Here is a 288,358-nt window from a genome sequence, read left to right on the forward strand (position 1 = left end):
AGATACACATATATTGAGGGGTAGAAGGAGAAATCAACATTTTATTCAGTAGAAAATCAAAGCTTAGTGTGCTTAATATGTCAAATTCAGGTGATAATATACTTTCACCCCTAGTCAGTCTTGAACTAAATAATAAGTGCTTGTTCTTACACCATCAGTACTCAGCTAACACAATACATTGGGCTCCAGAAAGGTTATTGGAATAACTTTTTGCTGTTTTCCATTTCTGTCTCCCTACAATAAATGTGTTATTTCTTACTAGAAGAGGAAAATTAAAATGAAGCAATGAAAGAAGCAATGAAAGAAGGGAGAAGCTACCTGACAGTCGCATGCACTATCGCTGGGAAGTTAAAGAGGGAAAAAAAGTGATGTTTGAAAGGTAAAAGGGGAAAGATCTGACAAGGAGGAGGAAAACTACAGGAAACTCCTTGAGAGTTCAGTTCCCACTTGTCTGAGTGCTCCCGGAGAAGAAAAACAGGACTGCCTGCATGTGCATAGTTCACATGGATAGCTCCATGAGAAAGAGTTTCCTTCTTTGGTATTTTTCTATTGTTATCAAAAAGAACAACCTGAAAAAAGACTGAATTATGATTTTTTTCTCCATATGAATTTTGAGTTATCTAGCCATGATTTCTCTGACTAGATGTATTCAGGTTAATGAGGTCACTGTAGCTCTGTATTTATTTGCATTTACGAAAATTAAACAACACTGTTTAATGGGGCGGTGGGGAAGGGGGGGGAATGGGGGGGGGAGTGTTATAGACTTTTACTGATGAATTAGAAAGCCAAGACAAATCAGTTCTTTGCAGTATGATGAGCCTGTTCAAACATTTCCAGCATTCACGAACAACCGCTGAGAGCTAGATTCTGTTGATGATAATACCTTTGCTCTGTACGTAGCCCATTCATTTTAACTCCATGTGAACCAAGCTAAGAGTGTTCAGACTGAAATGATAAGGGAATCCAGGAAGAAACACTGAGAACAAGAAGCCCTAGCTTGTTTACAGTACAGTCAGTAGCAGTTTTGCCATGGTAGGTAATTAGAATAACAGAAAACTTTACCTATACGAACCAGTGTTTGCAAAACTGAGATCAACCTAATTTTATTTGCAAACAATGCTCTTGCTTTCTCAGTGAAGACGATTCAATCCCGTGCTCCGTTTTCTTTTGACACAAAAGAAATTATGGAATAAAGTCCATCTAACTATTCATGATATTTTCCCACAAAATCAAGAGTAGATCCAGGTATTTGCAAAACAGTATCCAGAAGAGAAGCTTCATAACTTCACTCAAGAATGTTTTAATGAGTGATTACACCTATTGAAAACTGAGATATTATGTATATAGGAAGTTGGATCTTTGCATATATTCATACTCTCATAGCATCCAAACACGCAAAGAACGACTGGAACCCATTGTACTTGACACAATGCAAACAGACTCTCCTTCACAAAGAGTGAATGAGTAATTTTTATAATGATGCAATTATGCAACTTTATCTAATTTAGAAGATCAGAGATTGAAATATTGAATAAGAACTACTGTTCTGCACAAGAATAATATCTGACCTTATTTTCAATAATGCTAGGACAGCAGATAAACTGAGCACCTCAGATGTGATTGCCAACTTGCACACAGATTTTTATTATTACCTCATTTTAACCACTGAATTAAGCCGATATTCAGAGACGGTGGAGAAAGGGTGGCATTACGGCAGTGGAGTACATGACATAAACAAAGCTTTTCTCAAAACTGAGCAGCTTAGAAAGAAATATTGATTATACATAATAGCTGACTGACTTACAAGATCAGTGAAAGGCTCTTAAGTAGCAAGGAAATCAGTTTGGAATGGCTGCATTGTGTCAGCACAAGTTTTCTACCACCGTCTAATATAGTTGTGTCTTTCCCACCTGTAAGAAACACATTGAATAGATGAATAATTGAATTTTTATATATTGAGAAATAACAAAACTTTTGCTAGACTTGAATTCCTGTACCTACAGGAATCAATTGACTAATCTGAAGATAAAACATGAAAAAGGCTAAAACTCATTGCAGCATAAATGCACTTTATGGTATTTGTTCCCTGCAGCCCTATTTCCCCGAGCTCTGAGCTCCCTTTGGAAGCACTCTGCCGCTGCTTTCCTGCAGCCTGTTGCCTGCCCAGGCTTCCTTTGAATGGAAATCAAGGCACAATGGGAAAGAATGCATTTGCAGAACTCATCCAAGACAAAGTCAGGGTGTCATTGGGGCACGCACCTGGAGCAGGGAGCTGAAAAATTATTCCGGATTAAACAGCATAGGCATAGCTAATGTTTAGTAGAACGCATGACAAAGATTTCATAACAACTCGCTCAGGACAGGAAGGATGCCATAACAATTTAAATTAGAGGAGGATGCAAAGAGTATGCAATTAGCTGAGCTGGAACTTGTATATAAAATTGAGAGCTTCCTAAATGTGTCTTCAGAAATGAAATAAATTTGTCCCCTGGCCAAGTATAACTGCTTCCTTGTCTAAAACGAGGTATTACACTTGATCAGTACAAAGAAGCATTAGACCCACCTTCCAACTGAAAATAAGAACGTTGGGCAAGAAAGCAAATCCAGCTGGAAGGAAGATCTTTCCACAGGAAGCCTGACTACCTGTAATTTCCAGTGAAGAAGAAGGCTGAGAGAATCCTGTTTATCTGTCGCTGCTGTTAGAACCATCATAATAGTTCTGTGAGTCTCCATGTTAAATCACCATAGGAAATTCACAAAATTGTCTTTCTATACAAGATACAGACACATTGTCAGAAGACACACAGTAAATCTAGCCTGCCCATCAGGAAACAGCAATTTACCAAGAAAACTTCCAATAGCAACAAAAATCTTTTTGATCCTCAAAAATCTCGTGTTCAGGACAGCTTGCTTGCACATGTACGAAGTCTGTGAAAGAATGGGGAAACTGTGCTTTTATTCCTCCCTTGAAACAAAACCCTTCTTCAACCCTTCAGGTTGAAACTCTGCGCAAAACTTTCTTTGGTAAAATGTAGACATTACTCCTGAAACATACTCCGATCTGACCGACTATAGCTGAGTAACAGTGAGAATACAACGCGCACTATTTGAAAAGGAGTCTTTCCGTGGAAAGGGGCAAAGGAAAAACATTTCCAAACAGCAAGGCACACATTTCTGAGGAAGGTACTTATGAGCCTTAAGCATAAGTAGTTCCTAACTGAGATGATTTAACTTCCTCCAGAGAGGGACAAATTGAGCTATATGTGGACAAATCACTGAAGCCTCCTCTGAATTTGATATAATTTTAATAAGAAGTCCAGTAGACACCTTCAGGCACACCAGCGGTTGTATGTTTTCCACAGTGTTTTCAACTCCCTATAGCAAGAACAAGTGAAGCAACAGAAGAATACTAACCAGGTGGCAGCAGTATCCAAAACCCACAGTTAATCTCAGTTCAGATGTATTTAGATAGTGCAAAATTAAATTAAGTCTTCAGTTTGCAGCACACCTTCTGGCATTTAGATTGATCTTAGAAGGCTCTTAAAAAGATACAGTCTATGATGCAATTTGTTTTAGATTTGCATATTCTCATCCACCTTCAGGAATAATTGTCATTTCTTGCTCTGTAAAACCTAATTTGATTGCTCGTGCCATGTATCAGGTGGTTGTCACCTTTCTGTGTCATGTGCATCTCCTCTGCACTGGAATGAAAATCTAATGTGCTCCTCACATGAGTCTCCAACAGATGTCATTGAATGACAATAATAAAACTATGTCGTTAAGGAGTGGAGTAGAAATTACAATTACGAACAAGAAACATGATGCAAAAAAAAGAGAAAAAATAATCAAAGCTACAAAGTCAAGCATTGCAGTTAAGGCAAGAATTAAGTTTGCCCATGCCTTGAAAAAATATGCACAGCATACCAACATCACTCCTGGGTTCAATAATCCACAAAGCAGAGGTGAACTGAGCCAGGGAGCCCATAAGGACTCTGGCTGACCAGATTGGATTCAAAAGCTGAAGACCTAAATGAGCATAGTACTACAGCCAGGTGGCCGGCCAGCTGAAGTGGAGCACTGCACAGCTGCAACAATGCTACTTCTAGCATCAGTGATAAATGCAGATAGTGTCATCTGGGCTGCAACAAATGTTATACGGCCAGCAGTGGGAAGAGCACAGCCAGCAGACGGAGAGAGTTAACGCTTCCCTTCTACTCAGCACTGGTGAAACCCATTTGGAGTGCGGGGTCTAGATCTGGGCTCCCAGTACAAGAAAGACACGGACTTCCTGCAGCAAGTCCAGCAAAGGGCTGCCAAGAACATCACAGGACAGCAGCACCTGACGTATGAGGAGAGGGTGAGACAGCTGTGACCATCCAGCCTAGAGAAGAGGAGGCTTAAGGAGATCTTATCCCCATGTGTAAATACCTGATGGGAGAGAAAAGAATAGGGAGCCGATCTCTTCTCAGTGACATCCTGTGAAAAGACAGGAGGCTGTGGGCACAAAGTGAAATACAGGAAATTCCATTTAAACACACAGAAAACTTCTTTGCTGTGAGTGTTGTCAGCCAGTGCAATGTGTTCCCTACAGAGGTTGTGGAGTCCTCATCTGTGGAGACAGTAGAAACCTGAGTGGACACTGCCCTGAACAACATGCTCTAGCTGACCCTGCTGTGAGCAGCTGGGTTGGACTAACTGAAGTCCTGAGGTGCCTTCCACCCTTGAGCTTTCTGCAGATCTGTGATCTGCCAGCATCTCCAGTCCCACGGTGCTGGTGCCTGAAACCATTGAGGCTGAGCCATCAGTTGCTCAGCACCACAGCTCTGGGCTGCAGCTTTCTGTATTTTGGAATTTTCAGTTGCCACGGGGGAGATGATAAATTTGAGAGGTGCTTCTTTGAAGACATCTGATTTTGAGAACTTGATTTAAACACAGCAGATGCCAGTAAACGGCAGTTTAGAAGTGCCAATTATGCTCTGAATTATGATGCCCTTATATTTGATTATACATACATCTTAGCATCATTATATAGAATATGATCTTTGTATTTTGTTGGTCAAAAATAGTATTTTAATTTAAAGAAGAAACTGCAGAAAATGTAGCCATTTTTAAGTGTGACGCATTTCTTTATGGAAACATGGTATCTTTGTGGTATTTGTAGGACCTTATGAAAGAAATTTATCCAATTGTGTTTAGAGAACTAACTTTTCAATGGCTACAACAAAATGAATACTGCCTTATATGAATATTCCAGTTAATGTAATTTGAAATATTATTTTCTTCTTCAAAACACTCACTGCAAGGACTTACTCATAAATATTTCCTTTGTTTTTTATTTGGAGCAAGTTTGCAAGTCATTACTAGTACGCACATAGCAGTTGGTGTGATAGGGACAAACGGGCTTTTCAAGAACGCTGGGAGGCCTTTGGGTGCTGGCGATCCACGTACTCACCAAATCTCCAAATTCACCTTTCTTGCCTAGCGATAATTGGTCAGACTGGGCACAACAGGCTTACCCTGCAGTGACCATCGTGTCTAAATTTGTACAGTGTGTCCCGGAATAGGTGTTCTCTGTGCAACAGAAGCTCTTACTCCTTTTCGGTGCAGAAAATTGAGAACGGCATTCGTTTATGTCAGCTGCTCAGAAGCTGGTTCTACTTTTTTTAACAGAAAAAAGCTGGTTTCCTGAGGCAAGAAAAGTGAGACTGAACAGCGGGGTTAGGGTAGCCAGCAGGTGAGGGCAAACATTAGCAAGGCCGCGCCTTGCCTTGAGGCTAATCTTTGTTTCTGGAGGCAAGAGACTACATCAATACATGTGCTGTTGATACGGTAATTTTATGAGGCACACAATGTCCTAGACTATTTAGCACTCAATTAAGCTTCACGTTGCTTGTCAATAACTTCTGAAATGGCAACAAAATGGGCTTTGGCAGATTATTTTCAGCTGACTAGCCGGTGGTTGAAGGAATTCATCAGTTCTTTAGCTGACAGGTTTCTCGTCTTTTAACTCTGCAGGGAAGGAAGCATGGTGTGAAGCAGATATATTCATTAAACCATTTTTCAGTTCTGACAGTCAAGAAGGCAACAAAACGTTCACGCCTTGAGCTTTGATACCCTCTCTTGTGTAAAGCTGGTCTGTTCTAAACCAGCTGGAGATGCGCTGCTTTTGTGCTGGTTGATTTCAACTCTCCCTTCCGCACGAGCTTGTTAAGATACGGCAGGGAGCTAAAAGAAACGACAGCCTGTCTTCTCTTGCCGTGTAGGAACGGTGTCCGGGCTTCCAAAGCCCATCCAACGTTTTCACAGCGAAAATACTATGAATATGCTACAGCATTTGTGAAGATTTAAAAACCGTGGTGTTACCGTTCTGCTTCGATGGTGGCATGCAGGAATCAAGAGGACGATTTCAGACCTGGGCAAATCTATAAAGTGTTTTAAGAATTTGTGCTCTAAGCTGAACTTGGCTCCCTGGCATCCCGAAGTTGTCTGTGCGGTTCTTGTTTCCGTGCCTGTCTGGGAAGGTATTGTTTCCCTTCCGTCACGGCTTAGCTGGCAGTCACGACAGCGGCACCCCAAAGCTGCAGTCACACCGCTTCTGTCGCGGATCGCGCCGACCACCGCCGGCACCGAGCGAAGCCAAGCCGCGGCAGACAAAGGGCGAGCGACGCAGAGCCGGCAGCGCATGGCGTTCAAACGGCGGAGCGTTCGGCCGGGCGCTCGGGCGGAGGGGCCGCCCCGCCCCGCCCCGCCCCGCCCCATCCCGGCTCCCGCTGCGGTGGGACCCGCCAGCGCGGCTCCTGGCTCTGCGCACACCGACACCGCCCGCAACCCGAGGCCGCCCGCCGCAGCCCCTCCCACGGCCCCGCTTCGCCCGCCAGACCCGCGCAAGGGGCGGCGGGGAGCAGCGCGCCTCTCCGCCCCGCCGCCGCCGCCGCCGCGTCCCGGGGCCGCCCGCCCCGTCCCTGATTGGGCCCGCGGGGAGGCCCCTCCCGCCGGGCGGCCCCGCCGCCGCGCCGCGCCCGCTCCCCAAATACACCTTGGCGGCGGCGGGGAGCGGCAGCGGCGCCCTGCCTGGAGCCCCTCGGCGGGGTGCGCGGCCGCGGGCACCCCCCGCGCCGTGGTGAGTGAGCGGCGCGGCGCGGCGCGGAGCGGGGACCCTGGACAGCGCTGGGACGGGGCGCCCGGCCGTGCCCGCGGCCCCGCTGTCTCCCGGCCGGCCGTGCGGTGTGGGGCTGCGCCCCGGGGAGCCCCCTCCCCTCGGCACCCCGAGCCCCGCGTGTGGCGCGCCCCGAGCCAAATATGGTGCTGAGCGACGTCGGTGGCGCTTCGGGGCGGGAGGCGACGCGGGAGCGGGCGGGGGTCGGCAGCCGCGGGGCTCTGTGCAGCGTCGGGCTGACGAGGGGTGCGGTAGTGGCGGGTGCCGGTGCGGCTGCTGGGAGCCCTGCGGGCTGGCTGCGCCGCGCTGCGGGCGGGGGAGCTTTGGGGTCGGGTTTTCCGAGCAGTATCACCGCGCTTCGTGAATTAGGCACAACGCTGGTGCTTAACCACAGACGTGATGCTCCAGCAGTAACTTCAGTTTTGCATTTGTTACTCCAATTCCTTTTTTTTTTTTCCTTTTTCAAGGGAGAACAAATGGAACCCCAAACTGTGTTGAGTTCATTAGCATTGGCAGTTTACTTTTTCAGTCGATTTTCTTAGCCCCACTACTCTCTCTTTTTTTCCAAACCTTTAGGGTTGTAGTTCCTTTTCTGAGTGGACGGAGTTGTTTCTGTGGCTGAAGTTCAGGGACCGTTACTAGCCTAGGCCTAGTAATCCCTGTGTAACATCATCTCTCTGTATAAACATGAAACACTGGAAAAGTTTTTCTCTCGGGTCTAAAGGAGCATTTTTAGACATCTTCGATACTCTCTCAAGCTTGTTGTAATGCTGCTCCTAAAATGGCTCTGTTTTCAGAGCTGGTCACTTACTCTGTGTGTGGAGTGAGCGTTCTGGATTGGAAGGATGAATTAACAGGAAAAAGGTGCTAAGCAGGAACAAAGTGTTACTAAAAATGAGCATTACGGCGAAGTGAGCTGTTTGCAATGCTGTATTTGGGCTCTGCACTTTCACTGGAGCGCAGGTTACCCTGTGCTGCATACGGGTTGGACTAAAGAGAAGTGGTAAGGTTCTTGATGGCTGAAATACTAGTAGGAAAAAAAAAACTTTATTTACTCAGATTTTCCATTGTGAAGTCTCAGAGTACAGAGTTACAGCAAAATGTTAACAGAGCCATTTTCTGTAGCAAGTGTAAGAGTTGAATGATCTTTCTATGAATAGAACAAAGTGTTTTACTTATTTGGAAGTGGACTAATCTTATAGTTTTTCCTAAGACAAAACTCCCAATGGAGCCGCTCCCTTTTCTTGTGGTTATGATGAAGATAATTTGTTTCCAAACTACAGAAAGTAGGCGCGAGGAAGCATGCACTTCAGATCACACAAATGGGTTTACTGCTTTTCCAGGGTTAGGAACAAAAGGTGGTGACAGCCCATGCTGGAAAGAGATTCCAGTAACAGACTATTTTACGTAATTAATCAGAGAATTTAGGCAACCAGAGAATGCATGCAAATATGTTACAAATGCAAGCTGGGGAAGTTTTTCTTGTTGTAGAGAAGTCTCTTGCTTGGGTTGTTCTGCTGTGGGGCACTGCATATGGCCATACATTCTGCAGCTCTGATGACCATTCTCTTTGCTTTGCCAACAGCAAGAACCTTAAATGAACTAGATGCTCGTAAGGCAGCAGGAGGAATAGCGTAACGGTGATATAAAAGACTATGCTCCACATTCTCAGAAAAGAAAAGCAATTGCTGAAATCACGCTGACCCAAAACAGGCAGGACACGTAGGGAAGGAGAAAGAAGGAAATAACATCCTGACATCTCTTGGTTGTATTTTCTTTTGTGGAATTATGTAGCTTGCAGCTATTATGAGTCATGACAGGGCAAGATCATGAGGCAAACGTTGGAGGAGAAAGTAAGGAATTTAGTTCTATAGTGGGTTTTTTTACCCTTTTTTGACATTGTCAATAAAATGGCTCACCATTCCCTCTCCCACTTGTTCACTTGTTGAGTACTCACTTAAATTATTCAATCAAGTTTTCGATGAACCCTTAAAAAACGAGAAGTCAAGGTTAGTATTTAATGTCGTGTCCATAATAGTAAGTACTGAAGTCTTGTATATTTGTCTTATCCTGATTAATGCTTTCTTTAAAAAATCTGTCTTTAACCATTCTATGACAGTCTGTTTCAAAACAAATCCCATAGTGAAATCAAAACAGAAGTAAAGGTTTATAATAAAATATAATACTCAAAACATCAGTAGCAGTCAAAGCCTGGTTATGTCATGCAATAAGAGGTAAAATATCACAGACATTATGAAGATAAATGCCATCTGTTTGAAATTCTAAAAAAATACTGAGACTCAAAATAAGCAATCCAAGAAGTCAAGGTAGAGTTTGTAGCAAATACAGCTATTTTCCTTTTAATTGAAATGAGTTGCTAAACCAAAAGATGTTGTAAATTGTATCTTAGTTTAAAAAAAACCAAAAAACAAGCACCTCAGTAATCTAATGAAACAGACACAACATTCTAAACTATCAACTAGGAAATATGTTTTATAAGGTACTGGCTTTATTTTGTATCTACTCTGTAGACAAGCAGCAAGTTTCCTATTTTACAGAAAAGTTCAGTATAGGTAAAAAGAAGTGTTTTAAAATAGTTATGGGAAACTACAGGACATATTTTAAGGAATTTTGTTGTAATGATATTTAGAAATCATGACGTTTCAGCTTGCACATTTTATTAGCAAATGAAAATTCAGCCGTGGAGAGCTGCCAGTGGAGTTTCTTTGCTGGAATTCCTTACACATTTTGTACTATTTCCTTTTTAAAGATCTGTATTGTCTATGTGTTTATTAAAATTTGGTGCATTTATTTAGATGCTTAGCATTGCAATTAATATTTTTATCACTTGAAATTTAAATTAAGACAAATCTCACATTTGACATTACTTTGAATAGTCTTTACAGTATGTTTTGAGCATCTGAGATACAGATCTAATATAGATGATATATATTGAGCAAGTCTTGCATGACTAGTTGTACCAGGAGCAGCGATTCAAGTTTATCATTGCACAAATGTTAATATTTTTAAGCCAGTGATCAGGGCGTAAGTCTTTGTTCAAGAAAGCAACACTGTTCAGGACAGAATATTAGTGTCTAGTTAATTTTAAAATTCCAATAGCATTTAAGCATGTGCATAAATGGGCTAGGGCTTCTAGCTAGGGTGTAAAGGACAAATTTTTTTTGTAATAAAGGCAGCAAAATTTGCTAGAGACAGCAGGTTTTTTAATAAGGTTTTTGCTTATAGATCCACCTGCTATGAAACAATTGAAAAGACCATGTTAGTATCTCTGATGAAGCCTTTTACTTGTAACACAGGTGTTGATTGCTACTCATTTGGTAACATGCTGTTCTTCCAGTTTTTTGGTTGTCCTACTCAGGTGATGGCACTCTTAGGTCAGTGCTAGTGTTTGCTTGTCCTCTTGGCTCCACATTTATGGCCTGTAGCTTGTACAGGATGCTGATTTATTTTTGTAGATGCAGAGTCTGGAGCAAGCTGACATCTAGTCCCTTGTCGTAGGAGTGCAGGTTTCACTGCTGTCAGTTGTTCTGCTGCTTCATGACCTAAGTCAGAGCAAATATGTTCTCTAGGGATTAATTTTGCTTCACCAAGTCCTGTTTGTTGCTTCAGACCCCAAGTAAATTTGAGCTTTAGGGCTTCCATAGGCTTTCAGCCTTTGGGAGAATTTCACCCTATTGGAGCACAGTCTTTTGTGATATTCACTTCCACTTATTCTTCATTCGTATTTCCTATTATATGATAGTTTTGTTAAGTGGAATCAATGCCCTTGCTAAGAATATTACTGCTTTCACATTTAACTGCGGAGTATTTGAATTAACATTCTTACTTGCTTGAAATGCCCCCTTCCGTAGTTCAGACCCTTCCTGCTGCTTTTAGGCACCTTCCCTGCTCGTTGAACTCGGCAGTACTGTGGTAGCCATTATTCTTGTTTTTACTGCCCCAAGTCCTTAAATTAGATCCCTTGTGTTACTTAAAGCCAACCTGTGAATTGATTTTCTTCTTGCATATTCATACTACAAGTAGCTGTTCCAAGAGAATGGTGCCCTGCTAGTAGAGGTACTCAGACAAGCCCCCTCCTCATGCAAGTCAGCACCAGTAGGCTGATTTCTTCCAGGCCGCACACTAACCCTAGATGATAACCCAGTTGTTATCTTATGTATTATTTCTGAGAGGGTACTTCTTTCACGAGACCCCCTGTCTGTACCCCTATGCATATGTAACTGCCTGAATGTGAACGGAACGCTGTGCTGTCCCTGCTTGAGTGCCCAGGTTTCTCTGCCCTAGGGCAAGGAGAAAAATGCCTGAAGTCTTGCATCCCGGCGTGAGGCTATGGGGCACAGAGCTGCCTGGAACCCTCTCTCGGGACTGGCTGGCAGTGCCTCACACTTTACGCATGGCTATGCCCAGTGATTCAGCTGAGTCCATATAGAAAATAGGTCAGCCATGCAGTGGCTCAGGAAAAGAGCTTTAATTGTGTGGGTTGTAATCTAGAAAGGAGGGTGTGTGCATCATCATGGAGGAGGCTGGAACCAGTTCCCAAGATTTTATCGGGCCTTGTGGAATCTAGTCCTTAGACAGCTATTTGTGTCAGAGAGTTGCAGGGAATATCCCATGTAAGTCATCCAATGATTTCAGCACGAGTAAAAATTTGTTACTATAAGGCAATGGGCTAAAATCCTTTGATCATTTTCTTCTCCACAAGAAAGAAACTTACATTTATGAAGTGAATCTCTTCCTATTCTAAAGTATTCCAAACAAAAATATATCACTCTCTTGGGGAAAATATATTTTGTGAGAATCCTCCTGGTGTAATTCTAGAATGTCATCCATTCCAGAGGGTGCGGTAAAACTTACCACATACAATAGCTGCTGCTTAACTCTCCACTTCTAATGAATAATAGCACAGTTATTTTCGAGATCCCCAAAACACGTTTCTCTGTGGTATCTTAGACAGGAGTGTGATGACTGCCTTTCTAATGCAGACCAAGGTAAATGTGTGTTTAATTTCATCTTAACCTTGCATTTCACTTGGCACTTGATACAGAGGGAGACTGACAAAAGTTATTCAGGGAAAGCTGATTTCCCTCCTCGGCAAATACAGAAACTCTTCACACACAAAAGAGCATCAGTAAAAGGCTGACTACAACGGAGGAACACCTCAGCGAGATTTCCAGTTTGTTGATTGGAAAAAATTGGGATTTTGCATTTGCTCATAGTTATTCCTATTATTTGAAAATGCAAGATAATATACCCAGTTGCTGTCCTCTGGTTCATAGGGAGGGGTGTCTGCTTATATTAATAGCTGTGTGGCTCCCTAGTCCTGACTGCAGGCACCCTGGAGCCTAAAATACTCATTGCAGTTCCTGCTTTAAATAGCACTGCTAAAAATGGCAAAATTTCCATGTCTTTGGACAAAGCATGCATCAATCTAACTTTAAATTTCTTTTTTTTTTTTTTCTTTTTGCCAAAATTGTCTTTGTAACTGTCTGTTTGCACTGGCAAGCTGAGCATGAAAAACCACTTGCCTCATATTGAGCAAAATATTTGATGGATTGGTAAAGTGTTCAAAATTTGGTGAAAATACATTCATTAGCCCATAGAACTCACAAAGCAAGAGGTAGGATTTTAGAATTTCTACATGGGAAGAATGGTATGAAGGGAAGGACAGTCTTGTGGCTGAAGAAACTTAGCAAGTCTTTTGGTCAATGTGGAACTGATTTTTTTTTTCTCTCAAAAACATCAGGAAATCATGACAGAAATAATTACAATTAATTTTGGATTGAATTAAATGCATCTTTTTGATGCAGTTAAAGTTTCCCAAACAGGTTGCATGACATTAATAAAACCAGCCAAGAGGAAATGCCTTTCCTATAAGCAATTACAGAGCCTTCAGAAATGAGAGAATGAAGTTAAACCTGGTGTATGTTAGGCATGAAGCTATAAGGTGAGAACACCTTCCTTGTTCTGCTTTTATATATTACACCTACGCCCTACGTTCTACCTGCAAAATCTGTTTGAATTTCACTTGTAGAAATGTGCAAGTGTTTCGATCCCATTTTTATTTTTAAAATCTGGCAGCAAATTTTTGTAAGGTTTGACCTGATTTTTGTAAATCACTCCAATCTGCTAAGCTCCTGGCCAAAAACCTTGTGCAGCTCTGTTCAAGAGATCTGGATTCACCTCTTAGCTCAGCTGCAGTCTTTCTTTTGCGATCTCCAGCATGCCTTATTTCCCCACTTCTGAAAGAGGCATCATAGTACTTCCTTTCATATCCCATTTTTCTGTCTTAGTTATTCAGAGGGCAAACCCTTCAGGTCAAACATCATCTTTTGCTATATATTTGTGTATGGCCCTGATCTTAATTTGGGCCTTCTGGGAGGTTAAAGTACACAAATAATACGCCTAGCAACAGCAGCAGAGAAAAAGCAGAATGCAAGATAACAGTGGCGCAGTTGCTCTGCTGGGCAACCTGCCCAAGGATGAGCCCACCAGACAGAAGGTTAAATACCAGTATTTGAGTTTAAGCAAAGGCTCCATAGGAATTTTCACATGTTGAGCAAGTATCAGTCTCACTGACTGAATGGTGGCCTACATGAATGCTAAAAGTTAATGAAATAGTTCCCTTCCGAGCCAAAAACATTTGGTTGGTTGGTGGCAATGAAATGGCATAGAGGAGACCAGTCTCAGTCACGAGTTAGGCATGGCTTGCAAAATACTTTGACAGGATCATGAGGCAGAGACTACATTTGTAGTATGACACTGAAAATCTACAGCTGATCTGAAAATTAGTATCAACTTAGATCAGCTCTACACTTACTTTGCATGTCACGTACTCCACATCTGTGGGAGATGCAGCATCATAGTCAATGATATGTGGAAAAAGTCATTGACCATAACAATGGTAAATTTTAGAACCAAGAGTCATGGCTTAGTCCAAGTTAGAAGTGTGCAACTATACTATGCATGAGATGGCAGTGGTGGGTATCATGACAGAATAATTATTCTCTTAGAAGATTAGCAAATACTGGTAAAAATGTTTTTAACTGTTGATTAATAGAATGTATGAAATGTAGTTTCACGTTATCTCCCAGTTTCTCTTTGAAAATAATTTGCAGGTCTAAGCAATACTAAGTTCTAAGCAAAAAGAGGTTTAAACAATAGATAGAGGGGAATTAAAAGGTAAAAGTATCTTTTCAAATAGGCTTTGAAGTGGTGAAAAGCAAGGACTGGAATACAGGATTATGACTTACATGTAGCAAAAGCCAAAAAAGAACATCTTCCCTGCCTATGTTGTGGGCAGATTTTTGCTAGCAATAAATTGGAGTTGGAAAAAGTAAGATAAGAAACTGGAATGAGAGTAGTAGTGGCAGAAAAGCATCTAATGGGCTTGATCTATTTAAAAAAAATACAGTTAGATTTTATTGCAGTTGCTGTAACATACAGTATTGTAAATGGCTGATCTATCTAATGCTGGAATAAATATGCAAAAAGGCGGTTTATGCAACTATTTATATAACACATCCTCACTGTTTTCTTTCCCAACTGTTACTCTACAGCTGTAGAAAATACTCATACTCTTTAGTAAAATATTGATAAATTAATTCCTATCTTTAATGCTGAATCTAGGTTTGGTTTTCCAGAAAAGAAGCTGCATTACTTAAGCTGACAACAGGATTGCGTTCCTAATATATTATGGGCAGTGCGGGATTTAGATGCTTGTCATAAACAGAGTTGAAAACCCAGAACAACAGTTTACAGCATGAATATTCTGTAAAGATACTTGTGATACTGTGAGTGCTTCATTTCTCCATTGTCACAGGATACTTGTAAAGATAACACTTTTTGCATTGTTGGAACTTTCCAGGTACAAATACTTAAAACAAATGTTTTAACCTAAACTGTAAGCAGAAATGTCAAAGCTTTGTGGTGCCATGTAAAGGAAGGCTGTACACAGTGCAGCAAACTTTCTTTCCTCCTTTTTTTTTTTTTTTTTTACCTGCTGAGAGTGCATACTCCACAAGATTGATGGTGCTTCAGATGCTCCAGAATACCAAAAGGCTTAAAAGAATATTGTTTTCATCTTGGCAGGAAATTCTTCATGAAAGAGATACTACCTTTCTGTATCCTTAAACTTTGCTGTCTGGTTATCTCCTTTAGGAACTCATGCCTCTCATTCCCCCCTCTGCCCCAACTATATACATGGTCTCTCAGTGTTTTCATCGCGTAATTTCATACATAGAAGAAGGGATAACTTCCTATGTAGCATCATCTTTCTGAGAACATATGCAAACACGGAGGTGGAACCTATTATTTGTTATAGGATTTCTTTTATGAAGATCACAGTTAACAATAAATTTAACTTTCCAGTCAGAGGAGCATTTCTTCTCAGGATAATATTCAAATGGCATTCAAAACCTATTTGAAGTACTCCTCCAAGTACATAGGGACTTGCTAGGGCCAGAATTTGATTTTGGTTCTATTTTTAGGTTTTCTCCCACAGTTCACTGTCCAGTCTCTCTGCCCTTTCACCTCTGAAGCAGCAAAACTGTTTTCTGTGTGAGCTTGGAGCTACTATTCATAGCACCAGTACGCAACACAGCAAGTTGGAGATATCCTATTATCTGGCCCCATTTTTGAAATGAAAGCGGTTTCTTAATATAATGAAAAAAAAACGGGTGTTTAGTGGTGGATGCCCATTTTACAGATTTAGAAAACAGCACATAAAGAGTAGTTATTCAACATTTTGGTGGGAAATAGTACTTGAAGAGCCTTTGGTGTGGGACAGCTCCTACACCAAAAGTGAGCGTTACGATATCTGGGTAGTTTATCATTGCACAAGCTGAAGTGTTGAGACAAAGGTGTTTATCAATTACATTTACTATTAGTTTTGGTTCTGGACGAAGTAAATCTGAGATGACCCCATCACCTCAGTAAAGGCAATGCAGCCGAGATCCTGTGCAGCCATCCCCTGCCCCTTCGGGGTTCGTATGTCAGCCCTCAAGGGTGGCTGGCACCTAATGTCCTTTGCTCAGCTGTCATTTCCACAGGCCTCTCTGCTGTGGCTTCTCCATAGCTGGAGCTCTCGTTCAGAGCCCCAGCCTCTAGAGCAAGGCTCTCGAGCTGCGTTCCTTGCGCGTTTTGCCTGAGGACTGAAACCCAAAGACTCCCAGCACTGAAGCATAAGTTGCCACACACTGAACTAAGAACTGGGTGCCCTTACAGTTCCTCACCTTCCATCCTGGGATCTCACTGGAGCGCAGGTTGGGGCCTTCATGGCAGCCGGATCCCAGGATCTCAGATGCGTGTGCAGCACTAAATGGTGTTTCAGAAGGCCTGATGGAGAGAGGAAAGAGGTTCCTTGTAGACATGTTATAAAAGAGAAGTGAAACATCTTTAAAACATAAAATGTAAAACTATGAAATCTTAAATCGGTAACAACATGTTTCTGGCCTATAACTTACACATCAATGCCGTTTAAAACAAAGTACTAGAAAATAACATATGAAATGTCCAAATCTGGGAAGTTTTTACTTCTTTATGAACACAAGGTAACCTCATTACACAGTGCAGCAAAACCAGGTATGTCACTCCCTGCCTCCCATTAGAGACTATTGAGGCACAACACTGAAACTAGAAGCTGGATCTTTGCAGCCAAATCAGGATGATAAACACATATACTTCCTTAACTCTGCAACAGAGAGTAACATATAACCAACAGAGTTGGCTGAAACACAAGCTGTAACTACCGCAAAAAAATTTCCCTTAAAATCTAAAATATTGCTGATAAGCTCCTTGAAATTATCATTTCAACATTTTCTGTAGGCTATACTGATAGATTACAGGAAAGTTGTTTTTATGAGTACCCACCATACTTCAGTGGATTTGTAGCAGGGAAAAAGCAATATATCAATAAGAGAACTGTCTGTGCCTTTGCAGATTGTTTTGTTCTATTGCCCATGTTTTCCTTCTTATGGATTTTTTTAATCCTCACATCCATCTATAGGCTTCCTTCTCTACTTTCTTCTGTTTTTCCTCCTTGCTCCTTTATTCGGTCTGTATTTCCCTTCTCTCGTTTTAGTCTCTCACATGATAAACAACAGCAAATATTGCAAAATAATGCTATGATAAGTGAGAAAAACTATGCTATCTGAGAAATGGAGCAAAGCTTTGATCTTTCAGACCTTGGTAAGAATGCTATGATGCTAATATTGTTGCAGTTGCACAGGCTGGGAGATGAAGAACTGTGGACAGTTCCAGGTACTCTGCCTACAATAACTCCAGGAAGATTACTCCGTGGTTCATACAATGCACAAAGTTCAGGTTCTGTATCATAGAAACATGTTAGTTTGGATAACAACATATTATTTGGTAACAATTTTTCATATGATTCTAGTCTTTTGGAAAATTCAAGTCTTCTGGTGAAACTATCTCCCTTGTTTTATGGAAAAATTATCTGTGTTTTCCTGATGAGAGAAAGACCTGAGGGCCTTGCCCAGAAAGTCACAGAAGTATATGGGAAAAGTAGCAGGAGAATCCTTACGGTTAAAATACATTTAATTTACCTCCATATTTAAACCCTGAATTTGTACCTCAATTTAGAGGCCGTTGATTGGTACAACCGACCAGAGATTCTGCACTGTGTTCTTTGTTAACTGTTTCTTGGGCTTCCATTCCTCCAAATCACTTCATCTGCTTAATCTGAAAAGTCTGCCACAGAAATCGGTGAATTCGATGGAATTTACAAACATTTTGAGCCAAGCATGTGTTTTTGTGCCAGTCTGTACCTGGCACTCTGGCACTAAAATATCCAGAACCGAAGCAGACACTAGAGTTTCAAAGAAGCTGGATAACATTATTTTTATTTTTGTGAGATTCAGTATTCAAGTTTGATACTGCTACAAGAAGCTGCAATTGAACAGCTAGTGCACTTAAATCGGTATAATGCATGGTTTGGAACATGCTAAATCTTTGGAAATGCACCTGTTATAACTGGAGGAGCAGCACTGACCGAAGCTTCTACTATTTGATAATATTTTTTAGCTATAAGGATGGATCTTTTCTCTGTTGTTAAGCACTACTGAAAGTCTGGAAGAGTAGCATATATGTCACATATTTTCCTCTGCCTCATGATTAATGCCTCAATGATACTCTGATTTTCACTGAAAATATTATTAAAACAAGAAGCTACATTTTAATATTGACTTGAGAAATTTCTTTGTAAAGGTTCTCAAATTTCTAGATCTGAATATCTTAGATTTCTGCGATAGTCTGTCACACACATTCCTTTCATTTTTACATAGAAGTGTCAAAGCTGAATAACCACCTATAAATATTTTCAGCTTATTCTTCCACGGGGCCGCATTTTCACCTCAGTCTTTACATCAAACTGCCACCAAGGCCAAGGGGAATTTCCACATACAGAATATGTAGTGAATATGGCAGTTATCTCTGAGTTAGTTTGCATGCCCTCTTCTCCCTGCTGCTGTCATTTGCATGTGCTGACTTTTCCTGTGCAAAAGTCACCTGAGAGAGACTCCGTGCAATTTGATTTTTTTCACGTGCTTAAAAGAAGAGTAGACTAAATGGAACGGAAGCATTTAAAAGATTAGTAGCTGTGATAACTCCAGCAATTACACTTGAGACAATAACAAGCATCACGGATGGAACATTCTACAGGAAGCCAAAATCTGCCTCTTGATTTATTTAATTTTTAATTTTTGTTACAGAGGTGGTATACACTAACAGCAGGCTAGTATTAGTCATTAAGTGCATATTTACTGTGATTAATTACAACATTTATTTCTCTTAACCCACATGTGCAAGCTCAGTATTTCACAAAACTTACCTTTACTATTCTTCATCATTTTAGTGAAAAAAAGAAGACTGTGTTCCTAAAGGCAATATAAATTCAAATATTTACCACATTTACCTAGCTTTCTCTGCTTAAAATGCTCATCTGCTGTATTTTCCAGGAGAGTATTAGAAAGCAACAAAGTGATATACTGAACAGGGCAATTGGTATTGTAATGTATTCCTAGAGCATTCAGTCTTACAAGATGTGCTGATACCCTTTAGAATTGTGCTTTGCAAAGCAAGAGCCACTGCCTTTGTGTACTCAAATCTTTTTTCAAATAGCAGATTTTGAAAGGGATGGGCTGTGAATAGGTCAATCAGCAAAATAAAAAATGAAGGTACTAATTTACAGTGCACACGGCCAAAGCAGCAATTTAATTTATTTTAAACATGTTTTGTAGCACAAACCATCTGCAAACATTTAATAAAAAGGGAGGTGCCTGCTGGTTGTACCCTGCAGATACCATGGAAGAGAACAATTGGGAAAGTAGCTGATTTCTCCTCTTCAGAGCTGCTTTCTTTGCCATGGGCTCCAGGTAAAGCAGAATCAGTAGCTGCATGATGGCTGTGAAAACACCTCTTAAACCATCTATTCTGGTGGGATACACCTATTCAATCAATATATTTTTTCCCTATCAGAAAAATGACAAGGACATGACCTCACTGCTGCAGGATAAATCATTTTCACTAAATGAATGTTCCTCTTATTAACTTCCCATACATAGTATTTAACTTTTCCAGAATCTCACATGACCTCAGTTCTGTGTTTGCCATCAGATCTGCACACCTACCTGCAGAAACCCAAAATTAAAAAAGCCAAGGTCATATTTTACTTCAAAAATAAGAAAACATGCAAATCAGTATTTCTGTGACAGCAGTCATGGAACTGTTACATTTAATCCTATTCCTGGTATCTCCAGAAACCTGCTATTGGCTTCAATGGGAGTTGGCATCAGTGCTTAACTATGAATAAATATGAAAGGTAGTTGTCAGTGATTTTCAGTGTGAAAATGATTTTGTAGACATTGTAAACAGAAGTGGCAGCTGGCAAATATTCTGTCAGAAAACTCTGCAACTGAAATCTGCTAATGAAACACTTTGCTTTCTACAGACCTAGTTTTCAAACAGTTCTTTAAGATATATAGAGTTCAGGGAAACTTTTAATACTCCATTATTTATAAAACTTGCTGTTCATTATAATTTAAAGCTGTGAACACAAAGGGAATATTTAACCATATGCACTGTCATAAGACACTACAATCAGTGTTTTATGTTGCTCTACAATGCTCCAGTATGTTTGGGAAAACAATAACAGTAATGGTATTTATGCAAACCTGTGTGTCAGTTCTGTAAACAGTTGCCCACATGCAACTTCAGTTAGATGAGTACATGCGTGTACAAGTCTCAGCAAGATACGCGTCTTTGAAGAAGTAGGTGAATGATTTTATCACCTCTGAAGATGCTTCACAGTTAATCCAGACCATGGTTCTCAAATGAGAAGTTACTTCATGCATTAGAAATTTGAAATTTTTAGATAGTTTGTTTCATTTATAATAGAAGACACAGCAATCCTGGCTAAGTCATGAATAGTAGCTAAAGATTTCAGTGAAAAATACTATGAGACAAAAAGTTACTAGATTTCACTTTTATTACAGAACAAATACAATAATTTTTTTACTTTCTTTGCTCCAAAAAAAGTTTTTGATCCATGAGCTAAATAAAAGTTGGATTTTGCAGACATTCAAAGTTAGAGGTCTGCTTAGCAATGTTACATGCATTGGTAAGTTTGAGATTCAACTGTAACTAGGAGCTTGGAAAGAATCAGAAGGGATAACAATTGACAATTACTTCATATTCTAGAACCACAGCAATTCTTTTCTTGTGGATTCTAATTTACATTCCATTGGCTTCTAGCAAGACTTTGATCTTTACATTTAACTCCTGCTAACTGTCATGAACACCACATGTCCTCAGGACAAGTTTTAATTCATGAAAAGACAGAAACATTTCTGAAGACAGATTTATTTCTTAGCTTTCCTCTTACGATTTTTGAGAAGATATTGTACTTTCATGGATTGCAAATGCACATTAAATGCTATATTTAAATTATATTCCTTTAAAGTGTGAGAACAGTTTCCAGACACTTTGGATTGGTTTTGGTTTTGCTTGTCCTCACTGCAGCACCTCCTCTGTTTTGATTGCTTCCTCGTCTGGGTACCCGGTTCGCTTGAGATATCATCAGTTCTGTCAGTGCAATATCAGGATTTCTCAAAAAAAAAGATCGACTTAAATAATGTGTTGTGGTTACATACAGCAGGTTGTTTCTAGTGTTTGAGAGGTATCTTCAGCTGTGCCTCAGGAAGAATGCCCACGAGCGGCCAAGCTCCAGAGTTCCCGTGGGTTTGTCAGGGGTGGTATCTCCACCGTAGGTTGCTCGGCTGGTGGTACCAGCCATGCTTCGGGCCGGGCTGAGGGTGCGCAGGTGTCCCCCAGCCAAGAGCTGCTGCTCGGGGAGCCAGGTGCTGTGAGGCTGCCCGCTGTGCTTGCTGTGGAGGCTTTTCACAGACAGGCTTTTGCTCGCAGGAAGGGAGTGTTTTTCCCACGCTATCTTCTCAGTGTGCCTCCCTGCTATTTGGTCCTAGCACAGGGAAAATATTTACCCTATGAAAGTACATGCGATACTTAAAATGACAAATATCTATTTTATAAGCAGCATTTGGGAATCAGTCCTTCCTTTAGCTACGTGCCAAAACATGGCTGCAGTAATTCGGGTTCCCCCTGTGCCTTTAATTGAAACCAGAGATGTGGCTGCAATACAGCTTTCACATCTGGAGTCTCGGCTTCTCCCAGGGCTATATTTGGATCCAGGGATTTACTTCAGACCATTAGAGGGAAATGAGTCAGTCACAAAATCAGTATCATAAATTCAGTGATACTAGGGTTTTTCCCTGTCTTCAAGAACACTGCTTTCTATATCAAGGTATAGAGCTTGGTGTTATTAAATGCTAATATTTTAAAGCAGCAGAAATGTCTGTCTCATGACGACCTTAAAATGAGACATATTAGCAGTTTGAAGTCTACTTATGTATTCAGTGAAACTTATTTTCTGCTGATTACAATAGGGACAAGATGGAAAAGGAGATAACTTATTTTCTCGGAAAACAAAGGTAGTTATTTTCTTCGTCTCCTGGCTTGGTAGCTGTCTAATGTTGCAGCAACACAGATCACAATCCATTTGACTTGGAACACAGTGGAGACACTTCATTGTGTTTCTCTGTTTCTTCAAACGCTTCATAATGAAAAAAAGGTGGAAAGGTGAGGAAATTCCACATTACGTGGGAAGAAAGTCTTTCTTGGAAGCAACAGCTAGATTTTTAGCTTGCCCTAAGCAGTCATAAGGGACAGTCACTGGGATGAGTTACAACTGAATTTGGATTGACTAAAATGTTTGGACTGTTAAAATAATAATTGATTGCTATGACTTGTATTATTTTATCATAGCTGCTTTACAACCTTGTACTTAGCTTGGTAATCACTGCAATTCCACCTGATGGTTCAGTAAGTCCTGTGGTGTGCTGTGGTATTTCCTTACTATCAAAAGTATGCTGTGACTTACAGAAAAGTTTTGAGTACACTTCTTTGACAAATAGCCCCAAACAAAGCTCTGTCTGGCAGAGAAAACACTGGAACTGAGCTTGCACAGCACACAATTGCAATTAATGCTTTGGAAAAAAATGGTCAGACTACTCTGAAGGGCTCTGGAGTGCAGACAGATCAGAAGTAGCGATGACTTGTCAGAAAGAAGGGCAAAAGTTTGGGGGAATAAGAAGAAAAGTAAATGTCTGACAAAGCATGTTCCTTTTGAGAGATAGAGTGGAATCTGAGATTGCTGAATCTAGTAATTTCTTGGGTATTAGTAAATTATTGTGAAGTCTACTGTCCAATATCACATCTCATCCTGATCTACAGAGAAGACATCAGCCTTTTCATCAGTTACTGCCTTTGGTCAAGTAGAAAAAATCTGTACCGTGAAAGAGTCTAGAATCTTGCTGGGAAAAAAAAAAGGTGCTACTCTGTAGTGTAAGTAAAGCCCGTATCTACACAAGGGTGGTACTGATTTAGGACTGAATGGTCACCTATATTTGGGATTTCCTAGAGCTCAACTCCTTGGCTTTGCAGTTTTCTTTTTATAGAGTTATATTGTCTATGAAATTTGGTCTGATTAATATTTTAATTATGTTTGTGTTGCTGCTGCAGATTTAGACTGTGCACTTTACCTAATATGCAAGTTACACATGATACAGTTTTTAAATTATTCTTGTGTAATGACACAGTTATCCCCAGGTAGGTTAGCAAATGTATTTACTATGTTAATGACAGGACCAAATTACTGCAAAGGGGTAAATGAGGCATCCTCAAATTTCACTTGATGAGTTAGTCTCTGAGTGGGGAGATGCAGGAAAACATCTCACTCCTCTTCACAAGGGTGCATCTTCTCCAAGATGTCCTCTAGCTCTGTCAACAATTGCCAGTTTTCTATTAGGTATAACTCACTACCACTTAGAAATTAGTGAACAGATTTGCCTGTCTCCTCTGGTTACTTACATTTTGTGCTCTCCAAAGCAGCAATACCCAAACAAATTAATGCTTTGAAGGTGTGTGCGTTCTGAATGTGTGTAAGTTAGCAGTGAAGCAGCCAAGGAAAGCTTACTTATTTCTACAGGATTTAATAAAACTAATAAATGCTTAGTTTGACTTCTTAAAATATTAGCTTATACATTGATGCAAACTTGAGCAATTTTCTCTGAGTATTTCAGAAGCCTCCTCAAAATCCTTGGAAACAGACACATCACCAGGGCTTTGATTCTGTTGCTACACACAGCACTTGAAGTGGAAAAAATAAATTGTGGATATTGCACTTCAGATTAGTAAGACAAAATGATAAGATTTCATTATTCTCCGTGTTTTTGTCTGCTGATGGGCACAACAGCTGAATCCGCAATGAGCTGCTGCTGCTAGGGTGATGGGCATTAACCTGTCTCGCTGGGAGCTGATTCTGTTTTGCCTGCACGTAGAAGTATCAGTTCTTGCCTTGTGCTGTGCAGAGGCCTCCTGACTGGCAAGGGGCAAAAGGCAGTGATTTCTGAATCCCACAGAGATTAGAGCTGAGTGGGAACTTCAGGCCTCTGTCTTACATGAAGGCAAGACAGCAGTTAAAAGCTGTTTCTGTCGAGGCAATGGCTCCCAGACCACGCTGAGCTCCTGCAAGGGCTGCCGTCACTCTCGTGCTGGAGGCAGTTAGATCCAGTCAATGCTATCTTCTGAATGCTGCAAAACAAACTATTTTTTTTTTAAATTCTTCCTCAACATGCAGCAGTTCACCTGACAAAGTGATATGTATGATTAAAAATAAAAAAGTGACACTATAGGTAATACCATATTCTGTCCTACTCTGAGCAAAGAACTCTGCATGTAATAAGAAAAAAGTATTTAATGTTGCTTCTAATTTTTGTGCCATGTCCATAAGCTAAGATTATAAATCACCTTTAGCTACTGTTAATAAGTGGTATTGCTTAACTCTTATAAATGGCTGTGTTAATATTAGGGGCTTTTACTGTACGATTGATTCATTGCACTGTATTTCATGGCACTGTCAAGGAAATTTTTAGCAGAGGAAAATGTTCAGAAGCAACTAGTACAAATAAGCATACAGGAAGACATTTTGGCTGTAAGACAAGTATAGATGTAAATATACAATGAAATGTTTGCACAAGGCATTTTCAGCACTGTTAAGTTACTCTTCTGCTATGACTATACTATGTAAAGTCATCTTCATTTTTCTGAGTGGCATAGTGCCATGTTGCATTCAGCCAGACACTGAATAAATTGGTTGCTTGTAGTTTGATCTCACAGCAGATTATTTAATTTTAATTTTCAATTTGCTTCCTAAGGTAAATATGACAGCAATTAATAAGGCAGAGATGGAGAATTCACATTAAACACTGCTGTTCCCCTGGGATGAGCTCTCTGAAAGTGTGTTTGCAGAGGAATTAAAACCAGAAACTTTTCCCATGTTTCCTCGTGTTTCTTTTTGTTATGGTCAGAAAATGTTTTTAAACATTGTGAACAACAGGAGGGCTGGTGTTCCTCATTCTTGTATCTGCAAATGTTTGACTTAACCTGTGATGTGTGTCGTCATCTTTCTCGTACCTTTTCAAGGTCCGTTGTACTGTTGAAATTCCTTCTGTAAACTCTACACTGGCGATTCATTATCTTTCTCCTGTCAGACCTTTAAATCAGTGTCGAATTACTGTTTGACTGAGACAGTTCTCCCTATAACACAATAGACTTTTGTTCTGAATTTTAGTCATGTTAAGTGCAAGATGCACTTAGGATACCAGATGCAAACTTCATGTTTTAATAAAGGAAGACCTAGTATATGCATGGGTTTTTTCAGTATTCGAATCCTCTGAAGCATCATGGAATGAGGTTTTCCACTTTGTTTCTTTAAACATGTGATTTAGAGAGTCTTGTCATTGCAGCGGTCAGGAAGAGTCTTGAATTGGTCACTGCTTGAAAATTGTTATGCCTATTAAGTTGATACTAGTTTTGAACTGGGGTATATGTTATCAAAGGACCATCCCATTTGTTTCTGAGAAAACAAGAACTTCAGGATACTTAGAAAACAGTTCTGAAGGAAGCTTTCTTGAGGAACCGTGTCATCATTATTTGGAATTTAAAGATCTGTACATTAATGATATTATATTATCACTAGAAACATCATGGATCTCCACCTTCTTGCAGATCAGTGATGAGTTTCTCATAAATAGCAATTGGGAGGAGCCCAAGATCATGTTCAGAGCAAGGGCAGTGATTCCAGTCCCCTCCAGGGCAGGACGAGGCTGAACGTGGGTGTCCTGCAGCACAGAGGATGGCAGGCTGCGTCGCAAAATGAAGCTGCAGCCGCAGTAGCTGCATATCCAGCAGCTTTGTTGACTCAGGGGCCTTCACATCAGTGCCCATTTTGCCCCTGAGTAAGTCCTGGCCCATGACCATCTTCTGGGACCTCTCTTTGCCACTTGGCAGCTCCTGGAGACTTCAGGTTTTCCAGGTGTAAAATAATGTCATCACTTCCTTCACAGAGCTGAGTCTGCCTGCCTGGATATTTCTCCTACCACATCAAATGTAATTTAATTAAAATACAATATAGTAGCATGGAAGTGAACTCCCAAATAATTCCAGATCATTTTCTTCTAGAAACAGAGAAATAGTTTCAACAGCAGGAGGAGAAAAACCCATTAAAACTACTGGTAATTGCTGAAGGTTCGTTTGTTCTTAGTTTAGTGCAAATGCAGTAAATATTAGTTGGTATCTATTTTAACTATTAATTCGACCTTACATTGTTCACAGAGAGAGAAACTTTTTTTTTTCCCAAATAGCAGCACATATAAATGCAGTATTACACTCACTGGGAGATGTTTTAAATGTTTTATCATATATTTTTTTAAAAAAATATATTTCAGAATTTTCTTTCTTCCCAAATGCTGATATACTTGATTTAAAAAGGTTTGGTAGTGTCATTTTATAAATTCAAGACTTTTCTTGAAATTTGAGGCCCAAATTCAGCAAAGCACATGAGTATATATGTAAAAGCCATCAAAGCCACAGATTTTTTAATCCTTTGACAGTGGTGCATGTATATATTTATGGTACTATTTTTCTTAACAGTTTATTTCAGTACACAGATCAGTCTAACTACAGAAAAGGTGGTTCTTTTCTGCTTTTCTTTTTTGGTAAAGTCATACAAGGTTATATAATAGCTCCTGAATAAAAGTACTTTTACATATATGTAACAATGCTTACATAATGAAGAAGAGTTTTATGTATATTTATGTATTGAGAGTGTGGTTCCTGCTTGAAATTTTTCACTGCCTCATTTGCTACACAACAACATTCAGCAACAAAAAATAAAGCATTACTGATATCTATGCAGTAGAAACAAATGAGTTTCTGTGTAAAAACTGAAATCAGAATGTTACGTAAACATGCTTCAGCCTCTTGTTCTTAGCGTTGTGTTTATTGATTCTTAAAATAATGCTTTAATAATGTTGATAGATGTCCCCTAGAAGCTGGCCTGACACCATCAGTATTACAGCATACTTTAAAAGAGCCTTTTCTGCCAAATAGTTTTTTTCAGCAGCAGGTCCAGCCAAAGTAGCTTCTGCCTGTTTCTGCTCTTGTCCCTGCCCCTTGTGCTGGGTCTGCAGCACTGCTCTGCTATGCCATTCATTCCAGCTGTTTCAAAAGTATCACGCAATAACCTGTATCAGGGAATTAGCTATTTGTAACCCTGGTATAGTTTTTGTGTGACCCTGAAAGCCCTTTGGGTGTCTCAGGGGCAGAAATAAGCAGTGTGGTGCATAGGCTGGTTAAAGCCATAGTGTCTCTGAAAGACATAGTTATTGTGGTCTGTCTCCAGAGAGACAAACGTAATACTTCAGCTGCTTCCAGAGTCACTAAAGGCTCTCAAGGATTACCTTGTTAGAGTATTCTATGAGGATGAGAGGATCCGATTCCATGAGGTACAGTCAATAGAAAATGAAGCCCTTAAGGGAAGACCCTTTATCAGATTAAGTCTTACTGAAATAAATGTAAGAAACAGGGAACAACTATTAAAATGAAAATTTCTACCCTTTTTTTAAATTTTTTATTTGAAATATATCACTTTCAAAAGCATAAAAATCCCTTGGTGTTTCCAAGCACCTACATCAGTTATGTGCTCAAATTCCCATGATGTTAGTTGTCACCAGTCAGTGGCTTTTACACGAGGCGTGAACCTTTGGTCTTGGACGATTTGCTGTTCCAGAAGTGCAAGTACTAACTTTAGTCACACATTTCTCTATTACAGAAAGGATATCTTGGGCATCAAGTAAACTGAGATTTAAGTATCCATAACATATGTTTCATTGTGCCATATCAGGTGGTCTTTAATAGCTGCTTATGAAGAATTAAAAAGGTTTTCTCATTAGAATTCTGCTCTCTGCTCTTTCAGAAACCTCATCTATCAGTGTGACCAAAGACATATCAGATAAAACAACTCCTCTGCCTTAATCACTAGAGCCCCAATTAAACCAAGAACTTAACCATGGAGGCAACTTTAATTACCTGAAGCACTGAAGTCAGTAGGGATTACATGCTTAAAATGGCATGTGAGCTTAATTGCTTTCCTGAGCAAGGTCCTAGAAAAGCCATTATTTTAACGCACGTATGATAAAACTGTCATGTCACAATGTTTTTATTTTTTTTTTCTTTCTTCTTGTTTTGTAGGGGCATGCATTTGTTCCTGTGGTGATATATAGCTACCAATAATCTTCCACAGTGGTTGCCTCATCTACTGTTCTGGCATCTTCTGCTCTTGTTAGTAAACAGAAGAGAACTAATAAACACAAAGCCAAGTACTCTTAATCTCAAGAAAGGGTCTTCGTACAGTATGTTCTGTACAAAACTGAAAGACTTGAAGATCACAGGGGAATGTCCTTTCTCCTTACTGACTCACAGTCACATTACTGAGGAACAAGACAAAGATTGCACAGAAAACAGCTCTAGAGCAGCTTTGCCCATCTGCAAAGAAGTCCATGAAAAAGATGCTCAGGGAAACCTTCCGCAAAGGAAAACGAGCAGAAGCAGAGTGTACCTGCACACATTAACTGAAAGCATCTGCAAACTAATCTTTCCTGAGGTAAATAGATACTGCATAATAATAACAACAATTTAATAGAATTTAATTATAAATATTTTAAAAACATTTTATGCAAGCCTTTTGTTGTAAGCCTTTAGAAAGTTGTTTTGACTTCAGTTTGTGTTCTTATGTAGTTCTGCATAGTTTAAATCCTCATTTCATTCTCTTCAGTTCCTTCTGGATACAATTTTGCCACAATCAGTTTTGTACACTTTGACACCATCCCTTGCAATGTATTTTCCGATATTTTTGCCTTGTATTTGCAATCTTCCACTGATAATTTTAATTGTTCCTTTTAAATCCATGTCTTTCTGTAGCAGTTTTTTTATATAGAAATACAGTTAGAGAAACTCTGCCCTGTTACCTAATTATGTAAATGATGTGGTCACCTCATCAATTCACCTAACTGAATCTATACTGCTATGTACCTTAGACATTATCACAAAAAAAAAAGCCAAAAAACTGTTTTCACCTGTTACGATGCTAACTTCCTGCCATACTGTTTTTAAAAACGTTACTGTGTTTACCACAAAGGTATTCTTATGTCTCTGCTCAACTCAACTGAAAACAAGTACAGTGCATGCACAGTGGTTTGCTTGAGTGGAGATGAATACTGTGGTTTGTCTCCGTAAAAAGAGAACAAAAAATGCAGCTCCACAACATTCAACACTTGGGCTTGCCTCAAATTCTGTGGAGAGTGTGGAGGAACTGACTGATATATGTTGGGACAACAAATGGCAAATGGCCAGCTCTGTCTACTTAACTGATTACACTGCTGTTACTTGACGTTCTGTGTACTTTACTAAGTGTGCTGGAGTTTTGTTAAATCTATTTGCAGATCTGTTTCGCAACTCTTCATCTGTTACCCTTTCGTTAAAACTCTACATTATCATTACTACATTACTCTACATTACTTCTGCTGCACTTACACAGAAGAAATTCATCCCTTTACACTGATCTTTAAACGTATAAAGAAAAGAATTTTTACCTCAAGAATGAACTGGCAAAGCAGCTATGGTGTCATGATTGCTGTGTTGCTTTTCTAGTATATAGTTGTTGGTGGGATTTTTAATGAAATAATTGGTATTTTTTTGGCTTCAAAGAGTGATGTAAATGTATGCAGCTGCCTGTTACATAAACCCAATAGGCTAGTTCATCAGCTGGGGCAAAAGCTTGGTAGAGTCAAGGATGTTATGACCATGTACCCCAGAAGCTACTGAAGTTCAAGGCTGTTGTCACTGCTATTTACAGTTATTCATGTCATATTCCTTGGAACTTTGTCCAAGTATGGTAGTCTGTTCTCATGCTAATTTAGGATCAAGACCTAAGCATCTTCCCAATCCTCGTTCTCCATAGAAGGGTTTTGCTTGTTTAAAAACATATTTTTCATCGCTTAGATACTTTATAGTGCCTTACTTAAGCATCGGTGACTAACATCATCTTCTTTCCAATTGGAAACCCCAGAACAGGGGGCCGCATCGTGACCCCAACTGATTCATGAACTCCTCATGAAAACAGTGAGTTGTGCATGGAAATTCAGGACACAGTGAACCCAGAATAAGTGTTGATTAAATTTGAGATTTAATGTAGTGCGTGTGACTGTTTTATTTGCTTCTTTGGGTGTTTCCAGAAATCTAGAGAACATTGCTCGGAGATAAGTAATGAACTGGATGGCGTTCCACTTACTGTACCAGTTTATACACAGGTGTAATTTACCTTGTGTTCATATACATGGTAGAGCGTCTGTTCAATTTAGAATTTTGCTTGGAAAAAGTCTCCAGAATATATTGCCTTTCTTTCACATGACATTTTCTTCACTTGTGCAAACTTTCCTTTTGAAAACAAAAAAAGTAAAAGATGCAGTAGAAAACACTAATTTCTTGAGGGAATGAGAACCAAAGAAAAGCCGGACCACAGCAAGTCTCGCAGCCAAAATCTATCATGGCAACATAGTACTGTTCTATGACCCTGTCTTTGTGGGAAGTTTGCATTTTGAATGATCAGAGGCTACGTACATAGAACAGCTTTACTGGCCCCAACAATCTGAAATATGCATGTTTAGAAAGTGTATCTGTTCCAGTTCGGAACTACAGAAAGGATATGGAACCATGGGATCAAGGTAAATTAAGGTAAATCTTCATGATACTCTAAAGGGTCTTTTATTATGGAATGCTTTTACAAAGGTTATTTACAGTGACTAGATTTTCATCTGGAGGATATTTGGGTTTGCAGCATATATAGCCAAAATTCTTCTTTTTCTACAAATGTAAAATAAATGGTTCTAACATTGTTTTGAAATGCTACACTCTTGAAAACAGAAATGGAGGTAATCTGAAGTACAGAATGCTATCTTGATCTTTTATAGATGCTTTTGAAACTCTGTTACCTTTTGCAATTTCAATCTTGACACTTCTGAAAATTGCCCTGAAAAAAAATGTAACTCTTAATATTCTAAGAAAAGCTACTAGTTAGAAGAGCCACTTTTTAAGGTTTTGCTGTGTGCATAATGCAGAATGTAAGTGCCTTTTTCTGTTAGGAGAACATATTTTAAACTGAAAAGATTTCTTTCTACATTTTGCATCCATGGCAGGGTGGTTTGGGAGAGGGATGTGCAATATTTTCTTAGCAGCACTGTCTCTATTGCCATCTGACAATTTGGAGGTAAAGTACATCACTATATTTAAAATCCACAGCCACTGGTGCACATCAGCTAAGGGGCTTAATTATAGTGTTACTGGAGCTGACAACATCAACATAAACTAAACCCTGAACACAGAAGTGAGATGCTGTTTCTAACAACTATACCATCTCAAAAAAAGATGTTAGTCCTGAGGACAGCGAAGTCTTCTCTGTGTAAAAATGTTACGATTAAATTTTCAGCAATGACATTTTAATCAACATACCTTTTTTTCTTCCTCAGTTTGAAAGGCTAAATCTTGCACTTCAGAGAACTCTTGCAAAACACAGGATAAAAGAAACTAGGTATGTATGTGTGATGGTTTTGCGGACAGTTCATAAGGACTGAGGTGGTGACTGGGAATCAGGACTTCTGCAGTCTGTTTTCAATGATCTGATTAAATTGGTGTGCAACATTTATTATGTTACATTACATTATGTTATGTAAGTTAATAAAGATTTAGTTTATTTTAAAATATTAAAAAATACTGAAATCACTCACAAAATTGACTTAATGGGTAAATTTAGCCATTTGTGCAGGGAAAGAGGCAAGGACTTTGTTTCAAATGAGCAAGTGTTTTGGAGGAACTAGGAGACTACTCAGGCATAGATGAAAAGGTCAATATGGGTCTAGCCCAGTGTTTCTAAGATCCCAGGAAAATAATTTTAAATGCAAACAGTTAGTATTGCACAAAAAAATTTGGCTTCTGATACAGTGAACAATCATACACTTCAGATGCTGACATACATGTTTTCACTGGGCTCACTTGTCTTCTGGTTTCTGTTTCTGAGCACCTCAGCTTGATTTTCAGCACTCCTTAGTACTAACCCAGTATTAGTCATTTGAGCCTTGTAGGGAGTGAGAATTTCTTAGCATCTTATTGTACATGGAGGATTCAATTTATTGAATGCATCTGAAAAAATAAACTCCTCAGTTTAAATCTCTTCAAAAATGGCAAAAAATAATGAAGTTGGGAAACTACACTGTTTCGCTCATCTTGGTAAGAATAGTTAATTGCCATGTGTCTTTTAAATTACAGTTGGTATTTTCAAAGCACTTTACATACATTGACTGAACCAAAGATAGCTGGTCAGATGTGCATTGCAATTGCTGACTGGCTTATTGATATGAATATTTTCCCTATCTTTAATTATGTGTTGCTTCCTGGGGTATTAGTTTGAAAGAAAAAATTATTATGCTATTCTGAATAGTGTAATAATGCAAATGTAAAACAGATCTAAATGTCTGTATTGCTTTTGCTTATATCTAAGATATTTCAGGTGCAGAAATTCAGAAAGCATGTATCAAAAGCTTGTTGCTTATACGGAGATTGATCTAAGCTATATGTCCTTCTCATCATTTTGGGTCTGACATTCAGGCTGACTTTTATTGACCACAAATAACTCAGAGGGCTGCAGTTTCACGTCACACAATCTGAATTACTCCCCATGAACAAATAATTTTGAAGTTAATAGGTGTAACTGGTATTTCCTCTCAAAACAGAAATACCTTCTCACCTCATTTGAATTCAATGCAATGTAATTCCAGTAAAGGCTTGAATGTAAATTCCAATATATTTTACAATACGTTATGAAATATAGTTACGGCTTCAAGCAAAAAACCCGAACCCAGGACTGTTGCAACTGAAGGGGTTTTAATTAATGACAGCATTTGGCCTCAATCCATAATCTGAGCTCAGACCACTAAAACTTTAATTTATTACAAATGCACAGGATTTGTGCTACTACCAAGACTCTATTTTGAATAAATGAAAAACTGCCTATTTGATCAGCAAAATTTGGTCTGTACACATTAAAGACAGGGTAGGTAACTTCTGTTACTTGCTATTTTTACCATGTTTATCTTGATTTTTCAGGGGTTTTATTTATAATTTTATGATCTTTACAGAAAAACTGGGGATAGAGAAGATTTTGAAAAAATAATCAGTGATCATGCTAATGCAGCAGGTAATGTAAGCTCATTTAATAGAATATATATAAAAATATATGTATTATATATAAGGTGTATATATATAAAATAATGTATGTATATATAAATCAATCTTGTTACTAAGAAATAATTACCTCCATGTAAGGGCTGCAGTGATGCTGACAACACAAACTATGATCTCTGCAGCTAACACTTCAGAGTGTCAAAATTTGAGCTAAAGAGACAAGTTTCTCAAGTCTGACCAGTCATAGAATCATCCACCCCTAAGATCCAACATCTAGAGGGAGTTGTAACATACATTCAGTGAAATGTTATGGTTTTATACTCAGGAAAAACTGTTTGATACATTTTATCTTCTGAAGGACTGAAGTCTGTTGTAAGAGAACTGCTGTAATTTGAAATACAGAACTCTCTGGCTACATCTGTAGAAGTAAATTAGCACTTCCCAGAAACTGAAAAGTGATATTCTGTACACTTAAATTGTTAAGATGGTCCTGGCACACAGCTGGCCTGCGACAGATAACGCTTTTCCAAATGATTCCCAGTAACAGTTGGAGAGTTGGAACATTCCCAACAGTCAGTCTGCATGCAGCTATCCTGTTAAAACAAATTTCCTAGCAAAGATGTGAGCTGTTCTGTGCCAATTGGCCTGGAATATTTCTAGGGTCATTTAGTTTATTGGATCAGGCATAGTACTTATATCTGCATGTGTGCACAGATCCTATTTTATTCTTTTTATTCTTATTTTAAGTTTTTGAAATCTTATTTCTTCATATCAAGCTAAGGGAATTCATTTAAATCCTGTGCCAAAATGTGCATTCATTCTGTCTACATCTCTACAAAGAACACTGAGTCTTGGATCTTTCCAAACTACACCCATTGTCTCCCTGTTTTCCAGGCACCATGATTATGTCTCTGGTTACAGCAGGACTCCTGAACAAGAGAGCCCTCAGGTGTCAGTGCTGGATCAGGGAAGGATATTGCTAATTGGATTTGGTCTAGGGTGGAAAAAAGTGGAGGTTAGCCTGAGATTCAGCATGATGAGTGCAGTTCTGACTTAAATGTGGTTCCATACAGGTGTTCCCGTGGACTCTCTACGGGAATCTCTTGGTGAAGAGCTATTCAAAATATGCTATGAAGAGGATGAACACATATTAGGGGTTATTGGAGGAACCCTTAAAGACTTCTTGAACAGTTTCACTACTCTGCTGAAGCAGAGTGGCCACAGCCAAGAAGCAGGAAAAAAAGACAGACTTGAAGATGCCTCCATATTATGCCTGGAGAAAGATCAGGACTTCTTAAATGTGTATTATTTCTTTCCTAAGAAAATCACAAGTCTTATTCTATCTGGTATTATTAAAGCAGCAGCTCATATTTTGTATGAAAGTGAAGTGGAAGTGATGCTCATGCCTCCTTGTTTCCATAATGACTGCACTGAGTTTGCTAATCAGCCTTATTTGCTGTACTCTATACAAGTCAAAAGTGCAAAACCCTCCTTATCTCCATGTAAACCACAGTCTTCACTTGTGATTCCTGCCTCTGTCTTCTGTAAGACTTTCCCATTTCATTTTATGTTTGACAAGGATATGTCAGTTCTTCAAATTGGAAATGGTATAAGAAGACTTTTGACCAGGAGAGAATTTCAAGCTAAGCCCAATTTTGAAGAGTACTTTGAAATTCTTACCCCCAAAGTAAGCTGCACTTTTAGTGGAATAATGACAATGCTAAATATGCAGTTTACTGTACGAGTCAGAAGATGGGATAATACTGATATGAAATCATCCATGGTAAGAGACTTTTTATAACCATTACTTCTGTGAAGAATTTATTTTCTTGAGGTAGAGTTAAAATAGCCACAAAACCCAATATTCAGTCAAAACTCTGCTTTAGGACTTTTACACAAGTAAAATCTGACTGCTAACTTGATTTGATTAAAAAAACCCAATTTGAAATAAGAAATATTGATATAAACTCACTAAATTGAGACAAAGCCAATGACATGTCATGCTGCTGAGAATAAGGGCATCTCTAACACAAAGACAGTGGCAGGGAAAGCTTTACCAAAGTGCGCCTCAATCATCTGGAAACAGCTCTAGGAGTGGGGAAAGAGTTAGACATTTCCCATGCTCATTCAGCCTTTGGTGTCGTTGGTATTTTGGTGTCTTTGATATTCTGATGTTTTCATCAGATGCAATCGCCAGAAGTCCCAGTTAGTTTCAGCTGATGGGATTACTTACTAGCTTTGCTGAAGCTGGGTCTGTGGCAAATTACCTGGGACAGTAAAAAGCATTGAATATTCTAATTTTCTGTAACAAAATATATTCATATTGAATATGACTGCTTTTATTCACCACGGGCCCCAGCTGAATTCCAGTTTATATACATACACCTGAGACACTCCATGATGAATTACCAGTTCAGACTCCAAGAACTTAAGTGAAGAATAGTAATAAAGGTTTCACCCAGTTCCCACCCAGTGGGAAAAAATGTAGCACTGATTAGCTACTTCATCTCAGATCCATTTCTGCACTAGGCAACAGTTTAATGATTACAAGGGGTAGCAGACTCTGCTTTGCTTTTGCATGTAATTCAACATACAAATGTCTATTAGCAATTAACAGATTTTCTTCAGAAAATGGTCTTTCAAAGCAATTTTAAGCAGAGCTCTGCAGCACCTTGCACATTACACAGTTGAATACAGAAGAGACATAAAAAAAATTCACACAAAATATTTCGGGCTTTTAGATCACTAAAATGGGATATTTCTGCCACTTATGCCTTTAATTTTAAATTGCAATGAGTACTGAACATCCTGTGATAAAATTGAAGCAGATTTTCTCACTTTATCTTACAAAGAAAGTGGTGTATGAACTAAACACTAGAGTTACTAGCAGAAATTCTATACTATAGTCAGTAACATTTTATCAATAGGTGAAAATGCACAAAATTCTTCTTTTTGTTTTTCTTTTCTTCCTAAGCTAAAACTGATACTGATACTCAAACATAATTAGATGTTAATTAATCCTTAAGTTGTGGTCTAACTTTTGTACCACAAGTCTTAAGCAAAATGAACTTATTTGATGGCTCTGTGATTTAGCACCCTATGTTTTCTCTTAAGCAACTAAATGAAAATGTAAGGACTATGGACCAGTCTGATTTTCCTATGTTTCAGCAAAATGTATTTCCTCTAAAACCTCTTGCTTCTAAACCATTGGCATGCATGTTTTGCATAAATTCTTGTTTCTTTAACTGTTTCAGGTAATGGATCTTAAAGGACAAATGATCTATATTTTTGAATCCAGTGCCATCCTATTCTTGGGATCTCCTTGTGTGGATAGACTAGAAGATTTTACAGGACGTGGACTGTACCTCTCAGATATTCCCATTCACAATGCATTGAGAGATGTTGTTCTGATCGGAGAGCAGGCCAGAGCTCAGGATGGACTGAAGAAGAGGTTAGGAAAGCTAAAAGCAACCCTTGAGCAGGCCCATCAAGCACTTGAAGAAGAAAAGAAGAAGACCGTAGATCTTCTGTTTTCAATTTTTCCTGGAGAGGTTGCTCAGCAGCTGTGGCAGGGTCAAGCTGTGCAAGCCAAAAAATTTAGTAACGTCACAATGCTTTTCTCTGACATTGTTGGATTCACTGCCATCTGTTCCCAATGCTCACCTATGCAGGTTATCACCATGCTTAATGAGCTTTATACTCGCTTTGATTACCAGTGTGGAGAGCTAGATGTCTACAAGGTACACAGTTTGTTGCATTTGTGTGGGGTTCTGGGGCAGGAAGGGAAATGAAGGCTAAATGGGACAGAGGATAATAGAAGTCCAGAAATTATTTTGCCCTAAACCTTCATTGTAAGAAAGTTACATTAAGAGAAATCACAAAACAAACAAACAAACTCAACAGTATCAGCCGTTCATGCAGCCAACACAGGAACCCATCAAACTTAAGAGATAATTTTAAATTTTAATGTCAATGACAGTGCTGTGAATCTGGAGTAAACAGGTGTCTAATGTAGCTATAGGTGCCTACCAGCATGTGAGCAAGGAAAAGTATTTTAGCATCAAGCCCAGCAATAAATACAAGTTCTGCAAGTTTTCCTTTTGAATGATACTGCATGATTTGCCCAGGACTTAAATAATTTAGCAGAACAAATAAGACTCAGTCAATATGTAGGTACAATTCTTACTGAAGCCACAGGCTATTCTTTTGTATGTCAAACAGTCTAACAGTAAGGAACAAATATACCTGTTTTAGGTTGAGACTATTGGAGATGCCTACTGTGTCGCTGGAGGTTTACACAAAGAAAGTGAAACACATGCTGTCCAAATAGCATTGATGGCCCTGAAGATGATGGAGCTGTCAGATGAGGTGGTGTCTCCCCATGGAGAGCCTATCAAGGTCATATATTTTATTGTATTTTATATGGTTAAAGTGGCCATTTTTGTTTGTTTAGTTGCTTTTGGGGTTTTTGTCTCAAGGAAATTTCACATCATTGCATTAACACAGACAAGTTGGGGAAGCAAGTATGTATGGCTGGAGAAGCTGACCTTTTGAGTTCTGTGAATGAGAATTTTGTGGAGAGGTAAAGATGAAACATCTGAAAATCAACTCAAAAGCCTTAAATGCAATGAAATCAATAGGTGCACACTGACAGGCTGCAGTTTTTGTCTCAGTAGCAATAAATTTGTCAGTGGCATGGAATATTCTGTTATTGTTTTCTAATGAAGAGACCAATCCTCTCTCAATGAGAACATATAAGTCTTCTGAGGTAACATGTATAAATATGAATCATCAAAGACATATTCTGATTGCAGTAATCCACACATCTTTAAAGGGTTCTGTTGCTGTTCTTGTTTTACAGTCAGATACTGAACAACTACCACAAGATAATGGTGTTAATGCTGTCAAAGCAACTGTTAGTTTCAGTGGTAGTTATGTTTATGGCTTCCTTTCAATGAGGACTTGTACTGAATTTTTCATGTAGGTTTACCTCTCACTGAGAAAAAAGAGAAAGGCCTGAGCGCATGACAAATGATGTGGACCTTCTGCTAAGTTCAAATGTCCTTGAATGTGGTCCTATTATTTTTAATACAGGTGTCTTCATTCATTATGTCTTTCATTTGCTCATTTTTAACATTCATCTGTTCATTTGTTCCCTTAGAAAACTTCAGGCTTCTTTGATTTTAGATTAATGAATATTTTTATTCCAAGATAAAGAAAATGGTTATTAAGAGGATTACATACACCACATTTATCCCAGAGAACAGCAGTATTATATTATAAATAAATGTCTTTCTTTGTGTATTTCACAATATCAAATTAAATTACACTTAAAAAATCTGGAAACATCTTGACAATAGTATAGCATGTTTATAATTTCCATGCAAATGCTACCTTTATGATTTTGAATGAGGAACACTATGACATTTTAAAAAGTAATTTTAAAATAGGGAGAAAAAATTTGTATTGTGTAAGCACCTACTAGAAGCTTCTTAGACGAAAAATGATTCTTTTCATTTTTAATGAAAGCATGCATCTATTTTAATGAAATGCTTCATTGGCTGTTTTGCAAAGCAACAAATATGTCACACAGTTTACTGTCATTTTATATATGAATTGTCAAAGAAAAAGGCATGACTGCAAACTGCTTACTCAGACTTCTATACCTATGTACATCTCAGCCATCTTTGCTGTGTGGGTGGATTTTGCTTTTGTTGCAGGCTTTTCTGCTTTTCCACTCAAAATTAGAAATTGTGACTTCTTCATAATGATATGATATCCTCTAGATATGTAAAGAGTAGCACACACAGTAGACATTCAAGCTTCCCGACATCATGCCATTATTGTGCCAGAGTGCTACTCGGAAGAAAACGTGCCTACATGTGTAATGCACATAAGAGAAAGAACGTATCTCAAAAAAAAGGAACATAGAAAGCAGCACCAGCTAAGCAAAACTCAAAACTCTTGAGTTACAAAGAAGAGGTAGCAAAATGTGTCAGCTGCTCTGTAATTTGATTAATTGTCAAAGTTCAGTACTCTTGGATTGGGATTTACTCTATGTGCACCTTGTCAACAGAGTTCAGTGGAACTAGAGCATATACATATTGTCTTTGCTATTCCCTGAGACTTGTCTTCTGACCTTAACAACAAAGCAAGTCCTTTTCACTAACTGTCATCAGTCCAACAACATTGTGTCACGTAATTCCTCCCAGGAAAGTATCCAAATGTCATAGTAACTTCTGCTGATGTTTCTAGATCAATTTACTGCTAGAGATCAGTGTTTAATTACAGTCATATCAGATGAAGGGTTACTTACTATAAATGCAAGACAAGGTAAACTTCAGCTAGTTTCCTCTCCGCAAGCAGTGATGAACAGAATAAAGACATTTTAAGGAGACTGTACTAACTCAATTTATATTAGTAGCTCATTATTTCTTTTTTTTTTTAATAGAGGAAGAATTTATAAAACTGACTCTAACCATTTTATTTTACCTAATATTGCTATTTTCTGTCTTTTATTTAAAGATGCGTATTGGCCTTCATTCTGGATCTGTCTTTGCTGGAGTTGTTGGGGTTAAAATGCCTCGTTATTGCCTTTTTGGAAATAATGTAACCCTTGCCAATAAGTTTGAATCTTGCAGTATACCTAGAAAAATAAATGTCAGCCCAACAACTTACAGGTACAGTGCTTCATGTCTGTAAAATGTCCACCTGAAGTAGTTACCATAATAGTTCATTATCTTCCTGTTCTTTTTTTTCCCTCTGAAGTACTGCTGTTTATTCTCCTTTTTTTCTTTTTAGCTGACTCCTGACGAATGCACCATGGTTATTTTTAGTCAGAATGCAACCAGCACCCTCAAGAAAAAGGGTGAAACAGAACAGCTGATAATTATTTTATCAGATGTTACATTTAAAATAAATGGACTGTCTGGGCCAACTTTGCTTCTTACCCTGCAGCTGTATATCTCTTGCCTTTTTCTTTTTCCCTTCTTTCAGGTAGTTGGCTCCTCTTTGAGCTAGGTGGCTATCAGTGTGAACTGGATGCTAAACTGGCTGCAGGTGCCCTTGATAATAACCTAACTGACGAATTGTTAAACATCACCCTACACATCTTCACTCTCTTTTGGTTAGGGAAGATGAATGAATAGATTGCAAGGAATCAACCACAGCAGTGTTTAGTTTCTACAGGTCTTGATCCCAACTCAGTTTAAACCTTTTAGTGCGGAACTTAGGCTGTACTATTTATCCACTCAGATCAGACATTTTCAGTAATGTGTGATTATGCAGACAACAAGCAGGCTCTCCTGTGGGATAGGCAGCAGCTTTCCTTTGTCCTTCCAACCTAATACTCTCTTCAAATTATCTGTTTAATTGTACTTAAAAGTCACCTTGCAATATGTTCATGGCCAAGTAATAGTGTCGTATAGGTGCCAGGCAAAATAATAGGAAACTGTTTTGAATTTGATGATAACAACAGTCTACATCTGAACGCCAGGTCCAGGTCTGGATTCTATCCCACTGAGCTGATAGAGATGATTGTTTCTTCCAGACAAAATTTTATAAGAATGAACTGTAGAGAGTGAATCTACTAGTAGAAAGTGATTTGCCTGGCTGGGTAAAATAACCAGAAATATGGATATAAACTATTTTTTCCTTTTAAGGAAGCTCTGCTGCCCTCACTGTAGCCTGGACAGTCAGTTGTTCCTACCCAGCTTGTACCCACTGCCATGTAGCTGATAATGCCTTGTGGCAAGGTTCTGTGGCCAATGTCAGACAGAGAATTTGGCACAGGATCCTGACATCCCCTGCAGCATGTGCTATGTGACTTACAGCGTGCCAAGCTTTAGAATATCTTGTACAGGTGGTTTAAATAAAAGTAGCAGAGGTATTAGGGCACAGAACAAGTAACCTTTTTGATCACTCAGTCTAAACAAATACAGAGATAGCATTAGCATCACCAGTGCTTATGTATGTCAGAACAGTGCTGGCCAACAGTGATTTTTGTTCAGTATCCGTATGGAAAATAATTTTGAATGGAACCGGCTACAGTCTTTTCTTAAAACCATTAGACACTTCATCCACCTGAGACTTGCCTATAACTTGTGGCATAAGGAGGTTTCTGCATGGCCATGTATTCATCTCAAGAGACTATTTGAAATGAGTATACTGTTGGGAAAAAAAAGATAATTAGCTGAGTGCCTAGGAAATAGGCAATTTGGTTAAAGGGTAAACTATTGTTATTATTGTTGTGGTATGTTTGTGTCCCCCCCCCCCAAGTGAATGATGTGTTAACCTCCATTTTTTTTTTTTTTTTTTCTTTTTGATTCGTACACCAATTCTAAACACACATTGATAACGTTATGGCACCTTGCACAACTCCTGTATATTGCAATAATTGTTTGGAAGCTTAGATACCAGTCATCAGCATTTATCACTACCGATTGGCAATCTATGTTTCAGATATAGAAGACCACTGGGCTTCCTGTGAAAAAAAAAATATTAGAATTAGGAAGAGGATCTGAATAGTTTAGTTAATAAGCTTTTCAGTATTTCCTTTGTTGAAACATTAATTATGGTGCCAGTTTCATGTGCAAATCTAGGCTAGCTTTCAGAACTGAATCATGTTTTAAAATATTACAATAAACATAGCACCTACATACAAACCATTGACAAGACAAAATAAGAAAGGCAATAATCCTGTTTGTACTGGTGCACAAGTTAAGAGGTTATCAAGGTTACCAAATAAACAGTATTTTTTTTATATCTTCAGTAACTAACATATAAATATTAAATTAGATTCTGCCCTGCTACATTCTGTCCTGCCATACATGAAGAATTATTGAATGTATGCACTTGTAGTAACAATTAATGACTGATTAATTTTTAATCAAGATGATTCATTTTTGTTCTAGGTTGTTAAAGGAATACCCAGGTTTTGTGTTCACACCTCGCTCAAGAGAAGAACTTCCACCAAATTTTCCCAGTGATATCCCTGGAATTTGCTATTTTCTGGATGCTTATATTCAAGGAACAAACTCACAGACTTGGTTTCAAAAGAGAGATTTGGGAGATGGTAATGCCAATTTTTTGGGTGAGGAAACAGGAATAGACTAAAATGTACATTCACAAGTGTACAGAATAAATTTATAAATATTTTGAATTTTTTTGTATAAATTGAAAATTTTTAAAAATTTATGAAACATGAAAGCACTTTAGATTGTTAACACCTGAAAGCCAGTATTAAAATTTCAGGAAGTATGTCACTGACTACTTTTTATTTTTCCTTTGCATAAGAAACATAGTCACTAAAATAATATTGCAACTTCATTGTTGAAAATGCTACTAAAAACTACATTTTCCCTGTGGCAATTTGTAAGTGCTATGTAACAACTCTCAGTTCGCTCTGTGCTGAGAATTCTAGATGTATTGTACATGCAGTCTGTCAAGAAATGTAATGTGCAAGTGATGCAGCCACATGCAGTGTTGTGAGCTGGTGCTTACCAATGACTATTAAAAATATATTTTCTTAGTGATTCCGTAAGAAAATATGTATTAAAATATTGTCATTGTTTTTAACATACTCCTTCCAATGCATCATCGGGGCCCCATCCTAGAAGCTGCTAACCATCTTCTAATACTGACTGGAGTCAGTGTGTTGAGGGTGCTCATCATCTTCTGGATCAGCCTGCTAATTGTAGTACACATATACATAGCAGAGTTTGCTACTTACTGTTTCATGAACTTTATTTTGTGTGTAAAATGAATATAGATTAAAACACTGTATAATCACATACTAAAGTCTCTGTAATCATCAAACAATATTTTAGTTCTGGGGGTTTTAAAATACTTAAAATAAATAATAATATCCACTTGCTATTATGTATTAAAGCAATAAATGTTTTCTTTTTGTTGTCATTTAAATTTGAAATGTTTTAGAGGAAGTGTAATAAAACATGCTTTAGAGTATTTGCTTAGAAAGGAAATTCCAGTCAGACTGTATAAAATGGAACAGAAGCACCAGTTTAAAGCTATGATCCTTATTCAAGGACAGCAATGTGGGTATGACAGGTTATGGAAATGTCTATGGTATACTCTCTTTAAAGCTGCCAGGAAAACCTACAGGTCAACAGAAATTCTTTAAAACAGATGAACACATATATGAAATATTAATATTAGTACAGTACAAGATTTTCTGTTGTGGATGGTGGAACATGAGTGGAGAACTCTCACGGGTCTGCCTCTAGAACCAGCAGAGTTTAGGATTCTGTCTCTAACTAGCAGATCCACCTGCACAGAAATTTCTCTGTGCCACACAGTTTGATCCCAGCTGCAGAAATGCAGAAATGGAGAAATGCACTGCTTACACACATACAAATACTTCCAGTAGCATCAAATATTATTAGTTATTATCCTAACCTCTTAAACTCTTGGGTTTATCAAGCCATAAAAGTCTTTTTTCAAGCTACTTGCCACTGAATCACGTTTTGTTCTCTGAATATTTACAGGGAGCAATTACATTAGACTAAGGTGCCATTCTGTTCATTTCTGAACTTGACTGGTTCATTCTGAAGATCGATAGACTGTTTTATCCTACTATTTTGCAGTAGAAACTCATATAGAACATGTACCATCAGAGCCTTGAGAAAAATCCCTATAAGGGACTAGCATGAAGAACATTTTAAAAGCATATTTTAATTCAGATTTGCTGTAAGCGCCGTTTGAATGAAACTTGAAACATTGAATCCTGGTCTCGTATGTCCATCCAAGATGCTGAGAAGTAATTCTGTGACACAAAAATGGAACCTGAGAGTCTCTCTATATTATACGTACACATCTCTCTCTTGCACATACCATGTATACACACACATATAGAAGCATATGTATTTGTAACATTTTTAACAGCAGTGTTTCCAGGAAACAAGAACTGTGCAAATCTTGGTGACTGATCTTTGCAATTTGTTTTGGTTGGAAAATTCTGTTCTATTGACATAAATATCCAGAGGCCAGTACCAGTCCCATGTGGATGCTCCTGGATTTAAAAATGTGGGAGTATTCAACTACTGACTCTTCAGTAGGCTCATGATACTGAGCCAGTAATGACTGAAGTCACTAGGAATCTGTCCATCCCTGTCATCTGTTGAGTGTTAAAAAGCAAATAGGCTTTTAAATAAAAAGGATTTATTTCTCCATATCTACCGAATGGGACAGACTCTCATGAGTGAATTTCCTTTTGTCCCTAGAAAGAACAGTTGCTGGACTGGATGATGGCCATTCTCAAAGCCAGATTTCATATAAATCTGTCATTTGGTAGGATGTTCATCATGGCAGTTCCTGACACCTTCCTAAGTGTATCTCTGTAAAATAAAATGTGTCCTGGCCAAAATTCTTATTACAGATCAAATTCATCTTCCAACATTACTTTTTATAACTCTCTTTTTAGCCTAGACCCTAGGCTACACTACTAGCGAGGATAGAATTGCTGTAGAATTCCTTTTTATTTCACTAACTTTTTTCTGAAAAGTTCAAAACATTTTCTCATGTCTACTACAGCCTTAGTTCAGAGAAGAATCCTGATAAGGTTGTTAAGTGTACACATAAAGCAATATGCTTGTTGTCTCAGTGAAGAAAATAGGATTAAGACAATGATTCAAGAAAGTGCTTTAAAATGTATTTGTGTTCAGACCTGTTCTGCAAAAAAACCCACAAGTCAATGTTTAGCTTTCAGCATAACTTAAGAATTTACGTCTCACTGAAGCTGTCCTCTGTTTTAAGTTTTTTGCTGAATGAATATATATTTAATAAGGGACAATTATTTTTAACTAATCTTTTCACTTAAAGCAAATAGAAAAAAGGAATCAGAAAGCCAATAAGCAAACTGTTGAGATAAATGAAGGCAATTTAACTGATAAAATACCGGGAGATTTTGCAAGGAAATAAAACAGTTGTTTTTAAGTTGATGCCTTGTATAGTATTGTGTTGTATGATATTGTGAAAGTCTTCAGAGACTATGCAATGCTATTTGTATAAATATACAAATATCATCATGTTATGTCCAGAAATACTTTTGTTATTGTGTGAATTTTTATTTTATTAGTTCATGAATATTCTGTGGGGCTGATTCTTGTTCACATTTACACTATGTGATGGAAGATACATTTTTATCACACTGCAGTTTCTTTGCTAAAGAAATGTAAATGGCCCTGGAAATAAATAAAGTGGGTCCTTTTGAATCTTAACAGTGATATAGCTAAAGCAAAAGGTATAGCAAAAGAATTAAACTAATTTTATTTCACTGAGGCAAGACCTGATAAGATGTCAGGGAGATGCTGGAAAAAAATTCTCGTTGCTGGTGTCAGAGGAAGTGCAATTAGTGTGGAGATGATGTTTTCTTTCTTTCTGAACTACTGTGCAAAACCAAAGCAAACGAACTCACAGAAACTAACGGAACAGTGAAATGCACAGCCCCAGGACAGATCTACTTTTTCCTGTGAAATCTTACAAAGCAAGAATTCAGACCTCCCCCAAACCTAGTTTATTTCTTCCGTCATTTTCTTTTGCATTCTCTGCAGGAACACCTGCAACGGATAGTACAGGAGGCAAAACCAGTATTTCCAGCTGGAAGCCATCAGAATTAAGGGGAATTTCTCTTGAATCTTGGCAAGGGGATGCTTTTTCAAACCCCACCCATCCTATAACCTAGCAGGCCACTCTAGCTACTACCATGTTTTATGCCTGTGCATTGTTCTGTAAAAGCAGTGGAAGGGGAGGTTTTGTTTCCTGCAACAGCAATAATTTTTGTGGCTATTTGCCATATAGCATACAAGGGACTGTGTTGCTTTCAAAGCCCTGCTCCAGTTTGTCAGACGTCAGCTTGGCAGGAACCAAATTTAACTTTGAGGCTGTTTCTGAAATTAAAGCTAAGACTTTCTTTTCTACCTCTGAAGTCTGCAAGATGTGTGCCACAACAGTCTTTAGAGACCTCTAAAACCGTCTCTGATGGTATGGCTGCTCACAACTGTATAGGAAGGAAATAAGCAGATAGAAGCAGATAGAAGTTTTCTTTTTTTTTTTAATTTCCCAATCCAACTTGCATGAGTTTACTGGCAGTCCTTTTCTGCAGAGCAAAGGGAGAGAGTAAAACTCACTGTCTTATGTTATTCAGCATTGCTTTGATACTAAAGCACAAATAAAAGACAAAAGATAACCAATGGTTCTGGAACCTCTGCTACATCCAGATGCAACAGTACTCTCCTGAGCACAAACAGTAGGATCTGAATGTTAAATATGCAGTTAGGCTGGAACATGAAGCTGGAGACCCAACCAAAGAAATAATAAACTGTGAAAAAAATTTAAAGCAAAGTAAACAACCTTACAAAGTTGTGTGTCTCATCTGCTTCAGCAGATTTTTAATGCTGACAGTAGGTCAAGTTGAACCAGTGGTTTCCTAATATAAATGGAAATAAGCACATTGCTTTGCAGCCCGTTATAAAGCCTCCTGTAACGATCTGTGCTGAAATTCTTTCCCATCTTCTGAGCAGTACAAAGTTACAAATTCTTGTGCCACTACACCAACAAATTTCATGTTTATGTGAGTATTCTGCACACACAGCATGTAATGGGGAATAACCTAGAGGATACATGCAGTAACATCCCAAGGATGCGAAAAGGTTCAGATTAAGTCATAGATACACTTGCACTCTTCTCATTTTTTCAGCCCAAACGAAACATCAAGGACAACAGCATTCCCAGGAGTTTTGGATTACGAGCCTATGAAATCAACAGGAGTCTTTCCACTGATGGCATAGGGATGATTAGAACATATGCTTAGTTTGCTCTGCATGGCTAAGATTACATTCCTTTTACAGGAGGATGCAACAGAGCTCACAGAGCTTCTCTAATCTACACAGGTTATTGCATTACCGAACAGCATTGACATATTGAGGGCTGTTTCAGTCATAGCTTGTCAATACCAATACTGGAAAATGAATGTAATGGTATAGCGAAAGAGTGTATAGTGGTCCAGTAGAAATAATGAATCTTGCTGAAGTGATTTTAAGAGCACATTTCTGCACCTGAGAAGTAGTATTATAACAATCCCAAATGTCAAATCTCAAACCATTATGATTTGAAACAGATAACTAGAAAATACCCATAATTCAGTGTGATGTCAGTAAAGTAACTCCATCTTCAGTAAGTGAAATCCAGCAATACCATATAAGGCAGCATTTTTATTCAGGATTACAGTAACAATATAAACCGTAAGAGCAAAGTCCAAAGTAAAAAATGCAATTTAGTAAGATATTTTCTTTGTTTTATAGTGCTTGTGTATTAACACAAACCATATTGAACTGAATGTAGATGTTGGCCAGCTAGCGGTTTTCCCAAAGTTATTGTCTCGGCAGCTGCCCTTTCATACAGCATAAACGGATCCTGTGTTACTTTTTGCTTTCACGGATCTCAACAAGAATGTCCAGATGAAGTTAGCCGCTCAAATCAGGAAAACACATGTACACCACCACTTAAAAAGTACAGCAGTTGTTTTTCTCCTGTAATCACTGACTGCAACTCTTTTGGCTTTCTGAAGGCCAGCACAGGAAACTCCTCCTGAGAAACATGTTCAGGGGGACACAAAGTGGAGAAGGAAATCCTTGTAGGATTTCAGCTGCAGAAAACACTTTCTAAAAGGCTCCTTTCACGCCAGCATTCCATCCCATGCACGTCCCAGTTGTGACTAGTGCCTCAGCTACTCTCCCACTCCTGAAGACCAAAAAGCAGCTGGGCAGCAGGTCATGAGCTGTACCTAGTGCATGAGTGTCCGCAGCTGGGAATGAGATTGCATACTATAGTGAATAAGCTGCAAGCTTTATGGAATTGCATCAGATACAGTCCAAACGCTTGCATGATGTGCATAATGGATGTGACCTAACAGTCCTGATACTGATAGGGTTGGTCCTTGAAAACACAGCCCAGTATTAACAGATTAGTCTGACATGTACTTTGTCTTGGTCACATAGCACCTTTCCTTCAGCTGAAACCAGATCTTGCCTAAGACCTACCAGATTGTCTTGATTCGGCAGGCATCTGGAATGGAGGCTGGTCCCTCTGAGCAAATTGCTTTGTTGAATTCTTTAACTCAGCATCTTCCAAACTTTTAAAAGGGGATCCCTGTTTTAGAAAATTAAATCAATCATTGTCTGCTTTAATTCTGCCCATGCTGTTTTCAGTTCACATTTTACAAATTTCACCTCGGATGCTAGAACTTCCACTTATATTATAATGGTTTAATCGCAAGAACAGCCTGCAAATGCAACTTGCCAAGCCTGAACCAAATCAGAAGAAAAAAGGCAATTTCACAATTGTCTAAAGAAAGTTTGACCTTGCACATATCAGCACTTTTGAAAAAGTGTCACTCCTGTACACAAAATTGCCAGAATAAACTACTTTCTGAAAACCACATCCAAAAATAATTGTATGTAAACTCTCTAGTATCATGTTATGAGCATGAGGGTTTACCCCATATACAGACCAAGGAAGAATGGGGAACTTGTCAACACTGATTCTCAATCTAGCCTTGTCGTTCGTTTCCTGTCCCTGTGCCAGCACACCCTGCCTGGGATGGGCTGTCAGGACTTCCTTAACATTTTGTATTCTCAAAACTATTTTATAGGTGTGTGAAGAGGAAGACTACACAACATCAGAGGGCAAAAGTCCCAGGTGTTGTCTTAGGTCTTCCAGTAGTGTAGATTCACTACCACCAGTAGGCACACAGAGATTACCAAGGGCATGTAGCTACAACGTTTGTATTGCAGGACATGTTTTCCCATTTTCCAAAAACCTCCTTTCTACCAAATCGGAAAAGTAGATGGTGACCCGATGTACTCAAATCCTAGTTGACTAGTCACAAGTTAACTCAGCTGTAGAGAAACAGCCTTTTGTCTGGTAACAACAGCATGATTTATTACTTCAGCTCTGTTGCCAGTTTCCTGGAGATTGAAGATTCCTAGACACTTGCATCTCTTCTGTTTTTGTTTGGTTTTCTATACAAGTATCTTCAACCAATAGTTTGGTTATTTTTTTCTAAAAATTTTCTTCCCTTTCTTCAAAATTAGCATATTATTTGTATGGTTTTAACTGGTTATATTGAAACTTTTCTTCTTAGTCATCCTTTAGAAAACTGAGAATTGGTTTTCCCAGTAGATTTGGAATGTGTTACACTAAGTAGAATTTATTATTATGCCTACGTGACCTAAAAGCAGGGTTTCCCTCTACTGTTCTTGGAATGCCTATTGAGATGAGGTTTGCCAAATTTCTTATGACTATCTACCCGTAATTTGTCTCCTCACTTTCTAGCAATTTTAACGGATCTTAACACAGATTGAAAAGTTCACCAGGTGATAGATTTCAAAAGATTTTAAATGTTGTCAGTTTTTAACTTACAGAGAAGTTCCAAAACACATTTTCCATCTTTGTTTTCTTTTTTTTTCCCCATAAAGTATGTGAACAGTTCAAATTTTAAACTTATTTTGCCTTATTTCAGACCTTAGTAAGGTCTGAACTTTTACAATTTTACTTATATCTAGAACCCTTCTGGACTGATTGGCATCTATGGCTCTAGTAACTACATGTAGCAAGGTCTCTGCCCAAGAGCTACGACAGTAGTAGACCATCAAGTATTTGTCCTATAATTCTCATCATCATCTCTTGAATGTATTTTAATTCTTTTTAAACAAGCAAAATAAATCAGTAATCTCCTCAGGATTTTTCTTTCATACAGTGAGGCCAGGATTTTAGATGGCACAAAAGGCTTTACATTAAACGGGTTTTTCAAGTGCTGCACTATCATTCTGTTCCACGTACATAACATGATGCCAGCATGTTATTCCTGAACTGTCCTTGGCACGTTGTCAGCAATTCTCTGCTCAAAAAATCCTGTTGTAAGGGTCCCACCTCACTTGGAGAACCCTTTGAGAATCTTTTCAGGGGGCTCTTCACTTTTTAGGGGGCCTTAATCTTCCTAAAAGCTAAGTGCTTGCCCTGGGATACGGAACACCTGAGGAAGCACCTCTGCTCCCGCGGAGGGAAAGGGCACCGACAGCCGAGCGCCCACTGCCCTGCGGGCACCGACCTGACCCTAGGGCCCTGCCAGGCACCTCGATCCGTCTTCCGGCTCAGCGTCAGGCGGCTCCCAGCCACTCCAGCTGGAGAGAAGCATCTGGAAAATCATTTTCGACGCGTAGGAAACTGTAAGACAGAGGCTCCAAGGGTTCCCCGCTGAGGCGAGAGTCGGGGGAAAGGAGCTCAAGAGAGACGCAGGCATCTCCTAGGCCCGTCCCTCCTTCCCTCTCCCAAGCGCGCCGGCCTGAGGCGATGCTGTCCCGCCGACCGCCGCCGCCTCAGCACCTGAGGCGAGCGGGGCGAGCCGCAGCACCCCGGCAGTGCGCGTAGAGAACCGGCCAGGGGGGTGTCCCTACCTGGGCAGCCGGCCCACCCCGCGCCCTCCAGCTCCCCGCCGGGTGAAGGCAGCGGCACCCCGGGCCGCGCTCAACCCCCACATGCCCAACCCCCGCCGCGCCACCGCATCCCTCAGCCACCCGCGGTCCCGCCTCCGCCTTTGATTGCAGGAGAGCACGGCGGCCGCGCCCGCCATTGGATACCACAGCAGCGGCCGCGCTCGCCATTGGCTGTCGGTGGATGCCACTCGCGGCTGTGGCGGCCGGGGGAGGTGGTAAGGCGTTCGGGACCGATCTTCTCAGCGGTGGCGGCGGCGCGATGGTGAGCTCCGCTGGGCCGCCGTCCCTGCCCGAGAGACCGGGGCTGGTGGAGGACTTCTGGTCCGGTCCGGTCCGGTCCGGTCCGGCCGGGCCCATGGTGGGAGGGAAGAGGCTGAATACGCTTGGGAAGCGGGAACCGGGAGGAGAGCCGGGCCCCAGTCCTTTGTTTCGGGGGGGTACTGGGGGTGGGGTGTGTTTTGGGGGGGCAGCGTCCAGCCGGGGTGGCCGGCACCGGGGTGGCCGGCACCGGGGTGGCCGGCACCGGCTGAGCTGGGCTGGGGTGGGATGGGATTCTGCGGGGTGGTGGAAGGGGCTCCCCCGCCCGGTGCCTGACCGCGCCGCCGCCTCGCCCTGTCTCGCAGTACGGCTTCGTCAATCACGCCCTGGAGCTGCTCGTCATCCGCAACTACGGCCCGGCCGTCTGGGAGGACATCAAGTAAGTGCGCGGGGCCGTTCGTGTCCCTCCGCCCCATGGGACCGGTCAGGGCGGGCGCGGCTTCCCGGTGCCGGCGGGGCTGTGTCGGCGTCTGTTGCCGGGAGGCGGCTTTCGGCCGTGACGAGACCCGCGCTGTCCTTGCCGGGTTTTGGTCCGCTCGGGGCCTCTCTTAACGCCGCGGAGACCCGCCGTATTCCAGCTTCCCCAGTCTCCAGGGGCCGAGGCGGAGGGGGCACCGCTCCCTGCGGGTCTGTCGGTTGCAGAGAGTCTGTGGCAGGAGGAACGGGCAGGCAGAACGTCCCGGAAGCCACAGAAGCGCTTCCTTGAGGCAGACCACCGGGTGAACCACGCAACGGTTACATCGCTTCGCATTCCCGAAGCAGCTGGAATACCGCTTTTAGCTAGAGTAAACCCTGTCTAAAACCAGTGTGAGATTTTGGTAATGTGCTCAGCTTGAAACTTAAAAGCCCCTGCTGTAGAGAAGTGTAGCTTCGTGTACGTGTAAGAATGACTTTTTGCTTTCTTCGCTTGAACCCGATTTCTTGTGTCCAACCCTGGCTTGTCTGGCAGTATAGCATTTTTCCAAGGAGTTGCTGTCTTCACTTTAAACTTTTGGTGAGCTGTGGGATTGCACAAAATGTTTGAAATGGGTAGTGCAAACAAAATTCTCTTTACCATAAATATGGTAGTATTGGTACTTGGGCAAAACCGCCTAATTTTTAAAAAGACGTGAATGCTTACATAGTTGTAAGCTTACTTTGTAAGGCTTCAGGCAACTATGTAGTTACAAGAAAGGGTTTAATATGATCTCTTGATATCATATGTTTTAAGGGAGAAGTAGATTACCCAGCCTGGTGGAAGTGGTATTCTTTCAGCTGGACACCTTCTGCTATACTCTCCCACTTATTTTGGGCCAATTTTAATGCATCAGTGTATCTGTCTTGCGGTTGTCCTAATACAAATTTTGGCGTTAAAGGACTGCTGTTGACTGAAATTTTTGTGACCATGACACTGTTTTCATTAATCCATTCATTAGGAATGTGGTAGTCTTTGAAATCAGAGAATCATGGGAATGTTGGTTGGAAGGGACCCTCCGGAGGTCAGCTAGTCCAGCCTCGGTTCCAGCCAGGACTGTTAGCAGCACTAGATGAGGGCTCAGCTATGGCTTTTGTCTAGTTGAGTTGTTAAAATCACTAAAGTTGAAGAGTCCACAGTTCTGGTTCAGCAGACATTCACTGTTCCAGTGATCCCTGACAGTCTGTAAATTACTCTTTGCAAATGCACTTCTGTGGATTGTGTAGATGAAGACTCAGTGAATGCCACACAGTTTTGTTTTGTAAGTTAAGTGAGCTATGTAAGTTTATTTTTCTTGCATACCTTATCTAAACACACTGATCTGTTTTGAATTCTTATGGTTTGATACTGGTTTTGTATGACACATGTATGTTAAGGGACTTAATTAAGAAATAATAATACACACATAATTTTCCATGAAAATAATAATAAGATATGTGTAAAATATAATAAAGAATGTTCACTCTTTCCTGACATGCCATCCCTTACAAAGATGCCTTTGAGTAGTATGGCCTGCATTTGTCCAGATTACCCACTGAACAGAATTTGTATGTAAGATTAATCCATTTGAGCAGACACAAAGTTTTGTCTTCTAGTACAAGATCATGCTGCAGACTGTCAGAACCCCATCATAATTCCTGATGCATCCTATCTCTAAGATTTTACACACATCTAATAGAATACTGAATATAACCAAAGCCTATGAGGAGTATTACTCATTTAACTTTTTGGTGATACTTAATAGAAAGATACGAAATACTTCGCTAAGGTCAGCTGTGAAAATTCAGGGAGCTGCTACATGATGTTTCTGTGTCTCAGCTGAGAAACATCTCTGTCTTGTAGCAGCCCAACAGCTAGCCTCTGCTACTGATTCATAGAGAAGATGGCTTTGTGGAAGGAAACTGTACCACACCACCACCCAAACAGAAGAATGGAACATGATCTGCAAGAACAAGCCAACGTATATGGAACAGCTGCCATAGCTCCTTATGCAAAAGGCGTTTGCAACAGGGTATTTATTCAGCAGGGTTGATCTTGAGAAGTAGTGTACCCTAGAGTTTAGAAACAAACCCCCTATATATCTCACTGGAACAATTTATAGTGGTGCTGGTTTAGGGGATGGTACAGGGCCAACTGATAGATAGAGATGTTGTGGAAGAGATTAGATGTTTTACCGTATGTAAGCACATACAGACTTCTTGCAAAGGTGTTGTTAGAACTGTTAATCATTTAGGAAGCAATGGAAAGATACAGACCAGTGCTGTGGCATGCTGGGTTGAATCAGTTGAATTACTGATGATTGAATTGGAGGAGTGATTGTTGAAATCAACAGTCTTTGTTTAAAAAACATGAGAGGAACTTTGCACTGTTCATGTGGTTGAATTTGTAACAACTTAAGCATTTCTATGAGGGTGGCGAGACACGAACAGGTTGCCCAGAGATACTGTGGATGCCCCCTCCCTGGAAGTGTCCAAGGCCAGGTTGGACCCGGCTTTGAGCAACCTGGTCTGGTGGAAGGTGTCCCTGCCCATGGCAGGGGGCTTGGAACTAGGTGATACGTAAGATCCCTTCCAACACAAACCATTCTATGGTTCTATGATTTCTGTGAAGCAGAAAGGCCTCTGGGTAGTTCAGTAAAAAATTTGGTATCTAAGCTTTTTTTTTTTTATGTTGAGCTGATCACATGTTGCTATTTTGTTCTCCCTAAAGTCACTACAGAAGCTGTGAATCAGCGTTGCAGAGTGGTGGGTTGTGATTGCTGAGTGATTCTCAAATGCCTGTGGGTGAATTTGTACTTAATATTGATAGAAGTGAAAAGAAAACACAAAACTGAATAAACTGAAGTAATGAAAACAGGTCATTCTTTAAAAAAGTAGATTCAGAAAAGTTCAATACTAAACTGAAAGGGTATGCTCTATCTGAAGCATGAAAACTGTTGTCTTCTGTAGCTTCTTCAGTCAAAAGTGACATTGAAGTTCTTAAACATAGAATCTGGGAGACCGAGTAGTAGAATCTGTTGTTCTTATGAGAGTGGTGTTTTTGTTGCCATCACTTGTTGTTAACCAAGTCAGAATGATGATTTCAACTCTCCTTTTCTGCTGTTTCATTGATTTTTCAACATTCTTGTGAAACCACCATCTATCTGAAAAAGATCCATACTGATTTTGTTTTTCAAATGTCCCAGAGTGAATTTCTTAGGAAAGTTAGACTCCATGTTTTTTTCACTTTTCAAACAGAGCATAACTAAACAACAGAATTATTTTTACACATCAGGCAACCTTTACAATGAGGCACTAAGCTTATGGAAAAATTGCAGTATATAGTCTGAAATTTTACTGAATATCAATTTTGTCACCTCAATGGAAATATACTGTGGTTTTGCTAAAGCACTAGAATTAAAATGCTTAAAACCCAAAACAATTCAAAGCCATGTGTTTCTGAACCAACACTGTTGATCCCAAATAGGCTGAATTCAAAATGAGATGAAGAAAGCTGGCATAGGAGCAGTGAAAGGTAATACTGATTTATGGAGCCTTTATTCATTTTCTCAACCACGAAGACTCAAAAACTTGTTTCTCCTTTGTTTTTCTCTGGCTACCACTCGTAGAATTGAGAATTTGGGCTTGTGGACAGTTTTTTCATGATGAAGGCTGAGCAGCATTAAAGGGATTTAGTGAAGCTGGGTGAGAGGAGGAGTGAGAGCCACTTGGGAGAGTCCTTCTGCAGCTGCTGAATTCTGCAGTAGCAGATTTTTCTTAATGGAAAGTGAAGATGATTCAGCATAATAATTTATTTTGTTTACTGGCAGTTGTAAGTTGCTTATACACTTTTCATTGTAGTTCACTCCTTCAGTCATCAGAAGGGGAGGCTTAGGACCTGGAATACATGGAGATACGCTTCTCTGATCGGCACTCCACTAGCTCTGCAAGAAGTTATTAGGAAATAAACTACTACTTAGAGCTGTTAACCACATTTTTGCTGAGAAGGCTCTTAATTTCACCCTTCTCTGCGTAAGAGAAAACCTCTCTCAAATCCCGTATTTTGTTGTTACATCCGGAGGGTTATTTCAGATTGTGTGGCCACAATTGCAATGGCTTGAAAAGATGGTTATCAAGATTCTTTTGGCATGAGATATCTTCAATTCCTTTGCAGCCAACATAAATGCTGGTTAACGTAAACTAAAAATTGTCAGGCCTGACTGTTCTCACATACATGTAATTGTGTGCTCGTGTCTGATCAAGGCCAGATTTATACTGCTGGGTGATAGTAAGTAGTGTGTGTGGAATTACCGTCTAATGTACCTGTCCTAAACAGAACAGAGAGATTGCTCACATTAAAAAAAAAAAAAAGTTCTGTCTTCCCTGGTATGTTTTTGTGGTGGACATATTTAAATAGGTGTGTGCTTAGATATACTTGAAAGGGACTTCTATCATGATGAAATTTGCACTCTTCTGCAACAGGTGTCATGTCTTGCTGAGCTGAACAGCCAATATATTGGAAATTCTGAGCACTCCATTCGACAGCTCTAAAGGTTTAATTGTGTAACAGGGATGTCTTCTTGAAACAGCTCCAAGACAGTATGTGGGAAGTTAGAGCAATGTTGTCAGCAGGGAATATGTACATAGTCATTTATCCTGTGTTTCCCAACAGTATCCCTCTGTGTTTTATTAAATGAATACAGGGTTTTCCCACGGGCTCCTAAATCTGAATTTAGGCCAGGTTAGATGCTCAGGCTGTGACACTTTGAAATATATTGCCAAGAAAAGGAAGGAGAACTCAAATATCTTTTTAAGGAATGCATTAAAATTGGTATTTTTCCCACAGGGGTACATGAAAGATCTGGTTTTGGGAAATGAAATGGGACAATCAGTCAGCTGTAGTCTTCATATTCCTTCTGTTTCTGTGGTAGAAGTCACAGAATCACAGAATGGTAGGGGTTGTAAGGGACCTCTGGGAATCATCTAATCCAGCCCCCCTGCCACTCCCCACAAAAACCTGTAGCCCGATGATGGAAAAACTAGAACAGAAGTTGTAAACTCGTATTTGCAAAAAGCAACTACCTAGAGGTGAAACCACTTTTTAATTGCTTCTGAAAAATAGTATCTATGTCGAAACTTTCACAGTAGCAAACCAAGCATTTTGTGCCCCAAGAGTCGTGTATTGTTTGCTGGCTGTACCTTAGCGTGGGATGCAGAAAGCAAGTAAGAGTCTTATTTTCCTGGTGCTCAGTGCTTAATGTAGAATTAAGGCATCATCCTGCCTTTGCCCTTTTCTGTCCTCCGTTTGTGGGTTAGGCTGGCATGTGCTGTCCACACATGCTCTTAAAAGCGAAGATGCCAGATTCCGGGAGCCTGCTGGGTAGCACAAATTTTACATGGATCAAATGGTCTGGAAGTGCACACGAAGGAAGCAAAAGTCAATCGATTGTCCTATGAGGAAGGAAATTTTTGTTGTTTTCCCCTAGACTTCACACATTGTCACCTACCAAGGCTCCAGGCTAGTTGACTCTTCAGAATTTGTGTTCTGTAACTGTCCTGTTATGGTTAAAATGGTGATACACCGAGGGCTGAGAAATTGTCCTGGTGCAATGTAAGTGGAAAGCTTCTCTCCTCAGTTTCAAATCAGGTTCAAGTGGTAGAAAGCGCTGTAGAAATTGGGGGAGTGAAATAAACTGCAAGGCTTTTACATCTAAGTGTAGGTTTCGATGTGCCTAGGACTTAAATTTTTTTATCCTCTTAATGCCTTTGGGATTTCTCCCATCAAATTGCTACCTTTCCTATTCTTTTCTTATGTACTTCTCTTCCCAGGAACTGTAGAAAAAATCCAGGTGGCTATCAAGTGGGTTACAGATTTTACCCTGTAGACACATATAGCTGTGTATTGCAGTGGTGGTAATCAGTCTCATGTGAATCATCTCTCCTGCTTTGTTGAACTGGTGTGAACTTGCTTGATATTTCTCTTTCCCAACCCACAACTGATTTATTACAAAGAATGCTTGCTTTACAGTTTACCTAAAGTTACTGATTTGTTGCAGACATACAGAGTTAATTATCTTAATTGTCTTCTCACCATGAACACTGGTGAAAAATAGACTGCTCACTACAGTTTTAGATTGGAAGTCCGTACTTATGTTGGGTCATGTAGGACTCAGTTATAATTGATTGCAGTGGTCTGTGAAAAAACATGAAAATTGATTTTTCACTGCCACCTTAGTGCCATGTGGGTTTACCCAGTGCTGAAGACAGAGTGTTCTGTTCAGTAAATCTTATAACAATTTTGAAAAAAATACAGATTACTTATAGGTGTCAGAAAGAGACTTTGGAAAGCCATTACTGGTGAAAGGACAATAGATTAATATTTTTAATCCACACACTGTGTAATATTTATGAATAATTATCCAGAAAGTAGCCTTAAGTAAGACCATTTATTGTATTACAAAGTTCCAAGCAGTATTTTTTAAGTTTTCTTAAAACTGGTGCGGACTAGATGTTTCTTGATGGGTCCAAAGTTTAATATTCACAAGATTTATAGGGTCAGGACACTACACTTCCTGCCCCTTTAGTTCCTCACAGCAGAAGGACCTGCTTGGAGGTCAGGAATTTAAACTATGTGGATGCCAAATTCTTTAATACATCTGGGAAAGACTTTGCCAAAAGGAAATAGTGGCATGTTGTGAAACATGATGTGAATGTTCTTGCAGTTCTCTCTCAGGTACTTTGTAGTTTTCCCAGAACCGGGAAGTGCTTTTAGACCTGTTGGGATACCAGGTGTTGTATCACTCACTCTTATAAATGAAATGCTTAAAAGAAGTATTTTGTAAGTACCATTCCTTTTAGTCCACTTATGTAAAAGGAAGCAAAATAATGCTAGCTTCATATTTTTAATAATATTTTTAGTATTTGGAGTAGTAGTGGAGAACTTGCACATTTGTTAACTATATCTTCTAGGATTATCTTTTTTTTAAAACCTACATTAAACATTCTCATATTCAGCCTGTGAAACTGGGAAATAGCTCAGAACTCTGAAGTCTATAAATACACCTATTTACTTTACCCAGAACGTCATTTTCCTGGACACATTCCCATTTTTGTTTAATCTTGTAACTTAATATAATTTGTGTTTTTCCCAGCTGGGTGTTTTAAAATAACTCTGGACCATCCACAGCACGTACAAGTCTATTTTATTTTTTTCTTTTTGGTAGGAGTGAGAAAAGTGGTTAAATATTTTTAATAATTTTTAGCAAAGCATCTTTGTGAAATAAATACATGAAAGATGAGAAGCATTTTGAAAACACAAACCATCTGTGAAGTAATATAATGAGCAGTGAGTTAGCCATTTTAATGTAAAAGAGATGCAAAGATGATTCTGGATTCACTGATACCATCTTTAGTTCTGACACATGTAATTCTGTTTAATAGTGTTACTCTTGGAACAGAATTAGACTTGATGTGCTCCTATCAGTGAGATCAGAACCGTGCTGGGTTTCTAAGTGCAGTAGTGTTATTTTGTCATTAAGATTGTTTTGACTGGTCTCTTCAATTTAACAAGTCCTTTTTCCACAATGGTGGCAAAAGTCCCAACAGAAACAATACCTATCATGGAAGAAGTCCTAGAGGTGGTCTTGGAACTAGCTGTTGTTGTGGTGTGTTCAAGGTGACACACCCAGGGCATGCACTTTGGACTGGAGTTTTGATAGGAAGAGATCCAGTTGTGCTTTTGGGACACCAGATGATCTGTTAAAGTGGCACGAACAACTGTTAAATAGTAATGATGTTGTATCACAGAGAAGCCTGTGCATCTTCAGGATTCAAAGTAATTGTTCCATGCAGTCTTGTACCATCTTTTTTTCCTGTGTGTATCCATTGTCTTTTCTCAGTATTTACTGCATGCAAAGTTCTGTAACGGGAAGGATGCTTTTTCTGTAAGATTGCTTTTTTTTTTCAATTCCAGCTTCATGACTGACTACAGAGACAGGATAGCAAGTGCTACTTCACAGGAATAAAAAAGTTCTGACAGCAGCAACCTTCTTCTTGATTCTGATTTATTCAAATTTCCTTTAAATGATACCATTTGACTGCAGAACTACTTTACAATCGACTTTGTGCAGAATGGGCTATATAAATACGACCTACCTGACATGGCATCTTGTCCAACCATGTTTTCTGTAGAGTCTCTAAAGATGGCAAAAGAAATCCTTACTACATCAAGATAGAGAAAATATTTCCTGTATGTGAAATAAAAATGTGTGCAATCTGTGGTATAAAGATCTGCAGTGCAAGATCTGTTCTGATTTTAAGAATGGCTTTTGTGTGAACGTTTATCCACACTTAATATTTCATCCATCTCTGTGAATCATTAACATTACCTGTGAACATTAGTAGTGTGTTTTCAAATACTAAACTAGGTTCACAATGGGAAAGATTTTCAAAGGGCGCATTGTACACATGTGGTACCACCTGTAACGCTGTTCTGTGCTGCTAGACCAACAGCAGTTTGGGGGCTGTTAGCATGACTGATGGAGGGAAGGCTGCTTTAAGACTTGATCTTGCTTTGATCTGCTCAATAGGATTTTTTCCATTGATTGCAAGGTCAAACCTGTATGTAAAAAAAATGGCCTCCATATAGCTGTGTTATTTTCCATGGTGCAGTGGTTAAGGTTCTTTTTTCCCAAGTAAACTTCCTCACATTAACCTGGGTAATATAAACATTCTGGAGGAAAACAAAGGCATTTTAGAAAAGCCTGGGCTGGAATCTTTGTTTCCCGCAATTCGAGTAGCTCTGTGTAATCATTCAGAATTAGTCTAGAGTAAATAAAAAGGGCCACCAGACCGTAGCAGTTAGGACAGGCATAACATAGGATGTAGGTTTTGAACCATGAAATACCACAACCCGTGTGCGGATGAGTCAGTTTGGGCAAGAGCATTAAGATCCTGGATTTTTTCAAAGTTTTGAACATAAACTTACAGGGGAGCAAAGCGCACCCTTATTTTGCCTCTAGAAATGTAGATGAGACATTAATTGTAAATTCTGTTCTATTTGACTTAGAATTTATTTTGAAAGAAAGGCCATATAAAAGTTAAGTTTGCTACTGTAGTGCTGCTGCTTCACTAAGGAATTAACCAGGGCTTGGGAATTTGCCAGAGCTTGTTGCTTTTGGCTCATTTCCAGTCAAGTCTTTAAGAAAGCCACCAACATGTTATTGCTGTTAATGCCTTTGTGATCAAACACCATGGTCTGCAGAAAACATTAGAGCTGTGCTAATTTACTCCCATAATTTTATCTGGTCAAAAGCTGGGAATAAAGATTGCAGCAAAACATTTCAAGGGAAGTGCCACAGTTTTTCGTAAAGCTGTGGATTATGAAGTTTTCTATGAAATAAGGTCAGCCAAATGTAAATTCTTTGCATCTAATGATGCCATGTTACATTGCAGTTCTAGTCCCAGCTCATGAACCATCTGTCAGCCAGGAGAGGGAGGTTGTGCAGATGAAAACAGTTGCAGCCTTCTGGTCTTTTAAAGTTCACATACTCGTGTTTGTAGCCGTACCTTGTTCCACACAGGCAGGTTCGTTTTCATACGTGTTACTCGAAGATTATGGAGTTAAAAACAGCTGTGTCACCGTGGAGGAATTACAGTTGATGGGCAGCCAACCACAGCAGCTCTGCAAAGCTGACAAAGCAGCCTCACTTTTAGTATTAGTTATAACAGTTTTCATAACACTATCATATATTTCTTCCTGTCACCCTTGTAGTGGAACCAGTTCCTTAGTGCAAATGCAGGCGGGTTTCATCGATCAGGTAGGGGTCAGGTAATTAGGTGAGAAAACTGCAGCCATGAGGAAACAATTTAGGGATTGCCTGTTCACCGGATTGAATATTTCAATGACTTTGTCCTGTTTCCAGAATGCTGGTGGTCACATCATGGTGAGCCTCTGGTGCTGACAGCTGTGATGCTGTGCTCTCTGAAACAAGTTGATAGAGGACCTACAAGCGCCTCTGTAAAAATAGGAGTGTTTTCATGTTGCATTGACCATTTTGGATAAGCTTACAGCAGCATTTCCCCATCACATGTAGTCTTAAGGCTAATCAAACATTTCAGAGAGAAAGACTTTGGAAGTTGTCACTGCTGTCGGATTACTTGAGGAAGGTAGAAGGGCTTCAGAAGCTGCAGACCCAGCTCACTGGAGACAGGGAAACGGCTTCAGCTGACTGCACTGAACCTCCGATCTTGTCCTCAGCCACTCACTCTGGCTACACATTGTTCTGTGTGCACAGCAACTTCTGTGACCAAGTGGTGAAGCAGACAAGGGAATACATGCAGCAGAAAAATAACCCAGAAATCAAATGTCTAACTGAATTATATTTCAGCTCAGCAACATAAGACATTTTTTACAATGCGGGTGGTGAAACCCTGGAACAGGTTTCCCAGAGAGGTGGTAGATGCCCCGTCCCTGGAAACATTCACGATCAGGTTGGATGGGGCTACGAGCAACCTGATGTAGTGACAGATGTCCCTGCTCACTGCAGGGGGGTGGTACTAGACGACTTTTAAAGGTCCCTTCCAACACAAACTGTGCTGTGATTCTATGATGAATGATTGGGATGTTCTGGCACAACAGGGCATAGAGATACGGAGAAGGAATTGTCCTGTAAAGGAAAAAAAAAAAGTCCTGGAATTTAGTAATTTTCAAGCACAGGCTTTAAAAAGGCAGTTTATCTTTTGACAGGGGTTTAGATCAGACGTTGTCATGGGATTTACCATTTTTGTAGGACAAGCAAAGAGATTTTTGCCCACATGGTTTTGAATGAGGCATGTAATCCCATGCAGGAGTAAATACTTAATTTGACAAATTTTCTAGATAAAAAATCCCCAAATTTGTTTTAAGTGTATTTTTCTATGTCTTTTTAAAATAAAAATGACTAAAAGGCAGGACTTTTTTTGTTTTGTTTTGGAATATTAGCTTGCAGTACAAGCACTGGGTCCTTTTCCTGTACTGCTGGAACGCCCAGCAAAACTGCTAATGCTGAGGGAGGGTGAAGCCTTAGAGCAGTGAGTTTCACCTCAGAAAACTATATCCAAGGAATGCAGACGTGATTGCTCATTGAACTATTTTTTGTTTGACTTCATCAGTAAAGTTATTTTAATGGGAAATACATTATTAAGGCTGCAGAGAAGATGGCTGCTGAGTGATCCAAAGCATCTAGAGGAAACTGGAGAAAAACAAAATAGCTAAAATAATCTAAATGGAATAGGCATTGAAATAACCAGTGGTGATTTTTAAAAGTAGTGGTTCAGAGAAACTGCAGGCATTGAAGAAAAACTTTGGCAAGGTAATTTGAAGACAATTAAAATAAGAAAAAAGAAATCATGAGTTGGCGCAGAGAAGGAAACAGGAAAAGTTCCAGTTGATGTAATGGTAAAGACATGTAAGAAGTTTTGAAATAGATAGCAGCAGGATCAAACTGGGTCAGTTTTTAACAGAGAAAATTCTCAAGCACAAAACCTCTGTCTACTGGATTGTGCAAGTATGCAGTATTTTTGAGGATGTTCATTGCTTTTCCAGATGTGTGTGTTATCCTCTGTGGTTTAGCTGAGATCAGAGAGACTAAAAGGAAGCATAGTGTGTACCAGAGATGTGGGAAAGTTTGTTCACCCTGTGCAAACTTCCCTCCAAACTGTCTGACTTCCAGTTCCATATAATGTTATGAGAATCAAAGAAGATCAAATCAAAAAAGTAGACACATTTTTGAGATACAGGAACAGTGTGGTATAATTTTTGGTCAGGAGTAAGAATGTGATGAGCGAGATTAAAGGAAGATGAAGAGGAAAAAGAAAATAATGGGTTCCAGACTTCCATTGATAAGTGAACAGATATCAAAGACTGATGATATCAATAGCAGGGTTAAATGACAAGGAATTTCGTTGAAGTCAATACAGTACTATTATAGGAGATTGGAATCAGACCGTGTCAGCAGTCCCATTGGCCATCTAGCAGTTTTAAGATGAACAAGAGTACTTAATTCTCAGACCTTTCTCGCATTTGAATAACACAGAAAATGTTTTGGTTTGTGTGGCTGAATAATTCCATTACAACTGTAAATATTTGAATGGTTATGCAGGCATTACTATTTTCTGTTATGTCATTTTTAAAATAAATTATGCCAGCTCTAGAAAATGAGAATCTAAGTTTCAGTCAAAGACTTGTGTTTTGATTGATGGTTGATCCTGTTGTAAGGATGGAGGCAACGATTTTGATGTGAAAAGGGATGTAGGATTTCACATAGTAGATTTAGAATCTACTTTTTATGTGTTTATAATTCCTCTGATGACCATTAGAAATTTAGAGCAGTTAGAAATATTTACTCTTAAACCGTATGTTTCAGCCTTATCTCAAGGAGAATTTTGTCCTACTTTGGTAAAAATCCTTCACTACCATGGTGCTAGTAAATAGTTTTTAACTGAGTTCTTCATTTGTGCTTTAGAAAAATAATTATTGCAGTCCTAGGTTGATGAATGTCTTGATTTGTGTGACATATGCTTAGTTTTTTATAAAAAAACTACCTCATCAGCTACCTTTTTGGTATTTTTTGTAGTTGTAAGGCTTTTTCTAAAGAACAACTGCCTGTACTAATTTGGGTTTTGGTGTAACTTAAGAAGATGTGATTCAGTCATTCTCTTCTAGGCTTTCCTGCCTCTTTGCCTTTCTTTTGTCTGCGGTGTAGAGCTGTGTTTAGATGAAAGGCTATCTTTTTTTTTCGTGAGGTAGCTGTGACCCTCCACTTGCAAAGATGCTGTCAGTGCCATGATCACATTAGTTTTGCTGAGCTGAAATCCATTCTAAGCTCCTAAATTAGAGCATGAGTACCTACAAATGTCTCCTCTTTTGTCACTATTTTTGCAAGAGATCACAGAAGGTGAACAGCTGTCATAGAAAATATACTGAGAAAGGAGGCTGTGCTCCTTTGGCGGATGGGGACTTCAACAAACAGAGCATGGCTTCATCAGAGACCGTGGTGTGCTCCCTGCACATCCGCCTCTCTCTGCTGAAGGAGAACGTGCCTGGGGATGAGGAGCAAACACAGAACGTGACTTGCCCTCGCAACAGGGCAGGGTCATGGCCGCATCCCCTGGCCTGCTCTGTGCGTGGCCCTTCAGGCCCGGGGGTCTGCCTGCCCATCAGGTAGCTCCGTGGCCTCCTCCGGGAGCTGGGGCTCAGCCACCGGTGCATCTCCAGGGCCTGGCTCCTGTGGCAAGCACATGCGGTCAAACAGGGAGGAAGGCGCTTGTGGGCCCTCCTCAGTAAATAACCCACTTGTGTCAAGCGCAAGGCTTGGGAGGCACAACAGTTCATTGCCTAGGGATATCAGCTTGTTTTCCTCAGGAAAAAAAATAGCCTACAGAGTTGTGCCGCCCTTTGGACAAGCTACTGACTCAGTGTTCAAACTGAAGAGAATAATAAATGAACCTGAGAAACAAAGGAGTCGTCGTGTTTTGTTTTTTTGCTTAGCAGCAGTAGTAAGTATGCATGTGACACATGTATGAGTGTTGTCTTAAACCTGAGGTTGAGAATTTTTTCCTTTAGTGAAGAAATGTATATTTTTATCATGCTTTAGCAAAGTAGTGACACTTTACTCATGAAAAACTGACATGCAGTGTGAGAACAAGGGCTTATAAAATCCTAGCATCCTTTTTTTTTTTCCTATCTACTAGGCATGTGGAGAATTCTGAAAAAAGGTATTAGGTACTTACATCTGGATCTTAGATTCATCTTTGAAGATAGGTGCAAATGGTTGTTCTAAACATCCCATGCCTTTTGTAAATAAAGTGTAATCAAAATTGGAAGGAGTGAAAACACTTGCGGAGAAAGTCTTTAAAGAGCCCATTATTGGATATTCCCCTATTTTAAAATGCAAATTCGGTCTTTACTAGTTCAGCAGCTTTTTTGTGAGGCTCTGTACTGAAAAATCATGTTTATTTTCTCACAGCTGATTGTTATTTTCAGAACACATGTGGTCTGAAATACTTGTACTGTACCTTATTTAAAAGCTTTGATACCATACCATACACAATTGATTTATCGATATGATGCTTCTCCCTCAACCAAAAAGATTTTATTCTTTTTGCTTTCTAGGAAGGAGGCACAGCTAGATGAAGAAGGACAGTTTCTTGTCAGGATAATTTACGATGATTCCAAAACCTATGATCTGGTTGCAGCTGCAAGCAAGGTCCTTAGTAAGTAATATGGCTATCTTCTTTGCCCGTTCCTCACATAAAAGATGACACCACCGTCCCCCACCCCATGTAGCAGAAAGAAACAGGATTTAGCACAGAGGAAGTGAAAACAGAGTATTGGTCAAAGAGACCATTTAAACAAAAATTTCAGAAGAAAGTATTTTTATTTATTTATTTAAGATACTTTTGTTACTTTTATTCCTTTAAATGATTTTTGTTACTTCCAGAGTATTCAGTCACAGGTACACCTTAAACTGCAGTAATATACCTCATCCACAGAGCATGGTCAGTGTTACAAGCAGTCATGAAATAGCAATATACCACTGTATAGCAGTATACTACCTTGCCAGTAGACCCAGTTTTTAACTGCTGCTGCAAGAGCAGGCCATGACTGAATCCTTGATCTCTCTGCTGAACAAGCTTGTTGAATTACAATGTTTGTGGCATGGGCACATCTCATTTCATATCTGCCGTTGATTTGGGTCACATTGATTTCCAATCATTGCAGCGCTGGTCTGGAATTTAAAAGGTAGAATTATGCCTATCAATCAGCATTATTTCATCTGCAGACCCACGTGCGGTATGAATTTGTTCTGAATCAGTAATCAGCCAAGAACCCATAAAGCTACGATTACTGTAGTAGTTATGCTGAACTGGAGCAGCTGATGTGGTTTCATGCTATTGTAAACCACAAGTAACTCCCCTGAGGCAAGTGCTACTAACACCTAAGTTCCTTTCCTTTCAAGTAGTGATTTCTTGTCTGTATCAAAATCTAAAATGCTATGCATGTGTGAAATGCACAGTGCAGCAAAGTCATAATGGTAACTGGTAAATCCTAATGAGATTCCTGTATTGAATACTCGTTATTTGCCATGTGGACCCTGAATCTTGTTTTTCTCATATTCTTCACACTGGATCTGGGTAGAGTTTAGGTACTGTCTGTCTATTTTATGAATACGAGGCTAAAGTAGGAAGCAAAGTACATGAAATACAGCGTTTGGACTGACTCATATTTTCCTGTTTTATCTAGATCTGAATGCCGGGGAAATTCTTCAAATGTTTGGGAAGATGTTTTTTGTGTTTTGTCAAGAATCTGGTTATGATACAATTTTGCGTGTCTTGGGCTCAAATGTCAGAGAGTTTTTGCAGGTAAGAATTTTATGCCAAATTGTATCAGGCACCAGACAGAACTATGGTCTAGTCAACAGGTTAGATTGAGATCTGGAGATATAGGTTGTACTGTGTAATCTCCCAGTTATTTGTGGAGAAGTGTCTGAAAACTTTCTTCCTTGTTATTTGTATTCTATAGAGCTTTCCACTGCTCAGCAGTTTTGGCATTGTTGTTCTTGTTCTCTCTCAGTTAATGTATTATTCAGTTACCTGATAGAGCAATAATTTTCACATAGCATCTTTGACTGTTCAATTTCATAAAAAAGGAGTGAGAAGGCAGGTAAGCTGGGATTGCAGAGGCATTCATAAATCTGAAATTTCATTTGAAATTCGAAGAGAAGTTTTGAACAGAGGTTTTCATATGTAACGTAAGTATGGAGTACAAGAGACATGACAGACCCCACCAATTCAAACTGTGTGTGTTAAGTAAAAAGACTTACCTTATTTGTACCAACAGAAAGTGTGGTCTTCAGATTTGCAGGATATTTGTTCTCTGAAGTTCTCTGATGGATGGTAGATACTGATTATTGCTAATTGTACATTATGTACAGAGCTAGGGCTCATACACAGCTTATCTCTAAGACATTATCCTTCGTCAACTGAGAGTGGGATAGAGCAGCAGTGTTTAAGTCAATTTTTGTGCTTTCCTAACTGCAGAACAGCATGATGCTGTACTGTAAAACCAAACAAAATGAAAACAATTTTTCAGTAGCATGCAAGAAATGTTGTAACTTCGCTGAAGTGTGATTTCGAAGTGTAGAAAAAATGGGCTTTCCTTTCTTGTCACCTGAAAATTGTTCACTTCAAAAAAACACTTTGGATTTAAGATTTGTGACATATGAGAGAAACGCGTGCTATAATGAGCTTAAAAACACTGAACTGATAAAGATTTCACAGAAGATTGCCCAAAAGCCAAGTGTCAAATCTCTGTTGATCTCCTCTGGAGATGTAGCAGCCTCATATCTTCTGTTCCCTTAAAATCTCTCCAGCAATAATGTGAAAAAAGCAGAGTGCATGGTTTACTTGATTACTAGAATGTTTACTTTTGTGTCTCTCTACTTGCCTCAAAACCTGGATTATTCCACGGCATCCTAGATGTAGTCAGCTCAGACTTCCTGTACAAATCCCATCGACTGTAATTGCTGGACAGACAGACAGGGTGTGTGTATGCTCCAACATATGCATACCATGCGTCATCTGTGTACCGTTGTTTGTCTGTGGGATGTGACATCCTTTATACTTCATAGCTTCATTCACAGGCTGCCATCAAAGAAAGCCTTCAGATAAGTGTAGTTTTTAAAGATGACTCATGTAGTGAAGTTGTGGTTAAGGTAGAGCAAGAATAGGGGAGGAGGGAAAAAAAGACATAGCTGGCCCATTGCTCTGTCACTTTGGGTACACATAGATGGGCCAGCCCTTCCCTATTGCTTTCCTTCGTCCCCTTTGCCATATAGTGTACTTCTCTTTCCATTCCTTACCATGTGTGATGATGAAAAGACTGAACACGTTTGTAGTGCATACCAAAGCTCTACAAAAGCATGAGCAGCTTACATTTATATTCTTGTAATGACAGTATTTTAAGCTGCTTTGTTTGCATTTCAGTGTTAACAGATGACATTGGCTATTATATACTTCTTTAAATTTTAACAGGATTAATGTATTAATAGCTGTGCCAGAAGTGTACTTTTTAGGTTTTTATTATAATGGAAAATCAATGGTATCCATGATTTATTATTTTTGCATCTTCCAGCAGTCAGGTTAAATCAGAAAACTATTTGAAATACCTGTTACAAAAATAGGAGCAGAATGGGTTTAATGTGTTGAACTTTTGTCAGGTTCTTAAAATACATGATAGAGTTCCAAAACGTGCTTCTTGAAATCTGTACTAAGTCCAGGATGTACAAAATAATTGAGGGCTGCAGCTTTCTAAAGCATGTGAAAGTAAATCTTGTATTTTATGTTCTGTTTCCCTTGACGTCTCAGAGAAAATTTTGTTTATTCGCAGATGAAACACAGGTACTTCAAGCTTCATGAAAGAAAAAAAAGATAGCACAGCTAAATCTAATATTTATACTTTCCCTGAAAAACACAGGCCTGGAAAAATTGCAAATCGTATTGAAAGACACTGTGCCAAAGAGAAGTAGTGTGAAAAAAGGTACTTCCTAAGAACCCCAACCTGAGCTTTTATGTTATCTTCAGTAGCTTTCTACTGAATGAAAATCTAACACTGGAGTAGTGGTTAGTACTCTCATTTAGGGGATCATTTATGTGGCTATTTAGTTGTTCATAATTGCAGCTCAGTAAATTTCAGGAGTCTTAATTCCTCTTTTAGAAAAGTTTCCAGATGCTCTGTACCACACAGAGCTGAACAGCATATCTTTGTATTTCAGGTGCCAATCACAACTCTTTTGCTTTTAGACTAGCCAGGACCTGCGTGATTTAGTATCACTGCTTGCTCTTGCTTGGAGATCCCTTTCTGTTTCACCATGGAGCTGGTCACTGCTCTGCAATTAGTGTCTCTGCTCCCAGCACATGCTGTGGCATACTTCTGGGCAGTCTAGGAGCCAACAACTCAGGGAGAGAGCTTAACCTGTTATTATCTGTACCTGACTGCACCTCTGGTCCACAGCAAGTGAGCAACCTAGAAAAAAAGACACATTTGTTCTTCCAGAAGCTGTAATATCAATTTGGAATGGATCAAACACAAAAAAAAATAGGAGTGGGAGTGACAATGACAGTGTCAAAATGACAGGATCTGAGAGTGATTTCAGCTCTTTGGACTGGAAGCATGTCTCTACTGCTTCTTGACTATGTGTTGTAGCAAGGTTCTGAATACAAGAAGCTCTTTGCTCACCCCATAATCTGTATGCATAGGGAGGAAAGACAGAATCGCAGAATCACAGAATGGTAGGGGTTGGAAAGGGACCTCTGTGGGTCATCTAGTCCAACCCTCCTGCCGAAGCAGGGTCACCTACAGCAGGCTGCAGAGGACCACATCCTGGCGGGTCTTGAATATCTCCAGAGAAGGAGACTCCACAATCTCCCTGGGCAGCCTGTTCCAGTGCTCCGTCACCCTCAGAGGGAAGAAGTTCTTCCTCATGTTCAGACGGAACTTCCTCTGCTTCAGTTTGTGCCCATTGCCCCTTGTCCTGTCACTGGGCACCACTGAAAAGAGCTTGGCCCCATCCTCCTGACACCCACCCTTCAGATATTTATAAGCATTTATTAGGTCACCTCTCAGCCTTCTCTTCTTCAGGCTGAACAAGCCCAGCTCCCTCAGCCTCTCCTTGTAGGAGAGATGCTCCAGTCCCCTCACCATCCTTGTAGCCCTCGGCTGGACTGTCTCCAGTAGCTCCTCATCTTTCTTGAAGTGGGGAGCCCAGAACTGGACACAGTACTCCAGATGAGGCCTCACTAGGGCAGTGTAGAGGGGATGGAGAACCTCCCTCGACCTGCTGGCCACACTCCTCCTAATGCACCCCAGAATGCCATTGGCCTTCTTGGCAGCCAGGGCACACTGCTGGCTCATGGTCAACCTGTCGTCCACCAGGACACCCAGGTCCCTCTCCACAGAGCGGCTCTCCAGCAGGTCCGCCCCAAGCCTATACTGGTGTGTGGGGTTGTTCCTCCCCAGATGCAGGACCCTGCATTTGCCCTTGTTGAACCTCATCAGGTTCCTCTCTGCCCAACTTTCCAGCCTGTCCAGGTCACGCTGAATGGTAGCACAGCCTTCTGGTGTATCTACCACACCTTCCAGTTTGGTGTCATCAGCAAACTTGCTGAAGGTACATTCTAGCTCTTCATCCAGGTCGTTGATGAAGAAGTTGAACAAGACTGGGCCCAGTACTGACCCCTGGGCAACACCACTAGTTACCGGCCTCCAACTAGACTCAGCGCCACTGATGACAACCCTCTGAGTTCTGCCATTCAGCTAGTTCTTAATCCACCTCACCAACCACTCATCCAGCCCACACTTCCTGAGCTTCCCTAGGAGGATATCATGGGAGACTGTGTCGGAAGTCTTGCTTAAGTCTAGGTAGACAACATCCACTGCTCTCCCCTCATCTGCCCAGCCAGTCATGTCATCATAGAAAGCTATCGGATTGGTCAGGCATGATTTCCCCTTGGTGAATCCATGCTGATTACTCCTGATAACTTTCTTTTCCTCAGCTTGCTTGATGATGGCCTCCAGGATAAGCTGCTCCATCACCTTTCCCGGGATGGAGGTGAGGCTGACCGGCCTGTAGTTCCCTGGGTCCTCCTTCTTGCCCTTTTTGAAGACTGGCGTGACATTGGCCTTTCTCCAGTCCTCAGGCACCTCTCCTGTCCTGCAGGACCTCTCAAAGGTGATGGAGAGTGGCTCAGCAATGACATCCGCCAGCTCCCTCAGCACTCGTGGGTGCATTCCATCGGGGCCCATGGATTTGTGGACGTCCAGATCGCTTAAGCGATCCCTCACACAGTCCTCCTCAACCAAGGGAAAGTCATCCTCGCTGTGGGCTTCTTCTCTTACCTCCGGCGCCTGGGATTTCTGAGGGCCTGCCTTTGCCCTGAAGACTGAAGCAAAGAAGGCATTCAGTAGCTCTCCCTTCTCTGCATCCTCCGTCACCAGGACACCCGCCTCATTCAGCAGCGGCCCCACATTGTCCCTAGCCTTCCTTTTGCTGCTGGTGTAGTTGAAGAAGCCCTTCTTGTTGTTTTTGACACCCTTGCCAGCTTCAATTCCAGGTGGGCCTTGGCCTTCCTCGTCACATCCCTGCATGCTCTGACCACATTCCTGTACTCTTCCCAAGTAGCCTGCCCCTCTTTGCACATTCCATGGACCTTTCTCTTCCACCTGATCTCCACTAGAAGCTCCTTGTTTAACCATGCAGGTCTCCTGCCTCCTTTGCTCCATTTCTTTCTCAGGGGGATGCACCGCTCCCGAGCGTGGAGGAAGTGATGTTTAAAGAGTGACCAGCACTCTTGGACCCCCCTGCCTTCGAGAGCCCTGGCCCACGGGATTCCTCCCAGTAGCTCCTTGAAGAGGCCAAAGTCAGCCCTCCTGAGGTCCAAGGTTTTGATCCTGCTTATCGCCCTGCTTCCTCCACGCAGGATCCTGAACTCGACCATTTCATGGTCACTGCAGCCGAGTCTACCTCCAGCCTTCACATCCTCCGCCAGTCCCTCCTTGTTTGTTAATACACGGTCCAGCAGAGCGCCTTTCCTTGTTGGTTCCTCCACCACTTGCATCAGAAAGTTATCATCGATGCTCTGTAGGAACCTCCTGGATTGCACCTACCTAGCTGTATGGTCTTCCCAGCTGATGTCAGGGTGGTTGAAGTCCCCCATGAGAACCAGGGCCTGTGACTGTGAACACTGGGGACTGGAAAGCAGCTGCTACACATCTTGGGCAAGTACCCCACTCTGGGTGATTAGAGTCAAGACTGAAGGACATATCGCGTGGGCTTGCCAGTGACACTGCTTGGCCAAAGTCAGTAATGGGGTAGTAGAGTGGCAAAGTGGTCTTGTAGAATGCGACTACTGCCATTTGTTAGCAACACTTGTTCTGGACTTAAATGTTAGTAATTAGACAACCATCTTATAAAAATTCTGTCCTTGACATTGGCCACTTCCCATAACAAATGCCTTTTTCAATTCTTCAGGTGTTGATGACTGTGTAACTGGAAGATTATTGTGTTTTCCCATGTATCTGCTTAAGAGTCTTTTTCCAAAAGGTCAATGTGTCCCAGCTGTTTCTGAGGCATGTGTACTGAAAGAGCAGCTCTGCACCCAGTTAAGGAGATTGTGGGGCACTCCCTCTGAGCCAGTCAGCTCTCTTGCTCTTTTCTCATCCACGCTCTTCAAAGCAGTCTCTTCCAATTTCATTGTCTTGAACCCTGCAAAGTTCTTACAGAATTTGCCTTCAAGCATTATAATGTTTGCAATTGAATGCCCGCTAACAGCTGCAATGAATTGACGACTCCCAGATTGTTGCCTCTGCAAGTTTTAATTTGGAGGTGTTGATACAGCAACAAAAGCATGAATTTGAAACAAACTAAAAAACTGAAGGAGGAAGTTCCAGGCTGAGTGCATCCTACAGAATTCATTTCTAAGAGGCTCATTTCCTCTGGAGGCTTCCCAGGAGAAGAGGCAGCTGTTCCAGCACTTCACAGCTCACATGAAATCAAGTTCAGTATGCTTCCACAAATATGACGATCGACAGATGCTCATGAAAGGTGAAGAATGGCCCAGACAGCACATTGAAAATATTTTCGCTTCACTTCTCCTTGTACTGGCAGGAAACAATATGTAAAGCTTGGTGTTAGCAGTTACCTGGGCGAGTGGGAGAACAACATTTAAAATATGCAGTAATGTTCTGGACTTAGGATGTAAAGGAATTGTATGAATTTTACAATATAGGTAAATAATTAAGTGGGTTGCAACACTATCCAGCAAGGCTGCTCTAGGTTTCTCTCTTTCTGTGAAGTATCCAGTAAAGAGCAAACCAGAGCCTTGATAATTGCTTCATAATAAAAGTTGGAGCTAGCGTTGCCTTCGAAGTGTGATTTTGATCTCATTGTTCTCTTTAATGTCATTAGATATGTGTATGAATTTATCATTTAGCTTTCCTCTCAAGATAGCAATTTGTCTGGTCAAAATTTAAAGTTAAATACATAAGATGTCCAGGACATCAGCTGGAAAAATAGGCAACCTCTTCCCTTTCTTGAATAACCTGTTCTGAAACATTATTACAGCAGCTGTGATATGTTCTGTGTATTCTGTGGATTTTTTTCAATTATTCTCAAAGACAGTATGTATTTGAGGCTGGTCTTTTAATCACTTAAGTCTTTACTTTAAAATTTGAGACTTTGTCAGGCCCTGTAAACTCGCATTGACTGTTGTATTAGAACTAGGCTGTTTCAGTGAGAATAAGGAAAAAGATTGGTGTTTATTCAGACATGCTGGTTTGTATCTGACACCTAAATTCACATCTGAAGAGGAGATTATAGGGACTAGTATTTGGAAGGGATGAAAATGAATGAGGTACAGGACTGAGAAACACACACAAGGTCTTTAACCATTGGAGTGTTTCGAAGTACAGGATAGTCAAGCATGAATTGTTACTACCTGGAGTAATTTTTAATCGTGCTAATTTTGATGCCATTCATTGTCCAAATCTTGCCACAGCAGATGGAAAGAACATCGCAAGCTACCTGAAAAGCCTGCTGTGGTGACAGTTCTCCAAATAATAAGTCAAATGCACAGGGAGTGTGAGCAGTAGGAGAAAGGAGATGTTCATATTAGGCAGAATAAGTTCTTACTTTCTTCAGAACTAAGAAGTGAATGCCTTATAATAATGTTTTTAATTTCTTCCAGAACCTGGATGCTTTGCATGACCACCTTGCTACTATTTACCCGGGTATGCGAGCCCCTTCCTTTAGATGCACTGATGCAGAGAAGGGGAAGGGACTCATTCTGCATTACTATTCAGAAAGAGAAGGTCTCCAGGACATTGTCATTGGAATCATCAAAACAGTAGCTCAGCAGATCCACGGTACAGAAATAGACATGAAGGTAATGTCTGAAGGGATGTACACATTGGAAGTTTATGGCATTAGGACAAAATCAAGAAAATCAAAAGTGAAGTGATGTCAAACAATCATTTTCATTGTTGCTGTCCTCTGTGAAGCAGTGGCATCAGTACTGACTCAGGAAGAGCCATCAGCATCTGTGTTACTTTAACAACAGGTCAGCCATGTGCTGAGAAGCCCAGCGCTAATTTGCAAACAGATCCAATCAGGGAACAGTTCAGAACAATATCCCCTTACTCAAAGAAGGAGATGATGTACAGAAATTAGGTACTGGGTTATTTGGGGTGTTATTTTTCACTTTATTTTATATTTGGCGTATGTTTCTTACTGTCTACTGTATTCTGTGAGAACACGGACATTATGTCTCTGTGTCCTAGATTCTTCATCTATGTGCAAACTGTGAGGCTGATGTGCATTGAAGAGGCCTGGCTGGCGAGCAGAGTGTTTTCTTCCTTCCCAGAATCAAGATGTGTTTGTAGATCTCATACTGCCATTGTGTGGGAGCGTGGCTGGATAGACACCTGCAGCCCTAGAAGTGGAAAAATGTTCCCCAGTCACAGAATTTACATAATGTCATGTGTGCGAAGTTGCTTGTGGAAAGACGCTTCTGCTTTGTGTCCATACAGAGCAACAGAAAGATTTAACTGATTTGGCCCTGCATGTGTAATCGTGTAAAATCAGAGCTTGATCCAAGGTGCAGATATGTCTGGGGAAAAACAGCAAATAAAGCTTTTTGGTGTTATAAATATTGCAACTGATATAAAATATTTTTTATCAAGTACAAGAGAATCTAAGAGCATACAACAAGCATTTTTTTTTTAACCATTACCTAGTCGTATTACATTTCTAGCACAGTTTCATTGTATACTTGCTCAGAAAATCAGTTCCAGTTTCATGAGTGTACCACAAAAATGTGATCTTGCTCAGATAAGAGATTTACAAGGAACCCGGTGACAAAGGTATTTGTACTGCTGTGTCGGAGTATTTGCCTTTTAGGTTTCTTGTTATAAACTAGCTCAGGTTTATACAGAATGGCTGGTTCTGTATAGTGATGGTGGTCTACTTGATGTCCTTGTTTAGATTCTGCTTTGTAGAAATCCATGTTTCAAACTTTTGCAGCAGGTGTTAGTAGTCAGATACAGAAGGATGCAACAGAATCAAAACAATCCTCTTCTTAGGTCCCTGTTTATTCAAAGTGTTGAGAAAGACAAGGAGGACCATGTTGGAAAGTTGGCTGCAAGAATGCCGAAGCTGTTGCTTAACAAACATTTCTTTTGGTAGCACAGGCAGCTTACGCAGTTCCCCTTCGCCTACTGCCTGAGCTTGTCCTATGACAGCTTCTTCATCTGTTTCTCTCCAGCTGTTTTGGAGCTATAAAATAAACTAGACTGAGGAAATGAACTAGGTTCAAAATAACAGGGTTTTTCTCTTGGTTATTTTTACCCACATCTGTTGCTTTATGTGATTTGGTGTTCTGTCTGTCAAAGGGAGTTCTGCCAACATAGTTGAGGGGTCACGCAGAGAGAAAAATGATCAGTGGGGCAGAGGAGAAATCTGGGATGTGCAGAGCAGCTACGAGAACAAGCTTTTCTCAAACTGTGTCCTCAGTCTGAATGTTACTTTGTTGAGAAGATTGTGTTGGACAGTTCTGATATCCATCTAGGACTTCTCGCAAATAATATATGTTCCAAAGAGGTTTAAATATTGATTCTAAATTTACTTCTCATTTTCATTTGACTTTTTTAGGCTTTTCTGGAAATTTTATTCTTGTACTGTAATCGAATACAAATTTAACAGTATTGGTCAAACCTATTGTAAGTGAGCACAAAGTTTAATTTAAATCCACACTATTCTTCCAGACCGTCTGAGCCAAAAGCACATAGGTGCTTAAAAATGTTACCTCTAAACTGAAGAAAGTGCATATTGTTTGTATTTTAATTTGTCTGTTACCCTATTTTTTCCCTTGTCTGTATTAGAAAGTCATGTGCCCTCAACCCTGAACTTTTTCTTGACTCTCTTTGTTAATAAACCTAGCTTTTGACACCTTTAATGACATTAAATAGTACTTTACTCCACAGGTACTCACAGACATCAGTGGTAGATAAGCAGAGAATAATCAGCTACTTGTTTCTGTAGAGTGAGAGTGCCAAAATTTGCAGCTTATCCACACAGGCAATGAAAGTCTCCCTCCACTACTCCACAGGTCAACTATTAATCATTAATAGTACAGAGTGAGGGTTTTAAAGCAGAGTAAGTCTGCCGTTGTGGTACCTGGCTAGTTTTACACTGTTCAAAAAAATGAACAGGAGAAAAAAATTGACCGACTTCTTTCGTCTCGATCTCTTGCCTCCTAAGTTAGTAAATTAATGCTTTTGTATTTCAGACTGTTAGTAATGCATTGTTTGAAATAGCACAGCACAGGAAAACAGTGGAGTTGCTTTTCATCCCCTCAGTTTTTGTGGACCGATCAGTGCCTCTTCTGTAGAATTTTTGGTTTGGACTTTAGTTAGAATTTTGCTTAAAGATTGGAACTGATAAGAGCCTCAGTGTCTAGCCCTAAGTTACTGATGTTGCCTTCTGACTTGCAAGAACAGAGCTGAGATTCTGAAGCTGTCTTTCCAAATCTCTTTATCCAAAGCGTTTACCTAACAGTCCAACACAGGACTGGTTTAGGAAGTTCTGCATAGTTCTCTTTATATTAGTGTAAAGTTGATATCTGCAATTTGATGTTTAGTACTTTAGTATCCACTTTTCTTCTCTGGCTGTTTACAGCAAATGCTTACATAAATCTGCTTGAGAGAATGCATGCTTCTGAGTCTGTATTTTCATGGATTTTTGCTTGGATTTGTCTTACATATTACCAGTTTCTGTGAAGGTGGTAGCAGATCATAATTGTTTGTGACAATACTGTTTTTATTTCGTTAAGTGGTTAGATTTTGTTTCATGGGTTACATAGAATTGCAGAATGGCAGAGGTTGGAAGGATCCTCTGGAGGGCATTTTGTCCAACCTCACCTGCTTAAGCAGGGCCACCTAGAACCAGTTGCTCTGGGCCATGCTCAGACAGTTCTCAGCTGCCTCCAGGGATGGAGACTTGACAAACTCTTTGGACAACTGGTGCCAGCACTCAGTCCCCCTCACATTAGAAAGTGTTGCCTGATCTTCAGACAGAACCTCTTGTGTTTCAGTTTGTGCCCATTGCCTCTTGTCCTGGCACCAGGCACCACTGAAAAGAGCCTGGCTCCATCCTCTGCACCTTCCCTGCAGGTATTTGTACACATGGATAAGATCCTCTTGAGCCGTCTTTTCTCCAGGCTGAACAATGCCAGCTATCTCAGCCTTTCCTCTGATGAGAGACACTCCAGTGCCTTAATCATCTTAGTGGCCCTTGACTGCACTCTCTCCAGTGTGTCCATGTCTCACTGGTACCAAGGAGCCCAGAACTGGACACAGCGCTCCGGGTGTGGCCTCACCAGTGCTGAGTAGAGGGGAAGGATCACCTCCCTCAACCTGCAGAGAAAAACGAAGGAATCTTGTGATGAAAAGAGGCAAAATACATATTGAGAAAACCACATTGTTCTTGTTTTGTCCCAAAATTGTTTTTTTGAGTGGAGATATAGCCAAATAGAAAAAAAATGTTTACTTTTATCACATTTCTGCTGTTTCACACAGAACTTTTTTATACATACATACACACAGACACACACAGACACAGACACACAGACACAGACACACACAGACACACACAGACAGACACAGACACACAGATACACAGACACACGCACAGACACAGACACACGCACACACACGCACACACACGCGCGCGCACACACACACGTTCTCGTGTCCTTCAGGAAAGGTGTCTTTTAACACCTAGGGTATGTGTGCGCTGAGGGCAAGAAAAAAGAAAATGTCTCAGTTTGTCGCTGTTAAACTCTGTTAGCACTGAAAGGAAGGCAATTTGTTTTGAACTTTGATTTCGCAGTTGCAGTTGAATAGTTCAGGAAGGCCTAGGTTGACATTAATTGATTAGTTCAAATGCAATTTGCCTTATCTTCCCTGATATGGTCATCCATTTTTAGCTGAATAGAGCGAAGACTATATAATTTTTGCAGCAGGTATTGTCCCAAGAGTTCTTGCTGACTTGGAGAAGACAGCAAGAATATTTAAGTTCTGCCAGTCTCAGTATGAGAACTAAAAATCTTCATGGTGCTGATGACCAGCTTTGGCATGAGATCTCTGTTAGCAGCCTTCTGGCTCTGCCTTGTCTTGCTTCACTTGTCAAAGGTTGTTTGTCTGTAAGTGAGAGTGACCTGTGAAGGTAAAGTCAGGACAGTTAGTCCCTCAAGGGTACAAATGGTATGAGTCAACGAAGAATGCTGTACAATCCTACACAGCCCAGAAATCCATTGGGAAAACAGACTTCTGCAGTTCTGTTATTATCTGAGAGCAGACTGTCAAAATCTTTCTTTTAGACAGGGAAGATGGTTTACAATATCAAGTGAGAAAAGGCAGGGGGAAATCCTTGACAAGATGGTAATTTCTGTCTGTCTCATTACTAATGGCAGTATAAAAAAAAAACAAAGCCAGGAAGTGACCAGCTGAAGAGCTGGCTTAAAAACTACTGAAGTACTTGTGCAGCACAAGTGGTACTGATCCATACTTTAAAATGCTGTCTGTGTATGCAGAGGAGTCAATCGTGGAGCATAATCAGCCGCTAATTCTGACACAAGGGCACCCCGAAACTTCACTAGGTCTGGGCTCAGAGGTTTGATGCAGTGAGAGTCTCTGCCTTGAAGCCAGCTGCCAGCTGGAGACATCCTGGTGGTTTTAACTTTGGGTGTGGAAAGCTAAGAGTGGTACCATTTCCACAGTGAACTGCTTTGCCTCAGGATCACCCTGAAACAGCTGCAGTCAGATTTGTCAGGTAGCATTGCACAGTTGGTTTTGGTCAGAAGAGATCAAGCATTTCATCCTGTATTGCCCTTTTAATGGCAAAAACCTGACTTCGTATTAATCTTCACAATCCAATGGAAAAAGATTCCTGTCCAAGGACGTTCTGTCCCTCCCCCATGCTGAGGTAAAAGTGTATCCTGGGGACATGCACGTATCTATCAGATCGAGTTTTGTTTTGTAGATACATGAGTGAAAGTTTAACAAATCGCATGTGTTTTGTTATACATGCTGTATCGCAGTGATGCTGCTTGATTTAATATCTTGTGTGAAGCACACCAAATACATTAAACCACAAAGTCATTTAAAGATAACTGTCTGCCCTGAAATATTGGTGTGATTTTTCACTTGGCTAAGCAAGGACAAATTATGAAGATACGTCTTCTGGAAAGCACAGTCAGGTTAGCAGGCAGATGTTATGTATTCTCTTTGAAACCAGGAGAGTGATTTTTCCCTTCAGTTTTTAACTACGGTTACTATGGTGACTGAGATCTTAGACGTGGTGAACTGATGTCACTTCACCAGCTAAGACCGCAGGGGGAGGAAGAATTAGATGATTCCTGGCTTTGTTGCTTCTGTCACTCAATTTTCATTTGTCAAGCATTTAACAGAGGCTTCTTCAACAGAATCACAGAATCACAGAATCACAGAATAGTAGGGGTTGGAAGGGACCTCTGTGGGTCATCTAGTCCAACCCCCCCGCCGAAGCAGGGTCACCTACAGCAGGCTGCACAGGACCTTGTCCAGGCGGGTCTTGAATATCTCCAGAGAAGGAGACTCCACAACCTCCCTGGGCAGCCTGTTAAAAAATGTTAAAACAACATTTAAATGATACTGAAATTCTGTGGCTTGCAAACTTTGCTTGCAGAATGAAACAATAGAGAAGTTCTATTCTAGTTAAGCTTACTGCAGAGTATCTAGGGCAGGTCTTTATGCCAGATGAGTGTCTGGCCAATTAGGTTGGATCTGTAGGTACAAGGGTGAAGGGACAGAATTTAACATACTATGTTAATGGCCAGAAATACTTATTTTAAATTTGCTGACAAGGTGGATGAGATAGATAGGAAGATTAGATAGTGCATAAATGATGTGAGCAGAAAAGACATCATGAAATTGCATATCCAATGTGAAGTTATTTCTTAGCCTGGAGAGGGGTATGATTGTAGCTTCTGTTAATAAGGGTCTGTACATGGATGACTGGAATCCAGTTCAGTAAACCAGCGATGTCCACAGCGTATTGGGTTTACCAGGAGTGTGTGGCTGGCGCTGTGGCTGTCTTGTAGATCTGACACATTTCCATGTGTTTGGCCTGTTGTTCATGGCTGCACTAATGTGATGCACTAGTACAGCAAGCATTTCTAGATGCCGTGGAGTTTGGTCAAAAATGGTGTTGTAAATGAACTTGAAGATGTCTGGGAAACTTGCATTTTTGCACTGTTACTGACACAGTTCTAATGCATAAAGTTTAAGAAAATAGCATGTTGTGTGTGATGACTGACTTCGTGACTGTGTAAGCTTGTAGGATCTGTGGAGGATCATGTCTCAAATCTAGCTAGATGTCTTGAAGCATATAGCAGTTCTATTTTTATAGGGTTTTTTTATAACCAACACTTGAGTTTTGTTTATGGATGCATAATTCATTTGTAGTAAATGGAAAAAAAATGGGAAGTTATGAAAAATCCGTTAGATGCTGCATGGTAGCAGGAAAAAATGTGTAAGTACAGGTGCAGATTGGTAACAGAGTCTTAGTATGCAGTGACTAAGAAGGTCGCTAGGTGATAATATTAATATCTCTGGAAGGTGGTGTGCTGTTAATATGACCATTTCCTTAAAAATTACTAGACTTTTAAAAATGAATTTTGGGAGTGCTTTGCTGAATAAAGAAGCTTTTCATCCAAGTATGGATTTTTTTTCCAATGTGGCAAGAGTAACTCTTTGAAGTAAGATCAAAGACTGGAAATGATCTGGACGCATAGATCAATTCTGGTGATAAGTCTACACAATTTGAAAAAGATTACTGCATATAATGTCAGCTATCCCTAGACATAATAATAGTAAAAATAAAATAAAACCAATGGGAGTGTGTATGAGTGATAGAAAGTAAGAACTAAGACTGTAACTGTGTTCTCTCAGTCCTCAGTATGGCCACAATTTCAGAGATAATGATTTAAGGAAGAGGAAGACAAAAGAGAGCGTTTAACCCTGAATTCAGAGGAAAACTAGGTCATATCAACATTAACGTTGAACGCATTCATACATCCAGCTTTAGGTACCTATATGAACCAGTAAATTTAGTAGGCTGATCTTTCTCAAAGTTACTTAATGTATGTAATACAAAGAGAAGACTAATGCAGCACATGGTATAGAGCACCTAAATCAGGCTCCTGATCTGAAATGTCCTCCAGAGAAGCCTCTCTTTCCTTTCAATGCATAGTCAAATAGGAGATCAAGGAACACTACCTTCTTAAATTAAGCATCATTTAGCAATAAAATCTTGTTTTGTTGTTTTACACTCCTCCATTTGTATAGGAACAAATACAGGAATCAGCACTCCCTGACCGATCAGCTAGCATGGCTGACAGCTGTGGACGAGAAATATTTAATAAACTAAATATCTTAGGGATCAAGTGCAGTGTTTGTGCACATCTGTTCTATTTTCATATTGTAACTGTTCATCTCTGTGATCAGACTATGTGTCTAAGGGCAGACTCAGGATGCCTTAGAGATTTTAAGAAGTCTTTTTTTGCTTCAGTGGCTTTGGGATCAGACGCTACATGAAGGTAGAATAGGGTGCAGCATGTTCCAGAAAGTTGCCGCTGAACAATACTATGTAAATAGGATTGTTCTGTTCCAGTCATTAAGTCTAATTAGGTCTGAGAAGAGGTGAATTTGGCCTCTCAAGGTAAATTATGTTATTCTATTAGTTATTAGCTTTAATTATACTGCAATACATGACTCTCACTGCAAACAAAATAATGCATATTAATTTCACATTTTTTATTAACTTTGAGTAAAATTACTGAAGTTTGGAATGCTATATTCAAGACACCTATGTGAGGTTCGACTGAGGTAGATGACTGGTTTTGCTGTGATTACATTTAATATGGAATGCAGCTTGGAGAAGATTGTCATTGCTTTTAGTTTTATCTGTGGTTGCTGATTTTGCAGTCGTCACTGCTTGAATGCGTAATGACTGTGTATTCAAACATCTGCTCCATCCAGCTTTCTTCTGGCTGACTGTGACATGCCCATCCTCTGGTCAGCTCTGTTGCTGTTGTGTTATAGACCTTGCTAACAGCTTTCATCAGAATAAGAATTCAAGTGGTCTGTGTAATTCAAGACTTGCTACATGTTCATTTGAGGGGAGAGAAGAGTCCTGTCTTCTGGCATGTACTGGTAAAAGCAAGCATAACCTGAGCCTTGACTGCTGATTTCAGGATGTGCATTTCACTCAGGCTTTATAAATTGTATTTGAGTGATCTTCAGTATGTTGTTCATGCAAAGAGCAACTGTGGCTAAGCAAAAGGCGTAACTGTTCATCTGGAATTATAAAGACTCTAAAATCAGAAATATTTATTATAATATAGTATTTTTCAAGATGCAGATATCATGCTTGAATTCATCTTTCTGCACTGAATGTATTCCTGTCTTCATAGTAGCATGCCAGTTATTAATGAGTAGCAAAGTTTTCAGTTTTTCATTTTTTCCTTCATTTTTCTAGGTTATTCAACAGAGAAATGAGGAATGTGACCACATTCAGTTTTTAATTGAAGAGAAAGAGTCTAAAGAAGAGGACTACTATGAAGACCTTGACAGATTTGAAGAAAATGGTACCCAAGAGTCTCGCATCAGTCCCTATACTTTCTGCAAGGCCTTTCCTTTCCACATAATATTTGACAGAGATCTGGTGGTTACGCAGTGTGGCAATGCTATATACAGAGTCCTTCCACAGGTTAGGTGATTCTCATGCATGAATAATCATAGAGATTCCTAATGCTAGATACTTCACAAGTTTATTTTAAACATGAATGAAATAGATTTAGGATTTTCTGTCTAAATAGCATTCCTGTGTAACTGTATAATACTTACAACATTGTGCTCCTCTTGTTTGAAAAAAGACTCTGAAAATAGCCCTAATTCTACAACAGCTCTGTTCCTTATGATCATGTCTATGTTCAGTAAGAGAATAAGCTTGAGCAGAGAAAACCTGATCGCCCCCACAGTTCAGGTGTTAGATTGATACCCAGTTCTTTCTTGTAGCTCACTCCAAGATACATTTGCTATGAAAGTGGCAGATAAAATTTTAAAGTGGGTGTGAGGGTCAGTGCAATTTGGCCTGGAGTTCAGGAAATGGTCTTGTCCTTACTACTGTATAGTGTGGCAGCAAGTACATAGTCTATATGTATTACTTGATAGTAATATCTTCAAATACTTAAGCTGTCAGATGCACACTAACTGAAGAGCAGAATAACGGAAGTTGTGGTATGCTTTCTTGGCTTGTGCATCAAAAGCATCAGTGTTAACTAAGATGAGCCAAACTGTTGGTGATTTGTATATATGTGTTCTGAACTGAATGCAGCTGCTGCAATTTCCTCTGGTTATTTACAGTGAAAGAGTACTCAGAGGTCCATTTAATGTTATGTGTTCTGTATATGAATAGGATACCTCAGTTCTTGCCTGAAAGAGCTGACAGTGTTTCTACAAATAAGCAACAGGTTAAAGCAGTAATATGAGAAAAGCAAAGGTAAGATGATATAAAGATCAAATGATCTTTACAGTTATATAGGCTAATGTTGCACACACCATGTTGTTTCTGAATCATTGACATACTTTTAAAATGCAATGCTATGTTACTTGCTTTTTCCTGCAATTTGTTTTTGGTGATTGCTCTCTGAATTTTGCAGAAAGTTTTGAAAGAAGAGCTTTATAAGTAGATGTACCAGATTTTTCCCAAGGGCATTCACTGAACAGCTATAACTAATTATTCAGCCTACTGAGGATGGCTATCAGAATCCTTTTTATCAGAGTTGATGCTTTATAGAACATAGCTTATTGAAAATAGAGTTTGAAGGAGGTCACTTAGGAGAGAAACACTGCAAAGCGTTTTTTACTGTAGAGTGGGAACAGTTTGATAGATAACGAATGTGATAGTCTAACACAATTTTACAAAGTCATTTTGCAGACTAGAATTGCACTTTGAAGTCAGTATACTTCATATGTAAAATCCTTAAAAACCTTGTGTTTTAATGGAGAAATGCACAAAGTATATATTATTTTCCATTCAGTATTGTCATCTAAGAAAATTGAATATAATTACTCCATGTGTACATAAATTTTTTTTTTTTTTTTCATTCTAGCTGCAGCCAGGAAATTGCAGCCTGTTGTCAGTTTTCTCCTTGGTCCGGCCTCATATTGATATTAGTTTCCATGGGATCCTCTCACATATCAATACAGTCTTTGTACTGAGGACCAAGGTAACTAGAGAATACTCATCTGGCTTTTCTTTAAGTAAGTATGCTTTGGAGAGACAAGAAGTGCTGACAGCTCAGAAGCCTTCAGAGAAAATTCTTTGCACAGTAGTACACTCAATCCCTTTTGTATCTTGAGCCAAGAAAAAAATCACAGGAGTGAATTCATGTGTAGCTGTTAAGTAGAATGCTTTATAGGAATGGTGAAGTACATATATTTCATGTCTGATGCTTTCTTTGAAAGGGGCCAACCCATTATGTGGCATTGTACCAAAGTAAATATGGAAGGGCAATTACATTTACTTCATAACATTCGGGGAGACAAATATGAAATGTCTTCTTTGTTGGCCCCATATGTTCATACACAGTTCCGTGTCCTCTTCTGTAGAGAGGGCAGGAGAGGAGTTGGGTGATATGAACCAATACAACATGTAGAGTAGCACCTATTGTGTCAAGGAGCCTTTTTATTTATAGAAAACTAGCTGAGAGAAACCAACAAGATTTCTCAGAGATGCTCCCAGGCACAGGCAGAACTTCATAGAATAGGCAATACTTTTGTCAAACTGTTGTTAAAAAATAACGCAGAACAAAGCGAGAAGTTATGAACAGTAACGTAAAGAAAGATACCATGCTTTATATCTCTTAGGAAGCAAATCACAATATTAAAAATGGGTAATGTGTGGTGTTCAAATGAGAAATTAATTGGGTTTTAATGTAGGCCATAACTCTATTCCAAATATTCTGACTGCCTTCACAGAGAAGGCACTTATGTACATGGCCTGTGTGTAACACACGTACCATTGCGCTTATATAATTGTGACTTTTCATCACCAGGAGGGACTGTTGGATGTGGAAAAGCTAGAATGTGAAGATGAACTGACTGGCACAGAAATCAGCTGCTTACGCCTGAAAGGACAAATGATCTACTTGCCTGAAGCAGACAGCATTCTCTTTCTTTGTTCGCCAAGGTATGTTAAACCTTAAGGGTTCTGTAATGTTGCTTTTCATTTTACAATTACTAATTTTAAGAACACTTATGAGAATAGTACTACAGAGATTAATTGGTTCAGTTATTGATTTCATTGATTTTATGTGTTCATACTAAAAGAGCGACGAGCATTTAAGCATCAGAACTTGGCTGACATTAAATAATTCAATATAAACATTGGGATGCTCTGGCCCAGTCTGTACAAATGGGAATTCCTCATGATTCCATGATTTATGGCAAGCTTTGTCCTTTGTTTCTTACTCTCAGAGTGCTAAGAAATGTCACAATGATTTGGTTTCCTGTGTGGATTCATATATTTTTGCAGTAGTTTTAATGTAATGGAGCAGTGATGATTGTAAAGAAGTGGTTGGAATGGGGGATTGAATGGAGGGCTGCTTTAGCTAAGTTGAGCTAACACATCAGAGGACATTGTTACGATACGTTAACCTCCTGTGTAAAAGGGAGGGGGTGGATGAAGACACAAAGGGAAGAGGCTACCTTAACGTAAACTCACTTTTATTTATGTACTGAAGTATAGACATTTGATATGGTCATGGAACTCATCAGTGAGAATTCTTTGTTTAAATGCAAAAGTCAAGAGCCATGTGTTAACATGAATGAACGCAAATAAGGAATTTTGCAGAAGGGACAGCTCATCAGAAATTCAGAAGCATAATCTTTCTTCTGTTATTTAGCAGCCACTGCTGTTTGTTTGAGTTCTAAATGCTCCTTTGGTAAGTTTAATTGTAACCATATGATTATATATTTCTCCACATTGCAGTGTGATGAACTTGGATGATTTAACCAGAAGAGGTTTATATCTGAGTGATATTCCGTTACATGATGCGACCCGTGATCTGGTTCTTTTGGGAGAGCAGTTCAGAGAGGAATATAAACTGACTCAAGAGCTTGAGATCCTCACTGACAGACTGCAGCACACACTGCGTGCACTGGAAGATGAAAAGAAAAAGACAGACACGTAAGAACCAAATCCTGATTTTGAGCTGAAACAGTCACAGCAATATAGTATTTATAGCTACCTTCTACAAAAAAGTAACAGAATCTTGGAAGGAATATAAGAGATGTTCGAGGCCCATAATTTTGGAGTCAAGAAAGAACATTTTACTTTAACACCTCATAGAGTATTTCTTTATTTAGATTGTCAAATGTCATCTTCAGTCTAGGCTGTTACATGCACAGGTGTTTTGATGGCTCCTTCCCTGTTAAGGAAAGTTACGAGAAGTGAACTGACAATCCTTTTTGGTTTGTGAATTACCTAAAACAGTAGTTTTGCAAACTTTCTTACATGCAGTCCCTGTAGCCAAGATGAATTTGATGAATGCTCAGATGCTACTATTTGACAGAGTTCTGTAACCCAGCTGTAGACCACTTTGTCTTTCTGGACTGCCATGCTTACAGGTTAATAGAACAGAAAAACGTAGCTTATAAGCCTCAGAAATAGTTGCTGTAAAGGTGGAGTTTTGCAATAGGCTAATGCTATGAATTTGATTTTACAGTTACCTGTAGAAATCAATTTGGGACCCAATGCATATCCTTTATTATTGTTATGTATTTATATTTAGATAGTAGTCTTATCTAGATAGCCTCAAATCCATTTCTACAGATAACTGTAAAATCAAATTCATAGCATGAGTCTGTAGCAGCTCAGCTCAAGCACTGCTGGCAGGTAAATTAAAGGTTTGTGTGACAACCACTGTAGGGTTGATGGTTGACTTTCATTTATAAAACATAGTTCCCATCTCTGTAATAGAAGAACTTCTTGTGAATTGTACTTGTTTAGTAGTAGAATTAACATTTGTGGTGCGATGAATTCTATTGACAGATGTTTTTTTTCTGTGGTAGAGTAATGCAAATGATTGTAAAAAGTCTTCAAAGGCATGGATGGAAGAGTCAGAGAGAAAAGTAGCCTAAAAAATATTTTTTCTATTCATTCCTGTTGACTTGCTCTATAAAGTCATTTTGTCTTCAGGAATTCTAGCCTTCTTGGCAGCCACTGGAACAGACAGTATTGATTACCATATCATGTGCCAAAAGCGTTCACTAATTATAACTCATGCAGTAGTGAACTTGCCAAAAATACAACTAAAGAGGGCTTGTGCAGGAGGCTGTGTTCAAAATGATGCTCAAGATACGTGAAACAATCGGCGATCTTCAGCTTGCCCGCTTAGCTGTATAAGGAGGGAAATACACCTTAAGGTGGCAGTTAGAAAGTTAAAGGAATACATGTGAGAGTAAGGTGAAGCTCTGTGTGTGTAATTTGGATTTTATTTGCATAATTCGTAATGTGAACAAGTGTTAGTATTTCATATAGACAATTAAAAAGCATTTAAGAAATGCTAAAAGCAGCATTCTCAACAGAAGAGGAAGTGTTTAGCAATGCATGAATTGATCAAAGGTGGAAAGCTGTTTGAGCTTTTCATGGCTTTTTTTACAGTTTTTATGGTTCTGTGAGCAAAATCAGATTATATGAGCTGAGGATGTGGCAGAAATGTTTAAGCAATAAGCAAAAATGATCCAAGAGACTATTCACAGATCATATCAGAAAATTTAGTAATATACGCCTCATTTTGTTGGTAACTTAAATGTATTAATGTATGTTTGAAATATGGATTTAGTTATGCTGATGTACATCAGTTCCTGTTTCCCAAATAACATATTTTTCAGTAGACAGCTTTTATACTGCTCTTTGATGATGTGAGTATGTTATAAACCCTAGGGAAGGTACGAAGTTAATGACTGAAGAGTGCTGATGTAAAGACCTTTCTCCACATTCTTTTTGTTTTGCTTGTGCCTTTCTTTTCTTTCACATTTAGATTACTGTACTCTGTTCTACCACCATCAGTGGCAAATGAGCTGAGACACAAGCGTCCTGTTCCAGCTAAGCGGTATGACAATGTGACCATTCTTTTCAGTGGCATTGTTGGATTCAATGCCTTCTGCAGTAAACATGCCTCTGGAGAGGGAGCCATGAAAATTGTTAATCTTTTAAATGATCTTTACACGAGATTTGATATTCTGACTGATTCACGAAGGAATCCATTTGTTTATAAGGTAAGCAGAAGATTTTCAAAGTATTTACTCTGTGAATTTCAGTAACTTACTATCATGTCACTCTTTTCCATTCTTTGGACTTTAGGCTTTTTTGAAAAAAAGAAGTTCTGTTCTCAGTCGTTGAACTGTGGTACCTAATATTACATAGCTAAAGAAGAGTATGTTATTTATCTCTAAATGTGTGAAGGAACATACAGGGCTTAGGTCTCAGAAGCACTTCTGCACAGTCACCCATTAAGTGAATACATAAATGTACTTCCACGTTTAGCAGATGTGAACACTAATACAAGCAGTTTGTAGTTCTGCTGACACTGTGCTTTACATTTTTCAGTCATATACCTGGGTCTCCTGGTTGTAACTTATAACTTATTATTCAGTTATTTAATGTGAATTTCATTCCTTCATTAGGAATGAGGTGTAGTTGCAGATACAGCTGGTAGCAGGTAGATAGGTAGAAATAAAGATCCAGTAGATATGTACATGTGTATGCTTGTGTGTTTATAAGATTCATTCCTAGCTTTTACTAGAAATCAATTTTATGTCCTGTACCAAGTGAATCAAGAGTGTGAGTCAAAACAAACACAGTGCTCTGTTCCTGCAGAAATTCAGAATACCCCAGAAGAGATGCTCAAGTTCACACAACCACAGTGTCATTTTAATTTGCTGCATTGTGGGCGTACAATAAATTCTCTTCAGTAAGAGGCAGAGATGATGGGAATTAGGGTGATTTGGATAAAGTGAAGGGAAATTGTTTGAAAGGACAAGCGGTCTTGAAGGAAGCACTACGTTCATTCTAGTAAAGCCCACAATAATAAAGTAATTGAAAAATATGTATTTTGATAGGTGGAAACGGTTGGGGACAAGTATATGACAGTGAGTGGTCTACCAGAGCCTTGCATTCATCATGCACGATCTATCTGCCACCTGGCATTGGATATGATGGAAATAGCAGGCCAAGTTCAAGTAGATGGTGAGCCTGTACAGGTTAGTAAATGTGTGGGCTTGGATGAAGAACCCGTTCTTCGTTATGATGATAATGCTTTGAAATATGATAATGCACAAGTCCCAGTCCCTGCAAGCTTTGTTATTGTTAGATTTTGAGACTGATATCTGGCATAATATGAAGAGTCACATGGAGATGTGACATGTGCAGTTCCCAGACCTTAAAATCTAATTCTTGTGCTTAACCTTTTAAATTGGGTCCGCATCATTTATGTTTGTCTTCCAGTCATTTCAATTTAATCAACAAATTCCCATTACACATCAAGTACAATTCACTGAGTCTACTTCGTCTCAGTGAACAGAACAATAATATTTCCTTGCTGATATTTTTGATCACGCTTCAGATCCTCATGTCAGCATGAGAAAATACTGCATTAAAAAGAAAAGTTCAGTTCCATAGGCAGTTATGGCAGTGATTACTGGCAACAGTGTGTATTAGTGGAAGTTCACTCTTTGTGGGATTTTATGAAGATGTTGTGGCATTAATACAGAACTGGAGAGGCTGCATTGACCTGCGCTCATCAGAAGGCTGTGAGAGCTAAATAAGTAATGAGTGTGATGCCTGTTTCTATTTACAGGAATATTACTGGTCTAACACCTAGCTTAGATCTGTGTGCTTCACTTTGTCACTGGGCGAAAAAGTGAGAAGGTTTGATTTGGGGCTTTACAATAACTGTAATGTGCTATAAGAATGAGCTTCTCCAAACTCCTGTCCTATCTCTTGAGCTTTTAAATGCAAAACACCATGATGTTTCCTCTGAGAAACATCTTTGTTTCTTGACCTACACCATCCATTTCTGCATCTTCTGAGCTCTCATTAAACACAGACCTGCAGAGTATGCCTCTCTTTCCATTTTTTTTTTTAATTTCACAGTACATAACGGCAGCATGGCATAGTGCATGCTGGAAAAATACAGAGTTTGTTCTTTCATGTGAGAGGCAGAGCCATGACACTGCACTACTATAAAAAAAAAGTGACACAAAACACAACATGCAAGGCTTTAAAGAAGCAGGAGTGGCACACTGGAAAAATAAACTGTAGTAGATACTAATGGCATAATACCTGTCTTTAGTCAGAAGAATCAGATTAGTTATGTTGATTTTGAATATTCAAACTTTATTTTTTGTCTCTAAAGATAACAATAGGAATCCATACTGGTGAGGTAGTCACAGGTGTCATAGGCCAAAGGATGCCACGTTACTGTCTCTTTGGAAATACTGTCAACCTAACAAGCAGAACAGAAACTACTGGAGAAAAGGGAAAGATCAATGTCTCTGAATATACTTACAGGTGAGTGATGCAGTATTTTTATTGCTGTTCACATCTTAAAATAAATCACTTTGTTAGCATAACATCAAAGTGTCTTTGGAGATGAAAGTGACAGGACTCCTCCAACACATTGTTTAAGTACGTCAGTTCTCATGAAACTGTATAGCAAACTGCATTGTGATATACCATTATTGATATGCAGATATAATAATGATCTGGAGATAGATTTGAGTCTTTTGTTAATTTGCTCATGTATCTGTAACATGTTTAATATTTTACATAGTGCGTGACGTGCATGCATAGTACATACATTGACATGTTTTCTTTTTCAATTTCAGGTGTCTTATGACACCAGAAAATTCAGATCCTCAGTTCCACCTGGAGTACAGGGGTCCAGTTTCCATGAAGGGTAAAAAAGAACCAATGCAGGTTTGGTTTTTGTCCAGAAAGAGTACAGAGACAGAGGTATGACTAACCAGAGTGTAATTTTTTTTTTTAAACAAGGCATAAACATGACAAATTTAATCTAAACCACTGGGAGTCATTTGCATTTGCAAAACCAAATGTTCCCTAGGAGAAATGAAGAGTTTTGTACAACACTATTTCATTAACGCGTTTACTTTCTTGACAGCACATTAAAGTCCTTGATTATTTGTCATTGCAGTTTGTGCAGTCCCTGAAAGAATACTTTTGTATCTTAAAAAATCCTTGAGGGAATGCCCAGTGTTCAAATATTTATATCTCCCTCTTCTTATGAATTTCTCCACTGTACTAGATTTTGCAATATAATGTCTGTTTCTGTTTAGCTGACATGTCTGGTTATCAGCACTTCAAAATTCACCATTTGCTTTCTTACAGTGAGTGAATAAATGTGCCTTCAAATATTTAGGCAACAGTCCAGCAACTACTTGCAGGCAGGTTCACACCTGATGTGTATGGTGGTCTGTTAACCCCAGATGGATCTGCTTGTTCAGAGGCTGTTGCATGATAGAAGTCTTGCTTTAGAAATAGACAGGGTGAAGACTTTCTTCTAAATGACATATGAGCCTAAATTGTCTTTTGAAAATGATGCAGGGTAAAGCTTTTCAAGCACTGAGTGATCTTGAAGTTTATGCCTCAGTTTCAAAAGTCTGGGCATGGATTAACCAAAATCTCATTAAAAGCCAATGAGATCTAGACTCACAGGTGTGCTACAAACTTAGACACTTAGGTTACAGTATGCCAGCTGATTTGCCATAGCTGAGCAGGTGCATACATTCCACCCATTGCCAACAGGGAGAAAAACAGGGTAAAAGTAATTTACATAGCTTGAATTTTCTCCTGAACTAATACAAAAAGAAAGAGTTTTAAACTCATGTATTTAATCTTAAAGTGCGCTTGACTAAAATGATTAAAGTCATCAGTTACCTTGGCTGAAATAGATCTTGTAACTCACAGGAAATTAATTATGCGTCTGAATACTCATGTGCTTCTGAAAATGAAATCTAGGCTGTTAAACTGTTTGGGCTCTTTAGGAAATCTAATCCAGATTTATTACAACTGGTACCCAAGTATATGAATACTGACGTTTTAATGGTAACTGCCAGTATTAACCCCCAGTATTAAACTTCAGGGGAGAGCCTGTACGTCAACTCTGCTGAAGTCTTTATCTTAGTGTATATTACTTACAGTAATATTCTGGGTGCCACTTTTGGTAATACTTTTCTATTTTTAGTATATATCAAGATTAACTATAATTTCACCATGCTTTCAAATCTATAGTTGTATTTAAAATATGTATTAAATAAACATCTTTCACTTTTTTCTGCGTTATAAATTATGTCCTGTTATTTGTAGCAGGGCACATTGTATTTTTAAATGTAAAATTTCAGAGGGGTACTGATTCAGGTGGATATTTTCCTTGTTTCAGCCTCACATGTGCTTAATATGAATATAGGGTTTCGATAGTTTAGAATTTTAAATATTGCAATTTCCTTTTAGAGATCTGGTACAACAGTTGGTTTTGTTAATCCTCACAGTCCTGAGACTGTGTTGGCAGTCCTGAGAAGTACTTGCCGACATTTGGGCAGGAATAAACCTGACAGAAAACTACTGTCAGCCTGGTTTTCAGGAGCTCTTAAGACTCACAGTTTAAGCACACTCAAAAAGTCTCTCTAATTTTTGTTAGTTTTTGTTAATTCTGAAATTCACATATACGTGTAATTCTTACAGATAGAAGGACGTCTCGCATCACAAGTATCTCCTCTAAACTGTAGTAAATTTGGGAGAACAGGAGACTAGAAAGATGCATTCATGTGGTGATTGGAACTGATAATCATTTTGTCAGAGGTGATTTTGAAAAGTGAAAGAATATAATCCTCTAATCTTTTAATTCTTTTTCACTCCCTGCATAATATCATCTGTCTATACATGAAAAGATGCACTGAGTTTTACTCGTTTAAGATTTTCTGAACTGATTGCAGTTTTTCTTTGTCTTGTGAAGGTACTCTTCATGTTATTTCTGGCACTTTATAGGCTGTACATAATAGTTGCAATCCAAAAGCAGAAATCAGTAACCAACTTGTGTTTGTTTACCTCAGAGTAATTGCGTTGCTTTGGACAAGGGTGTAGTCTTGGTTTCCTTTTCAGAATCTCATTCTCTCTGACCTTCAAACACATAGACATGCTAATGTATTATCATGTGCAGTGCCATTAATTTCAGGGGGACCATTCATAACAATACATATGGCATGTTAACATATGTTCAGAAACTATATAGTAAATTTCCTGAAAGGTCATTCCAGAATATTGCAAGAAGTGGCTTATAGCAGTAAACATGAAAATGTTTCTTAAATCATCCTGAAGATATTTCTGCTGATTATTCTTTTACTGTGACGTTTTCTACCTCCAATATATTTAAATCTAGGATAGATTCACATTAGTGCTATATTCTCCTTTTCTTTATATCCCGTAGAGAGTGATTAGCTCAGCATTTGCAAATCTATCAGCATAATATTTTACCCTGAAGCCCAGTAATTAATATATGGTGAGGAAAGAGGACAAAATACTTACAGCTGGCATGGAGATGTGAAACTAAGGCTTAAAATATGCTGTCTCTCTGCTAGACCTGTAGAAAATGATGGGGTTGGAGCAGCTCAGCATACCTCAAACTTGGTTCCTAGGTTGGCATCTCTAATATCAGTCACCGTGAGCAGTAGTCACCTCTGAGTAAGACCTGATTTACAAGAATCAGTGTTGATTTGGCGTGCTGCTCCTTTGCTTTTTTCCCACTTAAGATACCTATTCCATGATACCATACCATTACAGCAAAAAATTAGAATTGCATCAGAAATATACATAGAACAAAAGCAACTGTGACCAATTACTGACTTTGCATCCGCTTGTTTGCATGTTATGAGATTATTACTTTCATTATTATTTTAACAGAGGTTCAACTGCAGCTTCTCTCGAGAAACAAATTTGTTGTAAAAAGAAAAGCTTGCAGAGAGCCTCAGATGTCTGACTGCAATTTCCATCATTCCCCACTTCCAAATATCTTTCTCTTCTGCCTTGTCCCTGCATTACTGATGGGAACAAGTTAAAGTATCTCAGTCAGAGCTGATAGTTCATCAGGGAATGTAGGAATTGCTACATTCCTACATACAACACATAAGAAAGAAATACGTGCGTTACTTATGCTGTGTTTTATTATTTTTATTGTTTACTGATGTTGGTTGCAAGTTGTAAAAGGTATTTTGTTACTGCATTGACCCACCATGTTGTTGCTTCAAAGATAATCCCTTACTTCTCAAATTCTACTTGCATGCACTCAAGGAAACAAAGCAAGATGCTGTCTGAGCTGAGGGAGGAGGAAGAGGACGCTGGGTAGGGTGCAATACTGTCTCCAGGTAGAGTGCCAGGCAGTAAAGTTGGGTTATGGATGTTATTTCACATCACATCTCCCATTGCCATTGTCTTGACGTACTCCTGAAATCATACTCGCCATTTTTCTCCAGGCTGGCTTGCTATTTTTTTTCGGTAATGTTTGGTATTGTTATATCTGCTATGAGCACGTATTTCAAGCTTTCCATTTTTTTGATACGCATTTTTGCACGTCAGTCATATGGCCCTTCCTACCACCAGGTAACACTGAATAATATTTTGTAGTGTGCACGCTACAACTAACCAGTCCAATCTGATGCTTCATATCTTCATCTTCATCTCTGAAGTACAGTGGTTATGTGAATCAGTGACATTTCTGGAAAGATAGGTAGTTCAGTTGTTGGGCAGAACAATAAACCAAAAGAACTGTTTTTAAAAATAATGCCTAAAGCAGCATTATGAAAATTATTGTATCAGTGTTGTTTATCAGAATTAGTTCTGCTATTACCATGCTTCCCATTCATTTTCTGGATAACACTTGATGCACTGTAAATTCCTGGTTAGACAAAGGTTCCTCCTTTGATATCATCCTGCATTTTCCCTTTGTAGACACTATGTAAACATCTTCTATTTTGAAAGGGTTTGTTTGTCTGATGCTGTGATTTGAAGCATGTGCCAAGGTACTTCTACTTAAATGCTGTTCACTTGCAATGTATTTCTCATTGATTTGTATTCACTAAGTTAAGTTGTCATGTTAATAATAGATTGCTAGTCAGTTTTAGACCACCTGTAGTGCTTTGATTCTTTTCTGATGGAGCCCCTAGAACTGAAAGGCATGCTGCTGGGACATGGTTGCCATGGTTGCCTTTTGGTTTGGTCTCTCTAATTTTCGGAAATGATCCTGTTTTATTCCTTGGGAGGACCTGCCATCGTGGCATAATTATGGGATGTAAAGCTTGTAAGGGGACCTGGTGTTTTTATCAGCTAATACAGTTAGGAAAAGTGGACTAGGTTTCAGATGTGTAGACCCTCCCTAACTTCAACATACAGTGCATTTTTATGTGAATAATATCCATTCTTATCTGACTGATAATTTCTGAATATTTGCCTTATATAATAGGATAGTGCAATTACTTTGTGTGTAAAAATTGTCTGTATCTAGTATACCTTATCAGCACAGAATATATATGTATAAATGTTTCATGTTAGTGTGCAAAAGAAACTGCAATAAATTATTTTTGCCACTGACTTACAGAAATTTTGTGATTTTCTTTTCGGTGAAAGCTGTATTTCATTGTTTGGTACAAAACAAGTATGTTCTCCATTCCATAATTTGAAGTCCAAGTTTAAATAATTTATTGAGTCATTGTTCCAATATTTGCAAGTGTCCAAGAGTCTCCCTCATTGAGGTTAATGGATCACATTGTCAGATGAAAATAGTGTTCAAAATCTGTAGATTAATGCTCCAAAAATAGTAGACAAGGTCACAAAAATGCATTCATTCCTTTGAAACACTTGGACAATATTTAACAATCAGAAATTGTTAGTCATCCACTTTGAGCAGGATGTACATTACCAACCAAAGCTTTTGGAATGGGAAGTGAAGGGAGGAGGCCACATTCATTCCTTTCCGTCTTCTCACTGTCGGACAGCAACGCATCCCAGCGCTCCGTGAGATTGCTCTTGCTCGAGTAGATACACAACAGCAATTTGCACTTGGAGTTGATCAAACTTGCCAGAACTTTAATGGTGACTCCTAAAGACATGGCATTTGTGACAGCTGTGGTTGTGCATTGACGTGATTCATGCAAAAGGATGTGAAGTAACTGAAGTTCCTGTATTACGCCTCAAGCTGATGGAAGATGGCATGCCAGAAAACTCAAATGATGCTCGGAGTTTATTTTTTACCTACTTAATCATTGCAGAGTATTGAAGCTCCTGTGAAGCTGCTCTGTGACATAACCAGTTTCTTAAAGCACTAGAATAATAGCTCATCTATTGTCTTCATATAAGAGCTTTTTATCTCAAGGAAACCAGTACAATTTAGGCACTTCACTTTTTAATTGCTAAAACTGGTCCTCACTTAAATGCTTCATTCAGCTATTAAAATTATACTTTGCATAAATATTACTCTCAGATAACAGTTAAAAACTTCTGCAGGTATTTAGTTCTTTTATTTGTGCTCTTTTGCCTCTTTTATTTAACTATAGCGATTTACTTCTTCAACAGAAACTCTCTAGCTGAAACATGAGGCAGAGTAATTGCCAAAGTGTGCTTCAAAGGTGTTTACAAATGCAGTTTTTATTTTAGCATTTTTTGCAAAAAAGTTGAAACGAGAGGAAGAAAGGGGAAAACAGCAATGAAATGCAAATTATGGAACACTTAGCTGTGTGTAATCTTCTGGATCATACGCTTTCCTTTGAATTCAGATATGCAAAAGAATTTGGGTTTCTGTGGTATTATTACCCAAGGCTGTGGCTGCGCAGGGGACTCTGCTTCTCTGCTGCTGTCTTGAAGTTGGCACTGCGGTTGGCTTCCATAATGCAAGGCTCAGTAGACTGATTGTCGGTAGTGTTTCTGAGATAATAGACTCCCTTTTTTTCCTAATACAGGGCTTGAAAAACAGCAGAAGGACTCACACTGCCTTCGGTAAATTTTGAAGCAAGCTTATTAAGCACATACTGTCAATCTTCAGAAGTTACATTCTAAAGACTTCCACAACCAGTGAGGCCATTTGATAATATGGCCCATATGTTCAGATGCTGATCTTTTAACTGATGTTCCCCATGTGGAATTCTAGCAAAACTTGATTTTTTTAAGTTTATATGGGTGGGAAAATATGTGTGTTTACTTTTTTAGCAAAAACATTGTCAATCCTAGTGTAGTAAGAGGCATATATTATTACTATATTTACTTTTTAATCACTGTTACACTTCTTTCAGGCTCTCTTGGGATGTTAAAAGTCAGAGCCTTATGCAGTCAATTTTTATTAATGTTTATATGCCATAAGGTAAAACTGCAAATCCAGTCCTCAGTGGGAGAAAACTCTGGGACCATAATTTCATATTTGATAATTTTTTGGGGAAAAACCACAATGATAAACAATGAATGCAACATTCATTTGGATATCTATTTACAGTATTATCACAACAGTTATTCTTGTGGTTTTTACGTACTAAAATCAATTAAAATGTTGCACTACTGTGGTTAGGGAACTAGAAGGGGTTTATAAATAAGAATAGATTGAAAACTATCTTGAAACATCAATAAATGGGAAGGGCACGGGTGGAATACTGCTATTTTTAACTCCATATATGTTTCTGAAAAGCTACACACGGGGACAGACCAAACAGCAAGCTACACAAGCGGAACTCCATTTTCTTTTAGGAGAATGTGAGCTTGTGAACTTTGCCATTCTGGCAAACACAGCTGCAGATGCCTTAATTGGGATGTAGCGGGAAGGTGCAAACAAGTCAGCAGCTAGAGCAGAAGCCTGAATGTCAGGACTCCAGCTGTGATCTCTCCGATTGACATCACAAGCCATTGCACAGCTCATAGTTCAGTTCTTTTCCCTCCTGTATGCAGCAGCAGCTTAGCTGTAATGATCTTAGGTGTATAGCGTCTCTCCCTTGCCCCCAGATTTGATGATGTACAAGAGGGATGCATTATTCGTGAAAGCCTTATTGCTGTGATTTCTGTTGGGACTATCCACTAAGTCCAGCTGAACACACACTTAAATTTTGCAGGATCTGGCGACTCTTTGGTCACCTACACTATGGGTTTGTAGGAGCAGGAGACAGCAGTATGTGTCTTAGACCTGGGTACAGTAATCAAAACAATTGCCCAGAAGACTGTTAATTCACCCTGCTGCTGTTGGGCTATGTTTTGTTTGTTTGTTTGTTTTTAGAGGAACTGCATGTTTTTATTCTTACCTCACAAAGGTATTATTGGCAGCAGTGGTTTCTTAGCACCCAGAAAAGTCAGTTTAGCTCTTATATACATATATAAAATAAATATATTATATAAAGATATACACACATATAAGAAGAACGTCCTCCAGGAAGGAGTCACGAAGACAAGAGTGCAAAAACCAATTGGGTTATGTGAGATTTTTTTCATTACCAGGTTACAGTTTTAGGTGGTAGTACGAAACATACCCGATTAGTTACAAGCTTACATTTGAAAAACAATTACATGCACGTGAAGGAAATAGGAAGGGATATATTAGCATCTGATACGAATAAGAGCTGTGTGGAGTTTGAGGTCCCAAAACCTTTTCTTTGGACAAAACTAGTAAAATCTAAATCTAATAAACTTTTGAGTGTGCTGCAGCCAAGCTGTGTGCTCCAATATACTCTCTGATACTCTGAAACTTTGATAGCCTTGTCAATGACACCTGTCTCCATGGAGCTGGAGCAAGGCCTGAGGCATCTGTTTCCTCACGTGATTTTCGTTCACCATGTAAACAGGTCAACACTATACCTATGTTGTCACAAACTGTAAAATGGTTATTAAATGCATTTCCAGAGCCATTGCATATGGAAGGAAAAAAAAAAAAAGTTGGGTCATCACTTTCTAGCAGTATGAGAATGAGAACTTGAAGAGAATTTGGTACTCATGTTCTCCAGACAGTCATCAGGCAGTCAGCATAGTGGAACAAATGGGAGTTAATGGGCTGTTGTAAATGAATTCTGTCTGTCACTGTGTTGGCTTAGCATCTCCAAGTAAAGGGACGTTACTGGACTTTCAGTCTTTTTTTTTAGTGCCAGAGACACACAGAAGGTCCATGTTATTATTTTCCAATTACAAAATGCTTTGTTTCCTGGGGGAGAGTCTGAAACTGTTGTCATTTCATGCACCTGCCTGACAACGAGAGGGAGCAGGTAATGAGCCAGTGAACAGAGCCATGCTAATCTAAAGAAAAAAAAAAGTGGTTCCATTCCCCAATCTATAGCTGCAGATACAAGGCACAATTTTTTTTCTCTGTTGTTCTTCAGACCTCTGGCTGGCTTTGGGTGACAGTTGTGGAAAAACTGCAACAATACGTGCTGTCTCCACCAATTCATTCTTTGTTTGTTATTAGCAGGAAAAGGCTAATGTTCATTTTCATCATAATGGTCGATGGGTCTTTCTGCCAATGTGACCGTTTTGGAGATAACGACAACCAGGGAATGTAAGAAACATTTTGTGATTATTATTCTGGGATGAAGCTGTGTGTTCTCTGTTATAAGGGTTTTGTTCCAGACTATTCCACATATCCAGCAGTCAGTTTGACATTGCTTTTGTTATTTTTCTTTTTGCAGAGGTGATTATGGGGATTTCAATATATTTAATGCACCTCGTACAAATTTTATGCTACAGTACATTGTACTTTCAAGGGAAGCGATTTTGTGTAATGAGGGTCTATGAACTCGCAGCCATCAGCCAATGCTAGCACACATTTGTTTTTATCTGTTCAAATGCTGGACACCTCTGGCATGAAGCCTGTGTGGTTTTTCATATTGCAGGTTCTCAGGGTCATTCTAGCCTTCCAGAATTGATTTTACACTTTGATAAGCGTGGTCTCCTGTCTGATGCTCAAGCAACTGACTTGTGATTAAAATGACAGAACTTAGCTGAGTGCAGACAAAAGACTGAAAGTGTTCATAGTTCCTAGCTGGTGTTAATCATAATACTGAACTGGAGACCAATTAAGTTAATAATCCTTGAGCCTTTGTTTAAAAATAAAAAACAAAAACAAAAAAATCCACACAAAAGCTACATGGCCATAGTTTTCAGATGAGAAATAAAACTCTGAGTTCAGTACTGCAGGCTTCAGCCCTTGCGTCAATAAGAGCATAGTGTAGTAATGAACCGCGTGAAAAATCAAAGCACCTTCATAAATCTCACTGAAATATGCAATATACAAAGTGTGAAGAAGCGCACATCTGTTTTTCACAAGTCCTAAACGCTGTGTGTAAGGTTCCTAGAAAGGAAAGAAAGCAGGTTGTGCCCTGTTATTTTCAGATATTTTGGGCAAGTCAACTTAATAAATGGCAATTTTCATATGGAAAGTGTCCAGAGGCAATCTGGTTTCCAAAAAACCTGTATGAGGAGGTTGAAGAGTAAGTATGCTTTTTCCACAGAGGCCATAGTGAGTCATTCAGAGATTTAACAGCCTGTCCAAGAAACCAAAGCCTTGCCTTCTGTCACGTTATAGGTGTGTCTCTGGGTGACTGTGTAATGGTCTAGAGGGTAAGAAACTTGCCCACAAAGTGAGGACATGTGCCTTTTCACAAATTCTTCCTTTCCCACATCATCCAGCCCCTCAGGCTTCATAAACAACTCTCTCTCTCTATATATATATACATATATGGGGCACATTTCAACTTCTGCGTAGGCCACCTTTCTTCTTTCCTTGCTGCTTGAGCCTGTGGTCAGGGAAAAAGGACATATCATGAGGCCTAGAAAACCAAGTACAGCAATACTGCAGTAACCCTGATGAAGAGACACTGCGGGGTCTGGGTAATTACTTTCTAGTTCCTGTCCCTGCAGCCCTTCTTTTCTCTTTAACATAAAATGCGTGAACAGTCTTAGGAGCACAATTATTGTCAGGGAAGGCTACCGCTGTGGACAGGAGGGGAACACCTGAGCTCCAACTAGAATGATCAAAAACTGTCTCAGATTGCAAACACACAATATTTTCTCATCTGTGGCTCATACTGTGTAAATGTAAGGTTTGATGTACGTACATTGTCAAACTGGAGATGTTAGTATTTTCTTAAGCTATAATTAATTGTTGTTCTGTCATGGAGATGCCAAGAAAAAGTCAACATATATTTATTAAATACTTGTTCTAGGACAGGTTTTTTGCTTGCTTTCATTACTGGGCATGATTAATTTTCCCACTGTGGTATCGGGGGGTAAAGGTTGACTTGTATTTTCAGTTGGAATACAGAGCACTCCAGCTGGAGGCAATCTCCATTGTCTCTTGCCTTCCCAGGTATGTCGCATTTTAACTGTGATACTTCTTTATCTTTGGCACCATGGCACTGCATGGAAACATGACATACTAACTCTTTTCAGTGGTGCCCAGTGACAGGACAAGGGGCAATGGGCACAAACTGAAGCAGAGGAAGTTCCGTCTGAACATGAGGAAGAACTTCTTCCCTCTGAGGGTGACAGAGCACTGGAACAGGCTGCCCAGGGAGGTTGTGGAGTCTCCTTCTCTGGAGATGTTCAAGACCCGCCTGGACAAGGTCCCGTGCAGCCTGCTGTAGGTGACCCTGCTTCGACAGGGAGGTTGGATGAGATGAGCCACAGAGGTCCCTTCCAACCCCGAACATTCTGTGACTGAGTACCATAGCCTGTGAAAAAGAGCCAAAGGGAACCCAACACTTTAAAAAGCCACTGATTCCTTTTCTCATTACGCTTTCTTTATTTCTGGCCTCAACAGGCTAAAAACTCTCCAATAAATTGTTCAGAAAGAACCTGCAAAATTAAGAGTGGCTGCAGCACGGCAGATCACGCAGTAGCCAACCAACAAATCTGACTGGGTAGCTCTTCACTGGCACAGCTGCTAGTCCCGTCTTTGTGTTCCTTCTTGCCTAATGGAAGAGCCTGCGCTGTGTCAGATGATGTCATGTTTTCTAATTGAATGCTGCAGGGTGCTCATATTTTCTCCCCTTGTTGCTACAATAATATCAGGGAATCTATGTAGAATGTTACAACAGCCTTGAAGAAAACAAAAAGGATATCACATTGGACTGTTGCGTCAGGTTTTGAAAGCTCTGCAAGGCTGACGGCATAAAGCTGTAGGGGTTGCTTTGCGTGTGATCCTGCCTGAGAGGTGTCTGCATGTCCCACCATGATACCACCGGGGTAAAATTCCGAAAAACAGTGTCAATTCGCTTTGTAAAGTCATCACAAAACAGATGGAAGAACACACTTTAGAAAAGGAAATCCTACCCTTTCTCAGCTGAAACTTGCAGGGAGGCAGTCAGGTTGGATGCTGAGCCTGTGTTTGTCTTGCAGAAGGTGCGAGGCTTGGGTTCCCAAATACAGTCCTGCAGCCCTGCGCTGGCTCTGGTGGCCCCGCGCTCAGCCTGGCAGTCCACGCCATCTGCTGAAGCACCACAGCATTGGCAGGAGTGTTTTGAGAAGACATTTGCTCACCTAGTCCGGGCTGTTAATTAATTTTTAGCAGGAAGAGTTATTTTTCTTGGGCAGCAACTCGAAAGTGGTTAAGGGGAAAGTATCACATAAAACATTGAGAAAGAGTGACAGTAGGGCCTTGCTTTGCCCTGACCCCAGCAGAAAAGACATCAACACTCTCCAACAGGTCGTCCGAGGGCGGAGCAGGAGCTGCCTGAAGAAATAATGTGTCTGTTTTCTTTGGGTTTTTTTTTTTAATTGAAGTCTATAGAAGAAGGTACTGTGAACTGTACAGTTTTACCCTATGGTGTTTTAATTTTTGTTATGTATTTATACACGATTAGAAGACAAAGCTTTCCCTGGAAAAGGGGAGCTAACTGACTACGCTGGTGTGTTTGGTGCCGAGTTACTCCATGTTTGTTAGGCTGTGACGTGAACACATACTGCACAGAGTTCCTGTCGGGCGGAGGTTGTCTCTGCGTCCTGCTGGCTGATTGCCGGTGTCGTGGGCCGTCGCCTCTACCGACAGCAGGCACTGCAGTCCCCTTAGCTGTCTCACGTAAGACTTCGCAACTAATGCCCAGGCGAAACTCTCGTTGAAGGCAGCCGGTAAATTCACAGAACATAGGGATACTTCACTTCCACGGATGGATCATGGCTGGAGATCATTCGTAGGACTGCAGATGTTTCTCTTAGGCACCCAGAAGTCTGATCTGCAATCACAGGGCAGAGACTCTGCTGCCAGACAGGGAAGGGGCAAAGAGCTCACTGTGGGTGCAGGGCTGTGCCCCTCCGGGGTCTCACCAACCTCCCCGGCTGCTGCCATCCGAGCGAAGGGGTACAGAGAAGCAGCTGGCCATCAGCCTGGAGACCAGGGACTTACCGTGGGTGCTGGAGGCTTGCTTTTGGTTGGAGGCAGCAGGACCTTGCTGATGTTTGTTAGGGAAGAAGCACAGGGTCATCTGGCTAGTTGTTGTTGACTTTCTCCTGACTAGCAGGCAGTTAGCTCTCTGCTGTGCCTCCAGTACTCCTGCTTAGAAGATAAGGAATTAATCACTGGCCAGACAGACGCCCTTGACTCTGCACCCATTTGTGTACTGTACACTCTTACGTAGAGTAGCAAGGGTGGCATACAGACTGCAAAATCTAAAGTCAGCAGCCGTTGGAAGAACTTGCTTTCCTGATATACTCAATTCTCCTCCTAAGGAAGACTGTGGAAGTAGCTGCTGCTTTGCTTTGGCTGCTGGAAGAAAACAAAGGTCAATTTTGTTACACAGGAAATTAATTTTGAAAGCAATTGCGTGTTTTGACACATAATGATGTGTCAAAGTACAGAGTTAGAGATATTAATTTCCATTGCTCATTTTGTAAGGCTGAAAAGAGGCTGGCTGGACAAAAGTGCTGGTTTAGCAATCAGACCTTTACCTTTGTCAGAGGCTCGACCTCAATTTTTACTTGAAACATATTTTCAGGGGGAACGGTCCCCAAACCATGCTGCATAGCCATCGAGGGACGTTGTCCATCATTTTGATTCATTGGCTTTGTTTCTACTAAGTGCTGAATTCTTACTTTACCCCTGCCTGCTCCCACTGCCCCCAAGAAAATGACAAGCCTTTCCCTTCTTGACTTCTTCTAACCCTGCTTTGGACCTCAGACGTCAGTTTAATGTTTGTGGTCGGTTCTTCTAGTACTGGCAGTATTAATGTTATTTAAAAAACATACATCATGTGGTTCATTACATTTTACTTCAGGGAGACACAAACCAGACGTTTTGCCTCTGGTGAACACATCAATGCTTTGCATTGTAACAGCTGCCGTGTGTAAAAGAATGTGACATAACCTAGTGTTTTAGATGAACATAAACTATTCCATTCTATCTATCTATTATTCTATCTATCTATGCATAAGAAATATTTAAAATGCCATTGATCTTTGGAGACTCTTTTGGTGAGGATTATGTAACAACACTGTTGCGGAACAACCCCAATCCAAAAGAAGTGAGTTAAACTTCCCAGGCAGCACACAGTATTCCCATGACTACCTATGCAGGAAGCTCTTAGACAAAGAGTACCCCAGAAGTAACTAAAACTTGTTACAAAGCAGATCCTAGTTTAAGAGATAATTGTTTGTTTGAATTGTTAAAGACGCCACATCCTTCTAAGCATTTCATTTCATTTCATACTTCATGGCTAGTTTCTCACAGAAGAACGTTTGTGTCATTTCCACTTGCGTAGCGGCCTATTGTATTGCCCTCATGAACCTGGAGACTTGTGGCAACTGCAGCATTGCTGCAAGACAAAGTTATGTTAGGGCATTACCGTGGTGCATTTATCTGGTCCGTTATTGGAATTAGTTGTCTGAAAGAGCTTGTCAGCACTTCAGGAGTGGCTTCTGCTGCGGAGTGGTCACTTCTCTGCTACGTTCTACTGACCAACAGTACTATTCCCAATGCAGAGTAGTCCATTTTATACATCTGTTTCTGTGCCTTATGTCCATTTTGACCACAGACAGGTCAAATACTGGTGTATATACAGAAAATGTTCCATTAAAACGTTACTGAAGCCATCTGAACTGGAGACAGGATTGAAAATACTTGCAAAAAAAGAAAAAAATTAATATAATATTATTTCCAGACTGTTGCTCATACCTTGAGTATGCCAAAAGCCCCTGAGTCTGATGCTTCTGTTCTGTTCTTCAGTTCTGTCATCTTCAAATTACTGCACAATCTTTAATTATGAGGCTGTGGATAAACTGGATGGACCAATGTTAAAGATTCATTGCTCCTGTCCCTCATCTGTTTCTGTAACAACTCCCTTTCCTCTCTATTAATCTCAATAACACAGATACGAACTTTGGGCTGCACTTATCAGAATTGTTTTACTTGCTCGCTGTACTTGAAAACATCCGTATGTTCTTAGCGTTACTAACTGCAGTAGCTGGGTCAGGTTGGAACATCTCCTGCTCCGAAACAACAAACACATGCTCAAAACTTCCTGCCCATGGGAAAACAAAAAAAGCAGCTTTCTTCTGGCTGATATGCAAGTGGGTGAATCCTGTCAGTGTGTGGTTTGGTGCAAAAACAATTTAGTAGCAATCAGGCAATAGGGACATGAGCAGAAAGTTAGGTGATGAAAGGAACAGCCTCCATCCACCAGCACACATCAGGGGTGCCTGTAGCCACCCTACAGTGGCAGGTGGAACAGATAATCAGGAGGCTGCGGGGCGAAGGAGACTTGATTGCTTTCTGAGTGCGAGGCCTCCTTTGGTCACCTCTCATTGTTCAGGTGCTGCCATGAGCAGCAGCGTGTGATGTGCACCTGCCTTGCCCTGTAGCAGAGGGAGTGTGGCTCTGTGGGTGTGGGGGACCTGGTGAGGGGAACTGGCATGCAAGGTGCTGGGGGCTGTGGTCCCTCCAAGGGCTTTCTCCCCATCAGCACTCAAAGATTCTCTGCTTTTTGACTATTAACAAAAAAAAGAGGGAGGGAAGTTGGGCACTAACTGATTCTGTAAGTATGGCCAAAGGAATTCTTGCTTTGTTTTGTGAGTCTGAGAGCTGCCTGGTATCTGTTGTCTGTTCTGCTGTCCTTCATGCTCCTTAGAGCAAATAGTCATCTGTTGATGCATGTGAACTAAGCATTCATTTTAATTCACAAGTCCTGTATGTGCTTTATTTCATTAATCAGTTGTTAGTAATACATAGCCAAATGCATGTGGTCAGAATACATGATAGAAATCCCTGCTTCTTTCAGCTTTCTTAGCAGGGCAGTTGTTCTGTCCTGATGACTGATTGCTGAATAATCTCAGAAAACAACCCTCAGCATCTCTCAGGTGATCGTTAGAAAGCAGAGAGCCTTTGGGTAACCTACTGTTTATAAATCCAGCCAGGGAGACTGGGGAAAAAAAAAAGTAGTCAAAGTTTTATCCTGGATGTAGCCTTCCAGAATTTGGCTAGCTTTAACCACTACTGCACAGGTTTGTTTTGTTAATGAAATCCATATTGATAAGTGACTGTTGCGTGTTTTTGTGCCCTCGATAGAGCAAAGAATATAAACACCTGCACAAACTGATCAGTCATTTACGTGATTTCAAGATCAGCCCTAGGGTGCCCAGTAACGATGTCAGAATTATGCAGTTGAATTCTGAAATATATTTGTTGACTTTATACTGTGAGAGTGTGATGAAAGCTCCTGTAAGGGTTAATTAACTGAGCCAAACTCCATTGCTGAGTGCAAACTCAGTAGCAGGCTCTGTGTTTAGAAGGTGTATTTCCTGTTTGGTCTTAGGAAAGACACAGAGGTTAAGAAAGAAAGCAAATGTCTAGGTTTTTCCTTGGCACAGGTACTGTTTGGATCCTCAGCCCTTCTGGTCTTCCTCAGAGGTATGAACCATACCTCTCATCAGAAGTGTGACAAGGAATACTCTGTTGAAAACTGCCAATTTCTCTTCCCCAAAGAGCTCGTTTCCCCTATTGGGCATATCTTTGGGATTGAATGCAGTTACTAACTTGCTTATTTAATATTCTTGATTTCCAAACAGAATTTTCTGCTGAAATTTTCTTATCGGCTTATTGTACTGAAAACTTCTCATAGGATATGCAGAAACTGGCAGTGCCAACTGGAGAGAATTCAGTCATGTATCATCAATAAAGAATGAATAGATTGTCTCCAGATTTATATACAAACCTTGTAATCAGGTATTTCCTAGTGTCCCCAGCAGAGCTTATGTGGGTTAATATTTGTTGGAGCAAACTCAAAGATGTCATGGAAACGACGGGGCGGCAGGGAGCTGGGCTGTTCAACACAATTCCAGACCATTTCTGTCCCCCCGTCTTTGCGCAGCGGGTGTGTAACGTGCCTGCCTTGGCCAGGGAGGCTCAGGGACAGTCACGCCTGGCACCATGGCAGGGCTGGGGCTGTTGCCTGCTCTCTACTTAGGCCATTTGTTTTATGTTGAGACATCGAAGCTTTCTTTGCAAGCAGCAGGAATGAGGGAACAGGTAATAGCTGTTGCCTACCTACCCCACTTTCCTATCTGACCATTTGAAGTGGTGTCTTGAAACACTTGGGCACTTTGAATTCGGTGCTTTGAATTGGGGGACGAGGCAGACACAGTTTTCTAAGGCTGAAGGGCCTTTGGAACAGGGTCCGCGTCTTGTGAAGCTCTCTCCACATGGTGGAGTCCTCATCTGAACTGGGATAATGGAAAATAGAGAGCAACTAGCAACTTACTCTTCAGGAAAAAGGAAGTCTCTGAAAGATGGTGCTGTACTGCACGATGACTTTGTTTCCCTCAGGAGTTTTTAGAATTACGTAGATCTCTTAGTAACAGTTCTGCCTGTTTTTTGTTTTTTGGGTTTTTTTTTGCTACTTGTTACTGTTTGCTAGTTTTTCACTTTTCAACAGTGAATAGCTTCTTACAGTTAGTCCTAAAACAAACATTTTGTCATGTTTCTCCAGTTAAATAGTTGTTTTTTCTCATATCTGGTTTGTTTCACATGGGATGTTTTTTGCTATTTTTATTCATACATTGCTCAGAAGTTTGAACTAAAATAACCCCCAAAATTTCCATTTATTCAGGCTACAGTAAATGATCAAGACGTAATGTCACTCTTCCAGACTACAGCATGCGCAATTTGTAAGTGAACTGTAAGTTTACAGGGGCATGATCTGAAATTGTTTGGCATTTTTAGGTTGGAAAATTTCCACTGAACTCTGGATCAAGTCTGTAACGAATAATATTAATCCTGTAGACAGTGGCTAGAAACATTGAGGATTTGTTCAGGTTGCAAACATAGTGGGCCAGGTGACCAAAAGGAAAATATTCCAGGGATCCAGGACTAGTCCTATTAGCCAGGAGTGGTAGCAGGCTTTCTGTGTTTTCTTTGGCAGCTACTGCATGCAAAGACCTGTTGGTTACCCCAGGAAAAGAGGTTATATTAAAATTTTTAGCTAAAGTTATTGGGAGTATCGTTTATGGAAACGGCACTAAGAATTGAGTCATTTTTGTGGGAGGCTTATGGGTTGAGTTGAACACCACCAGAAGCAAATTTTGTTTTTAATCAACAATTTTTGCATGTTCTATGGCATGTGTGCAACCCTGAGAAGCCTCCATTTTTCACAGCTTGTGTACAGAAGTCTTCCTTCTTGTAACTGTTCTTATTTCTTATCCCCAGTTGATTCACAGTTTAAAATGAAGCCTTTAAGTATGTGATGGGTACCTCAGCAATGGTCAAATATATAATTATCAATCCTGCCTTTAATGCCTGTTAGCCAAGTCTTCAATAGGTGGAATGGATAAGGGAACCCAGCGCTGTGCTTACATGGAGACCCACGAGGGACATAATGTATGTAAATCTGGGTATTCATGACTTTGACTCAAAACAACTGGCTAGGTGGAGAGTGGCTTTGAAAGTGTCACAAAGTAGGGAGAAACACTAACAATCATAATGAGGGCTATAAATCTTCTTTTCATCAAGGACCCTGAATTGTACTGGAAGTATTACTCAATTTTCTAAGGCTCAGGATCATTTCTTTGAAAGGAAACCCCACAATTACCAAGGCAAAACTAGATATGCACTTAACCAGGCTGTATGTAGCAAAATGACACACTTTCCTAGAGGTAGAAGGGCTTTAGTATTTCATTCTGGAAAGAACAGCTACAAGTGTGGATGACTCTCTCTCCCCCTTCTACAGTTTGTAAAAGCACTCCTGATCCCGGAAGATGTTTAAAAAAAAAAATTAAAAAAGTAAAAATCACCCTGAGCATCCCTGTCCTGAGATAGGATGCGGGTAGGGAGCCCCTGTTTGGACGTTGGCTGTGTGTGTAGTGGGAAGGGCCGTTCCGGAGTTTCTGCTCTTCCGAAGAAACTTTGCTGCCTCTTGTGATGACTTTGCTTCTAGTGAGGGGTAGGAAGAGGTGAGCTCCTCCTGGCAGATAAAGGGACAGTGCAAGAGGGTTAACAGGACGAGGATGGCCATAAGCAGCATCAATGAGATGGGATGCCAGCCCTGGATCTATAGCAGTATCCCATTCATACAGAGCTTATTGTTTATAACCCAGTCATGTTTCAACACTGCAGTAAGTAATGACTCCAATACGAGCTTGGGGACATTTCCTGTATCCTGAGTTTAATAGGCACATCAGCTGTCAGCCTGAGAATGTGCTTAACTCAGGATACAGTTACAGTAACTAGATGTACTAATATTTATAGCGTAATAAAGGATATACACTTCTAAAGCACTGTGTACTTTGACAGGCAGTATGAGTGAACTGCTGTGGTTTATGTTGGTCTGGGATTTTTTTAGAGTCGCATGATGATCCTTGACTTTCCAAAATATGGAGCAACCCCAGAGCAGTGCTAAACTGGAAAGGAGCTGTAAGAAACTAAGGGGCTGTATCATTGTGCCACGGAGCACTTCTTGGGTGAGAAATACTGCCTTCTGGAAGTTTCACCAGCACCAGATTCACACAGTGCCAGCAGTTGTGTTGGGGCTAGAGGGTGGACTCCGCTATCTACTTTCAAATTTGAGTGATTGTATAGGGATATTAGGTTTTTCCTGTGTAGTTTCAGCTTAAAGAATTTGTGAGGGTTAAGGAGATTCTTATTTTACCTTAACCAATACTTTCTCAAGCAACAATAAATCAGCTGTCTTTTGTAAGCTCCTTAAGAGATGCTTTGATCAGCTTATTTTGATGTAGAATGGGGATGGCTGTATGTTTTTCTTTGTTTTCCTCAGAAACTAGTGTAAACATTGTGTGTCAAAGACGCTGTCACTCAGTTCAAGCTAAGTAATGTCAGGTTTGCCAGCAACTCCTTTGAAATATTGCCTCAGCTCACACATTATTAATCAGAGGGAAATAATCTGACTCAAGTGCTACTGAGTAATTCCGTGATAGATGCAGAGAAATGAACTCCACGGAGGAGGCAGCTTGTGAACAGGCGAAGCCTAAGCTAAGTGGGGCACCTGCTGGTCAGGCGCTGCAGTGAATCAATCTGCTGTGGAAGCCTTCTCCTCTACAGGCCATTCTGTCTTCGTTTTGCTTTGCCAAACAAGCGAGTGCCAGGCCTGCGTTCCAAGCCCTTTGGCCAAAATTGCACTTTCTCCCTGAATAAATCCTTACCTCCTTTAGAGATGCCTGCCACATATATTGCAGTAGTAGTCTTGTGAAATATCTTCGTTAGAAGAAGAAAGGAAATGAGCTGAAGAAACTTGTCAAAAGCTGAGATGCAAGTCTTTAACAATCTCCAGCCCCCACCCCGTCCTGTCATGGCAGGTTGTCTGTCTGATGGGTTATAAAGCTGCCTTCCTTGTACCAGGAGCTACTTTGATACTCAGATCTGCTGCCCAAGGGCGTGTAAATGAATACAATGCGTAAGACAACATAACAATATTCTATGGACATAGAATCCAGAGCAACCAAACACAGGTTGTTATCCACAGAACCCAATTGCCTTCCTCCATTCTTCAGAAAATGTTGCATGCAAAAGCATGATATTCTCTACAGTGTTAAATAACCATTAATTACGTTTGCAGCATGCATTTTAAAATGTTCCATTTTAATTTTAGTTGTGTAACACTTGCTAGTTTGGGCCAGTTAGAGGGTGTCATCTTCGGACTGATGTGTTTCTAGCTGCAAAATTCTGCGTTGTCTCTCTTTGTGCACATCACACAAGGATTTAGAATTAGCCCGAGGGCACTTTCCCAATCATGTCACCAACTTCACTGTTAGGATTAACATATTGGAATCAAACAATTAGCATGGGGAAAGCTTGCTGATATCTGTCTTTGGAGCATGGATGCACACTTGTGAAAAGGAAAAGCAACCAAATAAACAGCAAAGTAATGTTAAACTGGGAGACGATCTTATCAAACTGTTAAAATATCTTGCTTCTGCTGCTCTTACAGATAATGTCATCTTTACCTATCCAGTAAGGCCAATTAGTTTCTTAAAACTCTTTAAAATTCTGTTGCCTTAATAGAACAGTAGTCGTACATCAAAATACAAAAGCACCCTTAGTTCTGCTCTGCTGCACAGCACACTTGCTATATTTAGCTGTGCTGCTGAACCAGTTGCTTTATATAAGCTCATCACAAGCCATTGCTGAAAAAAAAAGTCTCAGGCTATCGCTTGGCCTTGGGCAGAACATCAGTTTTTGTGCTTTCTTCAGAGCTCCTTCTGCCACGTATGTTGGAAGAATCTGTAACCAAGCAGTGATTTCAGCTGTCCTTGTCCGAAGTCAGTGGAGTAAGCAAAAGTCTTTTTAGTCCTGTACTTGCATCTTTGCTTAATTTAACCTTCTGTTTTGAGAACTGGCTTTTTTTGCCGATTCTTTAGCACGTTCTGTGCTCCACTGCATTTGGCACAGTAGAAAGAATACCAGTGTTCTTTTGTTTAATCCTTACAATACCAGTTTGCTGTTATTTAGCCCTTATTAGTAGAAGCAAACAAAAAAAATCATTGTGATTGATAGCTACAAACCCCTTTGATCTCTGAAATACGAGGTGTATTAGATCACTGTATTTAATCTTTCCCCTGCTTTTCTTTTTATCCAAAAGCCAGATAATACCTGATTCCCACTTCCAAAAATGTAATTTCTTCTGGCTCAGGGGTTCCACAGCTACAAACTGTTCGAGGCTGGGAGAAATCTTCAGAGAAATATTGCAGTATGTTTGCTCTGTTCTTTCCGTTCTTCCGCTGCATTGGCCAATACGCACCTCAGACAGCGGGGTTAGAGAGACCTTTTTGTATGGCTGCTGTTGCAAATGTGTGTGTACGCTTAGTAAGAGGGAGGGGGGGAAATCCCAGCAGAAATGACCAATAAAAAGAAGTGGAGCAAAAATCTTTAAGTTAACGTTAAGGTCTCTCAAGCCTGCAGTTACTGAGGAGTAAAATCAAGGCATTTCTTCCTAGGAAGCAAAAACATTTCTATATTTCCTAAATCGCTTATCTTAGGGCTCACGTTGGAGGGAAACAGTTGCCAATGATGGCCAAATGGTAGCGTTTTCACTACTTGATATCTAACCTTAAGGACTTGCCTGTTTAGTCAGCACACTTACTACTTTCTTTGTAGAAACTAGTTCATTATTAGTTGCTGAATTGGAGTGGATGGTGTGGAAGAATAGTGTGAATTATAGAGGGTGGCTATGGCTAATGGCTTACCTGGAGTCTCAGGCGCAACGTTTATGTTACTTAAGAGTACAGAGGCATGCTCCTGGGCTGACTGAGGGTTGCAGGGCCCCGGCACCGGCTGGGGAGCGGTGGTTCAGAAGGTGTAATGTTGTAGCCTTTGTGAGCTTTCTAATGTAAAAATGTTTTGATTAGCACAGTCTGTACAGTGCTAGTCTGAGGTCGAGACAACTGTCTGTAAGTTCTCAAATAAAGAGTTATCTACTGTTGTTATGTATAGTTAATTGAATAGCAGTCAGCTTCAAATTGGGATAATCCTTTGTCCTGTAGTCTTAAATTTAGTCTTTGGTGCATCTTGTCCAAGATTTTGTGTCTACCTCTCCTAAAGGGTTTCTATCCAGGCTCTGTTTGGCACCTCCAAATGCATCAAAAACTCTGATTGATAGAAACTCTGATAGACTCTGGCAAGTGTGGATTTTTTCAGAACTGTATTCAGAGACCTATTAGAGAAAGAAATGTACTAAAGATACTGTATAAAGTGAAAATATTAACTGTGATATTTTTAAATGGCTATGCTGTTTGCTAAGATATTGTACGTATAAAGAAAAAAGATCAAATAAACGCCCCAGTGCACGCTTCTTGTTCTATGAGCTTTAGTGTGTGTGGGGGAGGGGAGTGTCTATTTACGTTATTGCACATCTTTGGCAGTTAATTAATAACCAAATTCTTCTTTATAAACATAAGCCTCTAAACTGCTACTGCTCCATCGGCCCACATGGACACAGGAAGCCAGAGAAGCTTTTCTGAACAATTTCAAATGATTAAATTTTCAGGAAGCCTGATTCAGCACCAAAGCCACAAAATTCTTGCTCTCACTGATTTTTAGTAAGACTTAGATGAAGCCCTTAGTCTTTATTATCAGCTTTCATGACATTAACCGTTGAACTTGGCCTATGTTTGCCCGCTTGCCATCCACTCGAATTCCCTATGATTTGTATGTAGAGTAGTTGGCAGGCTCCTGAGATTTATTTTTTTATGTGTTTCAGACAAACAGATAATACACTGTAGAAGTTAATGTTATTAGGCACACTCCTGATTCTGACAAGAAAGCTATGATATCCTTCACTGGAACATGTAATCATAGTAACCTACTAGCAAAGACTTTGTCATTAATAAGGAATCTGCTTTTTCAGCGTGGCGATGCTCCACCTTTATGATGGTTAAGAAACTTGGCGCGTGCGTTAATTTGGCATGCCTATTATTTCTCTTCACTCAAAATACAAAATATAAAAACTGGGTCAGAAATACTAAATTGCGTTGTATGACAGTATCTCTTGCTATGTTACTTGAAAAACATTGGTAATTCTTGAAATAAAACTTTAGGCAAATATTATATTTTTCTATAGATGAGGAAGAAAGTGAGACTTTCCAAAGCTCACTCTTTGGAGATATCTAGCACAGTTAAATAGCTCTAGGCAATAAAAGAAGCAGGAAGAATAAGGAGTGCAGGGAAGGGATCCATGCAAAATATTATGGTCTCCTTTTTATCCCTTAAAAAAGAAGGGAAGTTGCAGAAACAGTTAGTTTTGTGCTTCTGCAAGCCACTAACATTCTTGTATTCCCATCTTTTTGTCCTTGTGTTTTGGCTGGTTCTGGGATGGATTATTCCATTGAGGCATTTCAGGAGCTTTCAATAGAAGAAAGATGCACATCCAACAGAAGTTAGTAAAAACATACTCCAGCAGTTCTATGATTGTAATCATACTGGCACCACAAAACAATCCAAGCTGGCCACCTACATCAGCTGTAATAGAAGGAAATAAACATATGTCATCCTAAGCATTTGGTTTAGTCTAGCAAGCAAACAAAGTTCTGCCGGATTCAAGTGTTAAATACATTCATTATACACAATCTATCACTTTAAGAAAACAGAATTAATATTCTTAAGAATGTTTATTGGAGAAGACTAATGTGTTTCTTAAAATTCTAAGCAAAGCAAGTACAACACAACACATCCTACTGTGAAACAGATACTTAAAATACTTCCTAATTCTATGCCTTTCTAACTGTTCTCTTGCTTCTCCTTCCCAAAATCTCCCTCTCCCCTTCAAATCCTGTGAACTTCACTGTTCTTGCAATCCTGCGTGTGATATAGCCATAAACTAGTGCCAAACTTAATTCTTACTCTCAGCTGCTGTCCATACTGCAGGTTGTTTAATGGGATGGCAGGAGATAGTATCAAAAATGAGCATGAGGCAGACATGATTAATACCATTATAATGTAAAAGGGGTTGCTTTTTCTTTAGAAGCCCACATGGCCTATGACTCAGGAGGGGGGAGAGTAACAAACCTGTTAATAATTTTTAATTAAAAATCAGCAACAAATAAATATTAAACTTTCACATACCAAGCAACTCAGATATAGTCAAGGCCTTCTGCTGCTGTGTTATTTTGTAGCTCAGATCATGATATTTAATGTCAATACACACAAGGTTCTGCCTAATGACAAATACATACAGTATTACTTGAGACAATTAGGAGTGCTGTTCATTTTTTACCAACATCTGTCAACATGGACTGAGTTCAGAGAGAGTGATGGTGTCTTTTAAAGAACAGCCACATGACAGTTACCAAAATGAGTTAGGTGACCAACATAAAAAAAATAAAGAAGTTTCCTAATAACAACAGTTATAACGGGAGCTTATCAGAGGAGTAGATCTTCAGGCTATGTTGGAAAAGTAACTCTAGGTCTGTCTGTGAGACTGACTCGTACTTCTTAAGGATCGCAGAGATAAGAGTGAGCAGAAGTGTCGAGCATCCTGACCTACAGTGGTTACCGTGCTCGGAGGTGTAGTCTACCACTCTTATTTATGTGCAACTGCGTATTTAATTGTGTGTACTTCAATGAACATGTTTCTGCAGAAGAGCCCTTGTCCTGTACTCAGGTGTTTAGTTCTATCCTCTGCTTACCTAATTATATTTATGCCTGCTGCATAGTGGAAGAGTAGGTAAATCGCAGTTGGAGCAAGACCTGTGGAATGACTCAGTGTGAATAAAGAGCTGATCTTTATGATACTGTGTCTACAGAAGGATTCTGCTTAACTCCTAGATAGAATATAAACATAACAGTTATGGAATAAAACAGACACAAAAAATGATGGCACACGTAATGTTGTGACCTTTAAAAATAAAAGTAGTAATTATTCTTCAGAACTTTGAACAGTTACAGATTTTTTTGCTTGACAATGATAATGAGCTGTTTAAGAATATTCACTGAAAATAAAGTATTTGATGTACAAAATGATCACTTCTATCTCTTTAGGTTAGAATTCTAAAATTCAGGTAGCACCGAGTAATAAAAAAAATCTTCTCATGGCTTCTGTTAATAAGACTTCCTACCATTGTCATGGAGTTGCTAGCAGAACTATCCAATAAATATTTAACTTTTCCCTTCTTACATCTTCAGAAATCAGTAGATCTCTACATTTTATAGTTCAGAATATGTACTCATTAATACGTGGGAAGGATTCCTATTGGGTAAAGCTTGGTAACAGGGGAATGTTCTGTATTTTCACTTGCTTAATTGAATAATTGCTGGGTTGCGCATGACATTTACAGACAATAAAATAATCAACAAAGATAAAACATCCTTAAAGCATTAATGTCTTTTGCATATAATGACAGGTTTAATTTTCATAATCTTCATTGGGGACAGACTTTTTAATAGGGCCTGTAGCTGTAGGACAAGGTGTAATGGTTTTAAATTAAAAGAGGGTATATTCAGACTAGATATAAGAAAGAAATTTTTTTATGGTGAGGGTGGTGAAACACTGGAGTGGGTTGTCCAGAGAGGTGGTAGATGCCCCATCCCTAGAAACAGTCCAGATAAGGTTGGATGGGGCTCTGAACAGTCTGGTCTAGTTGAAGACATCCCTGCTAACTGCAGGGGAGTTGGATTAGATGGCCTTGAAAGGTCCCTTCCAACTCCAACTATTCTGTGATTTGTGCAGTTCCTGCTCATTTGCAGACTGATGGCTTCAAGAGTGAGAAAACTGATGTCACTGAAACAATGAAATACTCACAGATATTTCATTAGCCAAATTTTCTACAGTTCTTTATAAACATTTTGAAGTTGTGGATACTATGAGTTCATGTAACACCTGTCTTAATAGTTATTTGTATTGCTAACATCTACATCTGTGAGTGATTCAGTCTATGACACTGTATTAAATGCTCTTTGACAACTAGACTCTATCCTTCCAGCAAAAAAATCTGTAAATAATTCTGGGTTTGGATATATAAAGCTTGTGTTTGCAAGGAAATCTGGCATCAATTTATTATTAAATTTCAACAGTAAGACATGTGCTCTATTAACACACAAGCATATGTGATACCTCTTCTATAAAAGTATGCAGATTATGTCAGTTCAGCACTACTACTGAGTGACACAGCTCTACGCATAACATAAGTTCTAACACTATTTCCTGGATAAAATGTGTAGTCAATACTGTTGAGACATGTTCACACTAGAAGGCCCCCTCTTTGGGCATAGACCTACTTACTTTTTCTGTGTAGTCTTTTCAGTCACACAGAGGGAGCCGTGCTATTTCATTCTTCTACTACCTCATGAGAATTAATATGGTAACAAATATGTTCTAAATAACTTTTATAATGTAAACAATATTAGTGAATTCTACTAACAACAATAAAGATTAATAAACTTGTGGCATTACGGCTACAATAAAACCTAGCTCTTAAGTGCTATGAAACTTCCTTAGGGAATGGGTTGAGAGAAAGGAGAACAACTTTATATAGTATCTATTTAGGTTGTTCATTGACTTCAGCTGTGAAGGGGTGAAGGTTTGTCTTCTCTATTGGATGGACTGCTTAAGTGGATTGTGGATAGGTTTGATAACTCTGCCCTTTCTTTATTCTTAATTGCAGAAGAGATCAAAAAACTTTATTATAAGAGATCAATGACAGAAGGAAATTGAGAACATTACTTTTTAATCGTAGTATCTATTGCATGACACCCACAAGTCTTGGACATATCTAAGTATTTTATATGTATATATGAAATATGTATAAATCTTAACCAGTTTTGTCTAAAACATTATTTTATCTCACAGACAACATTATTCATACCACACATAAAAGTATATTTTTAAAAGGTCACATTTACATCTTACACTCTGTTAGCACACTTAGAAGTAATTGATCGTTTCTTTATTAGACAAGGTATTAAACATGATTACCTAATGTATTCTGGGCTTTTGTTCAGGTTTGCAGAAAAGTATTTTATGGCTTTTTCTCCTCCAAAACTTGAATATGTGACAGTGGTAGGATAATCTGTTTCTTCACATGGGGCAGGGCAGGTGGAATTGTGAGTTCCTACTGTACATAATCCTTTTATCTCTATATCATCTGAAATTTTAGGAGAAAGAGTTTGCACAATGTTTCTGAAAAAGCATATGGTTTTCAGACTGTTTTTTAAACTTACACAATTGCTTTTAACCCATATATTTATCAAAGTCAGATTCTTACCAGTTTTGAAGGAACAAATAAGTATTTGTAACTGACATTTGGGAAAGTGGTGCACAGTATGGATTGAGATTTTTTTTGGTCACTTTTTCCAAAGAAATTCAGCACCTGTAAGTCTTTCCGCCTTCATTAGGACTTTATGTGCTTATTATTTCTCATCTGTAGTTAAACAGTAGCACAACAGACTTTCAATGTCCTGTGCTAGCTTTCTGATTACATACTTAAGTGTATAACCTTTGGTCTTGCTGCTTGCCTAGCACCTTTCAATGCACAGAAACAGCTTCCAGAGCAACACCAATTCTAGTTTACTATCATCTGATAACTACAGAAAAATCTTGGTAAGCTAAATTCACTTTCCTTAACCTCTGTCTGCCATTTGATAATTACATTTATAGACAGCTAAGAGGGTTTAGGGACGGCTTTGTTTCTTCAAATACCAAAGAGAAGTCACAAAATTCTGCAGGTCGGGCTGCTCACAAAAGTGGGGAGAAACAGAAGGAAATCATAGAGATCTAGGAAAGTTGGAGGAAATTCATGTAGAAGAAAAATGGTAAGGCATAAATACTTCCTGAAGCGTGAACCATCACCCAAAGCCATCTGGTACCCTGAGGTGAGCGACATAGCCTCCTGCTTGTGATGATCTATTTGCCCTGGTGTGGTGGTGGCTGTTGTGTCTGTTCCCTCTGCGCATCGGCTTTTCGCTTTTGCAGACCACAGGGGAGGTGATCATCTCAGCCTGTTAACTGATGATTTGAGGCACCCTCCAGGGATGCTAGGGTTGTGGATTTCATTCTGGATAGCCAGCCTTTAAAGTTCCTAAAAGAAATGCTCTTGCCAATGGTAGGTCCCGCAGATACTGAATCAGTGTGCTGTTGTTTGAGCCTTTGTTATCAGGTGTCTAACCTCTCCTGCACTGTAAAAGGAGACTTGGCACTTAACTTGGGGTCCTGGGGACCAGACACATCAAGCCAGACATCATACATGGTTCACCATGTACAGCGCTGTGATCCCAGTTCCTTCGGGGGTCCAGCTCTGAACCCTGTCCACCCTCGATAGGATTTAGGGGTCATTTTTGTTTATTGCACAGTGGTTTCTTTGAAACTTGGTCACAGAATATCCATTAAGTAAAATAATATGCATATTTCCACCATGATAGGCTATCAAAGATCATGACCATATAAGAATGTGAACTTAGTGGAATTTATTTTGAAAAAGGCACAGGAAAAAGAAATAGTCATTGTTCATAGTAATAGATATTGCATGCATGTTGCATACACCTAATCAAAACACACATAAACCCCCGCACAGGCTCCCCAAAACTTGTTAGTCTACTTGATATCTTAGTCACTCGGTCCTTTGGAAAGGGAAAGTCATGGTACATAGCAGAATCTAAACCAATTAAAAAGGAAGCTTTCTAAAGTTCATGAGAAGTTGCTTCTCAGATTACCGTTTGCCGTATTTTCCAGAAAGTCTTTGTAGCAACTTCCAAATTTCCTATCTACTGTGTGCAGATTATATGCTTATGGAAACAAATTGCATTTGGAGCACTTTGAAAACATATGACCCACTTTACTTTTGAAACAAACTTTAAAGTCCAGTGATTTTTGAATTATATTTGCTATCATTTAGCAAACCTGTAATTACTGTGCTGTTCACTCTTCTGTCGTAAACAAAAAGAACACAACATTGGAGCTAGAAGGATGATACCATGAAGATGCAAAAGTGCAAGCCAGAAGCTTGATAACTGAAAACAGATTAATTTACCATTCTTCCATTTTGAATGATTTCTGATTACAAAAATGAATTCTTATTTTTTTTAATTGGCATCTGTTTGATGGTCTGTCTTGTCTCTATTTTCAGAATATTAAATGAACTGGGATGTACTCCAGTGCTGCTTTCGGTATCTTAATTGATAAATATTGTCTACTATTTGGAATTGGCTTAGAAAATATGAAGTTATTACTTACAGACTGCAGGATAAACACAATTGTAAAACTTCAGCAAATCACATTCTGTTCCATTTCCTTAAAAATAAACAACAAACTTCAGGAACTTAAATTAGCAATCTAAGCTATAGCTCTATTTGTACTAAACTGAAATGTAAGATCATCAAAGTGTGCTCACCACTTCATGCTTATCATCACACCACTGAGAAAGCAAGCCAGTTGGGCACAGCGCGGTTACCAACACTGAAAGGGGCACATAGTGAAAAGAGACAGCAGCTGAGAGGCTTGCTCTTGGAGCGAATCTCTTTGTTATGTGTGCCGGCAAGAGCTGCCTTTAAGCTTGTGTCTCACTCTTCATGTTAGCTTGCTAAGGCCAGGAATTTCTGGTTTTGCTAGTGGAAATGAAAAAACAAAGCAGGTAGATGGAATATATGATTACACCCCACAAGCTTCAGCAAAAGTTTTGGGCTTCATGCGAGAGTTGCTCTGAGATCTGAGGGGTGATGTAGCACCCTGAGCTAACAGGAAAATTTTCAGATTTCAGATGGCCTCAGTTACACCTCAATTTATTTCCTTGCATGGAAATATTACTTAGCCTTTTAGCACATGGTCAAGCAAGGCGTTGCCCTCCTTTGTCTAATTGCCGGTGGATAAAGCACTCACCCTGGGTATGGGAGACCTAGACTTAATTTCCATCTCAAACCCCTCTCCACAAGAGTTTCTAGGAGATTGCCAACCTCCTTTCCGAAAGGTTGTTAAACGAACAGGCTGGAGATTGCTCAATGGGTGTCTCCTAGTGAAAACATTGTACTTTTCTTGGGCATATTTAAAAATACATTGAGTCAGAAAGTGCAGGCATGACAGGGGCTTTCTTGCGCACTGCTTGTGGAAACAAGAACTGAGAGAGCAGAACTTTGGGTTCCAGCTCTCGCTTCAGAGAGAGACAACAGTGTTATCATTACTTTTAATGCTGAAAAGGTGCGAGGGGTTAGAGTGGTCAGGGCTTAGAGTTACTGCTTTGCATTTTTAGAGTGATTAAGATACCTGGATTCTCAAGGGGAGTATTACAGCTTACGCCTGTGCTCAGCATTTCAGGCTCATTAGATGGCACTATGCAGCCTTTTGGCTTCTGCAGAGCCCTCTTCTGGTCCAAACTCTTTCCAGGGTTCATGTAGGGGAGCTCAGTTTCTGTCTTCAGGCAATGAGTTCTGCTGTGGCTGCTAAACACCTGCAAAGCAGGTTTTCTGCAGTATATGTGAAAACCTGTAACTTTTTATGGATTTAGTTTCAGCTGTTTAGGAAGTCACATTGAAGACTACAGACGTCTCACAGCCTTGAAACATATTTTTCTATTTCAGGATTTTTGGTCTGTATCCTAAGAATTGCCATTGACCAGATGCTAAGGGTAGAGCTGACCAAATATATTGCTTTTTTCTTCTGAATTAAAAAACCGAAAAATCTAATGCATATAATTTTACTTAATCCCAGCTGTAGTTATCCCTCAAGCGTGTGCCCCATCTCCTTTGCTGTTCAATGAGCAAGTGTTCAATAACATCCTAGAGAGATGATCCTTAAATACAGTGTATGCTATTATGACATTCCTGAGAAATACCTGGAAGAATGAATGGCAAACAGCCACACCAGTCCTGTATGTACCGGGCTTTGCATTCCTGCAAACATCCATTAGTGCTATAAATCTTGTGGTACTGAAGCTTTATGTCAGGCTTGCACTCTCCCCATGGGTATTCTTGGATAATTGACTGTAGGGTAATAATAACAGAAGATATAATCTTTTTGTCTGTGTTTTAAATTTAGACGTTATTTTCTCACATTTTAAAGTGATAAAGGAAGCCTGTTGAAGACAGAAGCAGTAACATCATGATTTAGTTGGAGGCAATTACAGTGTGTGCTTTTGGGATTATAAAATCATCTCCTCTCATCATGAGCAAAAGTAAGACCTGATCAGACAGCCTAGCGCAGAAGGGTAGTCCACTCCACTTGGATTCCACGAGGAATCCAAGACAACATTAAAAGTAACAGACTGTGTTGATGGAGAGCTGCTGTGGTGTCCTTCTATATATCAGTGAGACTGTAAGATGTTTGAAAAGAAAGGTTGACTTTGGTCTTCATAATCTGTTTTTACTAATGATATTCAGCCTCCCCCCAGCAGTAATACTGTTTAGATTGTTTGTATCTGGAGGTGAAATGTTATTTTTAGGAGTCACTTTGGCTAGATTAATATTTTAACTTCCAAAATGTCTAATACATTGTCATGCTTCAGAAGAGAATTAGAGACAGTAAAGACCAATATTTCCACTTGATCGACAAAGTCCTTACCTTCAGCTGGCGCATTGCGACCTGTGCATGCATTCCGACTGGTGTTAGTAAACCTAAACCATCAAAGCGTGGAAGCTCTTTGGGTGAATGGATTACAAAAGTTATACCAGCATCAGTATAACCAAGAGCAGGTTCATCAGTGAATTGTTCCTGATACAAAAAGAATAATTTAAAATAGGTTTGGCTTTGCTTACCCTCTGAAGCTTTAGCTCAGTTTAAAATGGTACTATGCTTTCTTTTATCTGGTCTTGTATCTCTAGTTACATTTTTGGCAGTTTACAGAAAAGTGTAGAAGCAAACTGATTTGAATTTCCTTTGTTGATTACCTCTGTGGGTTTCCTTCCAGTTACTATAAACTTTCAGGTTTTTTATTTGTTCTGTCATCTCCCAATTTCAAAAGCAAGAAGGCATAGATGAACCTTTACTCATAACTCGGATAGACCTTCCTTTTACTTGCAACTCCCCATCACATTTCAGCAGACTTTCCATCACTCTCTCCAGAACCTGTCACTCCTGTCTCATAATTCCTAGAGGAAAAAAAGTGCTTCTCTAATGCATTTATCACTCCAGATTTTAGTTTTCTTCCCCGATCTCACTAGGTGATATTCCCTGAGTTTTCTGGGTTTTCTTGGTCAAAGACAATTTTAATAAGGTCAGAGACTATTTACAGTGCGAAGACCAGATCTTAGCTGGTAGTAAGCACTTGTAGCTACTGCTACTGCAACTAAAATCCAGTACTACATAGAAACTGGCACCATATGACCTTCCCTACTATGCCTTTTATTAAAATGAAATTATTTTATTCTGAAATGCTTGCATAAAATTAAATTATTGCTCTGATGGTGTGTTTCAATTCTAGGTAATTGTGTATATATACATGTGTACGCTCACTCACAACTTTCAGAACCTTTTAGCTGAGACCAGAGTCAACACTACTTCTGATTTTTCAAATCTGCATTAGATCCTTCCGTTAAAATACCCTCCCACTCATCGATAGTCTTGATACAGAATTTGGTGCATGAAATTCTGAAGGTCTGTGTAAAACCAACCAAACAAAAAACCAGCCCCCAAACAAGACAGCTCTACTCATCTGTAAGTTATTATATGATTAGTTGTTTATAATCATTAGGATAGCTGTACCTGTTGGACATCGAAAAGTAAATGTAAGCCTCTTCCAGACAAGCTCACTCTTCTTGCTGGAAGATCATTATGATTAAAAGTAAAGCAATTTCCATATTCAGTGAAAACATGTTCAAAATCCTTCAATAAAGGAAAATAGGGAAGAACGATCACTTGAAGTTTCATTAGTGAGTCACAATGCAAGAGATGGACGACTGGTTGTTGGGTTTTCTTCCCCAAAGGTGGGGCTAAAGATTACAATCAGAAAAGTGGTAATTGATGGAAATATTCAATAGGATTTCATCCCTTTCTCTAGAAAATGAAGTTTAAAGGAGAAATTTCACGTTGGTTATTAATACCTATGAACTCAGAAACATTTAATGAGGTCGTCTTGGTTTTCTACACCTATTACATTCTATAGAAATTCAAAACCAACTTGTTTAATTTTTCCAGTAAATGTTTAGTCAAGACTGTTTCAAAACTAAATTTTGTTACTTATGAAAGTACAATATTTGCATTTTTTTCCCAAAGCTATCTCATCATTTAACTGAAAACATTTGCTAGTATGACTGCATCTCATTGCTTTCGTTTTAGTTATTAGCACTAGTGTCTTTCAGTTAAAAGAGCTCCCCAATGTTTAATTTTAGAAGGTATTGCATATCTAAAGGTAAGATTTGTTTGAAAGAATGTAGGCCTGACTTTTCTGTTCGTGTTTTCTATTTAAGTCGGGAATTGCTCTATGGAGGAATCAACATAAAAATGCAACTATCATATTCTATGGCTGTTGTCCAAAATTCCCAAAGATGGGCTATTTTAATCTGATTATTTAAAATTCCTGTGGGCTCTGTATATAGTTACCCTGTCTGTCTTATACTTTTGACCTCAAGAACAAAACTATGCAATCATGTCCTGCAAAAAACTCTATTCAAACTGACCTTCATTATAGGCCATTTATGGAGAAGGTTGTTAGATACAGCCTGGAGGTATGACAGCTTTCAAAGGCTGCTATCTATGCAGAAGTGGTACTAGGCAGAGAGCATTCAGGCTGAAATCCCATTTTACAGCTCAGGGAGTCCAGCAGTCTGTCTCTGCAGTCAGTGGGAGAAGCAGGGTGCTCAGAGTGATTTAGAGCAGGACTTTTTATCTCCATTGGTTGACTGTAAAGGGAAAATGGGGAATAGCTGGCAAAAGTAGATGTCTCAAGCTGAGTGGTAAGGATATATGCCCTACCCCTTCATGCTACGGTTTTAATAAAATAAACGTATTTACCTGGGGGTAACATGGCTTTCCAAAAAATTCACATTCTATCAATGTGCTGCTGTTCAGATAAAACCCATTTTTCCTTGTAAACTCTTTGATGCTGAAGTTCTGGTTCCCAAGAAGGAAATCATTTAGCTCTTGAGAATATTTATCTTCCATAGGAAATTTTGGGAGAGCTCCATAAACCATGTTCCAAATGAAAAAAATGATTTTGAGGTTGCTTACTGCGTGAGCTTGAAACCTGTCAATGGGAAGGAGAAAGAATTGTTTGGAGTTCTGGAGAGTTATAGGACTGATCTCAAGGCTGCTCTTGCCAAATCTGTTGCACGATTTGTTGTCTGCTCACAAACTATCAGTGATTCTTGCCCACCACGTTGCACTTTGATCTTTGCAACATGAATAAACAATATAGTCCCCAATTCTATGGAAGTATTTTCCATACCTGAAAACAGAAAATGGACACCTTCCCAGGGCTATTCTGGTCAGTTGTGTTAGAAACATTTCTATTTTGTGTGGTTGTTTATAAAAAACAAAGAGAGCAGATTAGCCACCTGCGTAAACCAACCACCAGATTCACAGAAGCAATGACAAGCTGCACAATTGCATTTACATGTGGGAGACTGGCTGGGAGGAGCTGTTCCTTTCAAAAAAGATGTCTTCTATAATTTAGAAAATTTATTTCTATGTGCAATAATCTCCTGCACCTGCTTTACTAAGGCACTACACCCCAGAGTACAGACAATCTACCTTCTCATGAGCTCTATGGCTGGTGACACAGGGGTGTAAAACAAGGGTGGTCCTTACTCCTAGAATCCACTTGGAAATCTCGAACACATTGGTGGTGGACGTGCTTTCCTCATGTACAGCACTGAAGTCCTTGAAGTAAAGTAAGGGTTCACAGAACAGTTATAAGTTTGAAAAGAGAATAAAACCAAATGAAACTGCAATAACATGTTCTTTCAAAATGCCATTTTCTGTAATCCTATTTTAAAAACATATCACTGTAGTTGTATAATAGATCTTAATACCCAAACTTAAGGAAGATTGGTAGGAACAACTCTTCACATCTGAATTTGAGTCAGAAGACAAAAAGAAGTGTAGATCTGTACCTCTGTCAAGCCAACAAAATAACTGGTTACTAAAAACAGGAGAGAAGGATAAGCACAGCATGAACAACAGATGGATGTGGCAGCAAACTGTCGCTTAGGCAGACAACTGCCTGCTCAGTGGCTGACTATTCACTTACAATGTGCTGCAGCTATAGTTAGAAGGAGTGAGAGATTTTGGTAATACACGGCCTGCTGTGATCAAGAGGGACTTCTACATGCAGTGCACGTTGCACAGTATAACCCGGGGTGGCTCTATGCAGGGCGATGCAATAGGCGCAGCAAGGCAGATATTTGAGACTTGTGCTTCTGGCCGATTCTGCCAGCAAAGGTAGAAGATAAGAAAACTTACAATTCTTGAGGAAAAAATCTGGGTGAACTTTCTGTATTTCTAGAACCGTTCCTAAATTACATTTTTGCTTTAAAAATGGGGCTGTAGGTTTATTACATTATTTTCAAAGTGACTGCATCTGAATCTTAGCCATTAGCTTGAAATGTAGAAATCTGTAGTGAAGTTCCTGCTTAGATACACGACTTCCAAAAAAACCCCACTGCTTACCTCCTGCAGATCCCACTAACATCAGCTGGAGCTGTAAAGGCTGAGCACCTCTAAAAAAAAAAATTATCTGCTTTGCCTAGAATTTCTACAATTCTTTGAGGTTTCTATTTGAATCTATTTGCAAATCTTGTCTTTTATTTTTAACTTGGATATGACTGATGACTGTCCCTTAGTTACGCTGTAGAAGCAACACTCAGAAGAACAGCACCAGAGAGATTTTTCTACTCCAACTTATACTTTGAAACTTAAAAATCTGTAGTGCAATCGTTCATCTGAAGGAGGGGAAAGACTGAAAAAACCCCAACTACCTCACTTCCTTGATTCTTCTATTTTCCTCATTTAAATTTTATGTGGTGGTGTGGAAGGCATGACCCTCAGAGCCATATTCCCCTTGTTTTATGTAATTTGTTCAAACAAGTTGTGGAATCTGGCTGCTTGATATTATTCAGATGAAGAGGTGTTGCCTCTCAAGAGTGAACAACAAACATAACTTTTACCTGTTCAAGTTGCAAAAAGTCACAGCAGGGAATTTGACATTTTCCATATACTGCACCACCACCGTGGTTGTGGTTGGCCAGCTGAAGTAGTAGATGAAGCGACTGCAGATTTGCCAGATAACAACGGCAAGACAGCCCACCACGACTAACAACCACAGCACTTTGCGAGTCTTGCTCCGTGTTTGGACAATATTTTGCACTCCATGAAATGAGGTGGATGAGGCAAACTCCTGATGATACTTCCTTCTGTCTTCCAGCAGTTTCTTTGTTAAGTACAATCGTATCTTTTTCAATATTCCTTAATAGTGAACACAGCAAACACACTTTAGTTTCAAATTAGCATTTAAATGGCACCTGAGAAAGGACAACCATGTAATTATGATACTGGAAAGCAATTGTAAAATTTCTCTCTAATTGTAAATTCTCTCTTTACGTAGTGAGCTTGCTTCTGAGCATGGTCTAGAGCTCTAGAGCCCTGGAAGAATTTTGTGCTCAGAGGTTAGCTCAGTGCTGCCTGAGAACAGATAATACCTTGCAATATTTTAAGCACGTACATTTTTAAGCACATTAATGTCAAATGATAGTTCCACTTCTATGGAAAAGGTTGGGTTTTGACATACTTTGGTGATCTAAAACAATGGATTGCTGTGAACCTACTGTAAAAAGCTAAGCAGCTGATTCTTACAGTAGTATCCCATTAAAGGCCTGGTCTTTGCTCTGAGAAATAAGGTAAAAGGAGAATGATACGGAATTATAAGAAAGGGAGTCTCACCCTTTTGTTGTTAAAATTTATGGATAAAACTTGAAAGTTTACAGGCTCAAAAGGAAATCTACTCTCTTTTCGTTAGGTTTGTACTGGTCTGATTCCATAATGTTGAAATAGGAATGTTTTTAGTTTTCATTTACCCCATGGTTTCTACAAACTGACATTTAAAAAAAAAAAGCCAACATTTAAATTTCTAAGGCTAAGAGCTATAACAGTAATGAATATAATCAATACCTGGAAGTGTAATTTTCTTATGCTTGTTGCTGAATGATCTTTTGAGCATGGATTTCAACAGAGTGTTCTCAAAACATCCAAATGAGGGAAACTTAATAGGACCTTTCCTGTATCTAGTCATAAATGGACCAGTGTCTTTGCAAAGTGCTTCGTTTACAGATTGTTATCTGCTACTTTATTCTGTCATTTCAAAAGTCCATAAGCACAGTAAATCAAAGAAAGTTTGTGAGGCAAAAATAATTAGGATCTGAAAATAAATTATTTGGATCAGTGTTTAACACCAATTAAATGCTTCTCTAATTACATTTTTTAACCAAAAAATAGATTGAATAGTGTGGCATGTGTTGTAGGAAGAGAATATACCCTTCGTAAGACTGATTTACTTGAGGCTATTACAGTTGGGCAAAGAAACAAAGAGCTGCAAGAGTCATCTGCCAAAGCTATCATGACCACATCAGCACTCTGGGATGTTGCTTTGGTCTCTGCTCAGTCTCTGGACTGTGATAATGAAATCCCAGGTGGTGCTGGATTTCAAAATGTTTCTGAAGGGAAAGCATTTACTTCATGTTGTTCTTTAAAGGTCTGTGTAAGAACCTTGATCAATATCGGTATAATTTACTGTGACCCCTTTTTATCATCCAACAGTATTCTGTTGGAAAACTGTTCAAAAGTTTCTCTCCTAGCTCTGGTGACTGTTGGGTCCCGCTGCAAAGCTGTTCAGCCACGTGTGCTTTTGTACATAGCTGTGGATTGGAGTGGAGTTCTGGGTTTGCTGCATCTGCGATAGGTGGCATCTGTAGGCCGCTCTCTCACCAGTGTACGTGCAGAGACAAGCATTTTGTGTGTTCCCAGTGTAACAGCAGAACAAAGTGCATTCCTGGCATGTGTCTGCATCTGCTGCCCATAGACTCTAGCACAAGACCACAAGCAGGTCAGACCCTTTTCTCCAGGGAGTGCACTGTGTGTGTTTATTCCTCCTGTCCACGCTGTGCTAGGTAAGAGACTGAGAGTGTATCCCTACATAAAAGTCCATTGCCAGCAAAAATCACTAGTTAGCTTAATCAGCAGAAGTGTAACTTATGATCTATGCAAATATGTAATTAAACAGTATTTCAGCTCTTGTGCGCAGCAAGTACAGTAAGTCTACATAATGTTTTATCTGATTGTGAAAGTTCTGCTGCTGGTGCGTAAGATTATCTAATATCGTACTACTGCTTTCATTCCTGTCTTTCACCAGAGGAATTAGCACTAATAGATGAGTGTCTTTAAGAATCCTTACTCTACTTTCAGATATCATTTCATGTAGGCACTAAAATAAAAAATATTTTTGTTAAAGATGTGAATAAAAACAATGTACAAGATCCAACGATTAATGGATAGATAAGTAAAAAAGCAAGGAGGTAACTAAATGAGAGGAATCCAGGTCCAGGAGCAAACCACATGTTTGGAGCCAAATGTAGAAGAAATGTAGAGCTACTAAGGTAGCTCATACGTTCAGGATGGGCTGTGGATGCTTTGCCTCAGGAAACACTGATTACTGGAGAATTTCCAAGAACCAGCATGATTAGTCAGATAAACCTGATTTTCCAGTCAATATTGTTAAAGGAGAAATGACTTCCCTGCATATATAACCAGGGATACATGGCCAAGGACATACTGTTTTGAGCTAATATAAAAACCTCAGAAATTCACATTGTCTTTAATGTTGACGCTGTAAGTTGAATGTAAAGGTTTTTTTGGCTTTTTTTTAAACTTTAGTCGGCAGGTAATTTTTCACAATCTAAAACTTTTTGTATAGAAAACTGATAGATAATAATAAGCCCTTTGATCTAGTGAGGAAAAAGATGGTAATATGACCAAGAAGGAAGAACTGGAAGTTAAGGTCTTGCATAGCAGAAATAAGGTATAACATTTTTATTTTTACATTTCTAATATTTAATTGTGATTGAATTCTCATTAATGAACATATTAAAAAATAACAACTTTTAGAAAGATAGCTCAGCTTTTGACAGACCTCTTAACTGGAAGGAGTTATTTTAGAATCATTAAGGTTGGAAAAGACCACTAAGATCATCAAGCCCAACCATCAACCCAACACCACCATGCCTACTACGTTATATGCAGCCCCTTTGCAAGGATTATTCAGTCTAGATAGATTTGTGATTACCTTTTTGCCTTAATCTGAAAAACATTAAAATATGTTATCATTCAGAGAAGTAATTGCCTGATTAAAACTGTGTTAGCTTTATTCTAAATGTATAAAGGACCAATAACTAGAGACTTTTTCTTACTTGTTCAGTGTACAGTTTTATTCTACAAGCTTTTTTCATCTCTCCCTTCTTCTTTGTATCTTGAAAATGCACACTGCTGCTATTTTTGTACAAGGTTACAAGAGAAAGGAAACAAATTTTCTCATTTTGGCTGTCGATCCTGAAAAAAACTACCAAAATGTAACTAAAACTCTTGGTAAAGCAGTCTAATATATGTAGGCACATACCTTTAGCATCCAGTTGAATGAATCTCCCAAGCTGGTCCATGAGGCTGTGCTTATTTCAGCAAGGAACGAATGGGTAAGTAGGCTGCCTTATCACTGGGATCATTGCTAGGTAATGGCTTTTATAGAAAACTAAATGGGAGGTGATACTTGATGACACATAACACTGGACAATTTACCTGCCAAGGTTGCTATGTTTTGCCTTTAATAACATGGTCTGCAATGTAAAAGAGATTAGCTTTATGACAGGATCAGATGTACGTATTTATATATATTTCAAGTACATTATACTAAAATAGTAGAAGTGCAGGCTTGTCTTGTGTGTTTCATCAACTTACAAATTACTTTCATAATTTTTCCTTTTACTTTAGAAAGACCAGTCATCTTTGCTGCTCGGAACTGAATAGATTCTCTTTAAGTAGATAAGGAGCCCTTCCTGGTCTGGAGGGCAATAAATGTATGCTGCTGGGTTCCCACCAGCAACAGCATGCACTTCATCCACACTTTGAATATCTGTCTTCATAACCATCTCCACTCCAGATTTCATGTCCTTGTGGGCTTTAGCAAAAATGAGCTGTTATTCCAGATAATTAACCCTGTGGGTGAGGATGAAAACACATGCGGAGTCAATTATTCTAGTAACTCCTTATGAGAAAGGACAGACACTGCTTTTGTCTGAGATGTGTGGTATGATCTTGTTTCAAATTTGTTTCAAGGAAAGAACTGAGCACCTAATGAAAGGCAATAGAAAATACTAGAAAATTCATGCCTGGGATGGGCTTGATTAATGCTTTAGGAAATAATAAAAAAAGCCCCTCCTTCACATTTCCTCTCTGATCTGCAGGGGGTGGGAATGGCTACTGCTTCTTTCATTCACTCCCTTGGTGATGTTGATCAATCCAGTTGATTGCCCACGGTGCTCTTGGGTTATCAGATGTGTCGGCTCGGCCCCACCGCGCCTCACCATCTAGTTGTTTGCCAACAGTTTTCTGGCCATATTGCTCAAGCTACGAGCTGCAAGGTAAAATGCTGAACTCCACTGAGTCGTTCCCACGTGCCAAGCAGAAGATTTCTGCCCTCAGCTTCTCGGAAACCCCTGCTCCGTTTGTCACTTTTGCCCCACCAATGAGGCTCTCTGCCTGCGCAAGCTTTGCACAGCACGCGCGTTCACTCAAGCAGCGAAGCACTTAACAGCACACTGGTTTTCAGCATCTGTATGTAACTCAGCCATACCTAATGCACTGCCAAGCAGTTGTTTGCAGATCCGTTGAGCCCTGTTAATGGAAACCACTCTAATTCACAGTACCCAGACAACGCCTCTTGTTTGAGTTGCTTGAGTTCTTAAAGAAAATTATGTTGGTCTTTTATACTGTTATGTGCATATGATTAATAAGTACAAACTGCAAGTTACTCTCTACACAGCAAATATGATTCATCTTACTGTTTTTTAAGAATAAAAAATTCTAGGAGTTGTTGTCTTACAAAGAGTCTTTATGCTTATCGAAAACTTTAGATGAACATGGCTTATGTTCTCTGGTTGTGTTTTACAAAAGAAATTAATTTATAACATTTTCTTACTTTTATGGTTGTTTTGCATTAATTCTTAAGCAAACACTTGGGGGCAAGAATCAACCATCTTTTATTCAGCTTTCCCAAATAGCTTGTGCAAATTGCTTTCTGATTACAAGCTGGTCACGGGGAGCTTGATTTAACCACTCTCTTCTTGCAGTGCGTATCTGGTTATCTAAACAGCACATTCCCTAATATTTCATGTAGTAAAGTTTAGGAAAACCAACTGATGACAGAGATGACATTTTTTGTACTCGTACATATTGTAAATTTTGTACTCAAAAACTTGTTTGAAGTCAGTTTCACTGCTGTTCATTTCTTCTCTTACAGTGATAAATTAAAAAAAAATGCTGCAGCCTGTGTAACTGCATAGCTGTGTGCTGAGACAAATAGATAATTTGTTTTTGATAAAGTTTTTCTTCATAGTCTAATTGCAGCAAAATGTCTTGCAAGAATTCTTATGGGCTGCTGAGAGAAAATAGATACATACACACACAAATATATATTCAGTGCATATTTAGCTTTCGTTGGATAATTTTTTCCCAGAAATTGTTGAAGTCTTTTCTTCCAAATTCTGTTTCATTGTATGAGGTTAAGTGCTTTATAGACATTTATGCTTCTTATAATGTTTTGCCTGCTCTCTTTTTTTAGCAAAACCCTCTCAAATATGATCTCCTTTTAAGACAGAACAAGTAATGCACTTGCTAATATAGAGGACTGCAAACACTTATATTCCATTCATACAAAAATATTGGTAAAAAAAAGGAACAACGGAGCAGGAAAAAAAAGAAGCAACCACCATCTGGACTGTTACAATGAATTGTCATTGCCATTTCATGACAAATGCTGGGATACGTGAAAAATGGTAACTAATTGTAAATGCAAGCATCTGTCTTGCTCCTTCCTCTGAAGCGAGTGTGCCAGTGGATTCAGCAATGGAGGGGCCCCGCAGAAAAACAGGCTCAAAGAGACTTTGAGGACTCATTGGGCCTGTCTCTCCGCATCGAGGCAGAATCAGCTGTGGCTGGAGAAATTACAAGCTCTCATCAGTGTTTTTTAGTGCTCTGCAGATATTAGAAATGTGTTTATTTTTTTGTTTTCTGATGTCTGTCTTAATTTGCCATAATTTAAACTGGTTACTCCTTTTCCCATCCCTCTGTATATAGAAAATTGTTTATTGTTCTTCCCTTTGAAGGAAAAATATTTATCACTTTCCCCCCCAGTCTTCTGCTGGTTATACAGGTCAAGCATAATTCTTTCCATCTCTGTTAATGGGCCATATTTTTTTACACCAGACGTTTCTTATTCTTGACATTCTCTTCTGAGCTCTTTCCAAGTAGTCTTCATCTTCCTGGAAGAGTGGTCCCCAGGACACAATACAACAGACACATCCTTTCTGATGTTGGGTGGAAAGTAGGGTTTCTACGCCATGTGGAAAATTTCCCATATAAAATTTGCTCTTTTCACAGTTTTTCCTTTTGTTGCTTAACGTGTTATTTTTTGATAGCTGAAATATCCAGATAATTTCTAAACAATTTCTTGTTTGCTAGTTTGGTTGCCACAGCTGAAGTTCAAAGAACTACACTTTGCATCACTGAAGCTGCACATAATTTATTTTTGGGCAGTAAGAAAATTTTGAATTCTAGCCCCCATCTGCCAGCATGCTAGTATACCTTCCAGGCTCTTCTCATTTATCAGTTTAAGAAGTGTGCCACCTATTCCGTCATCCAAGCCATTAATGGTAATACCTAATAGCAAATGGTTGTCAGCGTCTGTCCTCAACCAGCCCTTTGCCCTTGCTAGCCAGCTGTGCCACAGAGTAAACAGCAGCACAAATTGAGCCACGTGGAGGCACGGCAGTAGCCAGTGTCTCCAGATTTTTATTTCACTGTACCTGACATGTAACCAGGATTCGGGTGTCGAGGAGGAGAAAACCAACAGCCTTCCTATACTAAAGAACTGCACCTCTGTGGCCGCAAGGCATTGTAAGAGGGTAGGTTTGCCTTGGGCAAACTCTGTGGCATGTATTCGAGATTTGTTGTTTTTCCTAAGTTTATAGTTTTGGCTGACATTGATACATTTCATTGATAAAAGGAGGAAGTTTAGGCGCTAACAGTGAAAGAAGGTTTTCTCCATACTTGGGAAATAATTATCAGTTAGAACATGAGGAAGATAAGTTGTTCCTCTGGGATGATTTGGAGAGCAGGCTGCTTCACCATTGGAGTACAGCTCGTAGACAACCAGTGAAAGCACAATCAGCACAAGTGCTGGATATTTAAAAAATACATGTGTAGGAGGAACTGGTGGTAATCTAAGAAGAGTTCCTTTCTAAGCACAGCTTGGAGCAGGAGATTTGGTACCAGCATTAACAGGGTCAGATGCTGTACAATGTAAAAGAAGTTCACCTGAGCCACAAGTGATAGACAGCGGGGGGGAGATTGTGCTGGGACGTGTGAAAAGTAAATGAAAGCTAAAGGTATGCTGAGAAATGACGACACAGTTCTTTGTGTTCAAGAAGTATAACAAATACAACATTAAAAAAAAAAGAAGTCCCTGCAGCACTATCTCTTCTCTTTGTTTGTAGTTTGCAAGACCTTGAGCTCTGTTCCTCCCCCAGATACAAATATCTGATTGGATTATTAATATTGCATCAAGTTTAAGCTTGTTTGTTTTAGCCTTGAATCACTAATTTTTTTTTTTCCTAAAGCAGACTGTTAATTTCAAATGTTACTCACATAGCAATTCCAGTTTTGAAAATCATGAAACACTCCTTTGAACAGATGACATGTTTTGATGCCAAATTTATCTTCTCCTCTTTACCTTCCTTTTATATGCATTTATTCACCTCTGTGTCTCCAGTTATATAATTAAATTGGCTGGGGAAGTGGTTTTTGTTCAGTGCTTGTATAGCAGCCAGCGCAGTGAGGTTCTGGCTTCCAGGTGCTTCACCTGTGCCAGTTGAGTTGCACCTTGTAAACCAAAACCCACAAGTAGCTGCCATACTGCATTTCACTATTATAGTTGCAGTTTTGTCCGAGAGACAAATTCTTTCATTGCTTTTATGGAAATAACTATGCTCAAATCTATACATCAAAAAGATATTTGCCTTTTGAATGCTTCATCTCAAAAAGGTCACAACAGAATTTGCAGAAGCACAGAAAAGGGTGACTGGCACTATAAAGGTATAGTACTGTTATTTTTCATAAGCTCATAAGTCATGACTTAGTACCAAACAGAAATTAAAATTACTTGATTACTTGGCAGGAAGTTTGAAAGTAGCACAGGAAAATACTCTTTCACATGTTATATACTTCACTTATGGAACTCATTGCTGCAGACTGTGGATTCACAGAAGGGTTTTTAAATGCAAGGACACAGCTGCTTTAGGAAGTCCTGGACTATCAGCACTGGAAAGTTAGATGGACATACTGGGGAAATTATCTCACTGTAAACTTTCTTTTTCATTTGGTTATTTTGTTTTGTTTTGTTTTTTTTTTTAAATGTTTGGTTGGTTGTTTTGTTATCATAGCTCTTCCCAAGACATCTGCTACTTTCTAGTAGAAACTCTTCAGCATGACATGACCTACTTGAATCTTTTATCCAGCTCACTGCAGCCACTGTTACGTAGGTAGAAGCCACCTGTGCTGGATGACTCCTAGTCTCGAATTCTGGGACAACAGTGTTGGGAAGTTTCAAGCGTCACTTGTTTGTAGACAGAAAGTCTCTGAGCATTTTGTTCAAGTTAATGAACGTTGGAAAATCAAATTAATCTGTGATGATTTTGCAATCAGAATGAGAGTTTAGACAGAAGAATGGGTGACACTGTCCAAACCATTTGTATGTGCATTTTTTCTTCTCCGTAAGTGATTTCATGCAGGATAACTTGAGATTTGGCTTGGGTGAACAGGTCACTTCTAACTTAGAAGAAGAGAAGACTCTTGTTGGATTCATGACATTACGTAGGAGGTCATTCTTACTTACCTGTCCTCATCAGACTAATGTTTTAGACATAGAGCCCCACACAATAAAAACCTGTAGACTCTTGGCTCCAGCTGTGTCTACAAAATATGCTACAGGCCACCTCTGCCTTACATCACACCTCCCCTTGGCCAGGCTGGAGGGACGCTCCATTTTTGCCCTTACTACTCACTTTTATCTGTCCAGGTAAGTTCAGTTTGTCTCTGCTCTGCAACCCTGTTGCAGCTCAGATGAGCGAAGCTAGCCTAGCCACCCCATGTCCACCTGGGGAAGGGGAGGTAAACGGAAACGGGATGAGGGTGGGTTAAGAAGGGTGCTTAACATTCCTATGCTTGGTCATGAAGGCTAAGACAGTTTGTCTGAAGTGCAGCTCTGGGAAGCTGTGGGATTTTTTTCTGCTGTGTTTAACTGTTTGTCTTCTATTCAGCCTAGTCACGAAACAGAACATTCTATCTCTCTGCTGAAGGTTACATTCCTCCGATATGTTTCGGTGATCAACAGAAGCCTTTCTGTCTGACTTCCATGTTTTAAAAGGAAATAAACAAATAACTAAATAAAAGCTCAAGGGCACACACACTCTCAGCTTTTGTAGCCTTGCTCAGTCATCCACAGCATGAACGGCAAGTTGTGTGTGTGGTTACATCTGCTCCTACATGGTTCCGAGTGTTCAGCACGAAAAAGGGAAATTGTGGTGCATGTTGAGAAAAAAGTAATACCATCAATTATAATTAAGGTTATGTTTTGCTTTCAGATATATTCACGCAGAAGAGTTTTTCATCAAGAGTCATTTATGATTATGCTAATATAAAGATATGGCAAAGTAGCTGTACCATCTGTCAGGGCATAAAGGCCCCTCAAACCGCTCAAAGAAGAATCAAGTCCCTACAGAGAGCCCCAAATCGGAGCAGCATGGCAGAAGCACATTTATTTCTAAGGGTGTCTGCAGCCAAGCCAGAGCTGAAGGCTCAGAGCTGAGCCAAACCTGAGGGCTCTTCTAACCTGTGCTGTCATCTACACTGCCAACAGACAATTTCATAATCAGGTAGCACAAGTCACTTTCTTTCCCCCCCCAGTACCAAGTTCATTTCACACTTGTGAGGACTTACTCAGATCACACGAAGGTAGCCAGAAAGATGCATGCATCATGATTCCCTATTGTCTATGGTTTTATTTCAGGGGTTTTCAAGTCCTCATTAAGACCTCTTTTTCCATTCATCTTGGATAGTGTGAGGTCTGTTGTAGTTGGAATGGCTAGAGAACAGAATTCAGCTAGTGTGATACTGAATTTTCTTAGACGAATGGTTGCAAGGATAATATTATCCATATTTGTCAGCTTTTTAGGAAATGGTCAATCTACAGAGCTTGCCCTGGCTAGATGCACAGTGCAGACAGCAGTTCCATGCTTGGTTTTGCTTCTCTCTAAAACATGAATACAGTGGTCTCTGGCTGTTTGTGAGCCAGGGCAGGGGAGAGGTAGGGCTTTTCCTCAAGAATTGACCACAAAGCCACTTCCGGCATTTCTAGTTTTCAAAGTGAAACACAGACAGTTAAATTACTGCAGCATCATTTCAGACTGATTAAACTTATGCATGGTTTAGATTGAACATTTATTTCAGTTGGGGTTACTTATGAGATATAGAAAAGAGAGAGCAAGTTGTTTCTGGTTTGTGTACATCAGAGAGTTCATATACTTTGTCTGGTGAACGTGGATTTGGATTTAATGTGAAGACTGTAGTCTGGAGTATTCACTCTACAAAATACATACAAAGTATAAAGCATATACTTTAGATGCTAAAACCATTTTTAAACAAATTTACTAGGTAGTATTTTTTTCCTAAACACGTATTTGGTTTTTGCTTCTCGTAAAAATACAGAACATGAGCTTGCCATCTTTATTCTGCGTTGTACATATAAGTAACAGCTTTCTTGCTTCTAATTATCTCAGCCATTGAAAGGAACTGTTAGATTACTGGGGCTTTCCTAGGATCTGACTGAATATTTTGATAGTGATGTTTCATGTATTGACAGCACTGCAAAAATTATATTTGTTTCTTATTTTAAATCAAAGCATGACGTTGTACAAATGTGGTTAGAGGAACGTATTTGTGGCCCAAGTGTGGACTTGAAACAAATTGCTCATGTTTCTTTTTTCGAATGTCTTTGCAGTTTTCTGATGATTTGGAGAATCATATTTTTTAGTCCTCTGATGTGTATCATAAGGTTCTTCATTGCTAGTGAAATACGACAGGAACTGGGGGAAAGGCAGATATTGGTGATAAAGGACTCGGGGACACTTGGGAATGTCCTCTCAGCAGGAGGCTCCTGGGGACAGCCAAGCTTTCTAAATGCATTAGTGCAAGAGGGCTTAGAGGGGGAAGAGAACACCGTCATCAAGCAAGAGTGATGAGTAGTGGGTGTGGTTTGTTTGCATTGTCAAGTTTCACAAGTGTTACTAGGCTGGTGGGTTTTAGCATGCAGGTGCTTTGGGACCATGCAGCTAAGAGGTCTCTACATGGAGTTTGAACGTGTTGGAGATACTGGAAATAATTTTCTAAATCATTGCGGTCTGGCTGATTTATTTAGTTGACTGAAGCTTGTCTGTTGCGGAACCAGAAGGGGTTTGTATAGCTCTTGGTTCAGTGAGTATCTTCAGCTAGATTTTGAGAGAGTTTGGTAACCCTGAACCAATTAAGGATAGTATTACTTCCCAGATAGGGAGTTAATGTTTTGTGAAGCATAGGGTTTAAAAGGGCTCTGAGACTTCAAAGTCCTTCACCTGCTGGGTAGGCAATACAAAGGCTACAAGGCAGAGACCATTGCTCTGGAAGTTTATAGTTCTCTGTGTCCCATGGAAGAAACTAAAACCACACAAGAAAACAGACAGTAACTTCTTTGGTGATGTTAAAAGTACAATATTTTTCAGCTGTCCTTATTTTCACTAGGTTCACACTCTTTCTTTGCTTGTGCCGAGAGAAACGACAACAGAAAGTTTGATTTCACTGTGGAGGCTCAGTCTGGATGTTTCAGGTGAAGGTGTATAGAAATGACAAGATAAACCTTCCTTGTCCATGCCTTTGAGATCCATGGATGTGAGAAATTATATTATTGCATTTGTCATCAGGCTGTTTGAGTGTGAATGGGATGGTGAAAAGCACAGTTTTCAACATGTACGTGCCAGTGCACCATCTTCACCTGCATCTCTACTTGCCTGCATCCTGACCAGATGTATAGAGGTGGGTGTGTGGTGAGAGGATTATTCTACTCTGTCAGGTTTTGCACCATGAAGGAACATCACCTTGACCTTGCTGACGGGTTGCCTCAGTGGAGCGCTACTTTTCTTGTGGCTCAGCTTAGTTTTAAGCTCATATTTGTATAGCCTGACATACATCATCTGGCTTAGCGGGGTATACATCCCATCACCCACGTGCTGCATATGACTTTCTTTATGAGCCAACTGCTCTTAAGTGACTAGGACAGCTGAAACCACCACCGGAACACCAGTAAGCAGTGTAAGCCTTGCAGAGAGCAAATGGTGTGGGGTCACAGAGGCCCTGCAGCTTTGTTTGCAGTAAAACTGAGCATTAACTTTTTTTTTCAGAAAAGGCTGGCGGGCAGGAAAGAAGCGCATGCTAGTTACATGTTACTTCATTGTGTGTTAAGCTGATGGTTAAACAGAATTGGGTAACATTTGTCAACAAATGAGAGTGAAACTTGTGCGCGAGGAAATAAAATTAAGAAATTTTCATTAATTAAACCACTGAAAAAATAGCATGAGATGTATGTGATTATTTTTAGTTCTTTTACTTAGTCTGTGTGCATTTTTTGAAAGTATGTGTGTTACCTGAGATCTCTTACAAGCATTATTCAGTCTGCCATAGAAGTACGTTCTCCTTCCCTTCCCCTCCTTTTCCTTTTCCCTGTGTCTCACTTTTTAAACTTAAAAGTATCTCGACACAAAGGGCTGCAAGTTAAATATCTACTTTAACAATTCCCAAATTTATTAAATATTGCCTTTTCCTCAGACACAGACATCTCATTGATTTACCCCTTACACCAGCTTTGGTCCCCAAAGGAGCAACTGGCAGAAACTTTGCAGTAAAATGCACAAAAAGTGTATGCCACAGGAGAAAGTAGGTATGCCAGCCATTCCTGTTTTGACTGATTGAAAAAAAACCCCAACAAACGTGGAAAGCCAACAACGCACGAACTTACTGACCTTTGTGCCGCGATAGTTTCTGTAATTACTGAATAGCGGGGATGGGCTGAGGGCTAAGGAGGAGAATTTGGGGGCTGGCCTGGGCGGCGAGATAAGGTTACATATAAGGCAGCTGCAGTGGATTTGGGCACATTAACAGAGTATATTCCTTGGTGTGCAGCTCAGCGAGTTTGGATCCCGGAATCATGAGCGGGTGCCCCTTCGCGGGGAACAACTACCTGTGAGTCCTTCGTCCCTCTGTTTTGCTTTGTAATGTCAGTTTAAATGATACAATCTTAATGTAAAATATGAAAGCTCAGAGAGGAATTAATGATTATCAACAAATAGACAGCTGTAGCTATCGCTAAAGGAAAAGAGGTTGTACAAGGTTTGTTATTTTATGAGCTAGATGTAATGCTACCAGCTGTTACTGTGACAAGATGCATTTCATGTGTACTGTTTTTCTCAAAAGCCTGCTTTAGTGGTTCGTTTGCTCAGAACAAAGCATTATTTGAATTGTGGATGTATCTGTTAGTACAAAGGCAGATATATTCACAGTTCTTTAATTAAATAGTTTATATACTTACTTCATTGTCTTCTCAGATTTAACAAGCTCTCTTTGGATGATGAAAAAGATGACAAATCACAAGAAGGGATAAATAAAGCCAGTAAAGGTGGACTTGTCTATGGAGACTACCTACAAGTAAGTTTAAGGAGTTCACGTTTACTGCCCTGGTCTCTCTTAAGACTTGAGCCAGGACCTGTGACTGATGATTCTCCAAGCAGTCAGGCAGTCCCTGAGACAGGTCTCCAAGGGCCCTTTGTCCACCGGAGCTCTCCATGTGTACCCACGGGCACAGGAGCCTGTCTTGACTGGGATGGTGCAGGTGGACTGTGGGATGGCTTCTCAAGCTGCAGCGAAGCTGGATATTTTGGGGCGTTTGCTAGGGAATTACTTACATTGGTAAATCTAAGCTGTAAATTGGTGCACCACAAAAGTGTTTCTTTGGTCTGACAGGCGCCACTTGGCAATTTTTCCATGTCAACGGGTCACATGCAACTTCCCTGAATTATTGCAAGAAAGCCCAGAATACTTGGCTGGAAAAATATATTGCAGAAATCAAGAGGGTGGGATCATGACTAGGAGGGACACAAAAAAAAAAAGACAAAACCCCAGAACAACTAGAATTAATTAAGAAATAAGTAATAATAAAATTCCATAAGTAATTAAAAAATCCAGACTTTGGGGTTTTTTTGTGGCAGCATGGACTGAAGTGAGCAGAATTACTCCATGTTTGTGAACAGAAGACTGATTTGTTGATATACTACGTGGAATCTTGCAAAGATTTCTTTTAAAACAACTATGATTAGATTTTAAATTTGAATCAGTAAACAAATTAGTAATGCCAGAACTGAAATAAGTAGTACAGCCTCAAATCAGAGCTCTTAGGCAGATGTTGCTGCATGATTACACAGAATTTTACTATAGGAACTCAGTATTCAAGGAACATGACAGTATAGATGTAAGATCTGGAAAACATGCTGGATATTTTGTTTTACCTTTTTTTATAATTAAAAGTACCCTTAAAGTGATTTTCCAAACTTCATTACTTGAGGTACCTAAACATTCCATTTTAGGCAAGATTTTTTTTTAAATTAAAAAGTAAAAATGACACCTGAGACTGTTTAGTCTAAATTCTCATAGAACCTGGAATATGAAGCATATATATATTTTTCTAAAATATTATCCTTAACTATAAGCTCTGCGCATTAAGACTACCATTGTTAATAGCAGAATTAAGAGCTTTACAGAACAGCTTTATCTTTATTTTTAAGCTAAACAAAATACTGAATGCTCAAGAACTTCAGAGTGAGAAGAAAGGAAACAAAATCCATGATGAGCATCTTTTCATTGTGACGCATCAAGGTAAGTGGTTGGGAAGAGGTCAATGATGGTTGACCTGTGTTTTTGCCACGGGTAGTTATTCAATGCTGAAACATGTAATGCACAATTTGTTTTAATTTTAGACACAACCACTACAATTGCTCTGTCTTTTAGCTGCATTTATATTCCTATATATCCTTATATAATTTGTAAGGCTCTAGTCAACTCTGTGCTTATGAAGCCATAAGTATAACCTTTGGATATGGTAAACCAAGATTTGGATGGTTCTGTTTCTCGAGAAAGTAAGGTGGTGAAATTCATTCCCCATCTGTGTAACAGGCTGCTACAAAGTTTATTGCAAGTAAATTTTGTGTGTTGGCTTGTGGCTTCTCTGAAACTTCAGTCCAATTTTAACCATTTAGAGGCTGTCCAGAAGCCAGCATACTGGCTTAGCGCTCCCTGACTTCTAACAGCCACATGTTTTGCAGGCACTGTGGTGATGATATTTTCCTGTTCTTGACATAAACATTGTAAGCAGCGCTGGGGTTAGCTTTTGTTGGAGCATCAGATCCTGATTCTCTTACCCCTTTGGTAATGAACATTCTGTACATCAAATATCTGGTGTGTAAAGCATGCTTTAAAAAAATCTGTCCATGTTCTCGACACTAGATTATTTCATGTAACCATTTAGGTAAAGGACAGCATACTGTAACACGTAATTTTTTTGTGTATCAGCATCTTTTTATACACCGGCAGTGTAAATGTAGGCTATTCATTTCAAATCAAAATGTAAATTTTACTTCTTCAATGCTATGAAGAAAAAAGAAAGTAATGTTGAGGTTAATGCTAACAATGCCTTTCTTGTTGTAGCTTATGAACTTTGGTTTAAGCAGATTCTGTGGGAAATGGACTCTGTGCGTGTGATCTTTCAAAACGGCCACGTGAGTTAAGAGCAAATATTAAATTTGGGAAATGCAGCCCTCTCTTTCTTTTGCCTCCTGCCTTCCAGCCCGTGATATATTTGGGTTTATTGAAGCCATAGGTGTTCTTTTTTAAAAACAGCATCAAAAAAGCCCAAATGAAATTTGGCTGAGTGGTTGTTATATCCTGACAGTGCAGACATTTGATCTGCAAAATCTTATTTCCTCCTGAAGTCTGCCTTTTGCATAGCCCACTCTCCAAGACCAATTTCATTGGCCAAAATGCTCTCATGCTCTCCTACTGGCACTGGATAACTGCAGAAGCTTAACTTGGGAATATTTTACTGCAGAATAAGCATGCTTAGAGGCAAAAATGAAAACCAGAGGGCTAACAGGTATTTTATGCTGAAAAGTCACTTCTGCTTTTGTTCAGATTTTTGAAGTCTACAAACTATATCCTTCCATCCAAAATCTGCTGTATGAAAGGAAAACTCTTTTCAGTAGTTGTGTATTATTAAATTCAACAGAAAAGCAATAATTGCAATCACAGTGTACAATTGTATGACAATTTCTGAAAATTACAAATTTAACAGAAATGTTTTGAACATCTCTAAATATTTGCCCAAAAAGCTAAAAACACCTCATAACAATAGATGACAAAGGAAAACTCCTGACCTGATACTACATCCACAAAAAAAGGCTGAATTTGAGAATTTCAATTTGAGAAATACCTTGAATAACATTATGAGTATGTGTATAAGAAGAAAATTTGAAAATGGACCAGACTGAAAGAACGAACCTTTTTATCATAGTGTCCAATAAAAATGTTCTTTTTTGTCCTCCACATTCATAATTTTGTTAGCTTTTTAGTTGAACGTGATATCAAATTATAACGAATCAAAATCAGTTCTTAAGTAGAATAATTTTTGATTATTTATTTTTGTGAAAAATGAAACTTTTCTTATAATCAGAATTTGAAATGTCAATGTTAAGGTTAAGTAGACAACAAGATGCTTAAGGAAATGATTATCATCTTTTATTTTTGTAGTTTGATATTTCCTGGTTGCACACCCTGGTCTTAGAGAGAAATTTGACCCCTTGAAGCTAATAGAAATTTTAGCAGACTCCTCTGCAGGCAAAGTGTTCAACTAGCCAGAAGAGATCTTCTGTGTTTTCCACTGGGTATTTTCTATTTCCGACCATATGCAGCATTCTCTCTGTCCTCCTCTGCTTGCTAATGCACAGCTCTGATGAACATCTTTTTGGATGTGCTCTCCTGACATGATTGTTCTTCTCAACTTTAAAGTACTTTTCACACCTGCCTTCTGACTTGTTGCTTCACAATGATAGAAATGATTATAGAAGTGATCAGAATAGAAAGCATAACATAATTAGCATATTACATCATGTATCATTAAAAATAGTAATCTTCGGAAATGATCATAATATAAATGAGTTTGGTCTAGAATTTAATTCCTTGTGGTGACTTGTGTTTCAGTCAAAAATGGAGAAAAGAAAAAACCAAAACCTATGTATTCGGCCTAGTTGTAACATATCATCAGTCAGAGAAAAACAGATTTTGATCTTTGAAAATTATAGTTTCAATTTTCAGTTAAAAACATGGCACTCTATTCAATATGAGATTTTGCTGCTATGGATATCACATGGAAAGGACTTGGGAACTATAGTGATGTACAACAGTGAAAAGACCTGAAATAAATAGGTAGAATATAGAGAGAACACCATGCTGTCAGGTTATGATCTGTATCTTTTCTACAGGTAAGAGATGAGAGGAACATGCTGAAGGTTATTACTCGAATTAACAGGATTTCAATGATTCTGAAATTACTTGTGGAACAGTTCTCAGTGTTGGAAACTATGACTGCATTGGACTTCTTTGATTTCAGGTAAATACTTATGATTCCTCTGCAGTAACCCATGAGCTGGTAATTCCCATCCTTAGAAGTGATTGTGAACTTCCCATGTGCCCTGGCAGCTTGTAGCACGTGCATCGTTCAGCAAGGTATGAGGACACCTTAGAGAGGCAGCCGTGACGTTAGAGCGCAAGAGTCGATGAAGAAGTTGAGCTCGAGTGTGAATCCAGCATGCGTTGCAAAAAAGTACAAGTGAATTGCTGATGTTTATGTGTGTTGCTGCTCAATGGTTTCAGACTGAAAAGCTAGAACAATAGAAACAGTAGAAATAGCTCGTGGTTTCGTTAACGATTTACTTGAAACTTATCACTGTGCGGTTGCACTTGCAGCCATATTCTACAGCAAATCGTAGAAGTGCTTGGGTGCGCAAAGTGCACTCCCTGTAGATTATCAAACAGCTATTTCAGCTGGCTGGGTTTGCGTAGTGTTTCCTTGCTTCGTGTTTCCAGTGGGTCTGCGGTGCTGGAGGCGGCAAGCGGCTGAAGGAGGCGTTGCTGTCTCTGCTGCTTTCTGCCCGGTAGCTCCTACTCTCCAGCAGCTGCCCAGTGTGTTGCGGGGCTGGATGGGTGGTAGCTCTTCTGCCTTCTGCCCAGGCTTATTTTGAGATCCCTCAGCTTGCTTCGCTTCTCCCATGGCATTTCTATCCCTTCCCTCACTTCAGCTGGGTCCTGCAACTTCACTGCCATGTATGAAATCTTCACCCACTGTCTGCCTTCCTGTCCTTGTTCTGCTTGTGCCACCGACCCATCTGACTCATGATCTCAGTGCCATCCAGCACCCCATCTGCTTTTGCATTCTTTTAGTACCCTTTTCCTTCTGTCTTTTAATGTTCCCAAACTGAAAAGCACTCGAAACTACCATTTTGCTTCTCTTGGAAGTTTGAGACATCCGTATCGTCCAGCATTACGCTACAGCAGGGGAGAAATCCATGGGCTAATCATCTGTTCTGATGCATTCTTGCTTCTGCTTTTCAACAATATTGTGTCATTTGATAAGCAAACATAAGATCAAACCAACGATCACTTTCTGCCAAATCTTATATTTGCATTTCAAAGTGCATTACAATTATCTAGCAATGTGGGTTTTCAGCTTACTTTTATTAATCCTTTTCTTCAGCGTGGTCATGCGATTTAACTCTGAAAGAATCCCATTAATGAATCCCTCAAACGAAACCCACTAAACATTTTTCTGAACATTATTCTATTGCATACATAGCAGTTATTCTGTATAACAAGCCTATTTCAAATGCATTCATTGGCACTTTAACGATGTGGAAATTTTCGTAATTGCTATTTGGGGTGAAGCTGCATTTCTGACTGCAAAAGAAATTATAATCACTGACATTTCCTCCTGTACATCATACAGACAAAGCCGTCATTTTAAAACACAGTACAAACGTATGCACAAACAATATATGGCTAGAAAATTAGAATATCTTATACATACACTGTAGGTGAATTAAAATAGCTTGGGGCTTTTTTTGTCTTAATTGCAGTTACACAAAAAATGCTCAGATATCTGTTTGATGTTCTTCAAACGTGAGATATGTAGTTTTTTATTTTGTTGAGAACCAGAGAGCCCCATCATCATAAAATAACATCCTAATTTTTGTATCTTCTTTTCTTTTCTTCCCAAAGATACTATCTAAGCCCCGCCTCAGGTTTTCAGAGCCTGCAGTTTCGCTTGCTGGAGAACAAAATTGGTGTTCCCCAAAGTCTGAGAGTCCCCTATAACAGAAGGCATTATCGTGATAACTTCAAGGGACAGGATTACGAGCTACTGCTGAAATCGGAGCAAGAACCAACGCTGCTGCAGCTTGTGGAGGTAATAATGTTTGTCTTAGACCTTGCTCCGTTTTCCCCCATCTCCCCAGAATATCCTTTGCTGGTGTTAGTGATGAATTCTTCCTTGAGAGCAGCAAGCATGCTGGCAGTTTCCCAGTCAGTCGTGTTTTGGATTCTTACCAAATTTTGTAAGAGTTAGCCATTAGTAAACCAACTGATTTTTCACAGCATTTTCTCTTATCTGAAAAGTCTGACTGTTAAACTACTAAACTGCATTGTGGAGTATGACATAAGAATATAAATGTACTGTTTCAGTTGCATTGTTTTTCATGACCATAAACGCTTTTTAGAAGAAAACTTTAAAAATATTTCCACTGTTAGTGGTGGCTACTAGAGAGGTTGAAAAAAGAAAAGGAAAAATGACAACCCATAATGGAAAGGAGAAAAGCTGTTTAACAAATGTTTCATTATCACTTACCTTGATTTAATGACTTTGTCTCAAAGCTAAGAATGACTCCCTGTAATTTTCTAACTCCCTTGTCATTTTCACACATGCAATTAACATAAATTTCTAAAGAATAATGAGGTATAAACCTCAATAAAAGCATCTGCTGTTATTAGCCCTATCCATTTGTCTAATGACACCTGATACAGAATACATAAAAAATTTCTCCAGCTTTTCTTCATTCATTAGGACTTCATGCTCTTGTGTCTTTCAGTTGAGCTAAATTAAGTGATCTCTAAAGAGAGTTTGACCATAAAGAGTCTTAATTTTTTTCCCCCTCCTAATTTAATTCCCATTATTAAAAGAAAAACAAAGGGAAGGCTTTGCTAACAGCCACGAAAATTTGTGTCTTGTAACATATTTTGGTGTAAGCTAATGACAGACTGCTTGATCAGCATTCAGCTTGTCTGATGACAAAAATTGGTTGTACAAGTAGATGGTTCTAGATCTTCCTTCTGAGATTGATCTTTACAATTATCATATGTATGTGGAATTAGACTGTTTTCCTGTATCTACAAGGCCATTGGTTTTAAAGATACTCTTAAAACAAGGCAGCTGTTGTCTTCCAACACTGGTCATTTATCTTGCAACCTGTGGGTGTGTTTGCACAGCACCATTTTGCAGGTATAAATCTTATGCGTGGACATGCTTACTCCAGCAATAAGCACCTCTATGGGATAGTAAACCAGAACAACTGTAGCGGTGTAATTTATGTTGCTATAACTTGTAATTCTAGGGAAATGTGTTTGCCTTATTAATGTTTGAACACATTATTATTATTAAAGGCATGGCTGGAAAGAACTCCAGGACTCCATGCAGAAGGATTTGATTTCTGGGGACAATTTGAAGTGAATGTTTTAAAAGGTCTGGAAGAGGAATTTGCCTTGGTGCAGGTATTTAATATACTCTTGATCTATCTATAAGCAAAGACAGCTGGCAAAGCGACATCCTGACATAAATTTGACTTTTGGCCCAATCGCAGTTTCTCACTCACTTCACTTAATCTTCAGCAGCTTCTATCTGCAAGAAGCAGAAAAAATGGCAAACTTTTCTGGGAAATCTGAAGAAGTTTGTAATTTGACATCGAAGTTTAAAACATGTGACACATGGATGATGCTGGCTGCAAAAGGAAAGGAATAGTATCAATGGAAGGGTTGAAATTGATTTTACTGAAACTACAACTTCACCTTTAGTCAGTACTTGCATCTACAATGCAGAATAAAACCCCACAAAGTTTGGGCCCATGAGCTGTGTGTATGAAGTGTCACTATAAACGGCCCATTTCTATTTAACAGTGTGTTGCAATTTGCTGGTATGTGATAATTTGAATTACACTGGCAAATAAGGACAAAAAAATCCCTGAATATTATAAGACCTGTAGCTTTAAGTACATTTTTAAAATGGAAAAACCGCCATAACATAAGAATTAATCGATTTCCTGAGAATATCTGTTTACAACTTTCTAACTTATTTAAACCGTATCTTCTTGTTTCCTTGGAGGGAAAAAAATAATCAGACTTCAAACAAATGAAGACTAAATGTTTTCAAGGCCTCTAGAACTAAAGAAAAGTGATAAGCTGCCAGTTTGTTTGAACATTCATTCTTCTGAATTATGTTGACAGCTATTTAATTGTACATTTTGTGGTAATCACGTTTTTTAAAGGACAGTGACTCAGTGGCTCATCTATCTTATTTGAGAACACAGTTCTTACATTTAAGATGGAAACTTACAGAGTATTTATCATGAAAATGGAAGTTGTCTATTTATGATAAAAGTAGAAGTTACGTCATGAGTCATTCAAGTGCTTAATTTTCCCTATTGAATTCTAAAACCCGTTCTTGTTTTAAACATCAAAGGCCAAACCAGAATCGGAAGAGAAAGATGACTTATTATCTGAATTCCAAAAACAGAAAGATGTATTACTTTCATTATTTGATGAAAAACGCCATGAACATCTGCTTAGTAAAGGTAAATTGTATTCATATATGTCAATATGCACTTTTTGGTTTTTTGTACATGATAAATATAATCACATTAGATTTGCAGGACCATCCGTGATAAACTAAGAACACTTGTATTTTGCAGGAGAAAGGCGACTGTCTTATAAAGCACTGAAGGGTGCCTTAATGATCTACTTCTACAGGTAATGTTAGAAGATATATGTTTAATGCTTACTGGCAGGAGGAGAGGTGAAGGTTAAGGGCAGCAGCACGGGTTTATTTAGGTTGGAACAGGCCTTGGAAAGTAATCTAGTCCAACCCTCCACGAAAACCTAGATTAGCAAGATCCAACTTGAAGGTCAGATCAGGCTGCTCCGGGCTGTGTCCAGCCGAGTTTTGAGTCTCTCCAAGGGTGGAGGTTACACGGCCTCTCCGCACAGCCAGTTCATGTCTGCTCCTCAGATCAAAACTAGCAAGTGCTCCGTTCACGCTGTTCTACAAAGTGCCCTAGAAAGGTTCAGAGTATTTTTCCAGGTATGAGGGAAAAGGCAAACATCGAGACTCACACGGCAGAAACATTTGTTAGAGTATCTACTCACATTTCAATGCCAGTTTAGGGAAAATACACATGAAGTCACTGTTACACACACGTAAAGCACTACTTTGAAAAATACAGCTCATCGTAAGAGGTCTCACTGTCTCCTCTTTTGTTTTCCAAGGGAAGAGCCCCGTTTTCAAGTTCCCTTCCAGCTTCTTACCTCCCTGATGGATATTGATGTGCTCATGACCAAATGGAGATGTAAGTTTCACTTTTTGACGGTGATGCTCCCTCCTTTAGACGCAAGTAAACTGTTCTGTTTCACCCAGTTTTAGACAAATTACACCCAGAGTTTTAGAATCGAGCTTCTGAGTTCCTCCTTTAGGGATTACTTTTTTTTTGTTTGCGCTTTGGCCAAGAGGGAAGATGAACAGCTGCCTCTGTGATCGTTAGATACATAGGTATAGCACCCAGTTCTATGACATGCTTTAGGTTAGGTGAACAACTTTATTTAAGGGACAGGTATATATTTTCCCAATATATATATGCCAAAGCATCATCACGACAACTCTTAATGCACAAACATTCCTTCTGCTCCTTCCCTCTCTAGACATTCATAAATGAATTTATTCATTCTGTATTAGCAGAGCATAATTATGTGTAATGATTAGTGTATTCATTCTGTATTAACAATAATTTTATATTAGTTGACTGAAGAGCAGCATAATTAACTCCTGCATTGCTGAAGGCCTAGTAGCTCTGTATCTCTGCGAAGATCTCTGTACGAGCTTTAATATTTCAATGATGCACCTTGACGTGGCCCTTTAGTTATACCTTAACGCTGACCACATGCCACGTCCTTCCTTTGTATTGCTTAGATAACCACGTCTGCATGGTGCACAGAATGATCGGCAGCAAGGCTGGCACCGGAGGCTCATCGGGCTACCAGTATTTACGCTCAACGGTGAGGTAGGAACCACGCACTTCCCCCGTTACCTGCAACAATGCGGTCCGTAGACACTCAGTGCCAGGAGATGGATTTCAGACGGCTCACCAGAGGCTGGAGGGCTGTTGTTTCTCTTTTGGGACTCCAGCATTTCCTCCTGGTTTTTGTACACTTACTTACCAGGTCAACCTATATAAATTCCAAGCTTCTTGGGGCAAAAAGAACTCCTTTTGATCACTCATGTGAAATGCCATTTATAATTCCCAGTCAAGGGATCTAAGTGGTACTGTAATAGCAACAATATTGGATACAGAAGAAAGATGTGACTATAGCAACCATATTTCCTTTTTAAATCTAATCTGCTATGCCCTAGAAAAAATTTAGGATTGGATTTTTATTCTGGAATACTCAGGAGGAGGGTTAGTGTGGAAACCTTATTAAATAAATAGATGGAATGATTGGTGAGGATTTTGAAATTATGGCCTTCTATACTGATACTGCGGTGTGGATTGTTCCAATTGTCTTTTCCAGTGACAGATACAAGGTGTTTGTGGATTTGTTCAATCTTTCAACGTTTCTAGTGCCAAGACACTGGATACCAAAGATGAACCCAACCATCCACAAATTCCTTTACACGGCAGAATACTGTGACAGCTCCTATTTCAGCAGTGATGACTCTGACTAGCCTGCTTTTCTAGACTGGTTGCTGTAAAGAACTTCAGGACTTTCCTCTCGAGCGGTGCTACCCCCCTCAAATACAACAGCTATTCTCATGCAGTGTGGATGTGTAAATATGTATTTATGTACAACAGCTATGGGAATAGTATGATTGGCTTCTGGAAGAAATGTCCTTGTTTGTAGAAAAAATAATCTGTATCAAATTAGCCAGTATTATGAGTAAAATGATATCCCAATACAACTCAATGACCAATTTAACTCTTTGTTGGCTTCGTAAAACCTACACCTAGAGAGAGGGAGTAAATTATACAGAATTGTCACGAGCATGTCTTATTTGTACATATTTTTGTATTTGTTTTCCTAATGGCTATTAGTAATTTACTTCTTCCAGTTGAGGACATAATTAGTCTCACCACCTTCAGAAAAACATCAGTTTCTAAGCTCTAGTGGAATTTCAAAAGGAATTTTGGGTTAAGAGTTTCAAAAGCTAAATTTAAAAAATTACTGTCCTGAATCTATAGAAACCCAAAGCCTCTTGAACTTTTACATACATCTGGAACATGTTGCTATCTATGTGTTCTTACACATGAATGTAAATCCCTTCAGTAGAAATACTGTCAAGAACAGCAGATAACATTAAGTACTTTGCACTTCAAATAAAGCAGTATTAAAGCTCCTCTTTTGTTAAGATTTCTAAAGCAAGCATAAAATTCAAACAACACTGACAGGCATTTAAAATGTTTTTTATTCAAAATATCATTAAAATAAGGATAAAATTGATATATAATAAAAGCAAAGCAAATTTGGCCATAGAATATTTATAAAGCTGTGTCATCTTCTCATGAGCTGGACTCTTGTCTTTTTAAATGCTTCCCTTAGAAATACACATACGCTGTAGGCCTTAACTTCTGGTGAGCTGCTCTGTACCATGGCGCTTTGGGTACCTACACCTGGTAGTACCACATCAGTAACACCAGTGGAACGTCTGTGTTTGATACTACTCTAACTACATTCCTCTTCTCAATGCCAGTTAGGAAGTTTGGCTATTGTTTTCCAGTTACATAAGTGTGCTATTTGTTGTTTGTAAACTGCTAAGGGAAGGCCGAACTACAGAAGACCGTAAGACTCCAGAAGACTTCCCCTTTTGTCAATCTGAAGTTTTCAGACAGTAAATTCAGTAAATATCAGAACCTGAAGTAGAGAAACATAGAACTTGGTCTTCCTTTAAAATATTAACACTTGCACTAAAATTACTATACTTTACAATAGACAGTTATGAACACTCATTACATTTGTCATAAAAGGATAATAATACACTGAACTAATACCATGATACAGTAACTGAGAGCAAAAATTACAGAATTACTTCAATACTTTTTGTAGTATTGCTTCATAAAAGATAGAGGTAAAGCATTCCAGATGAAAGATTCGGAGCATTTTAGAATCACGTTGGTTGTTGTCATGGTTACCTTTGCCTGCAACTGCAGTTTTACAGGTCAGCAGAGCTGGAAGCCCTTTTTGATCCGCAGCAAGTCCTACCTATGATTTCAATTAATGGAGGGAATTGAACACCCACTCTGTTTGGAGTACACTGTAATTGCTGACTTTCTAAAGGTGGCAAATATGTATTAACAAACTCCACCCCCCAAGTTTTTCTATAATAAGTAAATTTTTCAATTTCTGCTTTGCAACTGGCCTCACTTCACTGTGAAGCAAAGAAGAGAGAAGGCATGGAACTGATGCAGCTCTCCAGGCACGGAAGGGCTGATCTGCAAACACATAAACCCTGCCAGGACACAGGATCTTAAACCACTAGAACTGCCTCGGTTTGGCTAAATACAGGTACTTCTTACTTTTATACCCATCTAACAAATTAATCCAGCTGACTGTGATATTCCAGGCACTTTCCAAAATACTCGCCCTGCTCTGAAGTGATATTTACCCAATAAAGGTCTGAAGGCTCAAACTGAAGGACTGCAGCACTTCAGAGACAGTGGGACCCCAGGAAACGGCTTTGACTATCCATTTCCCTCCTCTATTCTTCTAACTTTAGAGAAAAAGAAGGATTTCACAAAAAAAGGCGGAAAAAAAAAAACCTGTGTGTGTCTGGCAGAGGTGCTAGAAAAGCCAAGACAGAATATGTCAAAGCAAACTAGAACATTTTCTTCCAGCTGCCCTTTCTCCCTGCCCAATAAAAGCAGACCTAATCATGATTCTTCTTATATTCAAAGGATTTCAATTATACTCTGTCATACTACTGACTATTTGATTCAAATATCTTATCATTTGTCATCACTTCTTTCCTTGTAAGATTTTTTTTATGGAGTAGGTATTCAACACCTGGATAGAGTTCACACTCGCAGCTTCAGTTCATTTTTGTGCCCTCTGCAGTTGATTCCGAGTCTTCTTATTCCAGGAGAGATATGATGCGCAACACACGTTCTAAGTAAAAACATTTTTAAAAGACTCCAGCCAACCCATTCCTGAACTGGCTAAAAGCAGGAAATGCCCTTACAGCAATTTCTTATTTTAGAAAATGCTGCTTTGAAGTAAGTCGTCACATACAGTGTGTGTCCAAATGATACTTGTGGTCTCTGACCAGTAAGTGTTAGACAAATACTGATGAAACGATATCTGCTATACCTACAAATGAAACAAACAAAAAAATTAAATAAATACTGGAAGTGGAGATTTGCCAGAAATAAGTCCCCAGAATTCATATTCATATAATGCCCTCTCTCCTCCATGCCGTGACAGCAGGGGAACTGCTGGGGTAGGGGGGGTGTGGGAGATCAGCTGCAACACTTTGATTTCTTCCTTGCCTGACACTGTTGATAGTTGAGATTTATTTCTCCTCCTTCCTCTGCTTTCACATTGGAAGCTCTAGATCCTTTCTGAGCATTCTGTGTTGGTCCAATCTGGTGCTGCAAAGCAATCTAAACCTTGATATCCTCTTTCCTTTTGATCATATGTGTTAGCAATTGATAGACAATATGAAGTTATGCAGCTTTCAAAGCTCATCAACAGACTAGAGATCACAAATTCCATCACAAGACACATTTCTGAACACTCATACACAGAGCAAACGATGCTTTTACTCATACTCAGTTCTTTTCGCATTGTTGTACTCCTTCCAGCACTAAAAGCAAAGTCTGACTACAGCCTGCGAAGGTATCAAAGGGTGACAGGGCTCTTACACCTTCAGAAGTGGTATCAGAGCACCTCTACATCAGAAGACAACATCTGTGGGGGAAACAGAGCAAGTACTGGCCTTTGCTGGATTGTTCTTGTGTGGCACATTACAGAAAAGTGAATGATCCTGCTTTTGGAGAGAATGGATTTGGAAAATAACACAGCTGTTCTTCCTGACCACCTCTACAATTGACTTGCTTTAGTTATTGCTACTGCCAAATTTTTCTCTCCAAATAGTTTTTTTATAGCACAACAACATGAACAAAAGTTTCAGCAACACAGAAAAGCTATGATTGGATACGTTGTCCAAATCTTCACCAAGTGCAGGCAAACTGCTTATGACCTATTCTTATTTGCAGATGATTTACATCATCTAACACCTTTTAAAATGACTGAGAGCGCTACTGTGAAAAATACATGGAAGGGAAAGCCAATACAAGACCTACAGTGTTCATCTAACAGACAAAAATTCAAAGGACACACAACATTTACTATCTAGTAGTCCAATCCCAGCAATTTGGCTCAGCAATCTTTGCTGGGAAACAAGAACTTCACCTGTTTTACCTCCACATTCAGCAACTCAGAAGAAACTGGGTACTTAATGCTACAAAAACCCCTCAAACACCAAGACAAATCTCATACAAACAGTAAGAAGGCAGGAGCTGGGACTAGCAATAGCAGCATGTACCTCTACCCTACAAGAAGAGCCACAAGCAGGGTACACAATTCCCAAGCATAGGCAGATCCACTTTCCGTATTTGTTTGCTAAGTGGAGCCCGGGGATAACTGCACCACCCAGACGAGGACAGCAGCTGTTTTACCTACACTGAGTAGAGCGGTGGCACTAACCTAGAACCATGACTCTTGACTTTACTATCCCATTATCTCTACACGGTAAGGTACAATAGCACTTGATTTGTTATGCCTTACATAGCTTTACCTTTGCATGAGTTTTTCAATCATTCAGCTATATGGCTTGGTTGAACTAGCAAGCACTTTATTTATTTTTCCATCTGGACTCATCTAACCTTTTCTAAAACATGACAATGATTTACATTTCCTCTCTGAGGATCCCATTATATTGCTTTACCTACATGGAGAAACTTATCACAGCATGTGGCCTTTACCACTTTTAATTATTTTTTGCAGACTTACCGCAGACATTGGCGCCTATCTTAACATGAACATAGCCGTCTATTCCCCATGTAGGCCCCCAAGAGTTCTGTACAATCCAGTACGGGACACTACCTGGAAGAGACATTTTTGTAAACAAGAGACAACATGAGATGTGGGAAGCATAAAAAACGTCTAACATTCTACAGAGTTAATTACCATTTTAACATCTCAGTTTCTGGTAGTTTGACGATACTGTACAGTGAAACCTACTGCTTTTCACATACAGGACAGAGCTAGTAGCCCAGTGTTGAACAAGCTGGATATATCCTCTTCTAGCATAAAGACACATATAGCAGTGTTCATGACTTTACAAGGACACGAAGTCCCACAGAACTGAATGTGCACAGACAAGAGCAGTATTTCTCCTGTGATCAGACTGCGCTTCCAGAACTGATGGGTCACCAAACAGCTCTCAACAGAACACCCAGTTCTGGATTTTAATCACCTGCTCTGCAAGAGCCATGTTGCAGGAAAGAGAAAAAACACGAAACCGACTGGACTGAAGTTCAGTTGACAGAAACGTACCTGTTCTGTCAAAGCCAGTGATGAGAACAGCATGATTTGCTCTTCCACTGGAGCAGTGATACTGTATGATCCCACCAAGATAGTCCTGCCAGCTAACTGCATCTACTGTTACTGCCAAAGGGCCCCAGTTAACAAGCATCCTCATCATTTCTTCTTCCTGACCGCTGTGAAAGGAGTGACAATGTCAAGTGACCGACTTAAGTTAGCACACTAAAGCAATTTGAGGGGTGGTAATCTGATCTACTTGTTAAGTATGATTTAAAAATCAAATTATCCAACTGTTTTCTACGAGTTCTACATACCACAGAACATACATCAATAAATATTTCATATACTACACCACCATAACACAAATACATGGCACGCAGACTATGGAGAAAGTGCAGATCCAAAGGTATGATGCTATTAAAAAGCAGCAGGTTTCAGGGTCAAAGCAATCGACAATGGTGAGCACCATGCACCTTTTATACAACACTCTTCTCAACTGAAAACCAGCTTTGGACAAACCATTAGTCCATATTATTATTTGCCACTATTTTTTCAAACATACAGAAGTACCTCTTGTATCATACATAGTAACACACTAAAATACATATCTAAAACATATCAAAACACAGCACATTACCACTATCAGACGTTACATTAGCATCCACATAGAGCTTCACTTACGTAGTATACCAGAAAAGGAAATCTTTATCACTGCATGGTATGTGTAATAACTAAATTGGGCAAACACAGACTGGCAAAGCTATAACTGATTTTAGTTACTTGTATGTGGCAGTAATTTAATTCCTTGTCAAAATTATATTTCTTGTCTTGAAGTTCACTATGCAGCTGTATTTTGCTAATAAAAACAAGAAACAATCTTTCTTGGCACACAAACCTAAAAAGCTACCAGCTGTCTTTACAAAATTCAGTTGACAACAGTGTTTGCTAAGTCACGGACTGCAGGAAGATGCAGATGGGTATGTGGACGGATGACTACCTGAGTAACTGAATACTTCCTAAATTTTTCAACAAATTGCAATTACTATTGAAAGGATTTTCAGTGTAATGTTCACTTAGCACATATTAAAAATTTGAACACACTCAATATTTCAGTTAAAATATAGCCCATTCAAAAGACCTAATTTAAAGACACAGACTTCAGCTGTCTAATTGGAACAGGCTTAGTGATGGCAGGGTTGAGAGGATTCATTGTGGCAAGGCCTAACTCTCAAAAATGTTATGTATTAATTCTTACCCAGTACACAGCTACAGAACTGATGCAATCAACATCATAACCTTTGGCTGATCAATGTACTGTTGGCTCTAGCTTACTCCCCAGTTAGTGAACCAAGAAGGAAAAGTACAGCAAATAAAAAGAATCAATAGCAGCTACCTGAAGTCATATGCAGCAAATCCTGTTATTGAAACTCCAAAATCTGAGCGACCAAAATAATGGCACAGTCCTGTCTGAGCTTTAAAAGCGTATTCTGAATCTCTCACAAGTTTTACTTTTGTCTGCAAGAAGACAAAATGAATGAGAATTGAATGCATTTAACACTGTGCAGATGAAAACACACTGAAACTGACCACAGAACTCACTCGAAATTCAATGTATTCTTTGTGAGATTAAAAATAAGAACATCATGTTGGGAAGTCAGATTTTTACTATCCCTAGTTCCCTTATTTGTGGAGAAAGCTTCAGAAGGGATTCAGAAGTCTTTAAATAATGAACAAAATTTAAAAGATCTCTAGTTTAAACTAGCTTCATGAGCAGTCTCATCAATTTCAAGACACAGTGATGATGCATTCATTTAATGAATGATTTAATGAATGACTCTTCATTCTCTTCAGATGACATCCACATGCAAAAGTATCCTCTCCTTGGGACAGTACATAAAATACTGAAATCAAGTCCAATTCTACTATCGGCATCAAATCCTCATGCTAGTATACAATGTATCATAATGGCTGCCATCCCAGCTACAAAGGTATTGCACCAACCTTTTACACTTTTCCTGCCTTCTGTAGTACAGTATGCTTATGACAGTGTCTTCTCCAGTCTAATTCATTGCTAGTCCCTCTGTTGCCAAGCAAGAGGGAATTTTGATTCAGAAGAATCCAGATAAATACCCTCTTTCTTTAAATGCAAACTTTAACATGTTACCTAGACTGTTATTAGCCAGGGTTATATGAATCTTTAGAGGTAGAATTACAGACTTTCTTAAAAAGGACAATCATCAGCTTTGTTTAAAAACTTAAAAAACCCAAGGAATTCTTTTTATATTTTTATAATTCAAACTGTCATCCTAGAGAGTGCTTTTTATTTCAAAGATACTAAAAAGTTTCTGCTTACATATATAGTTAAAACACATTTTGCATTTTTCATGAAAGAAATGTGTAAGCTACAACTGAAGCAGAAACTATGTCTGCATTTTCATTGTTTTGGGTTGCAAGTGAAACAAAGGTAGACACAGTCAATTTTGTTCTGAGTTTCTCCACACTCCTCCATGATTTTACAGTGCTTGCAACAGAAACCACAGCAATCTGAAAGCAGAAAATCTCAACATCTTTCCTTTTCCCCAGATGCTTGTGCCTCAACTGGATGCTCAAATACACAAAATGACAGGTGGATAAATGACTCCTACACTGGTATCGTATGTTTGCAGTTTCAACTGAATTCAGTGGAAGTACTGTAGCTTTCAAGGAACATCATTTTCAACCCTTGCAGGTTGATTTATTACATTCACAAAAACATATAGACTAAAATTCCAACCAAGTTTCAATTCTGCTTGAACAAACTCTCTCTTTATTCCAGACTAAATAAATACGCAAACATATATACACAAACATATGTATATGCATATATACATACACATACATATACACATTAAAAAAAAAAAAATCAGATAAGCTCTACACTCCACCTTCCCCATCACTTTCTCCCAGTAAAAAAGCATGTTAATCTGAAAACTAAGGAGGAGTTCAAGAGTTAGGAAAAGTTTCAAACCTGGTTCAGCCAGCTTAATGCACTAACAGTGGATCCCCCGCTGCAGCCATAATTATTGTATGAACAGTCAATAACCTGCTGTACGCTGAGTTCTTCCAGGTTATTTCCTTTAATTGCATAGGCAGATTCTATACCACCCACAACGCTGAAAGCCCAGCAGCCTCCACACTGGTACAAAGAGAAGTGAAACAGGGGAGAAGAAAAAAAGTGAGGTTTTTTTTGAAGCCTGATATGGAAAGAAAAAGTCGAAAGGGTCTTTTGATGCTCTTCAATTACTACATCATCCTTGAACTTCATTTTTAATGCTATAATAAAGACATTTAATCAGCCATTTAAAATATTGAACTGGGTTTTTTCCCCTCGTACTGCTCTAGAAAAGCTAGAAATGCATTGTGGGTATCTTATTTTAAGGATTCCTGCATTGTGGTTACCTTATTTTGAGGATTCCTTCATGATTAATTTTTGAACTTTAAGATAGGTCTGAGGATGCTTTTTACTGTGAGATACCTGTTTTCCTAAAGAAAAATTTGGGCTCAGGATGAAATTATTTTTTAACCACATTATTTAGTAAGTTTTTGCAAAGGATGCACTGAAGGAAACAGACTATAACTTTCTGCAGTCCGAAGAATTTTATAGAAATATAACAGATTACAGTTTAGAAAACAGTAAACTGAAGTTAAATATAATAGAAACACTCTTAGACAGTAACAGAATCTATAGTGCAGTTCTAGGCTCTTTAAACTGTGGCATTTAAAACAGAAAGGAGAATTTATTCCTAGGCAAGGTCCACGTTACATTATGGGAAGCACAGAAAGGAAAGACATTGGGGATTTAACAACTGATTCATTTCTTACCAGTGACCATAACCACTTTGGGATAAACTGTAATCACATGGGGTCTGGTTATCTTCCTATCACGAATGCATCCCCTGAGGTGTTTTGTGGTAAAGATATGGGTGTTGACCACCCAAGGGCATTCCATCATGAGAGAAAACCACAGCAAAGGATCTATACCAATCCAGGTGAAACAGGAGGATGGGGTCAAGTCCTGAACTCACCTCAGTCTCTTCAGAGAAATACAAAACACACACGATGGCAAAGTATTTGCAGATTTAGTTTACTAGATCAAACAGTATATTACACACAGTTTATAACTGCACAATTTCTAAGTGCACAACTTTTACAGCTCACGCTTTAACGTCTAATCCCACTTCGCATAAAATGCTACGTGACTTTATATACGCTCGAGCGGCCATACTTGTGCCCGTGCTCCAAGGAGTCTTGAGGCAGTGCTGGTCCCTTCCAAAACCTTCAGCGCTCTACGACGTACCTGCTGGAGCTGTCTCTGGAGCAGTGCTCGAGAACCAGGAAAGCAAAACACCAGGACTTACTGTTTGCTGATTTCTCACTTCTGCAATGACTTTCTTGTCCCTCCAGTCAAACTTCTTTGGCAAAGGTTTTTCCTTTCCCTTTGGCACTTTTATGTATCTGGGAAGTTTGTGAGGTATGCTTCTTAAGTAAATAGCTAAACACAGAATACAAACATCTATAAATCTACTAACTAAAAAAACCCCGAACCACAAACAACTGTTTTACTAGAAGGCATAGAGGTAACTTTGATCTGTAGTTCCAATCCTGAGATCACGTCTCATTCTCAAATGCATAGAAAATTCATGTATTTTAAAATAATCATTAAACTCCATAATGAATGTAAATATTCCTACTATTCTAGAAAGAACAGAAATATTCCATGTAGGGAATGTAGATACACAGCGTGAAGATTAAGTAAAGCTGATCAATAACGATTCCATAAAGCAAGTTTTGTTTGAAAATTTTCACAACATTTTACTTATTGGAAAAAATATTACTTTATTTAAGTCAAGTAAAAGGGAAAAAATTACAGGAGAATAATTCACAGATTCCGAATTACACTCAAAGTGCTAGTTTTTCACTAAAAAAAAATGCTTAATTATTAAAACTAAAAAAGATGTGAAATCTCCTGATGAACAGAACATATAACAGCAGACTTGAATGGCAAGAAGGGAAGTTTAGGTTAGGTACCAGACAAATTTTCTTAGTAAAGAAAATTAAGTGTGTCGTATTGCTACTGAAAGTCATAGCTATCGTTGTACAGCCATTGTTTGGATCGCAGTCAATTTTGTTTTGGGATAGGGAATAGGAATTTAAGCACACTCAAGAAACGTGTATTTTCAATTTTATAACTGTTGCAACTGAAGAAGGCTTTAAGGCCCAGTGAGAAGGAAGGAGGGAAGGAAGAAGAGTCTGTATGCTAACTCAAATTCAGGCTCTGGGCAACTCAACCTTGCAAGACTAGATAAACATGAAAAGGATTGCTGTATCCTTCAGAAGTACTTACAGTTTGGTACCAGACATTGTAAACTATCTGACTATCAGCACTGGAATAATCTGTAAATGCGAAAGATACAAGGTTCTGGGAAAGAATAAGAAAAGTAACGGAAAAGGCATTAGCAGCAGCCAGAAAATGTACCTTTGAACTCTTCGGGAAACAGGTGGGAAAACTGATTTATTCCATAGAGAGCAGTTGTATTATCTTTTGATGACGAATTCAGTAATCTAATTCTTTTAGCGCTTTCCTGAAGGGAAAAAAAAAAAAATATATATATATATATAGCGGACCTTATTAAGTTAGCAGTAGTGACAAAGCCATAAAAGCAGAAAAAGAAAAGATTAGCAACAGTAAACATGAATTTAGATAACAAGACAGCTGTTAGCCTCAGATTCACCTCCCATCTGTCATGGATTCCTATCAAACCAACATGAAAGCCATTAGACTAACTTCATCTCCCAGAAGGATACCCAAAAAAGCAGTTGTTAAGCACATGCAGGATAAAAAACGGAACCGAGACAGACCAGACAGGCAAGCTGAGAACAAACTGTGCCCAACTCATCCGACGCCCTTCTCTGACTGCACAGCAAACCCTGCAGTTCAGAGATACGTAAAAATGTCTTCAGACAAGAGTTAACCCTGTATGGCTTTACCTCCTTATAAAGCAAACGAACAGTATAATGGCCTAAAGCCATTAAAACCCCTAAACTGTGACTTACCTGGAATCCTAGATCTCTGAAAGCCATGTTTTTGACCTACGAAAGCAAGACAATCTGACACGCACACACCCCCAACTTCTTCTGCTGTCGAAGTTCAGCACGAAACCGCTCAGTTCGCCGGCCGGCCCGACGTCTCGGCCCTGACCCGCCAGCCTGCGCGCCCGGAGCCGTGAGGCCGGGCTCGGCTGAAACCCGCTGCGCGCCGCAGCCGGGGGACGCGGCCGCCGCCTCGGCCGACACCCGGCGCCAGAGCCGGGCAGGCGGAGGGCAGCCGCGGCGCCCCGACCGCTGCAGTTCGAGGGGAAGCCGGGCAGGCAGGGCCTCGGAAAACGGAGCGGCGAAGGGCGCCGGAGCGGGTTTCGGCACGCCGGGCCGAAAAGCTCTGCCCTATCACCCTCACCCTCCGGTCACCCGGCTGGCAGCGGCAGCGGGCCCGCCGCGTAGCGCGGATCGCGGCCTGGGACACCCACCCGGAGGGCCGCCGCCACTGCCGCTTCCTTCTCCCGGCCGCCTCTGTCCCACGGACCGCCGCCGCCGCCGCCCTGCTCCCCGCGCCGGTCGCCTGCAGGCGCCGGGAGGACGGCGCTGCCCGCCTGCAGCAGGCAGCAGAGCAGCGCCAGCGCCAGCGCCAGCACCCCCATCGGCCGCCCGGGACGAGCGACGGGACGCGCCATGCTGCGACGGGCAGCGGCACCCACACCCTGCCGGGTCCCCGGCCGCCGTCCCTCCCCTGACCGCCATGTCACGGCGGGGTGGGGCCTGGGGGGCGCGCCCCCACCCGCGGAGCTTCGGGCCGGGCTACGTTCGTCCCGGGAAGGGGGCTGAGCCCTCCTTTACTGTCCAGCCTCTGCCCGAAGGCAGCCCCCCCCCCCCCCCGTGCCGCTTCCTCCTGCGGGGGGCCGGCACCCCGTCGGGCCGGGCGGGGCGGGGAGGGGCGTGAAGTGGTGGCCTCCCGCCCGCCCTGCGCCGCGCCTCAGGGGCCGGGCGTGGTTCCCTCGGCGGCGAGAGTACCTGTGCCCCTTCTCCGGCCCCTTCCCCTGTCCCGTGTGTCCTGCCCCAGCTTCTGCCGAGTTTTAAGGAAAAACTCCGTGTTTCGGGCGGTGTTTTTCCGCCTGGGAGCTGCGCCGCGGAGCTCGGAGGGCTGCGAGCTGGGGGGGGGGGGGGGGGGGGGGGGGTGGTAAGATGAGGCGCTGAGCTGTTCGGTCAGTGCCAGGCCTTCGCTGAGGGGAGAGGTCGTTGGTGCCCGCAGACCGGGCTGCCGGCAGGAGAGAAAAGGTGTGGTTGCTGCTTTGGGGCAGCAGAAACACGGTTTCCAGGCTTTAGCAAGGGAAGGCGTTGGGGGGGAGAGAAGAGCTGCCCTGTGCTGTGCAGCCGGCGTCCGCAGCCTGCGGTGTCCAGTGCGGTTAGGTCAGAAGAGAAGAAAGTACTTGAGAGAAACAGAGAAACCTGCTCGTGCTTATGGTGGCTTCTTGTTCACCTTGGAGACTGGTCATGTGTTGGTACTCAAGCAGCAGGTTAGCGTTTGGCCTTTAAAACTTCATTAGGCCTGTATAAGTTAACACATTCTATTTTGTTAATTTCCATCCCTGTGTATTTTTACACAGTGCTAGTGAGTAGAATCTATGTTTAAACCTCCTCTTGTTTCAGCTGTCTCTGTTGCTTTTCCCCCCACCAGCCGGTTACCACGACGTGAAGGCACAGGCACCCCGTCCCGTGGCAGTCGCCTTGCAGCGCTGCACCTGGGAGACACCAAGCCTTCCTCACGCTGGAATTTTAAATTACGCTGTGTGAAGTATTCCTGCCATCACTATGTTGTGCAAGAGCAAACTTGTGTCAGCGTGTGTGCTTTGTACAGGGGGAGGTGCAGAACTGTGCCAGTGCATGGGGCATTTTTGTGGCGTGCAGCATTTTATCCAATAATACAAGTTTGAAAGAGAAATTATACTGTATGAACTGCAACACACTCATGTTTGTTTTTAATTTCTAGAGGAGTGGGTATGTGCAGGCTTGGCAAGTAGAAGATGAAGGATTAAATTAATGGCTGAGGTGGGTGGAGGGTCACCCAGGCTGGGTGAGCTGCGCTGGGCTCTGCTCTGCCACCCAGCACCGAGCACCTGGACTTGCTGACTGCTGGCTTTTTTGTAGCGTTCCTCTCTGGAATGGTAATTCCTCTTGGTGTTGAGGAGGAGGGGGGGGCAGGTAGCTTCAGCACTTTGAGGAGGATTTAAATAACTTTAATCAGCAGCACTACGGAGTCTTCCGAATTACATACGCATTTAGCCCCCTCTCCCCTTCACATAAAATAGCCTTTTGCTATTTTCTGTGACTAGAATGGTAAAAGTGTTTTGATGCTGGCAGTCCTTATGCTGCATTTGCTAATTTTTTTTAAATAAGTGACTAAATAGCAATGGCAAAAAGCTTTTCTAGAATGAGACTACAATACCAGAGTTGTTGTCTGTTGGGGGAAGAGGGAACAAACGCCAGTACTTTATTCATGAGATGACAGCAGTTTCTTCCTGTCCACCCCACTGATAAAGGAGCACTTGTGTGTGTTTGCAGAAGATTTATCATGCAGGTAGCTTTTCTTAGTGATGGAAAGAAAAATTCATTATTCTGCTTTATAGCCTGGAGTTCTACGTATTTCTGTAGTGAAGAGAGAAGTTAATGTACTGTCATTACTGAGAAGTTGAGGCAGTTTAAAGGTGTTTATACGTTGGCAGTTTTAATGATAAAACCATCAGGAACAGCCTGGAAGTATAAACAAAAGTTTATGATCTGGTCCCACCAAATAGCTCATGTCCAGGGCTGAACATACATGAGGGTCATGATCCAGCTCTGCCTTTGCCTTCCCCCTCTTGTGGAATGGCTGTTGGGAGATCAGCTGAACTGTTGCCTGTTTTGGTACAGGAGAGCTATTTATGGCTTACAGCGACGATATGAAAGAGCTTGTTAACAGGGCAGATTTTATGTGTTATTCTGATTATGTTTTATCATTGTGTACCCAGGATTGGCGTAAGAGATGTTGTTAGCACTTACTACAAACTTGTATTGACATAATGAGGTCTGGGATCAGCATAGGGGCTGGAAAGGATGAAGACAATAACACGAGAAGTGAACAGTGAAACCTTTTTAAGGACAGTCTGAACCTCAGCAGCCAAATTCTGAGTGCAAAATCCATCAAACTGTGACTCCTGGTATCTGCTGGCAGTGTGTGTCAGGGCAAGACCCTCGGGAGGAGCGCAGGGCAGTGGCTGGTGGGAGCGTCAAAGGGAAGCTTGATGTGGCGAGCGTAGCTTTGGATGTACGGATCGCGAGAGTAAGGGAAGCCTTAATGCAACAGTTGAATGATTTTATTCTGCACAGTATAATATACTAGAACAGGAAAGAAGTTACTTTGCTAGTCAGTGTAAGCAGCAGAAAGATGCTGAAACTGGCTTTAATGAAAAGTGGGTTTTGAAATGAAAAGTTTCGTATTTTTCACCAGGCTAATGTCATCAGCTTTCAATAGATTGACCTGCTAGCTTTGAAATCTATTGATTGGAAATTATGAGTATCTCAAACTGAATAAATTTTCTTGTTTTTAATATATAATCATTAAACTCTAAACCAGTCTACTTAGCTTTACTAGAAGAAAGTGGTAAAGTTTCAATTATTTTTTTAGTTATTTTTTCCATGGACTATGTTTTGTTCATAGCAGGAAAAGCTCTTGTCTTGCTTGGAGAAGTTACTTTATTTTGTATGTAGGCTTCAGGAATTACTTTTCCTGTGAAACACATGAGGGCAGCAAAGGACTTTTGGAAAGGTGGTTGCAAACCCTGCAGTTTTATATTTTATTTGAAGTAAAATAAATAAACCCACCAATAAACAAACAAACAAACCTCCCTTCTATTTTGCAAATACAGATATATCCCAGATTGATTTGCATTAAAAATTCTGTACAGCACATCAAGAGGAAAAAGCGTGTTTCTCCTGGATATGCCCTTGTGTGCTAAGTAGATGTGTCAATTTATCTTGTTCAAGAGGAGAGAGTGTTAGAAAAGTCAGTGTCTCCTCTGATGACTGCTCAGGGAGAATAGGAGTGTAACAAACAGCAAAAGGTATGCAACTGACAGCCAAAGCTTTCCAGAATGCTTTATTTTTCTACTAAACTGCCATGCTATTAAAGCATCTTGTACTTGTGCTTAGATGAACAAAACCCCACCAAAGTACATAGAGAGCTTTTTCTATAGGCAGGCAGTCCCTGCTCTGTTTTGAATTAACCCAGTGTAAATCTAGCTTTTCTTCATTAAGGTAAAAGAAAATACATTTGTAAAAATAATATCAAAATCAGGCCTATAAAAAGGAAAAGGATATAAAGTTTGTGGTGTGTTTTTTTTTTTTTTCTTTTTTTTTGGGGGGTGGTGGTGTTAAAGGTTTTATTGATACCAATTCTTATTGCTTCGTTGACACAGGTAAGCCATATAGTAGTTACACAGGTCACCCAGACAGGTGATTAAAGTCCTTTTATGTACGTGTATGCTTTGTTTATGTTGCAAGATTTTTTTCAGAAAGTCTGATTTAGAATTTTATGATTATAAATGCTTATTTTTAGATATATTTTAATGGCATTTTACATAGCTCTTTCATGTTATGGCTATTCATTAGAAGTATTTCATGAGCCCAAACAATGAGTACTAAATAAAGAAGCAATAATGCATATGTATTTAAGAACCACTAAACTCATTGTAAGATGTTTCCTTTAAATGAAGATATTCCTGTATTCCTTTATTAAGAGAACTTGTTTCACATCAGGTGCAAAAAAACCCATTTCTAAAATTGCTTGTAACTTGTAACAGTGTAATTATTGGGTGGATGTTCATAGTATTACAGGGTCAGAGTGAGAGAGCAAGTTAATATTCAATAGACTGGCTCCCCCGTCCCCCGTGATTTTTGCATAGCTGTTTGAAATAGTTAATTGAGTCTTGTTAGACAGCCTAGCTTCAGTGCCCTTTGGCCTCTGTGTTTATAATTATCATGGCAAACAAGGGCAAAATACAATAAACTACTGAGTTGAAGGCAGGTCTTCTAAGGATGGATACTGCTGTTGCTGAGAGCAGTAACGATCTGTGGGGAGGAGGGATGCCTTTTACTTTGGTAGGTATTTACACAGCAGCAGTTTAGATTTACATGCATGCAAAAGGCAGAAGATGTTTAACAAGTGGAAAATAAATCCCTTTGTATTGTGCAGTTGCCAGCCTTAGAGAGAAATAATCTAAATCTGGCAGCAGGTGGAGCTGAATACCTTTGCTTAGAAAGACTTGTTGGGAAAAATTATTTCAGGATAAGTCAAAGGATTTGTTTATTTTAAGACCTTGCAGTGGTGGTGTTTGCTAATATAGTTGCACTGATAATTATTAAATGTAGGAAAAGCAAGCGAGAATTACAATCTTGGGATGAAATCTAGTCCTGTTTAAGACAATGTGAGGGTAAATCAGCAGTGTTGCTGCAGCTAATGTTCAGAAATCATCTTTTTTTGAGCCCCAAGGTAGACTTTGGAGTTTGTGAGAAGCAGAGAAAATCACTCATGGTAATAGTTGGGTTTGCAGGAGTAACCAAGCTGTGCAAGGATTTGCCTGAGCTAGATTGTGATAAATATCTGTGTTGCCCATGAAGTTTCTCCTAGTAGAGCTATCTTTCTTTGCAAATAATGAAAACTTGCTTCTCAAACCTGACTCTTCTGTATCTCAGCGGAATATCCTAAACAGCACCAGTAAGTCTCTACCTAGTTAAAAAAAATTTTTTTTGGTCTTGTCAGTACGGGATGAATTCTGTATGAAGAAGGCTGGCAGCAGAGCTAGTAATTCAAATCAAATGGTGAACCAAAATTTCAATATGCAGAAAGGTGTGGTTAGGTGTTACACTATCATAAAAGCAGCAGCACGTGTTCTGAGTGAGGCTGAGGTAAGATTCTTGACAGTTTTAAGGAGCTGAGAATTGGCTTTTAAGATGGTGACTGTGCCTTTTCTTATTTTCTCTGTCCTCATTGCCAGTCCCACTTGCCAGTGTGTAGAATAGCTTGATATTCAGTATTCTCAGCTGAGAAAACGTCTTGGATCCAGGTCGCTCAAATCTTATTTGCCTGTTGGCTTTTTAAATTTTTAATATTTAATTATCCCCAGAAAGTGGGGTAAGTGGTCAGCTTTTCAGGGAGAAATTCAGGCAATATTGGGTGCAGCCTGGTTTAAGGGCACAACCGTTGATAAATGTTTATTCATTTTAATTGTTCTTATTTTGTCCATCAGACTTTGATTATGGGAAGTGGACAGCATGCTCATCAGTCAAAGTAATGCTGTTTTGCAGAATCTCCTTTGCAAATATCTGTAAATCCTCCAGTTAATTTGTTTATACATACTTCATGAACTCATCAGTGACTTTGTTGGTAGAGGAATCTAGCAAGAGGGTAGGAGGACTTGCCAAATGAAAATAAAAGGAGAAACAAAATTAAAGAAATAAGTACTGTTTGGGAATCCAGATGTTTCTATCCTACAGAGTTTTTTTTTTTCACTCATTTTTGTAGAATCTGTTTGCTGACTTTCTCCACTAGTGATTATAACTAAAAAAATGCTGTTGAATCATCCCAACCTTTTTTTCTGTTCCATATACAATGCCTTCCACTGTTGTTTTACTGTGGAACATAAAAGGACTGATTTTCCAATCACATTGGTGTGAATCAGTTGTTGCTATTACTGCTATGATTATAATGCTATTGAAATTATAGCTTGTCCCTGTGGTGCTTTATATCCATAGATTTCCAGTGCTCTTTGTGGGAAGGTCAGCAATGTAAAACCAATGTCAAATTTGCACCTCAAGCATGAGGTCTATCCCCATGACTAACCTGTGCACAGAAACAGGGGGTCTGTTTTGCATCAGTGGCTGACTTCAGTCTTGCTCAGATTTTGTTGTTTATGTGCCACATGCTGTTAAGTTCTGGCATAAGTAAAATTCTTGCAAGAAGGCATACTGGTTTTATTGTGTAAAGTTTTGGTGGAAGGTTAACATTTTTCTGTTTTTGTTGCTTTAGGCTTTGTTCTTACAGCAGGCTTTTATGCAAGAGGAGTGGCTGTTCTGTCTTCCCTACTGCTGCTTGTGCAAAATTCACCCCCGTGTTGTCAGTGTTGCCATACATGCTGCTGAAGGTGCTGGGCTTTTCTGGAGTCTTGCAGCTCTTCTGAGCTAGGAGGGTAGGACCCAGCTGCCTGGTTTGAATGGGAGGATTAGTATGCAGGAAAATACTGTCAGGGAAAAAGTGAGGAATAGGACTGCGCCCTTTGTTTCCTCTTTTGTTATCATGGGGAGCTCATAAGCTGGCATGGTTGTCATCTTCTTCAGTTAGAATCTACAGCCAGTATATGAGTGCTGTGTCCTTCCCAGTCACACTATTTTAGTTCTCTGATCCTGAGTGGTGGTGCAAACTCACCTAGGGAATTTCTGTCTTCGTCTCGTTCCAGTTTGCCTATGTATGCAATGTCTAGCTAGAAGAGCAATGCTTGAGCTATTACGTTTTTCATCCATTTTGTTTCTGTCCATTTTAACCTTTACTGTGTGTTCTAATATCTGGTTGTTTGCTGGCTTTTTCTCTTGGTTATGAAACCTTCTACAGGCTTTGTTTAGAATGTGTGTGTGCATTTGTACATGTGAACATGTTCGGAGCAGACAGTAAACATTAATCAATACTGAAGACTTTACAAATACTTTAAGTTAAACTAGAATGCATTTAAAGCATGGAGCTGCTAACAAAGAAGATACCTGCTGGATATTTATAAATGATACGTTGGAAAAAGTTCACTGGATGAAAGGTGAGGAAATTAACTGGATGACAGATAAGGACCCTTGACTTTTATTTCTGTGATTCAATGATTATTTTTCCACTGGAACCCCTTCCTTATTCTGGGCTGTTTGCTGTTCAGTTATAAGAATTGAATTGCAATTTAGAAAGAAAAAAGTGCAGTAGGAATGCATCATGTAGAGTTATTTTGCTGATTAAGAATCTGGAGCGAAGGAAAAGGCAAAAATGCTTTTTTGATGCAGGAAGGCAAAATGGTTTAGGGTTTATATAGGTTTCTTTTTGCTGAAATTAATGTAATCCTTTTATGAGTAAGAATTTGAGCATATTTGGAAGTTAGGGGGTCACAGGAAAATAAATTAGCATATGTAAATTAAGTGTCAGTCAAGCAAATCAATGCTGGGCTTCTGGTTGTTTATACTCTGCATGATTTTTGGACTTAGAATGTTATTTTAACATAGTTTCAAGTAAACGTTGACTGTTCTGTTAAGCTGATGCTTTTTTTAAGGCTGTAAACAAAAGTATAGTTCTATTATTATTCTGTGGTTCTAGTGGTGGTTTTAGATGGTGTAAACCTGGAGGAATTTCGCTTAAGTGAGTGTGGAATTATACTGGTGCAAAATTAATGTCATGGTGAGCACAGCTGAGCTGTATATATTTATTTATCTTAGTTATGGACCTTGAACTTGCATCTACAGCTTGTCGGGGGAAGGGACAAATCCTATCACAGCTTCTAGTTTTCTGCTTGCAAACCAATACTGTCAGCCTTCTGTAGAAGACCATACATGGCAGTGCAAGGAGAGTTTCCCAGATGATTGAATTACATTGTTTTGAAAAATTTAGATGATGTCAGGAACAGTTGCACAAAGAAACAAAATTCTACTAATTACTCAAATATTTATTGTATTTGGGGTAATTTAGAACATAATGACAGCTTGCTTCACCCTTTCTCTGTTAGCAAAACTTAATCCTAGTTTTAAAAGAATACTGCCAGGTCTCTGGGTTTTGAGGTCTGGCTTGTTTTAGTTTATGACGATGCTGCACTGTTTTTCTAACTTTCCCAGGAAGTAGAAATTTTATAGGTCTTATTTTTATAAAGCAGTTTCTTAATGATGCAGCTAGCGTTCGCTGTTCTATACATGATAGCTTCTCATACGTAGCTGAGCACAAAGGAGAGCTGGAGAGGCAATTTCTTTTGAAAATTGTGATCGTGGCCAAGTGTTACATGTTACCCTCTAAAGAGGAAAACTTTCTTCTGTCTCAGCTTTTCCTTGTGAGTTTGAGAGTTTATGCAATTTGAAGCCCTTCATCCTAGAGATCATTGAAAAGGTCATTGTTTAAAAAGGACTTCAAGTACATTCTGCTTTTACAAAAAGCTGTTGAAATTTTAATTTTTCTCATGTTTTTTTTAATGCATTTTTATTACCAAGCTAGCCATGTACACAGCATCTATAGTATGTTTGTTGACATAGCTGAGTATCCAAAGAGTATAAAAACACAATGTGGTAGAATTTGAGGGAAAGTAATCCTTACTTAATATTAGATGTAAGGGATTTAACATCTAATTTAACATCTATATTTAAGTCTCAGTTAAAAAGAACAACATTACTGTAAAATTTTTTAAACAACTTTTGTTAAATAGATTGAGCTAATTGTCAAGGGAACATATTATCTGAAGAAAGAAATATGTATGTAGAAGATGTTAGAGCTAAAACTGTGTGAAAGCTACATCGTAGCTTTTTATACTCTGAGCCTGTCAGCCTAATCTGGATGTCTGTGTTAAGTTTCCAGTGTGTCACTGGATTGTAATATTGCTGGTGAAATGTAATGTCTTAACTATGTTTTTTGTCTTTGTGTGGTCATTTCTGGGGAATATAGGTGTGATATTCATGGACAAACGTGAATGTGTGGCTGAGATCAGTACGTGCTCTGGCCCCTCTGACTAGGAGAAGCAACTAGTTCTGCTAGTTGCTCATGGCATGCTGCCATTTGGTCCGGAGTAGAGCACTGCTCTTTATTGACAGGTTACTATATACAGATACATAGCATTTTTATTTTGAGGTTGAGATGTTTATCCTTTCTTTTAGCTTGAACAGAATTTCTCTTTGGGTTGGTTAAAGAAGGTGTAGTAAACTTGCCACCAGGTGTTGTAGTTTAACCCCCAATGGCTGGTAACTGAGCACTAGACAGCTGCTCGCTCATCTCTCCCCTTCCTCCCTCCAGAAGGCTGGGGAGGTGAAATGGACAAAAAGGGAAACTTGTGAGTTGAGATAAAGACAGTTTAATAAGACAACAAAGAAAATACTAATACTGCTAATGATAATCGCAATGGTAATGGTAAACATGCAAAACAAACTATATACAGTAGAGTTTTTCTTACCACCTGACAAATGGTTCGTCGCCAGTCCCTGAGCAGCAATCGCAGAACCCCAAAATCCCAAATTTCCTGAAAAAATTCAAACTCACGAAAACAAAAAGAGCAGAAAGCTCCCTGCCCCCTGGCCAGCCCCCATTCCTAAACTGAACATGATGTCTATGTTACGGAACATTTCCACTGGCCAGCTTGGCTATCTGGCTGGCTGTGCTCCCTCCCAGCACCTGCACACCTGCTCATTAGCCAAACAGGAGAAACTGGAAAAGGTCCTTGATGTCATAGCAACAACTGAAAACACTAGTGTTTTCAACATTCTTCTTGTACTAAATCCAGAACACAGCAGCTACTGGGAGGAAAATTATCTCTGTCCCAGCTGAAACAAAGACACCAGGCTAGAGGCAACACCAGACTTAATTCTTCGCTTGACCATGGACATACAACAACGTTAATCTTTTCTGTGCTCGAAACACAGACAGGTCGTGTCATTGAGTTATTCATGCTTAAGTATTTTGAGATGACTGAAAACTTAGTGAAATTAAATGATATAGTGTGAGCTGAGGAGAATTGCGGATGTGTTTCGAGTATGGTTCTTAAGTCAATGTACTTCATTTTGACGATGAGAAGAGTGGATTTTTTCAGTTAACACCACCATTTATTCCCAGCCAAAATGAATGCAAAGAGCGTATAAAGTGCTACCAAATTAGATTTCATGTTTGTAGACTGCAGAAGAAAATGAGCACTAATGAGTGCTTAGGAGTTTGTTATTATGTAACTTTGTGGTCCAGTATTGGGAAGAGCATGCTCTACCTGAAACATGGTCTGTATTTAAAGAGCAGACTGGCTGGCCCTAGCAATTAAATAGCTGAGATGTTATTTGCCTTAACAGTTTATTGTAATTTGGAACCAATTTTATGGTGAAGTGTGTGCAATCAAAATGGGAAACTAACTGCTATGGCGGGCAAGAGGTGCTTACCTAAGCCCAGCTTCAAGAGCTCTTAGGAACTCATTTTCCCCAGCAGGCCTGCCAGATTACACTCTGCCCTCGCTAATTATACAGGCAATCTGCCTTAAGCAGTGCTGGGTAGGGTTCAGTGCTGGGCTTGAATTACCAGAGGCCCTTTTCTTTATAAAGGGGTAGTGTGTTAGGTTGGAGCCTGCAACCACAGTGCCCTAACTATAACCGGTGAACTCCTCTTTGCTGTGTGATAGGCAGGTTATGAAGCAGAAATAGTATGATTATCAGTAAAGCAAAGGCTGGGAGCGCACTTTAGTTTAAGGCTGGTCTCATAGCTGTGGGAGAACTTTATTCAGAGATCCTAGGTTTTGAGTCTGTATAGACTTGGGTTAATTTTGCTTCTTTGTTTGAACGTTATTAAAGGGAATTTAATAATTCTCATTCTTCTGTTCTGAGTGATTCTCCATAGTGAAAGCTATCCTCTGGGTCATGCAGCAGGTGGGGAGCAACAGAAGTAGCCAGCTGGGCAGGGAGGCATGCAGGGAAGCAAAAAGCAAATGGCCACAATGCCAGGATTTCTAGGTAGGCCTGGCCTGGAAGTTTCTCCAGTGCATTGCAGGAAAGGAAGTGGACCCATTAGGGTGGGGTGAATTTATCCCATTACATACATTAAAAAATAGTTTCTAGATGGAGCCAAATGCATTGAAGGGCGCAAGATTTCTGCCTGCCAAGAGAGTGTATGGCCCCTTGAAGAGTCCCGGTTATATTCTGCAGCAGCCTGGGCTGACTGTAGGTTTGGCAGCCACCGGTGTCCCTGGTGAGCAGCTGGTGCATCCATCCTGGGCTCAAGAGATGTCAGGTGACATGCAGACAAAAATGGAGACATTCATTGTTTTGTTTGAATGTTGGGACAAATGGCTGATAATTTCTCATTTTCCTAATAGATTTTCCTTTTTAACAGTGTTGATCCTTTTACAGACTGCAAAGTTAAGACTTAAGCTTAATGCCATGTCACTTGAAAGCCAAGTGTGCAGCCTGCTATGCTTTCCTTGCTAATTAGAAGAATAACACATCTGTCACTAGTGTTTTGATCACCTTTTTTTTTATCATCTTGGAAAGGGAAGTTTTTTTTTCCCAGCCTCTGTTGCAAATCAAAATATGAAGACACAGAGCAGCATCTGGTCTGTTTGCTGTAAATCCAAGCACAGCTCTTTCCTACAATATGGATACAGAGCCGAACTAGAATAGCAAGAGCTACTGCACCACGAAAACTTGATAAGCCATTGATAAGTTGCACACCTCTCTGGCTTGCCTGGTTAGCTGTCCTTAAATTCATTAAAAAAAACTCAAGTGCGTTTTAGCCTCTGACTGCTTTTTTCTGGATTAATTCTGCAGTTATTGACTTACCACCTCTGGGGACTAGGAAGAGAGTCTAACAAGATGATAAAAATCTAAAAATGTCTCCATTTCTTGCCAAATGAAATATCCCTACGAATGCATTTGGTTCATTGAAGCATCAAACTACAGATTGTTGAAGTGCTTTTCACCAATTGTAAACATGAAAGATCAAGTGATTGGAATGCAATCTTAGTACTTAAATACTGATTAGTCATCAGAGGTGACTCAAATTTTTACTTCACAACTTAGTCCTTGCCAATTGAATTTGGTTCTTGTAACCATTCTGAAGACTGAGAGTATTGGGACAGTAGCTGTATGAACTGTATGTATTGAGAACTGGCTGAATGGCAGAACTCAGAGGGTTGTCATCAGCGGCACTGAGTCTAGTTGGAGGCTGGTAACTAGTGGTGTCCCCCAGGGGTCAGTACTGGGCCCAGCCTTGTTCAACTTCTTCATCAATGACCTGGATGAAGAGTTAGAAAGTACCCTCAGCAAGTTTGCTGATGACACCAAACTGGGAGGTGTGGTGGATACACCAGAAGGCTGTGCTACCATTCAGCGTGACCTGGACAGGCTGGAAAGCTGGGCAGAGAGGAACCTGATGAGGTTCAACAAAGGCAAATGCAGGGTCCTGCACCTGGGGAGGAACAACCCCACGCATCAGTACAGGCTTGGGGTGGACTGGCTGGAGAGAAGCTCTGTGGAGAAGGACCTGGGTGTCCTAGTGGACGACAGGTTAACCATGAGCCAGCAGTGTGCCCTGGCTGCCAAGAAAGCTAATGGGATCCTGGGATGCATCAAGAAGAGTGTGGCCAGCAGGACGAGGGAGGTTCTCCTTCCCCTCTACACTGCCCTAGTGAGGCCCCATCTGGAGTACTGTGTCCAGTTCTGGGCTGCCCAGTTCAAGAAAGATGAAGAGCTACTGGAGAGAGTCCATCGGAGGGCTACGAGGGTGGTGAGGGGACTGGAGCATCTCTCCTACAAGGAGAGGCTGAAGGAGCTGGGCTTGTTCAGCCTGAAGAAGAGAAGGCTGAGAGGTGACCTAATAAATGCTTATAAGTATCTGAAGGGTGGGTGTCAGGAGGATGGGGCCAAGCTCTTTTCAGTGGTGCGCAGTGACAGGACAAGGGGCAACGGGCACAAACTGAGGCACAGGAAGTTCCGTCTGAACATGAGGAGGAACTTCTTCCCTCTGAGGGTGACAGAGCACTGGAACAGGCTGCCCAGGAACAGGCTGCCCAGGGAGGTTGTGGAGTCTCCTTCTCTGGAGATATTCAAGATCCTACTGGACAAGGTCCTGTGCAGCCTGCTGTAGGTGACCCTGCTTCGGCAGGAGGGTTGGACTAGATGACCCACAGAGGTCCCTTCCAACCCCTACCATTCTGTGATTCTGTATCGCTAACCAAAACATGGTACTAAATTGGATGCTCAGTGGATTTCACTGAGAAATCTTATGTTATACTAGTAGGAGCAAAATCTTGAAGATAAGCAGTCCCACTAAGCTGGGAAAGAAATAATTGAAAAGGATAATTAATTTGTGATTTCTTTTCACTTTCATTTTAAATAAATCACTGTGAAGGCAATTAAGAAATTCTTCCCATGTAAGAAGTTAACTTGATGAATTGTAGTGGTCCAGAAATGGCTTAGATTTATTTTGGGTAAGTACAGCCTATCAAATTAAAGCTAGTAATACATTTTCTAACACCCTTTCAATAAACAAAGAAGCCTCACTGGGACTGGCTTTATAAACGCTGTTTGTAAGTGATTTATCTTCACCTCACTGTTTGAGGGTTTTGTCCAAGAGTTAAGTGCAACTTTTACCTGATATTATTTCATGGAGGAGAACAATTAATATATATGAGTCAGTGAGCTATGGACAAAAGACATTCCTTTGCTGAGTAGTTTTAATCTGATTAACAACTATTTAGTGAACTATTCATAACATTTCAGGATATATATATATGGAGGGATATAAAGCTTTAAAATAGCTTCATTGTGTTAAAGAGTTACTTTGCAGGAGAAATTCACAAATTTTTGTTCATGGAGGATGATTTGAGTAGGAGGTTAGAGTGGGGACTGAATAACAACTTTTGACCTTAAAGAGTCTCTGTACGTAGCTGTTTGGTTGGCACTTTTGAAATCATGATTTAAAGCCTGTGGAGACCCTCTATCGCTTATCACAAATTGCTAGTCCTGAGGACTTTTGCATCTTTTCTAAACACAAAGACTAACTAGTGGTTTACTATGGAATTAATTTACTATAGATTAATGGAACTATAAACCAAGAAGGATTAAAAGTAAGGTTCTTACAAGAGGACTTGAACAGCATATAATTTCATCAAGTATCAGCGAATTCTCATTAACCTGTGGCTAAAGGAGGGCTGAGGTGCCCTAGGTGATAGCATAGTATCTTGGGTGTCATGGAGACAATCAGGTATATTCCTGCTGTGAGCAAGGCGAGAAGTCCTCCAAGAAAGCCAGAGGCACAGGAGAGGGCAGTGCAGAAATGCTGTCATTCCTCAGGGATCCTCTTGCTTCTGACCAATCCATGTGAACTCATACTGGCCCCATGATATTCCTTTCCCAATGTAAAAAGAAAACTAATGATAGAGAACTGACATTTTATGGAATTGAAATATAGCCATTAAAATGTTTTAACTAATATTTTACAAATTGGTTCACAGTTATTTGGGAGAAAAAATAATTATAATTTATTCATAGTGTATTTCAACAGGTTTCATTTTTTTGACCTAACAGTTTTTGGGTGGTGGTGGGAAATACCTACATTTTCCAGGCTGCAGTTACCAAGATGGAGGGAGGCATACTCAGTCTTTACTCGATACCTACAATTCTGATAGTAAAAGAACCACTTGATATATAAGTATTTACAAGGGTGCATGGCTTTGTCTTCCATCATATTTTAATCTGTCAAACCCCGTAGGTCTGTGGGGAGGATAATGAATGCTTCAAAATCTCTCAGTGCAGCATAAGTGAGTGATATGCTAAATGTGAGCAAAAATTTTACTGTAAAAATCTGTAGCTAGAATATGAAATCAGAGTTAACTTCACCAAAATTAATAGCTGTAGAGGTGATCTGAACTTTTAAGATCTGTTCATCTGGAAACTGTCTCTAAGTCTATCTCGCAGCAAGAGCCAAGCAGGTACTTTGCAAACGTTAGGAAGTTGGACACAAAATACAGCAATAGAAGGTATTGAGCTGAATGAACTGCACAACAGTGGCATGTATTTGTCCTTAAATTTGCCAGGGTTAATTGAAACCTTTATCTAATACCGTATTACTTTTTTAAACGATGCTTAGTGTGATGTATGCCCCATTCATGTAGCAGCAGGGATGAAAATGGTATTCTGCTGTTGCAGAATACTGTATGTAGGATAGAGGTGCTCATTAAATAGATTTCTGTGTAACTGTTCTGCTAGTGAATTGTTTGCATTTAAATACAACTTAATGTCATGGAATAATGGTATGGTATTTTAATCTTATTTTCCAGTAGTTTTTCTTCAATTATAATCCACTGCACCATGTAAAAATGCAGCAGTTTAAAGGGAGGTTCGAGTGGGTAGCTGTGGAAATGTCAACAAAAATATTGCATTATTCTTGTGCTGTTACATGTTGGCTTTCCTGAAAACAGTTACCTAACTGGAGAGCTAAAGCAGGCAGCACGTTTCTGTGTTATATAATACTTTTTCCGCATTTAACTCAATGTTCGTGTTCAAACTAGAGTGCATTCTCAGGCTAGGCATAATTAAATGATGGAAGCACCTGTTCTGTGGAGGATTTGTTATACTCTAGCTGTTTAAGCAAGACTGAGAATCAAATTGTTAACTCTTTCTGGCTGATATGACTTGTACTGTGTTATAGAAATTTTACAGAAAAGATTAAAAAGTGCTTGCACTGACAATCAGCAACTCTGCTTTGACTGCTTTTCAGTACTCTACCTCTATGGAGCAAAAATTTACTTTTTCACAAATTTCTCTGTTTTAAAAACCTTGCTTGATCAAGCAGACTCCCCCCCCCCCCCCCCCAAACTAAACCCCCAAGGCTTTTTATTTTTGATTCTGATCTTGTGGGGTTCTTCCTCTCTTCTGCCCTTCCCCTCAGGTCCCACAAAAGTTGATTTTACCCAGTTTCTGTGATCAGCAGCTGAGCTTTGTGACAGCTTGACAAAATATAAGAAACAATATCTGAATTTCAGATTTAGCCAAAAAAGACTTCTTCTTTCCTATACCAGGCCTATATCATACCTATTTCAAGAAGAAAAATATGAAATTTAGAGTGGCAACTCGAACTTTCATCTTCAGTTTCCTCCCTGTGTTGGGGTCGATGTAGCTTGAGAGTTAGCATGACTAGGCCGGTTAAGCAAAACAGTTCACTTAACTGAACAGGCCGCTGGAAAGGGCAGCTAAGAGTAACAGTTGAGAAAGTTCTGAGAGTGCACATGATGTGGGTTAGCAAAAACAAGAAGTGTTCAAGGACGTGGAGGCGGTCTGTTGCTGTTGGCGTTAGTGCATAGTTACCAATCATAAGGGAATATGGGGTGCGTGAACAGTGCGTGATTTATGTCTGTAGCCTATCTGAATAAGTGTGATTGCGTGTGCAGATATGAAAAATGTATGTAACCACGCAAGTGGAGCAATAAATGGAATCGACTGTGCATTGTATCAATGTGTGAGAGTCATTCCTGTCCCTGCATGGATGCTGAAACTCGGCATCCCTGTGAAGTAGGAACAGATTTCAAAGGGACTGATGCACCTACAAATATGTGTGGACCAAGAACTGACAGAAGACGCTATTTCCATTTGCACTTCCTTAGGTTCACCGGTGAGTATGATTATTGGAGAGATTTATCTAACTGTGCAACTTCTTAACGTGCCATGTTCCAAGAGCTGTCGGTTGTCATTTGTACTTTTGTTATTCCCTGTGCTGTCTGCTGACCCACAGAGTTCTGTGTGGATTAGGACTCTGAAGACTCTCCTGTCTCAGCAGTCCGGAGGATCACATCTCGGATGCTGCCCCGTTATTCCTTTCCGTATTCCTCTGTTTCACTCGATCTTGTTCTGCTATTATTCTTGTGAGGCTGTGAATAGGCTTCCAGAGTCTGTACCTCCCTCCATAAGGGCAATTGTCTGAGTCAGGCTGGCAATAGTGCAGTGTCTGCACAAATGAATGTTTTGCGTTATCTTTTCAGTGCTGCAGTTCTTAAAATTGATTATTTTTATTAAATCGACACCACAGAAATGAGTGCTTTAACCACTGCTGTAATCTCATTAACTTTTCTTGCTGTTCGAATAGAAGTATATATTTACAGTGTTCTGAAATAGATAAGCAAGTTAACAGAAGGTGAAAGTAACAAGAAAGCCATAAAGATTATTAGTATTTAACTTGCTTGAAGTGTGATTATCTGTAGAACCCTGTTAGCTAAAGCAGATATCAAAACAGAAACAACTGGCATGAAGTAGGTGCTTTATAATATATGGAATGGATGTAGTGTGTCTGTTCATAAAAATGATAGGTGAGGAAATGGCTTAAAGCTGTGTTGGGGAGGTTCAGATTGGCTATTGGGAAAAAAATTCTTCATGGAGAACGTGGACAAGCACTGGAGCAAGCTCCCCAGGGCAGCAGTCACAGCCCCATGCCTGTTGGTGTTAAAGAAGTGTTCGGACAGTGCTCTGTAGATATATGGTTTAACTTTTAGGTTGCCCTGTGTGGATTCAGGAGTTGGATTTGATGATCCTCGTGGGTCCCTTCCAACTCAGGATATTGTATGATTCTATATGTGCATACAGTTGAATTTTCTTCTGGAACTCTGTCTTCTCAAATACTGTGTATGTGTATATATATAATCTCACCAGTCTGTAATACACTTCAGAATATTCAATGCAGGGATTTTCTGCCATCCTATTTGTGATTCTGTAACATCTCATAGTTAATGCAGAACTTGTATTAACCTACACACTTATGTATAAAATGCCAGTTAAAAAAGTCATGTGTTTTTCCTTTTTAAATCCATTAGTAGAGGAGAAAGTAAGAAGTAGGAGTTGGCACTAGGTGACCATTCTGCTGTCTTTCAATAGTTGATGTGTCCATAGCTTATTCTTGCGATTATTTCCCAGTGTTGACTTAGGATCATTTTACTAATTCTTCTTGGAAGCTCAATTATGGTCACCATAAGTTGTGTTTTAGTGCTAAAAATCAGTTTCGAAACTAATGGCTAGAACAAATAGAGATCAAGATCTCAGGACATTCTCCTTGGGCCATCTGACAGATTTCTGTCTTTGCTAAGAGTAGGAGGCATATTCTGCTAAAATGGTAGTGTTTCACTCCCATTGTTTACAAATGTATGGGAACACAGAGGCTGTAAAGGAGTAGAGAAATAGCCATTTAGTTTTGATACCAGGCTGGTATGATCATGCTACTCCTGTTTAGCTACATCGGGAAATTACAGTATCAAACACTTTGAAGCTTCTATTTATTTTCTAAAACAAAATTTCCAGTGTACTCTATTGTATCTGTAGGCAGAAGTTGGAATGATATATAATGACATTTGTATTGAGGTAAGCAGTGCAAAACGAATGAAACAGAGATTTGGTGTCTGCTCATAAGGAAGTACTACTTCCAACACTTTCCTCCACAGAATATTGTGACTTAATTTAGTGGTCAGACACTTAATAGCATGAAAGAAATTATTTTGCTGAGCCAAATGAAGAGTAAGAAATACTACTTTCTTTACATCACATATCAAAGGACCAGAAGAACGAAAAGACGAAGTAAGTGATAGTATGTTCAAAAAAATCCTCAGATGCTTATTCTGTCTCCTGGCGATGGTACAAGGTTTCTCAGGTTGGTGTAGCCTTACAGCATTTAACAGCTGACCCATAGCAATCTTCCCCTATCTTCCTACCAGCATGAACAGAATCCAGGATTTCTGTGGTGCTACACAGTAACCTTGCTTTCTGCCAGCACTCTCTTGGACTTGATTGAAAGTCCAGGTGCTTCCTTGACTAACTAAAAGGCTCAGCTGGCCTTCTGTGCTTCTGTTTTATGCTAGAGTAGAGCAATAAACAGAACTAGCCTCATTTGCTGTGAAGAGGTATGACAGTATGAAGTGCTCAAGTATGAGATGATTTGTTGTAGCCCAGATACTTTTAAAAACATATGCAATGGAGAGGAGTTTGTTATCTACAGGAATCAATCTACAACAGTGCAGTCTGGAGACCTGAAACTTTGCAGAAAATTATCTGGATGTCCCTGTAGACAAGCTGAACGTGTGAAAGCAGTGTATGCTCTCAGGAAAGAAGGCCAACTACATACTAGGTTGTAATAGCAAAGAGATAGAGAGCAGGTTGAGGGAAGTGATTATTCCCCTCTATTTGGCACTTGTGAGACTGCATCTGAGGTACTGTGTTCAGTTTTGGACTCCCCAGTACAAAAAATACAGTAATATACTGGAGTGAGTCCAAACACAGGCCAGGATGCTTGAACATATTATGTACGAGGAGAGATTGAGAGCCGGATTTGTTGAGCCTGAAGAAAAGGCCAAGGGAAGATCGTATTGCTGTCGTAAACTGTCTGATGGGACGTTACAGAGAAGATGAAGCCAGACTCTTCTGGTAGGTGCACAGTGATAGAACAAGAGCCATCAAGAGAGACATTGCAATGAGGTAGATCCAATTAAATAGTAGGAAAACTGTTCTACATTGAGGGTGGTCAGACATTAGAACTGATTACCCAGAGAGGCTGTGTAATCTCCGTCTTTGAAGATATTCAGATCTCGAGCAGAGAAGCTCAGCTGGTTGCTGAGAACCTCATACATGACTTAAACTCAATGATTTCCTGAGAGCTTTTCAATATGTATTAATCTATAATTCTAATTTTGCAGTCTGCCAGAAGTGAAAATTTTAATCAGAGATACTATTCTGCAAGAGGTTTGCCATGAGGGGATATTTCAAAGTGACTTGAGGCGCTGATAGTGGAAGCTCATTCCTACCTTCAGTTAAATGTAGCCTTTATTTATCAGAGCATGCTAGAACGAAAAAATGTTCAGCGAGTGTTATCCCAGCCAACACCTCCATTTCTCTCCAGATATCCATGAGAGAGAAAATTACTTTGTAACACTGCGTATATGCAGGAGGACTGCTGTATAGCTCAGTGTATCCCATCAAACTTCCCCAGCTTCCACCAGAACATTAAGTGGGTTCACGTGCCCTTGTGATACCACCTTTGAGATGGCAAATATATATATGCAGTTTCCAGATTAATTGGAAACGGTACACTTATATTTTTGAGGCATTTCTCTATTGTCTACGTCTATAGCATTCAGGTTATGTGTGCACTGACATTTCACATGTGGTATGAGTTTTATATTTCATATATGTGATCTCCAATTAAAACGTGTTCTGGCACACACAAAATGTGATTTTCATATTAGTGTAGCATGCAGATTGCAAGTCTTTCCCTTCACCGGAGTAGTGGAAGGTCTGTTCTCTGTTGTCAGCCCCTGACTATGAATTGGATAACATGCTTGTTCTCACTAGCAGTGACTCCCCAGAACTCCCAGCATGTAGCTGTAGAGGAAACTAAAGGGGTTTTTTTGCCCCCAGACTGGGGCCATATATTTGTACTGATGAAGCTGACCTGTTTTCTGGTAGTACAACGGACCAATTAGAGTTTATTACTATGTTTTGCATTAACATTTGTGACAGTTTCTTCTGTCAAACAAGATGTTATGTTATTAGGGTTTTTTTTGAGCTAATAAGGTATTAATAGCACTTAAGAAATTTTTAGAGTTCTTTAAAACTTTCTCCATTTTGTGGATTAAAACATGAGGTTTGAATTAGAATATATGGGTTATTTGCCCTTTTTAGACTGACAAGGACAGAAATAAATCACACAATTCTTGTGAATTTATTCAATAGTGGACTGAGAGATGCGTAACACAAGTAGGCTGATGGTAAAAACTGTAATGGAACTTGCTGCTGTGCGTCTGCTTGTCAGAAGATTCTTCCCCTGTGTTCACTGCCTCTCACAGGAGAGGAGAACTTTTGTGCTGGTACCTTTCTTGGTGAAGACTCCAGTCTCAGTGAAGAAGTTACCGGATTCCTGTATTACAAAGTGATGAATTTCTTGCATAGAAAATTGACTTAATACTTTCTAATGCTCGTCTGAATAATAATAGTACATTTTGACAATAACAGGATTATTTGAATTGTTGTTTAAACCTACAGAGGTTAAATCCGCTGAATTATTTATTCACCATTCATATGCACATCTTGGATTTAAGTTACTGGGGGTTTTTTTTCACACTAGTTAAAATCAGGGCAGGGAATAGCTAAAAGAAAGATGACTGTTTCTTTTTTTTTTTTCCCCCCTAATTACTTGCTTACAAAATTTTCTGAAGAGTTGAAGGTAGTGGTATTCATCATAGAGAGGACAGTCATGTCCGCATCATTTCTACTTGTGATAGGAAATCTAATAAAGATGAGGAAAACTAAATGAGAAAAGGAACTAAATTTGTTTAACTTACCATAGCAAAGTAATTAAACCTCTGTTAGTGAACAGGTTATCGCAGTGTCATCTGATTTAATGAACAATTTATCTTGTAACCAGGATGAATACTAATGCTGTATTCCTTTTGTTCTTGTTTGTGTTGACAGGAAAAGAGAAGCTATTTTAATTAAGGGGGAGCTCTTTATTTTGAGCTGCTCAGAACCTGTCTTCCTATTACTTCATATTACTTATGAAATATTATAGTATGTTCTATTTTGAGTTCCATTAAATCAAGTAAGTGTACAGGATGAACAAGCTATTGCCCCAGGTGGAGAATGGGCCCGTACTAACTCTCTGCATATGCTCATTTGCCTGTATAGCTATTGATAGATATTTGTATAACATAAATATAATTATTACTTTATTTCCTATTTTATTTTTTAACAAGACATTTTTGTTATATTTTTTCTTCTATTTTTAGCAAAATTATGAAATTGCTATCTCATTATAAGGCTGCTAGTGCTGTGTGCGGGTGAAATTATATACATTACTCTGCCTGCTTTCTGTTCATTGCGGAACATAAAGGACGCGTTTCAGGTGGCCATGCTTAATTGAGCCTTCAGTGTTTGGGCAAAGAGTTGATTTGCATACTTGAATGTAATTTGCACCTTATTTGATCACTAACCACTCAGTGCATATAGATGGCAATCACATTTCCGATCTGAATACACAAATAGTAGCTTGTGAATGCAAGCAAGGGCTGTGAAGCTGCCAAGTGGGAGCACTACTCAGTTGGAATTAAAAATTATTAATATATCTCCTGTGATTATGAAAGTGGAGGAAGTGAGGGTTTTTTCATTAGTACTTTGTAAGGACTTGGTAATTTATTCCTGTGTGGAAGATATATTGGTGATAAAGTGAAAATTGGCTGAGGATTGACTCCAACTCTGTATCCCAATGTTTTATTTTTAAACTTTATCTACAAGAGCGATACAAGTCTTATCACTTACTGAGGAGGAAGTGAATGGAATGAGTACTTTCAGTACTTTCAGAGTACTTTCAATGTACGTTTCCCCTTTCTCAGTCTTTCACCTTCGCTATGAAAAGGAAAAGTTTGTGTGTACACTATGTGAAGGTGCTCAAGTGGTCTTGTGTATTTCATGGAAGATTGCTGAGGCTATAATACTATAACTGATTCTTGCTTCCTAATTACTATTAGTTTTGTAGCCCTTAAACAATCTATATGGATGGGTCTGAAGACAAAACTGCTGATTCCAGTTGCAGTTGTTTTCGTATCTTTCTCCTATTTTTTAATTCTGTGTTAATAGGTGAACTCATAAATTGCAATTGAACAGTGTGCCATGTTTTCCAAAGACTACTCCATTGTGCTATGCATTTTTATACGTGTTCAGCCTTTAAAATAATTAATAAGCTGAAAGCTCTTTGTATTTCCAAATTTGACTATGTAGAGCAGCCATATGACTGTGTAATGTATACAGGTTCAAAAACGTGAGTTTCTGGGAAAATGCACTGATCTTTATTCTTTGTAATGTAAGTTATTAGTGACACCTTGGTTTCAGGTTGAGTTCCTTTGCTTGCCAGAGCTGAAGAGTCCAGCTGATTGCTCTGATTAAAATGTTCAAAGTAAAATTCTTTGAGTCCTGAATTGCACAGTCAGGAATATCTAGAAAAACATCCAAACAATTTTATATGATCTTAAGAACAAACTTTATAACCATATGAATAAGTCTATTAACTTTTATGGTGGAAGAAAGGCCAAGCTCTGTTTTTACGCACGGTAACACATTTCTTTACTTGGGGAAAATTTGTGTTTCTTTATTCCAGGTAGTTAGGCATCTTTGAAACACTGTAAAGGATTATAGGCATTGCAGGCAGTAAGGAGGGGCATGTAAGTACAATGGAGATGAGGCCCAGCAGCAGTTTGTGGGAGAAAAGCGTGGATCACATCAGTGGATGTTTTCTAATCCAGATACTTCATCCAGCCTATTACAACACTGATTTGAAGGGGCAGAGGAAGTTGTACTCATTCTGCCAGTGGAATGAAGTCAAACTTTTAGGTTACTATTAAAGTCAATATTTCTGCAAACATTTCCATATTCTCTTGTAGAACATTGTATTTTTGCTATGTATTTTAACAGATTTTGAGAGTGAGATGCATTAGGCTGCTTTACTTATCAGTCATGCAAGTAGTGTTTTTTAGAAGTTTCTAAATGGTGAGGCTAAAAATATGTCTTGACTTCTAGAGTTACTTTTTTTCCATCTTGTTGTTCAGTGGTCCGTAGCCACTTCAGCCTGAGAAGTGATTTCTTTCCATGAGTGCTGTCAGCTATAAAACTCATGCTATTGACCTATCAGCAGATTCTCCCTGAAAATAATTAAACTTCAGAACCGTGTTCTTTCAAGGAACTTGACCTCTGACTAGCTTGACCTTCGATTGACTCCCCAGCCTGCTTTGCTCTTAACTGAAATTTCTGGAATAGTAACATCATTAAGGATGCAATTTTCTTTCCCTCTGAAATATTAGCTGCGTTGGCAAAAGCCTTCCTACAAGCATATTCATATGTGCAAAAAGCCACTGTTCAAGAGAAAACACTGATGTTGCTTGTTGCATTAGGGTATTCATTAGGTGTGCGGCAGGGGTAAAATGAAATGGTCTCTGCCTTAGGTGAGTCTACTGGCATATCTTTTATGACTAGTGAGGTTGTAATCCAGCATTGCAATCCTGGCCAGCATTTTAATACTCGTGTACTTTACTGTAAAGGTTCCTTTGATATGCAAACTATATTTTTGTTGTACTTTATGTTGCAAAACAAGCTGCTACTGATTTTTTAACTGAAACTACCGTGTAGCTGTTTCATTAATAGAAGTTTACTTAGTAGCAACCTATAACAGAAGATTGTTTTTCATGTAAAAATAAGATAAATGGGGTTTATATGGTGTATTATTGAATTTACCTTCCTATTAAGTGGAACAATCAAGTAGAATAAGGCAGCTTTTCAATATAAGGAGATTTTCTTTCATCAGAATAGATATTTGTTTTAAATAAGTCATTACGTAGTTAAAGCACTGATTAAGAATATTCTTTGATTTGCTGTCCTTTGTCTAAATTCGATCCAGGTGAGAGGCTATGATAAAAAATGTTGATGAAGCCATTTATTACAGAGAAATTAATGTTGCTCGTACCTTGTCTATCCTTTGCTATTCATCGTCTGTGCTATTATTGGACCTAACCTTTCAAGCTCTGTATAGGTTGGTTGAATATTTTCCTTTTTGGTAGCTCAAGTACTATGGGACTAGTCAAATTCACTTAAAATACTAATTTCTGCACTAGAGGTGTCCATGAGTGCTTGGGGCTCTCCAAAGGCCTTTGCTGCCCGCGTTGGCTTTGCTGTGGTGACCACGTGATACACAGCCTGGGTAAGTGCACATGTACTCCCTGGTGCCTGTACGGGCCACTGAATCTACCCACAGTTTAGACTTCGTGTTGTTTTTTGGGTGAGGGGAAGCACCTGCTGAATGTGAACCTCCTGCTGCCTGGAGCACAGCTCAGCAGTGTGAGAACCTGCTTTTCCACATGCCGTGGAGCAGGAGGCTTGAAATTCAGAGCAGTGAAACTTATAAGTTGTGGTGATACTGTAGAAAATGAAATCTAAAAATAAAAATAGTTCCAGAAAATTGTCTGTTAGATGATTAAGAAAAAGACCGGGATAGTGGTATCAGCACACATTGTTATACCCTGCAGTTGGAACTCCTTTTTCTCGCTCAGGTTTGAACATGTGGGGAGCTGCGTAAGAAGTGCAGTGAGTCACAACTACAGCACACAGAAGGTTGATGTGAGCATCCTGAATGGGCCTATGGCTGGTCACTAATTCTACACTGTCCACCTCTCGGCCTTGTTTAATCGATGCTAGGGTACTGTTTACATTTTCAGGATCAAGACTTCTGCTTATATGCTAAAGCGTAGGACTTTTTGTGTTTCCCGTTTCTCACTTGCAAGCAAATCACCCTGTTTTTCTCTTTACTTGAATAAAATAGTGTAATAGTCCACTCTACCCTCTTACTTCTGAGGACAGGTAGAAACCAGAAGTTTGCAAATTATCTCCCTTCCCTTATTACCACTTTCACAGAGACACTTCAGAACTGAAGCTGCTGCTTTCATGTATTTTAGAAAAATTGACCTTTTTTCTCTAAATATTAAAGGCTCAAAATATAACAAATAGTTCCCATGTGAAGTCTCACAAAGAGGCTTCAGGGTGAGGAGATTTTCATGTGACTATAAACATATCTTAGTTTTCCATGGCTGAGCAGCCCAGAAGTATAAAATGTTTGTTTTATCTCTTAAGCAGTTATCAGCTAAAAAGGAAAAAAGTATTTTTGTAGTAGCTTTTCAGACTCTAATTGTATTTCAGAAGCATAACTCTTAAATGGATTTCTTGTGCAAGAGTCTTAAGCTCAACATTTTAAAATCTAAATGTAAACTTACACTTCATACATGTAAACTGTGAAAGGGTTTTTTGTTACTTTCTTCATTTCTCGGCTTTGAAATTTTACCTCAAGGTCAGGCTAGAAAAGGGCTGTACATGGATAGGAGTAAGTTGCTGGAATTGAGTGTAAATTTGAAACAGACAGCCCCTGTGCAATTAAATGGTGGTTACAGACAGGGTTACTAACATCACTTTCTAAAATCTTCTGATAAAAAGAATGTGCCACTCCAACGGTACAGTCCAAAAGAGGATATAGAAGAGAAATTTGTCGGAAAGAGAAAATGACTCCGTGGTGCAAAACTGTGAACACTGGTGCGTTGTAAGTCAAGATCTTGCAGGTGTTGACGCTCCATTTTCTCTCCTTCATGAACACAGAGACCAATTAACAAGGACCGCAGATATTCTGTGCAGGAATTTATAGCTGTAGGTTGTTTATTTCTTTGCTTCTCCCTTCTACATGTTGTCTCAATTCATTAAGTTGCATTGATAGATCTGACAGTGATGTCTTCCACATGGCTGTTTTAGTTCAGCAGGTGTATGCTGGGCTGGGTTGCATTTTGTTATGTGCCCAGCTAATGAGATCCAAAAGAAGTAAAAATGTGGTTCCAAGTCAAATGGTCAAGAAGTATTTTCTAAGCTAGTTTAATGCTTTAAGACTACCCTATTTTGTGATAAAGGTGGTACTATTACAATTGGATGGTAATATTTATTCAGAGAACTTTCGGAGCTACAGGAAACCTGTAGGAAAGCTACAGCTCACCTGCCCTAGGCATGCCTCCCTTGTGGGGGCTGTATATGGGCTCCTTGTCTGGAACCATGCACTGACCTGGGGCAATTGTACTCTTTGGCTTTAGCTGAGGCTTTGGCCTGTGTGGAGGCTAATAATTATGGTTGGACTTGGGGATTAAGTAATGTTTTTGCCTGTTACTACATTACTCTGCTTGTGTTGTTACAGTGTTACAGTCAAAGTTTAGAATTGGATTCCTTTTGTTTGTTAGGTGGGATTTTTTTTGGACTCTTCACTGTTGCTTTTGTGATGCTTCAATATCTCACGTGGAGAGTGAAATAGGTGCCAGTGCTAAAGCCTTGTCCCGGTACTATTTGTTGGAGGTGGAAGCTGTGTGATGTATCTATCAATCTCAGAGCTCCCTTGGAAGCACAGAAGTGAAAAGGAAGAGGTTGGTCATGGCTCTGTGTGTGTTACTGCAGAGGGCTGCCATAGGGAAGCATGGTGAGGCCACAGAATCTCTTAACTAGGGGGGACGAGGCTCATCATTATCTTCATCAGGGCACACAGTGATAATTCCTCAGAATTCATACTTGTGGCAATGCACTGTTTATCAACTGCTTATGCCCCAACTGTTGCTGTCATGGCAGAGTGTGTTTGCTCCCTAGCCAGAAACTTGTCCTATTAAATTAACCTTGGATTTCAGTTTTCAGCATGCTCATCTTCAAAGATGTCAATAAATTTGGTTGACAGAGCGCAGAGATTGTTTTCCAGAGACCTAACTTGCATCTAACTCCTCGCAAGTCTTAAGCCACCTGAACTAACCTTGCTCTGGCTTAGTTTCATGCTGATGCAACTCGCAGCCTAATTAATTTTTAAAAAATGATTGATTTGTTATTTCTGTGCTGAAACAGTTTGGCTCTTGTAAAAGGAAAAAAAATGAAATAAATCTACATCCAGCATTGTAAAATTGCAGGAAAAAATGATCTAAAAATGTGAGGACTTGTACTTCTTTTATATGAGCTGTTTTTCTCTGGTCACTTCCATATGCTCACTGGCAATTATTTCTGCCTACAGCTGTTTTGTGATATAGAAACAATTCTTTCTCTGGCAATGTCTTTATACGTTCCTGTAAAATAGTTAGAAGCAATATTTTTGTACTTTCTTACATAAGCTAGATATGATTATGATGCATTATGGATTTCAAGTAAGAGCAACCTTTAGAAAAATGATAGTTGTGTCTCGGGTTTCAGGCAAGATAGCAAAGTTGGCAGCGGTGGTAGCAGCTTTATGAAGTGTTGCAGTGGGTATCTCAAATCTATAAATCTGTTTGGAGGAAAAAGGATAATAAAATCGGGGCAGGGGGGAAGCAACAGATACTGGTAGGAATACGGTTCTTTGCGAAGAAAGAAAAGAAACCTGGGGCAGGACAAGGAGACTAGTTGTGAGGAGTGATAGGGTATTTCAGCCCTCAGTCTTTGATCTGGGATAAGTTGGGGGGAATGGACAAAGGAAGAGAAGAAGTGTTGCAGAGTGGGGGTTCTGGAGAGAGATCTGAGGCTTTAGAGTGCTTGGTGCCACCAAGCACCACTGTCTTGGTACTCGTAAATAAAATGCTGCTTTTGGGAGGAAGGGGTGGGGGACTGCTGTTTTAGAGCTACTGCTGTTAACAGTTCTTTGCAGAATAACAGCTAAGGAAGGGATCAACAGTGGAATGAAAGACTAGCAAGCTGGATCAATGGGTTTTGATCCATAAAGAGAAGTTCCTAGGCCAAACCTGAAGAACGGAAGGCAACAACTGCCTTCCTGAAAATGTAGATATAAGAGCAAGAAATGCCTCATAACCTTCCTGCAAAGTTTCTAATGTCGAAGTTTGAACTGTACGGGAAAGAGGTGGTCTCCTGAAGGACCTATGGAGAGAGCATAATTCTGATGAATCAAGACTGCTGTGGCAGTCTTGCTGCAGTCTCAGATACTTCTGCAGTTCTATCAAAATTATGTTTGTTGCTGATTGCCTGGCTGCTTTTTCTAAATAAATGAAAAAAATCTCCTTTGACTAGAAAAGACTGAGAAACTTATGCTGGAATGAAGGTTATGTAACTATTTCTTGGGAAATGTGAAAGAGAAAAAAAATTTAACTTATCGTCCCATTTCTTACCTAACTAAATCACTTCTAGTGTATGCATCCTTTTTCTTGCAATAAATATTGTAGAATAGGAAATGTTCATTGATATGCTGGGCAATGTCTTACACAGACTAATGTTACCATACTGATTATTATTCTAAAAATCATCCACAGTGCCTGATTTCCTTCAGTATACTTGACAGTGGATATGATTGCAGGGAAGATTTGCATTTGTAACAGCTTTTGGAGTGTACTTCAAACATCCTAACTCTTTTACGTAATCTGCAAATTCGATAGGTTTAACATATCACTTAAGTGTCATGTCTGTATTTATTACAGAATCTCCCAAACTTAGTCTGAATTTGTGAGATTATGGGACCATTTAAGATCTCTGTATTTATGTTCCTTTAAACTCTCGTACCTAGCTGTCCATGCAGAAATGTTTGTGCCTTTCAGGGTGAATGTGTTTTTCTTTTGCTCCACCTTTGCTTTGCGGAACCCAGTCTCTGGGATTTTTGGAAGCTGTGAAAAGCATCTTTGTTTCAGTGGTGTAACACCATTTCATTCTGGTCTGTCTGTGGATTAGTATATTTTCATCCTTTTCCCATCATGGTGAGGAGGAAAAATAGGTTTTTTTTAATGGCAAAACATGCAATTCAAATGTAAACAATTAATTTTCATTATTTATTCCTTTAAGTGAAAATTTCCCTTCCTCAAAATATTTGATTGTTAGATCTTTGCACAGATGAGGAAAATGCAGACATCCATGAATAATACCTGATCCCAATGTGTGTGTATTCATTACTGGAGCAACATCATGTAGGAAAACTGAGTCCTGCCTCCTTTTCTGGACAATCAGATTTTTATCCTTAGGCCACTGTTTTCTCCCTTGTAATAGTTGTTCAAGTTATTAGTATATCAACAGTCTATTAATCATCATTCTTCACTCTTTAGGAAAGTATTCTGTGTGTGCAGTGGGCACAATATTCTTCAGTAATTGTACAGCTAGGTGTGCTATTACTATTTTCAACCATGAATCCAAACCTGCTGATATTTTATTTGCTGATACAAACCCTAAAATGAAATTTCTAACATTAAGCCTGCGTAGAACAAAACTTTGGCTGCCAGTTGCTATTATAAACAGGCATGCTGAGAAGCCAGAGGACTACAGTAGGCAAGTGCTGGTTGTCTATCCAGTGGCCAGTCTTCTGCGATGAGAGTCATGGACAATCATTCCTGTGCAAGGTGCCAGTCAGCTTGCATGAAATGATGTTGCACAATCACACGGCCACATGTCAACTGAAAATGCACATTACTAATGTGTCAGTGCTGATAATGCAATAGGAGAAATGTCTTCATTAAAGGTGGGACTGATGGAGGGAACCTGATCAGAGCAGGCTCATAATAACAGTATGTCAATGAAGACTCTTTGAAGCAAATTCGGCATGGGGACCTCTAACTCCTATGAGGTGTAATGCATTTTAGAATCCCTTTTAGAGAAGTACTGTTTGAGAGGCTGCATACTAAAACAGCTTTTGTAGCTCATAGATACTGTGTGCAAATAGGACTGTCCTAGTGGTGAAGAATACTCACCTCCTCACATGGCAAAGGTAGCAATTTTATTATTGATTGAAGACTGTGGATGCAGAACTTCTTGAGAACAAATAGAATCTTATTGAAAGACTACTCAGGATATTTGATTTCATAAAACCAGCCTTAGAGCATTACTTATCTTGTGTGCAATTCTCTAAGTTTAGTCAAAACTATGTTTTCTTTATTAGAAAAATCCTTTTGTTGCTCTTAAAAACACAGTGAATTAGAGGATGACCTGAGACAGTTTTACAATAAGAAGCAACTTGGTTATCTGTTGTTTGTAACTTAAGAAATGATCATGATTATTTTCAGAAAGCATTTCTTTGAAAATGAGCACAGTTAGAACAAAAAAGCCCTGTGATTATGCTGAAGTGGAAAGTTCAGGTAAGATTAAACCTGCAAATGTTTTGTTTTCAACTGACTTATAGATACCATTCCCCTTTTATCCCCATGATATGTTTCATGTGTGTGTGGGGAGAGGAAAGGAAATGTAGTGTAAAGCAAACTATTACACAAGCTCCAGTGGAGCAGGTATTTTGAATGCCAGTCACTCAAGCAGGTGAGTGTCTGCTAAAGCTAAGTTGAACATTGGCTTACTGCTGAGAAAGAGATGTATAATGGCTGTATACTTTGGTGCTAGCAAGTCAGATTTTTTAAATCCTTAATCTCGTGGAAAAAAAATGTGATGTGAATTTCTAGTTACTTTCTAATGTTTTATTCTGTAGGTGTTTCAAGATCACTGTCCTCTTATCCATGCCCCTTTTTTGAAACCAGAACTTGGCGCTTCTGTTTTCAGGTTTAGTTAAAATTGTTTTTAACTTTAGCCCATAGAACAATAACATGAATATGTAGTACTTAATTTTTAAGGTTGCCTCTTATTATTCAGATTCCGTTCTTTACACAGAAAATAAAGTGGACCATTAAGCAATTATCAGGTAAAAATGCTAAAATAATAAATATTTTTATTTGCACAAAGGTTGTACTCTTGCCTAAGCTTCTTCTTACTTTACTGGCTCCCCTGCTATATGCTGGTGTCATGCACACTAGTTCACATAAGCTTTAAGCTTTTCTTTGCGGTGCTTGGTTATCTAAATCCTCTATATTGTCCCCCATTGGCTAACCTACAGATGGTTCTTTGCATTCCAGTACTGGTATTTTCCAGAGTTGCTTAATTTGTCCCTGTATAGTTTTGTCTTTTTTATGGAAGTTAAGAATTCTACTTTATTGTCCAGTGAAGTATATTAAGTGCAAAATAATTCTGTACTGAAACAGAACAGGTCAAAGGCATTTGGGTAGGACAGCCACAGTAGTGTTGCTAAGAAATGGAATAAAATATGTATTTAATAGAAGGGGGAAGAATTGCTCCCTTTAGTTCATGTTGTAAGATGACAAGCGTCAGGCTGCTAATGCATTGATCTCCTTGTTTCCATGGTTTCAGATTTACAGAGGCTCAAGAGCGTTGTTTGTCTTTTATCTCTTGTTTGGACAGGACACTTTTCAGTGCAGATACTGACACTTCATTCTCTGTTGGCCCTACACCAAGCCTGACCATGTGACTGTGCTAAATGGTTAAGCTTGTGAGTTGATGCTGGTGAATGGAACTGGTGTAGGAATTAGTAGAGGGTGGTAAACTGGAGGGTAGTGGGGATTTTGTTGTTGTCATTTTGTTTTTTTAGCTCACTGCAAAGAGAAGCCTGTTTGGCTTCTGAAATAGGTGAAATAAGCATTCAGAAAACACTAGTTACTCCATTATTCTTAATAAATATGGTAATGTATCATAAATATGCTAAAATATGTTATTTTGACTTAAATAGCCATGGGAAAATTTAGATATTTTTTTAAGGGTGAGATTTAAAGGTGGAACAGGATCCAGTTTGTTTGTAGTGACTGAGTTGCACAGCAGTTAAATTCTGCAGCTACTAGGAACAGGTTCACACAAGCTCATTTGTTTTATGAACATACGGATTTGATTTGTCAGACAGTCTCTTGGGAGATTAGACTTGGCCACAATAGCCTCAGAGAACATATCCTTGATCTCCTTGCATCTGGTGAGTATTAATGCAGATCAAAATAAAGACTTGTTTACACTGTACATGTGTATTTGTATCTTGCCTTAAAAATGAAAGCAGAGATTACAGCAGCTTCAACTGTCCCTGGATTCCTAGAGCATGTGCATATTCTTTACTGGTTTGTCTCTTCCACCTTGCAGGAAAATCTAGTGGAGATGCATGCATCCGTTTCAAGTGCAAAGATTGTATAAAGCAGCAGTACAAAGCTTAGAATAAGTCTGTAAAATCATTGTAAAATACCTCCTTTGCATTTAAAAATACCGTTGTAACTATGTGGCTCTAACTCTCCTGACAAATCTCTTACATCTGTTGCGAGTGATGTGTCATCATCTTTGCAGCACGTGTGTACACAGACACGTATCTCCCATGTTCACCTTACCTGCCACTCCAGTCAGCCCTAAGTGTGCTTTTGTGCTCTCAGTACTTGATGGATTCCCGGAGTGCTGACTCCACAGACAAAGGCTATGGCAAATGGTGACTTTTTAAGTGTGATCCATATCTCTAGCCCTTTTAATAGTAGGACTATGCAAATTGAATGAATTACTGATTATCTGGGACTCTAATACTAATCATTTGGGAAAATATACTCAGTGCTGTTTCGATGTACAAGAGGCATACTGTCCTGCTTGCAGTCCCAAAGTCCAAGTTCAGTGAAGTGCCCAACTTACTTCATGTGACGTGTTTTTAAGATGTGATTTGTGACCTATTCTCTTTAGCTTAGTATGAAGTCCCATTTTGTACATGTAAGGATTGAAAGTAATGTAAAATTTTTGTTGTAAATAAACAACAAATATTATTGTTGTCCATTGTACCAGGGAGGAGAAACTCTTGCACATTTAATCTCTCACCCCACCTCCTACACCTTCGCTGCAATGGTGAACTGTTGTTTTCTATAGCCAGTAAGCTAAAGATTGATATCTATAAAACAGCATTCCTTCAAAGTGTTCCATAGTTTATATTCACACTCCTTACTATAATTACAGATTAAAGGCAAGTTCCCCCTCCCCTCTCACGGATTTCTAAAACATTGCCTTTTATTACTTGTAATTTTGAATGGAAATAAGTCTGATGGGTTTTATACCTAAGGGAATGATTTAAGGAGGTAGTGAATGGTAATGAGCTCATAGCTCCACCAGACATAAAGTGAGAACATATGCATCTAGTTCCAGTCTAGTTCCAGTCATAAGAGCCGTTTTTTAATAAAAACAAAATGTTGCAGTGGTAATACCATGAGCAACATGCCTTGAGATGCTATTAACTATTAAAGATACAGTGCATCTCCTAAATATCCTTTGAATTAATTTAGTGACAAAAGAGAACTCTGTCTTTGGTTATAACTTTAAAACAATGCTATACAACAACAAGTCATAAAAATGCTTTGAAAGGGCAAGAATTACTGATAATTCCACAGGCTTTGCTGAGGAAATCCAATAATTCCATGCGCATTCCCATAAAGGCTTCTGTGATTGGATTTTTTTTTTTCTAACTTTCTTCATTATGATGAAAGTGATCAATCCAAAGTGATTGGATCACTTTGAATACTGGTATTTAAATTATGTAGCATTCATTGCCTCAATTTGTAATGTCATTCTGAGAGTACCATTCCCAGTTTTCATGTAGTGAGTGCTCCCTTGTTTCAACAGCTTTTAATTGCCACGTAGTATCAAATATAAAGAAGTTACTTTTTTCTTTTTTTTTTCTATATTGACTTTACTAATTATAGATTCCATTGCATGTCGTGATTCAGTAGGAGAAAATGGATGTCTACAGAATAATGTATGCACTTTTTTTTTTTTTTTAACATTTCTCTAGAGGATCATGGGATCATAGAATACCAGGTTAAAAGGGATCTCAGGGATCATCTGGTTCAACCTCTCTTGGCAAAAGCAAGGTCTAGACAAGATGGCCCAGCACCCTGTCTGGCTGTAACTCATAAGTGTCCAATGTTGATGAATCCACCACTTCCCTGGGGAGATTATCACAATGCTGATTATTCTCACTTGTGAAAAATTTTCCTCTTGTGTCCAGTCGGAATCTATGCAGGAGTAACTTGTACCCATTACCTCTCGTCTTCCCATGTGACTCCTTGTAAAAAGGGAATCTCCATCTTCTTTTTAGCCACCCTTTAAATAGTGGAACATGGTGGTCTCTCTTAAGCCTGCTTTTCTCAAGGCTGAACAGGCCCAGTTCTCTGCCTTTCCTCACATGGCAGGCTTCCCAGTCCTTTGATTGTTGTGGTCCTTCTCTCGACCCTCTCCAGCCTGTCCACATCTTTTTTCTATAGTGGGGACCAAAACTGAACACAGTATTCCAGGTGTGGCCTGACAAGCATGGAGTAGAATAGTGATTTATACATTTTGTCCTGATATTTTTAGAGAAATGTCTGTATAGAATAATAGATATGTATGTCATGTTCTCCTAGGGAGAACTACAGGTGTGTATCTTTTATTAACTTCATATGAATATTGATAATTTTTAACTAATATAATGTTAGTGGAGCTGGGAGCTGCTTTGTGGTCAAAATTACTACACTATTATTTAAGCAAATGCTGTGAATGTGCACATATGAGATCTTTGATTCAGTCCCTTTTCTAGTGATTGTTATTTTTTTGTTGGTTGCGTAAGAGAAGTATTTCCCTCTGATAAATAAATTGTAGTTGTCTTTCTGGACTACACCATCTTCTTTTGTATGTCCAGTAAAGTACCTTTTACATTGTTCTCTCAGTGGAATGAAGGCTTAGGAAAAAGTAAACCTCATTGAATTCTACAGTTTTATTTTCACAGTACTAAAATAATGCAAAGTGGCTATCATAGAAATCTAAATTATGATTATTTTTATTGTTCTGTTCTACTGACTTGATACAGAATCACAAAATGGTAGAGGTTGGAAGGGACTTCGGGAGGTCATCCAGTCCAACCCTCCTGCTCAAGCAGGTTGCCCAGGACCATGTGCAGATGGCTTTTGAGTATCTCCAAGGAGGGAGACTCCATAACCTCCTTGGGCACATAGATTTCATCTGTTTCCACATTTGCTGAGGTTATCATATAATGATAGTATTTTGCTTATTTTATAAGCTTTGGGAATCTTAATTACTTCCTTGCAGTGAATCTGTACCAACCTTAATACTTTCAATGTATTTTATCATAAATAATTTATTTTTTTCCCATTTGTTAATTTTTAGATGAACTGTGCAATAATGATTTATTCCTGATTTCTAATGGTTTATTACTGTTTTGCACTAAACGCTGTCTGTTTTTTTTTTGGGGTCATGGTAAATATCTTCAAAGACGTGTTGGCATATTTTATGTTTTATTCTATGATTCCATTGAGACTGACTTACTAATTCTTCCGTTTCATATTGTTTTACTGCTGGTAGTGTCAACAACATCAATAGCTTTCTTTTACCTCTATTGGTATCATTTTGCTAAACATTGCAAAGGATGACCTATTTCATGTTTTTGTAAAAAAAAAAAAAAAAAAAAAGGTCCAGCTGTTAGCCTAATTCTGTCACTTACTAAGGTTTTTGGGGTTTGTTTTCATTTTTGAAAATGTCAAAGTTTTTGATGGACTACTGTGCAGGAGAAAATGCTGTGCAGGGATTCCTGCTATCACTCACGCTTGATAGAGGTTCATGCTGTAAATGTATTGCGGAATATTGAGCATGCAATAATTTATTAAAATTTATGGTGAGCACACAGTGCCAGTGAGCAGAGACAAATACAAAGTTTAAGGTATGAGTCAATACCACTGAGGCCAATGGGAGGAAAATTTCAGTCAAATTCTTATATTAATCTTAATGGAGAGGCAGCGCTCAAATATTAGCTATTTTGACATTTCAAGTGACACGTGGGAACATATCATTCATTACCATAATTTTGCACAGGCTTGCAAAAGCAAATCCTCAGGTATTTGGAAATGCCTTATGTGAGTTACTGAGGACATGGTTGCTTTTCTTGTGTATATGTTCTGTCCAGGTCAGAGATAGCATATGGACCACAGGGGAAATTTTATGTGATTGTCCAGATGAGATGGATTTTGCTCACTAAAATGTTGTTCATTACTTTTCTTAAATACCTCATTGGAAAGGGACTTATTAAATTATCTGCTTTATGTGATACAGTCCTCTTTTGAGTCAAAATGGTTATTTTTGTACTATTTTGTTCTATAATTTAAAAAAAGTAGTTGATTGATATGCAAAATGTAAAACTATTACAATTGCTGTGATTTGTGTGGTATTGTACTTCTCAGATGGTGAGGCAGCACAGAAAGAATATTTATATGTGTTGCAAAGCATCATGTAAGAACTTTGTGTTAAGGGTGGAATACGTTTTTCAAAGTCTGTGTACAAAGACCATTTCCATTTGGTCATCTTTTTCTTTGAAGTTTTCAGAGAATACAGTCCATTGCATTCTCAACCCTTGCAGAAAATAAAGAAGGGGTCATAGATTTTTATTCATTGTACTTCCCAGTTTCATTCCTTAAGCACCACTTACTCTTTCTGTGCATCAAATAGTGTTTTTTTGTGATAATAAATTATTTGAACTGCTGAAGAGGTTTTTTGACAAATTGTTGTGGTTTTTTGTTTGTTGTTGGTTTGTTTTTTGTGGTTTTTTGTGGTTTTTTTGTTTTTTTTTTAACTGAAGAATGCGGATCTTGTGTGGAAATACAGCAATCTGTAAAAGTTTATCTGAAAACACTATTTCAACTCAGGAATCGTATGCTCACCTGCTCAAGGCTGATTTCTCAAGTGCCACGTGAATGACCAGTAAGAAGTATCTGAAAGTCAAAATAAGGGCCCTATTGCCTGTCTAGGCAGGTAGAACGTATTAAAATAGGCAGATAGACAAGGAGTCCTTTCTGCCTGGCTGTTCTTGTGTTTTGTTTGCTGCATAATAATGTCAAAATGTCTTAGGTCCATTATGGAATAGCATAGGAATTGATTAAATTTCAAAATACATCATGGGTCATGAAAGAAAGTTCTCTTCAAGCTCTATGAAATGCAACAATGTTTCAGTTTTTTTGTGTACAGAACCATGATGACCTGTCAATTGAAGTGGGTAAGTGTTCTGTAAATGTTTTTTTCCTAATAGTGTGGTTCAGTAGGACAAGAACAGACCAGTAGGAACTTGACTCCTTGCCTTATCCATGTCATACAGGGTAGATTCACCTATGTGCGCAGTCTGTAACCTCTGTCAAGGTAAGAGCTGTGAAATACAAACAATCCATGTTAGTAATATGCAAAGAAACCTCAGTTATATAGCACAGTCCATGTTTGACATAGTTATGGAAGTGTGGAATGCAGTTGTTAGAGTAAATTATGCAGCTGGTTAAATATCAGCTTAGTAAAAATGGTAAAAGTCTGTTCTTTGAATCTAAATTGTGGAAACAGAGATGTAATAATCATTGCTGAACTTTTCTCTGAAGGATGCGTTATTCATTTGGGAGTCTGTTTTTGTGGTTAGCAAGAAACATTAGCCTTGATAGTGATGTTGTATTGGAGAATGTATGATTTACTGGGAAACTAGTCTTAGTTTGTATTGTTCACTAGGTTGATTTTTTTGTTATTGTTTGTTAAGGGGTATTTCCCTTTAATGTACATCAAATAAATGCATTATGTATGGAATGAGAATACAGAACTTTTAGAGGTTCTATAGGTCACTAGTGCTATTTTAATAGTAATAAAATGGCTAAAGAAATCAGTTGATACGGAAGTGTGATACTGATGATGAGATTTGTAGGAATCTTTTGTGTTTTCCTGTTATGGGATGTACTGGGTTATATTGCTATTTCAGAAAAAAGTCATCAGATTATCAAACAGCTCAGATTTGTGGGCTTTTCCTAAAGAAAGTCTCCTGTGGATGTCCTGCTTTCCGTACCTGAAATATGACATTGAGCCCCTATATCAGGTGTTTTGCGAATAGGTGCAGCATGTGACACCTTCCAAGACTTGCTGCTGCCCCTGATACCCTTTATTTAAGAAAAAAGTTTAATTAATCTCTCAGAGAACCATTCAGTGATGTATAGAGAATGATTTGGTGGGGAAGGAGGAGGGGAAGGATGGTGAAACTGACCTGTAATTGTTTCAGTCTGTTGGAAAGTCCTATACTTCCCAGCAGGCATTATGTGTATTATAGTTATGGTTAGATGACAAAATTAAGTTTTTATAGCAGCTATCGACCTTTATTTTCTGTTTAAAAAGGGGAAAATAATTTCATTAAATAGTAGAAAGTAGAACTTGGGATATAAACTTTAAGCACCTTTATTAATTTTTCATGGTGACTCATTAAAAATGAATGGCTACGGAAAGATTAGAGTTCAAAAACTTCCCGCTTTGGCAGTCACTTTTCTAGCTTCTCTTGTTTTTCTTTACAGTGGATTCTAAGAAATCTAAAATGCTCTGAGATCTGTTTGTCTGTATTATTCCTTGAAGTATATTTATGTTCATACTCATAATTGATTCATATTCATCTGTAGAGCATTTTGTAAGCAGCCACGTGTAATGGAAAATGTGTAAGAGTGATTCACTGAATATTGATGTAATAGAATCACAGAATAATTCAGTTTGGAAGGCATCTCAGGAGGTTTCTAGGTCCAACCTGCTGTTGAAAGCAGGGTCAGTCCTGAGGTCAGCCCAGGCTGCTCAGGGCTTTGTCCAACTGGATACTGAAAGCCTTCAAGGCTGGAGACTGCGGAGCCTCTTTGGGGCAGCCTGTTCCACCGTCTGATTGTCCTAATAGTGAAAATGTGTCTTTATAACCAGTGGGTCATCTTCAGTTTGCCTTTGGTTATCTTTTGCCCTCCTGCCGTGGACTGTTGTAGCTACGTCTTCTTGGGAACCTCGCTGGGGGGACTGGGGTGCTGCTGTTGGTTATGCCCAAAGCCATCCCATCGCCCAGCTGAACAAGTCCTGGACCCTCAGACTCTCCCTGCAGGACAGCTGCCCTCATGTATATCAACTGGGGATGCCCCCTCAATTTTGTGCCATCTGAAAACTTGATGAGCAAACACCTTGTCTCTTCCAGGCCATCGGCGAAGATGTTAAACATGGTGGTCCCAGGAGAGAAAGTTGTGGGAGCCTACGCTGAAAGCCTTGCTAGGATAAAGGACATTCAATGCTCTCCCTTCATCCACAAATCCGGTCATATTATCATGAAAGGCAATCAGGTTGGTCAGGCATGATTTACCATTGGTAAATCCATACTGATGGTTCTTAGTCACCAAGCTTGGCACATACTAAGCAACAGGAAGGCTGAATAACTTCTCAAGTACATGAAATTTGACAGTTTTTCCAAGCTATTATACTAGAGAGTAGTTTCAGAGGAACTGTGGTGTACACTGGAAACACAAGGGAAAGCATTTTGAAGGTCTGGAGGGTACTGTTGACCTTGTACCCTTTATCTCAGATTCATAGCTTCGCCATGTCTTTGCGTTTAATTTCTGTTCCTCGTGTACGTTCCTAGGCACAAGGGAAAATGAGACAATTTGCTGTAGATGTTTTTACTTCAGAATGTGAATACTGGTTTTTGTAGTTAAATCTAAAATTTCTGTCAGTGTCGTGTTCTGAAATGTCTCTGAGCCACTGAGAATATTTTATTTGGCACTGCAGTAAAAATAATGGATATTTTAGGGAAGTCATGACCATACAATTGTTAAGCCTGTCTAAAAGAGTGAATCTTCTTTGCTGTTAAGGGAGAAGTAGTTGCCTATAAAAGCAGCAGTGCTTTTAAAAGTTTAAGCTCTGATCTGTATCTTTTATGTTGACCTTTTTAACTGTATTACTGAGCTAGAATCATCTTGTATGTTCTGTTACAGTGTGTGTATGTGTAACATCCCTTTCCACTGTGCTTTTGGCGGTGTGCTGAATACTGTAGAGTATTTGAACTGCATTTTCCAGTATGATGTAACTAAAGTCAAAGTGGTATTATAAATGATTAACCACACACTAGCAGAAGGGATTGTAAACAAAGGAAATTATGTACTGACAATTCAATTGGAAAAAATTGCACTCTGGCGAATTATTACATATTAATTATCCAGAGGTGGTTTCATTTACTCAGATTATACTGGTGCTTCATGAGGCCTGCATGTATGAAATCCCTAGAGCAAGCACTTCAAGAACTGCATGATTATTTCTCTTTTAATGCTTATGTATATTTAGAGTCTCCAATGAGAGTGTCTCAGTTTAACCAGCTTTTGGTGAGGTTTTATTGTAAGAAATATTAAAATGGCTTAACAGCACGATGCCTGCACTGTCTCAGTTTTAATGTCACAGTCCTTTCTATTCCTTTTAGTTTTATGACATGGCCCAATATGACGTGACTAGACTCAGGCTTCAAGGAATGACATTTTTTGTTTTCTAGTCAGAATGTTTAAGCCTTATGTCTCAACTGGGACAGAAGCCAGAATGTTGAATATAGATGTTCTTTGAAGCCTGGCTGTCAGAGTTATATGGTGCCTAGGTAGATCTAATATTTTTTTTAATATGCCTGAGGAAAGAATTAGTGAAACCGTATTTTAAAACCAATTTGGCAATGGATTCTGTTAGCTATGGACAGAAATGAGAAGATAAAGCAATGGTCTGTGGGAAATGTTGAGGCAATCCCTTGCAGGCATATAGATAGAGAAGTGATTAGGAACAAGATCTTGAACATGTTTATTTCTTTGCCATTTGAATTAAACATTCTATAAATGATAAGTTAAATAACATCTGAGAAAAAGTGTGATGTAGAGGATTTAAACATAGTAGATCAATTGTAGCTACTAAATCAATTCTACGTGTAGCAGACTTTAAGTGATTCAGTCTAGCTCTCAGGTGTGTTTGATGGATGCATTCAGGAGCAACTAACCAAGAAATGCTAATGTTTCTAAGGGTATGTAATCTAGTGCAGTATAGTGGCACCTGAACTGTGGTAAACAAGTGGTTCCTGGAGTCAATCTTCATTCATTAACATGGTGTTAATGAGCTAAGTTTTATTACACCAATATATATATTACTAACTTAAAGAATAATTTCTGTTTTATATGAAATATAGCATATGAACCATAAGTTGTATATGCTTAATGAGCAACATTTCAATTTTGATAAAGAATGATTCCCCCTCTCCATTCTGGGCAGAGCGGTTAGCAGAGTTTTACAGGCACGTTCTGGGTTAGTGAGCTATTCTGTTGCTTATTGTGCAGTAAATGAAATAACTGAAGAACACAGGAGTTACAGGCTGGTGATAGTGCTATTACTGTGCCTGATATATCTTACAAGACACTAAACTGCTGCCTGTGGGGGTTATTCCTCAGAACACATTTCACAACAGTAATTGCACCTCCCTTTCTTATGTGTGTCTTCCTAATCTTAGCTTTAAAATCTGTAGTAGGTTTTAAATTTAATTTGTCCATTTCAAAAGTGCAATGAATTCTACAACTAATACAGGGAAAAAAAAAAGTAAGCATGAAGGTGATGCTTGTGAGCAAAAATGAAGCTCAATAAATTACAAAGGCAACAGTGGTTAGAAGTCACCAAGCTGTTTGGTTATAGAAGAGTATTTAATAGTAATGGACATGTCTAGTCAGAGGCTCATCATGCAATGCTTATTCTTATTAATTGTTTCTATTTGGCCCACTCTGCAAGATTTGCAGAATGAGAATGTGAGTGACTTGCCCTATATGTTGTTTGGAATGACTCTGTTTCAGAGTAAAATCACCAAAATTGGAGATAGAGGTTTAAAAAATAGAGCTCCTATAGGATATTTTCTCTGTATGAGTATATTTGGACAAGGAAAAAAAAAAATTATGGTTCGCATAATCCTCCATCACATGGATGTTACAATGCAAGATAGTACCTGAAGTTCCTTAACTTCTTTAGAATTAAAGTTGTAACTTACTTTGGAGGGTTACGTCTAATGATCCATCGTTAATCAGGAGCATTTAAGGAGCGCTAAGTGTTTGATTTTAAATTTTGACAAAAATAAACTGCTGAAAAGATAAACTGTTAAAAGCTAATTTGTGTCTTATATAAATTTGTTCTTAGATCTATATAACAATTTTATTCTGGCCTTTTTAGTATTTGATTTGTGTATTACATCATTCTTTTTCCATTTCAAAGGTACCTGAAATGAACCAGAAAGAATAGTGCTATTTGACTGTCATCCTAATTATGAACATTCTAGTTCATTCAATTCATGGAGTAGCATTTTTTTTTTTGTTTTTAATTTTTTTTTTGCATTCTGTTTCTCACCAACCTGTGATCCACTTCCAAGTTTATAAGTACGTTGTTTTAATGGTAGGAGAAAATGCCTTATCAGTCAGCTGTTAGCAAAAGATACCAAGAGTGTAAAATTTCTTACATATTTGTACATTGGGTTAGGGAACAGAAGTCATCTATAGCAGGACTGTACTTGCAGTCAGTCTTGAAGAATGCAAATACATGTACCAACTTTGATTCTTTTTTATGAAAGAAGAAACCACTGTCCCTTAAAAACAAATAAAAAACCCCAGATGCTTAACTGATGTTACCACTGGTACTTCTTTAGGTCTTTTGCCTCTGGTATGCTGCCACTCTCTTTTCTCAAGATACTGTTGCTCTCATAGATCTTCTTCTAGGGAAACAGGGAGAAGGAGATTGAAAAGGGAGCAAAGCTATTGTCTGACTTGGTTTTGCTACTCCTCTTCGAGAGATGTGTTGAGATGGATCCAGGGTACCTTGCCAACCATAAAGTAAGTGTATACAGGTTCTTTTATTGGTGTAGCTGAATAGTTATTCCATCAGTCCAGATCTCTGGCGGAGATGTGCAGCCCCAAGGTATGCAGGGTCACTACTTCTCTGATGATAACTTCCTCTCCCTATAACAGGAACAACCGCACAGAGACCATAGCAAAGCTTTTTTGAAGGCAGAAAACTGGAAAACTTCAGCAGAGCAAGTCATGGGAATAAGGATAAATGTAAAAAGGAAGGCTGTCTGTCAAGAAGAATAGATGAGTTGGTCACCCTAAAAATAAATTACTTTGAAATACGTGAGACATACTGTGCACTTGCATCTCTTATGTTGAAGCAATTTAATCCAGATATGGTTTAAATGTCCCAAATCTAAGCCTTTTGTGCAAAATCAGACCTTCTTTTGTGAAAATACAAAATTAGGCTCCTGTGAATAAGGGTTTATAATGGAAATTCTGACAGACTGCAGAAATGTGAGTAGGCATCATTGTAATGAAATTTTTATTCTGATTAGTAAGAAAGTTCAACTAGATCAAGAAGACAGATTTATTTTTTTTTCTGTTAAGGAATTGATTCTGTACTAAGTTGAACCTGTCACTTGCTCTGAAGAATCAAATTTTTTAAAAATACATTTTTTTACATATATGTCACTGAAAGTCAGCGGGTGCTGTTCTTTTTATGAGGTTTTTCCTTTCTCATCAAACGTCTTTTGAGGTGGTGGTGTTTCGTTGTGTTTTTTCATTTGGTTCCCCCCCTGCTATTTGTTGTGAGAATGTGACCCTACTCTGGGTCATGATTCCGTTTAATCTTTTAGTGTGATTTTTGTCACAGAAGAAAAGGCAACATGCAGTAGATCACAACATGAACAAGGTTATTTTCTTGAAGATGATTTGCTGTGATTTTTCAGTAAGAGTCTGGCACAGGATCTTGATGGTTGCCATTAGCCCTGAATACAGGGTTATTTTATCCTTGCTGAGCTACTGAAAGGCCATTTAATGAAAATACAAAAGCTTTCTGCCAGGAGGAGGTAGAAATGTCTGTTGATAGCAAGTGTTTAAAGGGCTGATAAACTCTCAGACTAAGATAGACTAAATGTAATATTTATTGTTATAATGGTATTGTAATTTACTGAGAATCTGTAGAGAGGTTGATGGACAACCCATTTCTCATCTGTTTTGTGTGGATCCTTAATCTGGCCTTGCAGAACTCTACATTAACCTCTAAAGAAAATACCTGTGTATTCAGGCAGGCAGGTGTAAGAGAATGAATAGTCTTATCAGGTAGCCATACATTTCAAGAACCCTGCCTTAAAAATCAAGACTCTAGGTCTATCTCTGTAGATATATTTAAGTATGGTCTAAGTGTAGGAGCAGCACTTTAATGTATATGCTTTGTGCTATTTTTTCGCATTTGTCTTCACAATATTCCTAGCTTCTATAACTTGCACAAAAATTTGAAGTATTTTAGTATGCTGAATGCATGCAAGAAAATTGAATGTAATCAATGACTTTATGAAGGTCAGAAAATGTTTAAAATGGTAGATGACTTCAGGGTTTTGAGAGCTGAAAATTATAAAATCCCCATTTTTTTTTTTTTTTAGAAAGTAAATTAATTACAGCTGACGATTGGGGGAAAAATGGGGCAGTCTATTAATGATAAAACATTTAGAAATTTTAGCTTAATCTATAATAATTTGCATTGTTAACTTAGATTCAGTTTTTATGTGTGGTAGATGATAAGTATGTTCAGAGAATCACATTCCTGACAGTAAAGGAATAAAAGTAAATAATAAAAAACCCCAAGAAGTACTGAAATGATTTAGAAATTGGAAGTTTACCAAGAGGAAATGTTAGTTGTATAGAAGTTTCTTACTTAACTTTTAATGTCTTCCCTATTGTCCTGAATAGTGTTAATTTTTTATATTTATAGATGTATATGCCTTCTGTTCTTTAAACATATATATGTGCTGTATAAAGCAGATGACTGGCCACAAGATGATGACACCAGTTGTATGACAATATAACAGTGCATGAGAATAGAAACTAGTTAATATAAATACATTAATATATATCTTGAAATGCTTATAATTGTTTAAGTTTTCTAGGTATATTTTCATAAGTGATGTTTTGTTAGACTTCCCTTATACCACTTACTGTAGTGTCAATTCTAGGAAAATATTCTGCTCCACCAAAAGTGTCATTTTCTTAAGCATTTCAGGATGTCAGAGGTATTTTTAATAATTAACAGAAGGTCTGTTAGGAAAATGAGAAATATGAACTCCCTAAGCTTTTGCATGTATTGACAGCCCAGATGTTAAGGGAAATAAAAAGAGAGAATCTACTGGCTTCATTGGTCTGCTCTGATCCATCAAAATCCACATAGGAGAGATTTATGTTGATTAGAAGTCTAATTACGAGTCCTTTTTTGAAATGTAATTGCTTGTAAAAGGTGCAAGAATTAACAAGTAGGAGATTGTTACCCTCTGTACAGGTTTAGTAAAATGCTAGCTGGCAGGGTATTGCTTTCCTGATCCTATTTATTCTCTGTGCTTTAGCCTTGATGTGGAGGTAATAGCATCTTCTATCTTCAGCCTGATTTAGGTTCTACATTTTTGTGAATTATTCCTGGTCCACAGAGATGTAAGGGAGAGAAAAAAAGAATGGTACGTGTCTTAAGAGAGAACCAGGATGTTTTGGAATTTAAAATATATTACAAAAAGAAAAATAATTGGCAGCTAGTACAGATTCATCAGAGGGTTTTTTTTTCCTTCTGATCTTAGGTCATGCACAAGTAAGAATGTCTGGGAAAAAATTCTGCAGGTCTTGAGATCCCTGCAGATACATATAGGGGAATAGTCCTATTGTTACTTGTCCCTCAAGTATGTAATTGTGAATGGGCTTGCTCATTTTTATGTGCCTATTGTTACTTGTCCCTCAAGTATGTAATTGTGAATGGGCTTGCTCATTTTTATGTGGAAGGGCTTTTTAGCAAAACTGAGATGTCACTGAAGATTTAAGGAAACAACAGAAAAATCCTGTGAATTCTGCTAGAAATGAGATTAGTACAATAAGGTATAGAACCACATCATGATGGTATGACAACTCTTTCTCAGAAGAGTCTATGAGTGTACATCTTATTGGAAAATGGGCAACAAAATTTTGGACAAAAGTAGTGGCACAAGTATTATTTGAGGGGAAAGAGACGAGGGCTTTTCTATTCGGAAAGTGATTTGAGCTGCTCAATAAGTGTTGCTCCAGCTAACTGACTGAAGCTTTCTCAGCCATTAAGAAGTGGAAGACTGCGGATCCATTGCCTTGTCTTCCGTACTCTGAGCTGATTAAATACCTCTCTTCCATCGCCCAACTCTGCAGGACATTGTACTCGATCTGTATACCAGTGTTATATTATGCAAAACTAACATGCATCCTTTTTTCCCCTGTCCTTTTCAAGTGGAACAGTGGAACAGTGCTGGTTGATTAAGGTAAATGAAGATGTCCGTATAAACTTCTAATAAGTAACAATCAGAATCATTACATACAGCAACCTGATTTAAATGGTGACATTTTACAATTTTTCACTTTTATTAGTTTTTTGTGAAAGCTTATACTGCTAAAGACTCTGCCATTAACAAGGTGATTTATTTTTTTATTTGATTAAAAAAATAATTATTTTACTTGCACTAGAAGCTTAGAGAGGATTTTCTTTTATTTCTTTCCCAAAGACAACATTTCCCTCAGAGTGGCATCCGTCTACTCTGAGAACAGCAGGACAGATTGAGAGAATAGTATTTTCAAAAGAACCAACAAGCAGCTTGTCTGTACTTCTGTCTCCAATCACTTTTTTGTACTTTGGCTACGAGAAAATAATTCCCAACTCAAACACAGGCATAGGGTCTATGCAGAGAAGGCAGTAGCCACCAATTGTCCTCTTAAAGTTCCATTAAAACACAAAAGCAAAGGTACCCTAAAAAATTAAAGGGAAACTGTATTTGGCAAGAAAGTAGAGCTTTATTGCTACCTACAAGAATAGCTCAAGAAACTGGAAGAAGACTTTAATAAAGATAAGATTTCTTAAGTAACCTCTGCTTGCCCCTGGTCCCCTATTTTGATGTTGCTATTTGTGTGTTGTCTTTTGCTTAGTCCAGTGACTTACAGGTTTTTTTTGGTTGGGTTTTTTTTAAATTTTTTTACTTTTTAAAATTTTTTAGTTTTTAAGGAGTAGAACAACTTCAGGACACTGTCTTTTACCTGATCACATGAAGTTTGCACATTACTGGGAGAAGTTTTGTTTACAGGTTAGAAAATGTTTTGTGTTTCTCTATTCCTTTTCCAATTTCCCCCAAAAGTTCATGTCAGTAACCTCCTGGTTATGGGAATTCACTCCTAGTCTGAGTTTGTCATGTCTGTGTATTGGTTTCCGTTGTGTATTTTTGTTGTGGAAGCTTCTTGTGTGCACTGTGAGTGACTAAGGTATAAAGCAATGGAGAATAAGGCTTTTTATCTCAGTAATGTGTCCAGTAAACAAATAGACATTTATGTATAATATTAAAGTAAATTTCCCACTGTTACATAAAAATACATCACTGGCATTAAAGATAAACTAAGCAAAATAATTAAATACAAATATACATTCTGTATGTGTTTAATATAGGAGTAGATTTCCCCATTTCATTTTGTGTTAGAAAACGTGAGACTATACACACTGGGACACCATTTTTATCATTTGTTCTTTTTATCTCTGAAATTTTAAACTGTAAAGCCTTAATGTTTTTTTTTGGGGGGGGGTCGGGTTTTGGTTTGTTTTTTGTTTTTTGGTTCTTTTTTTTTCAGGTATGTAGTTTGATAATTTTGAAACAAAACTGGCATAGTGCATATTCTTATAAGATAGCAAAAACCTAAATATGTCTGTACAAATAAACAAACATATATAAATGTATACGGCCTACTATAATACGACACTTAATTGCATATGTTTCTTGCTCTGAAGACAGGAAGAGAGAATCAAACTATCTTTTAAGTCCCTTCATACACTGATGGAAAACATCCTGACATTCAAATGCTAAATGTGAGAAAAGTCCATGAGAGCATAGGAAATTTTGCACTGTGCTCTTCAAAGCAGTGAGTTGTGTAACTTTGCTTTTCTGGGAGTGAGATGTGTTAATGAGACTTTATGTTGTTAAAAGGAGAAGACTGTGACTATCTGCAAGCATAAATAACAAATGCTAGCTTTATTGTTAAGGTCTAGTGCTAGCAGTAAAAGTGGTTTCTATGCAAAAGAAGGTAAAAGAAGGTAACTTTTCTCAAGAGAGTAACTCTTTAAGAAATGAGAACAACAAGGAAAAAGGTGATCAAGAGAAACTTGCTAGTTAATGAAAGACATAACTGAATCTTGACTATTTCTCAAATTACATATTGTGATGATCAGGAAGAATATTTTGCTGTGGAGTATCTGCAGTTACTCATTGTTACTGTCAATATGATAGGCTCCAGCAGGTTGCAGACTCAAATGTTGTCCAGGTCTGATCTAGTATATCTATATTCAGTAAAGCCAGAAAGGAGAAAAGGGAAAGGTTAAAGGAAAGAACTTATTTTCAACACTTGTTTCTTCATGGATAGATTATCTAGGTTGTAGTTAACTATGCAGGGTGCAGAGAAGCTGGCACTGCCTTTGCATTAAATAACTTCATTGTGGAAGACTTACAGGCACTTATGCCAAGAGCAGTGGTGAGACAACTCAATGGCCTATGCCAATATTATCTCATGTATCTCCTCCTATTATGTGCTTGTTGTAAGCCAATAGAGTTTTTTGGTTGGCTAATTATCTCTGTCTGGCATCAGTCATTATTTTGCTTCATTCAGGTTCTCCCTCTCCTTCGTTTCTAGCAATAGCTGTTAATAAGCTGTAGTTGGTGACATCTTGCCCTCATACAGGGTGCACAGATTTGTCCTGTGTGTTCACCATAATTGCACCCTGCTCCTACAGCAAGCAGAGTTTTGCTTAGACATGATAGGGTGTCAGTGTAATGGAAGGAGACTGATGCTTCGTATAAAAAGTGTGTATTGCAAGAAATATGCTTTAAGCCACATAACTAAACTTTCCTCTTTCAATATTTTTCCTGAATATTCCATTTCAAAAGGAGAGTTAACAGTTCTTTTAGAGAGAGATTAATTCAGACAGTAAGACATGTGGGCAGAGATCTTTGACAGTATTGTTTTCTCAGCTTATGCTACAATGGAAGCATTTCTAAGGAAACAACCTGTATTGAGGCTTGCAAGTATACCTTCTAGAAGCGTGCTAATTGCTGAGTGATGACCCTGTGTCATGAGAGCATATTGATTTGTTGTGTTTTTGAAGGCTGAAATATTTGTTTCAGACAAGGTCATATTTGTTATTTAGTTAGGAATTGTTAGAAATAATCAAGCATTGGTTTACATCCTAGTAAACAGGATATAATGTAAATTTTTCTTCTCAAACTGTGATATGTTTTCAAGGTTCTTGTTTTTATGGTAATTGCTTTTAGATTGTCCGTTTATTTTCCAGTAGGTTGTCCCTGATGATAACTTCCAGATTCTTTTTACAAAAAATGTCCATCTTTGAATGAAAATACATCATTTACTTCTAACAATGCTTACTTTTTTCGCAAATGTAAAAGGCAAACTCATATGACAAGCTGAGTCTTAAAATGAGAATTTTAATTTATAATTATTTGGGCTTTGGCCAGTTCTCCCTGAAATACTGGGAGTCAAAGTTTGCTCCCCGTAGACGTTTGTATTTGATCCCAGATAGCTTTAAAGTAATCTTTTCCTGTAGAACAGGTAGAACACATGATTTAATGTATTATTCCCGAGTGCTGTGGAAAGCTTAATCTTGTGTATCAAGTTAGTATACAGTTGAATAGCGTACTTTGCTAGATCCAGAGCCTCAAAAGAACCTGGATCCCAGCTCGTGGTGGAGCGCCCAACTGTAATTACTCTCTGACCTTGTGGTGCCTAACTTGGCTTCAGTTAAAGTTTACATCTAAGCACATACAGAAAGTTTGCTTCGACTGTATCACGGTTAAATGACTCATCACCTATTTTATGATTAAGCCTACTTCAGATGCTCAGAGAAGGTCCTCCAACAGTTTGTTGAGAGAGGCTACATTCAATAAGCCTTTTCTTGGACACAGCACAGGTGTGTGCTCAAGTGTCTTTCATTTAATAATGTAACTCCATTTTGTTAAGGTATGGTAGCCTAAAATCCACTGTCTCTCTGAGTGTGAGGGAGTTTCCCCTATGTTTTCCACACAGGTGAATGCCAGCCTTGGAGGCTTTGGCTAATTTGTTTAGAGGCATTTTCCATCCTTTCATTAAAACTCTTCCACTGTGCCATCAACAACCAAATAATTCCTGGAGCAGAAAAAAGTGAGGAGAACTGTACGAAGGGATTTGGCAATTCTGAAGAGGCTTGTTCTTCAACTCATACTTCAAGACAAAGTCCATTTAGAATAGACAGATGTTTTCTTGAAAGCACATTTTAAATATTCAGAGCAGGAGTCCTTTTAAATTTTTTTTAACCATCTTCCTGCAACTCTTCCCTTGCTTGCATTCCCTCCCACACGGTTGGGAAATTTTGGGCTGCTGCAGTGACTAATGTTCTTACTGCCTGACAAAAAAACTCTAAGAATATCCAATAGACAGTTTTTATTCTAGATCAGTTATTTGCAACTTGAATGTGTGTACCTCTTTAGAAAATTCACATTATAGTGATGTACAGCGTATAAGAACCTGCTTTTCACTGTGTGCTGTGGACTCTTTTTAGAGGCAGTTAGGGGAGAATGGATTGTACTGTTTACAGAAGAAGCAGATTTGTTGCATCTCCATGGTTTCTGTCTGAGAATACCGATACTTTTCAGATAGAAAACTGTATTTAGTGCTTGTTTGCTACTTCACATGACCTGGATTTAGATTAATGACCTCTAAATAAGAAACTTTATCAGTTACAAGTAATTTGGGTTAAATTCCACAGTTGTTCTCACCAGAGAATCTCCAGAGCTCCTGATTACTCCAGAGTAAAAGATTTACCTTGAGTATATAATGTATACATTGTAATATATTGTTCTAGTTCTTCAAATACTCTTACTGTTAGCCTGAGATATTCAATAAAAGCAGTAAACTGAAGTTTAGAATAGTTTTAGTCTTATTCACGAAGACAAGCCATCTTCAAAGTGTGAATGTACACGTGTTGTGGGAGTGAGGCATTTAGAGATTATACCTCTAGGGGTCTGGTTCACTTAAAGTTAATTTGTTTTCTTATGCAACTTGATTCCTTTTCACTGAGGCTGGAAAAAAAAAATCAATTCCTATGATACATTGCCCCTTCAAAGTCATAACCAACTCTGCTGATTCATGACAAGATTACCGTGCCTTCAAAAGTTCAATTAGCTCAATCTGAAATAGAATTTCCAAAGTCAGCCTTGTCCTTTGAGGTAATATAAATGTCAGAAAAAATGTACTAGCTGAATAAATATCATCCACTTACCGTTAAATACGAAGACTGCAGATGGATTCTTTCTATGGCACTTAAACAAATAGACTCATATTGTAGAAAAGGTTGCAAATATGCTTTTTAACCCTGAGCATTCTTTTCAAGAAGAATCAATTGTAATAAAAATAGACTTGTAGAGTCCTAAAGTAAGGCACTTCTCTGAGTTGTGTATTTCTTTGTGAAAGTTTTTCTGCTTTGTTTGAAATTAAATACACTAGATTACATATGTTTGCTGCACTGTTTTTTGTGCTTTGGTGGTATTTTAAGTTCTTAAGTTTCACTAAATTCTGAATTGAAATTCACGTAGAGTTAAAGTGAAAGAAACAACAGTTTCATAAGCGTTTAGCTGTTTTGGTGCACAGATGTTTTGGCGTCTAGTGCAGCATCCATGGACCCAGGCTGGTGGGTTCTTGACTTTGGTACATCATGGATACACCTCTGGCCCTTCTTTAGAAAGGTGACAACTGCATACTTTGTGCAGACATCACTTCTGTTAACCTGGTAATGTTTATAATAGATTTAGGTTAAAAGTAGTCATTGGAAAAGGAGATTGAGAAACAAACGGGTTTAAGCCTAGCCCAAGGTAACTCTTTTTCTTATTTCTTTTTTTTTTTTTAAGGCAGAAAAAAAATCTCAAAAAACCCCTTTGAGCTATGGTGACAACCTTAATAAGCTGAGGTGGTCATGCTTGATTAACAGGTTTACTTGAAGGGTTTACTAAAGTTGTTTATTATGCAGTAAGTATTATGTAACAATGCTGATGTTAAAGGCTTGCGTGCGTGGTCTCAAAGACTTCCAGTGAGTTGCTGCAATAGCAGTTTTGTTTCAGAATCTGTACTGCTCCTCTTTATGGCGCTGGGGAACTTTTGTGTTATGCAGTTTATACAGTTTACTGCCACAGATCTAAAGCTTAACTACAGTATAGGGTTAAGACTTTCACATAAGCATCTGGGCAGGAAAAAAGACAGTGGAAGTGCTCACAAAACATTGCAGAAGCAGTGTGGTACTTGGCACTTGAATATTTTGGCGAATAGTGGTTCGCTGGCACAAGATCCTTTGAATTTGGTATACTTCATAGAATATTCTTCCAGTTGCTGCCTAGGTACACAATGGCATGCCCTGTCCAGATGTGGTCAACATCTTGGCATTCATTCTATATCACACCTTAATTTAAGACAACATAGAAAGATTTAAGGAGAAAGTATGTGGAGGAAAAGCACTGTGTTTTGTAAATTAAATTGCTTTTGAGAACCCCTTGTTTCAACTGTCAACTGAAAACCCATGTGTTGTGAAATATATGCAGAAAATAATTAATGGTGTATTTTTGCTTCAGCCAGACTACGATATGAGGGAGCAGGTTGGGATTCCAGTGTTGCTGGTGCGCAGCTGAAATACATGGGGCAAGGAGGAATAATTTAATAGGAATGCTGCTTTTTTCTTACATTAAAGCAATTATAACAATGAAGTGGGTTCAACATTCTGATCAGCAATAATTCCTCAATGAGGCAAAATGGAGAAGAGGACAACCTGTCTGTTTTCAGTTCCTTTCCAGTGAAAATGTTGGTGGCATTATGAATCAGTTACTGAAAGCTGTTAGAACTGTTGGGCATCAGAACAATCTGAGCCTTGAAACATTATTCTCAAAATAGCAGATTTTAGTAGCACTCACCATCTTTTTTCCTACTACTGTTTAATGTTTCCAGGATAAAGAGCTGTGATAATGACCTACAGAATCTGGTGTAATACCCCAAGCATTTTTTCCAGGGAATAATGGACAGATTTCATATGAACAGTTTGGTTTTAGGTTTAGTGTTGAAAGTAGTAATTACTACAAGGTAATTGCACTGCTGCTGTTTTAATTTAGAACATTAAATGACTATTCCAACAGAATTTAGGATGAAAGCTGGTCAAATATTGATAAAATCCCATAGAATTATTCACCTGTGAGAATCACGCTCTATCTGATAAACATCCTGGATCTGTAAGTGAAAGTGGTAGTGGAAACCAAGAAACATTTCAGATTTCTGACATTGGTCAAATGACCCTAATGCTGGACAAGAGTTGGGTATTGAAGGAAAAGAGCTAGATGCTCATGGAAAGTTGGGTGTGGGTTCCTCCCCCCCCGGCCATGAGATGTCAGCTTTAAACCAAGCAAAAATATTCATAACCTTGCTTCACATTTCAAAGTACATTTTCTTCAGCTTAGAAGTATATTTTTAATTGAATTGTGACATCAGAGATTGATCACACAAATATCTATGCAAGAGACAATGAAATTGGAGGATGCTGTAAAGCTGATTGAAGTTCAAAACTTTTTTGTCTGTTTAATCAGAAAGAACTATTTTGTTTTATGTGGAAAAAGAGCTTTTTTTCTCTTGATAGTTTTGAAGCACTGCTGCCACCAAGGCTGGACTACTTTCTTGATAGGCCAGTGCTATTTAAAGAGGACACAAAAAGCTATTGAAGGAAATACACAAAGAAAGGGCATACATTTTGCTTTTTACCACAGATGACCAATAATAAAGTTGATCAGAAGCTTATAAAGAATGTGATTAGTTTAAGAGATCAAGTGTGGGAAAGGAAAATAACACTTGAACATGGTAATGCTTTGTGTGTAATAAGCAGCAGCATTTTGCATTGTCAAAGTCGTATTCTGAAGCCATTGAATCAAGATATTTAGAAAGGAACTTGAAAGAGTCAAAGCTAAAGAATATGGAAGTAGAAATTTACACAACAGCAGAGGCTGATCATAGGCTTTAAGATATGCAAGCTGTGAAATTGGATTGATCAGTTTTATAAAATATATAAATTGGTAGAAAGACCAGCTTGATATTAGGCTAATGGCAAGACTAGAGGAGGATGGCTGGGAGACATGCAACATGAGGTAACTTTGAATGATTTGATTAACTAAATCATATTTTCCAAAATTAGTGGCTACTAGATTCTGGTTAAAACAAAGCTCTTAGGAAAAATACATTTTTATAATTTGCCGGTTGATCATAAGTTACTATAGACAGGTACTGTATGTTTCATAGGTTGCCTAAACTATTTTGGAACTTTTTGAGAGTATTCAGGAGTGTATAATTGCACACGTAAAATCGTACTGTCCTTGTTCTATGCTGTGGTAACAAATGACTTCATTTTTCTTTTTTTAAATGCTGTGTATCGTTCCATGTACTCTTAATCATATTGTTTCAGCCTTCAACGCTTGTGTTTTAGTTAATTTCATGAATTATTATTTACTTTTTAGTTCTGCAGTCTTGCATCTCATTGTTCTTAGCTCTTGTCAGTACCAGAGATATCTGTATCCTTCATTGACTACATTAATGTAGCAGCAGTCCTAAGGCTGGATTTCTGATTATTTTGTGCATTTTCTGAGATGGAGACACATGAGACTGGATGGCTCCAGCTGTCAGCTATTTTGTTACTTTAAGGAAGCTGAAATTGAGTTTTGTGGTATCATTTGTAGCTAATGACTTTGCATTTGAATTTGAATCATCTGGCATCAGTGACTGTATGAAGCAGAACATCTAATAATATTACAATCAGAGGACTGTAATCACTGTATGCCTTAGTAAAGTATCAGATTGGAATACAGGGTATGTAGATTCTCTTTACTCTTAGCCTAATGACAGAGCAGTGATGAGACAGGTGCTTCATCTCTGTGTGCTGTAGTTAACCTGCCTGTAAAATAAGTATAACTACACTATTGCATGTAAAGTGCATGCATTAGACTTTTAGAGCGCTGTAGGAGAAAAGTTACTATTAAAGGCATGATTCCTGTATTATCTTGCTTCAGTCTAGTTTGGGAAATCCCAGTCTCACTGTTAGACAACTACTACAGTATTTTGAATAAACTAAACTATTGATACACTTTTGCTATGCATGGGGGTCTTGATTTATTTCAAAACCAAGAATGAGTGTGTTCTTTCAAAGAAAGCCAAAACACATAGTATACAGAAAACGTAATGTACTTGAAAAGCCTTATGAAACAAGTCAGATCAGTAATCAAAATCTGGTATGGAAATAAACAGTCATCTTTCATCTAAAAGTATAGAAAGATAAAATATACAAATAACTAATATTCCTAATTTTTAATTCTTTGTGAAGGTGATCCCCTTTCTCTGTTCTGACTGTACACTAGGAGTGTGCTTCTGGAGTTAGGAGGGTTGTACAACTAGAATTTAGTGAAATACTTATCATATGCAGTTCTGAGTAAAAGCATTAATACAGACTTTAATATGCTCCTAGTTAGTAGTAATAATATGAAATTAATCCTCAAATATCAGCTGTGCTGTTACAAGTAGTGCAAAGTTACTCCTACATCCTCCTAGTCTGTCACATGAAGAATATCTACTCAAAATTCTAGCATGCAATAAGTCTTTGTTGGAAAAACAGCTCAAAGAAGTCTGCTTTTGACCTCACGTTTGATGGCTTGGCCTCCTGCAGTAGCAGACAGCATGCCAAGGTTCCAGCAAACATCAGCAGGACAGTAAAAGAGATACTAAACTCTCTAAACACACCAAAATACAAGGCTATAGGATGAAAAAATAATACTGTAAAGAGAAACTGGAAATAATTTCTCTTTGCAGGCTATAAAATCTCTGATTTTCTGTTTCATGTCTCACCAGCTTGAGCAGGGGACATTCTCCTGTCTCCAACTACATTACTGGATGGTAGTACTGTAAAACAGAGAGTGGCTGCCTTTTTCAGTAGCTTTTCTAGTTTAAACAGAAGAATAAAGCCAGTGTAAGGGTAATAATAACAGTAGCGTGCAATAACACTGAAAATGTCTTCTCTGTTCATGGAATTGCATGAATCATAAATTTCTTTGGTACTTTATCCATAGAAAAAAATGAAGCCAGAAGGACAACACTAATAATAAATCATAGCAAACATCATAAGAGTATTTTTTCCTGAATAAAAGCACAATATTTTGAACTATGCTATTGATATAAAATAGAACAAACCTATACATGCCAGGAATACAGGTTTACTTATGCATATCCAAATAGTAGGTCTGTAACTTGGGATGTGGGAGAACTGCTTCCTTATTTCAAATCAGTGGGAATCAAAGAATTTCTGAATTTCTGACATCTGGACAAGATCATAGACTCATAGAATGGTTTGGGTTGGAAGAGACCTGAAAGATCGCTAAAAGATGATGATACGCTGCCTTGTAACAGTTCCCTGGAAAACTTTGTTTCTGACTCTCTTTTGTTAAGGTCCCATATGGTGATCGGATAATGAGAATGTGAGGCATAGTGCTATTGTCAGGAAGGTCAGAGAGGCCTTACTTTTGACTAGGTTACATATGATTTCAGAGAGTCTTAGGCAATTATGCTACACTGTATAAATGGAAAATAGTAGTTATGGTCTCTAGATCTAGTGGTCTCTAGATCTAAAATGTGTTTATGCAAGACTGTCTAAAGTGAAACACAAATATTCAAATTCATCCACTGGCTCTAGTTTTTTGCTATATTCATATGGTGAAAGAGTTGAGGAGGGTGAGGCATTTTTCGTTCGTTTAGTTTTTTCCTTAAGATGAGGTTAAATAGTTTCAGACTGAGATTCTCATTAAGTAGGAAAACATTAGGATGATATAACTTGAATAGCACAGATGTAACCTGTCAAATGAAGACATCCACAATGACAATTACTGAAATGCTTTCACGTGCGATGTCTATCCTCAAACCTTAAACACAAAGTGTTTCAAATCACGTCTATCTGATAAAGACTTAGTTGACAGCATTGACAAGTTCCAGGTACAAAAGCTATTTTCTGTGTCATTAACAAATGGCAAATTGTTGGTCATTCAGTGGAAGAACGGTTACCCAAGTATATGACTAGATAATTCTATATCGTGTAGTGTAATTCTTGATATACCACATTCTCATTGTCTTAACAAGTCTGCTTTAAGTACTCTGTACCTGCCTTTGTGAGGTCTTTCCCCCCCCCCCCTTTTTTTTTTTTAAATGTTGATGTATAAGCACGTTTATTTCTCTAGAAATAGAGGCAGCCACTGTTCTCCACACTTTTTAGGAAATGTTATTTCAATCAGTTTTTTTGAACTCTGTCAAAATGTCAGATTCTTGCCTTCAAGATTGCAATGGAAATTTTAATTAGGCTTCTGGAGGCCAGAGTTGTAATGTAGTGTATAGTATACATAGAAGCACAGAGGCTTCCCTTGCCAAAAACATTAGATTGTTTTTTCATAATAATTGTGCCTTTTTTTAGACCATCTGAAAATGAGCTTCGTAGTTTCTTAATTTGATATCAGACTCTGTATAAAAGTGTATTACTCTCCTTTGGGAAAAGGCCTGCATAATTTAGTAATGAAACAAATATGTTTTGTAAAACTCCATAAAATCTCAGCACTTCTAGCTCATACGTGATACGCATATGCGATGCAGTCAGTAAGTGATGCCACAGTTAGTATCCTGTAGTACATTTGATAAGATTCTGTACTGTTCTATAGAAACTGTAAAATACACAGTAACTATCTATATTTTTGATAAAATATGGGTGGTGTTACATGAATCTTCAGAGGAATTTGATTAATAGTTTTTCCCTATGTAAATTAAATATGAGAGGCATTGTTCTGCTGTGATCAGGCAAAAGAAGCTTAGGTGATTCGAGCTAACTGTAGTTGGCATGATATTTCACAGTTCGTGTTCAGATGTGGGTAGTGATTGAAGAGCATCAGTAAATGCATCGGCAAACAAAAATTATTAATAAGCAATGAAGTTTGAGTTCAGATCAGCCTGGTTTATTTCCTTATTTTAGAAGCACCAGTACTTCAATTCTGTTTTTCAAGTGCACGTGCTAAAGTGACATCTGTCAAAAACAGTGCCTATAGATGAGAAAGTTGAACTTTTCATGTAGCGCCTACAAATGTAAGTCTCTGATAAGAGCTATATTACCCTGCTACAGAACATTTGTTGTGAAAATGGCTAGAGTACCTGACGTGATTGGAGAGCTCGGAGGTTGCTGTAGGTAATTGGTGTGCAGGCAGAGGAAGGAGCAGTGGGTAGGGGGACCTCAAGCTGGCCCAAGTTCCCTGTGGACACCCTGGACTGTGTCAGGAAAGTGCTGGCTGCAAGAAGGGCAGTGCTGGGTAAACTTCAGTTAGCAGCCTGGAACACGTGGTGAAAGTTTCTGTAGCTACAGGGCAGGCCAAGGCAGCGGGTATATTCTGCCGATATAGAAGGTCTACATAAGTAATGCCAAGAGCATCTTCAGGCCTTGGGACGCTGCAAAATGTGAACACCACACATCCTAAACTTACTGAACTGCTTCCTTCTTTCTATGGATTGTTTTTGCTGTATAGTGTATAGTTTAGTTGTATATTTTTAGTACTAAGGTAACAAAATAAAATCATCCCTACATATTTTATGGTCCATATATTAACTAAAATGGAGACTATATCTAGATGTCATTTAATTTCATATAATGAAAATGCATTTATTTTCTATCTAACTGAAAGTTAGGATAGCTTTATAAGTCTGCTGTGATGTCCCTGAGGACATTGCCAATGAAAATGTAAAACCCACGTGGCCTCCACAACTCTTTCCTAAGACCATATTTTTGTCTTGGAAGTAACACAGTGTAGTATGAGATACAGCAGTTGCCAAGGTAACTGTTCTTTTTTAGTTTGATAACAGCAGGTGAATGGTTGCCTGGTTATCCACAGTAATTTGCTGGGGCTCTAGTAATCCAGTAAGGCTGTACACATTCTTCTCTAGGCTTGTTTTAATCTTGCTGAGGCTTTAGCTAAAATCCTAAGGTACATGATAATTGTTAAAATCTTATTCAATAATTATTCTTCCTGTAGTGCTGTGTTATTAATATTAATATTTTATTAATGTTTTAAATGCAGAATATTAGAGCAAGGTCTTTTTATATTCTGATGGTTCTTTTCAGAGAAATGTATGTTCTGATTTTTTTTAATTTAGTTTACTGTTTCAAGACCCTAATTAACTCCACAGTTAAATCTGGAAATAATGGGACAAAAGCTGCAAGCAGAATTTCTGGTTTGTTTTTATTGTACTGTCCTTTAGTGACATTGGTAAGATTTTTGAAAATAAAGCTGATCTCCCATTTTAACTCTGCTGCAGCGTTCTCCTGGATTTAAAAGAAAATACACTTAGCAAAGAGGTCTTCAGATTTTATGGACTTTCAGGATGCATGGGAAGGTTGTCATGAAATGTGACAAAATAATTATTTTCTTGACCACAGGGTTTTTCTTTTTTTTTTTTTTTTTAAGATGCTGTTGATCTGAATCCAATAGGTATAATTAAATATTCTAGCTTAGAAGATCCACCCTGTTCTGCATCCTGTGTTCTACTGTATTGTGCTGACTTCATTTTGCACATTTAGAGTAAAATTTTCAGGGATTAGACCCCATGTCTTCAGTGTTTCACAATTAGGTTTTAGATTTAATGTAGTAATAAGTCTTATAGCTTTAATCAGTCTGTTGGCAGACCAAGAAAGAGAGTCTGTTGCACAATTTAGACAACAGTTTGTTAGCTTATTACATAAACGTAATCATAATGTGAATTTCATTAGTTTTAAGTGAAGAAAATCTTAAATTTGGGGCTATCTGAATATGTTTTGAAGGTTTTACCTGTGTAGAAATTTGACCAAATAAGCCTCTGAGCATGTGATATAACTGTGGCCTGAATTCTAGCTGGTAAAATACCTCAGAACTGAGCAATCTTCCTCTTGTAATCTCTGAATTTAGCTCTATATGCAACATAGCATTTCTTCAAGGAAAAGGAATCGTTCTTCCTAATTCTGTCACTAATATGATTAATATCAATATCCCCAAAATAACATTACAAGTAAGCTGGCAGTATTTAAGTAACATTGCTAGATAAAATAATCAGCCATACTTATGAAGAGATGGACAAGACTGGGTCAGAGCAGTTCCACCTAAGAATCAAATCCATATTTTCAGTGGAATTATTCTGTATACTGACAATGATGACAACTCTGAAAGATTTGCTGGAAATCTTGTATTTTTTTATTTACTGTAGGTTTTTTTTTCTGAACACTTGATTTCTGAAAAGGAGGATCTGTGCTGGAAACATATTTCAAAGCTGACAGTGAAACTATAACAAAAGCGTAGTCTGCTTTCTCTTGGTTACTGAAACAAAATGGAAGGTGTGACATTGTTGTGTGGGATAGGCTGTTCTTGGCTAAGAAGTAGATTGTTTCACCCCCCCGAAAAAAGGGGCTGGGGACCAAGTAGACTTGTTTTCAGGATCCATCTTAGCCACCACTACCATCTGACACGTAGACTCAACATCTTGACACTATTGTAAATGTTAACGTTAGCTCTGCCTTTGTTTTGATAGCCTTGTCAGACACTTACTCACCAATAGTACTTATTTAAGTAGATCAGACTCCTAGAGTTAACAAAACTACTGTAATTCTCTGTTTGAGGACACTTTTTTTTTTTTTACTGAGGCGTGTAACTCCAAACAGATGTGATACTTGTTTTCTTCTTCCTTTATAACTTGACACTAAATCATGTGGCTCGAGTGACCGGCAGCTACCGGAGCACAGCTCTAAGATTCTGGGTCAACTTAGAAGTTACATGAAGTGCATCAGATGGTAACAAATAAACTTCTACAAGACTTCTGGAGAAGCTTTCTTTTAAAGAATTATTTTTTTATGTTGAATTATTGCAATAAATTTCTCTTCCTATAATGATTTCCAAATTAAATTCTGCTACTAAAAAAAGGCAAACAACAAGAATGTTACTTTAGCTGCTAGTAATTTCTGAACAATAGAAAGAAAATGACTTATTGATACATGTTTATTTCATCTGCTTCTACATATCATGCTTTTGATTAATAAAATCTTCCATTAGTAGCGCAGGATGGAAAAGAGAGTCCTCTTAAACTGACACACTAGTATTCCTTGTTATTTCAGTAGTGTGAAACTGACTCTTCAGTATGAAACAATTAATGTTCCAGCCTTGAAGATTCTAACTTCAGTGAAGTGCATAGTTAAAAACAAAAACAAACAAAAAACAACCAACAAAATTCTGGGTACGTAGATCCTACTAAAGTTGCATTTCTCTGTGATAATTGTATTATTGCCTACTAGTGGTATAACAGGGCTCCTAGAAACTGTAAGTTCCAGGCATCTGTTTCCTTCAAAACTGACTATTATTGCAAAGCTGAATCATCAAATCACCCGTATGTTGCATTTTTAAAATTCTTTTTAGCTTATAAAATTAGAGGAAGATGCTTGCTGGGAGTTTTAATAACCCTAGTAAATTAAAACGTTGAAATATAGACCTGTGAATCCAGATAAAAGCTTTGAAATGGTTCAGTATTACATTTGAATAGAAGAACCACTTCATTTATTTTTTTTTTAAAAATGATGATGTTTAAGGTTTGGCTTTTTTTATACCTGCAGAACCTGTAGAACAGATGCAATATTTACAGAAAGGTAAACAACATAGTAATGCTTCAAAACATGGTAATATTTTGTGACATGAGTGGTCTTTATTAGTTGTCAGAAAACAGTATGTTCTGCAGCAAACTTCACAGAATCACAGAATCACAGAATGGGAGGGGTTGGAAGGGACCTCTGTGGGTCATCTAGTCCAACCCTCCTGCCAAAGCAGGGTCACCTACAGCAGGCTGCACAGGACCTTGTCCAGGCGGGTCTTGAATATCTCCAGAGAAGGAGACTCCACAACCTCCCTGGGCAGCCTGTTCCAGGGCTCTGTCACCCTCAGAGTGAAGAAGTTCTTCCTCAGGTTCAGACGGAACTTCCTGTGCTTCGATTTGTGCCCACTGCCCCTTGTCCTGTCACTGGGCACTACTGAAAAGAGTCTGGCCCCATCCTCCTGACACCCACCCTTCAGATATTTGTAAGCATATATTAGGTCCCCTCTCAGCCCTGAACAAGCCCAGCTCCCTCAGCCTCTTCTCGTAGGGGAGATGCTCCAGTCCCCTCACCATCCTCGTAGCCCTCCGCTGGACTCTCTCCAGTAGCTCCTCATCTTTCTTGAACTGGGCAGCCCAGAACTGGACACAGTACTCCAGATGGGACCTCACTAGGGCAGTGTAGAGGGGAAGGAGAACCTCCCTCGACCTACTGGCCACACTCTTTCTTTATGCATCCCAGGATCCCATTAGCTTTCTTGGCAGCCAGGGCACACTGCTGGCTCATGGTTAACCTGCTGTCCACCAGGACACCCAGGTTCCTCTCCGCAGAGCTGCTCTCCAGCAGGTCCACCCCAAGCCTGTACTGATGCATGGGATTGTTCCTCCCCAGGACCCTGCATTTGGCTTTGTTGAACCTCATCAGGTTCCTCTCTGCCCAACTTTCCAGCCTGTCCAGGTCACGCTGAATGGCAGCACAGCCTTCTGGTGTGTCTACCACTCCTCCCAGTTTAATGTCATCAGCAAACTTGCTGAGGTACATTCTAAGTCTTCATCCATGTCGTTGATGAAGAAGTTAAACAAGGCTGGGCCCAGTACTGACCCCTGGGGGACACCACTAGTTACCAGCCTCCAACTAGACTCAGAGCCGCTGATGACAACCCTCTGAGTTCTGCCATTCAGCCAGTTCTCTATCCACTTCACTGACCACTCATCCAGCCCATACTTCCTGTGCTTCCCTAGGAGGATATCATGGGAGACTGTGTCGAAAGCCTTGCTGAAGTCAAGGTAGACAACATCCATGGCTCTCCCTTCATCTACCCAGCCAGTCATGTCATCATAGAAAGCTTGGCATCTTGCTTCATCTGCTCTTCTTATGACAGATTTTCGATACCTAAAATGATAATGTGAATGACATGTTAACAACTCCTTAACCTGTTTCCAGGAGTAGGAGTAAAATTATGTGTATCAGATTTTCTTAGATGAGTTGTTTCTTTCCAAAAATATAAGTAAAGCAGCTTTCAGACTACAGATCAGTTTAAAGATTCAACTTGTGTCTCTTCAATAAAAAAATTAATATCAGATAAATAAAAAATATATCTGAATGTCTGTTAAATTTTGCATAGTATTTCAGTGCAACTGCTTGTATAAACACAGTTTTCCTTATTTAAATGATACAGAAACAATTTTACTGGGTGTAATATTTGCCAAAGTAAACTAGTTTTGAGGGGGGTGGAAATCTGAATATTTGTGAGAAAGCAAGTGCTTGGGCTCGTGCAGTCAAGGAGTAGGAATATATCATTTCATCTGTTGTAGTTAGAGGACCTGAAGTAGTTAATAGAAGTGAGTACTGTGGGTGGAGATGTAAGGTGAAATAGATTTTAATATGTTTTGGCTAACTGGCTATACTGCTGAAATAGTTACATGTTTAACAGTGGAGTTAGTTGAGCCTTTTCAGAATCGGAGTTCCTGAAACCTATTTCTAGAAACAAATTCTGAATGCTGTTTGGCAGGCAGTGGCAACCTAGTGTGCGGGTGAGGGCTGCACTGCGCTGGGGCAATAGAAATAGTATTATAGACTTCATGTGTGAATTACTACACACTTATTAATGGGAGGATTTATCATTATTACTGGTTTTGAAAAAAAAAATTTAAAAATTGGATATTAAGAAGGTAGACTTCTTCCTTGTGCTTATGAGTACTACAATGATATAACCTTTAGAAAAAGCAAGCTACATTGATTAGAAAAAGTGGTTAAATTACAGCTTGAATGCGTGTTGTTGCGAATGGCAAGCACAAAGCAAATGCTGGTAAAATTCTACTTTGACTTATTTTGACAGCATAAACAGTATTTAGGGACTTAACCATTGGATGCACACAAATGTCATACAGCACAATGTAAAACTTCATCTCCAGCCTTCACTAGCCATTCTCAAGTTCTGTAAAGTGTGGCTAAATACAATCCCAGCATTTAGGAGTGCAGATGGTGTTCTTAACCAGCTGTACCACTGTGATGTAAAAGGAATTCCTTGTAACATAGAAGGGCAGCTCATCAGCTGAGGGGAATGTAAGGAGAAGCGGTCTAAATGAGCCAGTAGAAACATCTGTTGCAGTCATAAATTTATATGAGGCTGTTCAGCTGTATAGAGTTAAAATTATGTTTCACTAACACTTATTTTAATAAACCATAAAAGGGATTGCATTGCAAATTATAGATGCTGACTGAATTTTAAAATCGAACTAAATGATTATTTTTGTACTGCATTTTCACATCATGATAACGTGTTTTCCTTAATAAAGTTAGAAATTAAGTAATATGGGAAAGAAAGTTAATAGGCTTAACCTGCAGCTTTTGTGAAGAGTCATAGTTTAGGCTATCAATGATTAAGATATTTCGAATATATTTTTACACATTGATCTTTATTTAACAAAACATTAGTGAACAATCTCCTGTTTATCCAAGCTGCGAGGGTTTTTTTAATATTCCTGTTGTCTTGGAACTAACCAATGACTTTTTAATAAAGCCCCCATTAGCTTCAAAGGTTATTAGACGCAATTTATTTATAAATTACAATGCTTACTTAAAGTCTTATAGAGCTCTTATCAACACTGGTAAGGTCATGATAAGACTTTCTATACACTTGAGAATAAAGAGAATGAGTCATACATGTATTCCAAGGGTGAGATTCCTTCTTAAATATTAATGGCAGAATTCTCATTCACTTAAATAAGACAGAATTTCAGCCTCTCTTCATCTCTCTTATTTCTTACCTGCAAAGTAACTTTCTGAATGTGTTATCAAAGTCATCCTGCTGTCAGTCTCCAGTAATTTTTTCTTTCTGTTTTTCCAGAACAGTTAATTCCACTCTTTATTCAAGTTGACTACTCATGTGCTCTCTTTACTTTATAGCTGTGAACTGCATTCATGATTAATCTTTTCCATTTTACTGTCATCATTTCCTTCTACGGGTATAGATGATGCTGCTTTCCTGCGGCAAATACTGTTTCTGCTTATTGGTAGTCTTCAAACAAATCTATTACAAGTGCCATAACAAATCTATGTCAGTATCCTAAAGACCATTCATTTAAATATGACAGAAGTTTTGTTGTCTGTCTTGACTTTCCCATCTAACTGATAGAATTTGGATTTATTAGAAAGGGTCTAAATGCTGTTACATTGTTATTTAAAAATAAAACTCCTGTAGTAGACTGAAGAATATGGAATTTGATATTTTGCACTTAAGTTTTTAAAATAACCCATTTAAAAAATAAATAATTTCATTAATACATGAAGAGCGGATTACTTATTGGCGATGCTTAGCAACATACTGAAATTATTGATTATCTCAAAATATTTGAATGTGAATTCAAATGAAACATTGAAATGTCTTCATTTTTCTACTGCTCATTTAGGAAGAATACAATAATAAAGAACTGGATGGTCTGAAAGTTGTTTGTGTGAACTGCTCAGAGAAAGTTGAATTTTTCTGCTCCTGAAGGAGAACTTCTGTCAGGCCTTTCTATGCTTGACATATCATCCTTGGGAGCTGCTCTTCAAAATTGGTATTTATTTGATTACACACTTATTTTTTGGCAGTAAATTTGTCCAAACACATGCACACATACACACACATGCCTTCTTTTATGCTAACAAGGTAAGCAGAAAGGGAGATTGGGAGAACATTGATCTGTGGTTTGGATGGTTGTGGCTGACTATGCTGTGATATATCCTCAGCTTGACTGCACCTTCTACTGGTGCATTCACTGGGTCCTGCCTCGAGGTGGAGCTGTTATATTTTCAATGGCGATGAAGACCTGAAAAGTAATTTTTTCTTTCTTCCCTGAAATCTTGTTTCTGATTTGAATAGATGTATTGGTTATGTAGGTAAAGAAAAATGGCAAGCAATCTTCCTCCCCCTCAGCAAAAGCTGGAGTCAGCAATGTGTCACACAGGTGGATGGGCCTACGATGCTGACAGGCTTTTATTCAGTCTGACATTACCTTTCAGAGATTCGGGAAGGTGCATACCTTTCACTTACAGTAGGTATCCAGGAGGATCATGACAATATGTGCATACCAGTTGTCAAAAGCAGTGCTGGTCTGGTGTGGCTGTTTGTAATGGGGAACGCGTTCCCAGAAGAGAGTACTTGTGTGTGTGTAGTGTGTGTGTGTGTAGTGTGTTCTAATTAAGACAGTACGAGACAGTTATGGCAGGCTGTCAAATCAATGGGATGCTGGGTGTATTTTAGTCTCTGAGCTATAGTCTAAATAACCTTTTAAGGACTCTGTTCTCTCAATGTGGTAAATAAATACCAAATGTTTTTTTACTTAATAGGCCTTTGAGTAATGCATTCCACATGGCTTTATTGCTGGAATGAGACTTTATCACTAAATACACAACAGTGACATGAGGTCATTTCAGCAAGAAGAAAAGCATGCATCTCATAGGTGAACTTAGTTTATTGTGAAGTTTAGTTAAACAGGAATTCTTTAAAGTAAACATTTGTGACTTATTTAAGGAAAATAAGGGGAACCTACAAGTATGCGCTTATTCTAATTGTCTTTCACCTCTCTCATGGTTTAAATATTATGAACATTTATTGTAGTTGGATTTGTGAAAGTGATGCTTATTTCCCTCTTTTATTTTTTTTTTTTTTCTCTTGGATTTAGAGTCTATCTTTATTCTGGTCACTTTAAAAGTTAACTATATCACATATTTCATATGCTTCTTGTTCCAGACTCTATGAGAGAGAGATGTGGCCAAGCTTCTCTCTTAGCAGGTGTAACAAATGACCTGTTTGTAGTTCATTTTGGGTGGGGTGAAAGGGAAATATCCAGGTGGTCTCAATTTCAACTATGGATGATATTTACCAGAAGCGAGAAGAAATTAAATTAAGCCCTGAAGAATGTGTAAGATCTGAATTGGTAGCAAGACTGAGGGACTGTCTAATGGGCTGGGTATGTAGTGCCACGCTGATGTCTTGTGTACTATGGAAGAGGGTTCATGTTTTGAAGGCAGTATTGTACAGAGTTGGGTGATATCTATTTTGGCAAGATATTTATTCACCTAAAAATGCAGCTTCTCATTGCCAGCAGTAATTGTAAACTTGGGTCAAATTATCTTTGACTGGTACAAAAATGGAAGAAGAAACATTCTTGAATAGTGAAGCATTTCAGTGTTCTAAAACACCATTTTGATCATTTGGGGCTAGACTGGGGGCGGGGTGACTTGGAGATCATGTACAAGACTGAAGACATTCACTTTTGAAGTGCAAGACTTGGGTTCAATGGACCTCTTAATTACATGTTAAAAATGGATGACTTTACTAGAGAGGACTGGTCCCTATAATCCCATTGCCTTGAAAGTATTTTATTTTATTTGCCTGTTACTTAGAACTTTTTTTGTAGGACGTGCCGCCAATATATGAATTGATTCAGGCAGGTAGAAAATTCACTTTGGGTAAGTACCCTTAGCCACTGGAATATATTGGTCAAAACCACCACCACCATTTATTCATATCTCAGTGATGTAAATGATAGTTCCACTTTAATCACAGAATCACAGAATGGTAGGGATTGGAGGGGAGCTCTGTGGGTCATCTAGTCCAACCCTCCTGCCGAAGCAGGGTCAACTACAGCAGGCTGCAGAGGACCTTGTCCAGGAGGGTCTTGAATATCTCCAGAGAAGGAGACTCCACAACCTCCCTGGGCAGCCTGTTCCAGGGCTCCGTCACCCTCAGAGTGAAGAAGTTCTTCCTCACATTCAGACAGAACTTCCTGTGCTTCAGTTTGTGCCCATTGCCCCTTGTCCTGTCACTGGGCACCACTGAAAAGAGTTTGGCCCCATCTTCCTGATGCCCGCCCTTGAGATATTTGTAAGCATATATTAGGTCCCCTCTCAGCCTCCTCTTCCGGCTGAACAAGCCCAGCCCCCTCAGCCTCTCCTTGTAGGAGAGATGCTCCAGTCCTAAGCCTAGATTATGTATTTTACTGTATTTGGAAAACACCTGAAAAAATCTGGCAGAATTTTTTGAAAAAGAATCTTACTCTATTCACAGAAACTTTCTCCTTCCTCTTCAGAGATTACTCCTGGGCTATCTGAGTAGTGGTTAAACATACCCAATACTTAGCTAATTTAGAAGATTTTATTCTTAGAAAGAAAATAAATGGGAATTCTGTACTCTGTATTCTCTTTGTTATGAAAAACAAAACCATGAAAGTAATAAAAAATAATCTCTAACTTCTGCTTTCTCAGCATTTTAAAGGAATAATTTGATTACATGATAGAGTTTTATAGGTTAATCTATCAGGAAGTTGAAGAAAATCAAAGTTAAATCTGCTTTGTTCTGTAAATTTTATGCTTATTATTATGCCGTTGGTGTAAAACTTGTCCGTTTGTGTCCAGCTTCTTGAATGGTGAGGTGAATTTCACAATCCTGTATTACTGCTTAATAAAAATGGTTGTAGACTGATGTAACAAAAATCATGCCTGGGCCTGAAATCTGAATGGGAAGGACTGAAAAATGTGATAGCTTGGGCTTTTTACAATTTTTTTTGGCAATGAGCTTGCTTAGAGGAGGAGTTAAACCTTGGGTTGTGGAATTGGTCTGTTTACCTTAGTCAGAGTGTTGGTTGACTTTACCTAGAGTTTTTCAGAGTATTTAGGCATGTGTTTAATATCCTTGATGAAAACAGGTGTTGGAATTCTCTGCTAATTGGAGTCCCAGGTGTTTTCTGTTCTCTGGCTGTGCAGGCAGTACTGCAGCTGTGGTCCTGTTTACCCCCGAGTTTGCTGTGACTTTTAGGTGTGGTGAGTCCCGTTTTTGAAGAGCAGTTGATGGTTCTTGGCTGGCTCAGGTCTGTTGTGAGAAAGAGGAAGACAATTCATTTTAGCAAGATGTAAAATTACCTGAAACTGATTGGAGGCTAGTTGGAACTTGGAGCACAGTTTTGTCAGTTCATCCTAAGCTGGTGAGAATGAACTTGAGCTTGACATCAGACTACGAAGTGACTGGACACAGACTTGCCTGTTGTCAGGAGTGCATGGAGCTTTATGGCAGGACCACTTAGGACGCCTGCGTGGATGCTTCCTCTTTGTTTTATAGGTAAGTTTCTAAATTTCAAGGCTTGAGTTGAGAAGAATTAAAATGGGTACAAAATAAACCTTCTATCCCTGCTCCATCTTTCTTCTCAGTTTGTGCTGTAGAGCTGTACTTTCTGTCTTTCTGCTTAGCTTTTTATAAGTACAGCAGATAGCAGCATTTAAAAATCAAACTGCCAGTTTCAGTCCACTCTTTTCCTTCTCTACACCAGTTCTAGCTGGCAGGTTCAGCTCAGATTGGAGTGGCCGGTGTTGTCAGAAGTAGCTTTTGTTATCCTCTCAGCAGCAGTTATCAGAAAACCATGGTAGAAGGAAGAAGATGAGATGAATAAGCTTGTAACAGGCTAATAAGAGTAAGTTCATAAGTCTAGCAGTGTTTGAATATCTGAAGAGCATACTAATGCTCCCATTCCCTCAGAACAGCTTGCTGTACTGTTCAGTCCTTCTGCTGGAGCTATGTAGGTGGATAACCCATTTTCACAAAGATACTGCTCCCTTTCTGTCAGGCAAAGATATGTCTTCAGGAATGAATCCCTAAAATTTATGAACTGCAGACTCACTTGCATTTTTCAGCCTTCACTACTATTTTGTAAGTACAGATAAAGTAATGGATAGAATATTCAAAACATGCTGCTGGTTTATTTAATCTTTGTGTGTCACGTTTTAGTTTTAGAGCAGCACTGTTGTATGGTGGTCTAATGAAATCTCAAAGAGAATAATCTATTAATGTTAAGAGGCTGACATGATTAGAAAACTGAAGTAGAAATGACAGCCAAGTTTTCCTGGACTTGTCCTGTCCTTCCTCTCTTTCGATCCTGTGGTCCCAGTCTCCAGCCTCCTCCAAATAATTTTAAGACAGAATGAACTTGGAACACTTCCATGGGATTTAAGCATGTGGTGACAACCTACAAATATTCACTGTACTTGTTTAGATGAATCTGTGGTGGATGAGTAATTATGGTGCTTGCAGAAAGGAAAATATCAGAGAGTGCTGGACTTGGTGCCCAGGGAAGTGGTACACAGCTGATCTGATAAATGTTGAACAGATACCACCTATGTAGAAGAAGAGATCCTATACATAATACAGTTCTTTAAACTAGTTTTCTGGAATAAATGTCTTTGCCGTAGTGGTCTGAAGGAAGCTGAATCTGTGGAAAAAAACATGTGAAATGAATTATCTAGTAAAAGTGTTTTAATACATCTGTAATAGTTTATTTGTGCATCACATGCATCATGAGGTTTTTTTAAAAGTGATTCTGAAAAAAAAAATAAACTCCTAAGAATAGCTTGACAGATAGAAAAAAATAACTTATAATGTCTTCATGGTATTTAAAAGGTCTGGAAACCTTGCCCTTACAACCAAGGTAACATTTCTTGAGCATTGAGTTACCCGGTTCTGTTCATGCTCTTTTGCTTTGCCCATCACCAAATTATTTGTTGCCTGATCTGTTCCTATGGGAACCATGTGGCTTTAATTACATGTTATGATGTGGGATTATCTTTTTCTTTGACAAGATTGCATAATGTCATTCCATCCCTGCAATGAAAAAAAGCAAGTATTTTTCAGTTGGCATAAAAATATTGTTAGAGGATAAACTACCGATGACCCCTAAGTTCTGTTAGAGTGCTATTCGGGGGCTTTTTGTTTTTTCTGTGGGTTTTGTTGGAGTTGGTTTTAGTTTTTAAAATATGCCCACTGAAAAAGTCTTGCTGTACTAAGCTCATCAGCTGGACCAAGGCAGTAAATGTAGTCACCGTGGAAGATGTAAGCAGGACTGCATTTACTCACAGTAGAAAAACAGGAGTCAGATGGAGTATGATTTAGTGTTTGAAGGGATATGACAACAGCCTTTCTATTCAGAAGTTTTGGATTTCCTTTAGAAAAACCCCGTTTGCGTATCATAGCATACTCTCAGGTTGTAGAAACAGTACTGCCCACAGCTTTTTATTTATCAGAGCTAATGTATACAGTAGCAATACCATTGAAGAAAAAGGCCTGCTAGCAGCCTGTTTTTCCAGGAGGCATTTGTTTGACAGGGAAACCTTTTGAGAAGCTGGCAAGAAGCCAGCAGCAGCACTACAGATAATGCATGGTCAGGAGGAGGTGTAGAGGTAGCAGTCATATCCACTGGCTTTCTTCTTTTGACTTCTCACATTTCATTTTGTGATTTAGTGAGCTTTTATAGATCAGCAGGCAAGGGAGCTAGCTGACAAATGAATCAATGGGGCTTCAGAGACATTTTGTCTTTCATGGATACACAAAATACAGTTGTACAGTAGTGGTGTTGAGGGGAGCATGAAAATTGGAACATTTTTGCACAGATGTTTCTTGCATGATTTTAGTCACGTACACTGCCACGGGCAGTGTCAAAGCAATCGTTCTGAGAGTTCAGCACTTTAAAAAATAGTTGTGACTGGCATTATTCTGGAATGTGCTGTCTGAGAAAAAAATTAAAGCCTGCAGAATCTGAAATCCTTAATGGAACTTATCTAAGCCTTTCAGTAATGCATAATTTTCAAGGTATAACACAATATATTAAGGTGAAAGTTGATATAATTTCAGGACTATTTCTCTTTATACTGAGAGGACTCTGCTAAAGATAAACTGCTGAGTAAATTCTGTAAATTACTGCAGGTTCTGAAATGAATTCTGGTGTGTTGTCATCCCGTCCTCCCGCCCTTTATTTTTCTCCCTCTTTTGTTTGAGAGGTTTTATGGGAGCTCAGCATAAACCTCTGACAATAAACCCTAGGGAATTGTATTTAGTTTCTGAAGTTTAACTCCTTGAATTAAGAAAGATGCCATGGCTTTTGACTTGTCTTAAGGAATTACTATAGGTTTTGTGAGTAAGCAGTAAGCTTACTTTTTTCTGGCCCTCTTAATGACAGCTTCCAGAAAAAGTAACATTACTTATACAATTCACTGAGCATTGCGGGGGTGGAGGGGTGGGGAATCCTATTTTTAGCGTGTTCCTTTATGCTGTGTGTTTCTGTAACCAGACATAAACAGAAGATTGTAACAGTTTCTAACATTATGCCAATACATGTAGCGTTAGCTAGTTAGTGAGGAAAGAATGACCTCTTGGTTCCTATTTTATGTCAGAAAAACTTAACTGTAGTAGTATAGTTACAAATTCCGAAGTATTTTTTTAACCTGCAGAGTAGAAAATGCTGACACTATATCCAGGTTGCATCCAATAACTTCATGACATTGTGTCAATCTTCAGTGATTTCATTGAAATATAGACTGATAAGTCAGTATTTTCTTGCACGGTATTCACAAGAGGATGAAATGGTTAATCTATTTTCCTTTGCATTTCTGTTAGTCAAGTTGGACTTAACTACAAAACATCATGGATCATGACTTAGTGACTTGTGTATTTGTGTAGTTGCTTTTTAGAACCAAAATACTTCTGTTTAGACTTGCCACGTGTATTCAGACAGAAAAGTCAATGGCTTAGAATACAGGGATTTCTGTGCTATCGGTCACACTTGCTTTCTTAACATTACTGCTCTGTAAGTATTAAACTATTTTTATTGAAGTATGTACCTTACAGAGATAAAAGTTCTGTATGAATAAAGTGGGATGGTTTTATAATTACAGTGCTTTAGGCAATGAAATAAATAATGTAAGTCTTTAGTTTTCCTACACACACTTGCTCTGCAAATTAATTTTAACTGGTCTTCGGTTGATATGGACATGATGAGTACTTGTAATTGCATTGGCAGGAATTAATAATTATTTTCTGAAATTTTATAATCCTAGACTTCACTGACTTCAGTTGTGATCAAGGATGTTCACAGTCTCTAAAATCAGACATAATGTAACCTGTATACCACTACTTTTTGACTTTAACAGTAAACAATAGCCAAACATGACCTAACAGTCTCAGGACAGTAATTGTCATGTCATTATTCTTTTGCTAATCTTATGTTATTACAGAAATTGTTTTTGCCCATGAGAGTGTTATGAAGAGAACTAATTTCTCTCTTGACTTCATCTTTGCCATTCCGTATGTGTGAGGAAAGTAACACCCCTGCTGATAGTTTGTATTTTGAATGGCGTTCAAAAAGAGAACATTTAAAGAAAAGTAACTGCATTATCCCAAACCCCTGTCATTCACCTTTCAGAGTAACCCCAATAGAAGTTGTTTGTATTGCACAGCAAGGAAAAGTAGGCTGCTGTCATTTGTGACTGGTAACTTTGCTTTTGCTTTTCTGATGTAATTAATTGTAGTATTGTAATGTGAACTAGAGAATAACCCTATTTTCAGTTAAATATATGTGTGTATATAGGAATAGCATTCCTCTACCTCTTTCATTGTTTTTCAACATTTTTGTAAGTAGAATGAAGTATCTTCTAACTGCTTGAATATCATATGTTTGCATCCATTCTGTTCAAAAAGCCACAGTTAATGTCATGACAAGCTTCACCCGAAACTGTTTTCCAAGTTAGGCCTTTTTGTGTGCTTTTTTGGTGATTTGCCTTGTTTTTGCTAATTGCATTTCATTTTTTATTGATTTATATATATTTTTTTAAGATTTTTCAAAGCATTGCAATGTGTTGTAACAACCTATTGTACAAACCTGTTGTGCTTAGCATTCTGAGATTTTATTTTAATTTCATTTTTTAAATCAATTTTAAGTGCAGTATTGTTCACACAGTGAAATATTTCACTGTTACTGTCTCACTTTGCCTAAAGCAATTGAGCAGCTGTCCTTAGTAGTTTAATGACTTCATTGCTCAAGTATTTTCTTTATTTAATTCTGAGTTCCCACTCAGAAGGTATTAGTAATTTTTTGCAGATTCAGTGTTTCTGTTTTTGCTTAATCAGTACTCTGTTTCATCATAGGAATAAATGCTGTGTTCTACTCTCACATACTGTACTTAGACCCTTACCCTTGTTAATATTGGGTAGCTACTTAAGGGATGGATTGTGTTTTGGATGTAAACTGTTCTGTGAGAACTTTGACTTTTTTTAGTGGTTTTAGATTAAATTTCAAATTCCGTTATTGCTTAAGGAAAACTCTATAGTCATTTCTTCATTACGCAATTTTAAGTAACACTTGGTTAGAAATACTATAGTCTCATATGCATATATATATGTGTGTGTGTATACGTCTGTTTACATATTATATATGTATATATATGTCATGTTACGTTTGCAGCAGAGAGAGTTTTGTCTTGTCTGCCTGTCTTGGTATTGTGTTCCCTTATGTTGTTTATGAAAGGGCGCAAATGACAACCATCAGAAAACCTTGCATCAAATTACACACTGATTTGCCTCATGGAAAAAGTACAGGAGACTTGATGTGGCTTTTGACGAGCGAGTGTTCCAAGAGATGTGTTTCGCTGTTGAAATGGGAAGTAATTCTATCAAAATTGTAGTATACCAACATGATCACCTACAATAAACCTCTAAAACTTTTAAATATAATGCATACAATTCCTGAACTAGCATGGCTAATTATTTTAGTAATTTTCTTGGAAGATTTTCTTCTTGAAACTATTAAATGCCTATTAAATAGGAATTTCCTGCAGGGCTGCATATTCTTTGAAAGCTATGTGTGCGTGATACTTTGGTCTGCTCTTACACCTCCAGAACATCATCTTTGCTTTTTGTCTTATGAAAGTTTCTGACTTTTAAATCCTGAATCATCTGCCTCAGCTCTGATGCTTTCAAGTTCTTGTACCAATATTCAGGAACAAGATACTGGTACTTCAGTGAATTAAACCCTTGGAAGACAACACTTCCTTTTTCCTGCCTTCACTCCCAAGTCCCTAGTTGGGGCTGGCTCAGGCAGGGAGGGAAAGCGGTACACACTTTTCACCAATACTGGAATTCTCCAGACATTTAAGTAACACATATGTGCAAATTCATCCATTCAGCTCTCCTGGGATACTTTCCTGTGGTGATAGAGGAGGAAGCAAAGAATATTGATTTCTAACTGACTGGACTGAACACACGTTAAGATTTGAGGTTTGGATACAAGTTTGTAGTATTTGATATAAGAGCTTAAGCTCAGTTGATGAAGAGATCTGTCCTATGTGGAAATGAAATGAAACTGTGGATTTTGGCAATAATCACTCAAAATAGTTCTTATAGAGCAAAAAAACTTTGAGTGGGGATAAAGGAATTGAAGATTGCTTAACCTGTAATGAGCATAAGTGCAGTAGATGAAATAACTTTGTAAGACACCTATATTTTTTTTTTGTTGAAAATATTCAACATCTGATCTGCATTCAGAAATGGAACCACAATTATCGTGACAGGACGAGATGATTCCCCTCCTCCGATTTCAGAAAGAAACTGTTAGAAATCATACCATAATAATTAAATGTGTTCTAAGTGTAGTTTGTAATCATCCTTTCATGGCATCCAAATAGTTTTGCTTTGTCTGCTTTCTTAAAAATTTGTTTTCATTGCTGAGATGCTAGAGCTGCAGGGGAAACTATAAGAACTCATCTACTTACTTTTTCTATTTTCACAGGAGCTTTTTGGGAAGTAATCTACTTTTCTATGTGGGTACTTAAAATCTACATACAAAAAGCAAAAACATTTTTTAAATAGTTACTCAGAAAAACGTAGACCAAGGTTTAAGGGAGAGGGAGGAAAATAACAGCATTTCATATAATCACCTCTTCCAATATTATACAAAGAAATGTGACTCATCAGTAATAGGCCCAGTCCCTTTTAGAAGAAATCACCCACATTTGATTGAGATTTTTTTTTCTTTCTTTAACAGCACGGAGACTGTGTATTTATAAGGCCAACATACTATGGAGTAGTTCAGTTTCTGAGTCCAACTTTCAGTTGCTGGCATTTACAAAGGTGATCCTCATCCCCCCAATCTTCTTTTCTTTAAGGTGAAGTCACTTAACATCTCTGGCTACTGCGGCTGTCTCGCAACAGCAGTACCTGGAAGCATTTCCCTGATGCAGGTGCAGGATGTATTGCATCTCTCTTCCATGTAAGGCAGGATCTTAAATGTGCATCATTCTCTCTCTTTGTCCCATTTTCAGCTGGAATAGAGTTAATTTTCTTCCCTGTAGCTGCTCTGTTTAGGGTTTAGTGTGAAAATAAGGTTGATAATACACTGATGTTTTTAGTTCTTGCAAAGAAATCAAGGACTTTTTCCAGTTTCCCGTGTTTCGCTAACAAGCAGGTGTGCGGTAGCTGGGAGGGAGCGCAGCTGGGCAGTTAGCCCAAGCTGGCCAGTGGAAATATTCTGTACCATAGATATTATGCTCAGTATATAAATGAGGCCTGGCTGGGGGGGCAGGAACCCTTTTTCTGTGAGTTTAATCTCTTTTCTGTGAGGAAAAAGTCCTCAAAATCTGTGGGTTCAGCAATTGCTGCTCAGGCACTGGCAAATCAATTGGTCATTGAGTGGTAAGAAAGAAGTTGTATTGTATATAGCTTGTTATGCATATCCTTTATTACTATTATGACTTCCTTTGTTGTCTTCTTAAACTGTCTTTATCTCAACTCACAAGTTTTACTTTTTGTCCGTTCTCCTCTCCATCCCACTGCAGGGGGTGAGGGGCTGGGTGTGTGGTCCTGGTTCCGGCTGCTGGGTTAAACCACAACACTCTTACAGCCCCTTCCCCTCCAAATCCCGATACCGCGTGACGGATGCGAGGACGTGGCTGAAAGGACGCATGACATGTCCCAGGCAGGCTGATCCCTGGGAGTTAGTGGACTGAGGCTGGGGGATGTCCTACAGCATACACCTTCCTTGAAGTTAAGGCGTAGGGGGTGGCTTTTGGGTTTCTTAGGTGTGGCTTTTGGTTTTGCTTTTTCTGGTGAGTGTAGGCAAAACCAGTAAGTTTTGAGAGTTGTTGCTTAAGCTCTAATAAGAATCACAAGGAAAATGCCTTTATGTCTGCAGACAGAACCAGTGTGGTGCACTCAGAACAAACTTGGCTGCCAAAACACCGGGGAGTAGGTTGATGTTTCTGGGGGTTGCTGCTGTGTATTAACAATAGCTGTGGAAAGGTAGACAGTCTTGAAATATTTCCTGAAACATCTAGCTACAAAGTGACATTCTCACTGGAGTAGCATATATTAAGATATCCTGAAAATGATGCTTTCATCACCTCATATGCTTTGAATTTGATGATAAAACAGCAGTATAGAAAACCTAGATTTTTATGCATTGATCTGGGGAACTGGAGCATCCCACCCCACAATGTCAAAGCACAAGAAGTACAAGTCATTTGGGATATGGTGCTGCACTTTGGATCTCACCTGGGAACATTTTCCCTCTTAGTTTGTGCAGCTAGACTTCATCATTAAAGCTAAGATCTTCCTCAGAGTTTGACGGGACTTCATAAAAAGCTGTTGGTTTATTAATATTTTCACCAAAATAACCTACTCTGAGCTCTTGATGTAGTTAATTTAAGAAGAGTTATGGCTTTAAATCTTCAGAAGAGCATAAAGCAAACTTCTAGTACACAAAAATTCTTTATAAGTATCTTTCTATCCTATTATAAAAAATGCATTTTTTTTATTATGCAAGAAAGTAAAAGTCTTCAAGTCAAAGTTCATTTAAACAACAATTACTTAGAGAAAACTTGCATTGTAGCCATCAAATTTCTCACCTCCCTCACTCTTCTCATTATATGAATTATAGTTCAGAGGTACAAAAGAGTAAATTTACACAATAGATTTTCTGTACGATTTCTAATTTGTAAAGTGCTGTGGGATTCTTGCATGAAAATGTTTATAAAAGGGCTAATACTGTTTATCACAGTAAAAATAACTTTTTTTAGACAGTCATATTGCTGCAAGAGTATTTGTGTCCTGCATTAACAAAAAGATGTTCAAAGTCTGTTCAAGTCTTTCTTTTTCATGGAAAGGTGATATTAATTTTCTTCTGGCCTTAGGTTTTATCAGCCTAGTTTAAGGTGCTGAATCCACCTTGCTCGCCTGCTGCACAGTTGCTGTCCTTTTCATCACTGTTCCCTGGGATTACTTTTTGTCGCTCGTGTAGCTAACTCATGGCCACAGCTTTACAAACTAGGGTATGCTTCTCTTTGATCATTGCTTGACAAAAAAGGCAGAGTCCTGTGGTTCACATTAATGTTCTGTGGATTATTTCTATTTTTGTCTGTACATACTTCTACTTCTATCTATTTCTATTTCTAGCTACAGTGCAGTGTAAGATACGCAAACCAGCCTGGGAATGTGGAACGTGCGCTTTCTTTTCCCTACTGACCACCAGGCAATGGTATGAGGACCCATCCTTCTTACCCACCCTTCTGGTCTCCTGAATGTGATACTGCTGAATGCCTGGCAGACCAGTTTGAACTGAAGGAAACACCCCATAGTTTTGCAGTTGTGTCGTTCTTTAGGATTATAGGAAAAGTTGGTTTATCTCCACATGCTGAAGAAGTCTAAAATTTAAGACTCTTACTTTTTTGACAGGTTAGTAGAGGCAGGTTATTAGAAGGTGATCACTACCTCATTTTCCAGGATGTTTTTGTTTGAACTTTATTACTAGGTAAGCTTGGAGCATGGCTGGAAATTAGACCCTTCAGGAGGTGTAGGTAAGGATTGCCAAGTTTCTGGATACTGAGTGGGTTTGGGCAGAAAAGGGTAGCTGCCAGATCCACCAAAGAAGTGTTGTAGGAGGTATGGATGCAAGGGTAGATTTTTAAATGCGTAAGAAGATTTCAGAAATCTCTGACGCATGTGGGCTCTTGAGTGCCTATACATGCAAGTAAGACCTTGAAATTCCAAGGAAATTCCTGCTGCTCTGGACTTGGCTGTGACTGCTCGGCTACTTTGTCATAACTGCAAGGTTTCAAATACGTACATGGGAATAACAAGAAGAAAAAGGAGGGGGGGAATCCCTTTAAAACCAAACAGAAAATCTGGCCCATAAAATGTCAGTTAGATACCAATTGCTCTGCCCCAAAGTGTAATTGAGTAAAACAATTCCCTGCTGTCACTCCTCAATAGCATTATGTTGTTTCCATTAATTTGTTGGCTGGCCCGTGCTCCTTTCTCATCATAGGTGTGTTCCAGCCGTGTGACACTGGCAGCTGCCGGGTTGGCTCTAACTAGACTAGCGATCCAGCACTCTAATTTGTCACCTTTTGGTGGTAACTGTAGTGAGGAGGTGAAGAAATGCTGGACTTAAAAAAGGATGTCCTTCTCATCTCCCTGGCAGTGCTTCTCAAAAAGCTGAGGTGCGCTGGCAGCACAGCGAGAGGCTGGGCTGCTGTTGCTGCTCCCTGCTCTGTGGGAAGTCAGCCCCGGGGTTTAGTACCATTAATTTGGCACTCTGAAGAGTTTACCGAATTTCTAAACCTGAAGGAAACTCACATCAGTTTGCCTGTTTATCTTTACCAATTTACTCATATCAATTTGTATTTGGTCTACCTAAGTAAGCAGTGTAACTCTGATAATATGTCAAAGTATTGCACAATGGCCTGGGTTGTTTTTTCTGTTTTGGTTTTGTCTTTGTAGCAGACTCTCCCATATTTGCTGGTTTACCTGATGCTATTTGTCACACAGGCTCTAGAAGACTGAACACAGAACGCAGCTTAACATCAGATGGGAGCACATACGTTCCTAGTTCTGTTTGGATTAGGATATTTTTGGAGGCTACAGCCAATGTCAGCTTTCTGTTAATACAGTGTATGAAACAGTGGGGAAAATATTTCTAAGTCATTAGTTATCAATGCCTTGTTGTTAATCATATGTTTTAAGCCAAGAAATTATTTATGATTGAATATAGAAACCTTAACATAGATGCTTCAAACTGCCAATAAAGGAACACTACCAAAATTACTTTTGGGCAACTTCTGTCTGTCTGCTAGGTGAGGAGCAGTTCTTGATGGTAGCACCAATGCCATGGTGGAAATGGAATTTCTGTTTTTTTTGTTGCATGTACTTGGTACTCCTGATGTATGTCTTGTGGACTGGGCATACCTGAGCCTGGATGCAGCCCTTATCTTCTCTCAGATAGAAATAACATTTCAGCCTTTTTTTTTTTTTCTGTAGTGTCTGTGAGATATTAAATATGTTTTTGGCTAGACCACTTGATTATACGGCTGTGGGTAAGAGATCTAGTTCAACTGTCCCTTGGTACCAGAGATAAAAACTGTGCTCATTCCAGGAGAGCTGGTTATCACTTTGACCAGAGGATTAACCTCACAGTACTTTGTTCTTTTTCTACTACGTTCATTTATTTTTTCATTTATGCATCTTCAGACTTCATGTCTATAAAACCAGCTACTTAACAGATATTGTTTTAATGTAATGTAAGATTACAGTTTAATATAACAATTTACTGTAATGAAGTGAACATCATCTACTAAATAGAAAGCAGTTTCGAACACATTCAGAAATGGCTGGATATTATTTTGCCAGAATGCTTTGCAATAGGAAGCTGCTCTTTTAACTGAACTAGTTTTAAAGTGACTATTTCCCATTTGAGAATTTTTGACTTCTTAGGGGAAAACACAGATACAGAATTCTCTTCTAGTGCTTCTTTCCCTTTCCTTTTGCTATCCGCACCAGTTGAAAGGAAACTTAGAAATGCCACCAAGTTTCTGAAGTGAATTAGTTCAGGTGCCTCATGTCCCACCCACTTGCCCTTGAAGGCAGAGTTCTCAATTTAGATTGTTTCCCCTGATACGCTGTGGAGATCCCCATAAGACCAGAGTTTCTGGCAGCATTTTAACAAGGATGAAATAGCTGAAGAACAGTTTGTGTAAGGGACTATGGGACTGTTTCTTAACTAAATTTTTATTTTCTTATCTGAAACATTTGTAATTCTGATATTTGTCTAATATTTTGTTCTAATATGTTGTTCTAATATTTAAAAAATTTCCATTTCCCATAGGGAAGAATGATACACCTTTTCAGCCATACCTAGTTCCATAACTAGTGCTTCAATGTTTCCATTTTGGTCTTGAATTTAGGTTATAATAACAAATGTCTTCAAAGAGAATACATTTTCTCTTAGCGTTTTGGCTGAAACCACAACCACTGGCTGCTGCTTCTCGTTCCCATGTCACAAAATCAGAAAATACAGTAGCAGTATTTCCAGATACTGCTATATAATGGTGTGTAACACAATAAATGCTTCCCTGCAGGTGCTTCTTTATTGTTGCCTCTCTTTCCATGCAAATTAACTTAATGAAGTTAAATAAAGAAATTAGTGAAGTATAACTTATTAATAGTTTGGCAGGCGGTGGATCCTCCGCCCCCAGAGTTCACAGGCAGGCTTTGGGGCTGCAACAGTTCCACTCCTCTTAAAATGCTGCGTAGAAGGGAGATTCTGAAGCAGAAAAGGCTGAAAAAGCTTCACTTCAGAGCTTTTACTTCTAATACTGTGTTGATACCTGAAGAATGGGTTTCTGAAGGTAGCTACTCAATCATATCTGGCTCTTGAGACTTAACCTTCCCCGGTTTAAGAAGGTCACCATTGAATTCAGTTAGAGTAGAATTGGACATCTAGCTGCTAGAAGATGCATTAGTTACACAAACCCGGTTTCCTCTTAAAATTTTCAGAATATCAATGTTGCAGTTGGATACTATCTCAACATGTGCAACAGGAGATTTTTGTTGTGGTCAGGGAGAGCTTGTCTTCCTGATTCTTGAATTCAGGCCATATCTGAAGAATTTCTTTTGGGAATTTTAAAGTTTGCTCCCAAATCCACACTGTTGACAGTGAAAAAAGTGTTGTGCAGTTTGGCCAAAACATAATTTTGCAATCATCTTGTTTCAGAATGGGAAGAACTTGGATAAGAATAAAGTTGTTTTCGTACTTGCTCAGTTGTAGTTCATCAAGCAAAAATAGGCTTTGCTCCTTCTCTGTGATTCATATCTTGGAAAACATAGCGCTCTCTGAAACAACTGATGCATTGTCGTACCATTCCTGCCATGGTGCCAAAATTGGTTCTTTCAGAATAACTGATCAAGAAAACCCTTGAATACTACTGTTCATCCTTAAATTAGAAAAAGTGTAATATCAAAAGAGAATTTTATAACTTAGAATAATAAATCCCAATCCTAAACAAGTGACTGAAGGAGGATAGAAGAGGAATAAAGTAAAATATGTTTAGTAGAAATATAAATAAATACTTTTTATTGCATTGTTTTAAAATATGTCATCCTTTTTAACTTTCTCATAACATTTGCACTATTGAAATGTCACAAAGCACTAATTTTTTATGTTTCTGATGATCAGAGAAAATAAGCAGACTGAGAGGCATTTGTCAAAGCACATCGTAATTATTTTGGTAACTTGCATACCAGCTGTCAGCTTTTTACTTTTCTGTGCAAGTTCTACATTTGTACAGCAGCTTTTGATTTTCTTCTTTTACCCTAAATACTTGTAACTATTTTGAAGTGAAGGGAACTGGGAAGAGGGAGAGGAGGGGGGAAAGCCAGCAACAGGTTGTAATGAGAAGTTTGTGTTGACTTGCAAGCAAATTGATAAATACACCACTAGGTATTAGGGCACTGCAAGGACGCTTTTCAATATAGAAGTTTTCCTGGTAGTTTTACTCCTGGAAATTACAGAATACAAGAATTCCAGAATACAAAAATGTGCATCTGTATTTCGATACTGCCAGCCGAAATAGCAGTCTTTAAACTTGGTTAACACTATTTCATGCTGGAATATTTGAAGAACAAAAGCAATCACTATTTATAGTTGTGCCACATAACATTAAGCACTAAAATTTCTAACAAACAAATAAATTTCATATTTAAAATTAATTCATTCCCACCAAGCCACACCTCATTCATGCTGTTCTTAAACTAAAAGCACTATAAACCAGAATATATTAAAAGCATTAGGTTCCGATCTGAAAGATTTTGCTACTGATAAGGGATGCTTAGGTGTGGTGGTTTTATTCATTTTTCAAGTGACATTTAAGATTTGTCAGAAGTGTGAAACAGACTATTATAGTGAGAAAATACAGATTGTGCAAGAAGGATTTATCTAGGAAGGTTCTATTCCTATTCCACATTTTATTCTTAGTAAGAATAAGATAAAATCTCATAGCAGGAACTTTAAAAAAGAGAGCAGTCTCAGTTTTTTGGGTTTATTTCTTTCCTTTCATACTTGTTTTTGCTTAGAAGGAAGTAAGTCTCAATGTGAAAGGAAAAATATCAAAAGCTTTATTAGGTGTCAGGTCCTATGAACCCATGCGAGTAAAGAGCATAATTTATATGTTCTTTCTGGAAGTATCTAGAAGTTGTTGAGTCAACAGGTGAACCGTTGTGTATTGCAGGTGCATATGTGAAACAACAGTTACAGTGACTCACTGCTGGGAATAAGTTACAATTATAAATCAAAGGAAGAGAGCACAAGGTGCAAGCAGTTACACATTCAGGAGGAGAGCAAAGCCGGCGACCGTTCTGTCAGCTGCTTCTTCCCACTTGGATTCCACCTCTCATTTATTTCTCTTTGTGGTGAGTAACCATGTACTGGTGTACCAGCATTATCTCCTGAATAGCACCTGGAAGCAAAAATATAGCCCTGACATTTCTGGTCACAATTGAGTGAGGGGACAAAATGCTGGAGATCAGAACTGAGATAAGGAAAATACTGGAAGTATCTGACCACAAGGAATAACATTTTTGCTGTTGCGAAAAATACCAGTTCCGATTGCGCTATAGCTAATGAAAGCAAAATTTCCATTCTATTAAAGCCAAAAGCATCTTCCTGAAAATTGAAAGAGTACCCTAAAACAAAATTAAAGTTAAAAATTACATTACTTGAAGCTAATATATAGTAAGAGAATTTTGTTGATGCCTGAGAGAGTAAAATTAGAGTTGAATGAGAGGAACAGGAAATTTAAAACTTTTCTGGCTCTGGAAAAATGAAGTAGAATATTTGCTTCCAGTTTTACAATGTAGGAGGAAAAGTGATATGGAATATTTTGCTGTATTTTTTGCATCATTTTGCTCTTGATAAATTTTTTTTTTTTTTTTGCATTTGAGAAGAGAATTCTAGTTTTAAAAAAGGGGGGGGGGGGGGGGGGAGGAAATTGCTGGTATTCTAGTATGAGCTTGATACGCTATCCCTTCAGACATTTGGAAGATTAAAGTGCATTTTCTCCCAGACCCATGTAAGGGTTTATGTGGAACAGGCTCACCGAAATCTAGGTCTCTAAAGCAGTTGTTCACTTACTGTCAAATTTTAGAAGTACCTAAATGTCATATTCTTTGAAGTTATTAAGAATAAATATCTCTGGGTGCCCCACAGAAGATGGTAAATGTATTGACACTTAACTTGATACTGTAACAAGAAAATGCACCGAGGCATTATATTCAGATATTTTGATAAATTGAATATGTGTCCATTTTAAGGCCTTCTTACCTTGTCAGAGAACAATTGAAAGTTAAGACTTGGAGGCTTTGTTGTTGTTGAGATATCAGTAACTTTTTTTTTTAAAGTTTCCACTTCTCCACAAAAAGGAGGATAATATTATGTGTTACAGAAAAGATTAAATATTGAAACTTGAATTCATTGGTAGACCAGGAGGGTTCAAAGTAGATCTCAGCAAAAAATATTCCTGAAGATACAATTATTCTCATTTCATCTGATGTCGTCTCAGTCTCTAGGGAGTTACATTATTTCAAATAGACTGATTCTGGGGGGGGACTTGTTTATATTATGAAAGACAGGAACTCTGGCAGAATGGGAACAGATAAACTAAAAGTTCTGTTAGCCAGTGCAGTGGAGATGAGATTTATTCTAGATTATGTAGGTATTGCAGCAGCATGACATTAATAAACCAAATCATTCAGAACATGCCTTGAACTCCAGTCTGTTGTTGGACCTTAGCCAAGACTTAGAAGCGTGCAAGGAGTAAAGTAAGCTTGTTCACTCAGCTGCAGGCGCACTGCATTGCCAAGAGATGACCTATTACTTTTTCATTCTCTAGCCACCCTTTCAGAAATGTCAAAAAATACTTAAAAGCAGGAAGATGAGAGATCCCAGTGCTTGCTGAAAATGTAAGAAAAGCAATATCAGCTATACTGGCCCATTAACAATAACCAATTCAGCAAGTTAATTCAGCTTGATATTTGAAGAACTCGAACCTTTCAGAGAGCCTGTGGTGAACACCATCTGAAATCCAGTAACATGCAGTATCATGGTTGCACTTTTTGAAAAGTGGTTTCACAAATGGAAGCAGAAAATGAATGAGAGAGGGTTTTTTGTGTTTTCTCCCATGAAGTATTATTTCCCTTTCTGGCAGCAAAATAATTTTTCTTTAATAATAACTTGAAGTTATAAATCTTGGAAACTAAATTATTCTAATTACTCTGCTTTATGACATTTGTCAGAAGTTTCTATGCAGTGTGTTAGAACATGGTTCACACGGAAACTTCTACAGAAACAGTTGGAACCATCTTAGTGGGGTTTACTTACATTTTGCATAATTTACTTACATTTTGCATGATTTTAGGGAGGGTATTAAATGCAGTAGTTAAACACACATCATTCTATTTAAAACTTATTTGGGATCTTATGTGCGTATTTTTCTTCTCATTTTTCTTTGGCTTGAAAACCAGAACCTAAGTAAGCACCATTTCACTAATTAATATATCAATGTGTTAGAGCAGCTGTGTAGATATGACCTGTGTTTGTTATGCTGGTTATAGAAACACACGTTTCACTTATGCTTAGGGCTGACTGATGGTTAACGAGTGTACCTCACAGCAGTCATAACAATTTGGAAGTTTTTCATTCTACATTGTGACAGGGCAAACATAGAGACCGTTTCTGAGGTTTTGTTATACATAGGTTGGAGTGCTGCCCTTTGTTGTAGAATAATATGGTTAAAATCCCTGATTTAGAGTAATACTTTTTGTCCTAGATCACCTCACATCAGACAGTCTCTGATTAAGGGATTTTAATCTTCTCTCCATTTCAGGCGCACTGTTGAACCATCCACTTATAAACAGCATGTGATGTTGTGTTACAAAAGGTGTTTCAGGTTTCTGATGAAGCTTTCCATACATTATCTGAACTTTCATCCTTAAAATGCTAATGTATCTGATTAATTAACAACAGATTAGAGTGATCAACGTGAAAGTTACTTTGCTAACTTGAGAGGAAAATAAAATTTGTTAGGATTGAAACACAAATATTGACAAGAATTGTGAAAGCTGCATTTTTATACAAAGTTGTGTTAGTATGTAAGTATATTTAATATAGTAAGTATCATTTTGCAGGTGTAAAAGATCTCTTCATATATGATTTTTGAGACAAGTGACCAGTGTAAAGATAAATATGAGGTCCATCTGAAAGATGCAGGAATCTCAAATATTCACCTTGTGGAAAAATGGAATTGAATTATGAATGTTATGGAAATGCACCATCACAGGGGACCTTTCAAAGCATTTTCATCTGCAAACATGGTAGTGATGCCCTACGAACTAAATGGCAACTCATGCTTCCAGAAATAACCCTGCAGCTCTGTTAGACTTAAGAGGAAGCTAAGGATTTGATCCTTTTGGAAAAACAAAACCCATTGTAGAATATTGTAATACCTATTAGATTCAAGGTGCAACTAGAGTAGTCATTTATGGTATTCTTCCACCACATGATGTTTTCTCTGCTTGATTTCAGTAATGGTTATTCATAGCTGCTTATTAGTCTGAAATAGAAAAAGAATCTACTAGGTCTGATTACATTCCTCTTATATTATTAGTTATGTATACAATGTAGTTTTCTAGCTAGAGTGGAAAAAAGAGGGGCTACAACATCAGGTGTTCTAGAAGATACATTGTAGATGTGATTATACAGTAGGAGAAGACTGTGAAAAAGACAAGCTAAAAGCTTCCCAAAGCTAATATGCATTTTGTCTTTCGTATGTATTTATGGACAACTTTAAGTTTACTTTTATATTCATATAATTTGTCAGGTATGCTTCAAAGATAAAAAAGTGGAGTGCCAGGTTCCCTTAAGATACATTTTTTTCATTTCCCTTGAAACCAAGAACAACTGTGTTGCCAACCCAATTTCAGTTGTGAAATTGCTTCCGTGATATACAAGAAACAAAGAAGCATTTTACAGCCCAGAGAATCTCACTGTTTCTTCCATGGCATGCTGCATTAAAAAACTTAAAAGGAGAAAACAATCCACTTTTCCCCTCAAAGCTATTGCACTATTTACTTCTGCAAGCCTTGTGGACTTTCATGGTATTTTAGTAGCTGTACTGTTGCATGTGCATAGAAGTTCTCTATCATTCTGTGTGATCTAAATGAAATATTTACACTTTAACTGTAGGCTTATTGATAAGCCTCAGATGAGTCAGTTTTAACATGAAAAAAATCACAACAGTCTAGAATTGCCTCTTTCCACTAATCTATTTAATAGTGTTGGTATTTTATTGTATTTATATGAGTATTCCATTCTGTTGCATGTGGTGACGAAGGAGATATAACCGGTGATTATTCACGTAAATTCTAACCATGACAGGGCATTCTCAAATTGTATTTTCAACAGGTTTGTATTCTCTGAGTTCATCGATGTAGTACTGTCACTAAATGTGTAAATTTGTAATGTTGAGGCTAATGGAACACTGTTCTTCCAGAACATGCAGTTTCTTGCATGTATGTCCGATCTTCAACATAAATATGTTTAAAATATGTGGGTGGGTAACCATGCCTGAACATGTTCCTGAAAATGCAGTTGATGTCAAATGAGGCAAGACTCTGGGCTGGGGTCTCATTCAAAATGATGGCATGCCACTTTCCTGAAGACATGTAAGTATCTATATGTCCTAGAATTCAGGGACATTAGCTTGATCACAACTTTTCATTTTACTCCAGGGCTTCCCACTGGTTCTTCACGGATGCAATAGCAGTGGAAAAGAGCAAAGAAAGGGTCTAGAAGTATGTTAATGGGAGGTCCAAACACATATGAAGCTGGGTGTAATGAATTCATCCAGATACTTCAAGTATGGCTTGTGGTTCTGGAGATGTTAAATCAATGTGAAGGGAAAGTATTAATAAGGCAGATGATATTTAATGGTTTTCCACCAAAGACTATTGAGCAGTGACTCCATCAATTCAAAGCATAGCAAAGATTTTGATCTTCGTGGCAAAGATTCCTCCTGCAGAAGTTACTAAGAAAAGTTATTTGCAGGCATTCTTTAAATGTCTGTCAAAACATGTTCCTACGTAAGTCTGTTTTTAGTATTCTGGTTTTCTTCTTTACACATTGGTCATACCAGGAAAGATAAACTTCATATACCTAGTTAAATCAGAGCATCCACCTTGTTTTTTTAATGGAAGGGAAGAGGATAGTTATGAGTTAGCCTGTTTAATTTCATCGACTTAACCTGTAGTAGAATTTTGTAATTTGACTCGGGTGGCCTCTGTGACTACTGAAAAAAATGTTTCTGTTTCCAAAAAATTGTGAAGCATCTACATTTGATTTATTTTGTTTTAAAGAAATGAATGAGGAGGGTAAATACCCAGGTTCAGTGCCTGGTTTTACTGACTTGCCCAGTAGTCTGTGCTTACATGGGACTCCCACTAATTATTTCAAATAGTTGCTCCTTAGTTGTCAGTGGTTGAATCCATGTGGATAAGCATTATGGTGAAGAGAGAAGTGCCTGGCAATGGCAGTGGGTTTTGAAATGCTTTGTTTACAACTATGGAGTCCTAGTCATCTTAAGTGACATTATTGAGAGAAAGCTGAAGGATATTGTATTTATTAATTCATGTATACCTACTATATGCCCACAGGCATAGCTGCAGCAGATACTTCTGGTCAAAAGAATTTAATCTACATGTGCATTTATACCAACAGAACATACTGAAGTATTGCATTTGCTGTGAAAGATGATCCTTCTGTGCTTGAAAATATTTTATTCCCTAACTAGTCATGCTATAGGCTCCGAAATGAAAGTTGTCTGTCTAAAGAGAAGACCACTTGTGAGTTAAAGGGATTTATCGTCTTCCTTGGTCTTACTTAAGATTTAATTGAGATTTAATTTCAATCTATCTTTAGCCTAAATTTAAAGAAAAATTGTACACTGTTTGGTTCTGCATTGACCAGAATGTCTAGATCTGAAAAAAAGGGGAACAAATTATTATTGTCAGGCATTTTTTTTGCATTTCAGGTGACTTTTGTTTTCTGATGTCTTATAAATAGTATGAATACTTTCTTACCCTTTCTAGTTACTGCAGTTGTCTATCTTTTACCCTATATTAATAAGGAACATCTTTTTGGTCGTAGCCCTAGTAAGTATATAAACCAAAGTATTCTACTCTTGATACAGCTGTCTTCTCTACGTATGCTTGAAACACAGTGGGAGCGGAATATGAAGGAAACGTAACGCTGGTTGTCTGTTAGGCACCTTTCATATAGTACTAAATAGAGTTTCAAATGGCAGAAACAACATGTGAATAATTTTGCTGACAAAAGCTAATCTTTCCACCTACATTTCTTAAATCCATTCATTTTTGAAACTTAACTGTTTTTGCAAAAAGACGAAGAGAACACTGCTGTAGAAAGAAAAAAACAAAAGGTGTTAGGAAGTAAATATTAGTGCTGACCTTCTAATGAAGAGTGCATATAAACAAAAAGATATGAACAGGACACTCTAGCTTGTATTTTCTTGTATTCCTTATACCATTTACTGCACAAGTTTTTTAGTTTTGATTTCAATCGATAGCTTTTATAAATGAAAATGCAATCTAAGCATTTCTGTTTCATAAAGCTTGCCTGTTAAAATACTGTTAGAAGAAGAGGGTAATGGTGCATAAAAAGATTGAATTGGTAATGCAATTGTATTATTTTTTCAGATACAGGGCAACTACAAAATGGGAAAAAGGTTTAGTTTCTATTATTAAATGCTCACTAAGTCAGTGAGTGCTTCAGAGAAGAGTAGAATACTTCAGTCATCCATTAGAATGACTACACAGAAGTGATGTAAGAGCTGCTGGAGACCATGGGTTTGAGACCACAATTGCACTCTTTCACAACAGCTTTCAATTAAAATGGTAGATGTTTGCCTCCCTTCCCACCCCCAACACCCCCCCCCCCCCCAATACTGTGGGTGGAAGTCTGTTCTAAAACCTCACTTTTTGATGTTTAGGAATCTTTTTTTAATAAGCAGTTTGCATCCACTCTTTCTTACTGCAGTGTTAGTCTCTATAATAACTATTTCTGTTCTGAATGTGTTTATGGATAACTTTCATAGCTCTTTTCTCAACCTCTGTCTTGCTCTCTCAATGTCTATTTGATAAATAAATCTGTTACCTATTGTATCAAGGATTACTCTACAGTCTGTCTCTGGAAAGTCAGTCTCATAATGATGTGATTCTTCATAGTGTGCATTGTTATTACAGCATTATATAGAACTCTAGCAGATACAGCATATCTAACTTTCCTGTATATGGTACAGGGAGGAGGCAAATGGACCCCACTAAACTTCCTTTACTACCTTTGTCAATTTTAGTTTTTTAAATTTCCTTCCTGAAACTGATTCTTTTTTTAGTATTTTGTCTATCCCCAACAAAAGGTTGGATGTTTCGTGTCTCCATAGTGCAGATGGTATGTTTTCTTATAGCCATTTTTTGCCTTTATCAGATGACAGCGTCTTTTAATTTCAAACAATGTTGTCATATTCAAATGGGCAATATCACTGCCATGGATGGATATACTTTTTATGGAAAATCAGGTACTATTGAGTGGGTGAAAATTATCTAGAGAGAAAAAAAGTGACATGCTAGATAGAAACCTCATTATCTAAATAGAATATTGAAAACATAGTGTGGAAAGGGAAAACTTCTTGCTATATATTTAATATCATCATAGATCTCCTTCCAATGTTTTTATCAGGCCTTTTGTTTCTGGATGAACCTAATGAGGTTATGCAAAGAGAATTAATAAAAAAGTCAGATCTTTAACAACCAATGTAATTTTAGCCAAAAGTGAACATGTGTTAATTAGCAGTTTTCATCAGTTGAAAAGTAAATGTTGAGTGCTGTATTAGAGAGTAATTGAGGTAATGACAGCTGTATTTTTGTTAAGAACTACCACGTAAAAATGTGTAATATTTGTAAAGTGATGTAAATGTAATGCTTCTTAATTAAGCTGATTCATAGAAATCTAAGAATATAAAGGCCAATGCAAAGGCATCAAAGCAGCTGCTCTAGGTTGTATCATGAAAGGAGCCAGCCTGGAGAATCAGAGTTATAACAGGTTCCCTCGTGGACCTTGAATATGAGGCCAGTGAGGCAGAGAGAAAAGGTTTCTAGTATTTGTCTTTCTAACAAGCTTTAGAATAAAAAGTTTTAGTGCTATTGGAAAAATACTATGTTTTCTTTGTCTTATTGCCCTCCTTTTTAGTACTGCTTCACACGATAATGAAAATTGATGGATGAGGAAGGGATTGATTTTTGTGCAACTTATAATTATGTTTGTTATTATTAAAAATTCAGTCTTTCTATGAACCACCAGATAATATAGCTTGTGACTTGAGAGAGTTCCTCATCTCACACTTACTTTAACCTCTTGACTAACAACTACAGTTTCAGTTCTTGTTCTTGACTGCTATGAAATAGATCTTAATTTCTTAACTAAGCAAAATTTCATAGGTGGTATTTTTGTTGTTGAGACTATGTATAATTACTTAGAGGTGTTTTCAGATGCTTAAAGGTGGTGATGTTTAGACCAGAGAAAATGCAATTAATTTGATGAAAACTCAGGCAGAAGCTCATTTAAACCTATAAAGCCCAGAGGATGAGAATAAGATATAAAACAGTTTTAAAGTGGATATATCAAACGTGTGCTGCTTTAACAACAAGTACACAGTTATTGTCAAGAAAGAATTCTTTTTTAATGTTTTTAGAACAAAGAAACTTAAATCTCTTAATATCTGCTCCATCAGCTTGCTTCAGCTTGTAAATTATTCATATAATTTGCAGTCTTTAAATGTAGTTTGTAGATGCCTTTGGTTGCATTCTGTTTCTATCCCTGTGCTGTAATGCATATTGTAATTGCTGTAATTAATAACTATTAATAATAAATTTCTATAAGCATTGCTGATTGGTCAGGATAAGAAAGGGACTCTCTGAAATTTATGTCATCCTATATAGTTAAATTTCTTGATTATGTAAGTAGAAACATAATTGTAAAGCAAGAAAAGAAAAGTAAAGGTGTAGGCACTCTGCCCCTCGCTGTGTGCCCCTCTCCCCTGCGATGTTCTCTGGACATTGTCCTGGGTAAAGAGTGCCTATGTGGTTAGTGAGCGTCAGACTTTTTCTACCAGAAAGTCCTGATTCAGATAATGAAATTTTTAAATGTAGATCATTAATATAGTTATTTTGGTTCTGGAACCGTAGTCTGCAGTATAGCCACCTCCATTAACAGCAATAACAAAGTACCAATTAAAGGCAGACAGTGAACATAAACAACATAGCTTTCAGCTACAAAGATGAAGAAACTCCTCCTTTTGATTCTTATGACTCATGACCCTATTTTAAAACTGTCATACCTCAGACTCAGTGTGTTTCTTACATCCAGATTCTGCACATGCATAGGAACAGAAAGTGCTTTTTTTTTTTTTCTTTAGATTACTGTTACATGAAGCAGCTATTCTTCTGCATGGGCACAGACTTCCCAAGAAATGAAGGGTAAGGGCATGGTCCGTGATGATGTTTTATCTTAGTATTAGGTGAGTTTATTGGGAGGAACCCTCTGCACTTTCAGCAAAAACTACTTATCCGCTATAAATGCAGGTTGTCTAGTGGCTAGAAGGGACATGATCTGATCCAGTCCAGGATCTCTCTTTTGACTCAGGCTGCTGTAGCACTTGTTAACAGATCCAGCATACTTAAGAATGCCAGGTGTGTAATAGTCTATAGCTGGTAGGCCATTAGTTGAATGCAATAAAGCATCTTTTTCTGGCCTTGCAGTTCAATTAAAGACCTCTGCAAAGATTCCAAAATCACATAGTCCCAGCATATTTTTGAATAGGTAATTAATAACAGAGCTACAATAATATCAGCTGAAGAGTGAAAATAACAAGCATCCGTTTGTGGAACACTGTTCTTTGTATTTTCTCATACTTTTATTATAATTCTTTGTGCAAGTAGGCTAAGCAGTCTGCAGAGTGACTTAGGGGGATCAGCTGAATGCGCTAATATGTAGTTGTTGAAGAATGGCACTCTTTCCTTTCCATTCTCGTCTGAATTAGCCATTCTGAGATGCAAACAAGTTTAAGCAGATGAAAAAGCTGCTACATACGTCTTTAAGACTGACTCTGTGGAGTCAGCAGCTAGAAACAAGAGTACTGAGTCTGGCATATTTCTTTAATTAGCATGAGGATTTATTTGATATGTTTCCTGATATGGGATCTACAGTCTGACAATCCTTAGCCAATAAACTGGCTGTGGCACTGTGATCTTGCTGCTGATGTGCGCAGCATACAGATGACTTCAGCTAAATTGATGTCCTCTTCTGTGTTCTAATATGTGCTTCACAGAGGTGAAAACAGACAGATTTGCCTTTGCCAGCTATATCATTCACTTTTTTAGACATCTAGCCAGAGTTCATGATATGATCATTACAAAGCAGAAATGGAAAAAATATTCAAAGTATGACCAATGTAAATACACCTCCTAATGAATATTCTAATTGAATTGGGTTAAAACACATGTCTGATTATTCTCACTAAACATCACTGTAAATAGCCCTAAGCGATCTCAGAAAGAACTATTGCTCCTTCATGTTAATATTTTGATCATAGGTGGTCCCTGAGGCTACAAGGCACTCATTTTCTGAATGTGTCTGACTGTGGTTCCACCCAGGGCTGGAAAAAGAATTTCGTAGTCCCATCAGATCTTGAACTGATTAGAAAGAGAAATATTTCATTAACTTTTTCCTTGGGCATATTCCTCCTTATATTATAGACTTATGTAGTAGGAGAAAGGAAGGAAATGGGAAATGTTAGAACCGCCGGATTTGCTGCCGTAGCTAAGAGCAGCCTGCCTTCATGCAGCAGGTTCTTCTGAGGAATGATTTTCTGCTGTGAGGAGATGTCAGGCAGGTGGTCTACTAGGGGTGAGTAGTTTCATTGCCTGCTGTGGAATAGGATGATAGAGTTTATTTGTGACAAGCAAGTAAACAAGTAGTGATTGTATTTGGTTTCTTAAAACCGCACTTAAATATTGGTGGTTATTGTTGGGAGGTCGAAGTACTTACTCCAGGAGATTGCTGAATGTGATACTCATGCTGAAGCAAGGAAGATGCTATAAATTTTTTGGTCCCTTTACAAATTCTGCTTCAATTTCAATTTTTTTTCCATGCTTCAAGCATGACCTTGTATACAAGCTGAGGAAAAAAAAACCCCATCGTTACGGAAGGAAGATTATCAATTTGGTCAATTAGACAAGTGGCTGTGGAGTTCTGACAACTATGCTCAACTCTGAGATGATTGCTAGAATATATCCTAATCCAGAGGCAGTTCTGTTTACACTTTAGGATGTGAAAACATTTCCACTTGTTACTGAGAATGTAACTTTCTTTACAGTGTTCAGAAGACTGGTAAAGCAGCCTTTGTAAGGTTTTACAAGATGCTATCTGAAAATTGAAGGTGCTTTTTACAGGTACCTACTGAGAAGTCAGGAAGACTTATAATTATTTTTTACTGAATTGTAAAGGATACTTATGTGTCTAAATAATAAATCTTGCTGTACTACTTTATCACTTGGCAGCCCAGTAAAATAGTTAAATTAAGAGTTTGAGTGACTATATCCCTAGCTAATAAGCTTCCTAAAGCTTCCTAATTACACAGAAGTCACCGCAAAGTTGATGCTTTCAGAACTGAATATTACAAAACATTTCTAACATACCACTGTAACACCAGTACCTTTCAAAATTACCCTGAAGCATTTCCAATGTTTCTAGCTCAGCCTCCTCCACTCTAAGTACTCTGATTTACCTTCGTCTAGGTACTTTTCGTACTACTGCTACCAACAATAATCTCTCGCATCTAAAAGAGAAAACACCTTCAATCTATAAGTTGAAATTTAAGTAAGATATTTATCATTTCATAACCAAAAATCAAATAACTTTTACAGTATTAGTGAATGAGACTATTCTTTCTAGACTTGTTTCTATTTTAAAATATTGCAAGCAATGAAGATAGACCAAACTTATACTGATATGCGGTTCTGGTTTAGCTCATGAATTTTCTAGTTTGGCTTCTGTTTACCTGGTGTTTTGGGGTGGGAGGAAGGGAGAGGTAAAATTAATGTGCATTCCCTGTTCTGCATGAGACTGTTGAGCCTGTGTTATTCTACGTTGTTACTACTTGACGGGTTTTCCTGATGGGTATGTTACACAGTCTCTTTTCCAGTGTTCCTGAACAGTGGTTTGGGGTTGGATTTTCTGTTTGATTGTTGTTTGGTTTGGATTGTTGGAGGGTTTTTTTTGTTTGGGTTTTTTTTGTTTTTTTTCTGAATTCACTCCAAGGAGAAAGACAAAAAAGGATTTCTGGGGAGAGTTGTTCTACCATGTTCTAAAGAGAATTGGGAAATCCTATAGAAAACAGGACAGATGGTTCAGGAGGCCTCATCCAGTTGTTCTTAGCAGTAGGTGGGTGTTCAGTGTTCTGGATCTGTGTTTCAGAGAGTACTCTAAAATACAGAAAATTTTATTGAATTTCAGGAAGTACTGCTGCTTTTAATGGCAACTCCCTAAAATGTAAAAGCCTATAAAATCTGCTGTTACATGGAAAATTTAGAAAAGAGAGTAGTGTAGTGCTTCTGAATACTGCACTGGTAATTAGATATTGGATGGCATAGCTACTACTGATTATTGACTTCCCTGTTCTTCATCTACTCTAAGTGCTCAAACGATAACAGAAAATGTCACTGCTTTCCCTGAAGGTAATTGGAAAATCTGATTTGTCTTACGATCTTTCAGTGAAGCTAAAGACAATAAATTACGAAGTATATTTTTCTACTCTTTATGGACACATACGTGGACTCCAGCTGCTTGCAAAACAGCTATCAGTGAAAGCAACATTTTAAACTGAGCACTACATGTGCAAAGTGGTAAAAAATATGAGTTAAATTTTAGAAGAACGTCAAAACTGGAATCTGAAGGATAATGCATTAGTGTTCTGCAAATATTTGTAAAGTATGGGACAAGCAGCTGCTAATTTGTGTGTGTGCAAAATTTGTGTTTACTTTGCCCTGTTTGTTTTCTTTTTTTGTATTTATAATTCTGCAGTTTCGGGATGCTTTGTTCTACTTGGCAAGCTTAACTTTGCCATTATGTGTACAACGAATAACGCTGTCCTTCAGTATCTCCTTGCTGCCAAATCGCAAAGTATAGGCTATGCAGATGTTATAATTATTTGAAAGCCTGCTTGTATTCTAGGGGTTGTTTTTTTTTTTTTCCTTCCTCTACTGAATGAGAACAATTTTTATAACTGCTGAAGAAAAAATGAAAATTGTTTTTGTTTCATCCTAATGAAAAATATCCACTATTAAGATTATTTTATTCATGATCAAAAATTTTTTAAATGCTTAACACTTAGAAGCCTACTGAACACCAGAAGGTTTTCTGAAAATTTATTGCTTAAAAACAGATACATGATTTAAAGGACAGTTTTGCACTGATGCTTTCTATATTATGTGCTGTATGCATATATTCTTTTTCAATATTTAATGTAGTAACTATGACCATCCACACTGAGAAGTGTACTTGTAATTTGTGTGTCATTCCTATAGTTTTAGCAGGACTACATTCTGCTACTTATTTAAGAAGAAATATAGGAATTAGTGTTTAGTTAATTATTGAAATGTTTGCTGGCATATAGTACATGCAGAGGACAGCTGAAACAATACAGAGATAAGGGAATTTCAGCATAATAAAATGCCTTTTAACAGAGCTTTCAATGAATATCAAGACTGGAATGAAAAGGGACTAGAGTCTTCTGCAATATTAATGTTTGGTGCAGAAGAGCTTTGTACAGTGTTTTGTGTATGGGGGTGCAGCTAGTGGTTTTAAAGTATGTAATGTGGTGGGGCGTAAAGGTCGGGGAACACGAAATTAGAACCTCTGGCACCATTCTGTTGTTTTTACAGGAGACGGAAGTTGTGGAGAGCTGAGTAGACAGGGGGAAGACTGGGGCAGTCCATGGGAGCTGGCTGGAAAGAAAAGCTGACATGTGTTACTCCTGCTGTATGAGGAGCCTAAAGACAGTTGCCAGTAAGATGTCCCCAAAAGAGGAAGGACACTGAACTCCACCTAGCCAAAATTCAGGTTAATTATGAGCTTAGAGAGAAAGCAACCCTTCCATCCCCACTCCTGTCTGTATTTCTGTACTGGTAGGTTTACATGCATATATAGCACATATTTCATTATGGAGTTCTGTTAAAGCTCCCCAGGGAGTGCTGTCTGGCTCTGGTGGTGTGCTACCTGTTATCTGGTCTGGGTGTACTCTCTGCTATAGAAGGGTTCCCAAGTTAGGACCTCCGCAGTTTCTTCCTCAGAGAACCATTTCAAATAATTCACTTAGCTGCTTTGTCATAATCTCATCCTTTCTCAGTACTGTCTTCATACCATGAATACCAATTTGCATTATAGACACTCTTGCAGTTTCTCTCCTTCTGAAGTGTTTGAAGAAGGATTTAGAACTAGTTTTGATCCCTGTATCTAGTTGCGACTCAAACTCTTTTGTTGCCCTTCCTGACTATATCTTTAAATTTAATCTGCTGAAGTTTAAGATCCTTTCTTTAGTCTTCCATTGGTTAGCATTTTAGTATTTTAAGGTTATCTTCTTATTTCTGTTCTATGCATAGGATTCCACCTTTTGAGTGGAAATGTTTCTGGGTGAATTGTTATAAACCTTCCCCTATTAAATGAAAATTCAGGACTTCAAAATAAAATAAAACCTCACTAAAAGCTCAAGACCAGGCCTTTGATTTGACAAGTATGTGAAAATTCATGTCAAATTTTGTGAACAAAACCCCTTCCTTACCAAAAGAACTCTGGAAGTAGAGAAGTTTTGCAAAGAAGGAACAAATGAAATCTAAAACACAATGAGCACATAAGCATATAAGTAATGGCATAATTTTAAATATTTTTTATTTAAAAAATTTTCTTGAAGGAAAGGAACTATAGAAAAAACACACTGTGTAAGCCATAACCTTCATAAGTCACCTGATGTCCATTGTGTCTTTTTCCCAGCTTCACCTCCTTGAATATGAAAATTCTAAACTTTTTTTAAACTACAGTTGCTAAAGCATCCGAAGCCTATCTTTGTTCTTAAAACATTAAGTACAGTAAATAAATTGCAGCATATTGTCCTTTCATTGCATATCAAAGACAGTGTGGGCTGTTAAGTATTTGTCTTAATATACTTTACATAATTTTTCAAATAGTCCTCTGTATACTGATATCCCCTTGCTTGTAGGTTCAGGATGCTGAAAATTCTGAAGTTTGTTATCATTTATGCTTATATTTGTTATATGCTTTAAGTATAATATTACATTAATACATCTATTGCTGGCAATGCTTTCATGTGTTTCCAGTAGAATACGTTCTGATCCAAAGGCATAAGTCAAAGTTGTATTCTTCCCCCTCCCACTTTATTTGTGTATGCCTAGACAGACTGTCAGTTGACCAGGTATCTGTGCAGGCCGCTGTATTAGTAGTCTGCGTTATGCAAGTTTCTGCAGGAGAAGAAAAAAATGCGGTGAGTGGCCCTCTAAGACTACAGAAACAGAAGACAGACCTTTTGTGCTATTTTTATCATGTCAGAGACTCTTTTTTTGGACAGTGGATATGTTTCAACATATTCACAGCAGGATACTCCTTGTCTGTAGAGTTTGGAGCTCAAGTGTGCCAAGAGGTTTGTAAAATAATAATGAACTAGATGGTGTTGATATGAATAATGCATGTTATGCTGGAGACAAAGTGAATTTCCTGTATTTTGTGGGACCCATATTGCTAATTCTGATCCACTTGTACCAGAATAGGGAATTCGCTTTCCTGGAGTTGAAAAATCAGAGCTACTGTGCTATCAGTGCTAGCAAATACACAGATAAGCTGTGTACAGGGAAAAGAATTTTACTCCTGTCAACTAGTCATAACCCTGGTCTGAAGACCAGGGTTACCTGACTTCCTCAAAGTGTATCGCAGGTCCAGGTACCTGTTTCTTTCAGCCCCCCTAAATGGAAAAAGACAAAAGCACATTGAAAAAGTCATTAAACCATCAAAGTTGGGAGAATTACAGAAACAAGATAAAAAAGGAGTTCTTACAGGATACAAAAAAGCCTTAGTGCTTCGATTCTAGTTTCTGGTCAAACTCCACATTCATCACACTGAAAGGATTAAACACCATGGCTTTTTGAAAATGTGTTGACCTTTATCAGGTCCTTTGTAGATGCTTAAAGTTTATAAAAGAATTATGTGAAAGGATGGAAATTTTGAGAAAAGCTGTAATGAGAAAGACGTGTGAAGTACATTGGTTTTGTTATTGGCAAGTTCTAGAGTACAATACTTAGAGGACCACTGCATTTTATGGGAACATCAAGCACTTATGGGAATAGAGCAGAAAAGCTGAAAGGTTGGGAGATACAACTGATTTTTAATTTAACCTTTGCTACATTATGAGTAGATGAATTAAATAAATGTTTACAAGTAGTCTGAAGTCCAAGCTTTGTAGTATAAAATAAATGTTTACTTCGTTTATTACTTCAGTACTCAAAATTATAAAACATAAATGGTAGAGAAATCAGCAGATAAACTGTTTTCTTAAACAGAGTTTGAGTGAGATCAATAGATAAATATGTGGAATGGAGAAGATAGAATTATAGTACTACTAATGAAAAATCCATTGTTACTCAAGTGTTATTCTTTATATTTTATGTACTTATGCATCTTTGCAGGAAAGAGGAGGAATCATTGGCAAACTATTGGTAGCAGTTCCCTAGAGATTGTGAGGGACATCTTTTATGTTCTGAACACTTGGGATTGGATGTCTAAGGAAAACAGAGAGAACACCTTAATTCCCAAATGGAATATGTTAGAGTGTTTTAATGTGCTTAGGCATCCTGAATTTTCATATAAAGGAGGTTTTCTGTGCCAGAGCCACAACCTGGTGTGAGTATGTAAAGCCTGCCTAGTGGATTCTCTGTGCCTTTCAGTGTTTAGCAGCACGGTACCAAAGTAGATTTGTGGATCGCGTGCTGGAAACATCTTTAACTTTCTAGCTGAGTATCCAGGAAAAGCAACTCTCAGCTGGAGAGCTGGAACTGAAGAGGGCTGAGGACAAGAGATTTGCCAGATGGGAGAACCGGGGAGAAAGAACAACAAAGAAGCGTGTGGTGTTCTTGGAGAAATGATCCATGCACAAGGGAAGACATAGAAGAAAACCAGAAAATGTGGCAATATCATGGATGTGAAGGAGAAACCGATAGAGAACATACCAGTAAAGAAAAGATGAATGTAACAGGGGAGGCTGAGTAATATGAGAGTGAAGTTTCAATTTCATTTGCTGGTCATTTGAAGTAAACGTAAATCTTTTCAATGTGGTGCTTGTTTCTTGTTTGGGTTTTTTTTCCTTGTTTTGTGGTTTGTTGTGTTTTTGTTTTTTTTTCTCCCAAGACTTAAAGGCTAGGACACAGCTGAAATGTCTCTGGAGCTTATATGGGATCTGACCATCTCAGAGAGCAGCAGTATGGCACATGGCTCTCCATTGCTCCCAGAGGAATCCATAAAATGGTTCACTATGCCTGGAAGAAATTATTACCGAATCATGAGGTAGGACAACAGTCAGTATTTTTACTTTCAGGTTTTGTGGTTGTGATATATGCTTTTATGCCTGCTGGACTGCCATGTGACTAGATCCTATTTCCTTTCACCCACTTGTCTGAAAATGTTCAAATAGTCACAATGGTACCTTAGGCCTGAACATCCATTGAGGTATGTGTTGGTAATGAAAGCTAAAAAAGTTGGAACATAAGAGGGACTGAAACCCCATTGTGGTCTAGCAGGCTGCCTGTGCAGCATTGGATACTGGAAGCCCGAACCTGTGACAGCCTTTGGCATGGAGCTGCAGATTGTAGGAATGCAGCTGCTGAGGAACCCAGCAAGCAAGCAAGCTGAAAAAACGAAGGCAGTATTCTGCTGACTTTTTTTTCTCTGAGGAAACTCATCAGAATCAAGATATCTCCATAAAATATTGAACTGAAAATTACCACTGAAAACATACCTCCAAATTTTCCAACTGACTCTAAACACCAGGTTTATACTTCTAGTAATGCAATGTTACTTTATAATTGTTTTGGTAACAAGAGCTCAAGGAAGATAAATGACCAACAGTTGATACGTTGGAGCCAAGGCTGCTTGTCTGAATTCTCAGTGAAGGATCACTTTCATTTCCTTTATTTTTTTTTTTTCCTGCAAATTTTGTCATGCACAAAGCCGAAACATAGGAGGAAGAGTGTCCTTTTTCCTCAAAATCCAGAACTGCACTGTCTTCAGGTGGTACCAACTTGCTTGGGAGGAGTTCACTCCGGTACCCTGGATACTGAGACTTAAAATATTTAGGTGAACTAATAATACCAAGAACTGGAGCCCATAGATGCAGTTTTATCTGTTTTATGATTATATACAAACTAGATATACATCTAGGTATCTATCTGGATCTATTAGATATAGTTAGAAGTATAGATAGATCTAGAAATATAGATAGATCTATAGCACTGTGGGAACCTTCTTGAGCTTAATGAGACAATTAAAAACTGTATTAAATCTTTCAATTCTATCTACGTATTTTACCTATTTTTATAGGTATTTCAACACGGAAGAGCAAGAAGGAGGAACCTTTCGGACATGCATTTCTTTACAGAGTTTGGGACATTAGGACTAAATTGTATCGTGTAAGGAATTTAGAATTCATCAGGCAGGCCTGCATTCTAACAGACTTTACAAACTTAAATGATGCAAGTGTAAAACAATCCTCCTAGGTACTACGCGCATAAAACCCAACTGTGAACACTTATCACAAAACACATGATACATGAATGCTACAGGCGAGAGAGCACCAATTAGGCAAGCTGCCTTCCAGATGGTGCAGTCTGATTTTTGGATAATTGCTTGAAATGATACAGTGAAAAAAAACCAAAGAAAAACCTTAAGTGGAAGTAAAAAAAAAAAAAAAAAAAAAAAAAAAAGGACCAAATCTGTAACAGTGTGCTTGCACTTTAATTTTAGGAGGATATTATGTGAGAGAATTCATGATACTGAAACACTCGTGGCAAAGGTGCAATAGAACCAAGTTCTTTCACAACTGTGTCTAAAAGGAGCAACTCGGCAGCAGTTACTCAGAACTTTCAGATTGCCTGAGGGTGAAAGAAGCCTTATATATTTCTGGTGTGCTTTAGCGTCATAACATGATTATAAGACTATAAAGACATGCATCTGTGTTTGTTTCAGTCCTCTGTGAGAGGATCTTGCTCCTCCTGCTCTTTGACCACTCAGAGTTGTGAAGTGAAACTCTCTGTAGGTGTAGATTCGAGAAGTTCCCTGCTGGAATAAGTGTAGTGGAAGGATCAAACAGCACAGAGTCATTTTTCCCCCTCATTTCTCAGTTTATTGGCTCTGACAGGGAGGCACTTCAAGTGTGAATTTGTATTGTGGAATTTGTGGTTGGTTGCATGAAAGTTCTTACAGCCCTTGGTTTGTTAGCCAAAACCCAAAATATGTTTAGAATCTATCATAGAAGCAAAGGGAAGAAATCCACTGAATAAGAAACAATTCTTAACTGCTCATATGGATGATGCGCTTTAATGAGTGGACAAAGAAACAAACTCCTTGTTTTCCTCCTTGCGTTCATTTTGTAGAAATGGCATTTGTAGCAGCTGTTCAGTGCAATGAACAGCCACTGCATGTAGGCTGGCTCTGTGCACTCTTTCTGTTTGAAATCTGCTAAACTTTGGCTAGGGAGAGGTTCAACGGTGTGCTAAATTTTTGCTTCTGAAGGGATATCCTGATTATCTCCCAGTAAAGAGTGTTAATATCTTTAAATTTTATGGAAGAAGCTGCATACTGTTCTTTCCATTGAAGGAGGGAAGAGGTGAGAACTGGCTTTTTGTCTCCATAGACTTCTACAACATTCAGTTCTTTCAGCTGATATTAGGAATTGGACTTTCTTCTTCCCATTTCCCTAAGCAGAAGTTATCTGAGTGCTTCTACTGTTTTCCTTGTCTGACAACTTTGAAGTGAAATTGTAAAAACAGAGCAGCAAAATAATATAGTACAAGATTACCTAGGTTCTCATTTTTGTCACTGGAAACATTTCTCCTAGTGAATGAATATTCCTGTTATATTTATCAGTCAGAATATCTCTCACTCTACAGTATAGAAATGAGTTTTTATTCTCAGAGTATACAGTACTCAGAAAACTGATTACAATGTTTCACCAGGAACACCTTTCCTTCATTCTGCAGAGCTTGCTCAGGCCATTCTCTCAATGCATGGATGGCAACAAGGGGTGGTCAACAGCTGTGTGCTCATTTCCCCCTCCCTCTTGTTTTGTTTTGATGAGAAAGCAGATAGAATATGATTTTAATCATATCAATATTCACTGAAATATGGATGTTCCTGTAAGCAAAAATCAGTAGGCCAAACTGTTCATAGGCAAAGTGCCATGGAAATGTTGTCTGAGAGCAATACAATTGATACACAGAACAGTGCTTGTGACTGGTGTCCAGGGCGCAGAGAACTAGTCTACAACAAGCTTGTGTAAGCCCTGACTTAAAGCTTGATCCTGAAATTTGCTAGCATTGTAGAGGGAGGATGCCACCTAAATGGGCACCAAAGCAGAGAGGGATAAAAAGTACATCATGTGACACAATTGCATGGCACACAAACTAGTACTAAAGGAAATATCTAAAGCTAGTAGCTCCTTTACGCCTAAACTGTATAATATAGAAAATTGTTACTAGTTAGGAAGACTTCGATTTAACTAAGCACTGTGTGATGAACTACCTTTTCTGTCAACTCTGAATCTTGCAGCAGCTGGCTTTGTTTGATGCCTTTTAGTCTTGTATTTGGAGAGGTAGTGAAAAACTCAGTTCCAATCCACTGTCTGCATGTTACGATTTTGAAGACCTTAGTCATGTGCTGTTTTAATCTAAACCTCCTTAGTCAATAAAGCAGCTTCATACGTTGTTGTCCCTTTCCAGTTCTATATAATTTTTCCAAGATAATTAGCCTAGGCTTGTGCAGTTTATTTAAGCTGGGGCAAACCATGAGTTATATAATGTAGTCATATTTTATTTCCCTATTCCTAACCGTAATTCCTATCTTCAGCTTGCATTTTTGATTTCTATTGAACAGCAAGCTGAAATTTTCAGAGAAGAGTCAATTATTATAACCTTAACATTTAATTTCCTTAGGGGCAATATTCACCTTAGATCCCGTTATTTTATATGTGGGATTAGGACAATTTTATGTACGTGTCCAATATACAGTTACCAGTATTGAATTTAGCTGCCTAGTCACTGCATCCTGTAAGGCTTTTCTGTATTTTTTCACACTGTGTTTTCTACTCAAAATAACTTAATATTCTTGGCAACTTTGACGCCTTGCTATTCAGCCTCTTTTTTTCCCCTCACAAATCATTTATGAAAAATGTTCTCCACTGTGACTATATATTCCCAGCCTCTGTTCCCTGAGTTTTAGCCAAGTAATTGTCAATGCATGGACCTTCTCTGTTATTTCATGGATACTTAGATTCCTTAACATCTGTTGTTAAGGCAACTTGTCAAAATCCTTTTAGATGACCAAGATGGCTCTGTCAGTCAGATCTGTCTTGTCAATGTACTTGTTATTTCTTTCAGAGAACTTCAAGATTACCCATGAAAGGCATTTGGGAAGGTGGATTAGATCAGGTAGTTTTTGTGAGCAAATACATCCATCCTATTTACAGGATTTGAATGTTGTTGTGTTATTATATATGACTGCGTGCAAGTACTAGCTAATTGGATAGTTGAAAACCAGGGAATGAGAGGTGATGCATACTCTGGCTTTTCTATTTGTTGAGTTCTTTCTAATTGTAGATGTCAGGATGAGAACAGCTTTATCTTTACAATATGTTTATATCTACAAATTTGCAAGTCTTAATTGCTTTAGTTAATTGATGTACATTTGGGCCCAGTCCTGTCACTGATGGTTTATGGGAAGTGCTTTGTTCCACCAGAAGATCTGAGAGGGGCTTGGCTTCAACAACCACAAGGCTTCCAGAAATTAAGAGGGAGGTACAGTGAATACATACTTTATGACATTCTGATTAAAAGAGTAAATATTCCTTTTTTGTACTCTAATAGAGCCTTGTGGTGGAAGAAACTTGGATAGCTCTTATGGTTGCCCTTTTTTTTGCTGTAATACTCTTATGTCTGACGAATGGTCACAAATTTTAGTTGTATAAGTATTGGATATACTGTGGAGGCAAAAAGGCAAAAGTATTCCAGTAACTGTTTTTATGTACTACTTAATACATACTAGAATCAATGGTCAGTTTTTTTTAGTATATTATTTGGGATATATTTGGCCTGGCCTGGATAGAGTTTACTTTATTTTTAATTTCAGTATCCTTTTTGACTAATGTTTACACTGATCAGTCTCGCCACAAACCAATATGCACACATTGTTATTAGGAATGATATCTATTCAGATGCAGGAAGTGGAGAGCTGAAAATGAAGTTCGAAAGCAGAACACTAAGTCTCCCTATCAGGAAAATGAGAAGTTTAATTTTACTTGTCAGCTCTTGTTCGTGGTAACCTAATGAAGTACCATAAGTATCTCTCCAGGCAGCAGTGTAGGACAGCACAGTACATTGTAGAAATACATTATAGTTTGCTTTTTTGTAGTGACTACGTCTCAGAACCATAAATACTTTCATAAAATTAAAATATTTTCATATACATACCAGGAGATAAGCCGTAAGCACAGACACATATGCCATCTTATAAATACTTGTGTATATGCCCTGGGACCTTAAAAAACTCTTTATTGGGATGTGAATGTGTGGACAGAGTCTGTTCTTTGTTCTTATTAAAAAAGCGTTTGGGAATCTTTATGTTCCACATAAACTTAACAAAGAGAAGTAAAATGAGTTTTACTGGTTTATTTCATCTGGTATCTGTATTGCTCTCGTGTTTATGCAGGCAGTAAAAGCCTTGGAACCCAATCATGCTGTTTTACTTTTTCCACTACATTTTATAATTACCTTAAAAAGTACAGAAATAATTAAATGTTTATGCAATTACTGAAGGGAAAATTGTAGACATTTTAAGGAGATAACAGCTGCATTTTAGACATAAATAAGTTCATCTGTGTGCACACATTTACACATATGTTTCAGGGTTAGGTTCTTTTTGTTTTCAAGATGGATGCTAACATGAAAGAAGGCTTTGTACTCTGCCCCGTCAGGACTGCTGCTACTATTTGATGGTCTGTGGTTTAGCAGAAAAAGGGTTAATTGTTGTGGTTTAGAGCATTTATGAAAATATTGAATTATTCCAATGTTCCTGAGTAACGGCAAACATAGGAATTGCATGTACGCTAATAAGTTAGTGAAAACTGGTTTGATATACAGTAGAAAATTACATTTCCTGAACGTACGTTCTAACCGATCCTTTAATTTCCAATGAATGCTACACTAATGAGTATGTCTCTTTCTTATTTTAACCACTGCTGGTAAAGAAAACTATTCTTTTACAAGACTGAAAAGCGGAAGATCTAAGAAGCGCTTCTCTCTGAATGACTGGCAACTCAAGAAGAGTACAAGTATGTCATTAGGGCATGCAGAGAGGAAATTAGAAAGGCAATAGCCCAGCTAGACCTCAGACTGGCCATTGTTGTAGGGGATAACAATAAATATTGTTACAAATACATTAACAACAAGAAGAGATCCAAGAAGGATCTCCACCACTTATTGGGGGGGAACATTGCCACCAAGGATGAGGAAAAGGCTGAAGTACTTAATGCCTTCTTTGCCTCAGTCTTTAATAATCAGACTGGTTATTCCCAGAGTATTCAACCACCAGTGCTGGAAGACAGGGGTGGAGAGCAGAACAAACCTCCATAATCCAGGAGGAAGCAGTTAATGACCTGCTATGCCACCTGGATGCGCACAAGTCTATGGTGCTGGATGGAATCCACCCAAGAGTACTGAGGGAGCTGGTTGAGGAGCTGGCCGAGCCACTCTCCGTCATCTATCAGCAGTCGTGGCTAACAGGGGAGGTCCCACAAGACTGGAGGATAGGCAATGTAACACCCATCTACGAGAAGGGCCGGAAGGAGGATCCTGGGAACTACAGGCCTGTCAGCCTGACCTCAGTGCCGGGGAAGATTATGGAGCGATTCATCCTGAGTGCACTCACCAGGCATGTGAAGGGCAACCAGGGGATCAGGCCCAGCCAGCATAGGTTCATCAAAGGGAGGTCTTGCTTGACTAACCTGATCTCCTTCTATGACCAGGTGGCCTGCCTAGTGGATGAGGGAAAGACAGTGGATGTTGTCTACCTGGACTTTCGTAAGGCCTTTGACACTGTTTCCCACAGCATCCTACTGGAGAAACTAGCTGTTCATGATTTGGATGGGTGTATGCTTTGCTGGGTAAAAAACTGGCTAAATGGCCAAGACCAGAGAGTGGTGGTGAATGAAGTTAAATCCAGTTGGTGGCCGGTCATGAGTGGTATTCCCCAGGGCTCAGTTTTGGGTCCAGTCTTGCTTAGTATCTTTATCAATGTTCTGGATGAGGGGATTGAGTGCTCCCTCAGTAAGTTTGCAGATGACACCAAGTTGGGTGGGAGTGTTGATCTACTTGAGGATAGGAGGGCTCTACAGAGGGATCTGGACAGACTGGATCGATGGGCCGAGGCCAACTGTATGAGATTCAACAAGGCCAAATGCTGGTTCCTGCACTTGGGTAAAAACAACCCTATGCAACACTACAGGCTTGGGGAGGAGTGGCTGGAAACCTGCCCGGAGGAAAAGGACCTGGGAGTGCGGGTCGACAGCCAGCTGAACATGAGCCAGCAGTGTGCCCAGGTGGCCAAGAAGGCCAACGGCATCCTGGCTTGTATCAGGAACAGTGTGGCCAACAGGAGTAGGGAGGTGATCGTGCCCCTGTACTCAGCACTGGTGAGGCCGCACCTAGAGTACTGTGTTCAGTTTTAGGCCCCTCACTACAAGAAAGACATTGAGGTGCTGGAGCATGTCCACAGAAGAGCAATGAGGCTGGTGAAGGGTCTGGAGAACAAGTATTATGAGGAGCAGCTGAGGGAGCTGGGGCTGTTTAGTCTGGAGAAGAGGAGGCTGAGGGGAGACGTTATCGCTCTCTACAACTACCTGAAAGGAGGTTGTAGTGAGGCAGGTGTTGGTCTCTTCTCCCAAGTAACAACTGATAGGATGAGAGGAAATGGCCTCAAGTTGTGTCAGGGGAGGTTTAGGTTGGATATCAGGAAAAATTTCTTTACTGCAAGAGCGGTCAGGTATCGGAACAGGCTGCCCAGGGAAGTGGTGGAGTTCATCCCTGGAGGTGTTCAGAAAATGTGTAGACGTGGCACTTCAGGACATGGTTTAGTAGGCATGGTGGTGTTGGGTGGATGGTTGGACTTGATGATCTTAGGGGTCTTTTCCAACCTGAATGATTCTATGATTCTATTCTATGAAATAATAAAATGCTGTTGAAAATAATTATCTTGGGAGGGCTTGTAAGCAAGTTCTTTTTGTTGTTGTTGTTATCTTTTTTTTTTCTTTGTTCTCTAGCTGGTAATATCTACCCCTAAAAATAGTGAAAATGTTGTTGGTGAAACGAGTGACTGTTATTAGGAGTCACAGCAGACAAGTTAGAGACTTTTGACTGGCTGAAGTACAGTCTTTGGTACAACCTATTTTCTACAGAAGTCTGATATAACAGCCTTTTCTAAAGCTGGCACAATCATACATATGTCCACGTATTTTAATAGTGCCCAGCCTTATAGTATGAGAGTCTCTCCTTAAGCACACATATTATATCTTTCCCTTGTAAGTTATGCACCTTTCAACATTAAATCTACTATTTTCTGTAGTGGATTAAACTGTCTCTTTTTAAACAGTTACTGTTTTAATTAGCAGTTACATCTTGCAAAGCTTGCTAGTAAACTCTTGAACTTGCAAACTTCTCATACACAGTGGCACTAGCAGACATCATGCTGTTAAGCCATAGATACCATTAGCGGACAGACACTGCACTCCTATGGTTCTCTAAGTGTCTCTTTGCTTGATCCTGTATTGATATTTCAAGAATGTCTGCCAGGTCCAATTGTTCAAGAAGGAGCATTAATTTAACCTCAGTGTAAATTAATTTCTTGGCATGCCATCGGTCTTGTGCTTATTCCTGTTTTCTGAGTTAGGTATAAACAAAATAGTTGCTGTTAATCCTAATGATATTTTTGATTGCCTTTTGTCTTATCCTCATTTCTTGTTCTCCCTCTCCTTTCCAGGCAAACAGAGTAATAGTTTTCCTCTCTTGAGAACTCATCTGCAAGCAACTTAAATGAAGACACAACAATATTTTGATATATTAGCTTGCAAATTTGAGTAATGCCATTGTCATCATGTGCACTGGTGATTGTAGTTAATTACTGGTAGTACTAAATACATAACCTTACAAGTCTTGAGGAGTTAGTAATAGTATGCTATGTATCTGGATCAAAGACAAGAAGATGAATCTATATAATTCTAGTTCTAAGGCAGCTATGTTTATATATAATTATAGTAGTTGCCAATTTAAAAAGTTATTTTGATGTCTATTTTCTTCATTCAGGACTGGCCAAGTATTGGCTGGACTGACAGTCTTCAAGGTATGTTTAAAGTGAAGAGAGAGAGAAGGAGGTTGTATAATCTTCACTGCAATGAAGAATGGAAGTTGCATTCTTACCTCCAGGTGGCAGGCTGAAGTTCTTATCTAACCCATTTCCCTGTTCCAATACAGAGTAGCACTCTCTGTGAACACTGATAGCAACCAAATTGTACTTGACTTCTTAATGCAGATTGACAAACGTGAGACAATAAATGCTTTTAATTTTTAAAATGGGTTAGGAGTTTGATTTTAAGATGGGTTGACAGCCTAAATTTAATGTCGGTTAATCCAAAAGATGTTTCTTAGAGCTAAAAACTGAAGTTAGTAATTAGCCTAAATTTTATCACCTCTGTTCCCCTTATACCACAATTCTTCTAACTTAACAGAGGAGTTATGTACCACTCTTTGGCACATATTCAGATTTCACATGTAAACTCATTCTGAGAGCTGTTGCTTTTCTGCAGTCTCGGTAGTAATGCTGTTTTGGATTCTTTTTCAATTGTTTCGATCAAATCTGCTACATTTTTTGTTCTGTAAACTAGTATTCATCTTCCTGTATCCATGAAATAGTTTTAGAATACTTCTTTGCAGCATACCAGAATTTGAATCATATGACCTTGTGAGCGTGAAGCTGAGTCTTTTCTATCCTGAATCCTGTATCACTGTTCTCTGCAGGTAAAATTATAAAAGGCCAGAAAATCCTGCCCTTTTGATTTATTAAAACTCAACTGCCATTTTACAATCCTTTCTCAATAGCTATAAGTGTCTATGCAAGATACTAAGCACCAGAGAATGTCTGTCTCTTCCTCTTAATCACATTCTAGTCTTACTGTTCCCTTGTAATCATGTCTTGCCTGTAAGAAGAGGTTTTAACAACTTCGCTAACTTTAGAAACTTTTATTTTGATCAGAACAGTGTGTTCAGAAAATATTCCCAGTTAGATGTAAAAAATCCTTATATAATTCAGCTTAAGTTCTTTTCCAAGCAATTTAAGCAAAGTCTATGAAAGTAAGACTACAACTTTAATAGTGTTGCCCACAAAATATGCTTACACCAGTTTGAACCAAACTGTTTCAGAGCTAAATGAATACAGGTTTTTCAAAGGTCACAAGACTGCTGAACCCTGTCCTTGGTATTTGATCAGTGTTGAATGATCTGAAAAAGAGGTGCTGTTCATAACTGTTGAAAACTTGCTGGTTTTATACATTTAAAAAAAAGTGTTAAAGTACTTGCCCTTGTGTTCATTGAGTTTTGCTCTGTGTTTGGATTCACCTGCATCCCAGAACTCCAAGCAAAATACTGGTTTCACACAATTTCACACTGCAACCATGCAAAACCAAAAAATTCTGACTGGTTTTGATGTGAAACCATGAAGTAGCTTGGCTCAAGTTCATACAAAAAGTATGTGAACCTTTCAGTGAATGTGGGCTGGGTTCCCAGTTTGTAGTGAAACATTAAACTAAGCAGGATTTTTGTACGGTTTTGTACAGAACCCATGACAAAACATTTCCGATACCTTAAAGCTAAGTTTGTTCTTCTGTTTATAGCCTTTGGTGTATGAATGCTTTTTCAGGAGAAACTGGAGGAACCTGTTGAGCTGAAGACCTTTGAAAGGAGACTGCTGGTAGAATGTTTCCTATTCAGTTACTTTGGATCAGGAGCTCATTCTGTTTTTCCTCATCAATCCATTTCACAGAATCACAGAATAGTAGGGGTTGGAAGGGACCTCTGTGGGTCATCTAGTCCAACCCTCCTGCTGAAGCAGGGTCACCTACAGCAGGCTGCACAGGACCTTGTCCAGGTGGGTCTTGAATATCTCCAGAGAAGGAGATTCCACAACCTCCCTGGGCAGCCTGTTCCAATGCTCCATTACCCTCAGAGTGAAGAAGTTCTTCCTCATGTTCAGACAGAACTTCCTGTGCTTCAGTTTGTGCCCATTGCCCCTTGTCGTGTTGCTGGGCACCACTGAAAAGAGCTTGGCCCCATCCTCCTGACACCCACCCTTCAGATATTTATAAGCATTTATAAGGTCCCCTCGCAGCCTTCTCTTCTTCAGGCTGAACAAGCCCAGCCCCCTCAGCCTCTCCTCGTAGGGGAGATGTTCCAGTCCCCTCACCATCCTCGTAGCCCTCCGGTGGGCTCTCTCCAGCAGCTTCTCATCTTTCTTGAACTGGGGAGCCCAGAACTGGACACAGTACTCCAGATGGGGCCTCACTAGGGCAGTGTAGAGGGGAAGGAGAACCTCCCTCGACCTGCTGGCCACTCTCTTCTTTATGCATCCCAGGATCCCATTAGCTTTCTTGGCAGCCAGGGCACACTGCTGGCTCATGGTTAACCTGTTGTCCACCAGCACTCCCAGGTCCCTCTCCGCAGAGCTGCACTCCAGCAGGTCCGTCCCAAACCTGTACTGGTGCATGAGGTTGTTCCTCCCCAGGTGCAGGACCCTGCATTTGCCTTTGTTGAACCTCATCAGGTTCCTCTCTGCCCAGCTTTCCAGCCTGTCCAGGTCACACTGAATGGCAGCACAGCCTTCTGGTGTGTCTACCACACCTCGCAGTTTGGTGTCATCAGCAAACTTGCTGAGGGTACATTCTAACTCTTCATCCAGGTCGTTGATGAAGAAGTTAAACAAGACTGGGCCCAGTACTGACCCCTGGGGGACACCACTAGTTACCAGCCTCCAACTAGACTCAGCGCCGCTGATGACAACCCTCTGAGTTCTGTCATTCAGCCAGTTCTCAATCCACTTCACCGACCACTCATCCAGCCCACACTTCCTGAGCTTCCCTAGGAGGATATCATGGGAGACTGTGTCGAAAGCCTTGCTGAAGTCCAGGTAGACAACATCCACTGCTCTCCCTTCATCTACCCAGCCAGTCATGTCATCGTAGAAAGCTATTAGATTGGTCAGGCATGATTTCCCCTTGGTGAATCCATGCTGACTACTCCTGATAACCTTCTTTTCTTCCACTTGCTTGATGATGGCCTCCAGGATAAGCTGCTCCATCACCTTTCCCGGGATGGAGGTGAGGCTGACCGGTCTGTAGTTCCCTGGGTCCTCCTTCTTGCCCTTTTTGAAGACTGGAGTGACATTGGCCTTTCTCCAGTCCTCGGGCACCTCTCCTGTCCTCCAGGACCTTTGTTCATGATTTCATAGCAAAGATAAATAATTGGGCCCTGGATGTTCTACTGTGGTTTTGGTTCAGCTGTTAGCTGGGACATGTCCCATTCACTGATGGTTCGAGGTTTTAGTGAGATAATTATAAATTCCTACTTATTTTGGGTCCAGTTTTGCAATAACTAAAATCTTCTTTCTACTCTTATGAATGTTATGATTATTAATCCTGGATGCAGAATTATTTTGATGGAGGTGGGCACTTTAACCTTTGTGGAGAAGGTATTAAAGTGAAGGGCTTTCATTTAATCACAGTTTTGTGATCCAAACAGTGTGAGATCTTGCATACAATTTTCAAGTAAGGCAGTAGCTACAGGTAGTTTCGTCAGTGAAAAAAATATGATCCCATTCTATGTGGTAAACAATATTCTAAGAAGATATTCCTTTATAGAATCATTATATACATGGCCCTTTTATTTTTTTCATGTACTGAGATCTACAAAGATTCGGCTGATGGTGAAATATGTTGTTGTCTTTATTGTTTTCTTTGAAATCTATGGTAGTATTACATTCCAACCTAAATACTTATATTGGGAGGCCTATAGACAACTGGGCCAATCTCCACGCTATGCTTATCACAAATTTTGTGGCAGTTAAATTTGATTCATTTGAGTGAGGCTTCCAAAATTTCTAAATTTATTCATTTTAGACAAGCAGGTAGTTGTTTTACTTTGCAATACTGCTAATTTCTCTTAGACTCAGAACAGATTTCTCTTTTTCTGGAGTTATTAAGGGTTTCTTAGAAGTTCCTATTGAACTGATAATAAATGAAAATGACATGCATTAGGTAAGAAAAATAATGTGTTCTTTTTATTTAGGAAAAGCTCTTCTCATCTCTTATCACTAATGGCAGTTGTGGCTGGGTGAGGACTATAAGACTTGACACTTTTAGTGCTTTTCAGCTCCAGAAATCCACAAATACTTTAGAAGTTTAACTGTATGTGTGTGGGACAAATGCAATTCTTAGCTCATAGAGCAAGTTCTCAGTGGTCATCGTCCACCTTAACTAGACCCTTCACTTGGACTAGTATAGTGAGGCCCGGCACTTTGGTCTTTCTATATGCTACAGCAAGGTGATTGCGCCTGGCTCAGCCCAGACCTCAGAAGTGGGGAAAAAGTGGGACATGGATTACATTCAGCAAATCACAGGCACCTGTGGAAGCCTGTGCTGTAAGCAGCAGCGAGTGCCCTGTGGGAAAGAGGACTATTGCTAGAGCAGCTGCATTCCAGGCTAAGTCTTGTAACAAGACAGAAGCAGTGAGGAGCTTTGGGGTGCTATGGATGTCATGCTTTGTCTTGCTGTACATCTCAATCCTCATGAGATGGCATGAGAGAGAAACATTGCTGGAGATCGTGAGTTCCCAGCTGTAGTCAGGGAAATGCAGAAAATGTCTTATATGAATTTAATAGAGGATATATAATTTGAGGATTCTTATTGTACTTAGCACTGCTGGAAATGTTTCTCATAGATTCCAGTCTGCCTTTTGTCTCATCTTATGCTTAGATTGTGCACTGCTTGGGGAGGAGGTAACCTCAGGGTCTTGTTTCTACTGTGCCAAGTACAAAGGATCTCAACCTGTTACCTGCGAGTTTCAAATGTGGACTCTCTTTATTACATGGCAATAGAGTTTGGAGTAGCATGTAATTGGGAATTGTAAAGAAAGTCTAGCAGGTAATGTTCCTCCTCTCTTATGAGCAGACCAGATTTTGTATCCTTTCCCTTTTTTGATAAATGCCAAGATTGCTCTTCAGTACCATTCATGAAGATAAATTCCACAGGTTTCTGTTGCTTACAGTAATTCTTTGGGTGACACTGAAGGTTTTTGCTACTGTTTTACTAAACTTTTCAGTGTTACCAGTAGGTCCATCTATAAGAATATTTTGCTTTAACTGAACTCTGATTCCTATATGACATCACTTAAATGTATATTTATGTCATCATTGGAGAGTATGTGGTTGCTTTTTTTTCCTGTATGTTAGAATGCTGACCTTGCTCCAGGTTCTGTTTTCCACAAGTAGTCATGCAGTGCTTTGTTCTAAATCCTTTCTTATTTATCTGCTTAGATGCAATACATGCTGTTCTCCAGTAGCGATCTTGTCAGTAGGGTGTATAGAGAGTTTAAATACTGTTTTAAATAAGTGAGATTTATTCTCTAATAATACTGTTTACAGTGGGCTAAATCACACCTAACTACTAGCGCTATGGTTAAACAGTTGTAACAGAAATCAAGAGTGCTCTCCTTGGACATTATTTTCCTCCTGCAATGAGAAGGAATGTAGAGGAAAGTAAACACTACACTTTTCAATTCCTAAGCTTAAATACTAGCTCCACTGCATCAAAAAATTATTGTTTTGTTCTGTTTTGTTCTAGGAATTTCCTATTCCTTCTTTGACCTGGGTTTTAGAAGGAAGACAAAAGAGGATGGAAATAGCAAAGTACTCATCTATGTCAACATCATCAAAGTATGCATTTGCTTCTGCTAACTGACTGCAGCTCTTGCTCGGGCCTGTGGGAACTGTGGTTCTTTACACTTCGCTTGTGAGTGCATCTTTCAACACTCTCCCTGTAGGATTTTCTGCACAGAGAAGCCCTGTAACTTGCTGCCACCTGCATTATCTTTTGCTGCTCAAGTGATATTGTCAAGGGGAGACCTTAAGTAGCCAAATCGGTGAATGACTTTTGCAAGGAGATAGGGACAGAGGTAAATTTCATGCCTTTCAAAACTACGCTTTTCCTTTCATGTAGTGGCAAAGAAGGATGCATGCACATGCAGCATTCACCCTTCTGATGCACAGGACTGTTACCATTACTGTATACTATATCCCATATTCCCAGAATTCCTTTCTGCTGTACTTGTGTTCCCTGGATGAATATTTATAGTTTGGTAGTTGGGTTTTATTTTTCTTATAAAATATTTGGTGCTGTCATGAGCTTGGGTGCTTGTTCTTATGGTATAATACAGCAGAGATGCTCATTGCTGAACTGAGATAAAATATAAAATTTTCTAGTAAGCAGTATTTGATGGAGCTCTGATTAAAGTACACAAATATGTAGGAGGGGGTGGTCTAAGAGAGTAGTGGTAATCTGCCAGGTTAATTTTATTAAAGCAAAAAATTTGGTTACTAAAATCCTTGTCTTTTTTAATCCAGTATCTCCTTTACTCTTTCTATCATCTGAAACTAAAGTCAAGTTTGAAACCACATTCACATAACTAAATTCTCTCCAGAAACTTTTGATTCTTTAGAGAATTCTTTACTTATCCATGGCTTCTTAAGCTACATGTTTTTAAAGGGAAACTGACCGTTCTATGTGAACAAAACAAAAGCAAGTTAAAGTTTAGTGATAATTATGCCATTCACCTTTAGTAGCACTGAATAGTTGTTATTCTTCTGTTATTCATTTAATTGGAACTGTTCAGTTAGACTCACAATATGTAACATGATTTAGTTTTTCAACAAAATATCAGAAAAATCACAGCACACCATCAGTGTGTACTTTAATGTAGCACAACTACAGGATGATGATTAGTTCTCTTGAGATTGTTGCTGGCTGGAGCAATGTACTGTAATTAAAGAACTAAATTATAACCGATCTGAAGGAGGTAATACTGAGTTATCTTGAAGTAGTATAAACCAAAACCAATCATGCTGAGAAACTAATAGGCTGAACCAGAAATGATTGTCTGCTGCTAATTAAGATGACATGGAGACATGCAATTACAAACTAATTGCTAATGGAGTTTTTGCTTTCTTTTAGAAAGGTCTTGATGCAGTTCATTAAAACTGTGAATTTGTTGTTGAAAGTGTACTTGCACTTTGTTAATATCTAGTGTTAAAGAACGGAATTTAAAGCTTTAAATCTGGCCCACCATGATACTTTGTTTATTTCATGTTAAATTTAATTGCACATGCAGTGTATGTCAGTTATAGGATAGGAGTTTTGCTAATGAGTTGGCTAACATGTTGAATTCACTTATTTAAAGTGGTAAATTAAGTTTAGAATTCTCTTTGCCAGCTTTGCTCAGAACAGTAGCTAATTAAAACTTGGCAGTAGAAGTGAAACATTGGCATGACATCCCTCAAAAGTAATATAAGAGTATACTGTGTAATAAAAGGAGGTGTTTCTTGCTTGAGCAATTAAGTCTTAATTCTCTGTTAGTTTTGATTGTTGCATTGAACTTGTACCCTTAGTGACGTTAGTTATCATACCTATATTTTCCTACAAAATAAAGACTTTCTAACTTATCCTCTGTCATTATGAAATGTTCGAATGCCTTTATTGTGGCAGATGACCAGACCATGTCCCGTGGATGTTTATGCATGAAGAAATATCCTCCCAAATGGTGAATGGCATTTTATAGCTTTAATCTTTTTAGAATCAAAATCTCCATACCCCTCTATCAGCTTCACCTGAACAATTTTGAAAAAGTATGAGAATAATTTCTTCATGTGCATAGGCTACTTCAGTTATTATCCATCAAAAGTTTTCCAGGGCTATAGAAAAAAATACTCAAATATTGGTACAGACACACATTGGTACCTGACATTGACTGAAATTACTGTAAAACAGTTGTTTACAGGCCAGTGCGCACAAAGAACTCTAGTATAACCCCAGAAATTATAGAAGTCTATCAGCAGTGTTATCTTCTTTGGTGCACAGATTCTAGGGTGACTGTGTTTACAGAGATACAGCACATTCTTGACATTTCTGGGAACAAATGAGCATTTGTGAACATTTTTTATTATAAAAAGACAGTCAGTGTAGCACATGTTGACTGCAGCTCAAAAATCACAAAAGAGTAAGTAGAAAATTTTAGAAATTAGAAATTCAGAGTTTAGAAAGTTTAATTTCCTCTGTCTTACTGTTTTAAGATAAACAACTGTAATTTATTTCATCGTTCCTGTTCATGAGGGAGAAATTCATATACATGTGTGTATATATATATGATAAAACATAATAAATGCAGAATGTATTCTTAAATTAAAAAAGCTTGGTTTGGGTGGTTGGAATTTTCAGTCCATAAGGAGAAATATTTCGGCGCTCTCTGTGACAGGTGAGGTGGTACAGTCTGGCTATAAGAACCATTTTAAACAGCAGCCATATACAAAATTTGTGTATTGCAAGCATGATTTTTAATAATTTTTTTTTAACTGCATATATTCTGCCAGTGCCAATAGCAGCAGCAAACACTGCCTTTCAACAGGAAAGTAAATAACAGTAGTGATAATAGTATTTCAGCATTTTTAGGCACTGGATCATATTGTCTTAAGAAACCAGAGGCCCTATTCTTTGCAGGTAGACATGAGGAAACATCAGAAAAATGTTTCATATTCTCTATGCCTCCTGTTTTCTACTGTCTCTGGATAATCTAGGAAATAAAATTTCAGAGTATTATTTTCCTTTTCTGATAGACAAAAGTAATTTTTGAAGAATTCATATGGTATGAAACCAAGTGCAGTTTCTGCTTCTCCAGTTCTCCCAAAGGGATGTTTGTCTTGGTCTTACAATTTCTTTTTCCTCAGCCAAGAAGTGCTGTCTTTGAAAGTGTGTCTCAGGGCACCTGCATATTGCCTGGTGTTATCCTTCCTGGCAATGGGAAGGACTGTGCTGCTTGATCTAACATTTAAATTCTAAGTTCTCTCATCCTCAAAAGTAGTAAAGGAAATGGCATCCTGAGAGAAAAAAAAACCACAAATAGTGCATAGGGCACTTTAAGAAGAGAATAAAGATAATATGATATCTTTGTTAAAATACATATTATGATATTTAAGAGACTATCCTGAATGGTCTTCTTTTAGGACCTTGCTGTTTCAGAAACTATAAATAATTATGAAAATCCTATTCCATTAGAGCTGTTGGTTGATGTTCAGCAATGTACTCTAAATGAAGATGTGCAGAGACCTGTATCCTTTTACAATTCTCTACTTACATGTTTTAGTATTCAAATAAGATCTGTAGGTTTTTTCTCTTTTATTGTGCTCATCACATTGGCCTTCTGTCTCTCCACTTATGCTTTGACTACCTCTTCACTCATTATTCTGTCGAGTCCTTAAGGACTGTCCTTGTCTATATTCTCTGCATGTTTATTTTACCTTTTTGTAGCATACACTATGGAGTTTACAATCCATGCCAGAGAACACTGTGTTAGAACAGCACAGTTGATAGAAGCCCTTAGGTAAGCCCCGGAATCAATCACAGATGAAGCAGGTAGAATGGAAGGCCTCCACCACAATAACCTTTATACGCATGGAGTATTATTTATGTAGCTGCATATAAATGTCTTTGGGCTCTTAGGCATTTGATTGGGATAAGTACATTTCAAACAATTAAGCTGTAATCTGTATTTTCTTAGTAGTGCTAAATGCAGTACTATTCTGTCATTCAGGAGTGTCTTAATTGCTCAAGGTCTACTGCAGATATATCCCTAACAGGGCACGTATTCAAATAGACATCATCTATGTTAGGCTTCTAGTCTCCCACTCCAGCTCTTCTTAATTACACCATCCAACACAGTCTTCTCAAATGGTACTGGTGGCAGTCTCTTGAATCATCTTGAAGATAGACTCTGCATTCTGTCTGTAATAGAGAATGAGCTTGGCTGCATTCTTCAAAACAACCTAGAACTTCCAGGAAAGGAGAAGCTACTCCAGCTCAGTTTTTTGTGTCATATTACAATAGGATAAAATCTTTCAGGATACCTCTCCTGTTACTCCCATCTGTGACACTGGCTGCTTTCAGGCCGTACTTATTTCACTGCAGAAGTAACCGAAATCAATGATGCTTTGCATCTTAATTTGTTGCTCACTACTCTATTTATGTTTCTATATGATTGTTTCACTCTTTCCATCCTAAGAAATATTTTTGGCTTTCGTCTGAAATGTCCAATATTTCAAAGGAATTTCAAAACAAGAAGTGTACATTTGCCAAGCATAAATTATTGAAGCTTACATCTTGATTAGGTGCCAGCACTGGGGGCATGGAATATTAGTGTCTGCACTTCTTGCCAGTTGCCTAATGGGTCTCATTCACACCAGTCTGCTCCAGAGGGAAAGATTAGTTCTCATTGCAGTAAATGCGTTTCTCCCAAGCTTTTCAGTGACTGTAGAACTAGTGTGAGTTCTCCAGCCTTAAATTTTACTTCTTCACAGCCATAAGTTTGGTTTGTAAGTGAACTAATAAAGGATAATAGATGCCATAGCCAATGTGCAAAAAAAAAAAAAAAAAAGGCAGATTATTATATGTAGCTCCATTGATCAGTGCTATTAAGGACTTTCCAGGATTCTTTATATAAAGTGTATGTGCATCTATAGTGACAATCATTCATCTTGATCAAACATGAGATGCCACTGTCCTGACACCAAGAAGTTAAGATCAGAAGCTGAAGGCTGGGAATTGTGTGTGGGTATTAGGAATACCGTGTGGAACAAAGAGGTTCCCATATGGGCTATGAAAGACTAAGTGAAACACAGTGGTATCCAAAGTAGCCAACACAACAAGCAATTGAAAGTTTTCATTCCCACATCTTGAGCTAACCAAAAAGAAACACAAAGGAAAAAATTAATGTTAAATCCTTATTCCAAGGTGAAGGAAAACCTCTCACTCTAGTAAGGCTAACTATCACAAACCTTGTTTCAGAATGCCAAACATGATTTATTACTTTATTTATGAAAACAGAAATGTTCTATTTCTGCAGGTGTCCCCACTGGGGAAAAAAAAAAAAAAAAAAAATGATGAATGACAGGCTTGGCTTAATTCCCTTTCTCTGACTAAAATTGTGATCTCTGCCATTTTTCTGTCTTATATACCTTACAAAAATCAACCAACATATCAAACGGGGAACTGAACCTTTAGAGTAAGAGTTACTGCATAGATAAATGTCCACCAGGATGCAGAAACTCTCTTGAGCTCAACTAGGTTCGTGTCTTTCCACTGCAATGGGGCAGGTTCAGCTTGATGAATGAGCAATGGTGTTTTAATTAAAATAAATACAAATTGAATAGATTTGTATAGAAGCTAGTCTTGGAGCTACTCAACCTTACCAAGGTTGTGGAAGTTTGGGATGTGCTCAGTAGCATAATTATGGGCTCCAGTAAACTATGAAACAAGAAATACGGTGATCTAAGAAGTCCAGACACTTCTATAGCTAAGCAGCCACTCATGGGGAGTTTACAGAATCATGTGGGGGTGGGGGGCTAAAGGGGGGGGTGCCCAAGGTCAGCTTAAGTTTGTGCTTTTTAAAAGTTATTTACCTGCCATCCTTTATTCAGAATCTCGCATAATTTGTATAGTTAAAAAATATATTTAAGAGAAACTGACAAGAGGATAGGTGGGACAACGGACTAGTCACAAAAGGTGATAGAGTCTGTCATTGTTAAAGTTTTAGAGGAGGCTGAATATAGCATCAGTAACAGTTATTCTCTACAGACTGCATTGACTAGGAAAAACTGCTGTTATTTTCTTACTCTGTCTAATCTACTCTAATCTTATGATTTATCCTTGAATTTTCCTGTGTGTGACATCAACCCATTTGTCATTGCTACTTTTATTTCTTCTTGTCATCATTTGTGAACCTTCTTTCAGAATCAGTCTTGAATTTTGCATTGTTTTTAACTCTTTCCTTTGTTCCTTTCCTCACATCATTCTGTTTTCCAGATGGCTTGCAATTAGTTTTGAGACATAGCTAAATATGCTAATATGAATTTTTTCTCTGTCATCTGAAGTAGCAAATGTTGCTATCCTCAACAATATTTATGTACTTGCTGAGCTTCCATGACACTTCGATATGATGTTGTGCTTCAAAAGCTTCAATCATTTCCTCATCTTCTGCCATCTGGATTTTCATTTTACTGACATAATTTGATATAGTGTGATGTAATCTCTCGATCTCAAATGCTTTTTTATCATATGAACATAAAACAGACTTTTACCATTATTTTCCAGATTATACTCCTGCCCTCAGACCCTGAAAATTAAGTAGCAGGATCGACTGTGCCTCCTTGTGTTTGTAGTTAAGTTGGAAAGTGACTGTTTTTAAAACTGATTGGGTTTTTACTTTCTTTTGTCTGATATTTAGTTCAAAATTAAGTATCAGTATTACCACTTGAAAATAACTCACTTTTTTAGTAAGTAAAATAAGTAGATCTCCTTGATTTTTCCATTGGTTACAACTCATTGATGGGGCTATAATTAACCATAATTATTCATAGCATTATTTTGGTCAGTAAGGTGAGGAGAAATGGTACAGTATGTGTAGTATTATAGGAAGTGTCCATTTAGAGACAAAACTGTGAATAATATAAATGACATGCTCTACCTGCTCTTATATTTGTAGGTGTATATTACTGTCTTATATTAATTTTCCTTTATTATACTGTATTGCTACAAGTGTAATAATTGCCTGTAAAAGGGAGATTGCTTGGAACCAAATACCTAGATCCAAATTCTTCTGACCATTAAGTAGATTCTGAGTCTGAGTTCAGATGCAAACCAAATATTTGTTATATATATACCAATAAATGGATCCTATAACTGCACATTTAACTGGCCTGCCTGAAAAACAAAGTAAAGTCTGTTTTCATTGTTAATTTAGCAAGTAGCTCAAGTGATACATTGGAAACAAGCCTCTGCTCATTAATTCGGGTAAGACCTTTGAACTTTAAACAAATATCTCTTCCAGATGATGTTGCTGTAGCAGTTGTTTCTGAATCATAGCTAGTTCTGATCCAGAGAATCAGTATCATACAAAGGGAGTGCAAGAAAAGACGGTATAGCAATAGTTTTCAGAGCAGCAATCTAGTAGTGCCATGGTTACATTTAAGGAGCTTGGATATTCTTTGCAGAAGCTGTTAATGGTTGAGAAAAAAACAGGTTAACAACAGGTTTTTAGAAGTCTTTTATTTTTTGAAGGCTACTTCACTTCAATAGCTTTTGCTAAATCGTGAAAAAAAGGAATTAGGGAGAGGAAGAAATTTATTGAAATTTGATGTGCTAGGACAAACATTTTGATTGTTTTCTTCTTTCTCCTAGTTTTATTTGCAAGTATTTCTCTGTTTTCAAGCAAAAAGTATTCTAAGCTTCGCAAGCATTTGGTGTGCTGTTACAACTGAAAGGAAGCACTCCTTCCCCCCTCCCTGCCCTCCATTTTGGAGACTGTAAAGGAAATTCCTAACTTAGACACGAGTACACCTTGTGATATAATCACTATGGCTTGGACTAAAATGCAGAGCAAGCCTTTGTGTTTGCAGATAGAGTTTGGACGGGATTTCTAACTCCTTCCGACAGAAATGCTGTGGTATCTTTAATTCTGTTATTTGAAGTTGGTAGTTTTCATACGTGTAGTGAAACAGACTGCTGCAGATTGTATTGGGGGAAATAGAAGAGGTGGATTGTCAGAGACTGAACAGAATCATATCTGAATCCAGAATAATCTTTCTTTCTACAGAATTTATTCCCCACGTATGCCATGTATGATGACAGTTTGAGTCTTGACATTTTCTTCATACTGTTGTTATCTGTAGAGCGATTGACTTTGTAATTTTATGGTCCTCAGCAGCCTGCTTAAGGCTGTAATAAAATACAAAGTTGAGCATTGTTGCCCTCAGGACAAAAGATCAGGCTCTGACTAGTGCTGACAGAAAGCAGAGGTGAAGAGGAAAGAGACAGATCCAAAACGTAGATCTGAGGGAAGATCTGCCTTGCTGGTTTCGTGGCAAGGGTGAGGAACACAGCTGTTGTTCCTGGGAAGTATTCCATGGAATTGTG

General features: G+C 38.8%; 5 protein-coding genes across 9 annotated transcripts; 3 read left to right on the plus strand and 2 right to left on the minus strand.

Moving 5' to 3' along the window:
* Positions 1 to 7,040: 7,040 nt before the first annotated feature.
* On the plus strand, positions 7,041 to 43,315 carry GUCY1A1 (guanylate cyclase 1 soluble subunit alpha 1). The gene is made up of 9 exons (XM_075421609.1): positions 7,041 to 7,120; positions 28,358 to 28,769; positions 31,690 to 31,751; positions 33,355 to 33,413; positions 34,474 to 35,183; positions 36,655 to 37,140; positions 37,655 to 37,798; positions 39,926 to 40,080; positions 42,313 to 43,315. Exons 2-9 carry the CDS (start codon positions 28,521 to 28,523, stop codon positions 42,512 to 42,514), a joined length of 2,067 nt encoding a protein of 688 aa, XP_075277724.1. The 5' UTR covers positions 7,041 to 7,120; positions 28,358 to 28,520; the 3' UTR covers positions 42,515 to 43,315.
* Positions 43,316 to 51,063: 7,748 nt separating this feature from the next.
* GUCY1B1 (guanylate cyclase 1 soluble subunit beta 1) lies at positions 51,064 to 96,518 on the plus strand. Its single transcript, XM_075421610.1, has 14 exons — positions 51,064 to 51,172; positions 51,534 to 51,607; positions 65,813 to 65,913; positions 66,944 to 67,062; positions 74,443 to 74,640; positions 83,331 to 83,561; positions 84,967 to 85,083; positions 85,912 to 86,045; positions 86,847 to 87,044; positions 88,900 to 89,137; positions 89,981 to 90,121; positions 91,276 to 91,430; positions 91,748 to 91,874; positions 95,223 to 96,518. The coding sequence occupies exons 1-14, from the start codon at positions 51,092 to 51,094 to the stop codon at positions 95,244 to 95,246; spliced, it is 1,938 nt and encodes a 645-aa protein (XP_075277725.1). The 5' UTR covers positions 51,064 to 51,091; the 3' UTR covers positions 95,247 to 96,518.
* Positions 96,519 to 115,135: 18,617 nt separating this feature from the next.
* On the minus strand, positions 115,136 to 131,476 carry ASIC5 (acid sensing ion channel subunit family member 5). Its single transcript, XM_009936934.2, has 10 exons — positions 131,394 to 131,476; positions 127,897 to 128,194; positions 125,744 to 125,975; positions 124,496 to 124,615; positions 123,356 to 123,505; positions 122,631 to 122,778; positions 121,040 to 121,096; positions 118,787 to 118,955; positions 115,939 to 116,030; positions 115,136 to 115,335 (listed from the first exon to the last, which is right to left on the minus strand). The coding sequence occupies exons 1-10, from the start codon at positions 131,431 to 131,433 to the stop codon at positions 115,136 to 115,138; spliced, it is 1,506 nt and encodes a 501-aa protein (XP_009935236.2). The 5' UTR covers positions 131,434 to 131,476.
* Positions 131,477 to 141,264: 9,788 nt separating this feature from the next.
* On the plus strand, positions 141,265 to 154,524 carry TDO2 (tryptophan 2,3-dioxygenase). 4 transcript variants are annotated; one of them, XM_075421611.1, is made up of 12 exons: positions 141,265 to 141,373; positions 141,736 to 141,835; positions 142,969 to 143,059; positions 143,888 to 143,958; positions 145,717 to 145,844; positions 147,509 to 147,695; positions 148,946 to 149,053; positions 150,018 to 150,129; positions 150,247 to 150,304; positions 150,821 to 150,900; positions 151,518 to 151,608; positions 153,977 to 154,524. In XM_075421611.1, exons 1-12 carry the CDS (start codon positions 141,339 to 141,341, stop codon positions 154,029 to 154,031), a joined length of 1,116 nt encoding a protein of 371 aa, XP_075277726.1. In that variant the 5' UTR covers positions 141,265 to 141,338; the 3' UTR covers positions 154,032 to 154,524. The 4 variants fall into 4 exon arrangements, with proteins under 4 accessions (XP_075277726.1, XP_075277727.1, XP_009935235.2 ...); XM_075421612.1 differs by having other exon boundaries at positions 151,518 to 151,603; XM_009936933.2 differs by lacking the exon at positions 153,977 to 154,524 and adding an exon at positions 152,117 to 152,939.
* A 51-nt stretch (positions 154,525 to 154,575) lies between these two features.
* Positions 154,576 to 164,039, minus strand: CTSO (cathepsin O). Of its 2 annotated transcripts, none has more exons than XM_075421615.1 (8): positions 163,708 to 164,039; positions 162,660 to 162,765; positions 161,542 to 161,675; positions 160,152 to 160,319; positions 158,538 to 158,659; positions 157,157 to 157,320; positions 156,611 to 156,703; positions 154,576 to 154,906 (listed from the first exon to the last, which is right to left on the minus strand). In XM_075421615.1, exons 1-8 carry the CDS (start codon positions 163,909 to 163,911, stop codon positions 154,872 to 154,874), a joined length of 1,026 nt encoding a protein of 341 aa, XP_075277730.1. In that variant the 5' UTR covers positions 163,912 to 164,039; the 3' UTR covers positions 154,576 to 154,871. The 2 variants fall into 2 exon arrangements, with proteins under 2 accessions (XP_075277730.1, XP_009935307.2); XM_009937005.2 differs by lacking the exon at positions 163,708 to 164,039 and adding an exon at positions 163,238 to 163,429.
* Positions 164,040 to 288,358: the final 124,319 nt, after the last annotated feature.

The sequence above is a fragment of the Opisthocomus hoazin genome, chromosome 5 (assembly GCF_030867145.1).
Source record: "Opisthocomus hoazin isolate bOpiHoa1 chromosome 5, bOpiHoa1.hap1, whole genome shotgun sequence".
Classification (NCBI taxonomy): Eukaryota; Metazoa; Chordata; class Aves; order Opisthocomiformes; family Opisthocomidae; genus Opisthocomus; species Opisthocomus hoazin.

Excerpts from the sequence above, each read along its gene's own strand:
- GUCY1A1 (XM_075421609.1), top strand. The coding sequence starts at position 28,521 with ATGTTCTGTACAAAACTGAAAGACTTGAAGATCACAGGGGAATGTCCT. Across the intron at positions 33,414-34,473 it reads TGATCATGCTAATGCAGCAG|GTGTTCCCGTGGACTCTCTA; the intron begins GTAATGTAAGCT and ends GGTTCCATACAG. Across the intron at positions 37,799-39,925 it reads CCCATGGAGAGCCTATCAAG|ATGCGTATTGGCCTTCATTC; the intron begins GTCATATATTTT and ends TTTTATTTAAAG.
- GUCY1B1 (XM_075421610.1), top strand. The coding sequence starts at position 51,092 with ATGCCACTCGCGGCTGTGGCGGCCGGGGGAGGTGGTAAGGCGTTCGGG. Across the intron at positions 65,914-66,943 it reads AGCTGCAAGCAAGGTCCTTA|ATCTGAATGCCGGGGAAATT; the intron begins GTAAGTAATATG and ends TGTTTTATCTAG. Across the intron at positions 86,046-86,846 it reads CTCTTTCTTTGTTCGCCAAG|TGTGATGAACTTGGATGATT; the intron begins GTATGTTAAACC and ends TCCACATTGCAG.
- ASIC5 (XM_009936934.2), bottom strand. The coding sequence starts at position 131,433 with ATGGACCAGCTTGGGAGATTCATTCAACTGGATGCTAAAG. Across the intron at positions 128,195-131,393 it reads CATTCAACTGGATGCTAAAG|GAATATTGAAAAAGATACGA; the intron begins GTATGTGCCTAC and ends TTCACTATTAAG. Across the intron at positions 115,336-115,938 it reads GACTATATCTGAGTTGCTTG|CTGATGTAGGTGGCCAGCTT; the intron begins GTATGTGAAAGT and ends CTTCTATTACAG.
- TDO2 (XM_009936933.2), top strand. The coding sequence starts at position 141,339 with ATGAGCGGGTGCCCCTTCGCGGGGAACAACTACCT. Across the intron at positions 143,959-145,716 it reads TGATCTTTCAAAACGGCCAC|GTAAGAGATGAGAGGAACAT; the intron begins GTGAGTTAAGAG and ends TCTTTTCTACAG. Across the intron at positions 150,130-150,246 it reads TGAACATCTGCTTAGTAAAG|GAGAAAGGCGACTGTCTTAT; the intron begins GTAAATTGTATT and ends TGTATTTTGCAG.
- CTSO (XM_075421615.1), bottom strand. The coding sequence starts at position 163,911 with ATGGCGCGTCCCGTCGCTCGTCCCGGGCGGCCGATGGGGGTGCTGGCG. Across the intron at positions 161,676-162,659 it reads GTTTCCCGAAGAGTTCAAAG|CTATTTACTTAAGAAGCATA; the intron begins GTACATTTTCTG and ends TTCTGTGTTTAG. Across the intron at positions 154,907-156,610 it reads GATAGGCGCCAATGTCTGCG|GTATAGCAGATATCGTTTCA; the intron begins GTAAGTCTGCAA and ends TTTCATTTGTAG.